Here is a 288358-nt window from a genome sequence, read left to right as displayed (position 1 = left end):
TTTATATATCAAAATCAGGTCATCTGTGTATCTTTTATAAAATATCACATTATTCACATAAAAACGCATTTGATATATACACTGTTGCTCAAACTCACCCATGTATAATATTGCATAAGTGGGGGCAAATGAAGCCCCCATCACAATTTCTTTCAGTTGCAAAAAAAATGTCCCCTTCAAAACAAAAGTAATTATGGGCCAAACAAAACTCTAACAGACCAATCAAATAAGATGTGCAAGAGCCCTCACCCATAGCCTTACTTATTACTTCCAAGCCCCATCTGTGTTTTATGTTGGTATACAGTGAGCTTACATCAATGGTTACCCAATAGTAGCCCTGACACCATTTAACATGCTTGATTTCATCTAACAAGTATTAGTAATGTGGGCTGGAAACTTACACAAAAACTTCTTTAACTGAAGTAGGCCTACAAGGGGATCTTGCAAACTTTTATGAACTTTGGGTAATGCATACATAATGGGGTTAATTGGCTTCTTAACAAAAAGTTTTATTAACATCATTTCTATCAAAAAACCACAAACGCTCACCCCTTTCAAGCATCTCATAAAACTCACTGTTAAACTCATCCACAGGGTTCCTAGGCAATCATTTATATTCATCATGGGCATTCACCAAATCATAAACCATCTTTAAATATTCGGCCTTGTTCATGATAACCCAGTTATCACCTTTGTCAGCATATTTAAATAAAAACTCATTCTTAACTTTTTTCAAACACTGTAGGGCCAACCATTTATTTTTTTGTTAAATTATATTTTTTCTCAGAATATAAAAATGTCTGAAACTCATGCCCAATCTCTTTACCCAACATTTTCTCAAACAGATTGATGGCTGAAACATTCAACGGAGGAACAAATTAACTTACACTAGAAAACACTGGCAACTCAAGCTTGCCATAGCCTGTGTTAAACCCTTCCCCCTCAGTGATATCATTACACACATGCAAATCTTCATAAAATACAAAATCAAAATCTATTTCATAAATAGATAAATTTAACACACAGTCATCCCCAGACTCATATACAATATCAGACACATTTGTCTGACTTTTTTGTTATCAAAAAACACACACAATAGTAATTTCCTACAAAAACTTTTTACTTCCATTAACAAGTCAACCAGCGAAGGGTTGTGGGTAAGAACAAACTTACTTCCTTTAGCAAGCACCGACTTCATTTCAGCACTGAGCCCTAAATCGGATAAATTAATAACACAAAGATCATCATTCTATAATTTATCCTCATACTCACAACATTTAAAGTCCAAACTCAATGAGTCCACATACAAAGTCCTGAACCGTTACTCCTACTTGTAATGATTTCTTCCCTTTCATCCTCTTCCACGATTATTCTGTTGAAAAGAATGACCATTCATGGATTCAGGCACCTCCTTGTCCATTCCTATATTCACAGCAGGGTTATTCTCAAAAGAAACATTTTTCTTGCTGCTTAATTCTCCCGAAGACACCTACAAGTCCCGCTTGGACTGGCTGCCACCTCTGACCTTCGACCTTCCACACTGAGGCATATGCTGCCAAGAGAAAACAAGCCCCCCCTCATAGTCTCTAAGGTCCCACAATAACTTCCTTTTCTTACATTGCACAATATCAGCTTCTACTTTCCAATCCTGGTACTGATATGCAGCATTTGCTCCTGATAACAGGATTCAGACTGCTCAGACATAATTTGATTTTGAAGCTGAACAATTTCAGCTTTCAATTTATCATGCGCCCTTAGATTCCTTTTAATAAGTACATGGAGCCAATCAATTGTACACTGAAGAGAGACTTGTTTCCATTCATCAAACAAGTCTGCCTCATCATCAAAAAAATCCAAAGCAGAAAGGCGATCAACCCGTAAGCCTCACAGAGTAATATTAATGCTTACAAATTTCTCAAACAAACGGGTATCATAAAATAGAGCAACCTCCTTAGACATCAGTTTCTCAAGCTGGTCAAATCTCCATTCAAGATCACCATTACCTACAGTCTGCCAAGGATCATTTTGTGCAAGCTTCTTTTCCCGTTCACTAAGAATATCCAAAAATCCGAATTTACTAGCCATATTCTTGCCCATATTTACAGTTTGCGACATGTTTGGAGTACAAGAACCAAAACCTTACTCATATAAAACACTATTAAACAAACAAAAAAAAAAAAAAAAAAAACCCACAAAGTTCAGCTCCGCAACTTTATTCACATTACAATGCTCTGGTACCTCGGCCATTCGCCTTCAAGGATCTGAATAACAGTCACCATATTGCATTTTATATACATATGTGCAAACAAGCATCCCTAATTAAACAACTGAACAAGTAATACAAATTTATCACTAAAAACCCATCACTACAAAAGCATTTATATTTTTAAAAAATTATTAAACACATTTTAAACACACAAACATTGATTTCCTGATTTAAACCAATAGGACACAATGTTCTATAATTCATAATTAATGTAGCCTCTAATTCTAACAATTTCCCTACCTAATCACCTCCCCTAGGTATTGCATTTCATGACTGGTCATTTAATTGCTTTCATACCTATCTAGGTAGCTTTTTCCCCACTTCAGATTCATTCAGCTTGTCTTTCACTCTCCTGTGTGGGACTCTTTCAGATGCCATATTGAAATCTTTCCAACCATTTTCTGTCATAGCACTGTATTTTTTTTTTGGTTTTCTCAGACCTTATTATTATTACTGGCCTGGTCCCCAGTTTCCCACTTGCACATTGGGTCTACCAGCCATCCTCCTACTCCCTCCTAAATTTGCTCTGGTATTGCTGGGGGCTCAGTCATCTGTGCTTCCTTCTGGACATTTTTTTTACCATATGCACTACTCAGTTTCCCTTTACCCACCTCCTACACTCACTGGTTACATCCAAGAGCAACTCCCCTCTTTGGACTATGCCTCCTCTTTGGGAGCATCACCAGTGAACACCAGACCCAGGATGGGGAAGTGCAATCCACCCTGCCACTTCTTCAGTAATCTGAACCAGTAATTGAACCTGGGATGTCTGGACTGTAGTCAGTGATTTATTGTTCTATGCCACCAGAGCAGCTCATAGTAATGTATTCTTGATTCACATTCCAACCTAACAGTTCTGGATATTAATCTAATGTTTCCTTTTAGGAATTTAATGTTCTGTAGCAGCTTTTCCTTTTCCTAAATGGGTTCAGCCCTGCACATGTTCCATGCTGTAAACTGATTACGATATAAGGTGAGCTATATTGCTCAGGCTATGTGATATTCCCTGTATTTTCTCAGTTTGGCACAGCTGTCTAGACACACTGAAACCATGAAATTGCACAGAAGTCAGTTCATTAAATTTATTTCAAGAAATAGCAGTTCCCACTAGTAACTACTCCTCCCAGTAGTCACTACTCTCAATCCCCTCTCAACGTCACTCTCTTACTGCTCCAGAACTATAAACCTACCGTACTACACTACCAAATAGGTCCCATCTCTATAATACTTCTACTTCCCATACTAACATGACTTTCTCATCCTATACCATTTTTCATCTCCCTCCCTTGCTGGCCCTCTTCATCCTTAACTCATATAACCATCACTTATCTCCTGTATGCAGAGATCCTGCAAATACTGAAGCAGATATCTTCCCACCATCTCTGCAGTATTTTCTTATCTGCTCATCTATCTTTTCTTTGCATACCCCTCTTCTAAAGATCAAAATCCTCCTTTCCCATTACAGCTATCCCAAGGACAAAGCTAAATTCCTCTGCTACTCCCCAAACAAACATAAACTTTTCTTCCAGCCACATGCCCTACTCCTATCAGCTGACCTTCATCCCAATCCTGGACCCATTCCTCATTCCTCTACCTACAATGCTAATACTCCTATAGTAGCATACCCTAATAAACATCTCATTCTACTCAATGAATATTAGAAGTGTACTAAACAAAGTAAATGAATTTCAAGCCTAGGTTGCCTACCACACTCCAGATATAATATCCCTTATAGAAACCTGGATGAAACCACAACATCTCGATAAACAAATACTAGCCCCTGATTACAATATCTTTCACCATGATCACCAAAAGAAAAAAGGTGGTGGAGTTGCCATAATCTATTCCAACCAAATCACTCTTTCTTGTTCTAACATACAAGTCCCATCCTTTCCTCCTGCTGAACTTCTGACAGCAAACTTTATAAACTAAATAACTTCACTACTATCACTGTAGTAGCCCTTTATATTCCTCCAGGGGACAACATTCCTGTATGGAAAATATTCTATCATATCTCTCACAACATATATCAAATGAAACAATCCTTCTCGGTGATATAAATATAAATTGGCTAACCCTCTCCTCTCCACACTCTACCTCATCTATCAACTTACATGGCTTCACACAACTCATCTCAGAACCAACCCACATTAACAATTCAAGCACCTCTAGTACACTCATAGACTGGATACTTTTTTCTGATCCTTGCAAATACCATAACTCTGAAACCTTATCTAATTCTCTAAGTGACCATGCCCCAGTAAAAGTCCTTAGATTCACTCTTCACTTTACCAGGCCACACAGATATATAACCTGTTGAATACCAACTAATTTCTGCCCTGAGACCTTTAAAGCCATCCTATCTAGAGTAAGCTGGACTAATCTAAACCAACTCTTCCTAGGTGAAGCAGTATACTCTTTCAACTCCAGTTTTCTTAATATACTCAACAGCCTTGCACTTCTTTGCACAGTCCTAATAAAGTCAAAAATATCCCCATGGCTAACTAATGCTACTCGCACGCTAATGAAATCTAGACACAGGATTTGGAAAACATGGGTAAAAAACTAAGCTTCCCACTGACTTACAAAAGTACAAAGATCTTAGAAATCTGACAAAGAAACACATTATTAAAGATAAAAAAGAATTCTTCTGTATCCCTCTCACAGCTCAAAGATCAAACCCTAGCAAATTTTGGAACTCAATTAACCAAATATTGCATCTCGGGAGCCCTTCTTCTGCTAATCCCTGCCCTAACAAGACACCCGAAGAAACTGCTACCATCTTTAACAACTACTTTATTGAATCTATTTCTAAGTTGTTTACTTCTGACCCCTCTACTGCTAACTTGACTAACCCTGTTAATAAGTAAACCACTAACTTCTCTGATCCATCTTCTACTTTACATTCTTCAAATACTTTTTTTCTCAGGTCTGTTCCTACTAGCTACATTAAATATGTACTCTCCAAATTAAAACCCTGCTCCACATTTGCATATAATATTCCTTCCTAATTCCTACAATTAGCAGCTGACTCGCTCTCCCAGTGTCTGTCCTAATAAATCGCTCTATCTCTGAGTCAAAGGTGCCTTCTATCTGGAACAAATTCTACACTCTACTCATACATAAAGGAGGTAACCACTGAAATCTCTAACTTCAGGCCCATTGCAATCCTATCACCTCTCTCCAAAGTATTGGAGAAATGCATACATAAGCAAGTAATGGAACACCTATTACAAAAAAATCTGCTTACGCCTACACAACACAGCTTCCACCCTAAACATAGTACTACTACTGCCCTCATATTTTTCCTCAATACCATTTCTCTAGCTAGAGATAAAAACAAACTAGTCTCCTGCCCCTTATTAGACCTTTCAAAAGCTTTCAGTTCTGTGTCTCACTTACTTCTATTGACTAAACTGACTGATCTTAACTTCTCGACTTCTACTGTTGCCTGGTTTTCTAGCTATCTGTCTGATCACCTGCAATCTGTGAAATGGCTTACTGCTCTCTCCCAGTTAAAATGGGAGTCCCCCAAGGTTCCATTCTTTGCCCATTCCTTTTTAATATCTTCACTAACTTACTCTATACTTCCTGTCCTCTATCATCTCTGGTACAATATACAGATGACTCTGCAGTTATCACCATTGCTGACGCTCCTTCTGAACTCATCTCTATCCCACAGGCATCCTTTAACTTAGTTGAAACATGGCTAACTAACAACCTGCTTATTCTGAACCCTAATAAAACAAAACTCCTACTCTTCTTACCTAAAATGTTAACCACCTTAAACCTACTGTCACGATTCTGTCTCTTAATAACACTCCCATCAAAGTTGAATCTGGCACTAAACTCTTAGGTGTCATTATGGACGATCAACTTATCCATAAGACACATCTAAAACGGCCTCCTATACAGAAATAAAAAGTTTCTAATAAACAGCAAAAATAACGCTCGCGCATGCTTACCTCCTACCCAGTCTATTGTATAGCTTCCATATCCTCACAAATCTCAACTCTTCTCTCCTTACTAAACTAGAATCAGCCTACAACAAAGTAACAATATTTGCAGCATAGCAAACATATAAATTCCACCACTGTCTCTTACTGAAACACTTAAAATGGCTAGAATTACCTCACCAGCTTCTTCTCTCTCTCAGCTTCAAATTATTCACTCCATTCTATACCAGCCTTCCTATTGCCCCAGCTTATTTATTCTTATCTCTCAATACTCTCCCACTAGGTTACTTCGTAGCTCAGACCAAAACCTTCTACAAATCTATAAGCCTAAGACCAAACTGGTAAGCAACCTCCTAAGGTACTATCCTACCATCTCTTGGAACCAGCTGCCATTAGAAATCAGGTCCTTCAATCACCCCAAAAAATTCAAAGGAGCTGCCAAGGAATACTTAAAAAGTCACTGGTTCTGCCACTGTACTCTCCCCCCATAAAGTTCCCAATCACCCCTAATACAGTCCTTTACCTGTCCTCTATGTTATTTACTTCATTGACCTCCTCTCCTTTTTCACCATTAGCTCTGTCTAGCCTTTACTTCTTCTCTTGGACCTCATGTCTTCTTTATGTAGGAAACCTCTTTACACTACTACTACTCAATCTCCTCACACTACTATTAAAACTCTCATTTCTCTTGTCCTCGCGTAAACCTGATGTGCAGCAACAGTAAAATACAAAAATACTAAAATACTAAATATCGTTTACTGCATGTTCTTTTGACACAACTAAAATGATTCTGTTTATGCTGCTTCCTTCCTTACTTTTATTGAATATATTTGCTTTATTCACTTTTTGTTGTGATTTTCTCATGCTTATTTTTAAATACTTATGCTTTGTTATATTATTATGTTTAAACTGGTCTTATTTGATTACATTTAAACTTTATGTAAATGTATGGGGAGCTTTTCTTCCTAGACCTCTGCTGAAGAAGGGCTATTTCAGCTCAGTCAGACTATCCCAGTCAACAAATGTAAAATAAAATAAATTAAATAAATAAATAAATACATTTAAGAAATTGGAATACATTTTTCTGTCTTCTTTTTGCCTCATAAATCTGGTGCTATGAAGGGCAAGCAAAGCATTTCAAACTAGATTGCTAGTTGTAGATGTTATTGTTATGCTGTCATAGGCAAATTTGTTCAACTCTGTGAATTTGGGTCTTAATGGGGTGAGTCACTGAAATTTGCATGCAAAGCATAAAGAGAATATTGAAAGAAGACTGAAATAGCATTATATAATGGTCGCAAAGGTCAACACTCCTAAGAATTTTAGAAAGATATGCCCTTTTGATTGTACCAGTTGCCCTGAATGCACTCATTGAGCACAATGTAATAACTGTTTTCAGTTACTAAATGTTCCCTTGAATATGTAATATTGATTAAAGCTGATTAATAACAGACCTTTTTTTCTGGCAAGGTAGAACTGAACTTATAACGATATCTACACACTGCTAAATATGTAAGAAGACAAGTGTTCACAAATGTAGCACAGAGTTTATAGTTGGTATTGAGCATGGGAAATGGGTGGTAGTTTTCATTACACAGAGTGTCTTTATTTTATTTTGCTATAACGATTAGTGCTGCCAGGGGAAACTTATTATCTGGGTGCCATCTCAGTATTGACAAACATTGAACTGATTGTGCAGCTCTGGATCTAGCAAATTACCTATTTATTTATTTTATAAAATTCAGAAGAGAATCTTGCCTAGGATCCTTATCTGATGACAAAGCTGCAATAATATCAGTAATATATTCTACATTTAGGACAAAAGGAGAAATATCCCCATCTCCAACACGTTACTACTTCTACTACCCTCATAAATCATTGCATTATGTTTTGAAAAGACCTTCACAATGTTATTCAAATCTGTTAACAGTATTCCATTCTGTTCTGTGTGGATATTTTTGGATAACAAGATCCCCAAAGTATTTGCTGTCTTGTTAGTCTTTTTTTTATTTTTTTCAATAATAAATCTTTATTGTTTTACCAGTTGTTCGTACAATATTACGCAAAACAAAGAAAAACAAATAATTCCCAAATAATACTTCTAACAACAATACTACAATATATATATATATATATATATATACACTATTTACATGAATGCTTCCATCAGTTAAACACGATCAATAAAAAAAAGAAAGGAACATCTGACAAAGAGTATTGAAAGATCTAATATCAGTATAATGGATTATTAATACTAACTTTCAAATTAAGTATGTATGTCCAGGGGTTAAATTGGATTCAGAACACTAAGCCAACACAATGTTAAAAATTTGCTCCCATATTTTCGGATTATGTATATTTTTTCTATGATCCTTAATTAACAATCTGTGTGCTAAAATATGTTTCATTGCTAAACATTTAAAGTTTTCCCATGAAGTTTGGGATGGATTCAGCCAATTTGTAGCTATATAAAGTTTCATTAACAAAAAAATATTTATAAGTATGATCATTTGGGATCTATCCAAGTTATTCTGAGGGATATGTAAAATCATAAATTCCCAAGAAAGTGTAGAGTGTTGATAACTCATCTTTTGTAGTTGTATTTTTAAAGAGTTCCAAAGTTTATATATACATTTACAGCTTAAGAACATGTGTAAGAGGTCAGCCGTTTGGTCTTTACAGTATGGGCATTTAGGCGAGTTTTTAGAGTTGAATTTATGCAGGCTAAGACGTGTATAGTAGGCATTATTAAGTATCATCAGTTGGGTAAATAATAACTTTTGAAGAGAGATTGATTTTATTGCTAGGTTAATTGCTTTTAGTATTTTATTTTCTTCTATCAATGGTATTTTTTCTTTCCAGTATTTTGACAAGAGTATTTGATTTTGGTATTTCAAGTCTTTACCAGTTTACTTGTAGAAGTTATAAATTTGGTATCCTGTATAAGAGTTTGCCATAAACTTGAACAATTAGTTAAAGCTTCCTCATTAATTCTGAAGTCTCTAAAGTAGCTTATGGAAAGATCCTTTAACTGTCTCAGTATGATTTAGGGAGGTTCATCCCCTTTAATATATCATGTGTTGAAAAACTGAGATATGGGTACATATCAAGTAAAGTTAAATTAACTATAAGTGGAAATTTTTTAAGATCTATCAATTGATTATTGATTTTCAGGTTCGGGTTCTTATGAAAGGGTTGAAAAGTCATCATATGTTGCAAAAGATTTAATGATTGAAAAAAATTTGTATCAATATTATATATACTCTAATGTGTTCCATTAAAGCATATAATTTGAAGGTGTCTTTACTTAAGAAAGGTAATGATTTAGGATTAATATTCAAACTTACAACATGTTTGTAATTCAGAACCAACCATTTGGGTGACCATTTATTACAAGATATCTCATGGTTAGCAATTCTCAAAATTCTATTGGAATTTATTATTAAATAGTATAATTCAAAATTAGGTAAATCTAGCCCTCCTTTATATTCTAGTTTTCCTAGGTTCCCATATGAATTTAGCCGATTCCGTATGAATTTGTTTGAAGAATTTCTTAGGGATTAAAACTTGAGTAGCTCTAAAAATATATAATATTCTGGGCAGTACATTCATTTTAATAATTGAAACTTTTGCCATTGTTGGTAATTTCAAATTATTCCATCTTCTTAAATCAGACAATATATGATCCCAAATCAGATTAACATTATTAACATAGAAATCTCTATTATCTATGGAAAAAACAATACCCAAATATTTTATTTCATCTTCAGATTTTACTTGACCTACCAGTGGTAAAAGTGAAAAGGGTTTCGGCATTTTTAAAGGAAATAAATTGTTTTTTTAAGATTTATTTTGTAATTGGATATCTCTGCAAAGTCATCCACAGCTTTTAATATTTTTTTTAATGTCTGAGACTGGTGTCGTACAATAAATGTTGAGGTCATCAGCAAAAGCAGCCATGGATATTTTAGTACCATAAATTACTGGGGCATTGTGGTATATATTTTGTTTAATATGTAAAAATAGTGGTTCTAAATATAGATTGAATAATATAGGAGATAAAGGACAGCCCTGGTGAGTTCTGTTTTTAATTTGTATTCTTTTAGAAAAGTTTTTATTGATATATAAAGTTGTATAAGGGTTATTATATAATATTTGTAATGTTGAAATAAAGTCTTGAGGTATATCAAAATATGGTAAAATATCAAACAAAAATTTTTAATTAACTCTATCAAAAGCTTTTTGTGCATCAATTACAAGTGCATAAACATTAACATTTCTTTGACTGGCATAAGAGATTAATGTATGAAGTGTTAAAGTATTGTCGGTAGTTTGTCTGGCATTTATAAATCCAGCTTGTTCATTAGATATTATTAAATCTATTGCCTTCTTCAATCTATTAGCTAAAATAGAGGTCAGAATTTTCATATCAATATTTAAAAGTGAGATAGGCCTATAATTATCCGGGTTTAGAAGATCTGCATTTTCTTTAGGTATAAGAATTGTTCTGGATGCATTAAAGTGAGGGTCATTAATTTTATTGTTAATTATATAATTAAATATATGTGGAAGTATTTTGCCAAAGATATCACAAAAAGTTTTATAAAACTTTGCAGTCAGACCATCCGGTCCTGGTGCTTTATGAGATTTCAACTTTTTAATTGTATCTATTATTTCCTCAGAGGAGATTGGCTTAATTAAATCTACCTGGGAGTTATCATCTATTTTCGGAAAAATAATTTTTTGTAAAAAGTCGTTATTAGTCCTATTTGTAATTAGTTCCTGTTGATCACCATAAATTTGAGAATATTGTTAGTCTTTTCTAAAAATGAAAGGAAGAGATCTTTGGCTGGTTGGATGTTTTATCTTTTGCTGAATACTTCTTCTAACAGAAACATACTTTTTTTCTACGTTTTCTAGTTTTTGAACATGTTTTCTAAAGGTCAAGAGATGCTGATTAAGCTTGTTAAGCTGAAAAGTTCAAAGAAAATCGATGCATTGCACTGGCAATATAACATTTAAATGATACTCATTTTTTTGCATGAAAGACTCATGAACTACATTGTTCTACTAGAATTCTTGATTTTAACTTCAAACAATAAAAATAATAGTCTAAACTTCCTTAAACTGCAAAGTAATGAAAGCAAGAGCTAAAACTAGAGCATGCAATAATTTGTATATTCCCATACTTTACCTAGTTTAAAGAAACAAGGACACAGTCTAGTCTGATCATCATCATCATCTTCTTTCACCTGTTCCCGTTAGGGGTCGCCACAGTGGATCATCTGTTTCCATTTCTTCCTGTTCTCTGCATCTTGCTGTGTCATACCAACCACCTGCATGTCCTCTCTCACCACATCCATAAACCTTATCTTAAGCCTTCCTCTTTTCCTGTTACCTGGCAGCTTCATCCTTAGCATTTTTTTCCCAATATTCTCAGCATCCCTTCTCAGCACATATCCAAACCAACATAATCTTGCCTCTCTGGTTTTGTCTCCAAACCTTCCAACCTGGGCTGACCCTCTAATATACTTATTCCTAATCCTGTCCACCCTCATCACAACCAGTGCAATCTTAACATCTTCAACTCTGCCACATCAAGCTCTAACTCCTGCCTTTTTGTCAATGCCACTGTCTCCAACCCATATAACATAGCTGATCTCACTACCCTCTTGTAGACCTTCCCTTTCACTCGTATTGGTACTTGTCTGTCACAAATCACTCCTGACACTCTTCTACACCCACTCTATCCTGCCGGTACTCTCTTCTTCACCTCTCTTCCACACTCACCATTACTCTGAACTATTGATCCCAAGTATTTAAACTCATCCACCTTCACCACCTCTACTCCCTGCATCCTCACCATTCCTCTATCCTCCCTCTCATTCACATGTATATATTCTGTCTTAGTCCTTTTGACCTTCATTCCTCTTCTCTCTAGAGCATATCTCCACCTCTCCAGGGTGTCCTCCACCTGTTCCCTACTCTCACTACAGATGACAATGTCATCTGCAAACATCATAGTCCACGGGGCCTCCTGTCTGATCTCGTCTGTCAACTTGTCTATCACCATTGCAAATAAGAAAGGGCTCAGAGCTGATCCTTGATGTAATCCCACCTCCACCTTAAACACATCCATCACTCCCACCACAGACCTCACCGCTGTCACAGTACCCCCGTACATATCCTGTACTACTTTTACATACTTCTCTGACACTCCCGGCTTCCTCATACAATACCACAACTCCTCTCTAGGCACCGTGTCATATGCTTTCTCTAAGTCTACAAAACCACAGTGCAACTCCTTCTGACCTTCTCTGTACTTCTCCATCAACACTCTCAGAGCAAACATCGCATCTGTAGTGCTCTTTCCTGGCATGAAACCATACTGCTGATCACTAATCATCACGTCCCTTCTTAACCTAGCTTCCACTACTCTTTCCCATAACTTCATGCTGTGACTGATCAATTTAATCCCTCTGTAGTTACTACAGCTCTACACATCACCCTTATTCTTAAAAATCAGTACCAAAACACTTTTTCTCCATTCCTCAGGCATCCTCTCACTTTCCAAATTTTCATTAAACAATCTGGTTAAAAACTCCACTGCCATTTCACCTAAACACCTCCATGCTTCCACGGGTATGTCATCTAGACCAACAGCCTTTCCCTTCTTCATCCTCTTCATAGTTATCCTTACTTCCTCCTTGCTAATCCATTGTACTTCATGATTCAGTATCCCCACATCATCCCAACTTTCTCTCCCTCTCATTCTCTTCATTCATCAACCCCTCAAAGTATAAGCCTCATATATTTTGAATCTAAATAAACATAGCTTGGAAGATGAGAATATTTATGCTTCTTGTAATCTATAAGATAAAAACTGAATCTTTTGAAGGCATATAATATCTTCTTTAATATTTTCTAAATACTTCGACTTCTCTTGATAGCATACTTTTTGAATTTTATTTTTTATTAACTGGGTAAGTCCACTGGACACAGTGAATAACATAGAAGAAAGTAAAATCAAATAAATCAAGTCAAGTATGTAGTCTGCAGATAGTTTGAAAAGCTGACAACCAGGTAGTCAGCTGGTGCTTCTTTGTAAGCTGTATCAAAAATAATAAAATGTATTTATTTAACATTTGTTTACCGTGAAAGTCCAACTTGGAATGAAGCCAATTTTCAGTGGATGCCTGGGGAGAAATGCTCCAGACGCATGTCTTTGTAATATGGGAGGAAACTGAAGCATCCAGAGGAAACCCACACGGACACAGGGAGGACATGCAGACTCTGCACAGAAGACACGCCAGCTGAGAATCAAACTAGAGAACCTCTTGCTGTGAGGTGACAACACAACTGCTGCACCACTGCGCCATCCTCGGCTTTATAAAACAATTGCAGACATTGTGGGAAGATAGTATCTCCATCACAGACTTATTGCAGCCAAGTCCATTGTTACTGCAGCTTGTAACAAGGGCAATGTTTCAATCATTGCAATCTGGAATTCTCACACAACTGGCTTTAGCAAAACTGTTCAGCTAACCTGTTGGCTAATTAGCATAGAAGTGCTATTTTTCAGCAGCATACCTCCAATCAGCATAATATGCAATACTGCAGGGAGAGGAGCTGTCTGGTTCACTAATATTCAATGAATGAAACCTAGTCTGATTAGACAGTAGTACAAGGAGACAGCTGGGCCACAAGGGATAATACCAGGGTGCTTCTGATAACAAAGGCTGTGCCTGAGACTGGGGAAAGCTTTAGCCTAATGAATAGGAAGTGACATGAAGATACAATTTGTCTACAGTTGAGATGTGCAGAACACTTAGAACAGTGGGCAGTAGAGTGAAGACAACATTAGTGGTCAGGGCAGTTCAGGTTGGAACAAGGAGCACTCCTGTGCCAGGTGTATTATTGACAGTATTTTATTGGTTGCCCATTATGTATGACCAACTTTAAAAAATGACTGAGCATAATGTAAAAGTCATAAAAGCTTCTATCTAATGTTTTTGGTATTTTAAGAAGAAGAAATAGGACATTGATTACAGTAGATGTTTTTGGGTACTGCATTGATGTATGATGGTGAAAAAAAGAGTACTGAAAATGTAAACCCTTACATTTTGCTCCTGATTTTGCTGTCCATACAATGTGTTCCTCTAGGCCCTGCCACTCCAACTTGGCTCACAACCTGTACTCTGTAACTTTACCTTTCTTTCAATTAGAGAACATAGTGAGACCAGGTAGGCCGTACCTACTACAGTGGGCAAGGATAATGAAGGATACAGAGATAGAGTGGTACAGTGTACAGATGTCAAAAAATCCAAAGTGAACAGAGAGTGGTTAGACCCTTATTTTCTCACTTCTGCAAACAACTGCTAATGAGGCCTCCCCTCATATAGTCAAGCTGCAAATATACTCCCCCAAAAAGGAGCTGCCTGGCTTTTGAGATGCTTTTCATCTCTGACTGCATTTACATATGGTGAGCTCTGTCCTTTACTGCATTTTCAGGGATCATGTCCAGAAAGACAAAACAAGACAAAAACGAAGAGCAGAAGTTTGTCTTCAGAGAAATAACCAGATGAGCTAGCAATGTTAATGACACTTGTCCCAATTAATAAGAATAGCCAGAATGACCTCGAAACAAGAAGACCTAGAAGGTGAATTAATTGAAGTTGCTAACATGTTTAAAGAAAGGGGGTACCCTGTGAAAATAATAAAGGAATACGTCGATTATTTTAGAGACGAATGAGGCAAGAAATACAAACCATTACTAGGGAATAATTGTACTTCACAAGAATGTAAAAGTACAAAAGCAGTAGAAAATAAAAGATATGAAAGAGCTATGATTGTCCCATATGGTAGTAAGGCAATAGAGGTAGAAAAAATTGTAAATAAAAACTGACCTATACTTAAAAATAATCCAAAACTGTGGAATATCGGAGGTAGTAAACCAAATTTTGTTTATAAAGTTGGCCCAAACTTGAAAAAGAATTTTGAAATGGTTTCTAAAACTATTACCAAGCATGGTACCACAAAATGTGGTAATTGTTCACAATGTAAATACATTTGTTTAGATGAGAAGATAAAAATTTATATTTTTTTAAAAACTGTAGTAAGACCAGAGAAAGGAAATTGTCACACTACTGGAGTAATATATTTGGCTATGTGTAAATCCTGTCCCAGCTTTTACGTAGGTAAAACTGAGAGAAGATTGAGGGACAGGATATATGAACACACATACCAAATTAGTACTAAAAACACTAACAATGCTCTTTATAGACATACCAGTATCTCCCAGGACTGTAAAAAATTTAGATTTAGTATTTTAGAAAAAGTGACAAAAAACCCGAGGGGTGGTGACTATAGGAGCCATATAGAAGAGAGGGAAACTAAATGGCAAATCAAATTGCAAGCAAGTTTACCTCCAGGCTTAAATGAAATAATATCTATAAAGCCTATATTAAATAAAAAAGTGGATCTTATGAAATTAATTTTAAACAATATGTTTTTAAAGATAGAAAGTGGAAAGGTGAATGATACATACTTTTTTAAATGAGGTTATTGTATATTTACAAAGTTTTTTATGAATATTTTAAAGAATGCATAACAGATAAAATATTTTTTATGCTTGTTGCACTTTAAATCTGGTTCATTAGTTCTTAATGAGTGACATCATTACTACAATAAAGTATTTAAAGGGGGAAATTTTGATTGTAAGTAGATTCTGATGAAATCCCTGGTTAAGGGAAGAAAGCGCTCAATCCGTTTGTAATTTGGATTAATAAAGTATCAACGGGTGATTCCTAGCTGTGGCAGTGTGTTTTTTATGTTTTAACAGTGGACTTTATGCTGCTGGGCTCAACTGTGTTTTTTTAGTCGAACTTGAGAGCCTCTTGTTTGCTATGGATTCACTAGATGACATACCGCCGATTTTTTCCCCCATTAGAAGAGAGGAACTGCATCAAGTCCAATCTGAACTGGCTATAGTCAAAGGAGAGCTCACGAGGCTTATAGAGCTCTTCACACAACCTGGCGACTGCAGAAAAAAGTGTTCATACTAAAAGAAAGCGCCACTCGTCGCCCTTGAGTCACGTCATGCTAAATGAGACCAGAAGTGGTAGACCGAGAGGAATTAATGGCGGTTATGAGGCGAATGCCCAAGCTAATGAGAATGTGAGTCCTTTTAACAGTTTTTTGTATCAAGGTAACCCATCAGCAAGCGAGGATAAAACACTCGAAACAATGGAAATGGGAGCACGACCGAAAGATACTTGCTTAAAGCGTAGATACAATGCAAATGTATGGAACGGTAGCAGACACAGCCATAGTGGGGAGCAGAATGTGTGTAATCGGAAAGAACACACAGACACATCTCAAAGACAAGTGAGTAACTATAAAAGTACTGTGGCTCAAAATCATAATACTGGACATTGTAAAGGTTTTGATTACCTTTTATCTAAGCAATATGTATTTTCAGATAATGTTTTGACTGTTAAAACAAACAAGGACTCAAACAACAAAAATGATAATCTTGAAGGTAATGTGAAGGACTTGATCTTTAAGTTTGAGTCAAAAATGTTTGTAATAAAGAAATTACAGGTTGAAAATGGATACTTATCAGAATGTGTTTTAAAAAAGGTTATACCTAAGGGACTTAGAATTTACAAATTCCCTTTTGGTTTGGACTATGATGACAACCTTATAGCTGAATTTACAGAGATGACTGATAGGTATGGAATGGAATTAATAGGAAAAATCATAAAAAACAATGTTAAGAAGTTAAGTACGTTGATTGAACAAGCAGAAATGTTAGATAGGAAGATAAAAAATGATCTTTTATTCTCAGATTATGAAGGCATGTATTATAGAAAAATAGATACTATTGATTTTAAGTGCAACAGGCTATTTGAAACAAAATGTAAAAAAATGCAAAGAGATTTAAATGAATATAGGGAGAATAGAGAATATCTGGTAAAATTGGAAAAAAGAGAAAAGAATAACAGATACAACTATGATGGGGACAGAAATGTATCTAAAGGAACAAAAGGAAAGGTCTATGGTAATGAATATTATAACAGTGACAATTTTGAATCTCGACCTTTTCAATACCACCAAGAATGGGATGTAGGACTGGTAAGAGAAAGAGATCAATGGGCAACAGGATGGAACAAAAAGAACAGGTACAAAAAGTAGAAAGGGTAGAAACCATACTGGAAAATGGAATAATAAACACTATGAAAGGATATCACATCTACAATTATGCAGAGATAGAGTTAACAAAGGAACACTTTGAATTGTGTATGAAAGGTTTAAAATTTGTTCCTGCAAGAAGTTTTGATTATACTGAAACAATTATAGAGTTAAAGATGTTTTTGAGAAAGCTAAATTTGGCCTATTTGTTTCAAGATCAAACAAAAACTGAAAGGAAAACAAACAGCACAGAACCTAGAAATAAAAGTGTTTACAATCCACCTTTAGATCCCACTCTAAATGTATTGGGAAAAGCTATTATGGAAGATATTTATCAGTTGAAAAGTAAAGAACTATACAACCTTAAATATAAAAATCTTAGTAAAAAAGAAAATGAGGTCTTACAAGCTTTAAAAAGAGACAAGACCATTAGAGTAATGCGACCTGACAAAGGGAGAGGGATGGTTTTCTATGATACATTAGAATATTCCCAGAAAATCTTTGAAATGCTCAACGAAGTGGCAACATATCAACCATCTTCCTTGAATGAAATAAATATTAGCCATAAAAGGATAGATTATTATCTGGAAGACTATCTGTTAGAACAAAGAATTTCAGGAGGTTTATATAATTACCTAAAAGTCTTGAATCCAAAAGTAGCCAATATCTTTGGAATGCCAAAGACCCATAAAGGTTTGGAAAATCTAGACCAATTGTAGATGGACGTGGGACAAAAACATATCCCTTTGGAGTGGTTATGGATAAATGGTTGAAACAGCAGGTTTTGAATAGTGAGCATATTCTTAAGGACTCATGGGACTTTCTAGGAAGAATAAAGAAAGATCTTTGAAATAATTATGTAATTTTCCTCACTATAGATGTAGTAGAATTATTTACATCCATCCCCAAAAAATGTCTGGAATTTTATGGAGATTGTATCCAAAATAATGCTCTTTTAGAAAATGACAAGATAGAATTATTGGTTGAATTCATGGAGATAGTCCTTGATTACAACTATATAATTTTTGATGGAGAATATTACAGGCAGCATAGAGGTGTAGCCATGGGAGCTTCTTGTGCCCCTGTGTTTGCCAATCTTGTACTTTCGGAGTGGGAACAAAAGTATGTGTTCACCAGTAAGTTCTTTCAATATATGAAACTATATGTGAGATTCCTGGACAACATCTTTATTCTATGGCAAGGTCTAGAGAATAGAATCATAGATTTAGTTCATTATTTTAATGAAAGTACAGGATTCTTAAAGTTCACATATGTACATAATAAGAAAGGAATAAACTATTTGGATACATACATAGAAAAATATATTAATTGTTTTAAATCTAAGTCTACAGAAAACCATCCTTCAGTAATTCTTACTTGCAATACGCTAGTGACCATCCAGTCAGACAAAAGAATAGTATAATAAAAGGCCAATTAATAAGAACAGCCAGAATGACCTCGAAACAAGAAGACCTAGAAGGTGAATTAATTGAAGTTGCTAACATGTTTAAAGAAAGGGGGTAACCTGTGAAAATAATAAAAGAATACGTCGATTATGTTAGAGACGAATGGGGCAAGAAATACAAACCATTACTAGGGAATAATTGTACTTCACAAGAATGTAAAAGTACAAAAGCAGTAGAAAACAAAAGGTATGAAAGAGCTATGATTGTCCCATATGGTAGTAAGGCAATAGAGGTAGAAAAAATTGTAAACAAAAACTGGCCTATTCTTAAAAATAATCCAAAACTGTGGAATATCGGAGGTGGTAAACCAAATTTTGTTTATAAAGTTGGCCCAAACTTGAAAAAGAATTTTGAAATGGTTTCTAAAACTATTATCAAGCATGGTACTGCAAAATGTGGTAATTCTTCACAATGTAAATACATTTGTTTAGATGAGAAGATAAAAATTAATAATTTTTTAAAAACTGTAGTAAGACCAGAGAAAGGAAATGGTCAAACTACTGGAGTAATATATTTGGCTATGTGTAAATCCTGTCCCAGTTTTTACGTAGGTAAAACTGAGAGAAGATTGAGGGACAGGATATATGAACACACATACCAAATTAGTACTAAAAACACCAACAATGCTCTTTATAGACATACCAGTATCTTCCAGGACTGTAAAGAATTTAGATTTAGTATTTTAGAAAAAGTGACAAAAAACCCGAGGGGTGGTGACTATAGGAGCCATATAGAAGAGAGGGAAACTAAATGGCAAATCAAATTGCAAGCAAGTTTACCTCCAGGCTTAAATGAAATAATATCTATAAAGCCTATATTAAATAAAAATGTGGATCTTATGAAATGAATTTTAAACAATATGTTTTTAAAGATAGAAAGTGGAAAGGTGAATGATACATACATTTTTTTAAATGAGGTTATTGTGTATTTACAAAGTTTTTTATGAATATTTTAAAGAATGCATAACAGAGAAAATATTTTTTATGCTTGTTGCACTTTAAATCTGGTTCATTAGTTCTTAATGAGTGACATCATTACTACAATAAAGTATTTAAAGGGGGAAATTTTGATTGTAAGTAGATTCTGATGAAATCCCTGGTTAAGGGAAGAAAGCGCTCAATCCGTTTGTAATTTGGATTAATAAAGTATCGACGGGTGATTCCTAGCTGTGGCAGTGTGTTTTTTATGTTTTAACTTGTCCCAGTACACTGAATGTCAACCAGAGTTTTGAACATAGCTTTGTTTTGTATTACTGCTGAAGATGTCTTTACCCATTCTATTTATGGATGGAAGAAAGAGGATACTGGCATAAAGCCATGCACAGCCATTGAAAGGTATAGGGCTTTCTTATGCTAAGACCCCAACCCAATACTTTGTATCACTGAAAGAAATGATTTAGGAGCTGCAACTATTATTTTTTACATTTGTTTGATTACTACACAAATTACTTTTTAATAAAACTACTTTGTATTGTAGGCAGTAGACAAAAGAGTTTAATGTTGAATGACAGTGTAGTATCACCTGTTTGTCCTTGTTTAGACTTGTTCCAGTGTTGTTTTTGCTGCTCCTGTGGTTTCACATGCTGATGACACTATCCCCACCCATGCTACACACATTGTCCATCTCTTCTGTTTTCTAGAGCAAAGCTTCTCTTTTCTCTGGGAGTCTCTTTTTGGTAAATAATTAGACCTAATTAATAAACATAATCACACCTCACTGCCTCTGACTTTTCCTATACAATGATTTCATGATTCCGTACCTGCATTTTCATGGTGTGTTGCCAAGGAAATAGCCAGTGATACAAATATAGGATTGTAGTATACACGGCAAATTCAGACTGCATTTTTCATACTTGTTTTTCTGGATTAAGAGCTAATGCTTTGTTTAGACTCTGTACACCACAGCAATATAGCACAGTGATTATAGCTGTGAATAACCTATGACGTGGAAATTCCAGTTTATTTCTTATTGGTAGCTAAAGCAGAGGCTGCATATTTTAAGGAATAACTTTATAAAGGCAAAAGAAGTAAATGAATAATTTAAAAATGTCATCTGTCTGAGCCTACATCATACAATACAATGAAAAGATAATACTCTTTATTTATCCACCATTCTACCTCACTATGTGATGTAACTAATTCCACTAAACATACATGTGGTATTTATAAATAAAATTCCACTTGACAACAAACTGCTTCTGAGCACAAGAACAATGAACCATACAAAGATATATACTCTGAGCAGATATACAGCAGGTGTACAACGATATTATTAAAGGCAGCAGCACAGTCTCTTCATAAAAGTACCAATTTTTTGTATCAACAGGGTAAGCACTTTTACAAACTTATATTTGCTTCATCAGACCATAATGTAACACATTTCACATCAAGATTAAATACTATATCCCCTCCCATTAAGTTTGAAATAACCAGTCACATTCATTCCATACAAATGATGTACAATACATATTAAATTAGTCTTAAAAATCACACTAACCTTAACTAACACAAAAACATGACATTTCATAAGCTTTCAACAACATCCCAAATGTTTATTTAAAATCATTCACTGTTTAAAGCATCTTAAGTTATGCCTTTGTATTATTTTTTCCTCATCTTCCAGAGATCTGCATGTAATATCTGTTATCAAACAGAAAAATGTTAGATTCCAACACCAATTCCAATAATAGGCAAATGAAGTCAATATGTTGTTCAGTATACATGTTCCTGTGCATCAAAAACTTCTTAACCATTGCTATTCCTTCTAGGTTAGGGATAACTGTAAATAAAGAGGTAACATCAAGTGTTACCATAAATGTCACTTTTTCACTACTCCCAGATAAACCATATACACATAGTATCTTGCTCACTGCATAATATATAGGTTCTTTTATGTAGGTAAAACCAACAGACGCTTGAGAGAGCATATAAGGGATCACCTTTATTGCACACAGAAGGGCCATAAATACAGTGCATTAGCTAAGCATACATGTGTTAGAAACTGTGAATGAAGGGGCAAGGATGGGCAATATAGTAAACTGGAGAGAAGAAAGGGAATTTAAATGGAGTATTAAATTGAAAGCCCATTTGGGTAGGGGGTTTGAACGAACACATCTCCATTGGACCAATGCTTAAAAATTGGAAGTTGAGGAAAAAATAATACAAAGGCATAACTTTAAATAAACATTTGGGGTATTGCTGAAAGCTTATGAAATGTCATGTTTTTGTGTTAGTTATGGTTACTGTGATTTTTAAGACTAATTTAATATGTATTGTACATCATTTGTATGGAATGAATGTGATTGGTTATTTTAAACTTAATAGGAGGGGATATATTATTTAATCTTGATGTGAAATGTGTTACATTGTAGTCTGATGAAGCAAATGTAAGTTTGTGAAAGCGCTTACCCTGTTGATACAATAAATTGGTACTTTTATGAAGAGACTGTGCTGCTGCCTTTAATAATATCGTTGTACATCTGGTGTGTATCTGCTCAGAGTATATATCTTCGTATGATATATGTGGTATATTATCTCCTTCATTTCTGGGCACTGATATTCTCAAATAAAATATACTACCCACTAGGTACTATTTATACTACTTCTGCACCATTTCTAAGTGTAGCTTGCAGTAAAGTCATGTCCTCACATAAAGCAAAAGGATGTTTAAGTGAAGCCACAATGAGTACCTGTAGTTTATTAAATAGTATACCATATTAAAGCCTATCTTGCTACGAATACTGCAGATATTAGAGCAGTTACTGAAACCTGTCTGAAAAGCAATTCTTGATTCCTTTCTAAATAGCCCACAAATATTATTATTCTCCAGTGGGAAACCTGGCAAGGGACTAGAGCAAGTAGTCTATTGCATACACAGACAACCAGGAGTAAACGCATACCCTCCCGCAATAAAACCCAACACAAATGTAAAAATGTACAAAAGGTTACCACATAAAGCAAAGAAGGTGCCTGTTAACATACCCTCACCATACATAAATATGCTTATTAAGGGTATAGTCCAAGACACTTTTTTCACTGATAAAGGGCCAAAACACCAATCTTAGGGATTTTAACATTCACAGTATATTCATATGATTACCTCCTTCTTGTCTCAATCATAAGAATAAAAATAATTGAGTGCCTTTTGACTGTCATTCAGTAGATTGACATGTTCTATCATATAGGATTCCAGCATGAATAGCCATTGTGAACCACTCTGATGATACCCTAACAGCTTTTCTCAACAGTCTCCTCTCCAGATAAGATCTTTATTTTCTACTCATGGCTAGAAGATTTAGACATCACTCATGTTCTTGACTCTTTACTCCAAATATGTCATCTTATAAAACAATAAAAGAAGGCATGGTTCAAGCATGACTTGTGAGACTAAGAAAACTAGGATGATGATTACATCTTATACCGAAAAGACTACTGTATAACTAAAGTGACTTTTTTGAAGAAAAAGCAGTGCCATACTTTTAGGGCCCACTCCAAAATTTCTGGAGGGGTATAGTATCTGATTCTGTGTGTACACTACAGCAAGAACCTGTGCTAAATTCTTATCTGTATGACAAGTTAAACCCATATACGGACTCAAACAACCAAATCTAATGGAGCAAGCACTGACAGAATTGTTAGTCTCTCTTCCTCTCCCATCATGACAAATTCGTAAATAAAATAACTCTTCCTATCGTTAGCCATACTTTGATGGACTTCAGCTAATATTTTTAAAAGCTTGCAATACCTATATTACCACTGTTCTTACTGACATAATAGTCTGTATTTGCCCACCTGCGCTTTCCCAAACCTCTGTAAAACTTCCACCATGATCTTCATTCCCAAATCAGCAGCATATAACATTATATCAGCCTGATGGCCAAGTACTGATTTTCCTGATTTCCTATTATCAGTAAATTTCTTGATAAAATTGTTTTTTTCTTTATAAAGTTAGTAAATACTTAAGTGCTGACAAATGTCTTAATTTTTCATACTGGCATACTTTCCTGCAAGGGTTTAGTCCCCTCAGTAGAACTGTATCTCTGCTAAACACCATTCATTTAAATATGTAGAAAGGGGTATTTACTGGAGCCATTTTGTGTAATAGGTCTGATTCTGTGCAATACTCACTATTCTTGGGAGGGGGGGACTCAAGAGTTTATGGATTCCTAATTAACTGCATTTGCAAAGGCTTTGCCTGTATTAGTCCCCAAATGTGAAACAACATTCCCATTGAATTTGTTGCCTTCCAACCATTTTTTTTCATCTCAAAAATGAATTAAAAATTTACAGCAGTGCTGATCACTGTGTCGTACCTAGTTACAGCAAATGCACAGCTTGTTATCCTATTATATAGGCTGTTCTTGGCTGACTTTTTACTTTCCAGGCAGAATGGTGAAGGTTTTTAAGATGCCCCACTCTTATAATCTCTCTCTCTCTCTCTCTCTGTCCCTCTATCTGTCTCTCTACTACACTTTCTCCCAACCCTTCAACCTCATTGTTACATGTGTGTGTTATTCTAAGATACATATATATATATATATATATATATATATATATATATATGGTTTACTATCAATATCTCGACATTCACAAAGTCTTTAACCAAAACTACACCTACCCGAACGACCCTATTATCAAAAAACAGCCGTTAATACAGAAAATGTCAACAACGACATTTTATGGCATTAACAACAATGCCACCCTTACCTCAACTCCCTAATCCCTACACCTAACTTCCAATGTATGCAGGGGGGGTAAGCCCTCCACACCCCCCAATTTATTATTCCAACTCCGAGATCACACTACAGTGAGGAAAGGAATGTATTTCCCTAACCGCACTGTACCGCAATCTCTTTACATGAGCGTACATTATATTTGCAAATGTGCAGTCCATTTGCAATTATGCCATTCACTCACGTAAACTGCCAAAATATGAAGTATTCGAGCATCTGTAGGAAACCATATATATATATATATATATATATATATATATATATATTTATATATATATATATATATGTATGTATACATATATACATACATACATATATATATATATATATATATATATATATATATATATATGTATGTATATATGTATATATATATATATATATATATATATATATATATATATATAAACACACACACACACACACACACACACACACACACACAGTGAGTAAGCATGACAAGACCTAATTCTTATTATTCTGCTTTCAGTAGCATCTTTTGTTGCTCAGTTTATAAGGTCTGGTGTTACAGTTTTCATGCATTGCTCATGATATATTCTATATTATTTAGTTTGATTGTTTTGTTATGAAATTATATCATGGCTGAAAACGGATCTTGTGGTCTACTCTACTCACCACATTTAGGGGGGAATTGCTGAAGTCATTTCTATAGGAGGGATAATGGAAATTTCAGCAAATTATATGCTTATTTAGGCAATATCTTTGTTGGAAAGCAGGAGTTCATGAAACAAAAATCCATCCAATTAGTAGTGTGGATGAAAACCAATATGTCTTTGTAAGAGGAATGTTAGTATTACCAAATCAGCATATCTGCTTACAGAATGTGTGCAAAGGCAACATATGTATGGTTAGCAGATTAGGTCACTTATTTCAGCTACGAGAAAGCCTGTGAGATCATAAAGGTAATTATCTGAAAAAATGAGTCAGAGGCTATGAAATGATTATCTAATTATTTGGATTAAATGTTGCTTAAATGAAATGAAGCATGATTCATATGTGAAAGGTAAGCAGAAAAATAGTGGAGCACATTCTGTGCAGTCTTTCATAGTTCAAAGAGGTGCAGTATTATTTACCACGTTCTTAATCTGATATGCAACTGGCCAAAGTGGTGAGCAGTGAAGATGCTAAAATAGTAATTCAGTGCTTTGTAATGGAACTGTTTTATTGTTCTAGAAAGAAGTAAGCTTAGCTGTATTAAGGTAGTTGTAGAGGAGGATTTCAGGAGCAGAATTAGAGTAGTAAGTGTTGTTAGATCAAGAGTAGGATTTCAATAGTATTATTAGAGTAATGAGTATTAAGGTAGTTACAGAGGAGGATTTTATAGCACCATTAGATCAAAGAGTATTAAGGTAGTTGTAGAGGAGATTTCATAGCACCATTAGAAAAATGAGTATTAAGGTTGTTGTAGAGGAGGATTTCATAGTACCATTAGAACAGTGAGTATTAAGGTAGTTGTAGAAGAGGATTTCGTAGTACCATTAGAACAATGAGTAGTAATGTTGTTGTAGAGAATTTCATAGTACCATTCATAGGATCATAGGATCATACAATCATAGGAAGTTACTAGGCTAATGCCCCTAGAGCCCTTACAAGCCTAGCCAAGTTCTACCCTTGTTTCCATGATCAGCACCTAATGCCCATGTCCGAGAGGGATACGGATTGCGTTTGAAGAGGGCCAATGAGGTGCTCTGTTTGACAAGAAGTGGGAGTCTGTTTCAAAGGTGTTGTAACCTCTGAAAGACAAATCTGTCCCTCCAGCAGGTTCTATTAATGTCACATGCCAGGTTAAGGACTTTAGAGCGAGTAACCTGTGTGCCATTAGACTTGTGGATATGCAGCATTTCCAATAAAGCAGGGTCAGAGACTGTCTTACATGCAAGGCAGAGATCATCTCTGAGTAGTCTGTATGAAACAGAATAAAGTGACAGTGATTTCAGATGATCCCCATAGGACCTATGTTGAAGACCTTGAATTTTCCTTGTGAGGAACCTTTGTGTTTTCTCCAATTCCTTCAGTTGCATGGAAAGGTACATACCAAAAGTTCCATTATACTCAATTATTGGCTTGATGAGGGAAAAGTACAGGGAGGTTATAACTTCTTTTTTTCTTGAGGCAATGCCCTTATTTATGAGATGAACAATATAGAATGCACTTCTTACCACTGTGGAGATATGGCAATCAAAGATAAGGTTGCTGTCAATCTGTGTGCCCAGATCTCTCACAACTGAATGCGTACTTAGGGTGTTGTTATTGATGTGGTAGTTAGCAGGAACATCACTCTCACTGAAAGGGATGATAATACATGTTTTGCATTGAATTTAAGGGCATGACTTTGGCACCAATCATTTGTTTGTGTAAGACCCTCTTGTAGGATGTTGGCATCATTTTCGAGACTCTATGACTGCTCCCAGTTTGCAGTAATCAGCAAACTTTGTCAACCACAGACCTTTAGTTTTTGCTTGTACTTCGATGAACTAGATTTCAAAAAGTAGAGGTCCCAGGACTGATCCCTTTGGAACACCACTGGTTACAGGTCTGCAGTTGGAGGTAGAGTTCCCCATTTTGATTATATGTGTTCTATTAGTGAGCCAGTTAGCAACTCATGTAATGCTATAACGGTTGATACCTAGCTGGGTGAGTTTCTCAATGACGCCTCAGTGGAGGATAGTGTCAAAAGCCTTGGCTAAGTCTAGGTAGCCTGTCTGCACAGATTTCCTCTCATCCAGGGCCTTGGTGACTGTCTTAAAGAAGTCCACCAGGTTTAACAGGCATGATCTCCTTTGACAAATCCAAACTGAATAGGGTCAAGTGTTTGGAGATTCTGTATAGCTTTGTTGATAAGGCCCATGATGACTCACACCATGGCCTTGAAGATAATGCTAGTCAGACTAATAGGTCTATAGTTCTCAGGGTCAGTAGAAGCACCTCCTTTGTGCAAGGGAATAACGGTGGCCATTTTCCATTCAGCAGGGATGAAGCTGGTGCTTAGACTATGGCCATTAAGGTAGTTGTACAGGAGGATTTCACACTACCATCAGAGCAATGAGTATTAGGATAGTTGTAGAGGAACATTTCATAGTACCATTAGAACAATGAATATTAAGGTAGTTGTAGAGGAGGATTTTGGTAGCACCATTAAAGCAGTGAGTATTAAGATATTTGTAGAGTAGTATTTCATAGTAGCATTAGAGCAATGAGTATTAAGGTGTTTGTACAGGAAGATTTTATAGTTCTATTAGAACAATGAGTATTAAGGTAATTGTAGAGGAGGATTTCATGGTTTAACTTTAAAATGTCACAACACACTTGTGTGACTATTTTTGTATTCAATCCGAAATGTCAGAAACGACAACCATGAACGCTATGAAGTGTGACCCTGGTACTCAGAAAAGTTTGACACTCAGGGAATGTCGAATTTGAGTGAAACACATCATGTCTGGATGCTGCTATGAATGTTTTGCAGGGGGGCAAAGCCCAACTGCACCCTCCATGTGAAGGGCTGCACCCCCACACTCCCCTGCTAATTTTATATACTAACTCCGAGATCACACTACAGTGAGGGAGGGGGCACATGTCCCAATCCCCACTGTACTGCGATCTCCCCTCAGAATGCCAAATTCGCATTGGCATTTGCTCTTTTGTGAATTCAGCAATTTATAGTTCATTAATACAAAGTTTTACAAACATCCTTTCACACATCTGACCATCGCAGATGTGCACTTCAACATTTTAAAGGTAAACCGGATTTTATCTTACCATTATAACAATGAATATTAATGTAGTTGTAGAGGAGGATTTTGGTAGCACCGTTAAAGGAATGAGTATTAAGATAGTTGTAGAGGAGGATTTCACAGTAACATTAAAACATTAAACATTAAGGTAGTAGTACAGGAGGATTTTATATTACCATTAGGACAATGAGTATTAAGGTAGTTGTTGGGGAGGATTTTATAGCGCCATTAGAAGTATTAAGGTAGTTGTAAAAGAGGATTTCATAGTACCATTACAGAAATGTGTTTCTAAAATATTTATCCCTCCCAATTCAAATGTTACTCCTTCTAAGCCTCACCTATATTTACTTTCTTACCCAACCTACTCTCATTGACCACTCTACTCACTTACACACAACTTTTCACCTCCACACATCAAAATCCTACTATAATAACCAAATCTCTCCTAACCTTTATCCCCTCAGCAACAACCTATGTTTTCAATACAGACTAATCCTTCTTCATAAAACCATTACACCCTCTCCATTCTCCATATCTCCCTCTAATCTTTCTACTTACTCCACTCAAACAAAACAACCCAAATACCTCTACTACCTAACTCAACTTCTTACTGAATTACTTTTATCCGGCGATATACACCCTAACCCAGGTCCAAACCACTCCTCCTCAAATTCTAAATCTATCCTATTTACATCTCTTAACGCACAAAGCCTAGTGAACAAAATCCCTAACCTTCATGCATGGGTACTCCATAACAAACCTGACATCCTAGCCATTTCTAAAACCTGGCTAAAACCCCATATAAAGAATGCCGAAATATTACCACCAAACTACTCAATCATTAGATCAGACAGAACCCACAAAAAGGGTGGTGGAGTAGCACTACTCTATTCCTCCTCCCTATGCTTAACACCTTATAACAAAGTCATTCCCCAGTTCTCTAATGCAGAACTAATATTAGCTCATCTCCAGCTGAATAAACACAAATTTATATATATAGCCTCTCTCTACATTACCCCTGGAGATAATATCACAATACTTGAAAATATCCTCTCCTGGCTATCAACTAACATCTGTAATGAAACTATAATCATGGGAGATACCAATATTAGTTGGTCTTCCATACAGTCACCTACACACCCCCTCAACATCAACCTTTACAACTATTCTCAACTAATCAACTCAATAACTAGACCATCCAAAGACTTCTCAAATGGCAATATCTTAGACTGGATTCTAGTCTCCCATCCCCATAACTACACTGACAGTGGAACCCTTCCTGACCCCCTCAGTGATCATCTTCCCATCTTCACTAGACGTCTACCAACTCCCTTACAAGTTACTCATAACTACATAACTACCAGATGCCATAAAAACTTTAACCCAGAAGCTTTCTCCAGCTCCCTTAAATCTATTAACTGGATTCCCTTAAAAACCCTAGCACTTGAAAATGCAGTAACTCACTTCAATACTATCTTCCTAGACATCCTAAATAATCATGCTCCCTTAATAACCAAAATAATAAAAAGGAAATCCACCCCCTGGTTAACAAAAAATACACTTACTACCATGCGACTTAGAGATAAAACATGGGCACAATACAAGCAAAACAAATCCACATCTAACCTCAATAAATACAAAACTATTCGTAACTCAGTAAAAAAGCTTATCTCAAAAGACCGCCAAAACTACTCTATCCAACTTCAAAACAATCATAAAACAAACCCACAAAAATTCTGGATAGGTATAACTTCACTCTTAAAACCTGGCACTATAGAAAACCCAAACCCCAGCCCAGATATACAAAACACAGATCTTGCTACCCAATTCAATTCTTTCTTCATAGACTCCATTTCTAAACTTACTTCTTCTTTTACACTTAATAATCCAACCCCTATCCCCTCTACTCACAACCAATCCCCGTCCAACTCCTTTCTCTCATTCATCCCCATCCCAACTCCCTCCATTTTTGATTAAACCTACTCCTACTTCTACTATAAGAAAACTCCTACAGAAACTAAAACCATGTACCAATGCCCCTGACAACATTCCCTCATACTACCTCAGTATAGCTGCTGATGCCATTGCCCTCCCTATCAGTATCCTCATCAATCGCTCTATCCAAGAAGGTTTAGTTCCCAAAACCTGGAAAAAAGCTTACATCATCCCTCTACACAAAGGAGGAAATAATACTCACATCTCCAATTTCTGTCCCATAGCCATCCTCTCACCCATTTCTAAAGTCCTTGAGAAATGTATCCACCTTCAACTCCTTCCCCATCTCTTGGACAACAATCTACTAACCCCTACCCAACACAGATTCAGACCCCATCATAGTACTATGACAGCCCTCCTATCCTTCCTTGAAACTGTGAATAAAGCTAGAGATTCTGGACTCATTGTATCTACCATTCTTCTCGATCTTTCTAAGGCCTTTGATACTATCTCCCATAACCTACTTCTTACTAAACTATCTAATCTAAACCTTTCTCTCTCTTCACTCAACTGGTTTAACAGCTATCTCTCCAATAGACAACAAGCAGTCAAGTGGAAAAAAGCTACTGCCTCCTTTCTGAATACCCCAACAGGTGTTCCACAAGGTTCTATTCTGGGCCCCCTTCTCTTTAATATTTTCATCAATTACTTTTTCCACGCTATCCCTCAGGCTAACATTATACAATATGCAGATGATTCCACAATCATCTGCGCTGCCTCATCTATCCCAACTCTTTTAAAGCTAACCCAGGAAGCCTTCTCCACCACTGCAAAGTGGATGAAAGACAACCATCTAGCTCTTAATGCTGCTAAAACCAAACTCATGATATTTACTCCTTCAAAAAACACTAACATTGATCATAAATCATTCTCCATCTCCAGCCAAAATAACATCCCCCTTGAGCTTGTATCAGAAACCAAACTATTAGGAGTTCAAATTGATGACAAGCTTAAATTCAATTCCCATCTACTACAAAACATAAAGAAAACCCACCAAAAACTTGGCATGCTCTACCGTCACAATCGATTCTTCAGCTCAGCTACTAAGATTACTCTCTCTACAACATTTCTCCTATCCTCCCTTCTCTATGGGGCACCTCTTCTTTCTAACCTACAATCCTCTCTCAAAAACAAACTATCCTCTTTTTACAATAAAATTGCCAAATTCGCCACTTGCAACAAATCATCAACCCACCATTGTGAACCACTCCACAAACTGAATTGGTTAGAACTACCCAACTACCTCTCCTACACCCAACTCACATATGCTCATAAACTGATTTTCCAGCCATCCCTCTGCCCCGCACCCTCTTCTATCTTTAAAATGCACCACACTCAACGACATCTAAGATCAAACAATCAAAACCTCATAGAAATTCACAGACCCCTCCACCCTCCTGGACAAAACCTCCGGTCCTTCTCACTAGCACGCTTATGGAACTCCCTTCCTCCCTCCATTCATACCATTACAAGCCTCCCATCCTTTAAAAAATCACTCCACTCCCATCTAACCTCCACATGGGCATGCTCCTGCTCTCACCCCTCATAACCTACTCTTTAAACTACTACTTTTCTCTTCTGTCACTCAAAATCCCAGGTAGCATTACTCATTGGCTACTAGCATACAAACTGACTCTCCTCAAAAAAAAAATAAAATAAATATATATATAGCATAGCCTGTATAACCTGTGTTTTTAGCTCTCTCTACATGTTTAATCACATGCATTATACAAAGTTTAACTCAAATGTAATGTATATGTATATCCTCATCCTTGTGTAATCTGTAATGTGGAGCTTTTCTCCCCAGGACTCCATTGAAAATGGGTTCTTCTGGCCCAATGGACTATCCTGGTTAAACAAATGCAAATAAATAAATAAATAAATGGGTATTAAAGAAGTTGTAGAGAAAGATTTCTTAGTACCATTAGAACAATGAGTATTAAAGTAGTTATAGAGGAGGATTTCATTGTACCATTAGAACAATTAATAGTAAGGTAGTTGTGAAGAAAGATTTTGGTAGGACTGTTACAGCAATGAGTATTAAGATAGTTATAGAAGAAGATTTCATAGTACCATTAGAACAATGAATATTAAGGTAGTTGTAGAAGTGGATTTCATAGTACCATATGAACAATGAGTTTTAAGATATAGAGGATTTGGGTAGCACAATTAATAATGACAAAGAATTTACTTGACAGTGTAACAGTCTATAAGTGGGAACTAAAAAAGCACTTGTGAGGATATGGAAACCTGCCAACTCAAGGGATGCAGATCCATGCTGCCCTTAGCATATGTTACTTGCCTGTCATAATCTAAACTACATGTCAAGAATACAATACAGTATGTTTAAAAAATTTAACACATTTAGAGTGGGTGCTGAGAAAATGTACATGGGAACATACCAGGCAAGTGATCACGTGGACTGCAAAATGTCTAGCAATATATATCTTTAAAAAGACAAACTTAAAACATTCTTGCTGCCCTATTCAAGCACTTAATAATGGTCATTTCCTTGGGGTAAATCTGTATCTACCCATCCAGTCATAAAGACTAGGTAAAGGTAGCTAAAGTATCACTTTTTTGACCAGTAGTGGTAAGTTATTCCATAAGCAAGGAATATGTTGTGTTAGGAACCTATCTCTCCAGCGAGCCTTGTTTATTTGTTGGTGTGGATTTATGTCCTTACTGCTGGAGTTTGTAGAATGACTGGGTTTGTGAATAAATATGAGGTCAAATAGGATTAAGTCTTTCATGGCTCAAAAAGTGAGACACAGATAACTTTGCAGAGACCTGTAGGCTACAGAGTATAAGAAGAGTCATGCTAAACTTTCAGGATAGTTGAAGGATTTAAGACCTTTAATTTTCTTGGTTAGAAATCTTCATGGCCTTTCCAGTTGAGTTATGTGCTTGGATTTGTACATACTGATGGAGGAATTATATTAGTAATAGGTCTGATAAGTGAAAAGTACAGTGGCATGATGACTTCATTAGCTCTTGAAGATATTCCCTTGGAAATTAAATGAGCCAGAGAGAAGGATTTCCTGACTGCGATGATCATATGAGAGAAATCTATCCACATATGTTATAACCATTTGGCCAAATCTTACTATGCTGCACATTTTTTTAATTTAGTTTGAGACAGTTTTTGATACACCATGTATGTACATATTCCAGTCCCTACTGGAGATGGTTTGTATCAGTGGATGAGCAGAACACAGTGCTCAGTTTGCACTCATCAGGAAAGTTGGTCAACCACGCTTCTGAGATATTGACTTGGATGTCTGCAAAATAAATGCTAAATAAGAGTGGGCCCAGTACTGATCCCTGTAGCACTACACTGATTATAAATTTACATTCAGAGAGGGAACCAGCAACGTTCCCTACTTGGGATCTGTTGGACAGCCAATTAAAAATCCAGAGGAGATTGTAGGTATTTACATTAAGTTTTCTAATTTTTCAATAATAAAAGCAAAATAAGGATGATTGTAGTGTCTTATTTGAAGTGAATGTAGAAGCTATTACTATTCTCAAAGAAATAAGACAGAGAGATGATTAACTTCGTCCATTCTAAAAATTAATACGACATTTAGGGTTTACCTGGGTATTGACTTTCACTATCCAACTGTGCAGTAGCGTTGAGAAGTTGAATATTACTACATCAAGAATTAATAAGAACAAAGGGAAGGACTGAATAAAGTTTCAGGTTGCAGGTATGTGGAATAACTTATCAGTGGGTACAAATAGTAATAATATCCTGAAATATTTTAAAAAGAGACTAGTTTAGCATTTTGAGATGAATGCTGATTGTAGTCAGATTTTTAAATGATAGCTTGTAAAGGGCATTAGGTCAAAATGTATCAACAAATGTTACTCTTTGCATGCAAGACATTGTGAAATTACAGTTTCTGTAGTAAGCAAAGTTATTAGAAATATTACAATAATAAATTATGCTACATAAAATACTGTTAATGTAGAAACTGTAATGGACCATAAAATCATAAAAATGTTTACAAAGAAAAAAATACATTTTAACAACAAAAAGCTTTATTAGCATTGTTTGGTTTACTTAAATTTTAATGGCTTGGTAAATAGGACTAAGTCATTTTGTCTTTTTCAGTCTTGTAGTACGAAGAGCAATACAAACAGAAAGCAAATCTGAACCAGATAAACTGCTACTTACAGTGGTGGATTATAATAGACACTATTCAGCTGGTTGCACAGGGCAAACTATTCAGGGGAGGAGGCCATGGCCAGAAAAGAAATTAATTTTATTTTGAAAATTTTACTATATTCAGGACTGTTAACTTATTTTAGTTAGAGTATGTGCTGAGCATAGCAAGCAATAGTGACCAATTGCTACCTAGTTAAAAAAATGACTGGCACCATGAGTGTTTTATATACTTGTGGTGCCTGTTATTTTGCTTGTAGCTAATACTAAAGCACAGTGTACACTGTAAAATGTCTGTAGTCAATGAAATGTACATTATATAGACTTACAACTTACATTCAGCATTAATTTATTTTCTCAGTAAGTCATCTTGAAATTTTTAGTTAGCATTTTTTAACAGTTGTATTGTTTTGCAGTTTTATGCATCCTGTCATCTTATTTTGTCTCAATGATATAGTGTATATCCATATTAGTGTATGTTAACATTGGCAGTGAAGGTATGGAGCTCTTTTGTTTTATTTGTTTATTGTTTTAAGTAAAGACATGCTTCTTTACTCAGAATAATATATTTATGTAAAGCACTTCAACTTTCTGTTTGCTTGGGATGACAGTGAACAGAAAGCCTGTTTATATTAAGTGGTGTATAAATTGTTATAGATAGTTATAGATTGCTAGCTTCAGTAATAGGCGATAAGTACATTTTTAACATACCGGCATGTAACCAGATAGGGCAACTGGGCTATCTGTGCTCTGTATAAAAGCTTGTATTTGTGTGAAATAAACTGAAATTATTTTTAAATATACAGGCAGGCAGCTAAATGTGAGCAGAGGTGGGCAGTGTACTGAGGAAAAAGCTACTGACCCTTTTCATTTGTAAAGTCTGACATTAAGGCTTAGTGTGCACTTATATGAAATTAAATGGGGGATATTTACTTTTTAAATATGCTGGCAGGTAGCCAAATGGGGGAGTGTTTTGTGCATGAAAGTTATTTCCCTTATTTGCTCAGTTTAAAGTCTGACATTAAATGCAAATCTACATTTATGTGAAAAATTGAATATTTACCTTGTTTAATATGCTGGCAGGTTACCAGATTGGGGGTGGAGATAGCAATGCTGTGGATGAAAGCAAACTGCCCTTTTCATTTGCTGAATTTAAAATCTGATATTGAAGGTTAATATGTATTTGTGTGAAAAAATTAGAATATGTGCTTTTTTAGTATGTTGGCAGCCAGCCAGATGGTGGCTTGTGTGGATGAAAGCAACTTACCATCTTCATCTATTTAATGTTTGAAATTGAGAGCTAGTGTGCAGTTGTGTGAAATAAATTGGACTATTTACATTATTTAATATTCTGTCAGGCAACTACATTGTGGTGGGCAACCTTGAGCTGTGCTAGCTATGCTTTGGATGAAAGTAACTTGCCGTCTTCATTTGCTAAGTTTTAAGTCCAGCATTAAGGGCTAGTGTATATTTTTATGAAATAAACTGGAATATTTACTCTATAGCCAGCCTGTGTATGGAACAAACAGAAATTGTCATTGCTTTCACAGACTATCATTGTTTTTGCTTAATATTTTGGTGTACACCTTACCCTCTTGTTGCTTACAGTCTGGCCTTACATGACTATTGTGCATTTTCGTGAAATAATTTGGAATATGTGTTAACTCTGTAATATCAAGTTGAAAAATTTCCTGGCTTTGCAGAATGCCCTGACTTTGCCTCATAGTTAGTATATGCTTAGCAAAATTTGTGGTTTTCTGGTAAATCATTGATGATTGCAGTCACTAAATTGGGGTGGGGGTGGCTATAGATGATAGCAACTTATCATCTTTTCATTTGCTCAGCTTATAGTCTGGCTTTACAGGACTAGTCTGCTTTGGTGTGAAATAAGCTTTAGGTACTGTTTGTGGGAAATCAAGATAAAAGTGTCCTTGATTTTATAGGCTGTCACTGACTTTGCCTCATTCTTATCTGTAACTCATAAAAAGTGTGGTTTTCTGACAAATTGTTGAGAGCTGCAATCACTGAATAATGATAAACATTTGAGTTTCAGACTTTATAACCTTCAGAAAATGCATACCAATGTAAAAATTGCTATTATATAAACTTTATATAAGAGCAACATTTAAAGACTGTTTCTATTCTTGGGCCTTTGTCCCTCACTTTTGTTTGACTTTGTCGCTTATTCTTGTGCTAAGAGGTTAAGAGGTACTCTTCTGTATCAGAGTCAGATAAGGTTACACAAGAGAGTGTCTGTAACTTAGCTTCTTGTTTACTCAATTAACCATTTTATTTTTTTTAAATGGAATAAAGTACATATTTTGTGCAATACATTGGAATTCTTGTGGACTGGTTACTGTTTATGTGAAGTGAAGTTGAAATCACTTTGCTATCAACTGTCCTTGAGTTTGCCAAATGCTCCTGATTTTGCCTCTTATTTTGTGGTTTGTTCCTCATAAAATATGTTTTGTGGTTTGCAGTCACTAAATAATGAAAAACATTTGAGTTTTAGACTTTGTGTTCTTCAGAAAATGCATGTAAATGCAAATTCTTTTACTGAAGCAAGAGCAATATTTGGAATCTGTACACGAATCTAGGCCATTATCCCTCATTATTTTGGCTTTGTCCTGATTTCTTGCTGTAAGAGTTTGAGAGGTATATTTTTAGCACAGCTAGCCAAGGCATCCAAGACATTGTGGCTATAACATCTGCGTCCGTGGGTATGAGAGTTGTTTATGGTTGAAAGTAACTTACATTCTTGTAGTTTCCATCAGGTTAAACAGTCCTAGTTTGCAGGACTAGTGCATTTATATGATATAAGTTGGAATATTTGGAGCTACTAAGTCTTTGTGTGAAAAAAAACTGAAATACATTATTGTGACAATGATTATTTGATCACAGTCCTACATTTGAAGTATATTCAGTCCACAATCAGGCTATGATTTTTGTGAATGGTGATTGTCGGCTTACCCTACTCTCATGATTAAGTTAGCTGTCACTCTGCTTTTATGGGGCTAGTGTGCATTTGTGTAAAGCAGGTTGGAATACTTTGTTGTGGCCATTTTATCACAACTGTACAGTTGAGGTGTTCACAGTCAAGTGGATATAATTAATGGGTATGAGCACTGGACGATTATAATGACAATAGATCAAATGGTCTTAAATCAAGAAGATGAATACAAAGGAATGTGTACATTTATGCATAGCCCCTTCCCAAAAAAGTATGTGGGTGTGGGGGTCTATGGCTTGAAAACTACTTAGGGCCTAAGGTACACTTAATCTGCATCAGGATATAAAGTACATTTTGTTGAACTCTTTGAGCTACACAAGTTTCTGTTTTTTAATACATACATGAAGAACAAGCCAAGAATTTTTTTGGTAAACACATTTGTACATTAAATGTTGTCATCTATCAAGCCTTGTCCATCTTGTAAGCCCCCACCCATCTTTGGTTTACTGTATTGACCTTGAACACAGTTATTCAGAAATATGTTGGAGTATAATTCAATATCACTTTAAAATATTTTTTTTGTATTGAATATTTTATTTAAATGTAAACATCAACTTCATATGAAAATACTTTGCTCACACATGCTTGTATAAAATACACACACACACACACATATATATATATATATATATATATATATATATATATATATATATATTTGTTATCTCACTGTTTATAGTGCACTCAGCAATGCATTGCAGTCTTGCCCGGTATTATAAATTTTATGTGTGCATGTGTGTGTGTGCGAATGTGTGTGTGTGTGTGTGTGTGTGTGTGTGTGTGTGTGTGTGTGTGTGTGTGTGTGTGTGTGTGTGTGTGTGTGTATATATATATATATATATATATATATATATATATATATATATATTCAGGAACTGGTTTTTTATTGGATGCCAGTATTGTCTCACTGAAAGAAGACATAAGGAATACTATAATTTCTTTTTTATTAATTTCTCTTTTATTTCCCATTCCATTCTCAACCTCTCTTGTACTGACTTAATTTTTTAGCTTGACTGTTTTCTTCCACCTGTTTGATTATAATTTGCTTTCTTCAATATTGAGCCATGTCCATGCAATGCACACTTTTCCATTATTTTATTCCATATTTTCTGAAATCACTATAGTCACCCTTAAGGCTTGTAAATTGGCTTGACATAATGGAGAGTCTTGCAATTTATTTCCTGAGCCTCAGAGTTAGAATTGATCCCTTACATTGTATCGCATGCTTTTCCAAGACTTTGTATATACCATGCCCTGGGAGAACAGACATCGAGTAATTATCAGGTATAAGTTGCAAGGAAGGAGACCTTTGCAATATAGAAATTTGAAATTTTAATGCATTTTATTTTCTGTCATTTTGCCTCAGCATTCAGCAGTTTCTTTTCAAATTTCTTGAACATATACCTTTAGAAAGTACAATACAGATATATTGTTTTCCTTTACATTTTAAGCATTTTATATTGTTGATAATCCAATCTCTGCTAAATTCAGAAAGGGTTAATATACCACCCAAGAAGTATCTTTCCTGAGGTGTTGTGAATAAACACCAACAGTTTCAGATTATTTTCTGTCTTTCATGCCTGGTTAAAGAGCCAGGATGGTGATAACATTTGTTCATAGGTTCATAGGTTCATAGATTAGTACTAGGCTAACTGCTCTTGTGAGCCATTTTAAGCCTAGCCAATTATCCCTTGTAAGACTCAAACCTTGTACCTTGTGTTTGTAAGGCAAACACCTTAACCATTAGGCCACCCTCCCAACCTAAGTTAAGTTGTTAAGTGTGTTGTTACGTTCGCATTACTTTAAATCCTGTTCCATCTCATTCTTTGATTTTAATGGTGACTGTTCATTATGATGGAATCAAAGCCACTATTGAGTTGATAAAATTGCTTACGGCTTCCAAGATAGTTCTCAGCATTTTTCTTGAACATTATTTCAGCTGTTCTACAGTATCATCGGAATCTATAATGAAATGAAGGCACAAGTTCTTCAACAAAAAGAAGGAAATAAATTTGGGGAATGAAAACGAAAAGATTGCCTGAATAATTTTGTCACTTCAGGTTGTCTTTCTTTTTAGAAATGGTAATGATAAAGACATTGATTTATTTGGTATACTATGAAAATGTCGAACGCTAAATGGTTGAACATGAATTGGTTGAAATCACTATCTGCTGGAATCAAAAAGTTGAAACTGTTTTAATCGAAGCTCACAATGTCGAATTGCCCATTTCTCCACTGTAGTGTGATCTCAGAGTTGGTATATATAAGTAAGGGGGGTGCAGGTGGCACAGCCCCCCTGCATGGGGGGTGCAGAGGGGCGTAGCCCCCCCTGCAAAATAGTAGAGATGGGCTAATTGTTTTTCAATTAAATGATTTTCAACATTATTCACTTTCAGTGTTTTGACTTTTCGACATTATATTTCAACCAAATGACCATTAGACCTTATTGCATTCGACATTTCCATAGTAAACCGATTTATTTTTTTTTTTTTGTTTCTTTGTTTCTTTGTTTGTCTTTTCATCCCCAAAGTTTGCTAACCATTAATCTTCCCCCACTGAATTGGAACCATCTTTCTCCAATAGTACACACACCAGTTGCAGGAAATTGTCATTTCAGGTAGTATTCATGGCTTTTCTGTTATATATTCCTAATCTTTTCCTTGGGTAGCTGTGCATGTACAGAAAATGAGGGCATTCAGTGCCTTCCATTGTCAATGTGCACACTTATGCATGTCAGTGTGCACACTGCATATATCCTATGAAAGCTACCATGGTTATGGCTGGGTCTACTTCAGTAGACTGAATTTACACTTACCCAAATTTCAGATTCGGGAGACAACAACACAAACTTGCAATAAACCGAACCAGAATATTACTGATTTTTTTACAGGGAATGAAGACGCTTGGCCAACATGAGGAAATTTGCCCTTCTCCCCACTGTAGTGTGATCCTGGAGCTCATATATTTAGTTGGGGGTTTTGGGGGAGGCAGGTTTGACATACGTCATTGTGCTATTTTGTTAAATGTTGGCCAAGTGTCTTCTTTCTCTGTAAAAAACTTCAGTAATGTGATGGTTTGGTTTTTTGCAATTTTGGTGTTGTTGTCTTAGTAATCTGCAATTCAGGTGAGTATAAATTTGGTCTGCCGAAGTAGACCCATACGGCTTGCCAGATTGCAAGTGCAGGTCCTGGATATTGCTGCCTGCAAGACCCTTTCCTCTGAAAGATGTCCATAACAGAATGAATAAGACTACCCCCTTCTCCCATGATGGTGAGCTAGCAGCAACCACTCACTCAGATCCTCTCCTGCCTCATTCTCCCAGCACCCACCAGAGACAGCACTCAAAGATGCATTATCTAGGTTAGACAGCCTAAGAAATAAGATCATTTTATTTCAGTACCAGTCATTCAAGCAACTCTATACCACTGGGTCTCACTAATATGTAATTTTTGGTCTGTTTACTGGCATATACTACCTTTCTTATTATGGTAATGGCATTGAGCCAGAAAAGTAATCTATTTCACAGTGTTGGGGATACATTTTATGGTGGCATTTCTGACATTTTGCTCAAATTTCAGACATGCCTTCCTGCACGTTTGTCTGGATTGGATAGTTTCATTTCCATTGAGAAGCATTGAACCATCTTGTGACTGGAGGAAAATGGAATTTTAAAGACTTGGAACACAAATGTATCATCCAGATTGTGGCTCTCTAGCTTCATAAACAGAAGGTGTATCACCCAGTTAGTGCATTTCCAAAAAACTTATCCATGTCTCTATGCCTCCTTTTGTTCACCACCCTGAACTATCTGGATTCACCCATATAACTGGAGCAACACAGGTGTTTGGCAGTCAACTCCACAGGTTGAGAAAATAAGGTCAGTACTTTGTGTAATCTGACAAAATGCTTATAAAGTACAGACAGGCAGACACAATTCACAAAAACTATACCCAGTTTGTATGCAAATATGCATTTTACCAAATTATACTGCATGATGATGCTTGTAGAATTTCCAATTTGATATCCTCAATGAGAAACTCTGGCTCAAGAAATGTGGAGGTCCCAGAAACAGATTCTGACTTTAATTACTATTAATAATCCAGAAATTATACAGAGGCCTCATGGAGAGCTTTTCAGTGCAATTAGGTCAGGATATTTCTGTTGAGATTATTCTGAATGTGCTCCTGAGTAATAATTTAAGTAAAGGTGAGGAGCACTTCTGCTGGTGTCCTACAGTTGTATACATACCTCTCAACCATACTGAATTCCTCAGCATTTACCAGTTTTGAGGGCAAAATAATGGGGTGCCATGAATTTATGAGTGGCACCTTCAATTCCTGACTTTTTTTTATTTTTATTTACAAGTTATGGCTGATGTCATCACACCAGCATATCCTGCAGGGGCATGCATGATGACATCAGCTTCGTGAGGCAGTGGCTGACTGCCTGTCAAACTCTGAGACTGGGTGGGAGATTTAAAAAATAAATAAATAAAAACTAGTTCAGACAGTTGTTTACAGCCAGTGGTATGCAAGGTATGCACTGCAGTCCAGGGACTGAGGTAACTTCTCTGAACCCACAGATCTATTATAGAGGCTCACAACATTGGCAGATGTGGATACAGACAACAAATGGTAATACAAACTTAATTCTTTGAAATCTTCAATGTATGCATTGTAAAATGTTGTATGCCTTTTTTTCTGTGATGATTTAAAAACATGATAAGATGGATGGATACACAGGCATGTAAATTAAATATATGTGTATTTTCAAATGTGACAGCCTACATGTAGATTTGTTACTGAAGCACTGAAATGCAGGTCTGGTTTGAGATTATTAAAATCCACCTTAGAATGTGGTTTCCTTGGTTTTACTCTTTTACTAAAATTTATAAATGTTTTAGCTGGCCGTAGCATTTTCTGGATGCTGCTTTCTGAATATCTGCAGTCATGCATTGTTGTATTTGTACAGTGTTGCACTTGCAGCACATAAATGTGCCACCTTTTATCTTCGTAGGAAATTTCCATCCCTTTTGTCGAACTTTTGTAGAGAGTTCAACTGCAAGAGCCAAGAGATTAGAACCACCCCGGTAACCAACTGTTCTTATCAACTGCCCACTGTGAGGAGGGTCTGCTATGCTGCTTTCCCTTTCCTCGTGTCTTAGTAATAACTGTAAATTCCATTATTCCTATTATTTCCTTTATTATTTAATAGCCACGTCAAGATATATCAGATAAGCACAGTTTTATTGTTAGTGCAGACAAACAGAACTTTAGCAATTCAGTGTAAAGACATGTACTTATGTGCCAGTGTTATCTTTGTATGTCAGGACATTGACAGTGTCCGCTGAGCAGCTTTTAGTTCACCAGTAGTCGGGGAATGTATTGCTAGTGGCCCTCACTACGTTTGTAATTGTTCTGATGTCCTTGACAATTACATCTAAGAAGTGGATACTGTTTTATAAGCAGCAGTGACTTGATGTTGCAGAGTTAGCAAACTAGAACATAGTACAGCAAAACACTGGAAGGGATGTACAAATTATGAAGTTTGTTTCATGTAGCCAATAAATGGACATGAGCTGTTCCTAGAAGGAATGTACAAATTATGAAATTTGTTTTGTGTAGCCAATAAACGGACATTTCCATTTCTTTTGTGAATAAAACAAAGAGTATTATTATTGGAAGGAATGTGAATATTTGATTAAAGGCTTGTTTGGGGGGGTTTAATCTCTGCACATGTAGTGTCCTATTGCTGAATCGGGGAGCATGTTTGGAGAATGGCAAAGCAATAATGCTGAAAAAGCATTACAATGTGGCTACAGATGACTAGGCTATTTGCATTCTAAATCCAGATGAGTGAAAAATGATACAGAAATAGAGTGCCTGAATCTGTGCTTGTCTGCATTGTTGTGTCATGCTTGTGTTGTTACTGTCTTGGAAAATATACTGCAATGTTGAACATTACCATCGTGCATAACTGGAAACACATAAAGGAAATGATAGGGTGATGACTGTTGTGCTGCATATGAGTTGCAGGAGACGTCATACCTATATTACAAATATTGGTGACTGTATGTAGTCTTTTCACTTGTTTCCTTTTGTGAATGTTTTTGCCCTGCTCTAGCTGCTTGTTGAAACTCTGTCTCATTTCATAATCCGCACTGCTTTCTGCTCATTTTACACTTTACAGCACTAGTCTCCCTCAGGATTTTTTTTTGTACCTGCATAGCTCAAGGCTAGTGTCCTACCATAAGTGTTCTTCTGCATAAACCTCTTAGAGCTAAATCCCTGTCTTCAACACCTTTTCCATCTCTTTTTTTTGTCCTTCTCTGACTGCTTTTTTTTTTCCTCTTCTCACTCTTGTTTTTTTCTATCTGGGTGTTAGCCCCGCTCCGTTCGCCCTTACTGCACTCGGGCTCACTTTGCTTCCCTACCCTACCCCCATTCCCACCCACACCTTTATACCATCCACTCCCTCCCCTTCCTCCCCTACTGTCCACTAACAAACTACTTCCTGTCAACCTACAAAATAACATCACTTACTGTATACACCACTTCCCTTCTCCCACCTACTACTGACTGAAAACTTCCTCAGTAATTACTATCTATGTCCCTTCTCTATCTCCTTCCTTCCTACCCTACACACCCCCTTACTCCAATTATACCCTCTCAAAAATGCAATACCTTATCCTTACCTCCTCATTCCTCTTTCGTCTATGTTCACTAACCTCATACCATTCTTACCTTCCTTCACCACTACTACACTTTCCCACCTCTTATATCTTAGAATCTTATTTTACACCATCCTTCTTTGATATCTACCCAGCTCTTTTCTGTCTCCTCAACTATTACCTAAGAAAAATGACTAGACTGAAAATACTCCCTCCAACAAAAAAATTTAAACCCAAACTGCACAAGCTACACTTATGCAACATTTTACTGTCTTTACCCACCAAAAATTTACTTACATCAGGTGACATCCACCCTAACCCTGGTCCCTCTCCCTTTCTACCTAAACACAAATCTCCACTATATTCTACCTCCCCCTTCTCCTACTACCTGCAACCATCCTCAATCTAATACAGCAAACTCAACTGCATCTAAATACCTATCTACATGCTCTCTAAATAGTCAAAGTTTAACCAACAAAATCACTGAGTTACATGCCTGGATTGCCCATAAAACCCCACACATACTCTGCCTATCTGAAACTTGGCTTAAGCCACATATCTCTAACAATGAAATCCTCCCACCATATTATAATATTTATCACTCTGACAGATTATCTAAGAAAGGAGGTAGTATTGCCATCCTTCACTCAAATAACCTGAACTTCCCATCCCTGGCTTTCACCCCGCTGAACTTCTTATTGTAAACTACCATCTAAACCCTCATAAAAATAGCTATTGCCTCAAACTATATCCCCCCAGGAAATAACTTGTCCACCCTCAAGAAAATTTGTTCCTGATGCACCCTCAATATACCCTATGAAACCCTCATCTTAGGAGATGTCAACCTTGACTGGCACAAATTCAAAACAGACTCCCCTCAATTCAGTATAAACCTGCATGGTTTCCATCAACTAATAACTTCACCCACCTGTATCCATAAGAACCCAACAACTAGCTCTATTATTGACTGGATACTCCTCAACTCCCCTAACTTGTATCATAACCCCACTACTCTACCTGACCACCTCAACGACCATCTGCCCACCTCTGTCCTTAGATATACCTCCCAACCTCCTAAATCTAGCCTATATAGAGACTGCCATAAACGTTTTAACTTCAATGTAACCAAATTCAACTCTATTCTATCTTCCACTGACTGGTCTTTCCTAAAACAAATCCCTCTAAATGACAATGTAAACAATTTCAATAACATCTTCTTGAAGACCCTGAACTCCTTTGCTCCCTCTAGAAAGGTTAGAATAAAATCTAACTATGCTCCCTGGCTTTCCAAAGACACCTGATCACTTATGCCCCAGAGAGATAAAGTGTGGAAAGCCTGGATCAAATCTAAGCAACTACCCTTGCTTCACAACTATCGACATCTCAGAAATTTAACTAAAAAATAAATCAATCTTGATTAAAAGTCCTTCTTTAACTCTGATCAACTAAATAGCAAATCCAACCCTCAAAATTTCTGGTCAACCATAAATAAAATTATTTCTCCTGGCTGCCCCTGAAACCCCTCTCCCTACCCAAATACATCCAATCTAGAAACAGCTACACTACTTAACTCACACTTTATCAATACTATCCAGGCTCTCTTATCAAATGGAAATAGTACTCCTCAACCTACCCTTCCCAACCCACCTAACAACAACCCTTTCTCCCTACAACCTATTCCTACTTCTTACATCCAATATCATCTACTTAAGCTCAAACCGTGCTCTCCTTCCACTGATAAATTACCTCCTGTCTTCCTCAAACTAGCTGGTAATTCTATTGCTTTCCCAGTGTCTATACTAATCAACAGGTCCATTCAGGAATCCATAGTACCTACCCTGTGGAAATCCTTTTTCACTATTCCCCTACACAAAGGCGGAAACTCCACAGACTCTTCCAATTACCATCCTATAGCTATCTTATCCCCTTTCTAAAATCCTCGAAAAAAGCATTAATTCACAACTTCTTAAATACCTCCCCTAACAAAACCTTCTCACACCTACCCAGCATGGTTTCTGTCCCAAACACAGCACAACTACAGCCCTCCTATCCTTTACCCATACTATTGATGAGGCCCTAGATAACAACAAACCTATCTCTTGTCTATTCTTAGACCTCTCTAAGGCATTCATCCCCTACTTCTATCTAAACTTGCTAGTCTCAGTCTATCATCCTCCACCCTTTCCTGGTTCTCAAGTTACTTATCTAGTAGACAGCAATCTGTTAAATGGCTCTCTTCCTCCACCTCTCCATTCTTACCTCTTTCAACAGGAGTTCCTCAGGGCTCCATCCTGGGACCCATCCTGTTCAATATCTTCACCAATGACTTCCACATATCTTGTAAACAATCCTCCCTCATCCAATATGCCGATGATTTGACCCTCATCTCCATCTCTGATAACATCTCTGAGCTTCATACCTTTTTATCTACTGAACAGTAGCTAACTGATAAGCTCCTCATCCTCAGCCCTAAAAAGACCAAACTCCTACTATTTCTCCCACACTCGCTTTCCCACCACAAATCCTCCTTCTCTATCACTTCCTCAAATAACACAGTTATTAAACCTGATGCGCACTCTAAACTTCTTGGAGTCATCATTGATGACAAAGTCAAATTTAATATGCACCTTCTCCAATGTATGAAAAAGACAAACCAAAAATTAGGTTTACTATATCTTAACAAAAAATTCCTAACTCCAAATGCTAGACTCTCCCTTGCTCAAGCTCTCCTCCTCCGCTCCCTTCTCTATGCTGCCCCAGTGTTCACCAACATCCAAACCACAACCTTAAACAAACTCCAACAAACTTACCATAAGATTGCTAGATTCATCACAAACTCTCCATATAATACACATCACTGCCTGGCCCTTACATCCATAAACTGGCTGGAACTCCCCCACTTATTGTTGCTAACACAACTTTAAATGGTACAAACTATTCTCCACAAACCAGCATCTTGTCCTGCTCTCTCTTCCTTCATTTCTACCTATACTCCTTCTCGTACTCTCCGTACCTCAAATCAGAAACTGCTACATACCTACCAACCAAAAAAAGCAGTAGGCAAACTCTTGTAAAAGTGCTCCATAGCCCAGACTTGGAACAAACTTCCTTGAGACATATGCTTCACCATTCACCCAACCCACTTTAAAGAAAAACTCAAAGTCCACTTACTCATTTCCAAAATCTGTTCTTGTAAAGCCCCAATTTGACACCTCCATCTCTTCTTTTGATGCACCCCAGCTCAGCAACTTCCCCTCTCAAAAATTAGCAATCCCTGTACTGGTGAATACCTCTTTCTGATTTATATATTCATATCTGATGGATTAAACTCATGATTGTAAGTATGTAAATAATCTCAACTCTGTTCAACATAGGGCTTATCAACTATTTTGCGTGCGCTTATTATGCTTTGCACTTTTATGATATTGTATAACCCAATTTCTTATCATTTGCTACTGTAAATATTTTGTCTTTTGTAAAACTGTCTGTACTTGGAGCTTTTCTCCTCGGGTCTCCACTGAAAATGGGCCAAAAGCCCAGCTGGACTAAACCTGTTAACAAATGTCAATAAATAAATAAATAAATAAAATATTGAAGGGAACAGGCTTTAAGTGAAACATAGGAGGGCTTCAGTTTGTTAAAAGATGATCCAGTGATATCAGTGATGAAACATTTTGGTGTATCAGAATAGAAGTATAACAAATCGGTAGCAAAACAGTAACTTTTGATTATTCACATAAATGTCAATTGTAAGTATATGCAATATGTTTGAATCAAGATTTATTATTTACATATGATGGGTAATGGGTTTGCAATTTACTATGCTGATAAATTACATTGTGGATATGATTTACATGATTTACCCATACTGTGTTTACTACTTATGTCCTCTTTGCAGTAATATGTTTTTCATTATACATGTCTACAAAAACTCAGTGACATATTTATTTTATTATCCTTTATTGACCAGGTTAGAGCCACTAGGGTAGTAGTAGCCTTTTTTCAAGGAATACCCTAGTTAACATATATTGTGGAAATTTGGCAGGGCATTAGGGAACTTACCCTACTCAACATCATACCTCTCAGCTTCCTAACACAAGAAATATGCATAAAGCCTTAAATAATGGGGATCAAAACCCAAAAATATGGATAGATTTTTAATTACTGTTCTTATAAATTTAGAATGTTATTAAAATAACAGGTTTTGTGTTAGCTTGCTTTTTCTGAAGGATATTTGTTGTTTTATATTTTGTCTGTTCGTCAATTTGTGTTTAAATGTTAGTATCCCACAGTTCCATCGGAGCGGGAAGAGTTACACAATTATGTATGCAAATTTTATCTTAATCAGTGTCCAGATTTTTGGCCAGATGTACCTACTTTCCATGGGCCTTTGTCCAGATTTTTGATGTTTCCAAGTTGAGAGGTATGGTGGTCTTAATAATTACCTAACCAGTTTAAACTGGTAAATGCAAATGCACAGGAAAGCCAGTGATATTGCTGTTGCTGTTACTGTTCACCATATCACCTTCTTGCTGACATTTCTCCTTTATTTTATCCATGTCCTGTGGACTACTTAGGGCACGCTTTGCATACTCATCATATGTGCATTTCCAGAAGATACACGCTCACTTTAAAAATGACCACATTTATTAGATCCACTTTAGTTGTCAAAAGATCATGAAAAGGGCAAGAACTTTGTTTCATTTCTTGATTTAGCAGTATTTATACTAGGGTGTTGTAAAACACAATAAGTCAGTAAAACACAGCTGATTCATGTATTTAGTATTAACCCTGAAGCATTTCTGCTACCTTTTGTTTGAATGTGTCTCTGCCTCTGTGATTCACTCCCTGTCATCTGTACATGACAAAAGCAGTTGTAAATCTGAGGGTGTGGCCTACAGAGCTAGAATCATAATAATTAAATGCTTCCCCTTTAATAATAAGGCTGATCTGTTCCCAGAAATATTACTTCTTCATACATCATATTTGCATCAGTCCTTCATTCATGTATGCTACCTGTGCTTGATAACTGGTGTCTATGCCTTTTCAAAGTTTCTATCCCCAGCCTCTGAGATAAAACACTATTTATCTCTCTTTTTGGAGTGCTTGTAGACTCAGGTACCTTTGAGGTTGGTGGCCGTGTGATAGCATCAAATCTCTGTTTTAGTTATTTATTTAATTTACTTCCTGCCAGAAAGCCATCCTATAGCACCTCAATGTGATGTATTTTGCAGTACTCATGAAATGTTACGCATCCACAACTCTCCTTTGCCAAAAAGCAGCCATCACTCCTTCAGCATCTAGCCATGTCTTGTCATTACAGGGGTTGCAAAAGCCAGATTCAGAGTAAAGCGCTGGGAAGCTGATCTGTTCTGTAAAATATTAGGAAACTCTAAAGCTTATTTTTTGTGAGGCATGTTTTGTTCGCAAATTAATGTTGCAGTGGTGCAGTTGCTGGAAATCCATGGTGCTTGCATGTTGAACTAAACTTGAAATTAGTTATAAAAAGTGCTACAAGAAATGCAGGCTTTTTTGGTTTTAAGGCTTTGTGTCTTCCAGGAATGTGTGCTACAGTATTATGTGATTCAGGATTTTTTAAACCCTTATGAAGGACCTGAAGCTTGTACTTGTATATGGATCCAGCATCATATGTGAAAAAAAATTGGTAATGTGGCTGTTACTCTGAAGCTGGGAGTTTATTTTAACCTATAATTTGCCTGTATCCTAAGAGAATGTGAGAGTGGAATCTAATCAAATACTCAGATATGTGTATAATTTGAAAGATTCTGTAATAGTTGTATTGGGAAGATAACTGTTTGATAAGGCTTAGATTCAGCATGTGTTTTGTTTTAGTGAACTGAATCTTTGTTATTAAAGTATGTCAACAAATAAAATGCCCTTTCTGATAAGTAAGATTACTGTATTAGAATCTTAAGAATTCTCTAAGTAAAATTATGTCATATTTATGCCCTAACAGTCTAAGCTTCAGTAAGGAAAATGTTCGTGAAAATGAAGATGAGAAAAGGTTTAGAGACAGACCCCTGTGCCACTTAAAGTGATTGCGTAGAAAAAGTAGATTTTGTTTTACAGCTTTAAGTCTGGGCTCATGCTGTAGCAACAATAATCCCACAAGATTTGTAAGCCACAGTCTGATAATATGTGTTTCAGGCTACTTATTTATTTATTTTTTTATTTTACATTTGTTGACCGGGCTAGTCCAACTGGATACATATCCATTTTCAGCAGAGGCCCGGGGAGATAAGCTCCGTGCAGAAAAAAATAGCAAAATAAAATATTTTTACAAACAATGTTGTTACAGGTTAATACATAAATTATCATAGAGATCTAAGTACCTCCCATTTTAAAAATTTGAGTACAATATTAAAAATAGGACTAATATTATACTATAGACTGGGAAGAAATAGGTCTGGGATAACAGGAAAATAAAACCTTTATATTTACAGAGAGTATTAGAAGTTAGGCTGGAAAAATCAAAGAGGACAGAAATACATCACAGTGCCGAAGGCAGGTAGTGGACAAAATTACAGAGAGGACAGAAATACTTTGCAGTGCAGTAGGCAGGTACAGTTCAGATTGCAGATAGAATACAGAAAGTCAAATTAAAAGAGGCATAAGTGTGTCTTTTATATATATTAAAGAGTTTCCACACTAAGAGTAAGCTTAGGGATGAACAGAAGGGTAAGGGATAGCAAAAAGGTAAAGTGGCAAGAAGGAAGGTAGAGCTAGTTATAGGGAAATAGTGGGTAGGCAGTACCTGTTATGAGTAGAAAAAGTGGAAAAACTGATCAGTCAGGTTTAGTACAGGGGCATAGCCAGTGTGTTCTTAGGAAAAGTTTCAGTTTGTTTTTGAAAAGAGATGTGGAGGAAACTGAAGAAAGTTCACTGGGGAGAAGGTTCCAGGATTTTCCAACAGTGTTGCTGACAAGAGAGTCCCCAGCCTTGTTATTAGATTTAGAGGTGTTTACAAGAAGTTTGTGTGATGAGCGTAAGGAATCCAGATTCTTATAGGGATAGATGAGGTTAGTTAATATAGGAGTACTGGAAGGTTGGTAAAGAGTCTTATGGGCAATGGTTAGTTGGTGGAATTTAAGCAGATTCTGAATTTCTAGCCATCCAAGCTGCTTAAGATTATAGCAGTGGTAGGTTCTGAATGGGTTGCCAGTAGCAAACCTGGCAATGTTATTATAGGAGATATCCAGTTTGGCGAGGTTATTTTTAAATAAATTAGTAAATATGGGTGAGGCATAGAGGAGTGTAGAGATTAGATGGGTGTGAGCAATAGTTTTTCTGACTGTTGGTGAAAGGAATGGTTTGATTCTGTAGAGAGAGCCTAGCTTTTTATTGACGGTTTTTATCGTATTGTTGATATGTGTGTCAAAGTTAAGATTGTTGTCTATGGTAATACCAAGTAGTTTAGTAGTTGGGTCAGGTGATATGGGAGTACCATTTGTGGATATTACTGAGAAATCTATTGGGACAGTCTTACGAGTAGGATTGAAAAGGAGGAGTTTTGTTTTTTTGGGGTTCAACAGGAGGCAATGTTGTGTAAACCATTGTTCTACTGTATTAAATACTTCTTGGGTAAGGGAGTGAAGTTTAGAAGTTGATGTGGCTGTACATATAAGTGTAGAATCATCAGCGTACTGAACACATGTAGCTTGGGGGATTGCTAGATGAAGGTCATTGATAAATATGGAGAAAAGAAGAGGACCTAATATGGACCCTTGAGGGACACCAATGTTAATTGGGCAGGTGGGTAGATAGAGTGTTGTGCCAAAGTACTGCCTGTTGTCTGTTATCTAAATAGGATTGGAACCATTTAATAGTGAGTGTATCTAGTGAGAGGGATTTGAGGATATTTATAAGTATTTGGTGATTAACCATATCAAATGCCTTGGGCAGATCGATAAATAGTGCTGAGGAGAGCATATTGGCATTTCGTTTTTTGTTAATACAGTCAGTAAAGGAAAGGAGGGCAGTAGTAGTGCTGTGGGATGGTCTGAAACCATGTTGACAGCTGGAAAGTAAGTTATTTTGGATTAGGTGGTCTAGCAGTTGCTTATGGATGCATTTTTCCATTAGTTTTGCCAAAGGTGAAAGTAGGGCTATGGGACGGTAGTTGGAGAAATCAGTAGATTTTCCACCTTTATGAAGGGGGATAATGTGGGAGACTTTCCAGATGCTAGGGATGTGTCCTTCACTAATGGTTCTGTTAATCAGAATAGAAATGGGATAGGCTATGGATTTGGCTGATTTCTGTAGATATTCAGCTGGTAATTGATCTGCTGAAGGAGAGCAAGGTTTAAGTTTTTGGATAAGAGAAAGAATATATGTTGTAGGGACGGGTTGGAAGAGAAAAGGAGGGGGTGGAGTTGTGTTAGAGATAGGTAAAGTGAAATTATTAGGTGATAGGTGACTGGCAAGTGATTGAATGGCATCAGTGAAAAAAGTATTGACGGCATTGGCAGTGTGCTTTGGGTTATCCTGGTCTGTGCCTTGTGGGTTAGGTGTAATGGAGTGACCTGGGTGTAATAGTTGGTTAATACTTGCCCAGAATTTTTTTTAGGATGTCTTCTGCTTGGCAGGCCTATGTTTCTAAGTTAAAATTGTTCTTAATTTGGGTGGAGTTGTGTGTTTTACTAGCCATGTTGGTCAACCTGCATGTGATGTTGATACATGATATATCTCAGACATATGATAAACAGACAGTATGATTTGAGCCTTAATTAAGCTATGGTCATGGTACATGTGTCAGCTGCTTCTGTATATTATCTCTTTGTGAAGGATAAAAGCATAGCCACAGCACCGTCTGCTCAAGCAGTTCCTTAAAGCAATGTTGTATCGTCCTTCTCCTTTGAAGAACACCAGCCCAGTGTGGGGAAAAACTCCATGTCTTATATTCTTATCAGCCACCTGCATTAGCAAAGTGGAATGAAAGTGTGTGTCTTTGGAAAAAATTTCCAGCCAGCCATCACTTTTGCATGGGCTGTCTTCAAACATTATATCCTAATGTATAGGGACCCATATTTGCTGTTTCACTTTCACAGTGAACCTGTGTTTCCTTCCAGAGATAGTTTTGAAGCTTTGCATGAACCTATCAACAAACATTCCAGTTTCCTGTACTGGCCAAAACCAACACACAAGGTATTACTTGGGCTGCGTGCTTAAGTTGAAAAGGATGGACTAGTTTATATTCTTTGCACTACAGTGAAACAACCATGTGGTTTCCAAGCAGCTACTTTCAAAGTGGATAATAACACACAGTGGCAAATGATGCAGTCAAATCTAACTCCATCATAGTTAAGTCTGCCTCCATCGCTTACTTCATGTGTCTCTCCACAGCATGGTCACTAGAACTTCAATACACACTTTTTCCGGGCATTATCGTTTTGGTCATGAACTGGGGATATAGAATATTTTTGGGAAGTCTATATTCCAAGACTCATCTATCAGAGGCCTATGTGCAATCCTCAAGCATTACCCTAGGTTAATTGCTTGGGATTCATCCAAACCAAGAACCTAGAAAGGTATGTTACTAATATTAAATATAATAGTTACATTATTACTTTATCTGTGGTTCTTCAAAAGGATCTATCTTTAAAGATGAGGAATGGTGTTCCTCTGTTCCCATATAAATGAATGTTTCCAGCAACAGCATCCCTGTCAAATGGAAAAGATTATAGCCACATCTTTCTGGTTTCATACTGTTATGTCAAATCTGAGATGCTTCTTGAGTGACTGGAAGGTACTTGCTAGTGGCATGTTGTTGCAGTGGTGGCCTGTAAGAACGTGTGTGCTTAAATACTGTTTTCTTTTTTACTGGTAACCCAAACAACATATTTTTCTTTACTTTCTTCATCTCTATCTTCTCCTTAGCTTCTTCTTCCACTGTTTGAGCACAGGACTTTTTTTCTAGAACCTCCTCTAGCTCTTTTCCTTCTCTTTTTCTCCCTCTTCTAATTTTTCCATAATGTCACTCCAGGATATAGCTGTTCCAGTTTCTGGCTCACTCTGGTTAACTAGCTCCTCAAGGTACTCATGCCACAACCCTCCCTACTGGATGGTTGAAATAACAACATTTTCTGCTGTTTCAAATAGGGTTTTCTTGAAATTGTCTTATGAATCTATCTCCATCACTGCATTTAGCTCCATCGCCTTCCCGATATCATCACCATCAGCAGACAACATTTTCTCTGTTCAAACATCACCTGAAAACATTTCTGGTAGTGATTCTATCATTTTTTATTCATTTTCAACACATTTAACTAAAAAATTGTCTTAACTGTCAACAGCCATATTTCTCCCTGTTCCTTCTGGCTGCCTCCATAACTGGACAGGAAACAGGAAGTCAGGATGTGTAGCACCCAATCTCTTCCCCTACTGCAAATAGTAGTTTTTTTATTGATATATACATTGCATATTTTTTACATATTTACATTATTTACATCCATTTACAAATCTCCATTGATTATCAACTTCAGTTCAAGCATCCCCCACTCTTTTATCCACAACCAAAACATTATTTTCTCCAAAGTCTTTGTGAAAGTCCATTTTCCATTGTATTTAATTTCATTTAGGTTCATAGGTAAGTACTAGGCTATCTACCCAAGGGCATTTATAAGCCTAGCCAGAATGTGTTGGCTTTTGCCACCCCCTTAGATTAGTTTCCTGTGCCTTTGTCCAGCAGAGCCATTAGTTCCCTGCACCACTGTCCAGCAGAGCCACTGCAGTGATCCCCGGGGTAAATTTTCTATTTCCCATCCACCCATCAAGGTTGCTCTTGAAGAGTGTTAGTGAGGGGCTCTGCCTGATGTATATTGGAATCCTGTTCCAAAGCATGGGGAGTCTCTGGGATAGGAATCTATCCCTCCAGCATGTACTATTTATCATTGTGGTGAGGTTTATATCTCTAGAGCGTGTGGCTCTCCGGGATTTGTTTTTTTTTAGGTGGAGCATGTCCATCAGTTCTGGGTTGGACATGGCCTTGTATGCCAGGCAGAGATCACCTCTGAGTAAGAGGTATGCAACCGAGTACAGCTGGAGTTTCTTGAGTTGGGCTGCATAGGGCATCTGTTTGAGGCCAGTAATCTCCTTGGTGAGGTACTTTTGTGGTCTTTCCAGCTGTTGAAGGTGTCTTGTAAGGTACATCCCAAATGGGGCATTGTATTCTATGTTGGGTCTATAACTTCTGTTGTTCTAGATGCGAACCCTTTTGTGAATAGGTGGGCCACATAGAAGGATTTTCTAACCACATTGGCAACATGATTATCAAAGGAGAGATTACTATCTACTTGGGTTCCCAGATCCCTTATTACATTTTCTGTATTCAGGGGACTACCACCTATGTGGTAGTTCACGGGTACTTTGTTTTTTCCAAAGGGGATGACTATGCACTTTTTGGCATTTAGCTTGAGGCCATGATTTTGACACCAGGTATCCATCTCAGTGAGACCCATCTGGAGGGTGTCTGTATCAGCTGGAGAATCAATAATGGCCCCTAGTTTGCAGTCATCTGCAAACTTGGTCAGCCATAGTCCTCCTATGCTTGCCTGTACCTCTGAGAAGTATATACCAAACAGGAGGGGTCCTAGGACTGATCCCTGGGGGATGCCACTTGTAACCGGTTTAGAGTCGGATGTAGAGCCTGCAACTCTCACCATGTGGGTTCTATCCATGAGCCAGTTGGCAACCCATCTTGTGATGTAGGGGTTTATGTTCAAGCTGGTGAGCTTGTCTATAATACTAGAATTGGGAATGGTGTTGAAAGCCTTTGCAAGGTCTAGGTAGGCTGTGTGGACCTCTTTTCCTTTGCCTAATGCCTTGGTATCTGTCTCAAAGAAGTCCACCAGGTTTAGGAGGCATGATCTGCCCTTAACAAAGCCAAACTGGGTAGGGTCCAAGGTTTGGAGGTTCCCAATGTCTATGTTAATGAGCTCCATGATGATGCATTCCATAGCCTTGCAGACCAGGCTAGTCAGGCTTATAGGGTGATAATTCCCGGGGTCCGTTGTGGCTCCACCTTTGTGGAATGGGATAACTGTTGCTGTGCACCACTCTGTAGGTACATAGCCTGTAGAAAGGCTGAGTTTGAACAGTGTGTTTAGGTGAGGGGTTAGTTCATTTTGGGAGCTCTTATAAGACACATCCATCCAGTCCCATTGAAGCTGTGTTTTTGGCTTTGGATAGGGCTGTTTTAACCTGTGTGTCGGTGATTGATGGGGCCCTACATTCTTCTGGTATGGTTATGGGCCCTTTAGGGGGTGAGGGGGGTGAAGTTTGCACTAAACCTGTCTGCCAGAATGTTGGCAATATCAGTCGGTTCAGTGTATTTTGTGCCATTCTGCACTAACTCAGAACAGATCTGAGAGTTTCCACTTAGGTTCTTGACATAGCTAAAGAATGCTTTGTGGTTATCTTTGGAGTTATTGGCAATTTTTCTTTCGAAACTAGCCTTGGATGATTTAATGAGGGATTGTAGTTTCTTGCTGATACTGATCAGGGATGTCTTTCCTTCTTGGGATTTTACTCTTTTCTGTACTAGTTTCCTCCTCCTGTTGTATAGCTTGTTTATGGCAGGGGTCCACCAGACTGGTTTCCTTTTCTTGAGGAGTGAGTCTTGGTTTTACTTGGGATAGAATGATCCATGCATTCCTGCAGATGCTCATAGAGTGCCTTTGTAAAGGTTTCAGCAGCTTGGACAGCATTGTCCTTTAGCATGGGGGCTGTGAACCTTTCCACCTCGGTCTTAAGTAACGTGAAGTTTGCTTTTGAAAAGTTTTTCACAGTGGTTTCCTTGATTGGAGGTGGAGGCGGAATGCGGATATCCAGAGTGATTAGTCTATGGTCTGATCTAACCAGTGAGGGGTTGACCTCCGGTGTGGAACAACGGTCGCCCATGTTGGTGATGACCAGGTCCAATATGTTGTTCCCTCTGGTGGGGGTGTTGACTAGTTGAGCCAGGGCATTCGAGTTTATAAATTCTAGGAAGCGTTAGGCAAGGGAGTTAGTACTTGAGTAGTTCTTCCAATTTATGTTTGGGTAATTGAAATTACCCAGTATTAAGGTGTTTGGTAGGACTTTCATATTTCCCAGTGTCTCCAGAAATGCTGAATGGGGGTCCTGGTCCATGATGGGTGATCTGTAGCAAGCTACAATTTGGATTGCAGTTTTGCCCATTGTTAGTTGCACATGGATTATCTCTGATGCATTGTGCTGCGCCACTAACCTAGAGGTGTAAGTATCCTTGATGAATATGGATACACCCCCGCCTTTTGTGTTTCGGTCCTGGTGCTGTGGCCGAAAGGTATGGTATGAGTTATAGCCTAGTAGTGCTGGGGTGCTCTCAGGAGCCTTAAACCAGGTTTCTGTTACTGCACAGATGTCAATGTTCTCCATACTGAGGAGTGCCTTGAGTACGCGCATTTTGAGGCTTAGACTTCTGGCATTGAGTATTATTACCCTCAGTTTTTGGTTACTTATGCTATTTATAGTGGTGGGTTTGTCTTTTGAGCCTTGCCTAAAAAAGGCACTATGGGGGTGGCAAGAGCCTTGGCCAGTATTCAAAAGCCCAAGGGTGACAGGTGCAAGCCATCTCTTGCGAAGCAACGTGGCTTGTCGAGCATGTCATCTCAGGTGGACAGATACTGGATCCCCCTTGAATGACACCAGAAACTTAGCCAATTGTTGAAATTGATCATTTTATTCTTTATACTGTGACATCATTCTTGGTGAGGGCAGGATACTACTCAGGGTTAGGGTCATACTAGCCTGGGCTACATGACCAGAGAGCTCTAACATGTCTCTTTTCATGTAGTCCAGGGAGGTACGTCTCAAGTCATTCACATCAACATGGATAATGACAGAGTTGTATTTGTACTTGTTCTGGAGTGACCTGAGTGCTTGTGTTATGTGGCAGATCCTGGCACCCGACAGGCAGCTAACTGTAACCTTCTCCTTGTTCAGCCTAGTTAGTGGGACATCAATGTGCCTGACTATAGATTCACCTATTACTAATGTGTTGGGTATGTTATTTTGCATTAAGGGCTGTGATTGTGTGGCACACTAATTATGTGAAGTATGTGTTTCATGGTTTTATACATCATATAAGGTTATATTAATGCCTTATGTTTAGATTGGCTCCACATTTATGTGTGGGTGTTTATTGTTAGATGCCAGAATCATAGCTTTAGCTCTCTTATATGACTATTGTTTTAATCTTTGAACCAGAAGGCTACATTACCATCATTTGAACAGGCAAGGACTTAAAACTGCTGAAGCAGCGTTATTTCATTTTTGTTTTCCAGCTACTTTTCTGATACTTGAATGTACTGTTCATGGCCATGCTTGGTTAAATATCTGAGTACTTTTAGGAATGTTTAGTTGTACCTGGACATTATGTACTGTTTTCTGGTTATATCCTATGTGTTTTTAAATGCTTTGTCTGCCTGAAATAGTTTTGTTCATCTGTTATCTACTACTGTCTAGCCCCTCAATCCTACAATGAGCAAGAGTACTGCATTAAGACCTGGGTTTGTAGAGTGATTTGAGCTTTGCATAACTCTGTCATATTTTACATACTCTTGCATTCTCCTATAACTGTACCTTGCTATCTTCTATAATCTTTCTCTTACATCATGTCTCCTTCTACACATACCCTTCTTCTAGATCTATCCCTAAGCCTTCTACTACCTTCTTTATACTTACATACACACCCCTCCTCTTCTGACAATTGCCTACCATACTCCTCTATCTCCTTCCTCTTTACCCGTAACTTTACCTCTAGTTAACCTAACCTAGTGTGTCTCCTCTCTTTTACAGTACTCCTCTCCAGCAGCTCCTTCCCAACCTCTAGGATATAAGGACTACCTCCTGCAAAACAACTGACTTTTTTCCTGGATATTTTGCCTGATAGCCTGGGCCAAATAAAAATGAACTTCTGTGAGGACTCCCTAAAACCAATTTTCTGTGAATGTATGTAGCCTTAAACTAGTTTGTTAATGTACTTCCTATTACTAAATATATATATATATATATATATATATATATATATATATATATATATATACTAGCCTGCCCTCTGTGTGTGTGACTCAGCAGCCTACCGCAGACCACTAATTACTCTCTCCCCTCCTGTTTTTTCTTTTCTTAGTCCTAGACAATTTTCCTAGTTTAAACAATAGGAGACTTGGCCAATTTTCTTTTCTGCCTGCTATTCTTACTATTACCTCTAGGTGGCAGCACCCACCAGCCTAAAACCTGTATAACTATTAATCCCTTTGTGCAAAACATCATCTCTAGATACTTTTAAACTAACAGACTTCTCAAATCCCACTCCACACCCTCCAAAGCTGGTAACATCCACCTCATCCCTACATTAAACAAACCAAGGAATAAATAACTTCAGCATCCTACAAATTCCAACACTACTTCTTCCTTACAGTTTTTCACGAATCAACCTACTTACCTTAATTCTCAAACAGCAGTTGCTGATACTTTTTCTGCTGGTTTCTCTCTCCTGTCTGCTCTAACCTGCTCCGTTCACCCTCCGGGCTTACTCCACTCCCCTACCCTACCCCCAAATCCCACCCACCCCACTACTCCTACATTTATTATCTGCTTAAAAATCCCACCCTCTTACTACCACCCAGTCATTCCTCACTTCGGCTCCTCCCCTTCCTCCATACCACCTGCCTATAGCTATCACACCACCCACCCACCTAAGTCCCACTATCCTTCTCTCTACTACACCTGACTGATTCCCCCTACCATGTTTTCTCTTCCACCTAATAGCCTTACTTCCACATCTATAATCATCATTTTCCTACTCCCTCTATACCAAGCCACCTCCTATACCAACTTCCATCTACACCCTCCTCCTCTTCCTCCCCCTCACAACACACTTCCACAAAATTTCTGCCTCTTTAGTTCCATCCCACCCAGTTCTCCACTTAAAGGTAAAGCTTTTCTCAGTCTCAGTCAAATACTACAAACCAAAACCTATTCACTACCAGACACAACTATCTAAGACCAAACCAAAAGTACTTATCCCTTATTTCACTTACCTCTGCTTAGCCGGGGACATTCACCCTAATCCAGGTCCAAATACCACCCCAACACTCCACCACCCTAATACCAACAGTAACTCCACCTGTAAATACCTGAAATTCCTCGCCTTCAATGCCCAATGTTTAAAAAATACATTTTCCCTGTTTCATGCCTGGCTTAATTACAACTCACCTGACATTGTAGCCATCTCAGAAACCTGGCTAAAACCACATATAAATGACTCTGAATTCCTTCCCCCTGGATTTCAATTTCTTAGATTTGACTGCTTAGGTAGGAGAGGTGGTGGTGTAGCATTAATCTACTCCAACCAGCTGTCCATTACTCCATAACCTAATCCCATCCCTTCCTTCAATAATTCTGAACTTGTAATTGGACTACTAAAAATAAATAACCATGAAAGCATCTGCTTCATTTCCCTCTATATTCCTCCCGGTAACAACTCCACTACCCTGGAAGATATCCTCTCCTGGACCTCCTCCAATATTAAATTAGAGACCTACATACTGGGAGATGTAAATATAGATTGGAACAAAATCAATAACCCTAAACCCACCATATCAATCAATCTATTTAACTACGCCCAATTTATAAACTCCATAACCAGACCTAACAAAACCAACCCCCAGGCTCTATACTAGACTGGATCCTAGTATCCCACCCTAATAGAACCATAAAATCTGGTGTCATTCCTGACCCACTAGGAAACCACTTCCCAGCCTTCATCCATCAAGCTACCCTCACTTCTCCACACTCCCACAAGTTCATTCATACTCATAACCTCTCTAACTTTAATCTCACTCTTCCATTAGATAAAGCTGTTGAATTTTTCAATTCAGTTTTCCTAAATATCATCAACTCCCAAGCCCCTACAAGAACAAAAAGAGTAAAAACTAAGACCACCACATGGCTAACCAAAGACACCAAAAACCTATGCTACAAAGAGATAAAACCTGGAAAACCTACCTCCAATATAAACAGCCTGAAATTCTACTTAAATATAAACAACTACAAAACTTCTCCAAAAGACAAAAAATCTTACTACATCAAACTACAAGTAAACCATCCAAATAACCCCAAACAATTTTGGAACTCAATAAATTCCCTTCTTAGCCCAGGTACTAAGAACAACCCCTGTCCTGACAGCAGCAAATCTGACCTTGAAATTGCCTCATCATTCAACTCCTTTTTCACCTCTTCTATTGTGGAACTGACCAAGACTTTTACCAGCAATAACCCAGTACCCCACCCCACTCAATCCTCCTCACCCTCTACTCCCCCCACTTTTGAACTTAAAACCATCCCCTCCACCCTTATAAAAATATTACTCTCAAAACTAAAACCATGCTCCAATACCCTGACAACATTCCATCCTCATTCCTAAAAATAGCCTCCGATGGTATTGCTCTCCCTATCAGTATCCTGATCAACAGATCCTTATTAGGATCCTATGTACCCAAATTATGGTGCACTGCATATATTCTACCACTTCACAAGGGTGGTAAAAACTGCAATGTTTCCAATTTCCACCCCATAGCTATCCTCTCCCCAATCTCCAAACTCCTTGAAAAATGTATCCACCTTCAGCTTATGCCATTCCTTACCAAACACCAGCTACTCTCTCCTACCCAACATGGCTTCTGTCTAAGACATAGCACCAACACTGCCTTTTCCCCTTCTTACACACTGTAAATCTGGCCCGTGACTCTGGTAAAATAGTATCCACTGTTCTGCTAGATTTATCTAAAGCTTTCGATACCATCTCCTATACCCACCTCCTAAACCATCTGTCTAATCTTAATCTCTCCCACAAAACACCTTCCTGGTTCTCCAGCTATCTTTCAGACAGGTCTCAGGCAGTAAAATGTGGACAAGGCACCTCCACTTTCCTTCCTATCCCCACTGGAGTACCCCAAGGATCCATACTTGGCCCAGTGCTATTCAACATCTTTATTAATGACTTTCATAAAGCCATACCCAACACCAAAATTGTGCAATATGCTGATGACTCCACTTTAATCTGCTGTGCCTCTAACCTAACTGATCTCCAATCACTGACTCAAACTGCTTCTCAACCACCGAAAAATGGATTCTCCAAAATCACCTCTCACTAAACGCCAACAAATCTAAAATCCTTTTTTTTTCTCCCTCAAAAACTTCGATTATTGATAAAAACTCTCTTCAAATTACCAGCCAAAAAACTACACTATAGAGATTGTTCTTCGCCAAACTTCTTGGTGTCATCATCAATGAACATCTGAAATTCAATACTCACATCGAGCTAAACATCAAGAAAACCACATAAAACTAGGCTTACTTTACAGAAACAGCTACTTCCTTTCTCCTTCCTCCAGACTAACCCTCACCACTACCTATCTCTTTCCCTCTCTACTGTACAGCACTCCTCTCCTTACTAATTTATCCACCACTATCTCCTCCAAACTGGAAGTCTGTTACAATAAAATCTCCAGATTTGTTACTAAAGCGAAATCCTCCTCCCAACATTGTACCTTCCTTCACTCATTAAACTGGCTTGAACTCCCCAACCAATTAGACTTTCTCCAAATCACCACAGCCCACACATTACTGTTCCACCCTACTAAGTGCCCTGCACTATCCAACATTCTAACACCATATACCCCCATAGAACCCTTAGATCTACCCACCAAAACCTTATCACCGTCCACAAACCCAAGTGCCTGGCTGGTCAGCTTCTGCTTTCCTTCTCCTTAGCAAAAAAATGGAATTCTCTCCCCACTCCACTGAGGACCTGTGACAACCTTAAAAACTTTAAAACTCTACTTCACTCCTATCTCTATTCAAACAGGAGATGCAACTGTAATCTTCACCCCTTAGCTCTCAAACTCTCCTTCGCCTATGCTCCAGGCTGACTTTCACACCAAACTAACCTCACTCACTAGTGAAGATTATATAAACAATGCAACTGCAATATGTAGCCACTATGCTATATGCCTGTCTTTCCTGCCTAAATGAAATGAAACTGTAATTATTTGTTTTCTCTTTTGTATGCTACCTGTTTCTAAGTTTGTAATACAAAGACTCTTTGTAATTAATTCATGTAATTAATTCATGTAAATAAACTGTATTGCGGAGCTTTTCTCCTCGGGCCTCCACTAAAAATGGGCTGTCTGAGCCCAGTGGACCTCCCCGGTCACCAAACTGGAATAAATAAATAAATAAATAAATAATTTAGTCTCTCACTCCATATGGTTCATGAAACATAAAATATTACTCTGTCCATTTTCTTCACTTTTTCCTGTTTTCATACATAATAATAAGCAAATTCTATTATTTCCATATGTATTTGCTCAAATATTAACAAACTTTACCCTATTATGTTTACATATTTCTTTCCACAAATTATTAACTCTTTCACATTTCAAAAACACATGGTCAAACTCTCCACATTTATTACATATTCTATCTTGCTTTTTTTTTGTATGGCATATTTGCCTTAACTGGCAATTTTCTAATAGACAATCTCCATAAAAAATCATTACATTTTTTAATCTTTTTTATAGTTATTATAGCTCATCACTATGACTTTTTTCTTATTTATTTCTAATTTTTTCCATGGATCAATGCAATAAAATGCTTTCGTAATACTTAAGTACCATTCCTTTCTATTTCTCTCGCATATATTATTTTTTTTTATTTTCCATAACACAAATTTGTTTTGATACTCTTTCATTTCTTCATTCACAATGTTTTTACTTCTTTTTAAACTTCCATTCCTTCTCACATTTCTTTGTATTTATAATATAGTATAATTTCTATCAAGTTTTTTTTTATTTTCCTTCATAATTCCTTTTAATACCTTATACAAAATTAAAGATGCTGCATGTACTATTGGGTTTATTAAACCAAAGCCTCTTTGCTCTTCTTTTATATATAGAATCCCTCTTTTGACTGGATTCAGTCTAGAGCCCCATATAAAAGAAAACATAATCAGCATTAGTTGCTTTTCATACTTAATAGGAATCATATAGATGTTAACAACATAAGCAATTTTTCCTATTACCATAGTGTTCAACAAGTGTGCTTTCTTCTGTATGAAAATCTATATGATATCTAAAAGTTAGTCATATTCTTTAGTTCTTTTAGTACATTATCCCATTGTTATTGTCTATATTCATTCCTTCCAAATATTATCCTCCTATCATACCTTCAAAACCAAATCCTTTACTTTTCTCTTTATTTATACTTAAACCACTTTTTTAATTTATACTTAATTTTTCATTTACTTTTTCCATCCATACTTTATTTTTAACAATTAATACAACATCATCTGCATAATTATGCATGATTGGCTACTGGACTTCCTTCATCATCTTGTATCCACCGCTACTTCAGATTTTATTAATTTCCCAATGAGAAAATTATACTGCTAGCTGCACAACCCTGCTTTATTCAACATTCTATTTGTATTTCTTCCCCAATCCATCCATTTACATTTAGTTTCACATAGTTCCTTTCATAAACAGATTTTATTACTTATAATATTTTTTGCTTACATTATATGCCTGCAAAATTTCCCATAATGATTTATACTGAACAGTATCATAGGCTTTACTTATATCCCCTATCATAACCTTTGTTTCTACACTCTTATTTATAATATCATCCACTATTTCTCTTATAATCCATAATAACTCTTGACTTCCTTTTCCTTTTTCTTCTGAATACATTTTGGTCATATATTCTATACTTTTTTGTAACATTTTTGTTATAATTCTCATAAAAAATGTATAATCCGTATTATTCAATGTTCTAGGTCTCCAGTTTTTTATCTCCTCTTTATTTCCTTTTTAAATATACATTTTATAACTCTTGTATATATCTCTTTCTCTTTAATTCCAGTTTCTAACCATTCATTCATAACTTCTATAAAAAATATTTTTTGCCACTCTTTCATTTCTTTATACATACCATATTCAATTCCATCCAATCCTGTTGCAGAATTCATGTTAATATATTTTAGAATTTTATTCAGTTCTTTCATAGTTATTTTTTGTTCTAAATACTCATTAATTTTCCACCTTTATAAATTTGTTCTATGTTTTCTTCTCGTTTAACAAATAATTCCAATATATATTCTTTAATTGTTTCATATATTCCTTCTTGCTGTCTTATTTGCATACCTTCCTTATTTTTTAATTTTCTTATTATTTTTTCCTTTTTTATCATTTTACTCAAATATGGTGCTACCACTTCTTTCTTTCCTTGTAAACAATATTTTTGTTTATATAACGAGTTGTTAATTTTATTCATTTTATATATTTCTTTTTCTTTTTCATAAAATTTTTTTCTCCACTAAGTCTCTAAATGTTCCTTGGCTTAATATCTTATAGGTCTATTTTTCTTTTATTTTCTTCCTTATACATTCTAAAAACACTTTTTTATATTTCTATTTAAAATTAAGACACCAAAGAGTCCAATTCTCATAGAACTCTCTCATATTCGTTTTCAATAATTCTATATGTTTTTCTTTTCTAAATCTAATTCCTTTTCCTGTTCTTATATATTTTTCATTTTCCTGTACTTTAACCCATATAGCCACATGATCTGAAAACCCAGCATACTTAATTCCTTTTTTATAACTTCTAAATTATCAGATATTAAAAAATAATCAATTTCTATCCTAATTTCATTCTTTTTGTAGGTCCAGTAGTTATTCTCCCATAACTTAACTTTCCACTTCTCATAATTTCTTTAACCATTTTAACATCACAATTGTTCTTTTTTTTTCTTAAATTACAATTAAAACCACCCACCACCATAATGTCTGTATTTACACAAACATATTCAAGAATAATTTTAAGCATCCTTTCTCTCTTTCTTTTTGTTACATAGGCATATAAAGCTATAATTCTATACACATATGTTTTCCATCTCAGGTCTATTACCGTAATTCGTCTTAGGTCCACTATGGTTACATTTAATATTGTAATGCTTTCTTGTCATAATATACATATGCCTGAGCACATTTCTTTCCCCATGTTCCAAACTATGGCACCATTCCAAAGTTTTTCAGTTTGTGCTCTTTCTTCCTCTTAATAATCTGATATTATCTAAAACAATAATATGTACATCTACTGCAGCACACCATTGTAATATACCTATTCTCCTCTTAAGATTCTTCATATTGTTCACATTTAAAGCTAATATTTTCAGCTTTTAAGAACAGTTAGTATAATAAAATGTTTAGCCCTTTCCTTTCTTATTTTCTATAAGCACTATATTTTTGAATTTTTTTTCTTTAACTCTTTTCCCTGTCAAATTATTTTTATTTTCTTACTGTGCACCAATCAGCTTCTTCCTCACTTGTCTCCTCTGTTTCTTTTTCCTTGTTACTTTCTTTAACTTCATGTATTAGCTCTTTATCAGTCACATCTTTTTGTAAATGTTCATGTATAACACATTTTTCTCTCTCTTTCTCCAATATAACTTCATTTTCTTGCACATTCATTTCACATTGTAATCATGAATGACCAGTATTGCCACATTTTATGCACTATGCCCTATTTTACCACATAAATAACATCTTTGTTATCCCATTCATTGATTAAGTGATCATTTTTTCCCACAAAAAGTCTTTGGTTGGCCCTGTATTTCACAAACCCCATATTACCATGAACATTAATAATACTAGGTACATGCATAACATTATCATTTCCCATTTTCAATATTACTGCACATTCCCATCCCCCAGTCCATAGTTCTCTTTCATCATATATTTTTGTAGTGTCCATTACTTCTTTACTTATAGTTAACAAATGTTCTTTCAGTTCTTTTGTTTCAACTTCAGTAATAAACTTGGTCATTATTCTTTATTTTTGTTTGTCTGTAAGAAGCTTGCATCACATAATCTGACCATGGATAAATATTTTTCTTTTGTTCATATGCATCCAAAAACATTTCCATGGCCTGCCCAGTCTCAAATATCAAGTCACAAAAAGTCTCTTTATTAATTAAAATAAATCCTCTTACCTCTTTTGCTTTGACACCCAGAGGTATTATGACAGAGTCCCAAACCTCATACCTGTCCAAATGTTCTTCTTTTTTACTGCTCACACATATTGTATACTTTTTTGTTTCTTTATTTCTTCTTTGCTCCTTCTCCAACAGTTTGTGCATAAGTTTTTGTCTCTGGAACTTTTTCTGGCATAGCCTCTTCTTCTCCCTTTTCTTCTTCTATTTTTCCATGCCGTCTCTCCATGAAATTGCTTCTCCACTTTCTGGCTTACTTTGGTTAACATTTCTTCCAAATAATCAACCAGCAAACCCCCTCTCCCGATTGGAGGGTTATAATTGTGCAATTTTCAGAGGTAACTGTCTCTCCTTCAAACAATCTCCTCTGAAGGTTTTCCACTGAACCCATCTCAGTTACAGCTACAGTCTCCTTTTCGTCCAATGTCACTTTGCACCAACATCATCAGAAAAAACTTCTGTTAGTGATTCTTCCATTTCAACTGCATTTTCAGCAACTTTCACTCTATTTTCAGCAAAAGCTGAGTCAGCCATATTTTCTCCATGTTCCTCCTGGCTGCCTCCATGCCTGGACAGGAAGTAGGAAGTCAGGATGTAACACACAAAGCCTTCCCCTGACTACCAAGAGTAGTTTTATTTATTGATATATACATTGCATATTATTTACATATTTACATATGTACATTATTTACATCTATTTACAAATCTGAACTGCAGTGGTGGTGCTGCAGTAGGAACTGTGGTGGTGGTGCTGCGGTAGCATTGTCACCTCACAGTATGACATTGTCCTGTTCGATTCTCAGCTAGAGCATCTTCTGTGTGGAGACATGCGTGAATGGTTGTACCTTCGTTATAGGTTGTGCATCAGGGCTGGCAACTCGGCACGTAAAAATCTACTGCCAATCATTAGCGGACTGGAGTTCTGCTGTGGCGACCCCTTACCGGGAAAAGCCAAAAGAAGAAGAAGACATCTATTTACAAATCTCCATACATTATAAACTTCAATTTAAGCATTTCCTCCCCACTCTTTTATCCACAACCAAAACATTATTTTTCCAAATTCTTTGTCAAAGTCCATTTTCCATTGTATTTAATTTCATTTAGTCTCTTTTTCTGTATAGTCCATGAAGCATAAAATATTACTCTGTCCATTTTCTTCACTTCTTCCTGTTCACATGCACCATAATAACCAAATTCTATTATATCCATATTTATTTGTTCGTATTTTAACAAACATTTCAACCTATTATCTTTACATATTTCTTTCCACAAATTAACTCTTTCACATTTTAAAAACACACACTCAGTAGTCTCAAACTCTCCACATTTATTACATATTCTACCTTGCTTTTTTTTTGTACAGCATATTTGCCTTAACCTGCAATTTTCTAATAGACAATCACCATAAAAAATAATTACATTCTTTAATCTTTTTTTATAGTTATTATATCTCATCATTATGTTTTTTTTTTTATCAATTTCTAAATCTTTCCACGGATCAATACAATAAAATGCTTTCATAATAGTACCATTCCTTTCTATTTTTCTCACATAAATTCTTTTTTTATTTTCCATAACATAATTTTGTTTTGGTACTCTTTCATTTCTTCATTAATAGTGTTTTTACTTCATTTTTTAACTTCCACTTCTTCCCACAATTCTTTGTACTTATAATATAGTATAATTTCTATCAAGTTTTTATTTTCCTTCATAATTCCTTTTAATACTTTATATAAAATTAAAGATGCTGCATGTACTATTGGGCTTATTAAACACAAACCTCCTTGCTCTTCTTTCATATACAGAATCCCTCTTTTGACTGGATTCATTCTAAAGCCCCATATAAAAGAGAATATAATCAATATTAATTCCTTTTCATACTTAATAGGAATCATATAGATGTCAGCAATATAAGCAAATTTTCCTTTTACCATGGTGTTCAACAAGTGTGCTTTTTTCTATATGAAAATTTATATGATTTCCAAAAATTAGTCATATCCTTTACTTCTTTGAGTACATTATCCCATTGTTGTTGTCTGTATTCATTCCTTCCAAATGTTATTCCTAATGTATCTATATATCTTTCATTGAACTCAACATCTCCTGTCCATACCTCCCAACCATACTGAATTACTCAGTTTTTACCTTGTTTTGGGGTCCAAAACATGGGGGTGCCACGATTCCCGAGTGGCACTCTTTAATTTCTGAATTTCCCAGGTATTTTTTTTTAATATTTTTTCCCTGACATTTTGAGCTGCATCATCACATGCGTGATGACATCCGCTCTGTGAGACAGCCTGTCAGAATTGAGCTCAGCTCAGACAATAATGTGCATGTGCATGCATTCATTTCCCAGCTATTTTTTGAGAATGGAATGAGACTACAAGAACAGAGTGGCTGCACAGACAATGGAAGGAGAACAGAGGAGGCTAGAATGTGCATGCATTCATTTCCCAGCTGTTTTTTTAATTGAGAATGGAGCAGCTGCATGGGCAATGGAAGGAGAATAGAGGAGGCTAGAAGTGGTTTCTGAAAACGGAGCAGCTGCACAGGTAATTATGCTGTAGAGTGTGGGCAATGGAAGGAGAATGGAGTGTGGGCAATGGAAGGAGAACAGAGTGCATGTGTGTGTGTGTGTGTGTGTGTGTGTGTGTGTGTGTGTGTGTGTGTGTGTGTGTGTGTGTGTGTGTGTGTATATGAGACTGTCTCAAAGCAGTTTCACTCCCAGCATTTGTGCTACCTTTTTGAGTCCTGCTTCCTCCACACCATTCACTTACTATGGAGTTATTACTAGCAAGTTAGGGTATCCAAAATTCTTTCCCACCAACCCTCCTTTCCTCCCTCCACATTATTCTTTTGTCTAGCTCAGCCTTCTCTTTCCTTTTTTTGTGGAAGCTGCCTGGGAGGATTGTATTTTCCCTGGTACCCAACTGAGCTTTGTAAAGCAAACAAGTTAGAGGAGGTACCTCATTTTGAGCTTACAATGCTTTCTGCCTTGTGGGGCAAGAAAGTAGTAAAGATGGTATGTGCAGACATGGTCTTTATACCAGGACATGCCAACATTTAAGGAAAGAGGTACAGGGGAAGATTCTGAGAAGCTGGATTAAATGTCTCATGAAAACAATCTATTCATATGGTAACTTACGTATAGAATTGCACCTTTCTTCTTAAAGCCAAGTTGCTAGTTTCATACAGAAGTCCATTCTCTCTATGCAGGTGGGCTGTAGTTTGTCAGATCTTTTATAAAGAAGCTTTATGTCAATGCAGTCCAAAGGTTACACTGCTGATATTTCTGTATCTCAAACAAGTGATCCACACTACAGTACAATCTGTAGTTCCTTCAGTCAGAGAACCATGAATTTCTCTACAGTGCATTTTGTTTTTCTTCTCCATGTTAATTCTGCTAGCAATATTGATGTGGAGGCTTCTTTTCTAGTTAGAACAGTAAAATATGTTTTGTTTCCTTCAAAATCCACTTGCATAGTTTAAAATTTCCTGACTGGTTCACAGCATGCTGCTGTGGTTAATATAATGTGCAGCTCCCAAGCTGTATCATGCATACCTGGATTTGATTTTTATGGCCACTTCCTGCATACTGCTCATGCCATGTAACCAGATCACAGTTTGATTTTCACCCTTAAAAATAGGTTGTCATATCATGTGGGCCATGCTGCTTCACAGACATTAATCAAATAAAAGAATAAGCACTCCAGAAATATATTGTAAAACATGTCTCTGTTGCTAGTTATTTATACTTGTGTTTCAACAGTAAGAAGACTGTCCAACTCCCTTTAAGAAATATAGTTTGTCTCTTAACTTTTTTTTTAAGTATAGAAGCACTTTTTCAGAAAAAACAATAAATGTTTCTTAAAAAAACGGGTATATCAACAAATAAAAAGAATATCCATCTGATGAATCATGTTGCTAGATTTCTCCTTAACACACTAACTTGTTATATTTGTTTTGTGCATATCCATAAACATTTGTAAAATATGTGTGAAAAGTGTCAGTATATAATAAATAAATACAGCTGTGAAAAAATGCACAGTTGCAGATTTGATGTATAACTGGACACTTTTTGCAAACCTTCTTATTATATTCATGTGTGGTGCAGTTAAACTTTAACACTTCTAAATTGCAGACTGACAACTTGCCATCATAACATGTAATCATCCTTTCTCATTTCCTATTCTTTGTAGCAAAGGTAGACTTCATTCTTGGTTACAAAATAATACAACAAAAAAGTAAACTGGGCTAAAATGCATTTCTTACAAGCTATGAGGATGATGAACCAACCACTATGTAGTAGTGGTTATTTTACCTGTGTAATGTTGTTTAATCTGCACCAAGCTATTATTATTAGTCGCAAATAAGCGATAGCTAATAGATTAAAGGCTTCACACAGTGACTACAGCATGCATTTATCTATGGGTAATGCAGTCTGTTATGTACTGAGGACTGGCCTACTGCCATTCAGACTGCTAACCAATATTAATTTTATAGAAGGAAATCAATGCCCGCATCATCATTGTTTCACAAGTATCTGTGGAGTAATAGTAGACTTGCACAAAAATCTCTTAAGGAATGTTGTTGACGTGATGCAGCTTACAAGGGAGCCTGTATCTGTTGCCATGCAGTTTGATGCTCTGACTTCACTGACAATCTTGAGAGATCTTGGGATAGCCCCTCCCTAGCAGAAAAAACATTTTCCTTTGTAATACTGTAATTAGTAATAGTTCAGAAGTTCGGTTGCCATGTTGTTTAATTTAAACCATTTTAATATTTTTTTTGGTTTCATTTCCCTTTTTCAACATTATCTGTTTCATTAACTTTCAAGCAGAAATTCTTAAATTTGTAACTGTAATAAATATTGCAGCAGTTTCATGTTGTTTTTATATTAGTAAGAGTAAATCTAAACAAGTGACTTAACTGAGTTGCAAACAAATTTTATTCTAGCAACTTTCCAAAATTAGACAAGCAATGTTTAAAATGTGTGCCTGGTTTTTGGGCTTTTCCCCCCAATATATGTTGTCTTTTTCCGGATTTCTTGTGCTGCAAAGTTGAGAGATACAGTTGAGTGTTGAGTGGATTTTACAAGGAACTGAGAGCTTCAGGGGAAGAGAAGTTTAGTGTTGCTTGCATTGTTAATAGCATAACAGGTTAAATACTTGCTTTTGATGCAGAAGGCTGTGAGTTCTACTCCCACAGTATGTAGAGGCATTGCAGTTCACCTAGTTTATTTTGTTGTGCATTTACAGCTATTGAGTTGGTCTGATAACACAAATCAGAGTAAGTCAAGCAAAAAACTGAAAATTGAAAAAAAAGTTGGAGAAGCTGTGCAAGATGCCCATGGCTTACACTACTGTAATTGTATATATATATATATATATATATATATATATATATATATATATATATATATATATATATATATATGTGTGTGTAGAAGTAGACTTTTATGATGGAAATGTTCTGAATTGGGCAGTTTTGTCATTATCGGTTCATACATTTTGTTTCATTGCCTACTAGAAAAATGTTCAAACAATAAATTTAAAATGCGCTCTAAGTCTAACATGTATGCTGTATTATACAAGGAATATAATTTAATAAAGTCAGGAAGGTGAATCAAAGAACACATGTATGCTTCTTGTTTTGTGTGCAAGGGGCCTATGATTTAAAAACAGACCAAAGGTAATCTTTATCCACCACTGGCCAGATGCATTTTCTTTGGATATGGTGTGGGTTTCAATGGTGTTTCAATTAATGTGAGTTTCAAGGGCAGAGAAATTTTAATGCTAAGTCTATTTTCACTGTGAGACAGTATTGTTTTGTTTAGCAGATGTATATTGGTGTGTATGTATTGTGCTACAAAATGTAAATATAAAATCCAAATAATCATTGTAGAAGTAAAGCAGTATGCACATTAGTGTTTATGGTAAATGGGGCAAAATAGCCAGGTAATGGGACATTGGAATGGCTGCAGGGAGACTCTGGTGCAATATTTTGGTTGTCTGTTTTTCTGTTTGCTTTTGAAAGCTTGTATCCCACAATTCCATTGGTGTGGGTGGGGTTACATAATTATGCATGCAATTTTTATGCTAATCAGTGTACAAATTTGTATCTATTTTTCATGGGCCTTGTCCAGATTTTTGATGTTTCCAGGTTGAGAGGTATGCTCCTGTCATACCTTCAAAACCAAATCATTTGCTTTTCTCCTTATTTGTACTTAAACCAATTTGTTTTTAAATTTATACTTAATTTTTCATTTACTTTGTCCATCCATACTTTATTTTTAACAATTAATACAATATTATCTACATAATTATACATTATTGGCAATTGTACTTCCTTCCTCATTTTGTATCCACCACTACTTGACATTTTATTAATTTTCTTCACTATTACATAAATAACTAAAGAAAAAATTACACTACTAACTGGGCAACCCTGCTTTATTCCACATTCTATTTTTATTTCTTCTCCAATCCAGCCATTTACATTTAATGTCACATAGTTCCTTTCATAAACAGATTTTATTACTTGCAATATTTTTGTTTATATTATATGCTTGCAAAATTCCCCATAATGATTTATATTGAATATTATCATAAGCTTTACTTATGGTATATGCTCTATCATAACCTTCATGTCTACATTTTTATTTATGATATCATCAATTATTTCTCTTATTATCCATAATAACTCTTCACTTCCTTTTCCTTTTCTTCCAAATACATTTTGGTCATATATTCTATCCATTTTTTCTGTAATCTTTTTGTTATTATTCTCATAAAAATTAATAATCTGTATTATTCAATGTTATAGGGCTCCAGTTTGTTATTTCCTCTTTATTTCCTTCTTTAAATATACATTTTATAACTCTTAAACATATCTCTTTCTCTTTAATTCCAGTTTCTAACTATTCATTCATAACTTCTATAAAAATTAGTTGTTGCCACTCTTTCATTTCTTTATACATACCATATTGAATTCCATCCGGTCCTGTTGCAGAATTAATGTTAATATCTTTTAGAATTTCATTCAATAATTCTTTCATGGTTATTTTTTGTTCTAAATACTCATTATCTTCCTCATTTAATTTTTCTCCGTTATAAATTTGTTCTGTTTTCTTCTCCGTTAACAAATAATTCCAGTACATATTCTTCAATTATTTTGTATATTCCTTCTTGCTGTCTTATTTGCTTGCCTTCCTTATTTTTAATCCTCTTATTATTTTCATTCTTTTATTATTTTACTCAGATATGGTGCTACCTCTTCTTTTTTCCTTATAAACAATATTTTTGCTTATATAACAAGTTGTTAATTTTAATGATTCATTTGATATATTTCTCTTTATTTTTCATAAAAGGATTTTTCTTCTCTAATAAGTTTCTAAATATTTCCTGACTTAATATCTTATATAGATCTTTTTCTTTTCTTCTTTTCTTCCTTATACATGCTAAAAATACTTTTTTATATTTTTCTTTAAAATTAAGCTACCAAACAGAACAATTCTCATAAAACTCCCTCATAGTCATATGATGTTTCCATAATTCCATAAGTTATGTTTTCTGTTCTAAATCTAATTCATTTTCATTAATTCTCTTTATTCCTTTTCCTCTTCTTATATATTCTTCATTTTCTTGTACTTTAACCCATATAGCCACATGATCATAAAATCCAGCATACTTAATTCCTTTTTATAACTTTTAAACTGTCAGATATTAAACAATAATCAATTTCTGTCCTAATCTTATTCCTTTTATAGGTCTAGTGGTTATTCTCCCATACACTTAAATTTCCACTTCTCATAATTTCTTTAGCCATTTTAACATCACAGTTGCTCTTATTTCTCCTTAAATTACAATTAAAATTACCCACCACTATAATGTCCATATTTACACAAATATATTCAGGAATATTTTAAGCATCATTTCTCTCTCTTTTTTGTTGCATATGCATATAAAGCTATAATTCGATACATGTATTTTTTCCATCTCATGTCTATTACTGTAGTTTGGCTTAGTTCTATGCTTTTTTGACATAATATACATATGCCTAAGCATGTTTCTTTCCCCATGTTCCAAATTACCACACCATTCCAAAGTTTTTCAGTTTGTGTTCTTTCTTCCTCTGTGAATAATCTGATATATTCTAAAATAATAATATGCACATCTACTGCAGCACACCATTGTAATATACCTATTCTCCTTTTAAGATTTTTCATACTGTTCACATTTAAAGCTAATATTTTCAACTTTTAAGAACCATTAGTATAATAAAATGTTTATCCCTTTCCTTTCTTATTTTCTCTAAGCATTATGTTTTTGAATTTTCTTTTCCTTTCTTTAACTCTTTTCCCTATCAAATGATTTTTATTTCTTACTGTGCACCAATCAGCTTCTTCTTCTGTTGTCTCCTCTGTTTATTTTTCCTTGTTACTTTCTTTAACTTCATGTATAACCTCTTTATCAGTTGCATCTTTTTGTACATTTTCTTGTTTAACACATTCTATCTCTGTATTCTGTATAAACTTAATTTCCATTTTATTGCACACTCATTTCACATTCTAGTCATGATTTTTTTTCACTTTAAATCACATTTTTTTGCATTATGGTCTGTTTTACCACATAAATAACATCTTTTTTATCACATTCATTAATTACATGATCATTTTTCCACAAAAATAGCATGTTTTTGGTTGACCCCTGTATTTTACAAAACCACTATTACCATGAACATCAATAATACCAGGTACGTGCATAACATTATCATCTTCCATTTCAGTATTACTCCACATTCCCATCCCCCAGTCCATAGCCCTTTTTCATCATATATTTTTGTAGTGTCCATTACTTCTTTACATATAACAAATGTTCTTTTAGTTCTTTTGCTTCAACTTCAGTTCTAAACTGGATCATTATTCTTTTTTTGTTTGTTTGTCTGTAAAAAGCTTGCACAACATATTCTGACCATGGATAATTTTTTTTTGTTCATATGCACCCAAATAATTTTCCATGGCCTGCCCAGTCTCAAATATCAAGTTACAAAAAGTCTCCTTAGTAATTAAAATGAATACTCTTACCTCTTTTGCTTTGACACCCAGAGGTGCTATGACAGAGTCCCAAACCTTATATCTGTCCAAACCTTATTCTTTTTTACAGCTCACACATACTGTATACTTCTTTTTTGTTTCTTTTATTTCTTCTTTCTTTTTTGCTCCTTCTCCCACAGTTTGTGCTTAGGTCTTTGTCTCTTGAACTTTTTCTGGCACAGTCTCTTCTTCTATTTTCTCCATGCTGCCACTCCATGAAATTACTGCTCCACTTTTTGGTTCACTTTGGTTTACCATTTCTTTCAAATAATCATCCCACAACCCTCCCAATTGGAGGGTTGTAATTATACATTTCTCAAAAGTAACTGTCTCTCCTTTAAACAATCTCCTCTGAAAGTTTTCCTCTGAATCCATCTCTGTTACAGCAACAATCTCCTTTTCTTCCAATATCACCTTTTTCTGCACCCACTGGATCAGAAAAAAAAAACTACTGGTAGTGATGCTACCATTTAAACTACATTTTCATCAACCTTCACTTCATTTTCAGCCAAAGCTGAATCAGACATATTTTCTTCCTGTTCCTCCTGGCTGCCTCCATGCTTGAACAGGAAACAGGAAGTCAGGATGTGTAGCACACAAATCCTTTCGCCAACTACCAAGAGTTGGGGAAGTTCCCCAATGCCCAGGTTAAATTTCCCTTAATAGTATAAATATCTCCTCAGGGCTCCCCTGAAAAGAGGCTGCAAGCCTAGTGGAACTAACCTGGTCAGTAAAGGATAAACAAATAAAAAAATAATCCAAGGCAAGAAGTACCATTTCTAATAGTTTTTACATTTTTTTTTCTTTCGGCTGCTCCCATTAGGGACCACCACAGTGGATCATGTGTATCCATTTCTTCATATCCTCTGCATCTTGCTCTGTCACACCAACCACTTCCATGTCCTCTCTCACCAAATCTGTAAACATTATCTTAGGCCTTCCTCTTTTCCTCTTACCTGGCAGCTAAATCCTTAGCATCATTCTTCCAATATTTCCCCACTCTGGCTTTGTCTCCAAACCGTCCAACCTGAGCTGACCCTCTAATATACTAATTTCTAATCCTGTCCATCCTCATCACACCAATGCAAATGTTAACATCTTTAAATCTGCCACCTCAAGCTCTTGCGCCTGTCTTTTCATCAGTGCCATGGTCTCCAACCCATATAACATAGCTGGTCTCACTAACATTTTGTAGACTTTCCCTTTCATTCTTACTGGTACACACACACACACACACACACACACACACACACACGCACAACATGCACATGCATGCACATGAGTGTGTGGGCACACACACACACACACACACACACACACACACACACACACACACACACACACACACACACACACACACACACACACACACACACACACACACACACACACATACACATACACACACACACACACACACACACACACACACACACACACACACACACTCTGTCTCTCTCTTAAGCTTTCATGCACCATTCTCCCACACATGCAGACAACAACATAAACACATATACACATGATCATCTCTCTCGTCAGATGAAAAAATGAAGTGCTTATAGCACACAAAAAATGAGTTTATTAATAGAGGACGCACTTTTACAGGGTGCTATTTCTGAAGAACTGTATAATTTCCTCCATGTACATCACCCATATATACCTGTAGCATTTGGGATACCTAAAATCCATAAGGAGATTGAACATCCACATTTCAGGATAATTATATAGGCCAAAGGAGGGGTAACACACCCACTGTGGATTTTTATTAATAGAATTTACAAAGGAGCACTTGGGTCAGTGGACTACATTTTAAAAGACTCATGGGATTTTTTGACAAAAATCAATTGCTCATGGTTTTCTGCTGTTTCTCCACAATAGACATCATAGATTTGTTTGCCACTATTCCTCATGAAGAAGGGCTTGAGTTATTTTATGAAGCAACTAGAGCCTTAACAAATTTTAATGATACACTTATTCATTTTGTTATCATTGGTATGGAGTTCATCCTCAAGAACAATTATTTTTCTGTTTGAAGGGGAATATTACAAACAGCTTAAAGGAGTGGCAATGGGTGCAAGTTGTGCCCCCCTATTTGCGAATAGGGTGTTATATACTTGGGAAGCTAAATTTGTTTTCAATACACATTTCCCCTTGAAATGGCAGATGTACTTGAGATTTTTGGATGACATATTTATTCTTTGGAAAGACACTGACAATCAACCGGTCCTATTTTTGGAGTATCTAAATGGGGTGTGTAAATATTTTAAATTTAAATCAACAAATTCAGATAGTACAATTGATTATTTGGATGTGACACTTTTTAAAAACATTAGGAAACGCACTTTTTCAAACAACTATTTGGACAACAAGAGCTGTCACCCCAATTTTATGAAAATAAATATATATAAGGGGCAATTGATGAGAGCAGCACATATGTGTTCAGATATAGTAAGTTTTAAATCAGAAATAGATATTATTATAGACATGTTTGTTAACAGAGTTTACTCTATTAGTATTTTGGGATCTATCAAAACTGAAGTGATGGCAAGTTGGGGTACAAAATTTAAGCCATTACTAGGTGAAAGTAACTTGACAGACACTATTATATAGGACAAATCCTATAGTCAACATAGTGATAGTTTGGATATTCCATATGGTGAAGGTGCAGCAGAGGTTAGGAAAATTATTTCCAGAAATTGGACAATATTTAAAGGTAATCCCAGTATATTGAATATTTTTGGGTATGAACTAAAGTTTGTTTATAAAACTGGAAGTAATTTGAAGCTACTTTTTGAACCACCTATTTATTTAACACCCATTCCTGATAAAGGTAGGACAAAATGTGGTCCCTGTAGGCAATGTCATTATATTCTGGAACTTAAAAGATTTACTAGAGAATAGGAAGGTAGTGTCTAATAGAAGGAGAAATGGTACATTTAAATGTGGGACTTGTTCCTAGTGTCCACAAACTGAGAACAAGGAAACTGTAGGTAAATCTATCCAGAAGTTAAAAAGAAGGATATATGAACATCTTAATGAGATTAAGAACCAGGATACGGAAACTAAAAATGCCCTGTACAAACATTCTCTCAGTTGTACTAATGCTAGTTGCAGTTTCTTGTTTTAGAAAAAGGGGGACAAGACCCCGGGGGAGGTCCTTGCGAAGACAGGATTGATGTTAGGGAACTATTTTGGCAGTTGGTTTTAGAGGCCAACAGACCCCCGGGTCTAAACAAGCATGTTTCTATTGGGCCAATTCTAAATATGAGAGCTGCTAAATTATAGGCATTGTGGTATGTTCATGCCATGATATGGTAGCATTGTTTACAGCATTTTTGTGTTATACATTGCCCAAGTTTACTTTTTTATTGTTCAAGCAATTTTTTAATGTTATTCAGCATTTAACACATGCACTGTTTTATTGTTGTTTTTACAGTATCTTTGATTTTGAAAGGGTTTTTACAATTTCATTTGTGTTATGTGATTTTATTTATTGTACATTAGGCCATGGAACTATTTTGGTAGACAAACAAATTGCTTAATTGATTAATCAATTGAATTATTGGAGGGGATTTCAGGGTATATAAAGGAAGGTCAAGCAGCATGTTTGTATCATCTGAAGAAGTCCTTGGGGATGAAAATGCTTGGGTATTGTTAGTGCGTTTATGGTTATTAAACAGCTGCCTGCTTATCCACAGTGTTGTGTATTCTTTGGACCTCCTGGTGTTTGGTGCCATGGTCATGTTTGGTATACACGCTTTTAAGGGAAGTTGGTTATAAAGTAAACTTAGCCAAGGATAATTGTAACACCAAAGGTGTGGTATATATTTCGATTTGCTAGACCTGTGGAAGTTACTATATAGGAAAAACAGAAAGGAAGTTCAAAACTAGGATGTATGAACCCCTTTATGCAATTTTAATGGCGAACATCAGTAATTCCCTATACAAACACTCACTTCGTGTCATGGATTTACACGTTTTAAGTTTGCTATTTTGGAAAATGTGCCAACACATCCTAGGGGTGGTTGGTGGAAATTGTGTCTTGAACTAAGGGAACTATATTGGATTATAAAGCTGCAGTCCAACACACCACTAGGTATAAATGAGTACCTCTCCCTGACCCCAGTTCTTAAAAAGAGAGCTCTTGAACTATAATGTTTCACATATTTTTATATTCAGTTTATTAATCCTTGTAACATTTATATATTTTTTATATATTTCCATATGAGTTAGGATTACTGAATAGTTAAAGTATTATTATTTAAGTTGTATGGCATGTTATATGTAGTCATACTGTTCTTGTATGTTACTATGACTTTAAAAGAGAGAGAAGATGTTGGTAGTTAATTATTGTTCGTTACGCTATAAATTGCTTGATCAGCGAATGCTTTTTGGTTCTGAAGAAGTCTCTATTGTATAACTAAGACGAAAATGCTTAACTGTTTTTTTTTTTTTGGAAATAAAACAACTTTTGGTTTTGCAAGTGACTGGTACAGTTCTTTGAGAGGTATGGAACTTATGGTGTGATCCACTCAGGGGCCTTTATGTTTTTTCAAGTTATCATTTATTGGCTTTTTTCCACGTTTGCTTTAACCAAAAGTAAATAGACAAAAAGCCATAGAGGCATATGTTTGAAATAAGTTAAAATAGATAAACAGTATTAAAACAGCATAGAAGACAGATAAAACCCCAGAAAAATTATAAAAAGAAAGGTTTAAAGAGATAAAAAAGAAATGAATGATGCATTAATATGTTCATTCATTCATTCTTCAGTTCTTTCTTCTTTTGCACATTTAATCCAATTCAGGGGCATATGTCATTGGGGGAGCCACAGTCTTTTCCAGAGCTCACTGGAGACAGGTTAGAGAAACTGCAATAAGATTCAGGTGTCATGAATAGGATTTTGGCACTCCAAATGTTTGTATTCCCACTCCAGTCATTCAAAAGATGGTTTAACCAAGATATATATTTCATTAGGGTTAAATACAACCCTTTTTGCAGACCCCTTAGAAGCCTGCAGTCCACTAATTGTCTTTTATCTGACCACTAAATATTCTAGAACTAACTTAGATTACCTTTGATGGTGCTAACCTTCACAGGCCATCTTTTTACGCAGTTCATTCCTTAGACAGATATCCATATCCAGTTATGCCTTCAAGAAGTACATTGTCTCTTTCATAGAAACAGTCAGGGAAAATAAATTGCTCCCCTTACCCTTCCTCATCTTCTGAGGATCTTTATGAGATGTACACTGTCTGTCCTCATGACAAAGATATGCTGTGTTGCTAAGCCCTTATACTCACTACATCCTCTAAGAGACATTATGTTTGGAAAACAGCCGAACATATGAAAGGCACATTCAGTTGGTATTCCACTGATGTTCTGTCTACTAAACAAAAGTATGCAGATACATTAGGCCTGAGCCATCCCATCTCTGGGCAAACTCTGTCTCCCAAAAGTGGTGAACCTTGCAGCCACATGGCACAGATGGATGAAACTCTTACTGTACCCCAGATGACCCATGTTTGACTAGTGGCATAGGCACTGGAGGGAAGCCTGTACATAAATAGCATGGACTTAATTGCATTAAATCTAATATCCACCACTGAAACCTCAAATAAATATGGGTTCAAAATGAGGCTGTATGTCACATATTGATTGTATGCCATTTACCTACCAAATAATCCAAAACTATTCTCCAGGTTCTGACATAAATTGGTACATCTACTTAATGAGTTGTGATGGCAAATCTAATGCAACAAGTTTATGTAGCAAGAGTTCTTGCTGAGTGTTGCCAAAAGCACTGGAAAAATCCACATAAACCATATCCACTTGTAGTCCAACACCTTTGTAATGTTATGATAAAAAGGTGCAACTACTAGTTAAGTGATTTGTATGCAATAATGTTTAGTAGATCTTGATCTTTCATCTTTTAGTAATATTTCCAGTACTAGGTCCTTCAATTATTATTCATATACTGGAAAAAAGACAGATGGACCTATAATTCCTACCATTTGTTCCTTCACCTTTATTTTTCTGTATTGATCTAATTATTGTTCCTATCCACAATTCTGCTACACCACATTCTGTGAAAGCCTTTTCAAAGAGATGCCATTGGACCCATCAGCTGCCCATGGAGAGTTTTAATATCATTATTGCTAATGTTATCTGGTTCAATGACCTTTGTATTCTACAGGACGTTAAATAAACAGCACAAACACCCTGGCACTTGGCAATCCAATAGCAGGCAAAAGAAAAAATGAAATAAACAAAAAAAACTCCAAAACACTTTTAATATAAGACAAATAAACTTGGTTTAGCACTTTCATCAGTACATTGACATCTTCAGAACCCACTACAGGAAGTTATTACACATATCAATTTATTTATGTTAACATGACCTTCACTGTTCAATGCGTTTATTATATTTATCCTAAAAGCTATTCCTGGACTTTTATTCAGGCTTAAAACAGCTTCTAAATATTTCCTAAGTAAAATCAATTGTGATTGTGTGAGTAACAGTTTTCAACATTACTGTGCAAAACTGTGAGTATTCACTTGATTTATTTTACTGAAAAAATTTTTTAATATCTCTACATTTTTTAGGTTAGATTTATCCAAGATAACAGCAAGTTCTTTAACCAGTCATTTGCTAAGTTTAAATATTGAAATGTATTTCCTTTTCAATTTTTTTAAGTTGTAATTGTTCTTAAAGATTATTCCTTTGTTTATTAGTGTTTTAGTTCTGTTTGATCTCCACAATTTTTCCTTGTGCCCACTGTATATTACACTTAAGATTTTTCTTAAAAGTATTTTCCTCATGCGATACAGTCTAGTAGTAATATCTGTTGTCACGTTTGTCCTGTTTTACTTAAGTTCTTCTTTCACTATGTCATAATCAGTGAAATTACATAAATCTGGTTTGATGTTAAGTTTCCAAACATAATTGATAATACTATCCATAAATAAAATGTTCACATGGCTGATGGTGTGGTAGTGACAAGTTAAAATTCATTTCCATGTGATCTTTCCAAAAGCAAAAGATGTCTTAATTAGCTGTTTTGAATTATGTTTCTTCAGAAACACAGTGAAAATCTTTCTTTGTTTAGATGCTAAAGGCTAAATCCCATCCCTTTTCTTTTTTGGAAGGTTATGGTTACCAATAATTATTATTTAATGATAATCTATATTGTAAATCTTATTGAGCATTTCATTTAGTATTTTAACTGAAATTTTGTGGGCCTGTACTCCTTAACAATTAGGACCTGCTTATTTTTAAATGTTGCTCTCAGTATTATGCAGAAATACTGCTGTTCTTTTCATTGAAACACTTTTCATTTCCAGCTGTGATATCAATTTTAACAAAGATCAGTATCCCCTCCACCATGTTTCTAGACTTGTCTGAAAAGCAGTTATACCATCTATAACCCTACAAAACATATTCTTGGTCACTATTCATATACCACAGTTGCATAGCAAAGGGAGACTTTGTTGTTTATAATTCAATTCTAGCTTTGGTATACAACACACACACAATATATATATATATATATATATATATATATATATATATATATATATATATATATATAGATTCACTAGACAATCTCGACGTACTGAAATGTTGAATTTCAGTACGTCGAGACCGAATAGTGGAAAGTACAGTTACGCAAAACTGCACTGTGCCGAATGCGGAAGTGTCGAATCGACAAATGTTGAATCTGCTATTGTGGTGTTGTGTTTGTGACATGTGGTGTGGTTTGTGGATTTATCTGGGGTTTCAGGTAAGTGGTGTGTGTGTGAGGGTATTGGGTAGGGATTTTAGTGTATGTGAGTGTGTGTGGTGGTGTTCTTTGTGTGTTTGTGTGTATAGTGCGACCTCAGAGTTAGAATATATAAGCAGGGTGAGTGTGGGTGTGTTTATGTGCTGGTTTTGTGTGTGTGTGTGTGTGTGTGTGTGTGTGTGTGTGTGTGTGTGTGTGTGTGTGTGTGTGTGTGTGTGTGTGTGTGTGTGTGTGTGTGTGTGTAAAATACAATCTTTATGACCTAAACCAGGTAATTTAATTTCAGATTATTTTTTCAAAGTTAGCTGTACTGAAAATAACCTCTTCTCTTCCAGTATCCTCTGTTACAATATATTCATTTCAATAGTTACAACACAGTCTGACATATAGGTGTATTTCTTTTCTGTCCAGCAGGTCCCACTGTTGGTACATTTTTAACACAAGCAGCTTTACAAATACATTTTCAACACAAGCACCTGCACAAATCAGTTTGATATACAAATGCCGTATAATTCTTTAAAAAACTCCAGCTAGCTATGCTGGCATATGTTACACAACCACTGCCCTACGTCTGGCATAGCTGGCAATACCTCACATCATCACAGGATGCATTAAATGTTTCCTATTACTCCCGTATATATATATATATATATATATATATATATATATATATATATATATATATATATATATATTCACTGTACAATCTCGAAATACTGAAATGTCAAATTTCAGTATTTCGAGACTGAATAGTGGAAAACCCAAAATCACGTACAGCAGAATCGCTACCATTCACACACACACACACACACACACACACACACACACACACACACACACACACACACACACACACACAAACAAACACACACACACACACACACACCACTAGCCAGAAGCCCGATTTACAACCTATGAAGTCAGGACACCCTACAACTTCAAAGACCCCAATATACCAGGGCAACAACGGAAAGAGACATCTATAAACCTGCCCCAGTAGCATGGAATATGCCACCAAACAAAATACAAAAAGCTATCAATCTATTTTTTCAAAGGTTTCTGAAAGCATATCCAAGTAGCAAACATAAATGCATCTGTTATAGGTAAACATATTATGTCTGGGGTATTGGTGCCTAAACTATCCTATTAAAAATCTCACTATACTTAGCAATGCGGAACTGCAATAATACATAATGACAGCTACGTATATAACTGTGAGATATATATATATATGTATATATATACACACACACATACACACACACACACACACACACACACACACACACACACACACACACACACACACACATATAGATAGATAGATAGATATAGATATAGCTATAGATATATAGATATATAAAATAGCACAACTATGGTAGTTATAGAATTTTTATAAGTGCTACTATCCTTGTTCAGAATGTAGTGGTAGCTGTAAGGAATATTCATGTAAAAGCATGGGTCTAGTAGTGATTGAACTGTATTAGTGCTAATATCAAGTACAGAATGCAATGATATGTGTAACTAACATGCATGTAAAAACACAACTATAGTAGTTACTGAATTATGAATATTGGTTATAATGTAACTTTAATGGAAATGTTGGTCGAAACAGTAACTTGGAAGGAAATATGTTTGGAAATGTTTGTAAAAGTTGCTGCTATGTCTTGGCCTGGGTCATCGCCGAAAGTGGTCTTTTGACAAGTAAAGTCAAGGCAGTTAAAAAGTTAAATAAAAAAAGTATCTCATGACAGATGTTGTTATTTGCATGAGATATATCTGCACAGAGAGTTACAGTTATATTTTTCAGTAAATATCATTTCACAGTTTAATCAGAACTGTTTTAGTGCTATGGCCAGAACAAAAAGCATGCTGTTAAAGAAGATTGCAACTTCAGACAAAGAGATAATGAGAGTACTGTTCATAAACCAAATTGTTTGAATTCTTTTGTGTACTGGGAGATAAGATATTGCATAGCAGTTCTGCCTGTCTTTCATACTGCACTCCACCCTGTCAAGTATAGTCATTGCTCTTTTCTGTCCCAAAGGAGAGGAACACTTCAGTAAGGTACAGTTCAATATATGTGTAATAAACAATGTATCACCCCTAAGCACAATCTAACTAAAAAATAATGCTATCAAAGAGTTTGGATTTATAACTTACTATTAACCATTTTTTTGTCTGGTTCAAAAAGTGAATAACAAATTTTACCCATTTCATTCACAGAATCAACACTAGTGTCATATATGTTTCTTGAAACTACTAGCTGAATGCAAAACATCATAAATAAATTAACAATAAGCATCAAATTACTGATTCCATTCTCTTTGCTGGCTTTGATTGACACAGTGCTTTCTTTAGAATGTGAACCAATATATTTAAATGTTTTACCACATTTTTGTTGTTCAATTTTTTTTTTTGCCAAGTACAAATTTTAAATTCCAAGGCCAAGACTAATAAAAAGGGTTATATTGTCACAGGAGCCTTCCAAAATTATTCTGTCAAGAGTTTTTTTTTAAATATTTGCATCCCTTTTTAAATGTATTAAATTTAGCAGTTTTGAAAGTCCTGCATAGTGCAAATATTATGGTCATCTTTTATCAGTCATGGGGTGTGGCTGCCCTCTCTCACCTAGTTAAACATACATATTTTACATATTTTTACTAGTGTGGTTTTTTTCATTTGTCATTATAGGCTTTGTTTGGACATTTTCCAGGGCGTGGCTTCAGTCATTAATCATATGTACTTGTCTGTGTGATGAATAAATATATTAAAGTCATAACTAACATATGCAGTTCTGCAGTTTTTCTGCTTTCAGAAAATGTACAAGGACATTAGTGTTTTTAAGCACTATAGGGTCAAAGCACACAGAAAAAAGACTGTTTGGCCTTGTTCACAGTGATACTGTTTTAAAGGCTAGTAATAGTTTCTGATACAGATGCCTTTACAAAAGCACATTCCTTCCATAACTGGTTTTCTTGATAATACAACATAGCAGTCATTTTTTGTGTGCATTTCCAGAGACAAAACATGAAACATCAGATGTAGCAAACTATAAACTATATTACATCAAAACACAAACTAATAAGAAAACATAAGTAGAAGCGTCAAAACAAATTAAAAACACAAAAAAAATGTTTCAAGATGGAAATGGACACTTTGCTCACAAAAGTTCCTTTTCTGTGAAGTTGAATAAAAATATTTCGCCACAAAATCTTTTAAACACTCTAGATTAAGCACTTTCATCCACAAAAAAACTAGACTTCTTCAAAATCTAAAATAGGTCACTTACTATTTTTATAGTCTATTGTCTTAATTAATCAATTAAGAGTTTGATCTCTTAAAGGGACAATACCATAAAACAATAAAACATTACTAATGTATTCCATAAAATTAATTAAAAAAAATTATTTTAAAAATTATTGTGTAAAATTTTACTGATAAAACTCACTTTAAACTTTAACAGCTCTCAAATTCAAGATACATTGTAGGGAAATGTGATCATTAATACCAGGGGACCAGGAAGCTTATCAACTCTAATTGCCACCTTACTTCTTTTTCTTCAAGTTTCCCTTTGTAGCCCCCCCCCTTGAGTTTAATGTTACTTGGTCTATAATCCCAAACCAAAACGTGTGCAAATTGGGACAGTGCTTTGAATGCCTATAAAGTGCATTCATCTCATTCTTCTTCTCTGTGTGGTATAAGTGTTCATAAATCCTCCTTCTTAATGCTCTTTCAGTTTTGCCCACGTAAAACCCTGGGCAGGATGAGCATTCAGCTAAATATACCACCTACAAGTCAGACAATTTCCTTTTAAAAATGTCACCTTTGACTTTCCTTTGTTCTCCAAAATTAAAGAACTATACTCACAAATGAAACTACATTGGGCACAAGCCCCACATTTTTTGGTTCCTTTTGCATATTTATTTTATTACTACTAAAAGAACCTTTGCTTTCAAAGCTTATCTTTAAATTACAACCAGTCTTAAAAATAAAACATGGTTCCGGTTCTAGGAATTGGAAAAATTCAGAGTTTGTCTTTAAAATGTTCCAGTTTTTTCTCACTATTGCTTTAATTTCTTCTGCCTGACACCAATATTCAATAATGAGCCCTATTTCATTGTTCTTATTATTTACTTTAACCTCATTGGTACACAAACCAATTCTTAATAAGGGGTGATATTTCTTACCTCACTAACTCTGAACATATGACTTTAGACCATCCATGAGTTCACAGGGATAACATACTTTTTTAATTCACTGCTTAAATCACTTGTATATGAAGTCATCCTGGCAACCCTGATAAGTTGCCCTTTTAAGATACTTTTCTTTTGAACTAATGGATGGTAAATGGAGTAATCCAAATAGGAATAAGCTTTAAGATGAAATATTGTAAAGTGTAACCATAGCATGGTTTTGGAATTATTGATGCAAATATGGACAAGCAATATTTGATGGCGAGAGACATCTGTGGAAGCTAATTGCAAATGCACCTGGAGGCATCACACAGATATAATGAGTTATAACATAATACCGAAAGCTGGAAATGCCGACAATGAGAACACTGACACCTGAAGATCGACAACGGAGATGACCGACAGTTGAAAATCCTGACGCTGACAACACCGACATGTCAAACGAGCGCTAGTGTGTAAGTATGCGGTAGTGACGGATGGCAGGGTTAGGGTGCGGGTAAGGTAAGTGTGCGATAGTGACGGACATTAGGGTTAGGGGTGGATTAAGTGAGTTAGGGTTAGGGTGCAGGTCAGGTGAGTGTGCGAAAGTGACAGACTTTAGGGTTAGGGGGCTGGTTAAGTGAGTTAGGGTTAGGGCACGGGTTAGGTGAGAATGCGATAGTGACGGACCTTAGGGTTAGGGTTTGGGTTAAGGTTAGTGCATAGATAGTTGTGTTTGTAAGGTTTAGTGTAGGTTTGTAAGGTTTTTGGTGTTCTTGTGTTGTGTGTGTGTTTTTTGGACAGGGGATTTGTTTTGTTTGTTGACTGTCAGGATTGTGGTTTGTCGGGCATGTGAAGTTTCGTGTTTTTGAACATTCAGTTTTGTGGTGTCGGTGATTTAGTTGTCGGTGTTTTTGCATGTCGGTGTTTTCAGGTAGACCCATATATAGATATAGATATAGATATAAATATAGATATAGATATAGATACATATATAGATATAGATGGGGTCTATATTAAAAGACTGAAAACTCAAAACTGCGAATGCTAACGAGCGAAAGAAATGGAATCTCGAACTTGCCACCCCCCCCACTAAATATATATTCCAACTCCGAGATCGCACTACAGTGAGAAAAGGGGAAATATTCCAATCTTCACTGTATCACAATCTGACAAACAACACTTTGAGGTTTCGTTTTTTTGCTCTTTAGGTGTTTGCGGTTCTTCTCTTTCGATCTTGTAATATAGACCCATATAGATGCAGATAAATGTGTCTGTGTGTCAGTACAGCACACCCCTTTCATTCTATTTAAAGTTATGATATTTAAAATATTTTCAGTATTTTAAATCTTCAGTTGCGCAGATTTTAATGACTTTCATTCTACCCCCACAATCCTGTTCTCTGCAACCATGTTTTTATTTCAGCCAACACATCTTTATCATTTTTAGTTTACATTAGTCACTCATACAACTCCCACCACTGCTCCACCCTCAGATATGTAAACTGGCTTGAGTTACCTCACTATGTCAAGTTCACCCAACTGCTACTTGCTCATTAGATGGTATAGAAATCCTCATCCTGCCCAGTAACCAGCACCATTCTTAACCATTGCCTCCATAATCACCCTCTTCCCTCATCTGAGAAACATCTCCTTGAAATCTATAATGGTCACTGCCTATACTAAGTAGACAGGCTCTGGAACAGCATTCTTACAGATATTAGAGTAATGCCATGTAGTCATATATTTAATCTCTAAAGAGATCTCTCCTTAACTCCTGGCTATGAACATGTCTTACACCAGGCTGAAATGACCTGTTACTCCTTCATTCTCTCCCATCTCTTCCGTCTTCCTTCTTTCCCTTGCTCTTTTCCCATTCTTTCCTCCCTTTTCTTATTAGTCTAAGGAATAGTTACTTGTCCAATAGCTCCCTTCTTTAGCTCCATTTCCTAATCTCTTCCCAACTACAAAATCACTTTCCTTGCTCTTACTTTTTTGATCATATTTAAAATGTTTAACATCTTTATTATTATTATTATTATTATTGATTGTACTTTACTAGGTCTTCAATATCCTGTGATTGTTGTTTAATATTCAAGGTATGATTTTCTGATCTGCATAGTTATCCTGATTGGTTGATTCTACCATTTGTTATTGTGCTTCACGTGATATTATACAGTTTTCTGATTGAATTATGTATGTTGGACTTTTTCTCCCTGGACCTATGCTGAAAATGGGATTCACATATAGTCGGTCTTTCCCAGTAAACGAATGCCAAATAAATAAATAATGCTTTTCACTCCTATTCCAAAAGCATTCATAGAGAGGTCTTTATAAACAGGTAAACTACATCTTCCAAAAGGATGTGCTACTTATATTGGTTTCACATGACATTAATTCAGGTAGTTGATCTCTGGTCAGCACCAACTGTATTAAGAATCATGGTTCAATGCCACCATGGTCAACCCCTGTAAAACTGAGATTGCTCACACAGAGTCAGTTATGGTATTGTTCTTCCAACATATTCAACATCATTTCTAAGTATTTTTTGAAATGTTTCCCCAGCATCTTTATCACCTCACCCACTCACACACTACATTACAACATCACCTCACCCACTCACACACTACATTACAACTCACGAACAAAGTGCATTCCTAACATACCACACTGACAGCACAGTACATATGCATCATAAGTACTTGGCACTACCCACATCATCCACAGCAATACCATCAAACATTAATATGTCAACACACATGCACAGCTGTTTTCACATGAATGCCATAGTAACTGACCAAAATGTTTTATATTTATACACTTTAAATGTGCCCAAAACTCACGACTATGTTATTCTAATACCTGTACTATGTGAACATAATGATTATGTTCTGGCTGGATACAAGTCCTTTACACATTACAAAAATGAAAGTAACATCTATCACATGTACTCAATGTTAATTTCTTCCTCTGACACAAAATTACTCATATAGATGTTCGCAAAATTTTTCTCTAGTAACTGCAATGAAATGCTGAAAAGGAAGCTTGTATAGCGACACACACTAACATAACATGCCTCACTAATTTGTTATTCAACTGCTCTATCTGCACTTTCACTATATGAAACGCTTGTATGGTGAAGGAAATAATTCTCAAATGCACAGACTTACTACAGTGCATTTAAATACCGTCTAAAGCAGTCACCAAGACCAATACCAGCCTAAATGGTATTAAAAACTTAAACTGATCTTTGGCAACACCAGTGTAATTCATTTCTTCATGCCATTGATAAAGACGCATGTATAAAGGAAGTGCTGCCTATCTTTTTTATTCATGTTCAGACAAAACACTTAAATCATTTATTTTCAGTACATTTATCATAAGCACGTTAATCATGAGATACACAGTGTATAAATCATGATTAATAATATTATAAATTACAAATTCCACCCTAATTGAGACCATCTGGACCAATTTAGTAAAGCATTGTAAACATGTTTCTCAGCCTTCAGCCCGCCCATTAATATATTACTGTACAACTCATCAACAATTGTGGTAATGACATACAAGTCATACTCAGCACTAACCCCATGAAAAATGTGAACTTACAAGCTAATCTCCTTTTACATGAATCTTCTAATAGTAACTGAAAGACATAGCCGTAATTTATGTTTTGGCAGTATAAATGTGCCTACTCATGCTTTTACAATGTCAAAACAATGTTTACATTCAGCCTGGATATAGCCGTCCAATTCACCTTCGTAAAATTATATTAATGTCCTTCACATGTGCTCTGTATAAATTCGTCTTAGACAATCTTTCCACGTGTACTCAATTTTAATCAAGGATTTCCACTATCCTGGCCATGACAGTCATTTCCACTAACAAATCCAAATCTTCTAACTGAATGTGGACGCCCACAGTCACCACTGAAAAGTTACAATGTCAGAAAACAAATAGAAAAGTAATAAAATGCTAACAGAAGCACTTTGTATAGCAATATATAACACTGTAATTAAGCACAGACACTATATGAAATGCATAGATGTTCAAATGCACAGTCACATGCATAGACATCGTCCAGAGCACCCAGGCAGTGTTAACATCGTTCAACAATGACAACACCAACCTTAGTGTTAAAAGTTTATAACAACGTTTTTGGCAGCATCGATACAATTAAAATGTACATGACTCTCATAAAGGACTGTGTGTAGAGGAATGGATACATACCTTTATTATTCATGTTAAGATGAACATCTTAAATATATTACACACAGAATAGGCACCGTATAAAATGGGATCAAGACAGTTAAATTTTAGACTAAATAGACACAACTTGTACTTAAATTTTTAGTACAGAGTTCTCGCTATATTAATTTTTTAACCTGATATATGCAAAGTTGCATTAAACTTGCTGTTTATCTAAGGATTTTAATGTTTTTAACACCATGAGGAGAGAGAATGTTCAGGGTTTTTAATGAATGTAGCAACAGTTTTTTAATGATTGTAGAATGATATAGGACCAAGCACAATGCTCCTTTTATTTTTTAGAATGTATCAGGGTATATGCATATTTTTTACTTATTTGCATGGACATTCTGATCATTAATTGTATATTTGGATGGAAGTATTCCTTCTAAATATTGTTGCATTTAACTATGTTAACTTTTTTGAGTATCTGTTCCTTTAAGACAAGATAACATGTGACATATCAATTTGTAATGTCCAATAGGAAGCTTAAGGATGGTTTAAAAATGATTCAAACAGTTTTATTCATTGTTTTAAGAGTCTGAAGAAGCCTCACTTTGGACATTGGAATAAACTTTATTATTTTTTATGAATGCATCTTATTTGAAGTTCCTTTGAATCTCTGCTTTTCGTTTCATTGCCACTGGAGGGTCACACACTTGGATTTGGACAACTTGTACTTAAGGTTTACACACGCATCTATATCAATTTCTTTACCCCATTCATATACTACACTACGCGGTGGTGGTGCTGCGGTAGCGTTGTCGCCTCACAGTAAGACTCTGTCCGGTTCGATTCTCAGCTAGAGCGTCTTCTGCATGGAGACATGCGTGAATGAGTGTACCTTCTTTGAAGGCTGTGCGCCAGGGCCGGTAACTCGGCACGTAAAAATCAACTACCAATCATTAGCGGACCGGAGTTCCGCTGTGGCGACCCCTAACCGGGAAAAGCCGAAAGACACAACAACATTCATATACTACACTACAATTCATGCACCATGGTGTAAGTAACAAATCAAACTGAAATATATTCACTACATATGCAGAGTAGAAATTACTTGACAGTACACTAAGCATTCTCTGCACAAAACACCTTGTAGCAGAAAAATGTGAACGCATACCCTTGCCTCATACATTATTGATGCCATAGTAGTAACTGAAGTCTTGCATAAGACTGAGAGCTTGCATACATCAAATTATGACTCTGCAACCATGTACAATGTTGTAAAATAATTTTGTCCAGCCCGAAAAAAAAACAATTCCTATTGCAAACGTGATGTTCACAACCTACACATGTGCTCACCAGAAAATTCTACCTTAGCCATGCGAATAATGTGCAATTTCAGCTGTCATGGGGCCTATAGTCACATATCTACTCACTTTCTCCACTTATCTAAACTCATGTTGTCACCAGCAATGTCAGAAACAAAAGGCAAAAAACAAGGTTTTGGATACAAGTGCAGTCCTGACAGAAGCAGGTGGCATTGCAACATACCCAACTGTAATCACGTAACTATTTTGATACACAACTGCACTTTCACTTTATTGTTTGCATGGTCATGACATCTAAAAACACAAAGTGCTTACACTTACTCAAGTGCAAACAACAGTTTAACTGCTCTTTTTGTATCTTTGACATTGTCTTACTAGAACCAATTGCCCACCTCTAGTACAAGTATACCTCACTGGCACTGCACTGCCTTCTGCACCATGTGATAGCACTCCATCTCTGAGAATGCAACATATAAACTGCTACAAACACGGGTATCACAGTTTAAAGTCAAATACACACACGCACGCGCGCGCTCGCACATACACACACACACACACGCACGCACGCACGCACACACACACACACACACGCACGCACGCACGCACACACACACACACACACACACACACACACACACACATCAACCTACTTTTCAGATCACCATTATGTATTTACACACCTCACTGACACCTAATAACTCTACATATCCTTTGGAAATACTCCTGAGTCAAATTGTACTGACTCAGTCTCCAGTTGCTACTCTACTGTATTAGCCTAGCTTTTCATTACTTTTTTACAAATCTTGAAATATGTCTTGCAATTACTACACTCTTCTCTGGACACTCACACCTAGCAATGTTCTTTGGCAGGAGTTGGTTCAATTTATAAAATTCCTAATTTTGCTCTTATGACTTCCATCATCAGGTCATATATGTAGTCAAACTTTTGCTTCTCAAATATTGGTTTAGTGACCCATTCCTGCTTTGCCTTTGGGTACAAAACTCTGTATTGGAGCTCTCCTTTTGAAGCTGACTTGCGTGTCAGGGAATCTGTCCACTGCTTGTTCACGATTGAGGTTTTCATTATGACCAAGGATGGCAAGTATGATTTGTGCTTTCATCCCTGCATAACTGAAGTGCTGAGACTTGGGGCAGAACTTGCATAGCAATGCATGGAACACCTCAAGGTTGCCAGTGTGACAGAACTTTGTAATCTGCTTCAAATCCCTTAGAAAGACTGGGTTTGTAACAATCCTGTTCAGTACACTGTGACACACATCATCTTCTTCACACCACTTCTTATCATCTCCTTCTATGACTGGCATATCATGACCACAACAAGAACAACACTGCAACTGTGTTGGTCTGTTACATGGTAGAGCAACAACAACCATTTCCCCTCCAGTACAACTTGATCGCCTTCACATGTTTCAGCACACCACCACTGGTGACTAGAATTACTGTGGCACCATTGTGATAATTCTCATTTTCCTTGCTTTTTTCCAGTTTCTCTTATTTTTCTTGTCAAGCTTTTGGACATATGCCACACATCAAACTGGTGCTCAACCTCTGGGAATTTCTTGCTCATCAAGAATCTGATCCCACAATGTCGCTCTGTTGCTACAAGGCTGACCTTAACATTCTTCTCCTTCAAGTTATTCATACACCTCTTGAAAGTTTTCTTCTCTGGTGCCACTGAGGCTCCTCCTGTGCAAACCTGCACTAGTGCAAAATCAATGATGCATTGAGAATCCATGTCCATCATTCTATAGCAGCAGTATTTTGCAAAATATCTGGGACTATTGCACTGCCCATCTCCAACTAAGCATATATCCTCCCCCATTGTATTGCCTGTAGCATATTCTGATGCTGTGTCCAGCTATGTTGTAATACTGGAACAAATATTCTTGCAGAATGGCATAGAAGGTAGTCTCACTGATAAATTCCACTCCTAGATACACACAGAAACATGCAATATGGGCATATGCATGCCCACTGAAAAGGACAGATGATGCAAGGAGTAGCTTGCCAGCTGGCATTCAATCTATTACTGGTTAACTTTATCACACAAGAACTTTGTGTCCACTAATATAGGATACCTTCTTAGAGACATATGACCCCATCTTTGATTTCTTTTTCCACCTCAACAGCAGGAGTTTGGCATTGTGGACAGGTCAGTTTTAAAAGCAGAGAATCAAGGCATGGCTCAAATACAATGAACTTCAGTGCACTTATCCTCTTTTCATCATCCTCCTTTTCTTCCGCTGTCTTCCAGCTCAGAGGTGGACATGCTGTCCGAAGGGTAGCACCAGCCTGGATCCTTTTCGGTATCATCAGTTGCCCATTGTGAAACTAGGAGTCACGCTGCATGCTTGTCTGAAGGATTTCTGGAGGAAGCTTGACCGGGGTGCCACAAGCCTTCATCTGAAGAGACATATATGCACTTGAGCTACATGGTGCTGCATCAATGCAACAGTAGTCCTCTTGTCAAAGACATGAATTCACATGCATGCTACATGTCCCCACATCACAACTGTAATCCTGTTGCAATCCAGGGTCATTCCTTTCCATTTGAACAACTTTGGACTTTTTGCAGTATGTGTGGTCCATCAATATTGAGACTCCCACCTCTGGGAAATGTACGGCTGCATCTATCATCTTCTCCAATCATGTTTTAAGGTCCAGTAACTTATCTTGAACTCCTACACTGCAACCTTTTCTGTGGAACCTGTCATGCTACAGTATTCCTATTACAATACTAAATCTCCATTGTGTAGATTGCTATGTCTCCGACTACCTCTTCTTGCAATTCTGCCACTTCTGCCACTTGTATCTGCAATTACAAAATTAAGCCCATCCTCACTGCAATGTTGTGTGTCAAGATATTAAAAAAAATAAACCACGTGTATGTGCACATCCAACACATCAATCTAATTCCATTTTTCTCTAATTAGCATGTCTAACAAAAGCATTTCTAACCCCTAACCTCTTCTGTGCAAGAAGGCATTAACCACTCTTGCCCCTTCCGAGCATGGTTATAACTTCACATTTGCTTGTTTCAGACTTTCAGACTCTCATTAAAATAATCTACAGCACTCTTATAACCAGGAGCAGTGTTAGGCAGTAGGCTATTTTCCCCTTTTCCTTAACCCACTTTTACAATCATTCTCCGTACATCTTTGGGTGCTATCAACCATTATTGCTCGGATTAGGCCAGATGAAGCTGTAATATTAATCATATAATACCATTTCTACATGGCATATGATTGTTATCCACCATCAGTAACACAGTTTCAGTAGTCCATATGTCTTAGATTGCCCGACAATCTCCAAAACAGTCAAAACTACTTATAACACTATACACATGGTTAACTCAGCCTTGACCAGACATACAGGACATGCATTTTCTTTGCTGTTCTCATGACAGCTGTACTACTCAATGCACTACTCCATTAGTACTCCAATACATATTTCCATTCAAAATGCTCCAGTTTACTAAGACATCCATAACATGACCACTGTAACACACAAATGCTTTACCCCAAGTACATCTTACACATGTCTTGGGTCCTCGCTTACCTCGACATGTTATTCAGTCACAGCCCAGCCTTCCAATTACTCTTGGACTACATTATGCTCTGCTACCTCAGCCACTGGCTCACTCTGCTTCTGCATCAGTACATGGCTATCAGTCTATGACGGAGACAAAACCGTGTTAACTCAGAAGGCATTTGTCAAAGTAGAAGACTGACCATAAAGTACTTACAGCTTGACATACTGAGCTGAGAATGGAATGCAGCACATAGTTATATTTACCTTGCATTTCCCACAAAGTTGTTCACTCACAATGTCTTGCAATGTCGGCTGTGTAGTAGTCAGATGTTTGTTGATAAGCTGCAGGGGAATGCAAGCGCAAATTAGGAATGGTGGCTCCCAATGTTAGAGTGTACAGTTAAGCCCAGGCAATTATGTTTCCCCTTTCATCTTTTGGTAGTAGATTTGTATAGCTAGGACATTTTATATCAAAAATATAATTTGGTGTTGTGCAATCAATGTCAACCTCATTCCATTGCACTAATGTTAGAACCGCATCCATTTTATTCTATCCATTCTGGTCCATTTATATTATGTTACTTTACAAAGGTGTCATTCCACTTCACACTCTCTATATCAGTACCTGACTTCACTCACACCGCTGTATCTTTTCTGCTACGACACTACTTCATTCCCCTCACACTATTGAAACATTCACTCTCAGCGCAACTATAATGATCTAAAGTGGAACGATGTTGTGGTCCTGTGACTGTCACTATTAACCTGAAAAATTGTCTTGAAACAAATGCCCTACTTTTTTCAAAAACATATAACCTAATTACTTGACAGCCACCAATTCAATCTGCATTCCTTATATTCCATCAACCAATCCTGCACACCAAACAGATTCTCTAGAACCAGAATTCAGAGTACTACCTGCGCTCACTCCATTGGTAACAGCTCCAATACATTGTACAAAAACACTGCAAACCACTTTGGTTCTTTACTGCCCTCCAGTACAATGTGGCCCAATTTAGCTATGACAATGTTGTCATTTCATGACATCTGATTTCCCAGCATTATGCAAATTGCACTCATATCAAAGGTTTACCCTCATGTATCATGTCTGAGGTGTCCCTTGCTTCTCTGACCTACCCTTATTTCTGTGGTACTATGTCTTTCCATCACCTGCATCTGTCCCATCCTGTTTCAAATGTTTACCAACTTTTAATATATTAGAATTTGCATTTCTTATACACACATTATTATGAATAGCTTGCAGTAGTATAGAACATAAAAATATGGATTCACATACTGTATTACAAACAACGTGCAATGGAATTGTATTACTGCATTGACAGTCATGTTAACAGTCAATTATTAATACTTCTAGACAACACATCACTTCTGCATGTGCCCACACTCAAAAAGTGTCTGATTCCACTCCAACTATCCCACTAAACAAATGATGATATGAAAGTTAAAACAGTGTGAGAAAAATTAAGCACTTGCAGTGTTTTGCTGTTATGCTGCAGCCGATGTACAGATGATATCCGAGGATTTCTGGTAGAAAAGCCAAAAAGTGTTCATACTGCATCTTTAATTAGTCACCGAATGGGACACCACAGCTTCATGTCATCCGGAAGCAGTTCATGCTTGTAATTAAATTCAAACTGGTTCTCCTCAAAATGTTTGTAGTACAGGAAATGCCATGCCTTTGCACTGCTCACCACTTCTCTGATGAACTTACTTATGTTTCTGACATCTGTCCCACAGTTAATCACCCACCATGTATATAGTTTAATGTCACATGGAAAGCAATGGAATGACAAAGTGGGTGGCAGGCTGTCACAGCAAATTCAACAGCCATATGCAAAGCACTGTGGCCCTGGCTACAGGCACTTACATCAAAAAGAGCACAATAATGGATCAAAGTACAATGACCATGTGGTAAGTGACAAAGCACATTTCAGGTAAAATCACAATTATGATAATACACTACATGATAATGATAATATACTACATGATAATGATAATACACAACATGATAATGATAATACACTACATGATAATGATAATACACTGCATGATAATGATAATACACAACATGATAAGGATAATACACTGCATGATAATGATAATACACTACATGATAATGATAATACACAACATGATAATGATAATACACTACATGATAATGATAATACACAACATGATAATGATAATACACTACATGATAATGATAATACACAACATGATAATGATAATACACTACATGATAATGATAATACACTACATGATAATGATAATACGCTACATGATAATGATAATACACAACATGATAATGATAATATACTACATGATAATGATAATACATAACATGATAATGATAATACACTACATGATAATGATAATACACTACATGATAATGATAATACACTACATGATAATGATAATACACAACATGATAATGATAATATACTACATGATAATGATAATACACTACATGATAATGATAATACACAACATGATAATGATAATATACTACATGATAATGATAATACACTACATGATAATGATAATACACAACATGATAATGATAATACACTACATGATAATGATAATACACAACATGATAATGATAATACACTACATGATAATGATAATACACTACATGATAATGATAATACACAACATGATAGTGATAATACACTACATGATAATGATAATACACAACATGATAATGATAATACACTACATGATAATGATAATACACAACATGCTAATGATAATACACTACATGATAATGATAATACACAACATGATAATGATAATACACTACATGATAATGATAATACACAACATAATAATGATAATACACTACATGATAGTGATAATATACTACATGATAATGATAATACACAACATGATAATGCTAATACACTACATGATAATGATAATACACAACATGATAATGATAATACACTACATGATAATGATAATATACTACATGATAATGATAATACACTACATGATAATGATAATACACTACATGATAATGATAATACACTACATGATAATGATAATACACAACATGATAATGATAATACACTACATGATAATGATAATATACTACATGATAATGATAATACACAACATGATAATGATAATACACTACATGATAATGATAATACACAACATGATAATGATAATATACTACATGATACCATACTGACAGTCAGCACTGTCCCACTTTAGCGGCACAGCAACTCCATTTCTTCAACACAGCTTCCACTGAAACATCTAACTGTGACAGTGACACAACAGCTAAAGCAAAAAATGTAACATGTCTAATACTAGCCCTGCACTCGATGCCTGTGACCGACCACTCAAACAGGCTAGATATGTTCCCACTTATACTGACGGATATCAAATTTTTTTAATTTTCCATCTGGTTCCTCTTTGATACCTTTACATTACCTTATGTGGCATCTATTGAAGTTGTCAATACCCTCAAGTGAGATACACAATACTGACCATGCACACATTCTTGTTTTGGGAGCAGTACTCCAAATGCATACATTGGAAGAAATAAGCATAAGCAATTGAACCACCTATACATGACAGGATGGACAACTTATGTGGGTGGCTTAGCCAGAGATACTGCAGACTTATTTTAAATTGAATCATTACAAACAATAAAAAATTCCATAAGTCACAAACAGTGACCAATCCTGTCAGACCCAGAAGTTGACATACAAATGTTAGCCATCACTCTTCCCCAGTACTCCTTAATTTTTATTCATGTAGTCTTCACTCGGCATTTCCACTGCCATCATTTCTATATGGGGCCAAAGCATGTTGCTGTAAAGAAAGATCAGACATTGGCAAGTAGTTTTGCGACAGTGTAAAGCTGTGTAACCATGGTAACCACAGTATTGACAAGACTGCAGGACACACGCTGCATAAATTTCTGATTTTCTGATCTCCAATGATAAGGTAATTGGTTAATCACATGAAATGGTTAGCTATTCCATGTGGGCACAAAAAAATCCTAGTCAGATGATTCAAATACTTTATTAGTCGGCATCAACATTCACAATAGGGAATGGGATAGCAACACTTAAAACGAGTAACTTTTATTATACATGTATATAAATTACTCCATGCTGGATTACAAACTTAAAGTAGCTGAATGCCATTTCAGTATTCTGAAAAAACCCACAGTCCCTCAAAAGGCTGAAACCCAATGTAATTGTCTGTGTTTTCAGCTGGAAATTCTGCTTGTATGTATCTGCAACAACACAAGCAGGGAGGACCATGCGATTGCCAAACCCAAGTTTGTGATTGTTATATACCCACAAAATATAGGCTCTGTAGGCCACCAGATGGTACAACCTAAAAAGAAATAATGCCACTACAAATAGATGAGCTTTAAACAAGTAGAATAAATTTGTACGTACATCTCATCTTGTCCAGTACCACATGATGAATGTCTACATTGATGCAATGAGCATAACTGTGAGGATGCACTGCACATAACATTGAAAGTCACCAATACTAAACACCACTTGCACATCTCAGTGCCCTGACGTAAACACACAGCTGTACAGTCCTATTGCTTCCAGTCATTATCTCCTGACAGCTATGTTTTCCCTTGTATCTTCCAATCAATAACAAACAGCCAGCCTGTCACATGCCCACCTACTCAGGAGTGCAATCACAAGCACAGAGTAATAGTTGTACCTGTTTGTCCATTGCATTTGTCACAATCTTCTGCAAAGCATATCCTTTTGTCTGTATATCATTTGCAGGGCATGTGGCAATAAGCAATCTGATTCAAACTATGGTTGCATAGTGATGCAGGGATTGATATCTGATGCTGAGTTTCATTCTCTCCATTTCTCAATAGCACGTGGTAATGACACACAATAGTGGCATTCACGTGCCACGCTCATCACTGAACATTGGCCACATAAGCACCACTTCATGTCAGATAGACTGCAACCATCAAGATGCACTGTTTCCTCTTCCATATTACTGTTGCTGCTCATACAATATGATGTTTTTGCTTTGGCTCTCCAGGATGATCAGTCAGCTCAAACTGATACCTTTGTCTTGTCGTGAACTCTGCTGTCCTTGAGATACTATGAGGGTAGTTAGACTATGGATAACAATCAGAAAACTGTATCACAATCTGACAATCCAAATAAATAACTGCTATACTCCCAAGTCTGTAATGCATGTCTAAATGGTAATACATTGGTAAAAGGCTTAAAAATCAATAACTATCCCATTTCAGATGTGCTCTTAACAGAGAGATGGTAATACCAAAAGACACCAGTACATGCCAATTACTTTTGGAGTACTTACTAAGTTTAGAGACATACCACACAATCATGAAAAATTTGCTACTGCCTTGAATGAACACATGCTCAACAGATTACCTGGATAAACCACATAGGTATCCGGATCGTCAATGCATAAAGGTAGATATAAGAGTTCATTCCTCAGTACTAATACATTGAACCAGGATCACAATCAAAGCTTGTCTGGAGTAAGATCTGATCTTTGAGGACAAAGACACCAGATTCCCTTTGGAGTAATGATTTTCTATCGACTTACAATACATCAAAAAAAAAATTAACTGAAGTTATGCAGCACCAAACACATTATGTATTCCTACTTCCAATTATTAGCAGGGATTTAGTCCAGGTGGAACTTGGCCAGGCCATAAAAAATATTACAGGGTCCCAAATATCATAAGATGGTGCCTCAGAGATAGCATCAAACATTAACTAGTTGAAAACTTCCCACCATGCCCTCCCAAGAGGCTTTGTACCCTGTGAATGGGTGAGTACTATAGTAATCTCACTTCACAAGGATGGCCCATTGGAGAACCTCAGACACCACAGACAACAGTGTCACTAGTCTGGTGTGCAAAGTCATACAATGAATTGTAGACATGCTCAACCAAAACACACAGGAAATCAGCCCGGTTTTGTCATGGGAATGTTGTGTGTGACACAGTGGACTTATCTGAGAAGGTCACTGTGGTAAATGCATAATGGGTTACACTACATATGAATTACTTACATCTAGATAATTCCTTTGCTGCAGTCCCCCACTTGGGTGTAGTAGATCAAGGTGGTCAAAAAACACTACACAAAATGTCTGGATTATCAGCTGTTTTAGGGACGTTAAGTAGAAGGTAGGGTTGGTGAGAATAACTACACCAATAAACCATTCAGTGATGTGCTGCATGGCTCCATGCTGGGTATCCTCCCAACTGCAATAAAGTTGTTGGTGGTAACAGCTATCACTAAGGGTCACTGGCTGACCATGTTGGATGAAGACTGTAAACTTTGAGCAATAAATGATTCCTGCTATATCTTTCAAAGGACCAACATAACTGACTTCTCCCAAAGTCATAGATTAACTCATTCCCTCCAGTACAGCTCTTTTGAGTGTGTACTTTTATCTGCCAGTGGGTGTGGCTTGAACCTTTAAAAAATGAAGTTATTACCTTACAGTTCTAATAAATATTCATTGGCAGAGGTCAAATATCAATACAATTGTGTTTGCATTCGTGTATACTTCAAGATAAAATCTTTTGATACCTTGTATGTAGAATGGTTTTGGAATTATTAATGCAAATATGAAAAAGCAATATTTGATGCCTAGAGGCATCAGTAGGAGGTAACTGCAGATACACCTGAAGGCATCACTTTGATGTAATGAGTTAAAACTCAATGTCAAGAAATGAAATATTAGTGCCAGTGCATCAAACACATACCTGGGCAAGTTATACCACTGAAAATGGTGCATGTACCAACTCCTTCGCTCAACGCTTCCTGGAATTCATAAATTCCAATGCCCTGGATCAACTTATATACACCCCCACCAGGGGCAACAATATCCTAGACCTAGTCATTACCAACATGAGTAACCAGTGTTCCATGCCTGAAGTCAACTCCTCGTTAGTCAGATCTGACCATAAGCTTATCACCCTAGATATCCACATCCCGCCCCCACCCCCCATTAAGGAAACCACAGTAAAATATTTCTCCAAAGCCAAGTTCATGCTTCTTAAGACAAAAGCGGTGAATTTCATGACACCCATGCAGATGGACAATACAGTTATGACTGCTGAATCCTACACAAATGCAATTTATAAGCACTTACACGAGTGCATGGATCGTGCTATCCCAAACAGAACCAAGACACTATCCTCCAAAAAAGGAAGCCAATCTGGTGGTCCCCCTGCCATAAACAAACTCTACAACAGAAGGAAGAAACTGTTGCAAAAGAGAGTAAAATCCCATGAGTGGAGGAGCTCCCTGGTCAGCCTCAGTAAGAAGCTGAGATCCCTTATAAGATCCTCCAAAGCTAGCTACGAAAGGAAAATCGCCACTGATTCTAGGGACAACCACAAAGCATTCTATAGCTATGTCAAGAATCTCAATGGCAACACCCAGATCTGCTCTGAGTTACAGCACAATAGCACAAAAATTACAGAGCAAACTGATATTGCCAACATCCTGGCAGATAGGTTCAGTGCTAACTTTACCTCCCTCTCACCCCCTAAAGGGCCCACATCTATACAGGAAGAATGCAGAGTCCCTGTAATCACAACTACATCTGTAAAAGCTCAACGCTTCCTGGAATTCATAAATTCCAGTGCTCTGGATCATCTTATAAACACCCCCACCAGGGGCAACAATATCCTAGACCTAGTCATTACCAACATGAGTAACCAGTGTTCCACGCCTGAAGTCAACTCCTCGTTTGTCAGATCTGACCATAAGCTTATCACCCTAGATATCCACATCCCACCCCCACCTCCCATTAAGGAAACCATGGTAAAAGATTTCTCCAAAGCCAACTTCATGCTTCTTAAGACAGAAGTGGTGAACTTCATGACACCTATGCAGATGGACAATACAGTTATGACTGCTGAATCCTACACAAATGCACTCTATAAGCACTTACACGAGTGCATGGATCATGCTATCCCAAACAGAACCAAAACACTATCCTCCAAAAAAAGGAAGACAATCTGGTGGTCTCCGTGCCATAAACAAACTCAACAGAAGGAAGAAACTGTTGCAAAAGAGTAAAATCCCATGAGTGGAGGAGCTCCCTGGTCAGCCTCAGTAAGAAGCTGAGATCCCTTATAAGATCCTACAAAGCTAGCTACGAAATCAAAATTGCCACTAATTCTAGGGACAACCACAAAGCATTCTATAGCTATGTCAAGAATCTCAATGGCAACACCCAGATCTGCTCTGAGTTACAGCACAATGGCACGAAAATTACAGAGCAAACTGATATTGTCAACATCCTGGCAGATAGGTTCAGTGCTAACTTTACTCCCCCCCTCTCACCCCCTAAAGGGCCCATATCTATACAGGAAGAATGCAGAGTCCCTGTAATCACAACTACGTCGGTAAAAGCTACACTCTCTAAAGCCAAAAACACAGCATCCATGGGACTGGACAACATCCCAGGCTGCGTTTTAGATGAACTTCAGCACAAACTGGCTTCCCACCTAATCACCATGTTCAATCATAGCCTCACATCAGGCTTTGTGCCCACTGAATGGCACACAGCAACAGTTATCCCACTCCACAAAGGGGAGCCACCACTGATCCCAGGAACTATCACTCTATTAGCTTGATGAGCCTAGTCTGTAAAGGCCATGGAATGTATCATCATGGAACTCATAAACAAAGACATTGATAACCTCCAAACTCTGGACCCCACCCAGTTCGGGTTTGTGAAATGCAGATCATGCCTCCTGAACCTGATCGACTTCTTTGAGGCAGTCACCAAAGCCGTAGATGAGGGTAAGGTGGTTCACACAGCCTATCTTGACCTCGCCAAAGCTTTCAACACCATCCCCCTTTCTGGAATTATAGCTAAACTCACTAAACTAGGTATAAATCCATATGTCACAAGATGGGTTGCCAACTGGCTCACTGACAGAACCCACACTGCAAAAGTTGCAGACTCCAAATCTGACTTCAAACCAGTGACAAGTGGAATACCACAGGGTTCAGTCCTGGGACCTCTCCTGTTTGGTATCTTCCACCCAGACTATAAGGTAGATTCACTGCCACCAGCCAGCTACTTTAAGGCTCTTACCACGGTACCCAGTTACTCTTAGTAAAATTAAGACTTATACAAATGGTAGTATTAACCAAGCAGCAAAACTGTCAGGAGAATGAAGCCCATAGTGCCACCAAATAAATGCAATTACAATCAGGGGTTAAAATATTTTCTAAACAACCAGCCACAATAAAAGGTTAAGATATATTTAATAATACATAATACAATAGATAACATGAACATACTGGATATCTATTAACAATAAGCACCTGAGTTTCAATTCACAGAAAATATAAAAAAATAACACAGATGGAAAGACTCAGACCGATACAGAAAAAACAGTATTTAACAAATCTCACTATATTTTCTAACTAACTGAAGAATTACTGTTCCCTAGTTAAGTTACTTAAAAAAGCAAGGCAAGATGAAGTGGGTGAGTGATCTTTGTTGTCATGTTCCCAAAAACAGTGATGAGAGTATCTATCATATCTCCCACTGATATCTAAAATAATTTCAGTGATGGCTATAGAATGACTTCACAGCTGGTCACCTGATTCTGTGTTTCCCATACTACCCCCCTTACTAGAAGCTGAACCAGGATATAGCACAGATGTGTCACAATATACACCTACAGCTTTGCTAAGGCATCTGGAGACTGTAAAACAATTCCAATACTTTCATCCTTCCTGGAGAGACTAATCAGCCATTCTCTGGCACCCAGGGTAGCAATTAGCTCACCACTAAGGACAATAAGAGCCCAGGCCTTTCCCAGACATTGTGTCTCTGGCTGCATTCAGGCCTGTGAGATAAAATTGTTATGACCTGAATCAAGTCATTTAATGTCTGGCTATTTTTCTTAAGGTAAGCTGCGCTGAGCTTAACCCCTTCCTTTCCAGCATTCCCTCTTAACATATATACATTTCCCCAGTTACAACAGTACAGTCTGATATAAATGTATATTTCTTTTCTGTCCAGCAGGACCCACTGTTGATACATTTTTAACACAAGCAGCTTTACAAATACATTTTTAATACAAGAATATGTACAAATTAGTATGATATAAAAATTAAATGAAATTCTTTGCAAAACTCCAGCTAGCTATGCCGGTATATGTTACGAGTGCACTGCCCTACTCTCTTTGGCATAGCTGGCACTACCTCACATCATAACACAAACAATAAAATATAGCAAAGTTTGCTATATCTTTACATTGCATTTTATTTAATGCATTTTCTTTTAGCATACAGATGCTGGTAAATACAATTAGCATATAGTTTCCTGCATTGTTTACTGACTGTAAGTATGACATGACTGTTTATATGACTTTTAAAGACATGTTTAGTATGGACATTGCTGTATCTACCCTTATGTTTTACAAAATTGCAAATTTAATCATCTCAAGACAAAACAGAAATAAATCCCTGCAAATATGCTCACTGTAATACATGTGCAACAAAAACAATCAAAACGCTAGAGACCAGAAAATGGAAGCTAGAAACCTGCAGGATTGAATATTTTTGGTGCACATGTGAACACCAACTTAATCGAAATGCTACTGAACAGAAAACGGAAGCTAGAAACCTGTAGGATTAAGTAAGATGGTGTTCACACATGCACAAAACTGCTCAGGTTTCAAAAAGAAAGTATCTGGAGAAACACATGCACCAAATTACTCGGGTTTCAAAACAGAAGGCATCTGAAGAAACACACGTGCACCAGATTACTCATGTTTCATAATAGAAAGCATATGGAGAAGCATGCATACACTAAATTACTGATTTCAAAAAAGAAAGTATCTGGATAAAAACACTGCACCAAATTAATCAGCTTTCAAGAAAGAAAGCATCTGGAGAAACAAAAGAGACGAGCATTGCAAATTACATCACATTTATCCATTTGACCAAATAAAAAGTTGAAGCACAGTGCAGCCCGTAAAGAGATAAAAGGTTATGAAGGCTAATCATTATTGTTTAAAAACATACTGCGGCATTCCAATGGCAAAAAACATTACTTTTAATGCAGAAACGATTACTTAAATTAGAAAACGGAATAATTCTTAATTCTCACCAGTTAACAGAGAGAGAAGCAAATGACGAGACACTCGCTCATGAAGCTGGGAGAAAGTGTGACAGCAAAATATAATGTACAGGGAACATCAGCAATAAAAACAACTCCCTAATGGACTACAGCTGTATTTAAGCACGCTATGGGCAAGGGAAGGGCCATGGAGCTGTGACATCACAGCATAGGTGGGTCTTTGCAGTTTTTCAGTAGAATGCAAAGACGTTCATGCTGATGTCAGTTTGGGGGAGGGAACTGGCTGGAAAACTATGGATATTCGGTAGGTGCTCTGACATCAGTGATTTGGAGACTGCTGCAAGTTTGACATGGCGTGATAGTTGATTTTTGAAAAGGAAACCATCACAGTACGGTAAGGTACTATACTACTTGACAGAAATTATCGTTTAAAAAGATTTTAAATGCTGGAATGCTCTTTATTCTTATCGGGACAGGAAGTAGGGAGAAAAAGGGCAGAGAAGTTGAACATTTCATAATGAAATCCTGTTGTTCTCCTTTAAAGAAAAATTACTGTATAAAGAAACAGTATATATTCTAAAATATAACACTGTCATCAAAGGGTTTGAATATAGAGTGTAACTGGAAGTGTTTGAGTTAATTTATTTAACGATTTTAATTTGTTAATTGATTGCAATGAATGTGGAATTGATTAATTGTTTCTAGGTTTTTGGTATAAAAGGAAAAGTTATGTATTATCCTTTTCTACTCTATGAAGGCTTTTGCCGAGGTGCTAGAGGTCAATAAGATTGTTTTGTGTGAGTCAGTAGCTTCTGATTGCGCCTATATTGTCTTCTTTTTTCTTTTTTTCATACAGATATCTTCTATTTCTCTTACTCTATTACTTATTTTTTCATTCCTTTCTCAAACTATTTCATCATGTGTTCATATTCCACTTTACTTCTTTTATTTACCCTTCTCTGTACTTCCAAAAAATATTTTTATTATTAATATTTCTCTTCAAACACTACCCACCATTATGTCCTATTTTCATAAAATGCTCCTACTGTACGTGCCCTTTCCATACTCTGTCTTCCACTCTGTACGTCCACTCTCTGCTTTTTCCTGATTTTAAGTTTCCACATCATCACATCACTTCTTTTACTACCTTTGCATCTTGTTATTTTCCTGTCTCTTTAATTACCTTACAATCAAAATCCCCAGTTATGACTATTGATGTGTTAATCACGTTTTAGTTCTTTAAACCTTTTTCCCCTTTCTGACATGCTTGTATTCACATATTACTATTACCCTCACACAATTTCCAGTTTTTTTCCCATGTCACATGCATCACTCTTTTTGGTATCAGAGTTGTTACATCAAATATTTTTACTTCATCTTCTCATAATAACACCCAACCCTGAAAATGTTTCGTATCATGCTAATGTTATAATGTTTTGGCCCTATGCAGCTTTATGTTTTTTTCTACTTTTTTCCTTGTTTAGCATATCTTGTATGCAGCTAACACAATATGTCCATCCTTTTCTTTTTGCACCATTCAACAACTGTTGAACCCCTCACTTTGTTCTTATACTGTTCAAATTTATTCCTAAAATGCCTGTGTCAATCCTTTCCCTTTGTTGCATCTTTCCCGCCTAGTATTATTTTTATTTCTACTTTTCACCCTCCCTCCACTACATTTAACTTCTTTCTGCACTTGTTTTCACCCTGTTTGAGGCACCATCTTCCTCTTCCTCACATGCCAACACATCTGTTTGTATCTGAGTCTCTTCCACCATTAGTCCTTTCTCTTGCTCTTCTTCAACTTGAGTCATATTTCTTTCACTTTCTTCCTGACTTACATAAGCCATTTCTCTTTCTTCCTGATTATTTTTCTACATACTATCAGGAACTCATTAGAGTTTCTAGCAGGAGTCATACAGCTCATGCTAAAACGGACCTTCCTGTGCCAATTGCTGATTCAGAAACATGCCATCCACAAAGAGACACAACTGTGGTAGTGGTACTTTATTTGCTAATAAGTTAAATCAGCTGGAGACTAATTTTATTTATAATTTTGGAACCTTGGTCCCACATGGATTATATCAGGAGGTGTTACATTTGTGAAGAAATTTCATTGACAATATGTCCATATATGTATATGTGTGTGTGTGTGTGTGTGTGTGTGTGTGTGTGTGTGTGTGTGTGTGTGTGTGTATATATATATATATATATATATATATATGTGTGTGTGTGTGTATATATGTGTGTGTGTGTGTGTGTGTGTGTGTGTGTGTGTGTGTGTGTGTGTGTGTGTGTGTGTGTGTGTGTGTATTTTTATATGAGTACATACACACATGAGAGGATGTATTTCTTTTGTAAATTTAGTTGAAATGTTTGATGATGTTACTGTAGAATTCATTGTAATTTTGTTGTAAGTTTGCTGCTGAAGTTCTATGGGAAATGTATTTTTTCATGACTAAGGGATGTGTTTATGTATAATGTGCACTGATCACTTTAAAAGTGGGATGTATAGATAAATTTTGAAACACAATTGTTTAATTGTTTAGTATATTTAAGCATTAGAATTTGATATGTTGATATCCCTTGAAGGTGAAATGCTGAGGTACCAGGATTAAAGCTGTTTGGTACTCCAAATCTGTGTACGCCTTTTGGATTTATTAAGACTTATAGGTCTGGCAGTGGTGCTCACTGACTGTTACATTGTACACAGTCTGCCTATTCTAGTACAACATTTTAAAGTGTATTCAGTGGTTCATCTTATTACTCATTATGCTGCTCTGTGCGTTAGGATAGTTTTCCCTAGTGTAATTCTCCACCCCAGATCCCTGTAGCAACACTGGTGCCGGTATGGAACTTAAGCATTAATCCTTGGTGCCTGATGGATCCCCCTACCCCGGATAACCATTTTAATATTAGTGCCATCATGGCACTTTTAAAGTAAACCTTAATGTCTAGTGGTTCTCCCCACAATACTAATGTTTAGCAGTTGAAGATGGCCTTTTGGCCATATTCACTACCATGATGTGGTGCGGATGGCTATGCTGATTTACATGACTGAAAGCTTTCTTGTACTGCTGAGCCTTGTAGATGCCTTCCTGGCGGTGGTTCTGGAAAGAGAGTACATGGATAATTAGCATATCTTCTCTCCAGAAATGCCTCTTTAGCATTCAGCATGGCTGTGGGGCCATCCTTTTGCAGTGCTGCACATTCTTCACATAGGAGGACTGTGAAGCACCTTGTAAGATGCTTGTTGAATAGTAAAAAGGTACCATGACATGTACTCCTCTGCATACACATCAACATACTTTTATGAATTCAGCCCAGTGTCTTTTCTCCCTCTCCTTTTCTTTTTCATGTAGCCTTTCTTTTTCTGGCACTGGATATTCAAGCCAAAAATGGCCAGATTCATTTTTTTTCTTACAAATTGTCTACAGTTTCTAGCAGCATGTCCTTGCTCCCCACATTGCCATATCTTATTTTTGTGAATTCCTAATCCAACTGTTTTTCATTCCCACAATAGAAACAAACTTTCAGTTGGCCCCAATACCTAACAGTTGCTCTTTTCCAATTCATTGTTATATTATTTGAAATATGGTATACTTTTCCATTCTGCATATCCAACGTAATCCATACTTCCCACCCCTCTGGTCATATATTTCTGTTATTATACATTTTCTTTGACATGCACTTTATTGCATAGTGTCAGAAAAAGGTTTAAGTTCAAATCCCTCAATTTCTGGAAGTTCTAAATTGCATAATCATTTTTTATTGTAAGCCAAAGTTCTGAAAAATAAAGTCTTTCCAAGGTGATATGTTATTTCTTTTTTCTGTTTCATCCATAAACTTTTATGTACCTTCAAAAGTTGATTCACAAAAGTCTTCTGACCCCACATGTATCAGCCCTCTTCTGTCTTTTAAAGAAAATCCTAATGGTAATATAATATTGTCCATAATAACATACTTATTCTTAACACCTGCCTCTTTTTCTGAAGCTGCGGTCCTTCTGCTCCTGAAAAATGCCTCCTTTCACATTGTAAACTTCTTCTTGTTCCTTAACTTTAGCATTTGCACGTGTGTTTAGTTATTTGCTTAATTTCTGTTGTTCACAGTTCCCTGTCGCAGAGGCATATTCTTAAAACATATTATTCCAATGGTCAATCGTGCCTCTGTGCTTAGAGCCTCTGCAATCCACTTCTCTACTATGTTACCAGCTTCAGTATCAGACTGCTTCTGCAACATTCGTCCCATCACAGCACTCCAACTTGCCTTCTGTCCTTCATTTGGTTCTTCTTCCATCATTAAGTCTGCCGATACCTCTGTATCAAGACCGTAGCTCTCTGGCTCCATAACTAAGATTTCATTGTGCTTTGATTCTCTCAACAAAATTACTCCAGCATCAATGCTTAATTCTTCCTCCATCTTGGAATCCTCCAAGCACTAGTGACAGCTGTGTTACACCACCTAGTGTTCAAAACGGGTAGGGGATTTTTATTTACAACTTATTTACACCTTATTTACAATACATGATTTTGCATATTTACATATTACAAAAAAGAAATAACATCTCATACTTTAACTCTTCATTAATTACTAAATAAAAAGAAATCACATTTCATATAGACCCCCCCATACTCTTCTTCCATAACCACCACTTGGTTTTCTTTATTATGTTTGGTAAAATCCTTTTACCATTAAACATAAACTCATTTAAACTTTCATTCCAAATCGTCCAAATTATACCAAATACTTTTTTATCCATGTTCTTAACATATTCTTTACTATGTTACCTATAGAAACCATATTCAATCATGTCCATGTTTATTTGTCTGTAATCCTGCAATCCCTTAACTATTTTATTTCTATTATTTTCTCCCATAAATTTTTCACTGTTTTACTTGTTAAAAAACATGTTCCATTGTCTCCAGTTGTCCACAATACAAACAAGCTCTCTCATCAATTTTTTATAAGGCATATTTCCTTTAACAGGTATCTTACTAATGTGTAATCTCCACAAAAAATCTTGATAAACCACATTTTTCATATACCATTTATTCCTTTGTTTTATAGCTTTAATTTTTTCTTCTGCCAAATGTTTCCAAGGATTCACACAATAATTTTGTCTCATAATATTATTATACCAACATTTCCTGTTTTCATCAATTTTTTTTATTCTTAATTTCCACTTTTTTATTTTATCCTGGTACATTCTTATTTCTTCACTGCGGTGGTGGTGCTGCGGTAGCATTGTCGTCTCACAGTAAGACGTCCCATTCGATTCTCAGCTAGAGCGTCTTCTGTGTGGAGACGTGCGTGAATGGGCATACCTTCATTGAAGGTTGTGCATCAGGGCCGACAACTCGGCATGTAAAAATCTACTGCCAATCATTAGCGGACCGGAGTTCCACTGTGGCGACCCCTAACCGGGAAAAGCCAAAAGACACAACAACATTCTTATTTCTTCATTTTTCCATTTCTTTTCTGTTTTACTCATTTGAATTACATCCCATTCTTTTTTATATTTTTCTTTAAATATATTTATTACAAACTAATTCTCTTTTTCACTTATCCATCTTAAAACCTTATATAAATTTAAAGATGCTCCATATACTATTGAGTTTAATAAGTCGAAACTCTCTTTATCATTTTCCATACACAAAAATCCTCTTTGGACTGAATTTAATCTGGATCCCCAGATAAACTGCGAAATAGTTTCAATAAACTGCTTCTCCATATCTCTTGAGAACATATATGTACACTAGTTAACCATGAGGAGACTTTAACCAGGTCAGCTTAAAGACAGTATTACCCCATTACCCCCAACATGTGGACTTTGCCACGAGAGGGGTAAATACACTGGATAAGATAAATACCAAGATTAAGCAAGCATATAAAGCAGCACCTTATCCACATCTAGGTAACTGACCACCTAGCCATAATGCTGGTTCCTGCATATAAATCATTACTGAAAACCAGCAAACCAACTAGAAAACAAATAAGGCTATGGCCTGAGGGAGCAGTCTCAGCTCTGCAAGACTGCTGCAAGTGCATGGACTGGTCAGTGCTCAGAGAGGCAGCCATGATAGACAACCACATTGACCTGGATACATACACAGAGTCAGTCACGGACTACATCTCAAAATGTGTGGATGATGTAACAACCACCAAGTGCATCACCATATGGGCAAACTGAAAGCCATGGTTAACCAGCTAACCAGTGAGGTGTACAAGCTCGTAAAAGCTAGGAATGCAGCATTCAGATCAAATGACATGGATGCTCTAAGTGTTGCCAGAGGCAAACTGAACAAAGGTATTAAGGATGCGAAGATAACCTATGGTAGGAAGACCCAGGGCCACTTTAGTGACCAGAGGGATACCAGAAGACTATGGAAGGGCATACAAACCATCACTGACTACAAACCTGCGTCATCCTCATGCGATGACAGCACTGAATTTTTGAACCAACTGAACATCTTCAGCAGGTTTGATGCAGATAACAAAAAAGTGGCAAATAAACTATGTGTGAACAAGGATGAAGTAATGCTGAGCCTGAACACAACTGACATCATCAGAACCTTGAAACGAGTCAACCTGAGGAAAGCAGCTGGCCCAGGTAACATCATGGGTAGGGTACTACAGGAATGTGTGAAAGATCTGGCATCAGTACTCATGGACATCTTCAATACTTCTCAACAACCAGCCAGTATACCAAAATGCTTCAAGAAGAAGACCATCATTCCCTTAACCAATAAACTACAACCAACAACTCTAAATGACTACCAACCAGTGGCTTTAACCTTGACAGTGATGAAATGCTTTGAGAGGCTGGTTAAAGCTCACATAGCCTCAAGCATACCAGTGACTCTGGACACACTGCAATTTGCATACAGGACAAACTCTAGTACAGCAGATGCCATCTCCCTAGCAGTCCATGAAACTTTGACCCACTTGGAAGGCAAGAACTGCTATGCAAGACTACTATTCATAAACTTCACTTCTGCCTTCAGTACTGTCATCTCTCACAATCTGATAATGAAACTACTACAGCTGGGCATCAACTCCCACTTATGTAATTGGATTCTAAGCTTCCTCAAGGAAAGGCCTCAAAGGGTTTGTGTGGGCAACAACAGTTCTGAAAGCATAACCCTGAATACTAGAGTACCATAGGGGTGCGTCTTAAGTTCTCTCCTATTCACCTTGCTGACACATGACTGCATGGCCAGACATGAATCCAATAAAATCATCAAATTCGTGGATGACACCACTTTCATAGCTCTGGTCAGAGGCTGACAGGAGAGGGCCTATAGGAACGAGATTGAACATCTGTTGAGCTGGTGTAACAACAACTTAGCGCTGAATGTCAGCAAGGCTAAGGAACTGATTGTGGACTTCAGAAGGTCTCAAGAACCACACCAACCTCTAGAGATGAGAGGGATGACAGTGGAAAGGGTCAAAAGTACAACATTTCTGGGAGTACATATCACTGAGGACCTGTCCTGGTCAGTCCATGTATCTTACACTGTCAAAAAAGCTCAGCAACACTTGCACTTCCTAAGGAAACAGAGGAAGGCAAAACTATTGAACACCATCCTCCAAACTGTTTACTGGGGTACCATCAAAAGCATCCTTACCAATAACATCACTATCTGATTTAGGGGCTGCAACACCTCCGATCATAGCTCTTAGGCAATTTCTAAGGGCAGCAGAGAAAATTATTGGTTCTCTCTTGCACCTCTGGAAAACATACACGAATCATGCTGTATCAGTAGAACCAGGAAGATATCCAATGATCCTTTGCATCCTGCAGATAGTATGTTCTCCTGCCTCTCCTCAGGTAGGAAATACAGAAGTATGCACTGTAGGATGTCTAGACTTAACAGTTTCTTTCCTCTCTCCATCAGACTAATGAACTCTTGTGAAAAATGAGCCAGGAGACTGTCAATTCATTCTTTCCTTCCTACCACATAGTTATGGTATTTATCTGACTGTGCAGATGCTTACATATCCAGGCTTTGTTGCACTATAAGTATTAACCTTTTTCATGTGCAATAACTAACTGATGTGCATATTTAACGTTGGTTCACCCCTTATCTTACCCTAGGACTCTGTGAAGTGCAATGTAAATCACACTGTGCAATATTCATACTGACCATTCCATATGCTGCTTAGTTCTTATGTTATAGTGATGTCATGCACATGTTGTTATGCAATTCTATTTATATGTAAAGTGTGTCTGGTCATTACATTATTATTTTATTCTATTTTTACTTTTATTTTTATTATTTTATTCTTCTTTTTCTCTGTATGTATGTTTTTGCACTGGGAACGAAGCATCATAATTTCATTCAGCTACACTGTGGTATATTTCTGAATGACAATAAAGTTTTCTTTGACTTTGACTTTAAAAATTATATTTTTCCTATCCATATTGTAGTTCTTAAATGTACTTTTTGTTTAATGACAATCTATACCAACTCCACATAAACTTAAGTCCTTTTAGATCTCAAAAACATTTCTCCAATTGCTTCTTTATTATGTCATACTCTCCAAATTCAATTCCTAATGCTGGTACTGTTTTCCCAAACTGCACACCTCACATTTCTCTATTACCTCCTAAACCTTTGTGTTTTTTTTTTTGTTAATATTCAATCCAATGTCTTCTAATGTATTAAATACATGCCTAATACCTTATCCAACTCTTTTCCATTTTTCATTGTTAGTATTATGTCATCAGCATAAGACATAACAATAAGATATTTTATCCCCATTTCTTGAGTATATTTACTTTCATCCAGTTCCTCATTTAGTCCTTTTATTACACTATTCATAACTATTAAAAGTAAAATACCACTCATTGGGCATCCCTGTTTTACTCCTTTTCCTCATCTTTATTCCTTCATTAAACCAACCATTTACTAACATTTTAATGTTGGTGTTTTCATACACTGTTTCACATACTTTTTTGATTTTATACTAAAGTTATTCCTCCATTAATTGTCATACAATGTTATGCACTATTGAATCAAATGCTTTATATTATCTGCCACTTTTCATTTTAGTTCTGTTTGTCCTTTCTTAATATCATCGACATTCCCCAAATGCGCTGGCCAAAATTCCCTTAATAAGTATAAATGGCACATTGAGTCTCCCCTGAAAAGAGGATGCTAGACTAGTGGGAGTAACCTGGTCAACAAAATATCAATAAATAAAATAGATAAATATGATCCAAACATATTAGAAATTATAAGGGAGTGGGGGTGTTGCAATGCTTAGCATATGCTGTGGCACAGCTATCAAACTCAGCAAAACACTTTAAATGGAAGCTACAGAATGTGAACTTGGTGGGGGATGGCCGTGACATCTGAAAGGCTGTTGGCAGGTAACCTGCCTCAAATGTCCATCCCTATATTTCAAATGTCCATCTCTATAGCTTTACAATTTAGCATTTTTATAATGGATTTTACTTAAAAGTTTTAAAGGGGGTAAGCTTCTATGTAAACAACATAAGAACAGTGTCAATTATGGAAGTGAGATGAAGAGAAAGACTACAGGAAAACCAAGATACACTTAATTTGGTTAAACAGATATCTGGGCTTTGATAGCAGTATGTACAAAGCAAGGCTGTTTGTTAGGAAGAACCCCTGGAGGGATTATTAGTTGTGTGTAGGGGTTAAACAAAACTGAAAAATGAGAAAGAGAACCTGAGGGTGACTGTCAAATGAAATAAAAATCACTTGTCTGTGATCATAACAGACAAGAAACTGTTGGCAAGTAACCAGAAGCTAAGACTCCAAAGATCCAGAATATGGTCAGCTTCTACATGGACAACGATAACCACTCACTTGGAGTACTTCAAACAGTTTTAAGAGTCACACCTCAAGAAAGCATAACACTCTTTGAAAAGAATTTAAAGAAGGGTGACAGGGCTGAACAAAGTATTATGGAACAAGAATATGGAAATAACTGAGTTTATTATGCACATATAGCTGGGAGGATGGAATTAAAAAGGTGGTCAGGCTGTAGACCAGATAGGTGTTCCTTTAAGAAGTTCAATTACCTTATTCAACTAATTCTTTGTTTTATCTAAAACTTTGATTCTGTTGAATGTGAACAAAGGTCCTCATTTAAATAGAACAAATCTACACTTACTATGGACAATACTTGCAGTTTCTAGGAAATGCATAACTAGAAGATGAAATTCAAATACACCACCAACTACGGAAGACTTTTTATCTTTACTGAAGAGTTCAGTTTTGATAGAAATCAAAAGTAAAGAACTAAGGATATATTCAAGGCCATTGGTAAACAATCCATAGAAAAAAGTCATCACTGAGTGATAATTTGCAACAAAAATCAGATAAACTCTGATAACTACTTATTGTTTCATCTGTACAGTAATTGGGAAGAATGGATATTATTATTGATGTCAGGCTGAGTGTAAATATTGTAAATAGTTATATAACATGTTATATATAATATATATAATATGTTATATATAATATTATAATATATTCTGTGACTATATATATTTTCTAATATCAAGATTGCACAGTACAGAGGAAAAGGTTAAACTCCCTTACCTCTGTAATCTGCGAGCTCGCTACTTATTGCACTCTTCCTTGGCATGCTTCTTTTGATTCATCAACTTGGGGCCTGGGGACTGCTAGGCACCCAAAACCCATTGGGTTATAGATGCTCAGAGGTGCATTTTAGAGCATTTTTTCCCATCCTTTAGTTCCTGTGATGGCTTGAACAAAAGTTACACATACAGAAAAGAAATACAATCTTAATAGTTTTATTTCAAGGAAGAAATAAGTTGTTTCCATTTTTTAATGCTCAAAGCTGACCAAACACCAGTTCACAATAAGCTGAGAAGGCAAATGCGTATGAGAATACACATATCATATCTAAGTATGGTATCTGCTGCTCTAGCCCCCACCTCAAAGTAGGTAGCCACTTTTACCGTATGTCCCATGGTGTTAAATTGAGATTAAAATTAAGGCGCAAATGCCCACAGTCATATTTCAAGCTGCTGGACTCATATTTATGCATAGCATGCCTCCACACTCTCTTCCCCCAAAAGACAGCTACCTTCTGTGTATCCACCTACTTTCAAACTGGAAAAAAATGAAAAAAAAATAAATAAAAATTAATATATTTGCTGTCTGACATATATAATGTTTATTTACTCTCCCCCAAAAGATAGCCAGCTGTATATCCATCAGATGCTTTAGTGAGAAAAAAAAGTAATGATTACAATAATGTTTCCAACTTGTTAATTCTGCAGACAGTACAGTGCTCCTATGTGAGTTATAGTGACCTTCTGTACAACCCACTGAAGTGGGATAGAGCCCACAACCCTCCTGAACATGGGCAGTCATCATTAAATGCAATCTTGGGTATTGACTGTATTTTTGCATTGTGATGAAACAGCTAGGCTTAAAATGACCTTCAGGTCAATAGCCTAGTAATCTCGTATAGGTTCATAGGTAGGTACTAGGCTATCGGCCCTGGGGCCTATACAAGCCCAGCCAAAAAGGTACTCTGGCTTTTGCCACCCAAGAAAATTATTTTCCTGTGCCACTGTCGAGCAGAGCCACAGAGGTGATCCCCGGGGTGAGTTTCCTATTTCCCATCCAATCATCAAGATTTTTCTTGAGGAGTGCTAATGAGGAGCTTTGTTTGATATAGATAGGCAGTTTACTCCAGAGTATGGGAAGTCTCTGGGACAGGAATCTATCCCTCCGGCATGTTCTGTTTATTGTGTGACAAGGTTTAGGTCCCTAGAGCATGTAGCTCGGAGGGATTGGGATTTCCTTAAGTGGAGCATGTCCAACAGCTCTGGGTGTGATATAGCTTTGTATGTTAGGCAGAGATCACCTCTGAGTAGGTGATATGCGATGGAGTAAAGCTGGAGTTTTTGAGATGGTCTGCATAGGGAATCTGTTTGAGGCCGGTAATCCTCTTTGTGAGGTATTTCTGCGGCCTTTCCAGTTGTTGCAGATGTCTTGTGAGGTACATACCAAAAGGGGCGTTGCACTCTATAATGGGTCTAATGAGTGATGAGTAGAGGGGAACAATGACTTCTTTTTTTCTGGATGAGAAATCTTTTGTGATGAGGTGTGCCACGTAGAAGGATTTCCTGACTACTGTGGTGATGTGATTATCAAAGGAGAGACTACTGTCCACCTGTGTCCCAAGGTCTCTTATCACACTTTTGGTGTTAAGTATACTACCGCCTATGTTGTAATTCATGGGTACAGAGTTTGATAGTACTATACTGAGTATGATCCTATTATCCTAAATAATGACCACACCATCCCCAGCCCAATACAAGATATACTGAACTCTGAAGTTAGGGGGGAATGTTAAAGAAATAATAACAATGTCACCCTCCTCCAACACAAGGACAGCACCCTTCTGTGTACACCCATGCCCAGAGCTGGTTTAAGACTAGGTGGGTTTCAAGGCAGAGACGATTACTAAGCCCATATCAAAATCCAGTTTTACAGCCTTGGTGTGTGTGGACCACTAACCCCAGAAATTCTGAAGGCTTGGATATTCTGTGATGCATTTATCTTTTATTTTTTGAGAGATGACTTTTAAAATGAGCATGTGACAGCAAGGTCAGTTACTTTCATCCAGACAACCCCCACCAGTTATAGCTGCTTCTATGTACGATTCAGATGTCTGATTGTGATAAAAGGGGATGACATTGTAATCCATTTCATCTTTGCTCCAGACAGTTGTCACAGATTAAAATATTGCACATTGCTTCACATAACCACATTAGTCCTGCAAAGCCAAAATAATAATCACGCAGCAGCAGGCAGCTTGGCTTGTCATTTTCTTCTACTGAATATAGACACAGCAGTTATACCTACCCTGTCAGAGCACATCAGCAGTCCAGTCAAGTAGTCCATTTTACTTCTCTCAAAAGCAGACTAGTCCTTAAAGCCAGATAGTGACTTTTTAAAGTGAGCAAATATAACAGCAGCCAAGCCCAATCCAGCACTTATAGCCATGATATCTGATGGCTGTGTAATACTATTTCACCTCCACAGTCCATGCAAAGAAGTTGCCAGACATTAAAGTACTCAAATCCAAGTTGTTCAATGCAAATCATAAAGCCAGAAAAATATTGTCCAACATATCTGGTTGATCATGTCCAGCATTATTGTAAAACCAATAATAACATGTATCACTGTGTGACATTCTCCTCATCCCAACTGCCCACACAAATCACAAAGCGAGAAATATTGCCAGAAACATCTAACTAATCACTGGGAGGATAATTATTGTAAACATTGAAAGAAATATTTTTCCAAAACGTGATTGTTCACTGCCAGCATTATTGTAAAAAAAGTAATAAATAACACTTAATACTAAGACACTCCCCTTATCCCAACTCCCTAGGCAAATCACAAGGCCAGCAAAATATTGTCCAAACAATCTGGCTGATCATTCTCACCATTATTGCAAAAACAGTAATAAATTTCTTACCACATCATTTCCCTCATCCCAACTGCTCACACAAATCACAAAGCCAGAAATATTGCCAAAAATATCTGGCTAATGACTGCCAGTATTACTGTAAAAAAAGTAACAAGTTACACTACCACATTATTTCCCCAACTATCATATTAAAAAGTCAGAAATTTTGACCAAACTATTTGGTTGATCATTGCCAGCATTGTAAAAAGAGTAACAACACTTATCTCACCATATCATTTCCCTCATCCCAGCTGCCCATACAAATTACAAAACCAGAAAAATTGCCCAAAACATCTGGCTGATCATTGGGAGAACCATTATTGCAAACATTGAAAAAAAAACTATATCTCACAGATACCACGTCCTCCCTCTCATCTCTGGCCAGACAGAAATGTGCATATCCCTCCTTGAGTATAACACTGGAAGGCAGCTTTGTGTCTATGTTTTGAACATTGCAAGGTCTGGATTCTGTGACCTTCCAACATTTAAGTGAACACAAAGACAAGACTTGAATAGCAACACAATATTCAATACTTCATTAAGTTTAGTTTAGATTTTGATTACTATTTTATGGTAATTGCTTTTTTGGCAGTCAGTAGAATTACATTTACCAAGCCTTACTATATCTATGTAATTCATATCCTGTACCTAACTCAAAAGACTAATTTCCTTACTTACAATCATTGCTCCATCACCATTTCTGACAAAGTACTCTATAAGGAATTTTTAAAATATGCCAGCTCATTACATTCCCAAAATCATGTTTGCAATTACCCCTCTCTTTCCTATACATACTTACAAATATTTCAAGCACAGGCATTAATGCCCTTCTAACTTGCCAATATACCAAAACACTTGTTCCCATAATGTGTCCAGGCTATTCTTAAAAATATCTAAACTGGTACTTGCTTTAATGTAATTAGGTAGTCTGTTCCATGCATCGGCTACTCTGTCAGAGAACCAATTAGTACACTTCTCATGCATATAGAATCTTCTACATAAGTTGTCTGATGATTCTTTAGTACTTTTTGATAACCCCAAACATTCCCAGAGGTAGCTGTCTCTAAATGCCCTATATACCTAAATAAGATTTCCTCTTAGATATCTTTAAGAGACACTGTACAAGTTTAGATATTTTTGTCTTTCATAATAACTTAAATTTTCACATCCATGGATGCCTATCACACCTCTATCAATTGCTATCTATGTGAGGAAAATGTCTCTGGTTTGATTGGAGTATAAAATGCCTATGCAAAGACTTTCATGCAAAACTCTTTGGGAGTAAAACAGAAGCCTTCCCACCATTTCTTTGTAAATTGCCTTTCCAGTCTCTCTTCACAATCTTTTCTAACTTCTAATTGTTTTTTATAGTTATCATGAAATACTGTAAAGGCCTTCCTAATCACCCCTTTATTAATGTCAGCTTCTATTTGAGACTTAACTAAAAACTTAACCTGAACTGGTCTTTCACTTAGAACGTCCATACCCCTTTCTCTTTGCCTATAATATGTTATCAATCCCTAGATGGAAGGCACTCTCTAATCTGCTGTCCAAAAATCCATTTTGCTTCAACCCAATCTATTACCTTTCCCGTCAAAATTATTTTCTCCCAATATATTGGTTCCCTTGCTAATTTTCTTCCAATAGATTCCAAAACACTCTTACCTATTTTCTATACCCCTAGTCGCAGTCATTCCCAATTGATAAAATCTCCTTTATACATTCCTGTGTTAGCTTAATTCTTAGAATACTTCCCGCTACTTTATAAGTATAATATTCTGTATGTTTGTTGTTATAGTGCATACAGAATCCTACTGTCTGTTTATTTATTGAACTCCCATCCCAGAGTTCATTATTATGTCTTTCTACTTTGATTTATAACCTTCTACTTGTATTATGAATATGAGCCTCAGCTACATATCTCTAGCCTTTCAAACTGGGCAATCCAAAAACACCTTGTTCTGTGGGATGAAACAACTTATCTCTTGCCTACCTCCCCCCAAATAAATTTCCTCAAATCTTTATTAATTATGGGTCCACAATTTCTCTTCAGGTTGACAAAAATATGCCTGAACTTTATATAAAATAAAACAAAGGGGACTTGAAACATTTCACTCTATGCTACTATCCATATCCATAATTATGATGTTTCATTTTTTCAATGTTTGCATCACCTTGTGTTTAGTCTCCTTCTTAGCTGCCATAATATAACCATTATTAATCCATATACCTTAATACTTCATCTTATGATGTCCCTATAGGTATAGATATTGCTGAAACAATTCATGTGTGGGTACCTAGTTTATCACTATATCCTTTGTTTTATCTTCATGTATTTTATATTCTGAAAAGACTTAAAACTGCCTTAAGGTATTCTACAATACTGAAATGTCCTTCTCTGAGTTTATCAAACCAAGAATATTATTATCTGCGTATAACTTAAAACAGTTAACAAACTCTGTGAAATGACAGAGTGATAAAAACACAGAAACTCAAAACTCAACAATCTAAAATCAAGAATGCATTAGTAGACACAAAACAACTAATGGTAAAATACTTTCTTTTTTATTTTAGACATAACTTCATCAGAACCATTAACATTTTACTCAAAAGCCATTTAAATACTAAAAAAATCACATGACATGATCAAATAACTGATTGATACACTGAAGCCACTCACAAATTATAATTAAAAAAATAAAATATAAATACACATATCCAATAAATAAATATAACTTAAATGTCATAAATCAATACTCATTACAATTGTAAAATGCACTTACTTTTCATTTAATTCAGGGCTTGTATCTGCAGTTAAAAAAGCTTCTATTTCACTTATCTAACTTCTGGTAAGGTATTGATATTCCACATATTAAGATCAGTAGCTACTTGATTAGTCAGAAAGAATATAAACTTTCTAAAGTCAGTACAATTAAATTTCTGTTTTGCCAAAGCAGTAGAACAATCAGCTTTAGCTATAGCTTACCTGTGTTCATTAATTCCCTTTGAGAGCATTCTATTGGTTTTACCAACATAGAAGCTCACACACAAACAACAGGTAGCTAAATAAATAACGCAAGCGTATTTACAATTGTATTACCTTTTTGCAAATATCTTTTATCCTGTGTGTTTTAATACACCAATTTGACTTCAATTTATCAGGCAGATTCAATAAACCCTACATAGTTCATTAAGATCATGTGCACATTGAGGCATGACGTACACTGTTTTTTTATTCAGTAAGTGGCACTACACGTTATGTAAAGCCGCGCAAACAAGGTAAACATCATCGGGTGCTAATTGCAGCATCAGCAGCTGAATTGTATACTAATCAACCAATCAAAGCTGGGGGAGCTATTCAACAAGCTATAAAGCAACCATGTAGACTCATTACTGGTTTTCCCTGTGAATTCCAAAACCTATTGGAATACAGCCACAGAAAGGAATTCTACACAGAAAGAATGCTGTTGCATTAATTCATGTGTATGTGCAACAGGCTGAAGTTTATGCTGCTGCCACTGTTGCTGCTAATAGACCACAGCCAAGAACAAGAAGAGTTTTCAGACCCCATTTAACTTACTATAATCCACATGATGTGGAAATTGCAGAGTGCTGCAGTGTGGATACAGATCCACTACAGGAATTCTGCAACCTCTGTCATCCTCAACTCAGACCCAGGGCAAACCGAGGGGAACCCATAACAGTGGTGACAAAGGTATGTGTAGTACTTAGAATTTTAGCTACAGGAACCTTTCAGAGACCAACAGGGGATATGCTAGTGGTATCACAGGCATCAGCATCCAGGATCCTTCATCAGTTTCTGAATGCGATGCTCCAACATGCCAGTGACCACATATATTTTTCCTGAACTCCTGAGGGGACAGGGCCACAAATATGCAAGGGTTATACCTTACACTATCCTGAAGTACTGGATTCCATGGATTGTACACATATAGAAATTAAGGTATCACGCAAGGAAACAGAGAAGGCTCTACATAAATAGAAAGGGCTTCCACTCTATTATCTGCAAAGTCATGTGTAATGCCAAGGGAATCATCTTGAACATGTGTGCTGGCAACCCAGGCAGTTGCCATGACTCACATATGTGGCACACTTCCCAAATGTATTGGATGTTCACTAGGGGGATATCCCACAGGGTCATTTACTGGGAGATATAGGTTATGCAGTGGAACTGTGGCTGATAATGCCCATCAGAAATGCACACAAACCCACTGAAGAACACAGTAATGAGGTACATGCTCAAACCAGAAATATCATATAGTGTGTGTTTAGGCTGCTGAAGTCATGGCTTTGGTGCTTACATACATCTGAAGGAGCCCTGCAGTAAAATCCACCTATATGTACCGAAATATTCACTGTCTGTACCATGCTACACAATATCATTCTGAAAAAGCAGCTTCAGCAGGATAAAGAAAGGGAAGAGGCACACATCCTAGCACCAATAGCAAGGTCACCACGGCCACACACACACAGGTGAGGAGTCAGAGGGGGAACCAGCAGCTGCTGTGGGTGTAGGCAGATGTAGGCATGCTCAGTATGCCCCTGCATCAGCTAAGAAGCAATGCATAGCACTCTCACTCACCACATAAGGGGCTGAAATCTTCATCCTATGCACATACATATAGTAACATTGATGCCAGGCAATGCTTGCAACTTTTACCTACCCATGTAATGGCTAGGTACTGCTAGCATCAGGCAGAGTCAGCCCTGCTGGATTTACAAGGTAACTGTTTCACGTGGAGTGTATTGTGTAATAATACAAATGAATGGCATACCCTTGCATGCTGTTATTTGGTAATGTAAGGAAGTAAAAGGTGGGTGATTTGTACAGAAATTACTTTAATATCTTGAAAGCAGAGACTTATGTAACTACATATGTCCTCTATCAAGTAGTAGGCCTCAGGCATCAAAGATTCACAAATTCATACCTCTCAAAAGTACTGATGGTCACTGAATGTCCTCAGTTTAGCATCACACTTTTGTACTGGAAAAACATTAAAGAAAGACGTTAGAAAGTAAAGAGACACATTTCATTTATAGACTTCACAGCCCTCAGAAGATTATTAAAAATACTGATGCAAAAAGTGCTTAATTCTATTAACTGTCTAACTTTCTAAGACCCTAATATGTCAAAGGTACAATTAGCAAAACAACATCACAAACGCAGATATACTAAGCACTAAGTCAGCTGAATCCCAATTACTTGGCTCTGTGTAGCCGATGTAAGCATAGTGCAGGCACTCCCTCAGTGTTTGCTGCTAATGGATTGCAACTGTGAAGGATTACTGGTAGGGAGAAGAAAAACACAACAACAATTTAGACTGCCATACCTCCAGTGGGTGTGCTAGCCAGCTTAGACTTATAAAGTGATGAAGTAATTGAAGCAAGGTTTTAAATGTAAGTAAGCATCAAACATTTCACAGTTTCTGTTCAGTAACATCCAACCTCCCCTTCATTTGTTGACAACCGTGTTACTGACATTTAATATCCTCACACATTTTAAGGATACAGAATGCCTTACAGACTGCATGTCTCAGATTACTGCTCAGATAAAACAAGAATAAGCAACAAACACAGAGATAAGACAGAGCTGCATTTTTGCAAGCAATAGTCATAAACAATTCTGTGATCACTCAGTCTACTACATCTGAAATTAATACAGGTACAAACAACTACCATATATTTTGTTAGTACTGATGCTGCAGTTAGTTGTATGCAGAATGATTTCAGTTCCCTGCTGCAAAGTTGTTTGTGTGATAAAGAGGGATAAGACTCCCTTACTGTGTTCTAAAGATTCTTTGGAGTGAAAAATATTTCATGTGTATGAACAAAATTTGTAGTGTTCATTTCATAGATTGTTTTTTTCATTTCAACTAATTTTCCCTTTATTTATTTATTTATATGTCAGTGTTTGCATGGTGCATGGCTTAGTGCAAACAAGGGAACTGATAAACATAATGAATGTCAGGTTTAGCTGTGCTTATCTCATTTGTGTGACGCTTAGCAGTGCACAAACCTGGACTAGTTATACACACAGGAAGCAGACAGAATACAGGGCATAGACAGTGTAAAGTCAAAAATACATTGTTACAATTTTTGCTTTCCATCTTGCAACAACGCTAAGCAGCATTGTTTAGTGGTTAACACACAAAACATAATAATGAAAAGGGAATTATGTAACTGTCATTTATTTATTCCTGTGGCAGCAGGTGTAAGTGTAGGGCTATAATACAGATGGTCCTGGGTTCTAATAAAGGAAGTGGAATATATTTTTACTGTTGTGACAGTCCAGTCTATAGCAACAAACAGAAAAATATACAAGTGTTATTTCAACATTCTTGTGGCAACAGGTAGAATTGTAGAGCTGCCATACACATGGTCCTGGCTTCTAATACAGGACATTCCAGACATTTTTTTGGTTGCTCAGTTTCACTTTATATTTAATACCATTTATAACACTTTAGATAGTAGAGCTTATATGAATTATATGGGGGAGGGATAAGACACCCGTATTGTGTTTTCAGATATATGACTGAATATATACTGTCTACTATATTTCTTTAAGTATAATTCTGTTATCTGGACTTAGATAGCCTTCACACTTAAATAAGGCACATGCAAAAATGAATCTGTATACAATAACCTTGTCACATCACACACATACATGGTTAACACTTCAAACCGTCAGCTGTATTTATGAATGAATTAATGACTATGTCCTTGCAGCCCTTTTTCTGTGGCAAAGATGGAAAATTACTGCTGTGGAATAAGTGTATTGTGTACTTAGAAAATTAGGCTTTCTGATCTCACTGCAGCCAATTGGGAGGTGTGTGTGTGTGTGTGTGTGTGTGTGTGTGTGTGTGTGTGTGTGTGTGTGTGTGTGTGTGTGTGTGTGTGTGTGTACGTGCGTGTGCGTGTGTGTGTGTGTGTGTGTGTGTGTGTGTGTGTGTGTGTGTGTGTGTGTGTGTGTGTATCTAGCCAGAAGAGCATAAGTCTGTATCCGACAGTTACCACTCCACTTCCATTTATGAACCTATGCTGTGGCACTTGCATAACATACTGTGTTCTCTAGTCTGTTTAGTTAGATAAGTAGGGGTTCTGTTCTCACTGTGGTCAACTGGGAGGTGTGTGTGTGTGTGTGTGTGTGTGTGTGTGTGTGTGTGTGTGTGTGTGTGTGTGTGTCTATCTAGCCAGAAGAGCATAAGTGTGTATCTGACAGTTACTACTCCAATCCCATTGAATGACAGTACTTTGACACTTGCACAAGCCCACACATCCATTTGATGAAGGCTTCCCAACATCTTCTCTCAAACATCCAGTGCTGATGTCATCCACTATATGTTGTTCTGCAGCCTTATAAAAGTCAGACTTGTGTTGTGGTGATTGCATAAAGTACTGTGTTCTTTAGTCTGTGTACTTAGCCAAGTAGGGGGTTCATCAAATGGGAGGTGTGCGTGTGTGTGTGTGTGTGTGTGTGTGTGTGTGTGTGTGTGTGTGTGTGTGTGTGTGTGTGTGTGTGTGTGTGTGTGTGTGTGTGTGTGTGTGTGTGTGTGTGTGTGTGTGTGTGTGTGTGTCTATCTACCCAGAAGAACATAAGTGTGTATCTGACAGTTACCACTCCAATTCCATGCATTTACAGTATTTTGACAGTTGTACAGGCATACACATCCATTTTGTGCAGGCCTCCCAACATCTTATATCCAATATCTAGTGCTGATTTCATCCACCATATGTGTGAAGTGACCTATATCTCAGCTCCAGATATCAGGGCTGTCTGTAGGCCCTTTCCTGTCTATTATTTAAGTCACATACATCACAAATGACATACACATCCTGTGTCCAAACAGCTATTTGAAGGACTACAGACTGTGGGCAGTCATTGACTCCAGCTGTGATATTAGTATAATACAGACAGTATCAACACACATGACTGCTGCCACAGCTATGACAACACGAGACAAAACAAAAAAATGGGGGGATTTGTTACATTATGAAAACAAGTGTACAACCCAAGGATAATGTTGACATCACACCCTATAAGAAGACCTACTGATATGTGACCTGTGTCCTTGGATAGATAGTATGTTGAACATCCACCAGCATGTGGTCATAGTGATGACTACTCCCTTGTATGTAACACAAGGACTGTGTATGTGAAGGACATCCTCATCAGAAGCTATAATATCTCCATAGTTCCCAACCTTCATCACACCAATAACAGAGTACAATGCACCCTTCTTCATGCACTTCACTACATATCTTCCAGTGATGTGTAACTGAAGTGTACCATCTTTGCCACAGTGAGCTGTCACACATCTTATTGGTCATACCTAGGTATTGTTTTTGTTGCATAAACATTACTGTCTGATGGTACAGAACACCTAACATGGTGTTACACCAGAGGCATGTGTTGATACCTATTGTGTTGAGGCACACAGTACATACATAGCTGTTTGACAACTTTGATGGTATGGGTTACGTTTGTGCCGGTCTGGCTTTTGCCATATATATCGCCATGCATGCCAGTCAGCTAGCCTGTAGTGATCCTAATGTCACATACAGGTATAGCAGTATCCCTCCTAACACCTCTAGTAGATGTTACAGTGTCAGGACAGTGTGCTTGATTACCCTAATAGATTGCTGATGTCATAATAGTTGTACAAGTGTGCTTGTGCAGAACCATCTATGTTCACTCAGAATCACAAATGTTGTGTCAAAGACATGGCATTACTAATGGTATTATTCTGATATTGTCTATGATTGTGCATTCTGTTGTCCATGAGCCTGTAACTGTGTCACACTTGTTGGAGACCTCTGCTGACATAACACTCATATTCAGGCAAATTGGTGTGCATAGCTTCACAATATGTACCCAACCTCAGTTGAATATAACATCCCTGATAGATGTCCTCTGAATTGTTCATGTCAGGATGCTTATCTCACAAAGATAACTTTTCCATTGTTATGTCACCTTGTGTGACAGTCACATAATATACATTCTCACTGTGCAGTCCATACTGTACCAAAATGATATGTCATTAGTGTTCCTGCTACAACTGTCTTCCATTGACATGCCCTCACCTGCTGTACATTAGGATGTTTCACCTGTCTTCTTTCCCTGTGTTCATTCCAACAATTCATCTGTGTGTACTTTTTCAATACACACACTTCCCTTGACTGTTTATTTTAAATGGTAGTCCATCTACCCATACAGATCATTTACACAACTTTTGTACAGATTGCCTAGAAATGGGATTTCACAATACTCTGCACTGCATACACTGTCCTGTGCTGTGTTTGGACCACATACTTTACTATATGTTAAACTCTGGTAATCATTGTGGCATTCTACACTATCCTGCTGATCCAAACTGAGTTTGCTTATGGGTACACAGGTTTGCTATCCGTGTTGCTTTACACAGTTTCCTGGACAGCAATGAAACCAGAATTGTTTACGCTTGAACGCGGTGCATGGCATGAATATGTAATTAGCACTGCAGTTCATCATGCAGACACCTACATGGAATTTATTGAACCTCACAGAATATACCTATACATGTTACAATCCTTACAAAGATATATGTCAAAAGGACCTTGATTAGTCATCATCTTCTTTCGGCTGTTCCCGTTAGGGGTCGCGGCAGTGGATCACCTGTTTCCATTTCTTCCTGTCCTCTGCATCTTGCTCTGTCACACCAACCACCTGCATGTCCTCTCTCACCACATCCATAAACCTTATCTTAGGCCTTCCTCTTTTCCTGTTACCTGGTAGCTTCATCCTTAGCATCTTTTTCCCAATATACTCCGCATCCCTTCTCAGTACATGTCCAAACCAATGCAATCTTGCATCACTGGCTTTGTCTCCAAACCTCCCAACCTGGGCTGACCCTCTAATATACTTATTCCTAATCCTGTCCACCCTCGTCACACCCAGTGCAAAATTTTAACATCTTTAACTCTGCCACATCCAGCTCAAACTCCTGCCTTTTTGTCAATGCCACTGTCTCCAACCCATATAACATAGCTGGCCTCACTACCCTCTTGTAGACCTTCCCTTTCACTCTTACAGGTACTCGTCTGTCACAAATCACTCCTGACACTCTTCTCCACCTACTCCATCCTTCCTGTACTCTCTTCTTCACCTCTCTTCCACACTCACCGTTACTCTGAACTATTGACCCCAAGTATTTAAACTCATCCACCTTCACCACCTCTACTCCTTGCATCCTCACCATTCCTCTATCCACCCTCTCATTCAAACACATATATTCTGTCTTAGTCCTGCTGACCTTCATTCCTCTTCTCTCTAGAGCATATCTCCATCTCTCCAGGGTCTCCTCCACCTGTTCCCTACTCTCACTACAGATCACAATGTCATCTGCAAACATCATAGTCCATGGGGGCTCCTGTCTGATCTAGTCTGTCAACCTGTCCATCACCATTGCAAATAAGAAAGGGCTCAGAGCTGATCCTCGATGTAATGCCACCTCCACCTTAAACGCATCTGTCACTCCCACCCCAGACCTCACCACTGTCACACTGCCCTCGTACATATCCTGTACCATTCTTACATACTTCTCTGACACTCCTGAATTCCTCATACAATACCACAACTTCTCTCTAGGCACCCTGTCATATGCTTTCTCCAAGTCTACAAAAACACAATGCAACTCCTTCTGACATTCTCTGTACTTCTCCATCAACATTCTCAGAGCAAATATCGCATCTGTAGTGCTCTTTCCCGGCATGAAACCATACTGCTGTTCACTAATCATCCCATCCCTTCTTAACCTAGCTTCCACTACTCTTTTCCATAACTTCATGCTGTGACTGATCAATTTAATCCCTCTGTAGTTACTACAGCTCTGCACATCACCCTTATTCTTAAAAATCGGTACCAAAATACTTTTTCTCCATTCCTCAGGCATCCTCTCACTTTCCAAGATTTCATTAAACAATCTGGTTAAAAACTCCACTGTCATTTCACCTAAACACCTCCATGCTTCCACAGGTATGTCATCTGGGCCAAAAGCCTTTCCAGTCTTCACTCTTCATAGCTATCCTTACTTCCTCCTTGCTAATCAAATCAAAATCAAAAGGACCTTGATTAGTATTAACACATATTAAAAATAACACTCAATTTCTCAAAGAAACTTTTTTTAATTTGTGGTCCCCTTATAACAGAAATTAGGGGAAGAACCTAAAATATTAACCAAATCATGGTTACCCCTAAGTATTTAAAAATTATCTACAATAATAATTCTTATAAAATTATCATCGTGACTGATAGTAATAGGAATGCTTTGTAAAAAATGTATTTTTAGATAGAGGCTATTCATGCACTAAGTTAAATAAAGTTATTGTTTCAATTAGAGAAAAGGGATGCTACATTTTCAGAGGTTAGTTATAGCTGATTGTTCTAATGCTTTGTCAAAACATAAATGTAACTGTACTGACTTTAGAAAGTTTACATTCTCTGTGATTGATGAAGTCATTTTAATATGGGGAATATCAATAGCTTATTAGAAGTTAGGTAATTGAAATGGCAGCTTTTTTAGCTACAGATGCAAGACCTGGATTAAAAGAAAGTATTAAGTGTATTTTATCTTTGTCATGAGTATTTATTTATGATGTTTAAGTATATTTATTAACTGGGTATGTGTATTTATATTTTAGTTATTTATTATAATTTGTGAGTGGTGTCAATCAATTTGTCACGTGATTATGGCACACAAGTTTGTTAACATTTAATTGTTTTTTGAATAAACTTTTAATGGCCCTGATGAAGATCTGTATAAAATAAAAGAACAGAAGTGCTGAACTATTATTTTTGGTGTTTGCTAGTGTATTTATGCTTCTAGAGTGTTGAGTTTTGAGTTAATCTATGAACAAGGGTAACTCTTCTTGATTACCATTCCAATTATATCTCTGAAATTGTGAGCCTCTTGTTTTCTTTGCCAAAGGCTCTAAGTATAAAGCAGGCAATAAAAAGGAAAGAGAACACCCTTTGCTGATTACTATGTTCAAACACATCTTGTTAGACAGGAACCCTCACACCTCAGTTCTTGCCTCTAACCCTTCATATATCCTCCTGATTAACCCTATTATTGTATCAGGGAATCAAATGCATTAATTGCCCTACTCATAAAATCCCAGCTTACTCTATCAAATACTTTAATACCCACCAATAATGCAGTATTTTCTTACACTTTGCTTCCCTGTGGATAATCATTGTTCTATTAATGTTGTCAAATATTTGCCTCACCTACACAAAACCAAATTGATCCATATCTATTAATTTTTGGCAACATGTTTGCCATTATCTTAGCAGGTTGAGACATAAATTCTTTATAGTCATGGTTTAAAATTTAAATCAGTCTACAGAAAGCTGGGTCTGAAGGGTCTTTACTCTCTTTGGGTAATACAGCCACCAACGTTTTCTTCCAAGATGCTGGTACTGTCCTTCACTTTAAAATATTTATAATAAAGCCTTCCAGGCTTTTATAACTTTTTCCCATCCTAACTTCCAAACTTCCACAGGAATGCCATCTGTTCCTAGAGACTTCCTTGTTAATTGACTGTACATAATTTTTGTCTTATTCCTTTCTGTCTTAGGTATTAATTCTTGTGTTTCATTTTCATATAATGTTAGCAAAGTTAAATAAATATTTCCATTTGTGCATTTTCTTGGTATCCCCATTCCTCTGTTGTATACAAATTTGCATAGGATTTCTGAAATATCTCTAATACCACTTTAGGATCTCTGACTAGTTTTCTTGTCATAGGCTCCATAAGTTTGGCAACAAACATTTCTACTTTCTGCTGCCTAAGTCAGTGTGCTAATAGCTTTTGTGGTCTAGAGTTGTTATCAAAATACTTGCTTAACACCAACCTTTATTAACACATGCATATTATCCAAATACTCCCTTATTTTCATTTTAACATTCAACAATTGCTTCTCTTCTTGTACTGTGAGATTCCTCTTATTCTGCAATGCAACTCCTCTAAATAATTCCAATTACTTCCTTCCTGTGTCTTTTTCTCTCTCTTATTTCCACCATACTTTTTAAATTCCATTTTTTCCGCTCCCTTGCTATCCTTTCTAAAGAGATGTCTATCATTTCTAGTAACTCACAGATCATTTCAATTACCCATTTCTTAAATTCTTCTCCTTTTAACAAACAAGTAGGAAAGTGACAGTATCTTACTTTTACTTCTTACTCCTGCATCTTTATCTTAGTCTTTATTGGTGTATGATGTTAAATAAGTATCGGGTATATTTCAACACTGTCAATTAAATACCTGTGAAATGTAATTTCTATCCCATGAAGCCCAGTTTTTTGTATCTTCGGGAATAATATCTAGATTTAATTGTCTTTTGGATAAAATTTTAATGGCCCTGATGAAGATCTGTATAAAATAAAAGAACAAAAGTTCTTAACTATTATTTTTGGTGTTTGCTAGTGTTTTTATGCTTCTAGAGTGTTGAGTTTTGAGTTAATCTATGAACAAGGGTAATTCTTCTTGATTACCATTCCAAGTATATCCTTGAAATTGTGAGCCTGTTGTTTTCTTTGCCAATGGCTCTAAGTATAAAGAAGGTAATAAAAAGGAAAGAGAACATCCTTTGCTGGTTACTATGTTCAAACACATCTTGTCAGACAGGAACCCTCACACCACAGTTATTGCCTCTAACCCTTCATATATCCTCCTGATTAACCCTATTATTGTATCAGGGAATCAAATGCTTAAATTGCCCTACTCATAAAATCCCAGCTTACTCTATCAAATGCATTAATACCCACCAATAATTCAGTATTTTCTTACACTCTGCTTCCCTGTGGATAATCATTGTTCTATTAATATTGCCAAATATTTGCCTCCCCTACACAAAACCAAATTGATCCATATCTATCAATTTTTGGCAACACATTTGCCATTATCTTAGCTAGTTTAGACTTAAATACTTATCAGGAGCATCAGTACACTGTTGACAGACTGAAAACCTTTATTGCTGTTTAGTCTAAACAGTGTCTGTTATTGTGAAGAGGGCACCATACTTGTGTAGGGCATGTCAAGTCACTTAGTGGGCACTTAGTACGCTGGTCTACTCAGTTTGAGTGCTGCTGCCTCTCTGGAATCTTGTTATTTAGATTTTTGCTACATTACAATTAGCAAAGCAGTACATTTTATAAAAATAGTGACAAACAAAACTTCAAATTCAAGTCCTACCCTTGCGTGGCACTGCTGTCAGTGGTTTATTAAAGGCAGCTTCATATAATAGCATTTGCTGGCCCGAACTGGTTCAGTTGGTCTCAGATCCATTTCTTTCAGATTACTTTCTATGCTTGTCTAGCTATTGCATTAGAGATGTTGAGCCTCCTAACATCATCTCCCACACCCCCTGACGTGGGGGGCTGTGCCCCCCACACTCCCCCTAACTAAATATACCAACTCTGAGATTGCTCTACAGAATAGGAAGTGGCAAAATCCAGTGAACGGCCAAGGGAAATCTTTCCCTGCGTTAAATCGACCATTCGCCATTTTTTGCTTTCGATATTAGAAGATCAATGTTTAGGTGTTTGATCACCTAAACATTCAGTCTTCTAATATAGACCAAATCAGTGTTGGCACATGAGCACTGACTCACAGTGTATGGTGTTTTTTTTCCTCAACTGGTTGTGAGGCCGTAGAGTTAGTACATATAATTAAGGGGTGCAGGGGGACATGCCCCCCCCTGCAAAACACTATTTTGTGTTTTATTTTCTTATGTTGAACATTTCAATGACTTGTGATTCAGTGAAATTCTTTCAAACATTTGTTTTTTCAGTCAATAATGTTTAATCAAATGACAGTAAACATATTTTCACCATCAGATTACACCATGTATTAAGGAAAGCTCAATGTCCAAATGCATCTTTCATCTTTTTACCATAGGACCATATTCCTTTCATATCTTAGCATAGTTTTTGTAGGCACCTGATTAGTCACACCTTTATTGCTAGTGGTTGTTATTTTAAAAGCTATACACATTGCTGTAAATATTCAGTATGGGATAGACAATGGACAAGGGGCATTCCATGAGATTTCAGATCTATGTCAGTTTATTGAAAAAACACACAGTTGAAATCCATATGGTTGAGACCATATGGTCAACATTGCAGTTTATCAAAAACTGACATAAATCTGTGCAACACCCACCAATAACACAAACAGCATTTTTGCAGGGGGACAAATCCCTCTGCACCCCCCCCCCCACATGGGGGACTGTGCCCCACACATCCCCTGCTAATTATTTATACCAAGTCCAAGATTGCACTACAGTGAATAAAAAGGCAAATTCCCCAGTCTCAGTCAGAATGGTTCAACATACCAAATTGTCAACCATATGGTCCCGACCATATGGGTTTCAACAATTTGGTCCTTCAACCAACTGACATAGATCCAAGATTTCAGGGTATTCAGCTTTCTATTTTGCATTTTAATTTATAGGCCCTCCTCAAAGATGATAACACTCCTCTTGCTCTACAGTACCCAAAGCAGATGACTGAAATGTTGTGACTCCCTAGTGCACACACATTCATGTAGTATCATCTCTACCTAGCTGGTCAAGCCTAAATAAAGTAAGTAGTTTTCATGATTTGGTAGAGAAAAGGCAGGCAATATCATCTATTCTCTCTACATAATCATTCCACTCTACCCAGCTAGGTCTCACTAATAGGTTAATTGCTTTTTTATCTCCTTATTTGTTCTTAAACGGGTTACAGAGATATTATATATATTAAACATTTTACATTGGAAAATACTGCCACAATAATGAAATACGCCATCCAAATTAAGAGTCCATGTACCATCTCCATGTCCTTAAAATAGTAAATCCAAGACACTGGGCCTTGTGAAACAGTCTTGACAATGAATAGTTGTTTTTTTCCCCATGAGACTACATCAACCTTCATGTTCTAGACTTTTTTTGTGGGGGGGGGGGGTCCCAAAATGGCAGTCAAGGAACCTATTGGCCATCAAACATATGCAAGTCCCACAGCATAATTTTTTTTTATTTATTTTATTTTTTATTTTTTGCTCTATATTGCTCTATAATACTGAAGAAAACTTGCTCTTCATAGTTTCTTTAGTCCATTACTCAACACAGGCTACTATCCATCTCAAGGTGGACAATTTCGTGGAACTTGGATCATTTTGCTAGAGGTGACATATTCCAAACAAGCAGAGATAGTAAAGGACAGTGCTACTTTCCCAACATCAAAACTGATTACCCAAATCTTATATGCTAGGTTTGGCAATCTGAGATATGTTTTAAACTGAGAGGAAACTTTACCTAAATCTGTCCATTTTGAACCAAATTAAGCATTGTCTTTGAGAAGCACAATATCTCAGAGATGATTATAATTATACAAGTATAGACATGTTTTGACAGAAGAAAACAATTGGTTTATTGTTTATATCTGATTTGTATAGCTAATCATACACAGCAGCATCAACCACATCTACTCCTCTTATTCATTTACTTATTGCATGCTACTATGAAACTCTCAAGTGCTCTTTGCTCTACATTCTCTTCTGCAACTAATGTCAGTGCCTCACCAGCCTGTGTAGTAATACTTCTATATACCTGCTCCAAATCTTGTCTGTTCCATTAACCACTCATAATTTCTTCATCTTCCTCAGTTGTTCTTTCATAGCTTGAAGCCTCACCTCTCCATTAATCATTTGATGCAACTATAATGGCCCCTTCTTTTTCCAGTATGCACATTACTAACTTCTTAAGCCATTCTTCACAACTTAGCCCACCTATTCCTTTTATTATTTTAGTAACTCTTCTCTAAGCTCTTTGCTAGTTCTGTATTAATTTCCCTCTATGGTCTTGAAGTGACCTTTGCACCCCATGAAACATCTCCTCTAGACAAGCACCCAAAAGCACCTCAACATTTCATTGGCCTTTCCCACTGACATGTCACATTGATTATGACGGTTCACCCAAGGAGTTGCTATAACTCTCAGGTCATTTCTTGACTCCTGCTCCAAAAGTGCATTGCTTTGAATTTTACTGTATGAAATTTCAGCAGCCATCTGACAGCCTGCCCCATAAGTCTCAGGAGATCCATCCTTAGGTAATCTCCTTCATCTACTACCACCAGCCCATTTTGATGCTGTAAATGAAAAGGGGAGTCCTTTTCTCTACTACTATTACTACTGCAAAGTTTAACAGGAATAGGATGAATGTCTTGAGCCAACTCCCTGTCATACAGGGATAATGCTCTGACTATGCCTGTGCTGAGCAAAAGTTCATTTGTGGCTCAGGTGCCTGTAGGAGCTGGCTGGTGAGGATGCGAAGGAGCAGCTATTGCTGCCTTAAAATTTTGGGACTACTAGGTTCTCTCAGAGAGTAGTTCTCAGCTGACCAAGCTCACTCTGAGCCTATACTAATATTAGTGCATTGGCACTATGCAGCTGAGGTGAAATGGGCATGTGGAGAGACACTTCCCCACAGGAAGCAGTGATTATGGGTTAAGAGGAGCCATCAAGGGGGGGGGGATGGGGTACACCTAAGGGAAGAAGGTAGGCTGTCTCCCAGGACCATCAAGTTGGCTGTCTCCCTACCACCCAATTCTCACCATGGAACAGATCAGGTTTCTCAAGCAGAATGATGGGCCATAGAGATCTGACCTAACCTAGGAATACCCAGTTTGTATTTTACTGGAATTAATGTGTTTTTGGTGGGTGAAGGTATATGAGGCATTAAGCAAGGTCCTGTGGGGGGAGGAGGGCAAAAAAAATAAGATGAACACTACCAATCTAGTACATACCCCCTCACCTTTGCCCCTTACTCTGATGCTTTCCTCCTTTCTGTAACCCTTAGTTTCCTCACCATGGCCAAATTTGTCTCCACATCATCATCTTGTCTGGTACTTATTGTGGAAGAATAAAGCCTTGAGTTGCTAACACGCTTCATCCTGCAATCTGAATCTGTAGCTTCCTTTTTCTTACTGTTTGGCATGAGAAAGTCATTTATCCAGACAGTGCTTTGATGATGTCTCAGAAAATATGCACTTTTGTTTAGTGGGTTTACCCGGTTAACGAGTAACCAAAAAAATGAATGGGCCTTACACAGTACCCTTCAGCTTTACCATTAGCCTACTTAAAGGTATATTACTTTAAATTAATTTTCCCCAAGCCTCTACTGAAAAATGGGCTATCCCAGTGAATAAAAGTAAAAAATAAATATGTGTACTTCCACACATAAGCAATTTTAGTGTATTATGTTTACCCATGTCTACTTCCACCATTATTTCCATCTGTGAGGTCCAATCACTTATGGCACTTCAGTATTAACCTGTGCCGATAGTTATCTAGGATCATTTGCTTTTAAAGCTTCCCATATGAACAGACTATGCACGATTGCTTATAAAAACATTAATGATGACAGCTAAGTGAGAACACATTTCAAACAAGTTGCGAGTGATGTGTGATGGCAAATTGGTGAACTGTATATCCTACTGTATAAACGTTATCATTCAGTGATAACTTTATATTTACTTATTATATTTTTAAATAAATACTTCAACTTTATTAGCTATCATTGCTGATACATACATCTCTGTGCAGTCCACATGCATAGTGCACTTTCTTATTGGGTTCGGAGGTCTTCTTCTACCCTATACACAATCCTCATTACCCCTGTTATACAGCAAAGATCAACTCACTCTGGTCATCACAGTATTTTTTTACACACAATCTGAACTTCCCCCCTCTCTCCATAGAACATTTTCCCTTTACTTGCCATGTAACATTCCTTATTCCAGCTCCATGAATTGGTTTTACTCTATGGTCACACAATGGTGCCTCCATCTAGTTAAATCTTTCTCCATTTTTTTCCATGATCACTCTCTCATCTTTCCATTTATCCTATCTCTGTCCAATGCTCTTTCTGTAGTGATTTCATTTCCTTTTTTATTTTATCAGTAAATAGTAATTAAATAATTTGGTATTTCCACTTGACAACCTGATACAACCATATCTCCTTCCCTCTTTCTCAGTCACTTCCACTTCCTGCTTTGCTGTCTTTGTGCCTCACTGTACTCCAGGGATTGATTAATTAGCACATTGACATGATCCATGGTAATAATCTTAATGATTAATTGGTGTTCTACCCCAAGTTCTTCCAATGGCAGTGTTTCAGCAACCCTGTTTTAGTTGTTTGTGCATAATGGTTTTACTTTCCTATCTGATATTATTGCAATGTTCAGACAATTAGCCAGCATTGCATAGATTTTTTGACATTAATATACCAGTCACTTATTATTTACATAAAGTATAATTGATTTCATTTGATTTCAGTCGATTAAGACATACAGTTGCTTTTCCCATCTATATTTTACCTCTTTCTTCCTCCATTCACTCCTTGTATAGGTATGTATTTCAAGCCATCCATTTCATATACCTGCTTAATCTAATTCACATTCATATGGGTTGAAGCCTGTACCAACAAACAACTGGCATAAGGCATACACATTTACAATGATACTGACATCTGGAGTAAATTTAATATCTTCATTGCATGTGCTAGCATGTTTTATCTCTGAAATGTGGCAGAAAACTGAAGATGCTGGTGAAAACCCATACAAGCACAGGAAAAATGCATAACTTCTATACACAGAAGGTACTCCAGAAGAGATTTGAACCAGAAAATTACCTGTCTGACCACTCTGATTCCACTTTCACTTATTCACCTAAAAGTGCATTTGCTCTTGCTTGCTGCATGCTTCTTTTCTATGCTACTAAAGTAAGCTTACATCTTCATACTGTTCTATTTAACTTGTTATATATAATTCATCAGCATCTCAGATGTAGTCTCTGTTTCTTATGAATATGATGTTCAAGACAAAGCAATCATTTATTAAGCTAAATGGGTCATTTTCAGCCAAGCCAAGGCCTGCTGCAGTAATCACAAAATATGTAAATAGCATGCAAAAGTAACTTACATGAATTATGGGTACATAAATATTACAAAAGTGTAATCATTCATAAGAAGAAATAGCACATTAGGAGTTATGTTGCAACTTATTTATCGGAGCCAGAGAGACTATTCATGAATGACAGATCTCTGGTGAGCATTACTGAATATATTTAATTGCTCTGTCTAAATGGCTAAAAGCTGTTTCTTTGAAAAGGTATGATTTTACTCTGCATTTGATTTCAAGTGTTTTTAAGCAAGAAAATGAAAACAAACCATATTGACACAATCCTAGCTGCAAGCATTTTACATCACAAACCATATGGACATAATCCTAGTTGCAAGCATTTTACATCACAAACCAAATTGACATAATTCTAGCTGCAAATATTATACATCACTTATAATCTACCCAATCATTGTCAGTCAAATATTACATAGCTCATTGACGTCCTGCCTTCTTTTAAACCTCATTCTTCCCCTGCATGTATTGTTCCCACAATTCCCATTTTTTCCTATGTAATTTGCTCCTACTATTTTCTAAAGATCCCAATTCCAGTTATTTTATCTATGTTATTATATTCACTACTTCTAGTACAGTTGGTTTAGACTTTGATTTCCATTTTCTAGTAATTGCTTTTTTGGCAGCCACCATAATTAGACTAAATAAGGCCTTACTATGTGCAGGCAATTCCGATTCTCTGTCATAGCTCAACAACAAAAAAAAAATTTCCCTAGTTACACCAATTTCTGACCCATCATCTCTGACAGAGTAGCCTGTAGGGAATCTTTAAAATCTGCCAACTTAATACACTCCCAGAAAATATGTTCCCAATTACCTCTTTCTTCCCCGTCATACCTTTAACATTTGCTGTCTTTGTAAAGAAAAATTCTCTAAAGTCTACTTGGGGTATAAAAATATCTATGTAAACATTTCCTAAATCTTCTAGATTTTTGTTGCATATTTAGGAGACATACATATATCACCCTATTGTTTCTTTGTGAATTGCTTATTCAATCTCTCTTCCCAGTCCTTTCTAACCTCCTCTGATTGATTCTTATACTTATCATAGCGGCAAGACAAACTGAAACAACATAAAAATTTATTGGTAAAACAAAGCTTTCAGGTATAACAACCCTTCCTCAGTGCAAGATAAAAACTGGATTAATTACAATCCTTAAATACCATCCAAAACCAATAATTCAATTAACCACAGCCAATAAAATCATCATACTATTTTACATTTTTTAAAGTGAACAAAATCTGCTCATTTAATCATTTCAAACATAACATTCTGTCCTTAAGTATTGGTTTTAAAATATTTAACTAATTAATACCAGGAAACACATCTGCCTGCAACAATGTGATCCATTCATATTATTTTAACTCTAGTTTATTGTTTAAATCACCACCTCTAATTGACCTTTGAACAGAAGTTAAAACCCTAAAAGTAAAATCATGTAGTTCCCCATTCTCATTTATATGTTGTGCTAGTGAATTGGTCATAACATTCCTTCTTATGTCTGATTTGTGTTCGATAATACTATCTTTAAGACTTCTGGTACTTTTTCCTACATAAAATGCCGGACATATCCGGCACACAGCTAAATATACAATGTTGCAAGAATTACACGTGGCAAAACATTTTACATTGTATTTTCTATTACTAGTAGGATGAACAAAATCTAATTCACTATTTATATATGGGCAACAACAACAATTGTAACAAGGAACAGTACCCATCCTAGAAAAAAAATTGGTCATAGCTAAAACAATTAAAATCTTTATAACAAAGTTTTTGTTTGAGACTTTCACAATTTCTATAGGAAAAACTGGGCTTAGTAGCAACAAATTTCAGTAGCTCAGTAGCACTTCATAGAATGCACCAATTATTATTGATAATACTCTTAACACCATCACTACACCTGCTATAAGTCATGAGGTAGCGTAAAACCATAGACTGATTGTCATCACCTACCAAGGGCATTTGAGCTGTGCTTTTTTCGCAGAAGAACGGATAAAATCTAGTATCCCTTTCCTCAAGAATTTCATTCTTGATGCTAAGTAGCAGGTTCTCATCATAGCCTCTTTGAAGGAACTCATCAATCATATCATTCAACTGTATTTCACATTTTTGTTTTTCTGTGTTGAGCCTACACACACATATAAATTGACTCCTAACAATTCCCTTGAAAACATCTGGGTTGTGCATACTTGTTCGATGCAAATACTTATTTTTATGCATAGGCTTTCTATGAACAGAAGTTTGTATCCTACTGCCCTGTATACTTAAATCAATATCCAGAAACTGTATACATTCGGATGAATAAGTCAAAGTAAAGTGTAAAAAAACAGTACTATCATTAAGAAAGTTGACATATTCTTTGAGCTCATGTTCATTGCCCTCCCATATGAAAAAAATATCATCCACAAACCTCTGAAAGAATGTGATCTTGGAACTATAATTACAAGGAGCGTTGTACACATGTTCAGTTTCCCATTTATCTAATACCAAGTTGGCATAGGTGTTCACTACCGGAGTACCCATCGCAACACCACAGGTCTGATGATAAAACTTGCTATTAAACACAAAAACATTATTAGTCAGTACTATGTCTAAAAGTTCACATATAGTTTCTATTTCCCTGCCTGAAAGTTGTGAGTACATGCAAAGTAAATCCCGTATTGAGTTAACACCATAATCAATAACTGTAAATAAAGAACTGATGTCTAATACAACAAATATAAAGGGAACATCTTCCCTATTATTAAAATACTCATATAATTGTTGCAAGAAATCTCCACTATCTTTAATATAACTTTTAACAGACCTAAGATATTGAGAAAGGACATGCTGTAGATAAAGGGAAATTGGTTCGGTGCACCAACCCCTACCCAGGACTATAGGTCTCATAGGTAGTCAAGAAATAGACTTGTGGATTTTTGGTAAGCCATACAAGATTGGAATGACAGGGCATGGAACAGTAAAAAATTAAATAATTCACAGTTAATATCATTCATAGCTTGTAAATCAAACACACACATAATTATAGTACTAATTAGTCCTTTCACTTCTGTGATGGTAATCTCCTTAAAGGCAGTAGTATCTGATATGATTTGTTCAATAGCCTGAAAATAGTCAATCCTATCTAAGATGACTATAGCACCACTCTTGTCTGCTTCCTTGATGATGATGTCAGGATTTTTGCATAAGCATCCCAATGCCTGACTTTCATTTGATGTTAAGTTGAAGAACTTTTTGTAATTTTTGTTGCTATCATAAAACTTCTGTAGCTGAAGCTCACATATGTTATTGAACGCAGTTACAATAGGATGACTTGTAGGAATGAACGTACTAGAGCGTTTATGCAAAGAACCACTCAAAGTGAGAGTGTTACCAAATAGCAATTTTAAGTTTAAATTACAACAAAACATTTTCAAGTCCGTTATTGCATTCACTACAGAGTCAGTGCTAGCTGGTATAAGTTTTAAGCCCTTATTAAGTAACAATATAGCAGAATCATCAAGCAACAGCTTAGAAATATTACCAAAGCAAGAATCATTCACATTAGAATTCAAACTAGTACCTACAGTCCTTATTAATGCTTTTGTTGAAACTTCTTGCTGTTTTGTCCGTTTCCTAATACACTTTGCGACCTGTTGTGTTTCCGCTGAAGGGAGTGACCCCTCAGTTGGATTCTGTTCCCTGTTGCAGTTTTTATTGTTTTTATCTCCTCTGGTAGTTTTAATTGAAAAACCTTATAGTTAGGTATAGTTTCTTTACCAGAAACAGAGGAGCTAGTCAACACCATCACCACATTCGTACTGTTCAAGCCTGCTGACGTCACAGATGGAGCAGACATTTCATTAGAATGTGGAACTTCATTGGTTAGTTCATCCATTTAAGTTAAAGGAACAGTAGAATCACTTGTTGCGCACATATTGGATGCATGAGAGCAGTTTTCTTTTGTAACATTCACGGCTTTAGTAGACTTATTATCATCTGTCCTAAATTTAGAATTATTCTTTGGCCAAGAAAATATATTGCCATTAGAGAAGTTGTGTATGTCCCTGTTCAATTTCTTTCTTTTGCCAGTTTCTAGATGGCAATCATAGTCATGCACCCTCTGTAACATTTTATCATATTCAGCAGCCCTGGCGGCAAACGATGGAATAGATGAAATGCAAGCCTCCATTTCAGTGATGTCTTTACATAGATCTTTTTCAACATCTTCAAAGAAGTTATTCATCAAAACCATGTACTCCGAACTCAACCTAAGGTTCAGTTCCTGCCATTTTTTAATAGCATCATTATACTTATCATGCAATATTTTATACGTTGTACTAATTATCCCCTTTTTAATGGCAGCTTCTTTTCTAGAGTCTACTAAAACTCTACCAGTGCTGGTCTATCATTTCAAACCCCACTATTTCTTTCTGTTTGCCTGCACTCTGATTTCAATCCTTGATAGGGAAGGCAATCTCTAATCTGTAGTCCAAGTAAATTATTGGCGTCTTTCTATTCTATTACCTTTCCCTCTCTAGTTATTTGCTCCCAATACCTTAGTTCCTTTGCCAATTTTCTCCAATAAATTCCATTCCCTTCTTGCCTATTGTCTGTATCCCTAATTGCAGTCATCCCTATTGGCAGAATCTCATTCTCCATTCCCGTGTTGGCTTAGTTCTTGAATACTTTCTGCTACTTTATGAACAAAATATTCTGTATGATTATTGTTATTCTCCTTAAAGGTCTGCATATAAACTAATCCCAGTCTCTCCTTGTTTCTTGAGCTTTCCCCTGTTTCATCATCATCATCCCTTTCCACTTTGAATTACAGTTTTCTGCTTGTGCTATGTATAGGAGCCTTAACTGTGTTGCTCTGAAATATCTCTTCAAATCAGGTAATCCCAGTCCACCTTGTTATATTGGAAGAATCAGCATATCCCACTTGACTCTTGCCGTCTACCCCTCCCAGATAAAATCCTTCAGCTCTTTATTAATTCCTATCCACAACTTCTCCTCTGATTGATAAAAATATGCCTAACCTGTGAGTAAATCTAAAGGGACTAAATACATTTTAACTGCTTGTATCTTACTATCCATATTCATATAACAGAGATTCAATGTTTTCAGTTTTTGTATTATCTTTTGTTTAGTCTCTTCCCACATATCCTTAGCTGCCATACCGGAATCTTTTTAATCCATACTCATAAATACTCTATTTTATCATGTTCCCATAAATATGTAAATTGCTGAACCAATTTGTGTGGGTACCTAATTTACCGCTATTGCCTTTGTTTTAGCTTCATTAATTTTGTATCCCAAAAAGATCTGAAACTGTCTCACAATGTTCCACAACACTGTAATGTCCCTTTCTGGTTTTGTCAGGTATAAAATAATGTCATCTGCAAATAGAGCCAGCTTTTCTTGACTACCATGCCAAATATATTCTTGAATTTCTAAGTCCCTTATTTTCTTTGCCAGTGGTTCTAAATATAATGCAAATAAAGGGAAATGAGGACATCCCTGCCAGGTTCCTCTGCTCAAGCAGAAATTATTAGAGAGGACCCCACCCACTTTAATTTTTGCCTCCGATCCCTCATATGTACTCCTAATCAACCTTAGAATTTTATCAAGGAATGCAAATGCTTCCATTGCCCTGCTCATAAAGTCCCAGCTTTCTCTGCATCAAGACCCACCAACAACAATGATATTTTTTTACATTCTCCTTCCCTCTGGATTATTAATGTTCTGTTAATGTTGTCAAATGTTTGCCTCCCTTCCACAATACCGCATTAATCCATATCTGTCAATTTTGACATCACTTTTACCATTCTTATAGCCATTATATACATAAACACTGTATAATTATGATTTAGTATTGAAATGGGTCTGTATGAAGCTGGATCTGATGGATCTTTACCCTCTTTAGGTATTATAGCTACCACTGCTTTCTTTCAGGATGTTAGCACTTCTCTTCCTCTTAAAATACTGTTAAACAAAACCTCCCAGATCTTTGTCAGTTTTTTTACTCCTATCTTCCAAACTTCCACAGGAATACCATCTATTTTTATTTATTTATTTTATTTATTTAACATTTGTTTACCAGGAAAGTCTGACTGGACACAGGCCCATTTTCAATGGAGGCCCAGGGAGCAAAGCTCCAACAATATGATAAACAAACAAAGATTATTCCTGGGGACTTTCCTGTAGATTGGTTATACATCACCATTTTTATCTCATCTCCTCCTTTCCTGTTAGTAATTGAGCCTCATCTGCCTATAACCTTGGCATATCTATATCTTCCAAAAACATTTCCATTTGTACCCTTTCTTGATTTCCATATTTCTCTGCTTTATACAGATTTTCATAGAATTTCTGAAATACTTCTAATACTTCTACAGTATCTCTTGTTACCTTCCTTGTTATAGGTTCCCTAAGCTTCCAACAACCCTTTCCACTTTCTGTTGATTGAGTCTTTGTGCTAAAAGTTTTTGTGTTCTACAGTTATTATCAAAAAATAGTTTAACAGCATTTTTTCTAAACTCATGCATATTATCAAGATAATCCTTTATTTTCTGTTTAGCATTCTGCAGTTGTTCCTCTTCTTATTACGTGAGATTCCCCCTATTCTGCAATACTTCATTTGTCAGTCCCTCTAAATAATTCTTGTTACTTCCTTTCTTTTATTTCCACCCTATTTTTAAACTCTACTTTAATTTTATCCTACTCCCTAGTTACATTTTCAGAAGAAATTTCTATCTTCTCTAATATCTCCTTGAATAATTTCCACTACCCATTCCTGAAATTCCTCTCTTTTCAACAGATAGGTAGGAAATCACCAGTTTCTCATTTTTATTTCATTACCCTATGTTTTTATTTTAGTTATTACTGGTGCATGATCTGAAATAGTTATTGGGTGCTCATAAAGTTCTTCAATTAAATGCACATGTTCCTGTGAAATGTAAATTCTGTCTAGCCTAGGCCAGTTTTTGTGTCTTGGGGAATAATATGCAAATGCACTCTGAACTCCTATTACTGAATTCACAGCTTCCATGCCAAATATTTTCATAAATTTCTTCAAAAGTCTACCCTCCTTTGTTATACTTTCCCTTCTAGGCCCCCTAGACACATCTCACTGCTGCAAATCATATTCCATTCCCCACCTTTAAGTAATATTCCATGCTAAAGGCTGATTTTTCTCCTAGAATTTTCTTAAGTTCCATTATAACAGTTTTATGTGGAATATAAATACATACCAGTGTAATCCTCCTCCCTTCCCAATAGCCCCTTAGTACTACAAATCTACCATTATTATCTCTTTATCCTCTCCTATCACTGTCAGAATTCCTTCTGCAATTAATATAAGTACTCTTGTTTTCCTTTGTCCCCAATATTTCACTGAATAGCCATCCTGAAAACCTTTCTTTATCAAATTTGCATGTTCAGTTCTTTCCAAGTGTGCCTCATGTAGCATAGCTATTTGCACTCTACATTTTTAATATAGTTCACTACTCTTTCTTATTTGTACTTATCTGTGAGACCATTGACATTTAGACATTTGAGCCTATGCCACATCTTGCAAAACTTTTTGTTTTATTGAAAGCCCTCAAATGAAAAAACAAACAAACACACCCCAATACCCCCTAAAACTTATTAACTTAATACTAATACACAAAACTGTGTACATCTTCAAATATTTAAGTTTACCCTCCTAGTAGGGAAAAATGTCCCAAAGTGACAGCCACACTCACAGATTTGAGTTAATCTAAAAGAAAGGTTATGCATGCTAAGACACATGGTGCAGCCTGTGCTTCTACTAAGAGCTGTCCTGTTTTGTCTTATGTCTATAGCTCTCCCAGCAGGGAAAACACTTGAATGCTTTCAGAGGACATTATCTTCTAACCATTTTTCTCTTTTTTCCTAGCCAATTTCTCTTTATCAGATTGTATCCAATTTGTCTTTATTAGATTGTCTCCATGAAGACATGAGGATCAGATAAAGAATTGCTACTGGGGATGCATTTATTTGCTAGAAAAAAGCCTTATAATGTTTAATATCCTTTTTCATATACTTACTTTTTCTTAAAACTTGTTACTAGATCAAGTTAAGGGTATTAATCCAGTCATTCCCCCATGCAAGACTGAGAAAAAACATATTAGGTTTTCTTTTGTCATGCTTTTTTGATCCAGACTTTTCCTCCTCTTTTTCTACATTGCATTGCCTACATTTATTAAAACTGAAGAAGGAGAAAGAGAGAAGAAGTGAGAAAGAGAAAAAAGGAGCACCTGTTTACAATAGTTTCCCTATTACACTTAAAATTAACTGAGAAAACTTTACTTTATAGCATGCAAAGAATATTATGCACTATAAAAATAGTACTATTAAGAAAATAAATATTTTACTTACAGTTTACTTTCTCCCCTTCCACTCCCCTAAGTATTTTTATGAACATTAATGACATGAACTAGGGCATATGGTTTAGAGTCCCCCACAAGTTCAATAAAGTCCAAAAAAGTCCAACATTTCCAGATTTTCTTGCTCTGCCATATTTCATAAATATAATTATTGCTTTGTAATCCCACATTTATCAATTTCCAAGTTACTGGTTTTATTCTTGTTCATCTCCATCTCCCAAATCCTGTCTCTGCTTCTTCTAGTCGACTCCCATGCTCCCTTCCTTTTCTCAAAACTTTTCCATTGAAACACTGGAAAAGGTTTCACTGGCACAGTCTCTCTGTGGTCTTTATTACCAGAAGACCAAGAATCAGAATGTTCTGTTTCATAGCTCACTTTTTGTTGGACAAACTGTTGTATTTCATCCTGAGCATGTACTTCATCAAAAAATGATCTTGTACATCCAGGGAAAAATATTTTGAAGATAGCTGGGTACAGCAGTTTGAATCTTACACCTGTTTCCTGAAATTCCCTGAACAGTGGGATAAATTTACTCAGATTTACTTTAGAAGATTGAAAGCCCATAACACTGAAGATCAAAACATTGAGACCAAAATCTTAAAAATTAAAAACTCTGAAAATTCAAAACATTGAATCCCATAACATTGAAAATACATAGGAAACCAACATTTAATATATGCCAGCACAACTATATACAGAAACAAATAAAAAACAAACCATATTACACTTCAACTATAAGCAGGGGGGAAGCCCCCTGCACCCCCACACCCCCTGCTACTTAAATATATCAACTCCGAGATTGCACTACACAGAACAAAATGGCAAACATCCCATTCCATGCTTCATAAATGCATGTTTAAATTGTAAAAAACTATCCTCAACCTTCTATTAGAACCACTACTTCACTCTTAAAACATTACACATTACTATATATCTCTCCAATACTTACCAGAGTTTCATAGGTAACCTCAGTCATATTCCCTTCTTACTTGCTATACTACAACATTAAACATCTGAAACAATGAATTCCACAAAAAAACTGTAAATAACAAAGAATAACCACCAGAACCACAGGGAACTCACTCAAAACGTAGCGTAAAGCACTTTAATAAACAATTGCTTTTCGTTCAGTCACAATCACCAAACTTCTTCAGACATAAAACTGAGTAAAATGAGACAGCTTAAAAACTAACCATAAGAATCATGTGGTCACATTAATTAACCAACCACGTTTTGAAGCATATAAAGAATTCACTACGCTTCATAAGTTAACATAAAAATAAAAATATGAATAAAATATCAAACTATTAAGACATAAGTTAATAATACTAAGTCCTAATTGCAAAATATATAGTTATCCTATATACATCATATATACAAAACCTCTAAAAAACAAATAACCATACAACAAAGAATTCCTCACCATTGAATCAAATTTTAAAAGTCTGTACCTTTAAAGTTCTACATATTAGCGAGTGGGAAATAGGAAAATGAAAAATGGGTGTTATACCCAAAGGTTTACTTTCTTGGCAACATCCATCAGGACTTGAGGCTGGATCAGATTTTCATGTAGAACCGATCCAGTTATTTGATAAACATGGTTTTGAGTTAATGGAGCTTATGTGTAAATTTTACCGGTTAACAGTGGATAGTTTAACTGGTGAAATAGCTCATTTAGACAATTAAATTAAGACACATTGTGATTTTGTACATTACCAGTTTGAATATTATAAGATTTTTTTCTACTATTGACCAGCATTTAAGTAAAAATTTGGAGTTGAAACTAAAAAAGCTTAAAAGAGATATAGAGGCATATAGGAATTGTATCGCATATCCTCTTTCTCAAAATAGGAATTTTGCTGGTGAGAAGTTAACTCATGTACAACATAATCATGTAAATTTGAACAGTAGGATATGAATAAGTTCACTTACTAATGCAGGACCCGCTAACAGTTGTGATGAACTGCGGAGTGGGGAAGGTTCCCTTAATCACGGTGTTCTTCCTTTGGATTCTGTAACAGAATGGGAGAACAATAATGGTGGAAGTGAGCTTTCTCCTTTTACCAACAAGGGGCAGAATCACCAGAAACAACACAACACAAGGGGATAAGGCAGCAACAACAAGAAGGATTCAACGAAGGTGAAGAAATGAACATTACTAATGTGGAGAATTTGTGTAACAGGAATGCTGACTTTAATATTTTTAATTATTCGAGTTATCCTGTTTCTGTTGATCTGTGTGAGTTGTTTTCCAAGGGATTGACTTTTGTTCCATCTTGTCATTTTGATTTACCTAAAACACTGATCGATTTAAAACTGTATATTCGTAAACTTAACTTGATGTTACTTTTGGAAGGGAATGTTTTGGATGACAAGGTTATGAGGGTTCCTAGTACATTCAATCCCCCTGTTCATCCTCTCTTATCGCTATATGAACATCTATGTGAGGCAGAGATTAGAGATTTATGGTTAAGATGTGGTAACATGAAGCACCATAATATCTCAGATGCTGAAATGGATGCTTTAAATGCTATTAAGTGTTTACCTGTTCAGCTGTTAAACCAGACAAGGAAGGGGGGTTGGTTTTAATGGATTCTGCCCAGTATGATGACAGAATGAGGAATGTGTTAACGAGTAACACTTATACACTTTCTAGTATTAATGAGTTAAATATAGCTTATAAATGTATCAATAGTTTTCTGAGTGGCCTTTTCTTGAAGGAATGATGGACTTAGATACATTGAATTATTCGACTGTGGTTTCCCCGAGGATTCCTTCTTTGTTTGGGTTGCCCAAACTTCATAAGAGTATTAGTAACCCACCTATGAGAGCCCTTGTAAATGCTAGATCCTCCATTACTTACCCTATTGCAAAGTTGGTAGATAACATATTGAAGAAGTATGTGAGGAAGGAAAGTCAGGTTTTCAAGGACTCGTGGGCTTTTTTAACTGCTAATAACGATTCCCCTTATCAAGAGAACATTAGTGTTTTGACTATAGATGTTAAAGACTTATATTTCTCGATACCACATGATATCGGAATAGAATGGGTGGTTGATAGATTGTTGCATCATGGGGCTGACAACAAGGAAGTTAGATTAGTTCAAGAACTTCTTGATATTATCTTAACAAACAATTTTGTGGCCTTTGGTAATGAGATTTATTTACAGAAAGTTGGGGTGGCCATGGGGTCCCCATATGGGGCCAGTTTCTCTAATTTAGTAATGGCCAAGTGGGAACACCAGTTTATTTCTGATGTTCCAGGGACTCTTGCGAAAGTTAAATTTTATACAAGGTTCCTGGATGATATTTTCATCTTATTCGAGGGAGATGGAAATGATGTAGCCCTTTTTTTAAATCAGTTAAACTCTAGTACCACATTTTTAAGATTCACCCACAAAGTAGCTCTGGAAAAAATAACATACTTAGATGTGGAATTGTCAAATGATGTGAGGAACATTTTGTAGCTAAGATTTTCCACAAGGAAACTTACTCAGATACTATCCTTCATTATTCGAGCACTCACCCCCAACGACTGAAAAAAAGTGTTATCAAAGGCCAGATGGTACGAGCTGCCTGTATGGATATGGATGACGATGCAAAAAGGTTTAGAGGGTTGTATAGACCCATTTTAATAAGGTCAACTGGTGTAACCCATTATCAGGATGATTTGAGTATTGATGAGACCTCATGTGCACAGTATAGAGTTGGACAAGAGAGGACTAGTTATGGTCATGGATGATGATGCATTTATAGAGGAGTGTGAGGTTTTGAGAGGGATGTTTTCTAGACGTGGGTATCCGGAAAGTTTGTTAAGTGATATTATAGATGAGGTTCAACAAAAAAGGTTTAGAGGGTTGTATAGACCCATTTTAATAAGGTCAACTGGTGTAACCCATTATCAGGATGATTTGAGTATTGATGAGACCTCATGTGCACAGTATAGAGTTGGACAAGAGAGGACTAGTTATAACATTAGTTTCATTACCCCTTTTAGTTCAAAAGCTGATACATTGAAACGAATACTGGTTAGGAATTGGAACCTATTTACTTTTGAAACCAATTTGATTGACAAATTGGGTTATGCACCAACTGTTGTGTATAAAAGAGGGAACAATCTTAAAAGCATTATGGAATTTAAGAACACAGGTCTACACCACAATGAAGGGATGTTTAAATGTGAAACCTGTAATTTTTGTAAGTATATTGCCTCAGGCACAAGAATTACTATTAACGGTAGGACTTATAACATCAAGGGGAGGTATAACTGTTTATCCCAGTCAGTGGTTTATTTAGCTTCCTGTCAGTCTTGTTCTGCCTTCTATGTAGGCAAGACTGACAGGAAGCTTAAAGAGAGAATGTATGAACATTTGTATAACATTAAGAGAAAAAAATTGGACAATGCCCTGGCTAGGCATTGTAATGATTACCCTATGCATTCATTTATCTTTAGAGTTTTAGGTCAAGTAATGTTGGATCACAGAAGTGGTCCTTGCCAGTTGTTATTAGAGCAGCTGGAGTTGATTTGGCAACTGAAGCTACAGTCATATAAAGACCCAGGTATAAATGACAAGGTGTCTTTATCTTGTATTTTAAAATTGAAGAGTTTAACTCGCTAATATGTAGAACCTTAAAGATATAGACTTTTAAACTTTGGTTCAATGGTCAGGAATTTTTTGTTGTATGGTTATTTGTTTTTTAGAGGTTTTGTATATATGATGTATATAGGATAACAGTATACATTTTGCAATTAGTATTATTAACTTATGTCTTAATAGTTTTATATTTTATTCATATTTTTATTTTGATGTTAACTTATGAAGCTTAGTGAATTCTTTATACACTTCAAAATGTGGTTGTTAACTAATGTGACCACATGATTCTTATGGTTAGTTTTTAAGCTGTCTCGTTTTACTTGGTTTTATGTCTGAAGAAGTTTGGTGATTGTGACTGAATGAAAAGCAATTGTTTATTAAAGTGCTTTACTCTACATTTTGAGTGAGTTCCCTGTGGTTCCAGTGGTTATTCTTTGTTATTTACAACATTAAACATCTTAGTGTAGTGTAGTGCGATCTCAGAGTTTATATATTTAAGTAGCAGGGGGTGTGGGGAGATGCATGGGGGCTTGCCCCTCTGCTTATATTTGAAGAAGTGTAATATGGTTTGTTTTTTATTTGTTTCAGTATGTAGTTGTGCTGGAATATAGTACTTGTTGCTTTCCTATGTTTTTTCAATGTTATGGGATTCAATGTTTTGAGTTTTCACTGTTTTGAAATTTAAAGTTTTTGGTCTCAGTGTTTTGAATTTCAGTACTATAGGCTTTCAATCTTCTAAAGTGAATCCATTTACTTCTCTTCTGCCTGGTGTACAATGAGTAATAATTCTCCACTCTTCTCTGCTGTCTCCCACTTTTAGTACTTTGTCCTTCTGCCACAGGTTTGTCAGAATCAACTCCTTCTGCTAGTAGGACTGCATCTTTACTATTAAAAACCAAGCAGAAACTTTGAAGTGTGGAGGGTGTGAAGTTCACTCCTTGAAATATGTTATGTACTTAGTTCACTAATAAAAATTGAACTTTACTATTAAAGGTTTAGGTTGCTTTCTCATAGCCAGGTTTGGAGCATACATACAATGTGCCCTTTCAACTAATAACTCCTGCGGTGGAATACCAGTCCAGTTGCTTATTTGTGCTTTCATAAAATTAATACAGTCTGTTCCTTCCAGCTTGTTTGATTTCAAGTATTGAGTTTCAGATTTTTGAAGCGTCAAAAAAAATTTTTCCTTTAGTACACGAGTATAAACTAAGTGCATTAGGTGAGGAAGCAAGGGCAGTAAGTGGCAATTTTTAACATTAATGATATAGCTAAGGGAAAGGGCAGTGTTTTTCAAATAGTCTATATATTAATTAACAGGTTATACAGCGGGTCTTCCATGCATCTGAGTCTGTTATTTTGGTATGTCAGTTGATCCTGTCTATGCTAGTTTTAATTACCTGACATCTACGACATCTATCCATCTACACTATTAGATTACACATATCTTTGAAACACTAAATTATTCTTTGTTTACGTTAATTATCATGCTTCTTTATTCTTCCGGCAGATACCTGTATTTAGCTGTCTGTAAAGTGTGTTTTTATTCTGTTGATTTGTTAATAATGCATTAAAGCAACTTGTCATTACTTCTCTTAGTAATTTAGATTGTTGCTACCTAGTGTGCTTCTTAAATTATGATGATGTTAAGAATTTGCATACACATATGGTATTTCACAGCTGTTTATTGGCACCTTTTTGTAAATGTTTTTATTGCAATTAATTACAATGCAGTAATAAATAATAATATTGATTAATTCATAGACTACAAAGATAATGTTCCCTCTCATCCTGACTTGATGCATTATAACTGAATTCTTAATCTTATCTTTTTCAAATTGTGTCACAAGTAAAACAATAACACCAAAAGGAAATCAGGTAGGATTAATCTGGTTCCAGTATTTTTGAATTAGATATTCTGAGGATAAAGAAACAAAATACCATACCAGCACATCTTTTTAAATAGTTTTGCAATCCTTATGATATCAAGGAACTCAAATACATACAATATCAAACATTATCTGTTGAGTACTTTTTTACCATGAAAATATCCCTGAATAACCCCATGGCTTTCTTAAACTAAACACTGATGCTAGATGTTCAGTATGCTTGGTGATAGATCATTTCTGAATAATTAAATTGCAAAGAGATTTTATATGCCTGTTGTAAATTCTCCATACTGAGACCATATTGGTGAGATAACTGAAAGTATATGTCCTTACTTCATTTATTTTCCTAAAGGCTGTTTTGATGTTTGTAAAGTTTGTGGAATATTGCTGTTGAAAAGGTAACAATTATTTTAATTTTGACATTTCTTCTTAAATAACTAACCATATTATCCCTTAAACTGTTTAAAAGGAAGAGGTGCTCAGAGATTGAAACAATTTCACATTCACTTACTTTACACTCAAAAACATTCAAAAAAATGACCCCTGCATATCAAGTCTCTAGTATCCCATGTTACACCTTGAAACAACCAATAAAACAAATGACTATCTTGCCTCAGAAATGTTAAAGCAGAAATGTATGTTGTGCTGCAGTTAAAATGATTTAATCCTAATGCATACTGATTATTAAAAGTGCTAAATTCACTGCCTCAACCATATGGAGACCGTGGTGTACCAGTCATAAAACAGACAAGCAAAAGCCAAAGGAAATTTAATATACTAATTATACTAATTACTTATCTGTTGTGCAAGCATGTATTTTATGGAATAGGGATCATCAAAACGTGTATCTTTGTTACAATAAAGTAAAGAAGTGACAAAGTTATGGGAGCTGCACCTCCTTACCAAATTAATTTTGACCAGAATTTCTTATATAAGTTGTACTATATTTGCTAGAAGAGTCATTACATTTTTGACAAGAAAAGTCCAGTATGAGACTTCAGTATATGTCAGTTGGGTGATGAACAGCAGAAAACAGTGTATAGAGGTTTGCTTGCTAAAAAAGAAAAAAAAAATTAAAAACCAATAGCAGCAAATTGAAATAGTGCTTTTAAAGATAATGTGCCTAAGCTTATGACTTCAGTTCAACTAAATAAGAAAAAGCAGAGGATGCAGCACAAGAAAATGAGCAGAAAACTAAGTGCACCACAGGAAAATAAGAAAAAGGTGGGGAGATTAGGTGTAAACTGGATGATAACATGGAAGAGATGTAGCACGAGCCTGTTATCAACCTGGAAGCAAAGACAGATCACATGCCAAAGAGGTATTTAAAATCAGAGCTACATGATTGGATTACAGTGCCAATAGCAAAAGCGAAGGAGGAGACATTTACTTCCCACTCAGATGCAATTGTTTTACTGCAGATGGTGGGAAAAAGCAGCAAAGAAAGTTTAACTATGACTAAGCAAACGCAAAAGGGCACAGCACAAAACATGGTGCAACTTGGGAACAGATCTAGAAGGGAGAATATAATGTTCTCAGTGTTACAAGAAGAGCTGGAAGGGGCTAACTCCAGGTGATCCATGCAAAAATGTCTTAAAGAATGGACTGGCAGATCTATGAAGGGGATGTTAATTGACACGGGACACAACGTTTATACATAATGATGAAATCCTGATAAGCATCCCAGACCAGTGTTAGTTAAGTTCCTTAACTTTATGTTAAAAGAGAGAGTGAATGCTGTCAATTCTCTTAAAGAAGGATACCATTTATGAGGTAAGGAAAGTGAGGGTTTAGGCTGATAAATGACCATTTAACCTAAACATGTGCATAAAGTGACACTTTTTCTCCCTGCAATTCACAAGCATAAAGACATGAAAATTTGACTGAAACCAATATATCCTACAGTGTTTAGGATATTCTATCCTTTGAAGTTAAAATTATATTAGGATGCAAAACAGGGCTTGAATGACTTGGATAAAAGACATATGGATTTGCATCAGCAGGTGGATGGGGGAGATTGAGACGTACAAAAGGGTATCAGTTATAAAAAGAGAGATAAGCTACACTTTTCAAAAAAAGAGTGCTGGAGAAGTCCAAGAAAACAAGGGCGTAGAATAAAATGGTAAAGGACTCACTCACCCTAGACATCGTGGAAGAGGGAGAAGGATCATCTGTTAAGTTGTAGATAGAGAAGTTTGAATTACATAAGAAGGTAATGATGTAAGGACAATAACTGTAAATGTTAAATTTTTATTTAACAGACACCAAAATCATTAATAAAGAGGTTATTTTCTATCACATTTAAGACTTGCAATAATCCAGGTCTGGCTGGTGAGAGGTGTAACTCTTTATAACAGTGTTGATGTGGATGCGTAAAGTTCCTGAATGTAAGAGAGTGTTTTACTATAATATGCAGAGTGAAACGTAGGGTGCAGGTACCTATATTAATGATTAAAGTTCTAGCTGCCACTAAACCATCAAAGAGCTTAGTGGCAAAAGAAGTTAATAGTAATGGCTGAAAGTCAGGCATACTAGTTCTGAACCTCTGTACCATTCATGACAATATAGTGGGACATTGGTAAGAAGCTTCTGGTTCCTGGGTAGGAGAGGTGGTCCTCTGAATTTTAGTTAGCTCTGCCTAGGAATGGCCATTGTCTATTTTCAGATCAGCAAAGTGTTTATAGCTGAGGCAACATTGTATTCTTTAGAGCATCTCCCAGAAGACTGCTGTGCCTTGGGGCCATCTGTTCTGCTATTAAAACCACAGTACTCAGGCATTAAAACCATCCTGTACTACCTGCAAATCTAGAATGGAATCTGGGTGGGTGTGCTTGCCTCTCTGTGTATTGAGGCCTTGCCTACTAAGCAGAGCAAAATATTTCAGGAAATAAATTTAGTATTAGATGTTGCTGAGTGCTACATTTACCACAGCAAACATTTCTGACTTGAAGCCGTCAACCATATAGTTCTAGAATGAATAGTTTACTTTGCATTCTTTCCTTCCCCCAGATTGCCTTGCACAAGTCTCTGTTCTGAACTTGTAGATATATAGGTGTTTTTGGAAGGTGTGAGAGTCAGTTTACTACTGTTTGTGTTTAACAGTGGAGGACAATGTTGCTTTTCTTGCCATTTGCCATATATCTTGTAAGCTGGTTTTATTGTGCTGTATGCCATGTCTCTGACTTGTGAAAAATAAACATATACTTATATCCAAAAAAGTACACACTATTTCAGACTTCCCCTAACTTCCTTTGCCTATGTCTTATTTTTATGTATTTTCTGTATTATAATAGTTAATAAGCTGGTTCTTGAGATCGATTTGAACAATGTTCTAACATGATATCAGGTTCTGTCTGGTTTTTCAAAAATCTTACCCAGAGGAGAAATAAAAAAATCACAAAGCATCACCAGAGAACACATGAAATAAATCATTTATTTATTTGTCTTTGTTTACCGGGAAAGTCCAGCTGGGTAATACCCATTTTCAGCAGAAACCCAGGGAGAAAAGCTCCATTTGTTTGCACTGCATTATGTTTACTTCCAGTAGTTACATTTCTATTTACATTTATACACATACAGTAGTTGCATTTATGCATTCAAAGATTTTACAGAGGTAGAAGTTACTAAAGGGAAAGTCTACATGCAACTTACTGGATTGTACAGGCAGCAGTTACGTATAAAAATAGTCTTATCATTTCAGTGAGAGGTTGACAGCATTCTATTTATGGAGAGTATTTGAAGAATATCGCACAGTGAGCACAATGTCTTAACCTGGTGATGAGCATGTGCAGGACCAGGATTGGTTAAGATGTTGTATAAGCAATGGTTTAAAATTACTGATCAGTTTAATGATTATTATTATTATTATTATTATTACTATTATTATTATTATTATTATTATTATTATTATTATTATTATTATTATTATTATTATTATTATTATTAATAATAATAATAATACAAACAAGTTATCTACCCATTATCCCAAATACAGCCAAATACTGATGGATTGATTCATGAGGCAATCCACACTGATACTTGGAGCAAGAGGTTCTCCGATTTGATTCTCAGCTGGTGTGCCTTCTGTGCGGAATCTGCATGTCGTCCCTGCAGTTGAGTGAGTTTTAAAGACATGTAGGTAGGTGCGTGTGGGTGGGTGTGCCTTCTTTGAAGGTTGAATGCCAGGCTGGCAACTCAACACTGTAAAACATGACTGACATTCAATCTGAGGATCAGTGATCCGCTGTGGTGACCCTTAACCGGGATAAGCCAAAAGACATTGCTTGCATGGGAAAGTTCAGTGTACTTCACAGCACAAGTCCATAGCTGACCCCTGTAGACTAGCCTCACTCCATGGATAGTGGTGTTGGAACCAAAATAATCTCCTTTGTCATTGCACTAATGAAAAATAGAATGCATAAGCTCATTGATTTAAGTAATATAGTCTTTTTGTACCACTGTGTGGGGACAGTAGCCACAATAGCATGCCTGTTCCAAGTAACAAGACACAACAATGACATAGAGTCCAAATCTGTCTGAAAATATCCATACATGTAGGCATCAGGCAGTGTTAGAAACTCCTGTTAAAGGCAATAAACAAAGTCTGAGACTCAGAATCAAAATGAGAATGAATATTTTGAACACATCTTTTCAGAATTTATATTAAGTACTTTATTCTGAATAACTCTTTCATGAACTGACAAGAGACAAATGTTATCTTAGCACCTGTTTTGGTGAATGAGGATTACATTTGTACAGCTCTAGCATTTTGTTCTCTGCTTACATCATCAGATATTGAAGGAAATATTCAGCTTGACCAACTTATTAATAAAGTTATGAAAACAAAAGGAAAATTACATATTTTTTTAACGTTAAAGCATTATTGCAGTTCCCCATAACATCTAGTATTTACAATACTCGAGTAGTGAATTATGTATTTTAATAGCAAAAGTTTTTTGTTACTCAATTTTTGACACATTATTTGATAAACAGGACTATTGAAGTATGCACAACCAGTTTTTAGTGAAGTTCGATGGAGAAAAGCTTGAGGAACAATTATTAAGCATATCTTATTATGCATTTGTGCAGTTATTCATCAGTTAATAAACTTACGTGATTCTATGTACAATAAAAAGTAATTAAAAAACAAAGTGTGACAGATTATGGACAGAATACTCATAAAGAGTAAATGTAATTCTTTTTTTTTGTTGCACAATGTACAGGTTGCAGATCAGATAACTATAGAAATACAAGAGAACAAAATAATCTGCATATAATTATGGGTCTCTGCATTATTTTCAGACAATAGGTAAAGACATCATAGAGGAAATACATTTAAATATTGTAACTATAAAGTGGCTCTTTAACTAGAGTATGTTTATGTAGCTTCATAATGAGAGTTCAAATTTGCATAGAGACAGTATTAAAACAGTCTCTGAATGCACACTTGATATGCATACAACTTTCCATTTTTATGTAATAGCTTTTTAGTTGCTAATACTAAAATCCTTAATAATAATTTATATCATGAAACTGGCATAGAAGCAGAAGTGGGTTCATAAAGAATACCCGCTGAGTGGAAAAGGTCAAGTGTTGATCATTAGTCGTTACTACTCAGATTTAAGAGAGTCTAACAATTAGAATATAAAAGCATTTTCTCGGATGAGGGAAATTATACTGACATTGTTCACTAGAGTTTGATGTAAATGTCAGCTAGTCTGTGTGGGATGTAATAGGACCTATAAAGTAGTATCTAAAGATTCTCTAAAAAAAGAGGTACTCTGCCTGGGTATGTGGATAGCTTTTTGTATTCATGACAATATAAGTACAAAAAACAAAACAGCCAGAACTCAACTAGAGCAAATATCTAGTTTTAATGTACAAAAACAGACCGGTTTCGGCCCACAGACCTTTTTCAATGTAAAACACATCAGTACATTCCCCATCTTATATATCATAACATAATAGAATAATTATATCCCATTAAACAATTATTACAAATGTTCATTAAGACCAGGTGGAAACAGTCCCCCCAATTTTACTATCAAAGACTTTTCTTTTTTATTCAAAACATTATGCCAACCACTTTTCATTGATCTATGTCCCAATACTCTGTCAATAATAATGAATTTAAACATCACTGTCTTGTGTATAATAGTATGTTTATATAAGGCATTAGCCAGATACTTATTTCTAATGCTACTTAGATGTTCTGAAAGTCGCAATTTTAATGGTCTGGACGTTTGACATACATAAAAGGCAGTGCAAGAGCAAATAGCCAGATAAATAGCCCAATCACTATTACAATTGCCAAACATTCTGATAGAAAAAACCCTACATGTGTTTTTACTTGAAAATTCCTTAGTGGAACATATAAATTTACAAAAAGAACCATGGCCACAGGGATAAAAACCCACCCCTTCTGTGCCATCTATAGTAGTTTGTACTGAATTTATGTTGGATAAAAAATGTTTATAGTGGCTAAAGTAACTACTTAAAGTTTTCCTTTTACGAAAAGAAAAAGAGCATCTCTGACCTAACAACTCACACAACCTATCATCTGTTAATAAGATGTCCCAATGTTGTTGTATCATATCTAAAAATCTGTGAGTGTTCCTACCATAAGTGGTAGTGAATGTGATTTTGTTGCTAGAGCAAGGGCCACAATCTTTATTTATATTTCAAAAGCTCTCCTCTTGACTATGATTGTACTTCCCTACTAGTCTGCCTGACCTGTGCCAATGGATAGCCTCGTTCAACATCTGTAAACTGCAGAGAGAATGAACCAGGTGTTTTTTCTCAAGAAATTTAATATAGCTCTACATATTGGATTGACAACTGAAACATGTATTCAGCCCAAGCTGATCAAAATGTAAAGGTACACATACATCCTATGTATGTGGATATCGGTTTTGAGTTCTTAGATGAGCATATTAGATTGCACAGGTATCTTAATATAAGTGCCATGTGCTTGAAAGAAGGTTGTAAGATGCTCCAAGAGTCTAAAGTTACTTTGTGTTTATTTATTCTAGGGTCTGAACCTTTTCTAGAGGACAGGTTTATTATATGAGTTAGAAAAGAAGTCAACTGTGCATTTGTTGGGGTATCAAATGAAGTACCCAGTATCAGAGAGCAGGATGAGTTTTAAGAATGTTTTAAAAGTGAATCATTACGTGTTTGTCATATTGTGACAAAGAAGTACAAATGCTTATAATGCAGATTTGTTGCTGTGTTTCACGAGAAGACAGAGATGTGATTATCTTTATTATTAATAAATGGAATATTCAGGAAGTAATTGTCAACTTTCATTATGATAGAAATCAGAATCTAGACAGTCTGTTACTATTGTACGACATACTGAAGGCATAAACTAACTATGCCCTAATTACATTTCAAGTATATTTTGCTCCTTAAAATATCCCTATACTTCTACATATTAAAAAAGAATGACACAGTGTTTTTTTTTATTCTCTGTGACATTTCTATCCTAGTCAGATTCCTCAGTCACACCATCTTGGTGCTGAATAAAATCTCAAGATCCTTTCTTTAGAACTATGTCTCCCCTACTCTTATGTCATTTCAGCTATCACATTTGAAAATTACTTGTGTAGGAAAAGCATAAATAGCAAGGCATGCACAGCTCTTTCAAGTTATTTCTTACCTACTGAAGTCATAACTTTTTTAAAGTATACTGTCATTTACAACTGCAATTTTTACTTCCTTTGGGGCCATAAACCCTTTGAGCTTTTTCAGAATTTACAGAGCTTTAATTTTGTAGTCTGAAGTTGAAGAAACCCAGTAACCACTGACTATCTCTGAAAGGACTGGAAATACACACAAATTCCACTCTTTACAAAGGCTTTGTTAGTCAGCTATCTCTTTGCACTTCAAATGTATTTTTAAAGACTGTGAAAAATATATTTAGGAAGCAAACCCATAAGAGTTACTGCAAACTAGTCACTGACATTTTTACTAGAATTTTTCAAATTTACCAGTTATTTCTCAATACTTTCATTCTAACTGCATAGAAATGTGTTGTAACAGAAGAGACTAGGGGGAAGTAACCTCATTACCAATGACTTCACAGTGCATAATGAGCAAGATATGGCTTTCTAAGAAAAGAAGATCATATAATGATGATTGCCCCTATGAGGGCATTTGGAGTTTAAACACGCAAATTAGTGCTAAGTAGATATTTTGCAGTTGCAAGGTTTAGATTATGTAGACCTTTGTGACAAGATAACAAATACATATTTTCAGTTTCTGCCAACACTAGCTCTTTAAGGAAATTTAGACTTTCAATAAACTTGAATCTGAAATATCCTTGAGGTTTATTTATAGACAGATAGATAGATAGATAGATAGATAGATAGATAGATAGATAGATAGATACACAGAAAAATATATATGAGTCTACTAGGAACCCATAAAAAGGAGGTAACGTTCTTATTCTATTCATTTAAATGGAGTTATTTTGGGAGGAGTACTTGCTACAGACAAATAGTTTAAAGCATTTTTGCTAAAATTATAATTTTGCTATCTTTGAAGGGAATGAAAAGGTCTAGGTAGACCGCAGTTCCTCCAGCGGAAGATCCAGACTATTATAATTTGTTACAGAAGTTGAGTGAAATGAACTTGCTAGCTACACTTCTTAGTACTTTTTATTCTGTATCATTGACAACTCTGAGGATTTATAATGCAAAGAAAGGGGTTATGCTTTATAGAGATTAACTATATACTCTGCGTAAGAGGGAGAAGTTAAAGAGGATGTTCTGCATTTATGGAGGGGCATATTTTGGTTAGGGTGTAAGCCTGACTACATCTTCTGCAAAGAGATATTTTTGGGGGGAGAATCTGGGATGATAAAATACTAGGACTGATGTCAGACTTTTTTATGACAATCTTTGCTAAACTTTCTGTTGTTAATCTCAGCTTCCTGAAGTGTAGACACATGAAGACATACAAGGACAATACTGCACAAAAAGAGAATTTGGAACAAGGGGGGTGTAATAAATGAATAAACAGATTATAAAAGTTATAAATTTTGATTACAGCAAAGAGACAGTTCAGTTCTGGGTTGTCATATATCCATCTGTATGCAAACTTATCATTAGACAGAGGGCAGCCCTGACTTCAACATAGGTGATTTAACCATCATTTGATGTTTTTACTTTGGCTACTAAGTACCTGTACACTGTTCCAAATTTGTAAACCTGGGACAGGGTCCTTGATAGGGATGGCTTGCAGAGAAGTATAGATTTTATAGTCTATACTAGTTGTTGAGGGAGGTCTATATGGCCCACATAAAGGTGCTGTTTTGCCTTTTTCAAAAATAAATATTGTAATGGTTTTACTCTATGAGGGAGATACTGCAGACATTTCTTTATCAGTATCATATGTGATAAGCAGATTTTAGAGGGCTGAGAGAGAAGTTATATCATTTTGAGAGGACAGAGAGAAGTTATATAGTTTTGATAATATTCTATTTATTCTGGAGGCATTCTTTTACATTTGGCGATTAGTGGAAATAACTCTGACATAGTGATTGTTTGAGATAATTGCTGTTAAATAAGGGAATGCAGGTTTAAGGTGGATTAGAAAGTATGTATTGAATCGGGAAATCAAATTATGAATTAATTATGCTCTTTTGTACTGCTGAAAACTAGAAATGCTTTTATATATGGAATATTGTATCAGATGAGTGTGTGTGTGTGTGCATGTGTGTGTGTGTGTGTGTGTGTGTGTGTGTGTGTGTGTGTGTGTGTGCGTGCATGTGTGTGTGTGTGTGTGTGTGTGTGTGTGTGTGTGTGTGTGTGTGTGTGTGTGTGTGTGTGTTGAAGGTTCTATTTCTGGTAATGTCTTGCATACTGTAAGTGTCATAATATAACACCATAACTTAATATTTTCTCATATCAACACAGTTTTAAGAGCCAATGCTGTTTGCATGTTGTTTTCATGGCATAGATGAATGAGGAATAAGAGGCGTTATGTTTAATTAAGTGCATGAATGTTCAAGTCATTTGAATGAAACTGAAAGCAAATTAGATTTTAATTTAATAAGCACCTCTGGTAGGTTCTTTCATCCTTATCTATGTATTTAAATACACATTTCAGGTCTTTCAAAGAACAGAGGAAACATGCCCATTGTGTATGCCTTTATAAGAAAGAGAAGTAATACAGGAATGCTGGGTGATGATAATAATAGTCTCCCGATTCCTAAAAGTGATGGACTAACAAATTAGGCAAAGAAAGGACTTAGTTGTCATCTAGGAGAGTAAAACTGGTATGTGATTTTAAGATTATACCAAGACAATTTTAGAGTTATGGTTTCCATACCTCTTAAATGTACAGATTTTTGCAGAATGTCCAGATTTTTGCCTCATACGTTTGGTCCGTTTTTCATAAAAATGCAGTTTTCAGGCAAATTACTGGCGGATCATTAAAGATTAAAGTCAGAAAATAATACCAGACATTTGAGATTTAGACTTCAAACCCTTCAGAAAATTCATTATAATGCAAAACTTGTTATTCTATCAACTTTCTAAGTTTGTAAGAGCAATATTTAAAAACTGTCCCTATTTTTGAGCCTTTGTCTCACTTTTATGTATGGCTTTGTCCAGATTTCTTGCTGTAAGAGTTGAGAGGTATGGTGGTTTCTGTCTAGTGAACAGAAAGCAGGCAAAGTATAAGAGCAGTACATGAGATTGTAGAAGCATTTCAGTTAAATGTATTTGTTGAAATGGACAGTTATGTATTTGGAGAAAGATTTGACAGAGATGGTATTGTTGATAGAGGTTAGATGAAATGATGAGTGTAAGTGGCCTGTAGTTAATCAAGTGGAATAGATTGGATAGTCTCTGGGATGCATATCTATCTCTCTAGCAGGTCCTAGTTATATCACTGGCAAGGTTTAAGTCTTTAGAATTGGTAATTCTGATGCTGTTTGTTTTGTGGATATGCAGGAGGTCCATCAGAGTGGGGTCTGACAATGCCCTGTATGCCAGCCATAGATCCCCCCTCAAAAGCCTGTTGGAGACAGAATACAGAGATAGGGCCTTGAGGCAGTCTGCATAGGACATTTTACTTACACCCTGTATTTTTTTAACTCTATGGATGTTCCAGTTGTTGGATATGCCTGGTTAGGTACATACCAAATGGGGAATTGTACTCAATGATAGGTCTGATGAATGATGAATACAGTGGAACAATGACTTCCTTAGACTTAGATACCATGCCTTTGTTTATAAGTTGCACAACATAGAATGATTTCCTCACTACTGTAGACATCAGATGATTAAAGGCTAGATTACTATCTATGTGTGTCCCTAAGTCCCTGACTATTAGGTCAACTCTAAGGGGTGTGTTGTCAATATGATAGTTACCAGGGATGGATGACTTCCCAAAGCATACTATTATTAATTTCTTGGCATTTAGTTTTAGTCCATGACTCTGACACCAGTTGTTTGTCTGTGTCACCCCCTCCTGTAGAACATTTGTGTCAGTGTGAGATTCAATGACAGCTCCTAATTTGCAATCATCTGCAAATTTAGTCAGCCAGAGACAACTGACATTGGCCTTGACTTCTGAGTAATAAATGCCAAAAAGGAGCTGTCCAAGGACTGATCTCCCTCTTTGTAGAGGTGGACTCCCCAAATCTAACTTTCTGGGTCCTGTCTGTGAGCCAGCTGGTCATCCACAGGGTAACATACAGGTTTGTACCTAACCTCTTGAATTTGTAAACAATGCCCAAGTGGGGTATTGTATCAAATCCCTTGGCCAGGTCAAGGTAGGCAGTGTGAACGAGTTTGCCCTCATCCATTGCTTTGGTGACCTTCTCAAAGACATCCACCAGGTTGAGTAGGCATGATCTGCCCTTGATGAAACCAAACTGGGTCGGGTCCAGTGTCTGGAGATTTACTATATCTCTACTGATCATCTCCATGATAATTCTTTCCATGGCTTTACATACAAGACTAGTGAGACTTATTGGTCTGTAGTTTCCAGAGTCTGTAGATGGCCCACCTTTGTGCAGAGGGATGACTGTTGCCTTGCCCCATTCATGAGGTATGAAGCCTGTTTGGAGACTACAGTTAAATAGTAATTTCAGAGGCCCTGATAGGTCATTTTTCATGTTATTTAGAAGGCATCCTGGGATATTGTCTGGGCCCATTGGTGCAGTATTCCTGGTCTTAGAGAGAGCATTAAGGACCTGTTCCCTAGTGATAGCAGGGACAGTTATATTTGATGATATTTCCTTAGAGAAGAATGAGGGGGAGAGAGGAGTAAAGTTGGAGCTGAATTTATTGGCCAGGAGGTTAGCTATATCTTCTGGCTCAGTATAGGTGGCTAAATTTACAATGAGCTCTGCACACAATTGTGTATTGCCTTTGAGGTTGCTGACATAGCTAAAGAATGCTTTCTGGTTGTCCTCGGCCTGGGGGTTTTTCTCTTCCTAATCTAGCTGAAAAAGTCCTTATGGTTATCTTTTCAATTAGTTGCAATCCTAAGTTCATAGTTGGCCTTACATCTCCTAATTGTAAGTTTGACAGCCTTACATATCAGTTTTAATTCCCTTTTATAATGATGAAGTGGACATCTTTTAATGATGACTAGGAGCTTTTTCTTTTTATTATAGTTTGTTGATGTGGTAGTTCCAACATATTCCTCATTGCATCTATATGAGAGAGAGTACAATTCAGAGCAATAGGCAGCAGTCTGATTTTCAAGGTTTGATTTGGAGTTATACCTTTTTGATTATCAATAAGATCAGTAAATAGTAAATAATCGGTCTTGGAGTAATCTCTGAATATAGAGCAGGTATCAGGGGCCACAAAACAGGCTTTCCTAGAGAAGTTCACAGCAATATGGTTAGATTTGACTAAGGAGGAGCTAACAAGTGGGCTGGTGTAATTGAGTGAAATGTTTGTGAGGACAAGACCAAAAGATTATCACCTCTGGTGGGTGTGGGAACAGTTTTGTCAAGTGCATTGGCATTTACAAAGTCCAGAAATCTCTGGACACACTTGTTATTGGTAGTACATGTTTGTTGGTTATGTCTGGATTGTTGAAGTCGCCCATAACAAAGGCATTTGGTTTGACTGCTAACTTTTCAAGCTTGTTAAAGTATTCTGCATGCTCAGAAGGGGTAATAGATGGGGATCTATAATTGTCCATCAGGCAAATTTTTCCTTAAATTTGCACTATGGGGGAAGCAAAAGTGTTATCCAGTATGCACAAAATAAGGGGAGAAGGATGCAGGCCACATCTGGCAAAGCAGGTGGGTCTATCAATCAATTCATCCCATGTAGAGACATTCTGAATCTCCCTAAAATGACACCGATTTACAAACCAATTATGGAAACCAATTATTTTATCCATAAATTTAGGCATCATTCTTGGTGATGGTAGAATGACAGGGACATGCCCTCTTTGAAGACATGAACAGAGAGCTCAATAATAACTCTGCATTTCTCACAAGGTGGAACATTTAAGATCATTCATGCATGCATTGGCAAACTACAAGGTTGCAACTGTAGCTGTGTTGGTGGAGAGACTAAAGGCCCTAGTGACATCTATAACCCTTGCAGCAAAAAGGCAACTAACTGTCACCCTATCCTTTCAGCTTGGTAAGTGCTGTGTCTGTATGTCTTACAATGGTGTCACCAACAAATAAATCATTTCTAGGATGTGCTATAGGCAGATGGTTCTTGAAGGGTACAGACTTGCAGCACAGGTGACTCCCAGTAAGAGCAGGTGTGAGTGCAGATATATTTATGGTATTAGTATTTGTGCCAGGTTGCTGAGGTAAACTAGTATGTCATGTAGAAAGCCTAGGAGGCTTAAGCAAGGATTTCTGAAAGCCTTTGCAACACCTTACAAGTTGGAGATTCTTCTCGGGCTACTGTTATTAAGGGTATGTTCTCATTAAGGTCACGCAGTAGGAAGAACATGAGACTCTGACCTATAAGTTGCAGAGTATAAATCTACTTGTACCAGATACAAAACATATGCACTTAGCATCTTAAAGAGTAGGTCCATTCTCGATATAGTCTTTCCCCACCTTCTCTTGCCTCGGAAAATAAAGTTTATGTGTCTTATGTTTCTTTGAGCAGTTAACCACAGACCAGGAGAGGGATAGCTATTCAGTGCACTACAGGTTAGAGGGAAGCTACTTAGTAGCCTAGGAAAACATGGCTTGCTGAGTTCTTAATACCAATGACGTCTGTCCTAGTCCTACAAGTTAACGAAGCTGAACCGACTCTTCCAGTTCTATCTTTCTGGTAAACACATAAGTTTCATTTACTAGTGGCCACTTTGAGTTTAAGTGTCAGGGTAAAAAGTACAACTTTAAACTTGCGGTTAAATAGGATATATAATAGTTATATATAATAGTTAAAGGAAACAATAAGTTATGAGTTATGCTCATGAAACTCTGATGAATTAAAAGAATGGTTATTTTAAACTGAGGGAATTGAATGACATTACTGTCCAAAAATGGTGCCTGCAAGTTAGGATGAAGTGAAGTTGAACTCCTACTTTGCATCTTTTGGCTTTTCCCGGTTAGGGGTCGCCACAGTGGAACTCCGGTCTGCTAATGATTGGCAGTAGATTTTTACGTGCTGGCTTGCTGGGCCTAATGCACAACCTTCAACGAAGGAACGCCCATTCATGCATGTCGCCACACAGAAGACGCTCTAACTGAGAATCGAACGGGCACCGTCTAACTGTGAGGCGACAATGCTACCGCAGCATCACCAACTCCTACTAAGACATCTTTTTTCATTAATATAACTAGTATTGTAGGCTATGTGACTGTCTTGAGAGCGGTAGAGAAAATGATAATTTAACAAACAACAACCCTAAATGGTATACACATTTTACATTGCTTTACTTCTAAGGTAATAGGGCACATAATACAGAAGTATTCAAAACTGGTGGTACCATATATATCTAGACATCATGGAAGGTATGTGTAATTGCTCTTCCCTCACCACCAGTTCTGGAAAAATGTCTGTTCTCATCTTTTATTTCACTTTTGTATCTTCAACGTAGAATCTCTAATAAGTTGGGAAATATCTAAAATTCACAAATCAGCATATCCACTGATTAAAAGTGAATAATTGCTAATGTTGCACAAAGTGCTGGAACCCCTGTTAATGATGAATTTACTCAGTAAATTATAGATATTTTCAGAAAAAAAAGGTGATAACATTTTTTTCAACCAGTGACTTAAATGATTTTTAAATATGGATTTGGAAGCCAGCACTGTTGGCTCAGAGGGATAAACCCCTGACTGTGACCCATGTGACCTGGGTTAGATTAGCTGCTCAAACAACTAACGGAGCTGGTAGAGGAGGATAAGTACACCCATCCTGGGGAAGCAGGGTGGAACCAGTCATGGAATGCATCAGTCATGGAGAGTTCAGTTATGGAATGCATCAGTACGGAATGTTTCAGTACGGAATGGATTGGTCATCTTGCAGGAGAAGTTAGGAAGCAAAAAGATGTGCCCTGGGGTTGGGTGGTGTTAGGCTTACCAAGCTACTGATGAATGATAGTCTTCATAGTGGGCATGAACAAACATATGGCACTGGATTCCCTGTAATGATGTGGTTTGGTTATCCACCTGCCCAAGACAGAGGGCCGTGGCCATCATAAATATCTTCATAGCTAGGATGCTGGTGAGGACACAAGACCCTCCTCCCAACATAGTTGAAGTGGATGATGCTGGTGGTCAGCACACAGAGGAGAAAAAAACATCAAGAAAAATGTTTAAATGTGGATTTAAATATATTTAGAATTGTGTAAAATCAGGCATCTTAAACTTATATAGGAGAAAATTGTACTGAACTAAATTATGGGGAAAAAAGAATTTTGTTTGTTTGTTTGTGTCTTTCGGCTTTTCCCAGTTAGGGGTCACCACAGCGGAACTCCGGTCCGCTAATGACTGGCAGTTGATTTTTATGTACCGGCTTGCCAGGCCTGATGCACAGCCTTCAACGAAGGTACGCACATTCACGCATGTCTCCACGCAGAAGATGCTCTAGCTGAGAATCGAACCAGACAGCGTCTTACTGTGAGGCGGCAATGCTATCGCAGCACCACCACTGCTGGCTAGTCTGTTAACATTAAAAAGTTTTGAATTATTTTTTCTGAAGTAAGCAGAAAACAGGTGGGGTTATTTATTGATGTTGGTTGAGTAACAACCATCTGATACAGTTCACCATATGATTTTATGGGCAAATAAGAAAAGACTGTCCCCCGGATTCAATAAACTCCATGTAGGAATAGTGTTATTCCTACACAGAGTGAATGGTGTCCGTATCCGCATCTCCCTCTTGGCAGTGCGCCTTGCATATTAATGGAGACACGCTACTGAGATGGAGCCGTGTACATGGATACTGAATCAGTGCAGGGGGTGTGTTGCAGTAGTGCTTGCAGATCTGTAACACTCCCCCTGCACTGACAAAGTGCAATATGACATTTTACAATAGAAAACAGTGTCCACAGACACTAAAATTATGAATGGCAACTGAATGTAATGCATGGGGTGTGTGACAGGTAGTGTCACACACACACCCCTGCATTGTGAAAGTGCCATATGGCACTTTACAATAGATAAGTGTCTGCGGACACGGAAATTATAAATGGCAACTGAATGTAATGCACTTTACAATAAAAAAGTGTCCTTGGACATTTCATACCTCTCAACCTCTTAGAGCAAGAAACGTAGAGAAAGCCAATATAAAAAGTGTTACAAAAGCCCAGAAATAGGGACAGTTTTTAAGTATTGCCCTTACAAACTTAGAAAGTTGATAGAATGACAGGTCTTGCAGTAGCATGGATTTTCTGAAGAGTATGATGTGTGAAACTCAAATGTTTGTATTATTTTCTAACAGCAGTCTTTAATGATTTGACACTGATTTGCCAGGGAAACACAATCCCATGACAAACCGACCAAGAATATGAGGCACAAATCTGGACATCATGCGAAAATCTGTACAGTTGAAAGAATTAGGAATGTGAAGTCACGTCATATAGGGGGTGTACCACAATATCTGTAACACACCCCCTGCATTGTAAAAGTGCTTTATGGCCCTAAAACAAGAAAGAAAGTGTCCATGGACACTTATTTAATAATGTGAAGGTTAACAGTTTAATTTTAAATTAATGTTTATTTTTTTTTTTCTTCTTTTTCATTAAAGTTTAAGCATAACTGATCAGGTTTGTGCTGGGCGGTGCCTTGCTCAGCAGTGCTTAAACTTATCAAGAAGCTATTGAGCAATGCACAGTTGAAATTTGCACAGCTGACTGGTTAGAGTCATGACTTTGCATATAGTAGGTGCACAGTTCGAATACCAAGATAGGCCATTCAGCTTTTACATGGGAAAGCAGTTTTATATTATTTTTTATTTTATTTAATGATGTAGTAATTAATATTTGTTAACCAGGGTGGTGTAGCTGGTACAAGTTCCGGGTGTCAGTGGAGATATCAGGTGAAAACCCCCATTTAAACAGAAGTGTCCCATATAGTACAGTCACACCCCAAGGTAATGTAATGAAAGCAGATGGGGAGGTCATGTAAATTATACAATGACTGGTCACTGATATTCCAAAACAAGCATGCTGATTGGACAGCCCAATCAGTATGCCCATTGCAAATCCTAGCATATATCAATGGAAGAAGGTCCGGTTGCCCCAACTTTTTTTCCATTGCTATATGCTGTAATTTATTTATTTATTTTTTAAAAAATGTAACCTGGACTCTGGACATAGCAGAGAGACAGGATGGAGAAAATACTAGGAAAATCAAGTACATTATTCAAAACTAAAGACACGCACCTGATTTCCCTTGTATTTCCTCCATTCTGCAGTGCACACTGCTCACCTTGACCTGGCCAAAGCCTTCAACACTATTCCCCACTCGGGCATAATAGATAAACTCTCTCAATGAGGCATCAATCTGTATGTTACCAGATGGGTAGCTAACTGGCTCACTCATAGAACCCACCTAGTCAAAATAGGGGAAGCCACCTCAAGAAGGAGACCTGTATCAAGTGGTGTACCCAAGGGTTCGGTCTTGGGACCTCTGTTATTTGGAATATACTTTTCTGAAGTGCAGGCCAAAACCAGTGGGCTATGGCTGTCCAAGTTTGCAGATGACTGCAAGCTGGGAGCTGTCATCAATTCCACTAGTGACATGGACATCCTCCAAGAGGGTCTCATCCAAACAAATGACTGGTGCCAGAAACATGGCCTCAAGCTGAATACAAAAATGCATCATCTTCCCCTTTGGGGAGAGTGATGTTCCCACAAATTATCAAATTAATAACAACGTCCTAAGCACACAGTCAGTTGTGAAGGATTTGGACACCCAGATTGATAGCAAACTGACTTTTGACCACCATGTTGCTTCAGTTGCATGGAAAGCTTTCTACATGACCCACCTCATAAGTAAGGGTGTCTCATCCAGGGACAAGGAGGTCATAACATCCCTGTATTCTTCCCTTATAAGGCCCATTATTGAGTACAATGTCCCATTTAGCATGTACCTCAAAAAGCACATGCAACAGCTGGAGAGACCACAGAGGTTCTTCACCAGGAGAATCCAGGGCCTCAAAAATCTACCATACACAGATAGACAAAAAGCCCATTCCCTCCTCTCTGTTTCATGCAGACTCCATAGAGGTGACCTCTGTCTAGAATATAAGGTGATCTCAGACCCCGCCTTGATAGGACTGCTGCATATCCACAAGTCAAGCTCCACTCAAGTAACCCACACATGTGGCCTCAACCTGGTCTGTGACATCAATAGGACTTGTTGGCAGAAGAGATTTGTGTCTCAGAGACTCCCCCATCTAAGGAATAGCCTCCCTCTCCACATCAGGCAGAGTACCTCTTTACCCCTTTTTAAGTGCAACCTGGATAACTGGATGGGAAATAGAAAATACATCCCTGGGATTCCACCTGTGTCCCTGCTGGACAGGGTCATCGGGTGCTGATTTGTCTATACATAGGCTAAACTCTTGGCTAGGCTTATAAGGGTCTCAGGGCCAATAGCTTAGTAAATTCCTATGATCCTATGAACCTGTTAGAGTTTGATCCCTGTAGGAAGTATGGCAGGTGCAGGAGAGTGAGCGAGCTTTCGGGTGGAGCACTGGGGCATCCTTGAGTCCAGGGTCATGGCTGGACTCCTTGGGAAGAACGATGATGACAGAATGTAGCAGGGCCAATACCAGGGCTCATAGAATACAAGTCTGAGGCCTGGGACCATCTGGCATGTGAGCTCACCAGTGCTTCTGGCATCCCCTGAACTTGTGAGCAGGTCCTTCATCATTATGATGACCTGAGATGGAGGAAGGGGGTGCTCTTGGCCCAATGGATCCAAGATTCTCGGGTCCAGAATGCCACAGTAAGTTTGTAAGTATATCTACTGGTAATATATCAAATTATAGTATGAATATCCGATAGACAGGTATGCATAATGGTGTGTTTTCTCACCACAGCTGCACAGGATATGGCTCGTAACATGGAGGGCCACTCAGGACAACTAGTACAAGACTGTAATAGGTGGAGGCTGCAAATATATGATGTGCAAATGTGTATGGGTCAGGTATGCATCCCAGCAGCCTGCTATGGTCTGTACAGATCACACATAATCACATCCACTAGAAGTTAAATGTGTACACCTGCATGCAAAGTATTAATACACAGTTTACTAACTATCTATCAGACTTGACACTGTGACACTCCACTTATATTACAAGTTCAGAATGTGTGGCCAAGTGAGTTATAGGCAGAAATCAGTCAAGCAGCAGACAGCAGTGCCCCAGTAGCTCAGTGTGATGAAAAATGCATATATCTCCTGTTAAATCTTCCACACATGACCATGGTTTGGATCAAGGGACTAGCATGAAGATGTGTTCATAGTGACACACAAGTAATCCTGAGTATTTGTAGAAATTGTCAGGTAGTGTTAACAGGTATTTTCTCCACAGGGCTCATAGGTAAAGAAATGATTGTATTAGCTGTATGAAGGGTATAATAATAAACTGTGTATGAATGTTCCAGTGCCCAGCCCCATGCCTACAAATGACAGCAGGATAGCTATATACACTATGCACTCTTCCCGATACATGTCTCTCAAGTGTCATGCTGTCACGGCTGCTGATAACTGTTGCCAATAACCTTGCACACAGATATAAATCCAGTAGAAGTATGCCATTAGCACACTCACACAACATCAGTGTAGGGTACACCTTGTTAGTCAGCCTTGACCTTGTTGTAACCTTGATATGTACGAGTCCCCTCTACTCATGTAGCTACAGTTGTCACAGCTTGCCCCATAGCATTTCAGGTCAACAGATTAACAGGTATGCACATGCTACAGTAGCTGTAGGCCGCAGGTAGATGTAAGGTGAGGGCAGACCTGTAGAGTATTGAGCAGTACTGTTGTGAAAAATATAAGCCTATACAGTTGGTAATGGACTGTTTTTCTCTCCCCCACCCCTTACCTTCTTTAATAATTATTATTCATATACTATGGGTATGTTATTCTCAAAACCCAATGTTGGAACATTTGTCCTATTGTTCATAAATCATACATTGCAGTCATTTAACATTGGGGGGAAATGTTATCATTGGCCATTCTTGAACCCAGGAATCTATACACTAGAGTCAGAGCAACACACCACTACACCAACTCAGCTATGGAAATTAGCAATGCTTTTGTAAGTATATCATGCATCACAGTCATGTAACATTATGGAAACAAAAAGTCATCAGTGCTAAGTCTTGAATCTAGGACCCTGTGCACTAGAGTCAGAGTAACATACCACTGCACCAAATCCCCTGCAGAAATTACTAATGCTTTTGTAAATATATCATGCATTACACTCATTTAACATTAGGGAAAAAAGTCACCACTGGCAGGTCTTGAATATAGGACCATGTGCACTAGAGTCAGAGCGACATACCACTACACCAAATCAGCTCTGGTATAAGATTAAAACCCCTACCTATCTAGTTATTTTTACTATAGTACTACCTCAGTATCACATGCGCCACTGAGCTTACAGGGGCTAAAGAGTGTTCAAAGGTACTTCTAAGGTGAATGACATCAGCAGGCCTTATAAAGTAGGGTAATGGGAAGTATACTGGGTGGAAAAGGCCTCATAGTACTTTAATCTACAATACATTTGCCAGTGCTGAAAATAGAACTATACTGATACATATTTACCGCTGGCACCAGAGAGTTTATAGGAATGAAGAGTGCCCAAAGGTACTTCTAAGGTGAATGACATCAGTAGGCCTTGTAAAGTAGGGAAATGGGAAGTGTACTGGGTGGGAAAGGCCTCACAATACTTTAACCTACAAACACACACAAACAGTTGCCAGTGCTAAGATTAGAACCCCTACTTAGGTTTTATATATATATATATATATATATATATATATATATATATATATATATATATATATATATATATACATATATATACTATAGTGCTATGCATTTATTGCCTGAACCACAAAGCTTATAGATCTGAATAGTGCTATGCATTTATTGCCTGAACCACAAAGCTTATAGATCTGAATAGTGTCCAAAGGTACTTATAAGGTGGATGACATCAGCAAGCCTTGTAAAGTAGGTTAGTTTTAAAGTTTAATCGGTGGAAAAGGCCTCAAAATACTTTAGCCTACATATGCTTTCCAGTACTGAGATTAGAGTCCCTATCTATCAACTTATATGTACTATAGTGCTACATATTTATCACGTGTGCCACAGAGCTTATAGGGCTGAAAAGTGTCAAAAGGTACTTCTAAGGTGGATAACATCAGCAAGGCTTGTAAAGTAGAGCACTCACACACACACACACACACACACACACACACACACACACACACACACACACACACACACACACACAAACAAACACACGGCAGGTGAGGTGAGATTACAACTCTACTATTACACAATGGAAGTCATGTTCATACTGGCACATGCCAGTGATTACAATCGGTGTGCAACTGTCTGCATTAGGATATCACTCTATGCCTTTCAGGGTGTCTCTCTCTCTCTTTCTCTCTCTCTCTATGCCTCTCTCTCTGTCTGTCTGTCTGTCTCTCTCTATCTATCTCTGTCTGTCTCTCCCTCCCCCTGTCTCTGCCTGTCTATAATTGATATATTTGTATATGTTACCTATACTATATATATATATATATATATATATATATATGTATATATATATATATATATGCCTATCACACTCAACAGATGCAGATATATCACATATGTGTCACCTCCAGGTAGCTGCAGGTAATCCTGTCTGATGGGGTGGGAAGACACAGTTAAGGTGTACCTAGCTGTCTGTATGTGAAGACATATCTTGACAACACTTGTATAGTCAGATGTGGGTTTCTACATGGGCTGTAATTCTCTAAGTGTTGAAGTATGTCCAGTAAGACCTTCAATAGTAAGAGCTGGACTCCATTCCAGAGGTAGCTGTAGTTTGGTCCAGGATTTTGTGTGCTAAAGCTGAATGGCTGATGAAGCTGTGTAAACAGTCCAGTACCTCAGTGATATACTGTGTGAGGAATCTCCTGTGTGCTATCCTTATTAACTGAGTCATATCCTGGTGTGGGTACAGAGTGCATTGGAATAATCAGAGATTTCCATAATATGTGTGGTGCATTCTACATATCACTGTGATTTCCTGGTATGTGAGTGGCAGATCAGTATAGAGTTATGTGAGGGAGCACTGACAGACATTTGTTTACTGACCCCGTACACTGCAGGGAACTATGTTACAGCAGAAATTGTTCTATTGTGCACATTCTATGTTTGTCTGGCCAGTGGTTCCTCTCCCCCTTATATGTGTCTCTTTGTCCTTCTGTAGTGCAGTCATGGCCTTTGTCCAAAGTTGCTGCTGTTATGTATTTGTAGTTATGGTGTGAGTGGGGTAGAAGTAGTAACATCACACACAGGATTACAGACCTCACACCTCTGGCTGTACCTGTTTAGCGGGTTGTGTATTATTGTGCCCCATAGATCTGCTGTGGTCCTCAGACAGTTTGTATTGCACTATTATTGTCAGGCTACAGGTTGGCCATAGCTGTCAAGACTCTTACAGACAGATGTCTGGAAAGGCCCATATATAACAGTCAGACACAGGCCCAGACATGGGGGCAGGCTCTTAATATTGCTCTTCCAAAATGACACAGTTGGTGGAACAGTTTTGTATTAGCTTGCAATTACTTTTGGGAATGACATCTGCATCTCTACTTTCTGTCATTGCTGTTTTCACATCAACCTTTATTGGTTTGCCAATAGTTTGTCAGGCAAATGCAATGTTATGACAAGTAGAACAGATATATGAGGCATATGTGTAGACATTCTGTGACACCGTATCATTCCACGGGTGTGAATGGTACCCACTTACTTGTTGTCAGTACTGACACACTGATGTGGCAGCCTTTATATCCTGACAGTCAACTTTTCACAACCTGCTGTTGTAGTAGGCACTGTGTAGGTTACTCAGACCTGTGCACTGTCCATATGTGTGGTCCCCTGTCCATCCATTGTCCAGCTTTCCTCCAGTAACAATTATTGAGTTCTGGCCAGTCTGTAGAACTCCTACCGTTGGCATAGCTGACATGCAAAATAGCTGCCATGATCTTGAACCATGAATCCTAACAACTACAGTACTGCACTTAGACCACTAAGCCACAACAGCCACCATTAAGTGGTGTCTACTTACTGAGACTATTAACCACAAACATACATAGCACTTTAACCCCCTGCATATTGCAGAAATGGAACAAGTTATCAAGTGGATTGTCATAGCCCTGGCAATGTGTGGCCTGCTGCTATTACCTTACAGACATAGATGTTACTGCAGTTCTATGTGAACACAGGTGTATTGAGGGGTGGGGGAGCATACCTCTCAAGTGGACACATCTTCACAGACTGTGCAGATGTTTAGCTCATAATTTAGGCCCATTTGTCATAATATTGTGGTTGTGCAGAAATAATGGTGAATACATTACAGACAGTAATGACAGATATGAGTTTCAAACTTCTTGACCTTCAGAGACTTCATGCTACTGCAATAGTTGTTATTCTGTCAACTTTCTATGTTTGTAAGTGCAATATTTATGATTTGTCCCTGTGGTGTGTGTGGCCACCCGTCTCTCCATTGACCAACTTTCCTGCAGTAACAAATATTGCCTTCTGGAGAGTGTGTACAACTCCTACCATAGGTGTAGCTGACATGCAAAATAGCAGGCATGGGCAGTCTGGATCCAGAGGCCCTGTCAACCACAGTACTGTACTTAGACTACTAAACCACAAATATCCACCAATAAGTGGTGTCTGCTTGCTGACACTATTAACCATAAACATACATAGCACATTGGATCTTGCATATTGCAGTAATGGAACAAGTTATCATGTTGATTGTGACAGCCCTGGCAATGTGTGGTCTGCTGCTATCACCTTACAGACATAGATGTTATTGCAGTTCTATGTGAACACAGGTGTGTTGAGGGGATGGAGGCATACCTCTCAAGTGGACACATCTTTATAGACTGTGCAGATGTTTAGCTCATAATTTGGGCCCATTTGTCATAATATTGTGGTTGTGTGGCAAATAGTGGTGAATACGTTACAGACTGAAGTTAGAAAGTACTGTACTTAGACCACTAAATCACAAGAGCCAACAGTAAGTATTGTCTACTTCCTCACAGTATTAACCATGCACAGACATTGCACATTGACCCCTGCATATTGTGGGCATGGAACAAGTTAGCAAGTTGATTGGGACAGCCATGGGAATGTGTGGTCTGCTGCTATGACCCTACAAACATAAATGTTACTGCATTTCTATGTGAACACGGGTGTGTTGAGGGGAGGGGGCATGCATTTCAATTGTACAAATTACCACAGACTGCCCAGATGTTTGCTTCATATTTCGGGTAATTTAGTACAGTATTGTGGTTAACTTGGAAAACACCGTCTGGCATATCATTATAGACTGGAGTTAGAAAGTAATGACAGACATTTCAGTTTCAGACTTCTTATCTTTCAGAGATATAATGCAACAGCAAGACCTTGCATTATCACTGTCTAAGTTTGTCAGAGGAATATTTCATAACTGTCCCTATTTGTGGCCCTTTGCCACATATTTATTTATGGCTTTGTACAGATAACTTGCTGTGAGAGGCTAAGAGGTGTGTATGGGACATTGACATCCATCCATGTGACCTATGACCCCACAGTGTTTTAGTCCCTCACATATACTGCAGTGAGTTTTGGCACTTTGGGGACTACTGCATATTCTGGGGGAGCCAGTATTTGGTGGGCATTTCCTGTTGTTCCATATAGCTGTCAGTTGTCTGCTGCTATCCCAGTAGGCCATCCCATTCCCTTGCATACATGCAGTGATACCATAGATATGCTAACACAACATACTACTCCATTCATTAGTTGTTAAAAAGAATGACTTACCTTGTGCCTGCAGCAGTTGTGAGGACAGTGCTTCAGGGCTGACTCTGTCAGATACATGCAGTACACAGCCTATATATGGTAAGGTACAGGTAGTGTGGTGTGATGTATTGTAGCATCCTTTTTACTGTGTGTGTGCGAGTCAGAGAGAGGTGTCAGTCCCTGGCCCGCTAGGGTATCAGTGTATGTGCTATGCGTTGCCTCTTTGCCAAGGCCAGGGTGTACTGGGCATGCCTACATCTGCGTGTGTGTGTGTGTGTGTGTGTGTGTGTGTGTGTGTGTGTGTGTGTGTGTGTGTGTGTGTGTGTGTGTGTGTGTGTGTGTGTGCATTTCTGATGGGTGTCATCATTCATGGTTCCAGTGCATAGCCAGCATTCCCCATGAGATGGCCATACATGATTCCCCCCCTGGCAAATGCCTGGTACAGCTGAGAGGCATGCCAGATCTGGAAGTCGTGATAACTGCCAGGGCTGCCAGCACACACATTGATGATAATAATGCCCTGAGCATTGCACATGACTGGCAGTTGATGGAGTGATAGCCCTGTGGTTGACATGGACTCTACCCTCTTCACTGGGTGATGCTTTGATGTAGACATGAGTGCTGTCTATGGCACCCAGTACCTCTGGGTAGTGTGTTACATAGTGGAAGAGACGCTTATTGCTGGTCCTCTCCTCAGGGTATATAAATGTGCTCACTGGCATGTCTTAGCATGACATCCAGGAATCTGTGGAGTACTCTGTATGCGGATGCCTGTGAGACCCCCATGATGTCCCCAGTAGGTCTTTGAAAAGTACCTACAGCTAGTATTCTTAAGGCTACACATACTTTCGTTCCCACTGGGATGGGTTCTCCTCTGTTGGCTCTGGGTCTGAGGTGAGGGCAGCAGAGCTCAGTGAGTTGGTGTAGTATGTCCCTGTCCACCCTATAGTGCTCTACTATCTCCAGCTCATTTAACCCCTGAAAGGTTACCCTGGGTCTGAACATTCTTCTCCTCCTCAGTCTGGGCCGGTTGTCAGCATCATCCTCATCACTACCCTCAGTCTGTAGCATGCAGAGATGTAGTAAAGCAGCAGCAGCCCCTATCATTTTGTCTGTTAAAATTTGCAAGTGTGTATTCCAATAGTGCATAGTGTGTGGGGAAATCAGATTGAAGGGTGTCTGCATATTTAATACTTGTGTGCGGCAGATGCAGCCTGTGTGATTGGCTGACTTTGATATATTCCACCTGCCAGCTACATTACTGAGGGGTTTGAATGGCCCATTGTGAGTGGCAGAGGCCTTATTAGTCATTTATAGCTGACTGCCTTTTGTTTGACATTTCCTTTTATTTTTTTCCTAGTTTCCTCCAGTTTTAACCCATGAAAATAGTGTAAACACTGATGAGCAGAAAGGGCCTTCCCCTGTACATGAGCATGTTCAGCATTTCTCTCAACAGCAAAGCACAGCTAAGCAGCCCCAGACACACACCCCTGCTTAGCTGTGCTGAACACAAATAGAAGTCATGGAGCTCCAGTGTGCTTACACAAAGCATGACACACACCCTTTTCATGTCAGCTACCTCTTCTGCCTACGCCACCATGTTGTAGTCTCTACATGGTTAGGTACCTGCAGACACTGTGGCCCATTTTGCTATCTAGTAAACTTAGCTCATTTGCATGCACCTAATTACGCATACTCTAGTTAGAGCACTACAAGAGAGCCCATTTCCTTAGCAACCACTATAACCTGCCATTGTATGAGCCTGCATGCTGTCCAGTATAATGGGGACATTTGCTTTACCTTTACTACTCCCCTTTTACTAATTTTATTTTATTCTTTGCAAGATCGCATGTTTGAGCATTACTGCACTCTGCTTAAACATACCATATGAGCAAAAAAACCTTTTGATTTCATACATTTTGCATCATTTAAACATGCCAGGGGCCATAGTTTTGGCCATTGGCATGCCTAATGCACCTATTACATGCTTTATTTTTAGTTGTCACAGCCCCATTTTTTTTTTTTTACACTCATCCGCATACATTTGTAATCAAGACACGGCTACTGCATGGATGCCTGTCTGCTTCCTGGATCGGTAAATCACCTCATTTGCATGGTTTTCAATAGCAAATGAGGTGATTTACATTCCGTGATCGCATCCATGGCAGCATAGTGCTGGGAGGCTCGTGCACTTGTAATCTTGAAATTAAGAAAAAAAATTAAAAAAAAGAAGAAAAATACATCAAAAACATGTTTTGCAGGGGGGCAGAGAACGGTAATGCAGATCGCTATACAGTGTGGAATGGGAACATTACTGTTCTGTAGAATATGAATGACCAAAGTATGTGTTTAAGGAAATTGAGTACGTGACAATCTTTATGCATTGAGATGAACTTTGTACTGTGAACTCTGAGTAAACTGTGAATAGTGGAAAGCACTGAAAAACAGGAGCCTGCTTGAAAGCAGGAAATGTGCCTTATATGGAAGTGTATACGATTTTCTTTTTCTGCCTAGAGATGTAGTAATGTGAACTGCTTTAAGCCTATGGGTAAACCATTGATTGGTTAATTGTCTTGTGTATTAATTTAATTGGTCTAGTTTATATTTTTGTACTGTCAGCAGTATCATCAGTATATAAGCTTATGCATTCCTTTGTTCAGGGAGTCTCCCTGGTACTTTCCATGAGGCTCCCACATGTCTGTAATAAATACCACTGAAAGAGAGCAAGAAGTGTCTTGTCTTCATTTAAGGTTAAAAAAAAATGTTAAATGCAACAATTGGTGCCGTGACTCAGATCTCAATTGACAACAGCTGCGGTAGTTGGAGATTGAACAAAGTACTGCTAGTAAAAGGGCCCATGACAGAATATTCTGTTCTGGCAGTGTTTCTTTCATTTCCTATACTTGTCTGCTTTAAAATTTGGACTATATAATTTTATAGAAATATAATAATTCCAATCATTCAGTTGTTTTGAGGTAAGTGGTATGCAATTTTCTTTTTTGCTATTGATTGTACAGTATGAGAGTGGGTTAAAACGAAAAACTAGCGACATAAGAGTGAAAGGAGATACAAGAGTGGGGAAAACAATGTTTACAAAATGTCACAGCTACATCTGTAAAATACAGTATAGCTTATTGTATGAAAATGGGAGCGAGTGTGGGAACCATAAAAGAGCCAGAAAGAGGTACACCAGCTGGTTATATGTATGTTCGTGTGTTCTGGGACAGTTATATGTTTATAAGTCAGTGGGTCGCCCTTACTGAGGGTGATGGTAAACTCGCCTTTCCAGAAAATGGAAGTTTTAATAAACATATTTTGCTTAATCTCCAAGGAAAGGTAAAGAAAAAAGGGAGAAGAATATCAGGGTTGTGCTGGGCAGCATTTAATGATTGGATGACAGAGGCAAAAGAAAGAGAAAATAATTTGGTTATTAGTAGTTTAAAAGATAATCAGGAGAAATTAAAAGAGCAATTGAGGGAATTACAACAAACTGCTAGTAACTTAGATGTAGTAAATGGTAAATGCTTGAAGGATCCACCCTTTAAGGGGCTTTATCCTGTAAAGGAATTAGCTAAATTGAAGATAATTGAATCGTCAGAAGACAATAATGCCTGGCTCCCCCCACCACCGACTGCACCACTGATTGCACCCCCACAGTATCAGCCCCCCCTTGCTCAACAAGGAGTGGAAATACAGATTACAACACTAAAGATTCCACCCCTAGAGAAAGAGAACAAGCTGCGGATAGTCACTCTAGTGAATTTGATCCAGACACGAGCGATAGAAAAAAAGGGATCAAAAACTCGTAGTAAGACTCATAAAGAAGCAAAAGCAGTAATGTATTTTAGAGCTAAACCTTATTACAAAGGAAAAGGGAAGCGACATTTACACCGACGAAGGCATTTTGGCCAGTTCCCTGCTATAATTGACAGTGGGGAATGGGTATTTTGGGCCAGATAAATTTAATACAGATTCAGGATCAGAGTCGTCAGACAATGACAGATTGTTACCTTTGAGAGAGGTACCTAACCCAGCCCATGTTAGAAGTGCACAGGAACCACTGACCTTAGTAGTACCTAGGGCATGGTCAGCGGTTGATTTTCAAGCCATTACCAAATCGTTACCACCCATTCGTACTAATCCAGTTAAGTTCCAGCGTGTGCTTGTGGGACATATTTGTTTGCAAAATCCTACAATAGAAAATGTCAGGGTAGTTCTTCAGTACGCCATACCAGCTGATCTGATAAAATGGATTTGGGACCATGCTAATGTCCCTACTCTGATTCCAAAACATGATGCACAAGGAGAAAATGGGTTCAAAGTGGTAAGACAGTGAATAGTAGATGATATTACAGTGATAGTTCCACCCACACCCAACTGGTCCAAAATTAAGTCAGTTCTTCAAAAAAAAGACGAACCTGTGGATGAGTATTTAAATCGTCTCACTGAAGCCTTTGAGGCTTACTCTGGATACCCAGAACCCACCCAAAGGGCCAGCACAGAGTGGATTGTCGGCTGCTTAGGTAGATGGGTTACGCCAACAAGTACGGGATAAGCTAAAAGAAGTATGTTTAAACTGGCCTAGTCTTGGATTGCATTAATTAGTCATGCAAGTACAATACCTCTCCGACCACTTAGCACAGGAAAAAAAGGATTTACAGGAAAAATTGGTCAAGGCGCAGATTCAGATGTGTACTGCCTTCGGGCACCGTGGACGAGGACGGGGAAGAGGGAGAGGTGGACGCCAAGGGGCTGGAAACCAATATAGACAAAACTGGCAGGAAAATCGATCAGCCATACCCCAAAGCTATAATAATCAAAGTGTTTGAATTGTGGCCAAGTAGGTCATTGGAAAAATGAATGTCCGTATCTGGCTGAGCAACCTGCCCCACTCACTGATACATCACCTCAGTGGAATTCTAATTGGACTCCATCCAATCGGCAGCCATCACAATGAAGGTTCCCTGAACACAGGCAACAGCAGTTGTGCCCCTTCATCCCTGTGGATCAAGATGGACCACATGTTATGTTACTTGTCAAAAATAAACTGTACCCATTTTTGATTGACACTGGGGCATCCAAATCTATGTTAGCTGGTGAAGCAGCAATAAATATCTCCCTCTCTAATAACATAACTAGCGGAGTAGGTGTCTCTGGCATTCCTATTGAATATTCTGAAACCGTCCCAGTCCTAGTACCTTTGGGACCTTTACAAGACAATCATGCATTTTTAGTTGGACCCTCAGCACCTTTAAATTTATTGGAAAGAGATTTGCTCTGTAAGATGGGAGCAACCATCTTCTGCACTGCTGAAGGAGTATATTTACAAGTACCTTCAGATAAACAAGATAGTATTTTGGCTACTTTAGATAAAAATGTCACTCTGCAGACAATGTGTATGCAGTCTGACCTCAATAAGAATAAGCACCTAAATTCATTACCCTCTCATCTATGGACCACTCATGATAATGACGTTGGATTTCTGATTTCAGCCACTCCTGTCAAAATAACTTTAAAACCCGGAGCAAAGGTACCTCGGGTACCACAGTACTCTTTGACGGTAGAGGCCACATCTGGTATTGCCCCCATCATTTCTGCCTTAGTACAACAAGGAATTATAGTACCTACAACAAGTCCATGTACTACTCCAATTCTACCAGTAAAGAAACCGGGAAAACAAGCTTACACATTTGTGCAAGACTTGCAGGAAATCAATAAGGCTGTCTTGCCTGTTTTTCCAATCATACCAAACCCAGCCACGATTTTAAGCTGCATTCCACCTACAGCACAATGTTTTACAGTTATAGATATTTCATCAGCTTTTTTCTCTATCCCAGTACATCCAGATAGTCAGTATTTGTTTGCATTCACTTATAAAGGCCAACAGTATACTTGGACCCGACTACCCCAAGGATATGTAAAATCTCCAACCCTATTATCTAGAAAAATGCACAGACAACTGCAGGATTTACAGTTACCACCACGTTCAGTATTGGTCCAATATGTAGATGATATTCTTATAGCTTCGCAAGATACCAAGTCTTGTATTGAGGACTCACTTTTAGTTTTAAAGTTTTTAGCCGAACAAGGTTTTAAGGTAAATAAATCTAAACTGCAGTTCTGTCAAAAGAAAGTACAATACCTGGGACACATCATTTCTATGGGTTCACGTCAAATACTTCCAAGTAGAATTACCTCCATCCAGACTGCCCCCCACCTGTAACTATTCCTCTGCCTAGCAGGTTATTGTAGACAGTGGGTGCCCAATTTTTCAGAAATGTTGGCCCCTCTGTTACAGCTTCTAAAAAAGGAGGTCAAAGACCCTCTGCCTTGGTCCCCTGAACATAAAAACACCTTTCAGGCTATTAAAATGGCACTAGTAAACCCACCTGCTCTGGGACTCCCAGATTATTCTAAACCCTATGTTTTCTTCTGTTGTGAAAGAAATAAAACTGCCCTGGGCCTGTTGGCGCAAGCGAGCACAGGAGACTATCAACCTATAGAATATTACAGCACTCAGCTAGACCCTGTTGCTTCTGGCTATCCACCCTGTTTACGAGCAGTGGCAGTGGCTGCTGTTTTGATCCATATGGCAGCACCATTGACATAAGGACATGACACTATACTAGCAGTATCTCATACGGTGCAAGCGTTACTTTTAAAAACAAAAACACAGTATCTTTCCAATGTTCACCTCACTAAATATGAGTTAAGTTTATTAACTAATCCCGCTGTTCAAATTACACGTTGCCCACCACTAAACCCTCCTTCATTGATTCCAACCAGTGATGAGGGCAAACCACATGACTGTGTGCTTGACGTTAACACTGTTCTTTCTCCTAGGTTGTATTTATAAGATGTTCCTTTGCTTAATCCTGATTTAGTTCTTATTGTAGATAGATCCTGTTTACGAAATAATCTTGGCGAACTCCAGGCTGCATGGTCAGTCTGCTCACCATCTGCAGTTTTACAAACTGGACAATTACCACCTGGCACGTCCGCACAAGCCGTGGAATTAGTAGCACTTTTGCATGCATGTAAAATGGCCAAAGACAGATCTGTTACTGTTTATACTGATTCACATTACGCCCATGGTGTTGTTCATGATTTTGGTACCTTATGAAAGGAAAGGGAGTTTTTGACATCCTCTGGGGCACCAATTAAAAATTACCTGTATATTGATCACCTCTTACAGGATTTATTATTACCTTCCAACATTGCTGTTGTCAAGTGTGCAGCTCACCAGTCTAATGACTCCCTAGTAGCTAAGGGAAACAATTTGGTTAACTGGGCTGCCAAGCAGGCTGCTCTTTCACATACTGTTCAGGGACAATTTCTGCAGCCTATCTTACAAACGGTTACTTTTGACACTACTGTTTTGAAAGCTTTACAAAGTGAAGCATAGAAATCAGAAAGAAAAACATGGCTGGCCCACAGTTGTTTCCAATGCTCTGATTCAATTTGGCAACATCCTGATGGCAGATTAATTTGCCCTATATCTGTGTTAAATTTTCTTATAAAAGCATATCATTTGCCAGCTCATGTCGGGGTACAAGCATTAATCAAACAAATCCAGAAGGATTGGTTTGCCCCAGGACTTTCTGCTTTTGTGCAACATTTCTTGAGCATGTGCTCCATTTGTTTACAGCATAACATTTCAAAGGGCACTCTGGCTCCCACTCAACCAGTGCCAAAACTAATGGGACCATTTTGTGCTTTACAGTGGGACTTTATTGAACTCTGACCTTGTACTCATTTTAAATATGTTTTGACTATTGTTGATATTTTTGGGGGTGGTTAAAAGCCTACCCATGTGCTAAAAATGATGCTATTTCAGTTGCAAAAAAATTGTGTTATGAATTAATACCTCATTTTGGTGCTCCTTCTCAAATATACTCTGACCGTGGAATGCATTTTACTGCTAAGTTAGTTGAATCATTGTGTACAATGCTAGGCATTACTTTGAAATTTCATTGTCCGTATAGACCACAGGCATCATGTATTACTGAACACATGAACCAGACTTTGAAAACTAAACTTGCTAAAGTCACTTCAGGAACAGGCCTAACTTGGGTGCAGGCCTTACCACAAGCCTTACTTTCTATGCGGTCACAACCGCATCCTACTAAGGGTCTTTCTCCACATGAAATTCTCATGGGTCACCCTGTGCATATGCCCATGACACCACCACCACCCTTTTCTGAATATAATGCATTTGATAATGATATTCTTTTGTACTGCAAATCTCTTGTTTCTTTCCTACAGTTTCACCATCAACAGGTAGCAGCCGCTCAACATCTTCCTGATCCTTTTCTGGCATCCACTCTACCACCAGGGGATTGGGTCTACGTTAAGTCCTTCTCTACAAAAACAGCACTCCAGCCGTGCTGAAAGGGGCCCTTCCTGGTTCTTCTGACAATGTCATCTGCTGTGTGACTGCAAGGATCTCCAACTTGGATCCATATTTCACACGTCAAAAAAGTTGTGCAGTCTGAAGATCAACAGCCTTTACCTTTTTCAGCTACAGATTCTCCTCCCATTGCTACTTGTACTCAAAGTAGAACTGTTCCAGTACCTGACGATGCCTAACATTTACCCTTTTGGAAAACTCCAAACTACTGACACTCCGCAGACTCAACAATGATTTCCACAAAAATATTGGACAGCCATTTTGATGATCATTCTTTTTGTATTGTTATTTTTAATGCGGCCATTTTTATTTCCTGCTCCATCAATGCATCAAACCAAGTGAGCTATTTGGCATCCACCTTTCAACACCTACCAAGCTATTAAATTTGCCTATGCATCATCCCTCAATGTCTCTGATTGTTGGATCTGTACTGCTTTACCTACTGTTCATGGGGGATTGATGCTACGTACAGTCCCTTTAGGGGATAATGAAACTTGGATGAATCTGATCTATGATACTTCAAATGTCACTTCAAAAGACAGGATAGCATTAAATCTGTTTAACCGTCGAAATGGAACTGTTTGTTTTCAGAAATTTAGTAAAGTCAAGGTAGGATGGAGTTTTTGTAATGTGACAGTTCCCTACAGGTGTAACAATAACTCCTCCTACTGTAACACTACCTATGATTCATTTTGTGAACTGGTGCATAAAACATACGAAGAGGTAAGAAATAATTCCGTTCTATACCAACAGCTAGGATTGATCGATAAGAACGTGTTTCATTCTGAACAAGGTGATATAAATAGTAATATCACCACTAAGGTGGAAGATTGTTACTTTGTGTGTGGTAGAAGAGCCTATAAATGGCTACCAGGAAACTGGTCTGGTAGCTGTTTCTTAGGTTATTTAGTCCCAGCCATTCGACATACATCTGCTTTACCTCAAGGAAAAATTCGGAATGTTCGAGAAGTCAAAAAGCCTGCCAATCCAGTAGGCCAAATTGATGCTTCATGGAATTATCATCATGACTTAGCTCATGCTGGCATGAAAGGACTATCTCATATGGACTTGGGTGATGATGTCATATCATGGGCTGGTATAATTTCAGCATACGGAGCAGTAAAATCAATTTGGGAATTGAGAAAACTGTCTAAATTGCTTGAAGTATTAAGCAATGCCACATTTTATGCTTTAGAACTAGTGACTGATGAACTGACAGCCATGAGAGCTGTAGTCCTTCAAAATCGTATGGCTCTCGATTTCACCCTAGAGGCGAAAGGCGGAACTTGCGCTTTAATTCAGAAGGAGTGTTGTACGTTTATTCCTGACAATAAGCACAAAATTGAAAGCCATCTCGAACTCATTCAGAGAGTCTCTGAACTCTCTAAGGCCAAGGAGGCCGATAACTCCATGTGGGCATGGTTAACCAACCTGTTCTCAGGTTGGAGAGGTGGACTATTGAAGTTAACTTTATTAATCACAGTATTAGCTCTTATTGTTTTTCTTGTTGTGTTTTTAATCAAAGCATTGATTTTGAAATTAATGTCTTTTAAGACTACTAAAAAGGTGCCAAAGTTTTATATGCCTGCAGTTATTAATATGGATGATACATTAAAAATGTGTGACAATGTTGAAGGAACCAGCCACATAGTTATGTTAGATTTAGGACAAATGTATAATCGACTAAATGGTGATGCTTACACAGCATCAAATGGGGGATTGTAGAATATGAATGACCAAAGTATGTGTTTAAGGAAATTGAGTACGTGACAATCTGTATGCATTGAGATGAACTTTGTACTGTGAACTCTGAGTAAACTGTGAATAGTGGAAAGCACTGAAAAACAGGAGCCTGCTTGAAAGCAGGAAATGTGCCTTATATGGAAGTGTATCCGATTTTCTTTCTCTGCCTAGAGATGTAGTAATGTGAACTGCTTTAAGCCTACGGGTAAACCATTGATTGGTTAATTGTCTTGTGTATTAATTTAATTGGTCTAATTTATATTTTTGTACTGTATATAAGTATATAAGCTTATGAATTCCTTTGTTCAGGGAGTCTCCCTGGTACTTTCCATGAGGCTCCCACACGTGTGTAATAAATACCACTGAAAGAGAGGAAGAAGTGTCATGTCTTCATTTAAGATAAAACAAATGTTAAATGCAACAGTTCTCTGCACTGTAGCATGATCTCGGAGTTAGTATATTTGAGTTGCAGGGGGAGTGGGGGGTGCAGGGGGGCTTGCCCCCCTGCAAAATCATGTTTTTGATTTTTTTTCCTTAATTTCGAGATTACAAGATCTCGGGATTGTAAGTTCGATATATTGAACTTCGGGATTTTATAATTTCAAAATTATGAAGTGGACCAATATAAATATTATTTTGCTAGGTTTATGACTAAGAAAGGAAATATTGGAAATTATATGTATTAAAGCTGAAAATGTGAACATTTTTTATAGAGTACATACTTATATTGATGCCTTCTGTGCCTTATTAAGATCTAAATAAATAAAAATAAAAAAGTGTTTAAGATATATATATATATATATATATATATATATATATATATATATATATATATATATATATATTTATATATGTGCTTGGGGAGGTAATGTTTTTCATCAATAAATATAAAACTAAATGGATATGTATAATAAAAGACACAGGGGTCTATCGTATTAAGCTCACATAAAACAGTAAAAGTGTTTTGTGACTGAATTTAGGTAGAGTAAAGAAACAATAGAATGCCACAGTGTTGCAGTGGTTCTCTGGTTCAATTCTCAGCTGGAGTGCCTTCTGTGTAGAGTCTGCATGTCCTTCCTGCAATTGTGTGGGTTTCTTCCCATTTTATAAAGACATGTATCTTGTGCATTTCTCCCTCACCATCTGCTGAAAATTGTTTCCATTTCAAGTCTGACTTTCCCAGTTAACAAATGTTAAATAAATTTGTGTTGTAAGTAGTGTGCCATCCTCGATAACAGTTAGGACTAAGTCTGTGCACATTAGAACCTCTCAGCAGAACTTTTCTGATTCTTCAGCCCTGATGCCATCAATGTTAAAACTTATTGATACTTCAGCCCCGGTGCCATCTGTAGATGTATTAGTTAAAATGATGCATGAGTTCTAAGTGACCTAGAATTTTCTAACTTGCAGCAGTTTGCCTTATTACCATAAAGCCACCAATCAAGACAGCACCTGTTAAAATTGTTGAGAAGACTTTTTCACCATTACCTTTTTGAACAGAGTTTGATGAATTTGTTTGATTTAGGAAAGTATCTATTTTGGAATTGAAGCCATTTTAATGGGGGAGGCAATACATACTCCTGTTTTATTTGACTTTAGTTATGACAGGTTTGCTATGACTTGTTTTTTTTTTTCTTTTACTTTCTTTATTTATAGAGTATGATTAGAATAAATTTTACATTATTAACATGCATTCAAATCTTCAGATATAAATTATTTTGCGTTTGAATACCAACTATAATACATATTTCAACCATTTCATGATAAAAATTACCTAAATTATTAGCTACCTACAGTACTTTTACTTACAATCTATTTATTACAATTCTTCTTAAATTAAATTACACTACTTTGAATAACATTCAAGGAATACTTCCTAAGGGAATACTACACTGCCCCACATTCAAATTTGTCTGTTGATTATAGAATATAGGCCAATACCTGAAGTTTATTATCTCAGAAATTGATCTTAATTTCTCTCTGTTTCTTTATCATACAGTATATGAATCTTTACAAATAGAGAAGAGAAAGGCAGTGGTATCTGAAGCATCCATTTTCTTGTAATTGTTTTCTTGGCTGTTGCCAATAAATACCACATGAGTGGATGATGGTCTTTTTTAACAGAAGTCAGTACTGGAGCATTAAATAATACTGTTACTTTTAAGGAGAAAATTATATGTCCAAATGGCTTGACCAAAATGTTGGGAGTTTTTCAAAAAAATTCTCACAATTGATTATAGTTATATTATTATGCAATTCCAGTCAGCTTTAGTATCTAATTTATAACTCTTAACAGGAAATATTATTATCTTCCATTATTTTTACAATGTTATCTTGTGTAAAAAGCTCTGTGCATAATTTTACCTGAATAAATTTTCCAAACGGAAACCTATGTTGTTTCTGCTACTGACTACAAGATTATTTCTTATCCATTTCAGTAAGCACACATTGTTTGTTTAAAAATTATATTTCCCAAGCTTTTCCTTAGCATCATCTTTATATTAAATCAGTACTTCATGTAGGATCACATAATATATAAGGCAATTTTGCCTGAGCTCATTTGTGTGTTTCTAATAACCACTCTCAGGGTCTACTGCCCCTCAGAGGATGGCAAGACCTGTAAGTCACAGTATTAATTTATGAGTTCCCATGCAGTTGTCCAAGCTATGTTTGAAAGACAACAGGGAATTACATTGCTTGACCTGTAAGGGGTGCATATTCCAGAGTAATGGAGGTGGCACTGAATGATGATCATATCCCTGCATTTAGTTTTATTTATTTCCTAATGTAGGTCAAGATGATTGAGATCCCTGGTTCTAGTGTTGGCTATTTGACTTACTGAAAAAAGGAAGCCAAGGATAACAGGATTTCTGAGGGCATGGAAAACAAGTCACAGTTCCCCCTCAGGAGCTCATACTATACAGAGGACATGGAAAAAGATTCCAACTTCTCCCGGTAGCTAAGATTTCTGAAGCCACGTATTATTTTTGTTAGGAAACTTTTGATTTTTTTTCAAGTTTTTTGATATGTCCAGTACAATAGATGTCAAAGGGTGCATCAAATTCAATAATAGGTCTAACCAGGCCAGAGTATAAGGGAACAAAGACTTCCTTGGTTTTAGAAGAGATGCCTTTCCCAACTAGTTACGAGATATATAGACTTCCTAACTGCAGTCACAACATGATCATCAAAGGAAGGGGAGCTATTAACCCAGGTGCTTAGGTTGTTCAAATTACTGATTTGCTTGATAGCTGGGTATTATCAATGCAATAGAGGGAAGCAATTTGCTGTTTTCTGAAAGGGATGGTACTGCATTTCTTGGCGTTTAGTTTAAGCCCATTTTCTGTGTACCAGGTATTGACTCATGTTCATTTATTTTATTTATTTATTTTATTTATTTAACATTTGTTAACTGGGAAAGTCCGACTTGGAACAAAGCCAATTTTCAGCGGAGGCCCAGGGAGAAAGGCTCCAGATGCATGTCTTTGTAATGTGGGAGGAAACCGGAGCACCCGGAGGAAACCCACACGAATGCAGGGAGGACATGCAGACTCCATACAGAAGGCACCCCAGCTGAGAATCGAACCAGAAAACCTCTTGCTGTGAGGCGACAATGGTACCGCTGCACCACTGCACCGTCCTGTTAATGTTAATTCATTTGGAAGGGTATAAGTATTCCAAGGAAACTGCACAGTCCAGGTGAATAGGAAGGAATGTACTCTACTTGTGGAAAATACCAAGTAGTCATAATGGGGACCAGAAAAAGTAAAATAAACCTAAACTGCAGTAAGGCTGTGATAAAAATCCACTCAGAGCGAAAGTTAAAAACAGCATTTAATGCAAATTATGAACAAAATAAGAAACAAAGTTAAGCGCTTTCATCCCTCATCATTTCAAAGGGGACTTCTTCAGAGCTGTATGCAAATTCCTTAATCCAATTTAAACAACCTTGTTCACCTCAAGCAATTCAAGAGTTAAAGGTACAGTGGTAACAAAAAAATAATTCGTTATGCACTAATCAAACCCTGATCACATGAGTAACTACTTTAGTAAAAGCATATATATATTTATCCAAATTGTTGAATAAAAGCAATAAATATGTATTAAAAAGTAAAATAATATGTGTATATGTTATAAAAATCTGTAAATCTAAACTCTAATACTCTTAAAAGCCTTGTAGGTGGAATCAAGGGTGTAGCCAGGCATATGCCCTGCACTCCACTGAGTACACTTATATCCAAACATCATATCACTATGGCTTTTTTTCAGGTCATACTATGTCTTCAACTGTCCAGTTGAATGCCTCCAACAACAACTGTTAATCTAGAAACAATACCTTCAATAGTTTTAGGGGAAGCAGCTGAAAATTTTACATTTATTAAATGCTTGGGGTGGTAGCCTTTTGAGAGATGTGTCCATTCTCAGTAATAGGTGCAGTCTACTCCTTCTGTCTATGCCGATGTAACTCAGCCAATAAACTGTTATTAAAACATTATTAAAAAAAAAAAAACGAATGTAAGGGTGACTTACCAGGAAGTCACGTTGTCCACTAGCTGAAGTTGAGGGGTGGCGGTCCTAATGCTCAGCTTATTAAAGTGAGAGTCACGGCCCCTCTTGGCAGTTTCGTCAACACCTCAGAGGTGATTGAGAAGTCCTTCTATGAAGCTGTCTGGCAGTGACCGTTTGGGTGACTATGCTTTAAAGGCCTCACTCATTTCAGGGGACTTTTGTTGATGCAGCGAGCCCCCTTTGGTAGGGGCCATCTTTTATGCCTGCTTTTTGAGATTAATGTGGATGAAGTCTTTAAAAAAAAATAATAAATAAATAAAGGAATGGTTAAATGGAATTTTAATATACAGACTGCATACCTTTATAGCTGTGGTCTGTTTTTGGCTTGTAAGCTGTGAATTTTTGGCAAGGCACTAAATAATATTACACTTTAAAATTCTGAATTCATGCCCTTCTAAAATGTGTGCTGAACACGTCTTGTTTTTTTTTTTTTGTCTTTTTTAGCAACTTTCTAAGTTATGAAAGCAATGTTTACAGCATGTCTCTGCTTTTGGGGCTTTTGTCCCCACCATTGGTTGAAGTTTTTCTTGGATTTCTTGCCCTGAGTGTGAATGGTATGCTACAGCCTATGAATTGGGCTAGCCAGGGTCTACAGAAAAGGTATTTATCTTTCAGACATAAGATACTGAGTGGTGCCTCCTGCTGGCAGGGGATGGGGCCAGGCTATAAAGGATCTGGCATGGCAACAAGCTAGTAGGTAGTATTATTTAAGGTGTTAAAGAGAGTAGTGGCATAATGTCTAGAGGTCAGTTTAGAGCACTTTTTCATGGAGACGTGAGATGCTGCTGAGCATAACATACCCACGGCCATTAAGGGCAAAACCTTTCTTTTCCAATTGTTAAGCTATCTTTGTAACAGTGATCAGTGAATTGCTTGTGCTAATTCTTATTACAGTTAGGTGTTTCAATTTCATGTGAATGTTTTATACAATTCATCAAAAATTTTAAGTTTTGAAATACAGGGATAATACCTAGCAAAGAATGTCAGGTAATAACCTTGCTTTGTCTGCTGGTAATGGCTTGTGTACACTTTAGCTGCAGGAATATTCCTCTGTGACAGATGGCCGCCAGGATGGTTTTTATGAGGGATATATCTGTTATAGTTTGTACTTTAATTGTTTGGTCATTACTAATGGATATGAACAAGTATGTATTATTGCAGCAAGTGGACCTTGGGGTGTGGTCTTTGAAGATTGTGTTCAGACATCTTCCTGGCTATAGGTTTTATGTAATATAAAATGGGTGTCTCTTAGATTCCAAGTTGGTTTATTGTGGGAGGTCACGGGGTAGATGGCATGGTGGGGGAGTCAGTTATTTTGGTAAAAGTCTGTTGGAAGTTTGGCTGTTAGATTAGTTTTTGGCCAACCTATCCTGGAGGCTTATTGTGTAGTTTTTGTGATTTTCTTTGTTAACAGCAGTATTAAGCCTTTGTGGAATAATGGCTCATTTTGCTGAGAGGAACTGTATTGGGTGAAAGGTGCAACATTCCAGAACTCTACACAACATTTTCATCCTCGCTTACAGAGGATTTCTTAGTCAGGTTCCTATGAATCTAATCAAGGCTTTCAGCATGCAAGTGTGCACATTCCAGAACTCCACAGCAGCTGGGCATCCAGGTTTACTGGGGAGTTTGACACTTTTTGGAAGTTTGGATTTCAACAGCTGTTAAACTTCTTTTTTTGCTAACTATCTCTATTTTGTAGGCTCCATCCTGGTCCAGATTTTTAAGGACAGATGGCTTTGTCTATCACAAGAAGTGCAAGGTTTGTTTTCTGACTTAGAAGTTGCACAGTCAGTAGAACAAGGACAGAAATGTAGGAAGAAACTGGCAGCCAATTCTGAAGAAGACTAGGTGGATGGGCCCACTCCTGGCAAGAAGGCCAGAAAGAGAAATAAAAGGGATACCTCAGGCCCTAAGGTAAACCCTCCACTCCCACCACTATCACCATTAGTACTGGAAGGCAATGACTCAGAGGGGGCTTAGTTTCAGAGGTCAGTCCCCTGAGGAATACTTGGATGGGTTTGTCAGTTCATTGGCACAAGAGGGGAGGGTTAGACTGTTTGCCCTAGGCTTACAAAGGAATTTTGGCACTACAGCTGCTTTCTCTCCTGGGGAGGTAGGAGGGGTGGATTCAGGAAAGGATGCACCTCCACCTTTACTTAGCATGCAGAGGGGGTCTGAGACTGTCTGTACTTAGATGATTGATGTTCCACTTCATCCAGATAATTTGGTTACCCAGTACTTGTCTCCTATGGCTACATTGAACCCTTCAGCTTCCACCTCTCCTGGGTCCCACATTATGGCTCACAACCCTGCCAGAGTTAAGGAAAAGATCCTCAAAGGGAATTAATTGAAATATTTGACCTTGTAGATACCAAGGGAATAAAGCACATTTTGGATACTAACAATTCCTGAAACTAGGACTTGATGGTAGCCTTGGCAGCCATAACGAAAAAGGCCTCATCCAGAGCAGTGGTTAAAACCTGGGACACTTGGTGATTAGGTTTCATGGTATTCATGGGAGTGATTATAGAAAAGGTTCCTAACCAGACTTTGCCCTTGTTAGCAAATTTTGCATTCATCAGGGAAGCACATCACATCAAAGGGAGTTCAGGCTAGATAAATTATGATCAGTGGTTCAGAAAAACTGAATGCCACAGACAAGTCTCTTAGGTGGGAGTTAAGACACGCTGATATTTGGTTGAGTGCCATGTTATATAAACCGGACACCTCTGAGATTGACCGTGTGGGTAGAAATAATGGGAAAACAAAGTTCTGCAGGGCTTTTAATTGAGGAAGTGCCTTTGGCCAGCTTGCAAGTTTGCCCACTTGTGTTCCAGCTGCAGGAAAGGTCACCCTGCTTCTAGGTGCTGGGGATAGTAGGTAGGGGCAGGCCTGGCATGCCCCCAATTCACCCAGGAGGAGGACTTAAGGAGGTCAGGATAACTCTCCTAGAGGCAAGCAGATTTTTTGTGGTCACAGAGGCACATATGGGAGGGGGTTGATCGATCCGCTGCAGTCTGACTCCCCAATCCTTCTAGATAAATTGACCCAACTGTTGACTGACTATCTTGACCAAGAGGTGGCCACAGCCCTTCATGAAGGTTTCCACAAAGGTTTCATGACTGGTTCCTCAGCACCTTTATATTCCAAGTTAATTAGAAACCTTTTTTTTCCATTAAGGGTATGACAAAATTGCAGAAAGGTTAATAGAGAATGAATTAGTAGCCAGCAGAACAGTTGGCCCATTTTCAACCCTGTCCTGGCCTGCTTTAAAATTTTCACCAATCAGCCTCATTCCTAAGAAAAAGGATGGCGAATTCAGGCTGATTCACCACCTATCACACCCTGTGGATGCATCAGTCAATGATTTTATTGACAGAGATCAGGCCAAAGTATATTACTCTTCCCTGCATCAGGCATCAGAGGTAATCTTGGGTTATTTCAATCCTTGGCTTTGCAGGTTGGACATTCAGTGAGCATTTTGACTTCTCCCTGTAAAACAGGAGGACTGGCTGTATTTAGGTTTTCAGTTCAAGAGGAAGTTCTTTTTCAACACTGCCATCCGCTACTTTGGAACTGTTCAGCACAGTTTTGCATTGGTGTTGGCAACAGAGATCACCTCTTCAGTCAGCAGTCCATTACCTGGATGATTTCTTGATAGTAGATGAAGGGCAGGATGGGGCAGTGCAGGGCACTTTGGCCTTCAAAGAGCTCTGCAATAATCTAGGAGTCCCTTTGGCCAATGACAAGTCTAAAGGGCCGAGTCGGGCTTTGATCTTTTTGAGACTAGAAGATGATACCACTGATAACTCTTTTAAACTTCCATTAAATAAATTGCAGCAAGTCTTGCAATTGCTTTGGCAGTTTCTGGAGATCAAAAAAGCTTGCATAAGGGAAATTATGCAGCTTCACAGGCCTGCAGGACAATTTCCCCAGGCAAGGCTTTCCTCCAGTCTGTTTCTGAGTTGTTGAAAGGAAACAAGCCTAAACATTACAATGTCCATTTGACCAGAAGGTCAAGGAAGACCTTCGGCTCTGGTCCAAGTTCCTGAGCCAGTCCAATGGTGTATTCTTTTGCCAATTCCCTTGGGTTTCATCCAGTGAGTTTAATCTTTTTACAAGTGCAGCATGGGGATTTGGTATGGGAGGATACTTCCAAGGCAGTTGGTTTGCAGAATAATGTCCGGACTCCTGGTCAGTACAGAGGAGGGGGGACATTACCTTTCTGGAAATCTTCCCTACCTGGGTTCTACTTTGGTATGGAAGGACAAATTGTGCAACAGTAGAATAGTATTTCACTCAGACAATGCTGCCATCAGCAAACAGTCCTCCAAGTTCAAATGGGTTCACTCTGTAAATAGGCTATTAGCTCTGCTGAGTTTAGAAACTCATTTGTCTTTATCCAGTGTGCATGAACCTGGCCAAAACAACCCTGTAGCTGATAGTCTTTCTCATTTTCAGTTCACCAGGTTCCATCTGCTGGCCAACCATGCAGAACCAAATGGCATAACTTCTGTGGAAGTTTGGTTAATTGGAGAAGAGTAGCATCATTATTGCTGGTCAAATCACGGGCCAATAATATCAGGAACACCTATTCTTCATCACTTCAGATGTTCAGGGTTTTCTGTGGGTTTTTGACCCCTTTCCACAGTAGATGGAATTTGTTTTTGGTCTTTCATTTTTGGTGGTCAGATCCTCATTAGGACATTCCCCTAAAATACTAAGGGTTCATCTGCCATCTTTAGGATGGCTGGAATGTTTTTTTGGGTCTTCAGGTAGTGTCCAGCCAGTGTCTGACCAGCAGATTGATGAAGGACTGAGGGAATATTAGTTGGGCTTCTTGTGATTGCATGAAGCCAAGAGGAAGACACTTCTTCATCATCATTGTTTGGGGCTTGTTTAACACAGTATCTGATTTTCGTACCTTTGGTACACTGGCTGCTTTATTCACGTCATTACACATGGGTGCCTTCCATGCTAATGCTAATGATTTACTAAACTCTCTTTGTAGGGAGGATCTCATTATTCACAGGGAATTTATTCTGATATGGTGAAGAAATCCAATTCAGACCAAGAGAGTAAAGTGCGGAAAAGTCCAGCTATACAAGTTGAAGAGCTTGGCCATTTGCCCAGTTCACTGGTTCAGATTATTGCACAGGATCACTCCCCAGGGCATTAGGTCAGGACTGGTTTTCACCCGGGAGGGTGGCAGGCCAATTAGTTTGGCAGAGATTAACTTTCTCCCCAGTAAGGCAATCAAGGGGCAGGGTATTCATCCACAAGGCTATTCATCTCACTACTTTAGAATAGGATGCACTTCCGACTTGGCCATGGAGGGGCATTCTGCTAAGGTCATGCAAAAAACAGGAAGGTGGGTGTCTAATTCCTTTTTATTATACATCAGGCACTATCCTTTATTTCTATTTCAGAAAAGGACATTATATAGATGTTAGGACATTCCTTCATCAAAAGAGCCACAACCTAGTCTTTGGTCCACCTGGCTGAGCACCCTGGTTCATTAGACCATAGCAAATGGGTAGTTCATTCATTTGGCTTCTTGGGCTTGCTATGATTTCAATTTTGGGAGCTCTAGTGTCAACTCTCAGCAAAGGAAACCTTGCCCAAGGTATTGGTAATCCACCTCAAGGGTAATGACTTGGTCTGGGCTCCTAAGAAAATTCTTCTAGCCAGAATATTTTTCAATATACACAGGCTACACATGCTATATCTAAAGATGGTTTTGTTTTGGTCATCCATTATACTGAAAATTCACTGGGAAGGAGCTAGGAGTTCCAGAGCAGTTGAGATGTTCAGGTGGTTCGTTAATCACAGAGTTACATGGGAAAGATAGGATTTCACATCATCCACCACAAAGATCTCAACAGATTGGACTCTGATTTTTATGATACAGGCAATGTGCATTTGCACAATCTGGGTTTTGATTTGTTTAATTTAGACATTGTTATGGCCATCAAGGAATACTTCAAGAATTAATCCTCTCACCACCTTTATCTCGGCTCGAGGCTGCTGGGGGATGGCATGTTAGCATGATGAGTTGTCAGATGCCTTACAGCTTCACCCTCCCTTGTTTTCACCCTTATTAGTGCTCACCAGCCTCAAGTCTCCTTCACTTGGCCTCAGTTGGACCAGTGGCTATATCAAGGGGTATCTGAGTTGGAAAGGAAGAAGTAAAGGGTTTTTCCTTCAGGTCCAAGGTAGCTTGATTCATGCACCTGGTCTTGTAGAGGTTAGCCTGAACAGGCTTGATCACGCAAACCAGTGTAAGAATTAATGGTTAATGGTAATGTTCCTATGTTATATGTGAAATTACTGTGGCATCTTTAATGTTCTCGATAGCATTGTTAATAAAAGGTCACAAAAACAATACTCTGTATTTATTGACTCAGCTCAGGGGACAATGCTATTTACATTCCCTCACAAATACCCTCAATTACTCACAATTGCTATATCAGACAATGATAATAATACCACACCACTGTTTTTGAATACATATACTTATTTCTTACCCTTGATGGTTCACTTACCTCCTCCACCCACACAGATAATATTGTGAATAAAGTGCTTTCCCAACTGAATTATGTGACAGACTTTCCCGCCTTCTATCTCCTAACCTAGGTTGTCTATTACTAAAACGATTCTCCTTCCTAAACTGGAATATGGTCTACCTCTCCTTGACTTCCATTCTGCCTTCAACACAAAAAGTCTACAGATCTCTGAAAACAGTCTACAAATTTGTTTTTCTTGCTAACTCCCTCAAATTCCATAAACTTCTTTTTCTTCTTCAGAAGATAAATTCACACCCTGCAACTAAAAGATTCACATATTTAGTCAACTCTGTAATATTTAAAATACTAAATAAAGGACATTGCCCCCACTGGAAAGACATTTCCCCATCAGAGAACCAATCAACTCCCTAAGAAATTCTCAATCTGACCATATTTTTCTGAACAGATCATTTTAAAAACATTTATAGGTGAAATTGCCTTTTCAAGACTTGGACCTGCCTTATGTAACAATCCCCCCCCACCACCACCACCATCCCCACTCCAAATTAAGGGGCAACGGAATTCTTGCAGATTTTAAAATAACTCTTTCTGAACAAATGACTGTACATGTAAATGCCTTATAGATAAAGGTTAGCAGTTCTGCTCATGTTCCTGCTCTTAGCCTCTTCAAGAACACTTCTGTATTCATCAGTACAGTTTGACATTATGACTAATGTATATTTGATTTTTACTTGGTTTTACTTATTATATAATGCAAACTTTTACTTAATGTATATGTTTATGTATAAATTTATACCACATTTACTTTCACTGCATTTTTGTCTTCTTCTTGTCTGCCCACTTGAGCCTGGGTTGTGGATGAAAATGGACCTTGGACCAATCTACTCTAGTTGGTTATTAAATAGAAATAAATAGATAAAGATAACACTGAGCATGTACATACAGTAATGAAGCAATGTCCAGTGACTGAGACTGGAATTAAACGAGTATCTTTTCAGTTATCGTAACTATTTTATTAGCATTGACATAATGGAACAGCTTTGAAAGTTCCACAAAAGTAAGAGACAAATATCACTACAATTTTGCTTTCTTTCTATCTGAAGTTTGTAAGAGAGGATGCTATCATTGTCTATAATCTACTGTCTTGAGTCCCAATACTATTGTTAAACCTTCATGAGCTAATGTTTTGAAAGTTAATACCAGTCTTCCCCTAATATAGTTGTACACTGTTGTGAGATTATTAGCATCAGAATACATACATATGCATTTACATATTAACTTAATTTTGTTAAGTGAGTAGCTTACTCCAAGAGCAAGGCTATGTCTGCATCTCCTGATTAGAAGTGAGCATGAGAGAGGCAGCATTTCTGACTACGGTGAGCAGGTACCTCCTGGTTAGTGAATATTAGTATGCCTGCATCTTATTGTTTGTAGCAAGGGTCAGTGAACTTCCATCAGTTGGTTGAAAGAAGTATCAGTGAACCTGAAGTTTGGTTGCAGCAACCATGAGTGAGCTTGCATTTCTGGCTACAGTGAATATCAGTGGGCCTGCAGTTCATGTTTGCGATGAGTTATGAGTGAGCATTCATGTCCTTGTCACAGTTTGTATCAGTAAGCTGTATGCGTTAATTGTAACATGAATTAGTATGGCTGCAGTTTGGTTACAGCAAGTGTCAGTGAGCCTGCATTTTTGGCTGCAATGAGTACCAATGAGCCTGCATGTCCTTGTTGTGTCAAGACTGACTGAGACTACATCTCTGGATTGCAGTGAGTGTCAGTAGGCATACATGTTCTAATTACAGTTGGATATCTTTTAGTTACAGTGGGTAACAGTAGGCCTACATGTCCTGGTTATAGCATGGATTAATGAAGCTGCTTTTGCTGGCTGCATTAAGTATTAATGAGTCTGTGCTCACACACCAGTGTCTCAAACACAGCCCATAAGGCATAACAATAAACCTACGCAGCCCATAAGGCATAACAATAAACCAAACATATTAGTCACTGGTGACTCAATTGTGAGACACACTGATGTCCCCCTTACTAGGCTCAACAAGGAGAAGGTCACTGTCAATTGCCTGTCAGGTGCAAGAATCCACCACATCACCCATGCACTTAAGTCTCTCCACAACAGGTACAAGTATGACTCTGTCATTGTCTGTGTTGGTGTGAATGACTTGAGATGTACCACCCTGGACTATTTGAAGAGAGACATGATTGAGTTCTCAGAGTATGTGTCCTAGGCAGGTATGACCCTAGCCCTAAGCAGCATCCTACCTTCAACAGGAATGATACCACAATACCAACAAAAAATAATTGACTTCAGCAATTGGCTTAGTTTCTGATGTCTTTCGAAAGGGATCCAGTATCTGTCTACCTGGGATGACATGACTGACAGGCCTCGATGCTTTGCCAGTAATAGCCTCCACCTGTCACCCCTAGGATTCTAGATCCTGACCAAGGCTCTTGCCTCCCCCTTTGTGCCTTTTTAGGCAATGTCCCAAAGACAAATTCTAACATAAAAGATCTGTCAAAAAGCAAATTGAAGGTCATGCTGCTTAACGGTAGGAGCCTTAACCTGAAAATGTACTCACTGGAGGCTCTCCTCATACTGGAAGATGCTGATATCTGTGTGGTCACAGAAACTTGGTTCAGGGCTGTGTAGAGCACCCCTGCCTTACCAGGCTATACCTCATTCCACACATTCTGACCCCAAAATGAGGTTAAGAAGACTAAGAGTGGTGGAGTCTCTGTCTCCTTGACCACTGTGATTATTATTGGATTAAACTGATTTTGGACAACTACAAGTTTGTTCGTTATTTGCACCACTGGTCTGACTGGCAGGAAGGTGTTTTTCTATTTATGAGTCTCTATCTCCATTAAGGACAAGCACACCTCCAGACTGTTTTGCCAGCATGACACACTGGAATTACTCCAGGTGCAACTGACAGTTGGCAAGACACCCATCCAAGTTATAGCCAGCTATAGACCTCTCCTCCATGACTCAGGACACCCACTCCTACCTGGACCTACTTGACTCGATTAAGGTACCCGTAACACCCTGATCCTTGGTGACTTCAATTAGCCACCATAGACTGGGTGACCTATTCCTGCACTAATGCACTCGTCCAACAAGTCCTTGAATTCATCAATTCTAACACACTAGACTAGCTTATCTCATCCTCCATAAGGGGAAATAACATTCTAGATTGGTTCTCACCAACATGGCCTTCCACTGCACCAGTGCCATAGTATGTTCTTCCCTGGTGAGACCAGATCATTGGTCTGTCTCATTCAAAGTTTCTATCCCACCCAACAACGCCCCAGCCATAACCAGGCTAAAAATCTTCTCAAAAGCTGACTATAACCTCCTAAGGGAGGGTATCTGTAGCTTCACACCACTGCCCCCCTCAGAGGATACAGACAACTATGCTGAACTCTACGCCAATGCAGTATACAAGCACCTGTACAACTACATGGACTCAGCCATACCCAACAGAAGTAAAACCTGCTCCTCAAGGAAACACAAATCTGTCTGGTAGACATCCTCTATCAACAGGCTTTACAACAAAAGGAAGAAACTGTTATCCAAAGATTAAAAAGGAACAAACTCCATATTGGAAAAACTCTCTCCTCAGCCTCAACAAGCAAATTAGATCACTTGTGAAAACCTCCAAAGCCAATTATGAACTGAAACTAGCCTCTGAAACAAAGGGAAACCACAAAGCTATCTTCAGTTATGTCAGGAACCTCCATGGCAAAGCCCAAGTTTGTTATGAATTAGTACTTAATGGTACCACTTACACTGATCCTGTTGGCATAGCCAACCTGCTAGTAGATAAGTTCAGCACAAACTTCACCCCCCTATACCCCCAAAGGCCCATTCAACATTCCTGGTACTTGTTCTGCACCACACATCTCCATAGATCAAGTGTTAAAGGCCCTAACCAAGGCAAAGAACACAGCTTCCATGGGACCTGATAGTATCCCAGACTGTATTCTGCACCATCTCCAGCAAGAACTAGCCTCACCATTGAGCATCCTATTCAACCACAGCCTAAGTACAGGCTTCATTCCAGCAGAGTGGAGAACTGCCATTGTCATCCCCTTGCACAAAGGTGGTGCCACTACTGACCCTGGAAACTATCGCCGCATTAGCATGACAAGCAAGTCTGATCTGTAAGGCCATGGAGCATGTTATTATTGATCTCATAAACAAGGACATAGGCAATCTCCAAGCACTTGACCTCACCCAGTTCGGATTCGCCAAGGGCAGATCTTGCCTGTTGAACCTGGTTGACTTCTTTGAGACTGTCACCAAGGCCCTGGATGAGGAAAAGTCAGTACATACAGCTTACTTTGACTTGGCCAAGGTCTTTGACACAATCCCCCACTCAGGCATCATTGAAAAGCTAACACAACTTGGTGTAAATCCCCATCTCATTAGGTGGGTGGCCAATTGGCTCGCCGATAGGACCCACAAGGTCAAAATAGGTGCCTCCACCTTCGACAGCAGATCTGTCACTAGTGGTGTTCCCCAGGGATCTGTCCTGTGACCCCTACTGTTTGACATCTACTTCTCAGAGGTCCAGGCAAAGACAAAAGGCCTGTGGCTGACCAGGGTTGCAGACAACTGTAAGTTGGGTGCTGTCATTGATTCCCAAAATGATGTTAACATACTGCAAGAGGGTCTCGCAGCAACAAATGACTGGTGCCAAAGTCATGGTCTTAAGTTAAATGCAAAAAAGTATTATCATACCATTCGGAAAAAACACGGTCACTACTGCTTACCACATCAACGGCAACCCCCTAAGCACACAACCTGTGGTGAGACACCTGGCTACTCAGGTTGACAACAATCTCACATTCGACCATCATGTAGCGGCAGTAGTCAGCAAAGCCTTTTACTTGGCTCATCTCATAAGTAAAGGGATTGCATCCAGAAAAAAGGAGGTTATTACCTCTCTCTACTCCTCCCTCATTAGGCCAATAATTGAGTATAATACCCTGTTTGGTATTTACCTCTCCAAACACCTGCACCAACTGGAAAGATCACAGAAATGTCTCACAAAGAGAATTGTGGCCTCCAACACCTGTCCTATGTGGACAGGCTCAAATCACCATCACTCTACTTGGTATCATACAGATTACTCAGAGGTGATCTATGTCTCGCCTTACAAGGCAATATTGGACCCTGCCCTACTAGAAATGCTCCATATCCATAAGTCTAACTCCTCACACATTACCCACTTGAAAGGCCTAAATCTAATATGCAATATCAACAAAACCTGCTGCAGAGACAGGTTTATCTCCCAGAGGTTGCCCCGTCTCTGGAATAGACTTCCTATACATGTCAAACAAAGTACCTCGCTGACCCTCTTCAAGCGCAACCTTGATAAGTATATGGGAAACCACAAATTTGTCCCAGGGGTTCCACCTGTGTCCCTTATTGACAGGGGTGACAGGTGCTAACTGAGGTCTCTTTTTTGGAGATAAACTATTGGCTAGGCTTGTAAGGGCCCCAGGGCGATTAGCCAAGTAACCTTATATGATCCTATGATACTATGATGCAGAAAATATCAGAAAACCTGAATCTCCTGATTATACTGGGTACCAGTGAGTCTGCATTTCATGCTATATTCAGCATCAGTAAGCTTGCATCCCCTAGTCTTAAGTCAGTATCAGAGAGCCTGCATGCTGTGGGTTAGGCAAAGATCAAAGAGATTTCATTTTGGCTACCACATTCATCAGTGAGACTGCATTCCTACCTGCAGTGATTATCAGTGAATGTGCATCTCATGGTTACAGTCAGATTCAATGAGCCTGTATGTACTGAATATGACAAGGATCAATTCATCTGCATTTCCTGGCTGCAGAAAACATAAATGATTCCCTAACTGTATCTCTTGATTGCAGCTAAATATCAGTGATACTGTATCAGCTGATTGCAGTGAGATGTTCCTCAGTGTATCTGTCTCTTCCAGATACTTTATACTTAAGATGTAAAGACCAAATAGCAGCTGTGATTATTCATGCCCACTTGTTTAACACTGTAGGTCTAAACTTATCTCATTAATAGAGATAAACGTAGTTTATTACTTAAAAGCTTGCATTTAGCCAGTCAAAATTCAGAATTTTAGGCTGCTTTAAAGCTGGAGGAATATAAGGTTAAAACATTGATGGTTTCAATAGCCAGCTAAGAGGGATTAATATCTTATTCTTGTACTGGTCAAATGACCTTTCCATTTTAATTCAGTATGTTTACTCAGAGGACTTTCACATTTCCTATCCCAGGATGCTTATCCCTGCTACTTCCAGGACCACTCTGGCCCTTAATATTACTACCAGGACTTAATTTGACCAGCATCATCACTTTCAGGCTGATTGGTCAGCTTATTCACATGTCCACTATTTTCAGTTATGCAACCATCTCAATAAAGAAGTCATGCAACTGTATTATGTCAATAGTTTCACTCCCCTATCAATGCCACTCCCTTACATATGCTTAGTTCAGTATTTTCCACAGCTACTACTTGCTTTTGTTTTCTCTTGTAAAAACAAATGTAATATTGGCAGTAAAAATTGCAAAGAAAGCTCTGCAGCAACCAAAACAGGATTCATCAAAAGTGAGTACCTTGTTTAAATGTTACAACTCTACATCATGGCAATGCTTCTCTATTATTTAACATAGTTCAGGTCTTGCACATTTAATGCTTAAGAAAGAAGGTCACACACACAGGTTCAAAGGTTCACAGGAATATACTAGGCTACGGACCACAAGGGCCTTTACAAGTTGAGCCATGTTTCATAATTGTATCCAACAAGTTTTTCTTGGTACCTTAGATTTTTAAGGGCATGTTTCAAGGTTATATACAAGCTGCGATGTCAGTGGTCAAGTACTGACAGGCTACCACTGTCCATTAGAGACATATGGTCCAATCCAGGGGTGAAATTTCATATTTTCTATCCACTGTTCTAGGTTCCTCTTGAAAAGGGTTAGGCATGAGCTCTGCTTCACCTGGATATACTGCCTGTTCCAGAAGAGAGGTATTCTCTGGGACACATACCTGTCCCTCCAGTAAATCCTATTTTTGTCACTGGCAATGTTTTAAGTCCCTGAATCTGGTAGTTTTGATGCTATTTGTTTTGTGGATTTGCAAAGATGGGCATTCAGATTGCCAGGTACTAGAGTGGAATAAGGTTTCATTATTTAATCTGGATTTGCGTAATTGCCTTCTATATGCATACTTTGAAGACGGCACTAAATATTTGTATCTGGGACTTGCCTTATTCCTAGCATGTAAATTCCTAGCATAAATTCTTTGGGGTCTTAAGTTTATTCTTTATTTGAGAATAGATTTTGCACTCTATTTCGTCTGATAAACATTTAAGCTACAAAAAAGCTGGCAGTGTGAACAGAGTTGTAACTCCAAAAGCTATAAACTGAGGTACCTCTGCATGAGTACATGAAGACAGTGAACATCTCTCCTGTCAGGACTGCTAACTTTCAGTTTCAATTTTCAATGTGGCTATGTGATTTTTAGCATGCTGAGAAATTAAGCCATGGCCATGGACTCTAATAATGGATTGCAGACGCAACATGACTGATTGCCTTTTATGTTTGTTTGACATCAGTGACCTTTCCTAATCACAAAAATAACTCAACATATTGCACCCCACTGACAAAGGCAGCATATCTCGGACAAAGTATTTCCTGCACAAATGCCAAAGCAGTGCCCTTTGCAGAAATATCAGAAACATACCTGAGCTATGCAGATAATTACTTGCCTTAGCAGTGACAGAAATAACTTTAATTGGCCCATTTCTTGCAAGCACCTTGGTCACAGTTTTGTGTCAAAGACAAGGATGTCAGGATGATATGCCAATTTCTGTTATCATTATATATAATGAAAGAATCTACAGAATGAGCTACTAACAAAGGAATGTCTAAGGTTAAACATTTTCTTGGTGTAATACTGACAAATGGAAATGACTGCAGCATACAGCATATTTGAAACAGGAATCATCAAAGACAAAGGTTTCTTGTTAGGTGGCTGCTTTTCCCTATAGGCTATATATGCATGTATGTGTGGTTGCTAGTCCCTATATGCTGAATTATACTTGTCTTGCCGCCGATTCTTTGCTAGCAGTCATGTCTGCAGTCTACATGTTCTGGATTCCTTATTTTTAGGCAGTGAATAATGCAACAAATGAGTATTTTACAATAGAAAGGCTCAATAGTATGCACATGGCCATTGCATATACATCTAGCTAATTCTCAATGAAAAAAGGGCACGGTGAATCATTAAGATGCCTGCATTTACAGTCACCTGCTGGGTGCTGTTCACAAGGTATTAGTAACAAGCGTTAGGCTTGTTGCTTTACATTTCAATACACACCCTTTATAGTTATGTTCTTGTGCAATGTCACATGCCAATGTAGTCTGCCTTGTTGGAAATCTTGGCGATTTTGCTTTCTGCTTCCACTGCTAAAGCAATCTTTAACACATTTTCACATGTTAATTTTCACATACTAAATTTCTGAAAAGAAATGTTCTTTAAATACAATCATCAGTTAGTCCACATACACAACTGTATTTCACAACAGCTGTCATGACTACAGCTTTAGGGCAATTGTTTCAATTCAACTTTACACTCAAGTCACATATTCTTTAAGTTTCTGTGTATGAAATCAGATAGGAGTCGTTACTCTTAGTTGCTAGGATCCAAAATAAGGCTACATAATTTTCGTAATAACTTTTCAAGTTGTATTCAGTTTTTTCCCCACAAATTTTATTTTATTCTTGTCTGCATTGGCACCAAAAACCTTGTCCAGTGTATAGCTTTGTGGTGCAGAAAGATGTAGTGCCAACTGTGACCCAGGTGACTGGGGTATAATTTACAGCCCTGCCACTGAAGCAGTCAAGCAGAGAAGAGGAGGAAGAGTGAAGGGAGATTGCCTGCATGGTAATGATTGTGTGAACCTGAGAGCACAGCCGATAGGTGTTATTCCCCTGCTGAAGTCCACAAAATCCACGTTTCAAGCTTCAGGTGGAGGAGTGAGGTTGCTTGAAGGGAATGCACCTTGTGGAAGTGAGAGAACATCCTTTGCTGACAGCCCATTGCATGTATCCTCCCTAACACCATGCAGAGTTCATGCAGGGATGTTATGATTGCAAACAAAAAATCATGAACCACCCCCAATGGCTGTTTTAGTGATGGCATTTTACACTTCAATGTTCTTGCCCTGTTGCTGGGGAGCAAACAGGCTAACTAGCTCAGAGGGAGCTGCTTATCATCAGGCAGTAGGGGAAAAACATTCCAGTATTTCACAATATTTATTTATTTTATTTTACATTTGTTGACCGGGATAGTCCGACTGAATATGTCCATTTTCAGTAAAACTCCAAGGTAAAACATACAGTAAAAATCACAAAATGATTACAAGTTACACACATAGTTTACAGGCTCCCGTTGAGCAAGCAGTTAATATAATCAGACATTTTTCAAACAGTATTCACAAATTGACTAGGCAATGTAACATGATTTCAGACTATAGGGATCTAGTCGGGTTTTGAACAAGGACATAGCTAGTGAGTTTTAAAGTATAGCTTGAGGCTTTCTTTGAACTGAGTAAGAGATGGCTCAAGAGTAAGATCAGCAGGAAGAGAGTTCCAAGTTTGCCAACAGAGTTAGCAAACAGAGAGTCCCTAGCAGAGTTGTTGATTTTGGAAGTTTGAACCAGTAGTTTATTAAAAGAGCCAAGTGACCTCAGGTTGCTATAAGGGTTGATGATATTTTTAAGTGCAGGCATATTATCAGGGTGGTTGAGAACTTTATGGGCAATTATAAGCTGGTTGTACTGAAGTAGGCTAGGCCATTCTAGCCACCCCAGAAGATTTAGGTTGTGACAGTGGTGGGTCCTATAGGCCATGCCTGTTGCAAATCTAGCAATATGGTTATAACAGCTGGAGAGTTTGCTAAGAGCGGATTTGTTCAGATTAGTGAGTAAAGGGGAGGCACAGAGAAGAGTGGAGAATAGATGGGAATGAGCAATAGCAGTCCTAGCAAATGGAGTAAGGAAAAGTTTGATCTTATAGAGGGAGCCAAGGTTTTGTTCATGGTTTTGATAGTTTGATTGACATGGATATCAAATTTGAGGGTGTTGGCTATTGTGACACCTAAAAGTTTGGTTTGTGCATCTGGGGAGATAATGGTACCATTATTAGATTTTATGGTAAAAAGTAACGAGGAAGACTTACAAGTGGGGAAGAAAAGAAGCAACTTTGTGTTGTTAGGGTTTAATATCAGCTGATGTTTAGAGGGTCAGTTTTCAACTATATTGAAAGTATTTTGGGTTAATGTAATTAAATCTGTCAGGGAGGTGGCTGAACAAATTAAGGTGGCATTATCCACATATTGGATACAGGTAGCATTTGGGATGACAGTGGGAAGGTTGTTAATAAAGAAAGAGAAAAAGAAGGGGTCCTAGTATGGAGCCCTGGGGACACTTAGGGTGACAGGTAGATGGGTTGATAGTTTGTCCTACCATAGGATGGCTTGTTGTCTACCACACAGGTAAGATTAGAACATTGATACGCACGGCTATTTAGTGAGAATGCCTTAAAGGTGTGCATGTGTATTTGTGGTTGACCATATTGAAGGCCTTGGAGAGATCTAAAAGGAGGGCTGAGGAAAGCTTGCTATTATTTTGGTTATGGTTTATTGTGTTAGAGAAGGATAGGAGAGCTGAGGTGATACTGTGGTGTGGCCTAAAACCATGCTGAGAGTTAGCCAACAGCTTATTCTGGGTAAGATAATGCATACGTTGTTTATGGACACACTTCTCCATAATTTTAGCCAATGGTGACAGAATAGCTATGGGTCTATAGTTTGACAGTTTGAAGGAGTTGCCTCCTTTATGGAGAGGTATTACATGAGATATTTTCCAAATGGAGGGGATGGTGGCTTCAGATAAGGTTCTGTTGATTATGATGGAGATGGGGTATGCTATGGCATCTGCTGCTTTTTGCAGATACTCTGGTGGGAGGAGATCAGCTGCTAGAGTAGTTGGTTTTAATTTCTTAATCAGAGATCTGATAAGTGATGTAGAAACAGACTGAAAGGTAAAGGAGCGTGGGGTATTGGCTGTGGCAGAATTTGGGTTGGAGCAGCTGGGTGCCAGTTGGCTGGCTAGGGATTGGATAGTCTCTGTGAAGAAACTATTGAAGGTATTTGCAATATCCTCTGGGGATTTATGGTTGGAAGCTGGTGAGGTAGGAGTGGAGGAGTGTCCTGGGTGAAGAAGTTTGTTTTTTCCTGCCCAAAACTTTTGAGGCTTATTGTGAAGTTTTTGTTGAAGATGGTAGTAGAAGTTGTTTTTGTTTAGTATAATAGATTTTTTTGTGTGATTCCTTAGCTGTCGGTATCTGAGTTGATCTAGTGGGTCTTTTGTGGCACACCATTTGTCCCATGCCTTTTTTCTAGCTGTGATTTTAGATTTGGTCTCTTTTGAGAGCCACAGGGCAGTTTTTGTTTTGGTTCTAATGGAGTGAGCAGGAGCGTGAGAATCAAGAATAGCAAGGAATATGGAATTAAACCATGCTACTGCATCCTCCAGTGAAAGGTGCTTTAGAATTGACCAATTGCAAGCTTTAAGTTCATTTTGAAAATTGGTGGAGTTGAAATTATTATTTCTGATGGTTTTAAAGGTGGTCTGGTGGGGGCTGTCCATCTTGTGCTTGATAATGTATGTAAGTAAGTGGCCACTTAGGTCATCTGGGAGGGTCCCTGACTTGTACATATAGGGGTAGCTGTTGATAAGTATCCAATCTAGGATACTATCTTTGTTATTGGGTTTGCCTATCCTGGTGGGGGAGGATATGAGCTGCATAAAACCATGTAGGTTGACATGGGTTGTAGGAGATTCTGAGGAACAGGTGTTCCAATCAATATTAAAATCTCCGAGCACCATAGGTTCTTGGGGGTTGGTACTGGATAACCAGTGGAGGATGTCCTCTAGCCTGTTTGTATTATTACCTGGGGGAATGTAAATGCAGACAATGTTTAGTCATTTGATATTTTTAATCTCTTGTTTGGTAATAAGAATTTCTGCATTATTAAACTGGGATGGTTGTAGGGAGACCGTAGTAACATCTAGTGTATTTTTATAGAGTACAGCTACCCCACCACCCTTCCTAGTAGTATGATCTAATGTACGTATGTCATACCCTGGTGGTATTACCTCATTGTCTTTAGTTACCAGTTTTGGCCAGGTCTCCGTAAGACATAATACATCGGGGAGTAAACTGCTAAGAGGGCATGCAGATTATGGACCTTATTGTTTATGCTTCTGATATTTAGTTGGCAGGTCAGGAGAGAATTAGGGGGCCTATTAGCCAGTGTTATGTTAGAAGGAATATTAGTTTTGGAACTGGAATCAGCAGGTGGGGATGGGCCAGGGTTTGGGTGGATGTCTCCATTCATTGTCAGGCTGTAATGTAAGCTAACTATGAGTTTCATAATTTTGTTTATACATTTTTGGTAATGTTTAGTTTTGGTGCTGCTATACCTGGGTCTAATCGGGTGGTAGTTTTTAGGAATGGTGGGGTCAGGTATGTGGGTAATTATGAAGTGGTCAGTATTGTTTGATACTGATGTAGTGATGGTTTGGGATTTTGGGTAGTGGAAACCTAGGTAGGGCTGATTTTCATAGGGGGTGAGGAGATATGGAATGAGTAACAGAGGTAACAGCGAAAACAGTAGCAGTACTTTGAGGGATAACATAGTGCCTGGCTGGGGTATTATGTTGGAACTGTATTTGGAGCAGGAGGAAATTAAGAAGACTAGGAAGATTAGTGGCAGGTGGGGGGGTTTGATCTAGGAGGTTATCTTTGATAGTTTATAGTGGAGGGGTGTGTTTTTTAGAGCTTTAAATTTAGCACCACTGGGTTCTTTGCATGTTTTGATTTTTACATCACAGTGTCAGTGGAGCAGCAGGTTTCACAGTTAATTTTGACTTCAGGAAGATCAGAAGTCTGTGAGTTCTAGCCCCATACCCAGTGCTTTGATTAATGCTCCATTACTGACACTCTAGTGCAGCACAAGAGTATGCCGTCACACTTCTGAGGTGTCATCCTTCAGAAGAGACATTAAATGAAGCTATTTTTTAATTTCTCCAAATCTTTTGGGTTTCTAATACCATGATGGGAATGGACCCCATTCCTAAGTCAAAGTACGATTAAAGTTCATGAAATTAGTATTGTTTCACTCTTTGATGTCAGACAAAAGTGCTCTTCGCAGCACCGACAATGTGCCCAGTAATGACTCCTTCTGCAATTCGTACGGGGTTACATGGATTGGTAACATATCTAAATACAATTGTAGATTCTTTTTTATAAGACCCGTTGCTCCTACTACTATTGGAACTGTCTGAGTACCTTTCTTCCACATTGCTCTTGTTTCTGCCTGCAGATCCCGGTATTTATGACTTTGTGTCTCTCTCTACGCAACACACTAGTCACTAGGTGTGGTGATTTCAATGACTGATGCTACTTTTGTCTTCTTTTCTTGGACCACTATATCTGGGTTTTCTAGCAAGTACTTTTTGAAGTGTTGGTAATGGGTGATCCCATGTGATATAAACTTCATCATTTTCTATGATGCTTTGTGGCTCATGTTTCCAGTGTTTTCAATACCATAATCTTTGCACAATCCCCATTGCAACAGTCTTGCCACACTATTATGCCTTTCAGTATACAGTCCTTCTGCTATTAGTGTGTTGCAACCAGCAACAAGGTGCGTGACTGTTTCCAATTCGGTTTTACAAAACCTACACTTGTCTGTTTCTCCCACATGTTCAATGGACTTTGTAAACCAGCATGTATGTAGCCCACTATCTTGGGCTGCCAATATTAACCTTTCATCTCTTGGTTTGAATTTGCCTCACCTTAACCATTCCTGATCAACATGAGGCTCTTCCAAAAGTTTTCTATACTTGCAACTATATTTATGCTTTCTCCGCATTTCTTGCCTTCTCATCTGGTCCTTTGTCTTATATTCTTTCTTTTGTTTTTTGGCACATTCAGTTGCTGCCTGGTTTTTATATATTTCAGGTTTGATTTCCATTCCTGCTTGACATCGATATGCTTCTGCTAAATTAAGCAGAGAAGTCATCTTAGATTTATTCTCCTCATGTTTCAAAACGTTCACTACATTTGGATCTTGTAAGGTCAGTAGATATGTGTGGAGTCCCACAATTGCAGATCTATACATGTAATCAGTTTCAAGGAGGCCCATCCCTGCTTCAGAATAGGGAATATATAATTTTGGTATACACTGATTTTTATAAATCATTTGGGGAGCATGAAGCATCCTTCTTTCTTTTAATATCTAATCTATCCAACGCATTTTGGGGCCAGTCAATCACTCCAAAACTGTAAGTTAGGACTGGAAGAGCAAATTGGTTTATAGCTTGGATTTTGTTTCTGGATGTCAATTCTGTTTTCAGGATTAATTCAAGTCTTCTAAAGTATTCCTTACTGAGTTTTATTCACATTTGTTAATGTTTTATTGCTGATCCTTCATCATTTCCCAAGTATTTATACACTCCCTCTTTGTTTTCCTGGTGCTACAGTTTTCCTGCTTTAAAGGTTGCTTTTGCACACTTATCAAGACCAAATGATGTTCTAATATCATCTGAAAAAGTTTTGACAACCTGCAACTGTACTTTCAGTTCCTCATCTGATGAGCTATACAGTTTTAAATCATTGACAAAGAGAAGACGAGAAGTCATTAGACTTTGTTGTCTTCTAGGAGCCAAATTGTAGCCATGGCCTAAGCTGTTAAGTAAACAGTTTAATGAATTAATGGCAAGGCAGAATAGCAATGCTGACAGGGAGTCTCCCTGGAATATCCCCCATTGAATTTTTATCCCTGAGATAATAATCTGTCCTTTATCATGGCTTAATTGCAAAGTGGTCTGCCATTGTTTCATGGTCACTGTAATGTAGTCAATCAGTGAGGGTGTATCTTGTACATTTTTAAGCACTCTTTTATCCATGAATGTGGGATACTATCAAATGCTTTTTTGTAGTCAATCCATGCCATACTTATTCTTCCCCTTTTTACAGTTCTTCACTATAACTTTATTTAACAACAAATGATCCTTTGTTCCATATTACTTTTTTTATTGCTCTTTTGTTCTACTGCCATAATTGAGTTTTCTTCTAAATGACTATAAACTCTGTCAGTGTCAATTCCCATGAATAGTTTATACGTCGTTGGAAGGCAAGTTATTGGTCTGTAATTTTTTAGTGTAGCTTGCAGGTTCACTCTTAAGTAAGAGCATTGTTTTACCTGTTGTTAACCAGGTTGGTGTTTGTTCGGAGTGTGCATATAAATAGTTCTTACTCATGGCCAAATCCTTGTGCAAAGATGTTAATACTTTTAACTAAAAAGTTGGGTACTGCATCTGGGCCTGGAGTTTTCCAGTTAGAGGCTTTTCTTAACTTTGTTTCAGTCTCTTTTGCTGTTACTTCATCCCATTTCATATACTATTAAACTTCCTTTTTCTTTTACTTCTTCTATCCATTTATCATCTTTGTTATGTTCCACAGGCTCTTCATAGATGCTTCTCCAAAATATATCTACTTTTTGGTGGTCTTTCAATTCCTTTTACCTTATTTCCCAATTCTCTATAAAACTTTTATGGGTCATCAATAAATTGCTTATTTTGTACTTTTCCCTTATATTTATCTATATATCTTCTAAGTCTTTCCGCCTGTTTTGAAATATTTAGTTTGTTATTTGTTATAGTGCATGATAGATCCTGGTCTGTTCTAATACTGTGCATTGCTTTAATCACATCTTTCTTAGTATTTTTATTGATCTATTCCCTCTTCTATAATCTTCTAACAGTGACACTTCTTGTGTAATTGCTTTATAGTTTCCTCTATTTGATACTCCCATGATGGTATTCGATTTCTCTACTTCCTTTCCCTCACTATCCTGTGTTTTTGTGTTAGAACTTTATCAGTTATTAATTTTGCAGCAAAGTAATATATCCTGTTTACTTTTGTTATATCACATGGATCTCTATGGACAGTCCTAATTACTGCACTCATTTGTTTTATCAGACTTCTTAATTTTTAGGTTTTATTGACCTTCTGCAGTCTATTTCACTCATTGATCTTAATATAGCTATTCATGTCCATTAAATCAAGCAACTCTTCTCTTAGCTCATTTTCTTCTAAACTGAGGGCACATTTTTTGTTTTCCTGTGGGCATTCTATAGAAAGTTCTATAGCATCTTCCTGTGGCACATTCTCTTCAATTTCATCCTATGTTGTCTGTTGCTCTGTCATATGAGAACTCACTGGACTATCACTCCTCAACATTAACTGCATCAGAGTTTCCACAGTTTCCTCTTCCTTTCCTTGCTGTCTTGCTTCAAATGAACATTTGTACTGGTTTCCTGTGGAAGGCTCCAAAATATCTTGATATGGCACCTGACCAATTGCTTCCTGTTCCACTGGCTTCCCCTTAATTTGGATGTCAACTGCTTTATCCTGTTGTGGTGCTTTCTGTATTGGATTTTCTACACTGAATCCTTCTCTTTGCAGGTTCTCCGTAACCTCATTTTCTGTTTCTTTGACTTCTCCATTACTAATATATTTTTCTGCTTTTCCTCTTAGTCTTCTTATTTTTTGTATTGTAAAGTTTTCCATATTTGAATTCTTTTGCCTGTATTTCTCTTCAAGTATCCTTGGTGCTGCTCTTTTTGTATTGGTTAGTTTTGCTTTTTCCTTGCATAAATATTACACCATATTAAATCTCTTTTCCTTTCCCCTGTCCATATTTCTTCTTCACATGTCTCCTGATCTTCTTGCTTCTCCTTATTCTGGGGACTCACTCCATCATGCTGTGATGTAGTCTGTGTTAGGTGGTCTATATCATAACCGCAAAAGCCCGTTTCAGCGAATACATAAGCGTCGACACATATTGGGTGAACCGCGAATACATCGAATGCCCTAAACCACGAAATTCAAAATCTCGAACCGGCATAGTTGGCCAACCTTACTGCTCGCTACATACTACCCACCCAAACAAAATAAATAAACCACATTCATACACTAACTGAAACCCTACTTCTAACCCTACGCTAAATGTTACATACATTACTATCTATGCACTTACCTTAACCCGCACCCTAACCCTAAGGTCCGTAACTATCGTACACTTACCTTACGGAGCTATACTGCAGATGGGCCAACTACGCCGATTCAAGATTTTGACTTTCTTGGTTTAGGGTGTTCAATCTATTCATGGTTCGCACAATATGTGTCGACGATTACTTATTCTCTAAAATGGGCTTTCGCGGTTATATTATAGCCCCGTCTGTATTACACCTTCTTCATTAAATCCTTCACTTCACAGGCACTCCATAACTTCAACTTCTATTTCTTTAACTTCTGTTTTATTAATCTTCTTTTCCACATTCCATCTTTGTGATATTAATTTTTTTATTGTGAAATTTTCCATATCTGGATGCCTTTGCTGTATTTCTCTTCGAATATCTTTGGGGCTGCCTTCTCTATATTAATTAACTTGGCTTTCTCCTTTGCATAAATATTGCACCATAGCAAATCTCTCTTTCTTTCCCATGTCCATATATTTTTCAAATATCTCTAGGTTTTGTTGTTTATATTTTTGCACTTCCTCAGATGCTTCTTTTTCCAAACAGATCAAAGTTTCTTGATCTATATACTGTTTTTCAAAAATATGTTGCATTAATGAAGGCAAATTTTTATTTGAAGCTTCTGACAGTTATTCCTGCAGAAGTATTTTTCTTTCTAATTTTTCAATTAATCGTTTTGTATATCTTGTGTCTGGAAATTCTGGACTTTTTACATAATAGTAAGAATATATAATTTCTTTCTCATCCTCTATCATCTTTATGGCTCCTCTTTGACTTATCAGTTTTTGTGATTTTTGTGGACTGCTACTTCCTTCTATTACAGGGGGCCATCCTACCCCTGGGCCTGACCCATTGTAGGAATGTTTCCATATTTTGAGGATTCTACACTGTCATTTTTTTCCAGTCCTGGCACCAGTGTGCCTACCAGGATTGGGCACTTTTTTATCCTGGGTCTTGTACACCTAGCAGTCTTTTTTTTTGTTTTTGACTTACTTCTGTCCATGATATATGCTATATAAATACAGTCTATATATCAGTGTCGCCTTGGTGAGATTTTGTGAAAAACAGGGTCCACCTTGCGAAGGTACTCACCAAGACTTGAGGATGAATTCAATTTCAGCACTACTACTCCCCTTTGCTTGCTGACTTTTCATCTCTCCATTAGGACCCCCCCATTCTGCTCTTTTTAATTTCTTCAAGTCTTGTGGGTTTCTAATACCATGATGGGAATGGGCCCTATTCCTAAGTCAAAGTACAATTAAAGTTCATGAAATTAGTATTGTTTCACTCTTTGATGTCAGCTAAAAGTGCTCTTTGCAGCACCCACAATGTGCCCAGTAATGATTCCTTCTGCAATTCGCATGGTGTTACATGAATTGGTAACATATCTAAATAAGACTGTAAATTATTTTTTATAAGACCAGTTGCTCCTACTACTACTCAAACTGTCTGGGTATCTTTCTTCCACATGGCTCTTGTTTGTGCCTGCAGATCAAAGTATTTTATGACTTTGTATCTCTCTGTACGCAAGTCACTGTAGTCACTGGGTGTGGCGATTTCAATGATCAATGTTACTTTCGTCTTCTTTTATTGGACCACTATATCTGGTTTTCTAGCATCTATCTTTTGAACTGTTGGCAATGGGTGATCCCATGTGATATAAACTTCATCATTTTCTATGATTCTTTGTGGCTCATGTTTCCAGTGTTTTTCAGCCACTTCGATACCATAACATTTGCACAATCTCCAGTGTAACAGTCTTGCCACATTATTATGCCTTTCAGTATACAGTCCCTCTGCCATTAGTGTGTTGCAACCAGCAGCAAGGTGTGTGACTGTTTCCAATTCAGTTTTACAAAACCTACATATGTCTGTTTCTCCCACATGTTCAATGGACTTTGTAAACCAGCATGTACATAGCCCACTGTCTTGGGCTGCCAATATTAACCTTTCATTTCTTGATGTGAATTCACCTCTCCTTAACCATTCCTGCATTCGTTCTTGATCAACATGAGGCTCTTCCAGAAGTTTTCTATACTTGCAAATATATTTATGTTTTTTCCACATTTCTTGCCTTCTCATCTGGTCCTTTGCCTTATATTCTTTCTTTTGTTCAGTTGCTGCCTGTTTTTTACCCACTTCTGGTTTGATTTCTATTCCTGCTTGACATCGATATGCTTCTGCTAAATTAAGCAGAGATGTCATCTTAGATTTATTCTCCTCATGTTTCAAAACTTTCACTACATTTGGATCTTGTAAGGTCAGTAGATATGTGTGGAGTCCCATGATTGCAGATCTATGCATGTAATCAATTTCAAGGCGGCCCATACCTCCTTCAGAATGGGGAATATATAATCTTGGTATACACTGATTTTTATAAATCATTTAGTGAGCATGAAGCTTCTTTCTTGTTTTAATATCCAGTCTATCCAACACTTTTTGGGGCCAGTCAATCACTCCAAAACTATAAGTTAGGACAGGAAGAGCAAGTTGATTTATAGCTTGGATCTTGTTCCTAGATGTCAGTGCTGTTTTTAGGATTAATTTAACTCTTCTAAAGTACTCCCTAGTGAGTTTTATTCACATTTGTTCATGTTTTATTGCTGATCCTTCATCAATTCCCAAGTGTTTATACACTCCCTGTTGCTCAAGTTCTTTTATATCACATTCTTGTCCCAAACTGATGTTTTCCCGGTGCTGCAGTTTTCATTTTTTAAAGGCTGCTTTTGCACATTTATCAAGACCAAATGACATTCCAATATCAACTGAAAAAGTTTTGACAACCTGCAGCTATGCTTTCAGTTCCTCATCTGATGAGCTATACAGTTTTAAATTCTGCTCCCATATGCCTGAGCTGGTGGTGTTTCAGGTAGATATGTAAAAGTTTTCATGTTACTTATTAGAAAGAGGGGACTGGGTGCTAGCAAAATGGTTAAGGTGTTTACCTTACAAACAAGAGGTACGAGGTACAGGGTTTAATTCTCACCAAGGGAGAGCTGCTAAACTTTAAAAAAAAATGGTCCACAAGCTCAGCTAACCTAGTACCTACCTATGAATCTATAAAGAGTAAGAGAATTTTCTAGTGTCCCTGACAACTTAATCCTAGTTATTAGGAATACCAGCTCAGGTCTCTTCTGAAAATATACAATGTCTAGGGGGATTAACTTTGTAAAATAAATAAAATAAACAAATATGTAGTCAAACTATTTATTACCTCATTGCAATAAATAAATAAGTAATACAGATTCCAACACATTGGAAGCAGCAACATACAATTTCTACAGTTTTTACAGCAATGAGCAGGAACAACTGGCTAAAAGAGGTGTTATAGGCAACTGCATCACAATCAAACCTTTATTAATAAAACATACAAAATCCAGTGTTAACTTTGCATATGGCAAGGAGAATAATGGATTCCAGAGATATACAACATACAACACAGACATTACTAATAAACGAAAGAAGACAATGGTGTCATGACTCACTGGAACTTAACTTATGAAGATGACAATGCAATGTTTCATACATGGGTACTCACGGCTGAAGAGCAGTGACACTTATGAATATTTGTTTCTCTTATTTTTGATACTGAGGGTATTGTTCTGACACTGGCAGAACTAGCCTTCAGCAATGGTAATACTACAAAACGTTCAGGTCCATAACGAAGAAAATTTGAAAACAGAAAGATTTTTTTTCTGACGATTGTCTTCTAACCTAGCTGAAGTGATGCCAAAGCCTGTAAGTCCTCATGTAGGGTTAAAACACTGCATGGATATACTGCAAGTGAATGACGTTTGTAAACTTTAGCCTATGCTTATAAGACTGCAACACTGAGTATATAGATTTCAGATGCACTGTAGGCTTTTAAAGTAAAATATTAATTAAGAGAATATTATAAATGTGATGGTTGTGTTGTGTTTCCTTCATTAAGGTACAAAAAGACTGAGAGGGTTACCTAGGTCTGCAGTTTTAGAATACAATGCCTGATTACAAAGCACGAGCTAAAATGAGCAGTGAATGTTTTCTTTACAGTCTAAGTTAAAAAAATGGTTTTATTTATAAAGCTACAGGGTAATTAAAGTGTTATCTTGAAAAATAAGAGTTGTAGAGTCTTGTGAACTTACCAAAAGCTAATCAATGAATCAAGCAGTCCTTGTTCTTCCATTTCTTACAAAGGAAATAAGTGTGACTCGTAGTAAGAGGACATGCCCAGCTGTTGTTTACAAAGATATTTGTGACCATCCTGAACAGGTGAAGAAATGTCCATGCCTATGCTAAGTGTCACATCCTCTGGCTGCACATATATGTTGTTTTCCCTACTTTCTGAGTTTAGTTCATTTCACTGCCATTCTTCAATCTCAGCACTTACCTGTTTTGTTGTAGTATTGCAAAGCTGCTCTCATTCAGGTCTGAAGGCGGCTCCATGATATGGAGGGATGGAGACCAGACTATGACCTAGATGACTGAGGTCTGAATAGTGGACCCATTGCTGAAGGATCTGATAATGGCAGGGGGAGAAGTGCGGGGGCCATACTGGTCTACCCCTCAGGAAAGAGGGATGAGAAATGTACTGGGAAGAGTGCAATTACTGTGTCTCCAGTGGTAAGGGAGTTCATGATAAGTGAATGAGTCTGTAGTGGGGTTAGACCACAGGAAAGTGATGAGTCATTATGGAAGCATTATAAAGTCCCATTACTCACCCCAGGTGTGTGGTTCCTCCAGACAGGAACATTACAGAAGGTGGGACATTCACATCACCGTGTCCCATGTAATTCTTCAATAAGCAAGCCTGGAAGCAGCACATAGGGAGTTAGGACCTTAATCAGAAAACCCTGCCCATCTGCAGTAAGATAGCCCAAAACATGCTCCAGGTGGCTGAAGCAGAACAAATGAGTCAGCAGGATAACTAGAGATGATGATGGCCAGTGGAGGGTAGCCAGGAAAAGCTGTCCACATGCTATCTGGCCTGTTTATTGATGTGGAACGTGATACTTTGCCAGTTGCTTCTTCTTTTTACTAGTCCACAGGTAGTATGTGCTCTATTATCAATATGAAGAGCACTGTAGCTCCCTCTCCTACCTCTTCTCCCCAATATTTGTCTGTTTCACAAGTGTCCACAGCCTGCAATAAGGCTTCATAAGGGCCAGTCACCAGGATCCAAAATAAGGCTACAGCACAAATGGCTGCTTACTTCCCTTTCAACCCTTCCGTTTGTTTCCTTCCACCTCCATCTTGAGAGCTATGCTTCATTCCCAAATTAGTGTGCATAGGAAGTAAGGCATATGATCATTTACCATACCCCTGGCCCAGAGTAATTCCTTACCACTTATTTGTATATAACCAAACAAAACCAAGGACTTTTTATTATGAGACTGTGTTCCACATAGTGTAAACAAAATAGTCTGTTGCCATTACAGAGTCCTGTGTTACTTTCAGTGAAAATCTTATAACCTAAATAGAAACCTCATATTTATAAACAAAAAAAATATATGGGCAGTGTCATTTCCAAACTGACACACTCCCTCTCCAGGTATGCTGCATGCAACCTGTTAACACATCACTTGCTTTGATAGAAACAGCCACTCCCTAAGAAGCATGGTTAGTCTGTTGTATCTTGAGTGACTGAAACACCTGGAAGTGTGCCCAGAGCTAAGGTTTATCAAAGCTAATGTAGAATGATTTACTTCATGGCTGGTGCACTCCCAAGATTGTTATGTATGAAACAGACTGGAAGAACAGTGCTTTACACAAACATTCATCAGTTCCCACTAGCTCTTGCATATAACTCAAGTGCCAGGATCATTATTTAGGTTTACAGCAAAGCAGATGCCTTCACACTATTGAAAGTTATTATTATAAAAATGTTTTGAGATATACCTGTAAAAAGTGAGGTCATTAATGTTAGAGTTCTGTAAAACAGATAAAGGACTTTTACAAACTGTACGCTTTTCAAAAATATGACTATTACATAATAAAAACTAAAGTTCAGCTAATAATGCTTCCTGTAAGATCAATAATATAATGCTCATTATGTTCTTAAAAGTGTAAGTGAAATATCATACCAATTTTCCACTACTGCCAAGCATGGTTATATGAGCTACCCAAAACAGCAGTAGATCTCTAAGAGGTATGGATGTCAGGTAATCACTAACTTGATATGTGTTAGTAGGAGTTAAAACTTACTCATTCCCAAAAAGTTGTCCAGCAAAGGACTGCCCATCAAGTGGATACTAGTTACATATGAATCACTATAAAGTCCCATGGTCATCTAGCGCAACATCACCATGTGGAATGACATAGCAGCTAAAATCTTCTTATCACATGATGGATGGCTAAAGAGTATGGTACTGCTGCAGTCTATCTAGTCATTAAAGACAAAAAAAGAACACTACCTTAATCTTCAAACTAATCATAAACAAAATCCAAAGAAATCCCATTACATCTTTACTAAACCCTGGTTCAAGGAACAACCCCGGCCAACACCTATTGAAATAGCCATTCTCTTCAATTCATACTTTATTGATACTATATCTAATCTCACCTCTACCTTTTCCCAAACCTACTGCCATTATAACTCTGCACATCCTAATATATCTTCACAGAACACCACTACCCCCTCTCTACCTAGCTTTTCCCTCTCTCCTATACCTACTGCTACAATAACAAAATTACTTCTCAGGCTCAAACCCGGCACAAATGATCCTGACAACTTGCCCTCTGAATGTCTTCAAATGACAGTCAAAGCCACTGCATACCCTATTAGTATTCTTCTCAGTAGATCTATCCAAGAGTCCTATGTTCCTAGTATTTGGAAAAAAGCGCATATTCTTCCGCTGCATAGAGGTGGCAACATCACTGACATTTCTAATTTCTGCCCCATTGCTATTCTCTTCCCCTATCTCTAAGATCTTGGAAAAATGTATTCACATTGAACTTCTAAACTTTCTAGTTCATAACCAAGTCCTCTCCCTCATCACTCAGCATGGATTCAGAACAGGCCACAGTACTACAACAGCTCTTATATCCTTCATGGACACAGTTAATCATGCTCAAGATGAAGGTAAAATTGTATCCTCACTATTTCTTGACCTCTCTAAAGCCTTTGACAAATTCTCCCACCCTCTACTTCTTACACGACTTTCTAAACTCAGCATCTCCCCATCCCTAAATTAGTTTTCTAATTACCTAAAAAATAGACTACAAGCTACCAAATGGCAGCACTCTCACTCTTCATTACTTAGCACACCTACAGGGGTTCCCAAAGTCTCCATACTAGGGCCTATTCTTTTCAGCATTTTCATCAACAGCTTTCACTCCTCTCTTAGTCAATGTTCTGTAATTCAATACACAGATGACTCAGCTATCATCTGCTCTGCTAACTCCATATCTGAACTCCAATAACTTACCCAAAATGCCTTCACATCTACTGAAACATGGATGATCAACAGCCATCTTGCCCTTAACCCTAACCCTAACAAGACCAAACTCATATTATTCACCCCTAAGAAACCACTCCCCTAAACAAGACTGAGTTCTTCATACACTCTCAAAATAAAATAACCATTGAGGTTGTTTCTCTTACAACACTATTAGGTGTAATCTTACATGAAAACATAAAATTTGATCTGTATGTGTACAGTAGCATAAAAAAATAATCAAAAACTAGGTATCCTCTACAGACATAATCACTTCCCTAGTCGCTCCACAAAAGAAACACTTGCTTCAACGTACCTACTACACTCTCTCATTTATGGTGCTCCACTACTTACTAACATTCAGTCCCCTCTGTAATACAAGCTTGTTATCTATTACAATAAAATAACCAAGTTTGCAAATAATGCCAAATACTCTGCCCATCACCTCCTTGCATTCATTGAAATGGCTCAAACTCACACATTACCTTACATACATACAATTAACAACTGTACACAAAATTATCTTCAAACCCTCAGACTGCCCAGCCCTTGGTTCTATATTTACTCACTACGATCCAAGCAGGCCTCTTAGATCTGAGAACAAACTCCTCCTGAAAGTAGAAAAAACAAACCTTCCAGCTGGCCAGCTGCTATACTCTTTCTCAGTTGCCAAACAATGGAATGCCCTACCATTATCAATAAGGACTACCAGAAACCCTTCCTCATTCAAAACCTCTCTATGCCAACACCTCTCCACTCTATGGCACTGCACATGTGCTAAATCTGAACTTCTCAAAACCTGATTTCCCAGTTTAACACTGCTATGGCCTATATTGACTTACTTTCTGTCTAGCTAAATTTTTCCACCCATTTGTGTGACTACTCAAAGAAACTCCATCTGCGTTTACTATATTGTAATATCAATTTACTGCTACATTTCTAGTGATGTTCCTTCAGAACTTATCTCCACAAGTTGTTAGTATACATACTATACTATTTGATGTTTTTGATATTGACATGATTACCTTTTTGTGTATTCACCTGTGACTCTTGTACTGTATTTGCTTGTTATCTACTGTATGTATCTGTATTTACTGTTACATTTCTATTGATAGTCTTGCAGAATTCATCTCTGCAAGTTTGTTATTATACTCACCATGCTATTTCATGTTTCTGATAATGACATGATTACCTTTTGTGTATTCAACTGTATAATAGAATAGTCTACTGTATCTGCTTGTTTATGTGGAGCATTTTTTCCCAGGCCTCCACTGAAAATAGCCTCATTTTGTCTCAGTGGATGATTCTGGTAAACCAATGCAAATAAATAAATTAAAAAATCTCCAACAGCTAATGACTCTTTCCCTAGATATGACTTGATGCATTGGACTGTGTCAGTGTCTTGCAAACCTTTGCTAATCATTCACTGATAGGTATTTTCCAGCAGGTTGTGTATCCTAAGAATCATGTTACAAGGATTATGCTTGTGTATCCTCGAATGCATGCCCTTATGTAAATCCAGCATTACTTCAAGCCATCTCTAGTTTTTCTTACAATTTTAGAATTAGAAATGACCTGAGTTTGTTTGAAGTTACTTTAGTTTGTTTCCTATTCTTCTTTCGACTTTTCCAGGTTAGGGGTTGCCACAGCGGATCACCTGTCCGCTCATGATTGGCAGTGGAGTTTTACAGTGTGGAGTTGCCAGCCCGGCACCTAACCTTCCACAGAAGGCACACACACACACACACACTCACACCTAGGGCCAATTTAGAGTGTCCAATCCACCTGCAGCATGTCTTTGGGATGTGGGAGGAAACCGGGGCACTCGGAGGAAACCCACCCGACCACATGGAGGACATGCAGACTCCGCACAGAAGGCACCCCAGCCGAGGATCAAACCGGAGAACCTCTTGCTGTGAGGTGACAAAGCTAACCACTGCACCACCGTGGCTGCCCTTAGTTTATTTCCTATTGCAATAGTTAATTGGTTTAAAATTTTAATTCTTACAAAGATCAGTACGTATAAAAAATAGCTTTGAAATTATTTATATTATATTAGCAGGGTTGGCGTGCAAAGGACATCTGACCTTGTTACTTATTTCTGCCTTTACTTAAGCGTAGGCAGTTGAGCTTTGCCAAAGGTCCTCTCACACATTTAAAGTACCTTTGTTCTTGCTCAGGAATGCTTAAGTCACTTTAGTACTACTCTCCGTCCAATACACTTACATCATGAGTTTGCCAATAGATCAAGCTGTCATTAGTGAATGACAGTTCTCCAAAGCAAATTCGCTGAGAGCCATTTTCAGCAGTAATGGGGTTTGCTCTTTATCCTACTGTTGTGTGACATTGGAGTAGTTATATACAAGTCTAGGGGGTGTGCAAAAAGGAACCTACTTTGCGTGTTCAATGAAAAAGCCTTCCAGCAAGTTTCTTTCAGTGAAGTAGAACTCACTGAAAGCTCTGTCAGTCTATCAATATGAATACCTTCCATTTTATGCATAACAGGGATTATTGCTAACCTTGTCCTTTTTTCATTGCTTGCAAATAATCTGCTTACTGATCTATTGTATCATCAGAGAGTCTTTTATGCAGATGATCTTAGTATACCAGATTCCTTATTATGACACACAGAACCCATCATGCAAAAAACCTTCTCAGCGGTCTGGCCCTTGTGCACACCAAGAGCTGCTGAATAAATTCCTACTAAAGCAAAACCCAATACCCTTCTTTATACATTACTAACTCTCCAAATCACCCTTTCAAAACTATGGATCCATAAGCTCAAAAACCTGAAATCATTGTTTCTTAAGACTACCCTAATATTATAATAACCCCCATATCTAAATTTCTACCTACCTATTGATGTACTAATAAGTACTATTCCTTTTGAGACTATGCTATTTTTATTATTTATTGTATTGCCTCTTTTTTACCATAATGGCCAGAAATGGTCCATTAGTATGAACCTACTTACCTAACTAACAAAACAAATGAATGAAGAAATACATGAACATAATAGAAATGTCAAATTAGCTAGCCTAATTATGTGCCATAAAAGGAAAGAAAGGAAAAGAAAAAAAAAATAAAGCCATCATCAATATCTTATATGCTATAGAAAATGACAAAACGTTACCTCTATGTACTTTACAACCTTCACAGAAAATCTGGAATGTTAGCTAGCAAATGGAAGAGGAGGAGTACATTAGTATCCTCTGCAGGTACAGTAGTGAATTACCTCAGCATGTGATTCAGTACCAAGGCAGTGTTACCTTGGAAGGCTTGCATGATTCTGATGTTAAATATAGCATCCAGATACTATTCAAGAAAAAGAAGGCTGGGTCCACATGACAAAACATTCAAATGATGTCATGGATACAGTCAAAGAGAGCATGCATGTTGCTGAAATCTCTGAAAAATCACAGTCACTAATTTTGCCAAATCACAAATTTCATTCCATACGAACTTCAGTAGTACAGTGGCTGGCTTGTCAAACATGGCTTATTTTCAACAACTGTCTACTAACAGGACTATATAGCGGTGATCATAGGTTCATAGGTTGATACTAGGCTATCTGCCCTAGGGCATTTATAAGCCTAGCCAGAGTGTGTTTGGCTTTCGCCACCCTTTTAGATTAGTTGACTGTGCCTCTGTATAGTAGGTCACAGAAGATAGCCCTTTTAAGGTTAGTTTACTGTGCCTCTGTCTAGTAGGGACACAGAAGAGATCCCAGGGGTAAACCTACGATCTCCCATCCACTCGTCAAGATTTCTCTTAAAGAGGGTCATTGAGGGGCTCTGCCTAACATGGATTGGGATTTTTTATATGTGTATATTTTGAGTTTTGCAAACACACAAGTTCATTATTGTAGTTTCTCCACTACTGTTGTTTTACTGGTACTTGAGGCAAGTATAACACACCTGATGATATGCTAGATTCACCTCAATTTGGAAATAGATAAATAGGTTATCAGAAACTGAATGAATCTGTATGTGAGAGCAACTTTCACCATTTTAGGGTGTTTGTCTTTTTTTCCATGGTTGTATAACTGTAAAGTTAGTATGTATGGGTTGACAAATTAGGTTTACTATTAAAATGTTGAAATTCAAAATTACTGACGTTCGGAAAGCCGAAATAATGAACCGAAAGTGAAAGTGTACAAAATGGCACAATGTCAAATCAGCTATACAAATTCAGAAAATTTGCCATTGTTTCTGAACAGATGACGTGATGTCCATATAGGAGCTCAGCTAAAGGAAACTCCTATACCTAACATCACATTTTTGCAGGGGGGCAAGCCTCCCTACACCCCCCTGTGGGGGACTGTGCCTCCCACACCTCCAGCTAACTATATATTCCAACTCCAAGATCGCACTACAGTGAGGAAAGAGATTAATTTCCCACACCGCACTGTACCGCAATCTCTGTACAGTACTTCAAGTTTATATCAACAAATCATTGTGCATTCGCTGATATAAACTTTCACACAAGGGAATGTTCGGCAAGATGGACATTCGAATATCCATGTTTCGAGTTTCCATCCGTGAACATTCCTCATTCCACTTTTTAATAGTAAACCAACAAATTAGCCTATATGTGTAACAAGTTTTATTGGCATTTCCTCTAAAATAGGGAGTTCTGCTTAAAAGCATGACTAGAGTGTTTTTACTTCTGACAGCTCCCAGGTAGACAATAACTTAATTCACCTTGTTTGCGAAAGTAACTCTTCAATTTCTGCTTCTGTTCACAGGTTTTCAAACACTTCATAACTACAGACAAAGTAGAGAGCTAATAATTCCTAGTGTTAAATTTCTGAGTTTTCACACATGGACGACAACTCCTTAATACCTTCGGTTTCAGAGTTCATCGCTGTTCAATAAGGGTACTCTGAGTATAAGAAAAGCTTGAAGATCAAGTTCAAATATCAAACTCATCTTTAACAACTATTATGTCACTATCTTGGAAAATATGCAGATAGAAATATCTGAGGAAAGCCCTTTATACACCAAAGAAGATAGGAAAAATATCAAATAGAAATATTAAATGTTGGAAATGTAATGTACAATTTGATGCTGACTGAGAAAATATACTTTGAATGTTATATCATCTGACATCTGTAAACAATTTCAGTTCTTTGCAAAATATTTAAAGTCAGATCATTTTAAAATATCAGTTCCACCTTATATACATGAAAAGAAATGCCTTCTTCTATTGAGTTTAGTATTGATTGCAAGAGAAATAATTACTAGATTTGAAAAAAGTACACCTTTCTTTCATTTGCAGAATTCATCAACCTAATAAGAAAAGTGTAAAATAAAGAAAGTGACAGTTATCATTAAAGAAAATCTACTACTATAAACTGTAAATATCAAACGAAACAGGGAATCCTTTACAGGTCCATCTATATGCAGTCTCACACTCTGCTTCTTCAGATACTCTGCTTTTAAAAACCTTTTATTGGAATTTATTCTTCAATGGATTTTTTTTTTTTGCTGTTTTATCTTTACCCAATCAGTCCATTTGTTATCTGGAAGTGGGAACTGGACTTCCCAGACTTTGAGAGGTCCCCATTCATTCATGCCTAGGAAGCTCTGTCAGCCCAGTCATGAGTGTCAGGTAGTAGGGAGTGGACCAATTTGCTGGTCTTATGAAGTGGTCTACCCTTTCTCCATGTGAAGTAGCCCTCTCTCCTTTGGTGGCTTACCGATCTTTGCTGCTAGCTGTCTTCTGACAGCAGAATGCAGAACCCCCTTGTCTGCACCATGTCAACACGTGCTCCTTAGACCCATACTCTATGGATGTAACTCATTAGTCCTCCTGCTAGGTAACACCCAAGTGGTGAGCAAAAAGCTCAAGCTGGCAAATGCCACTCACTCTTATCCTCCCTGACATCTCTCGTAGGCACCCAAGATGATAACCAAGCTTGTATTGCCTGAGCCATTATCAGAGCTTTATCATAGTCTGAGACAGAACTGGTTTTCTTTGATGGGTATTTTGTGTTGGTAATTGTGACTTCATGCTCTTTCTAGGATGAGTCATGCATTTGTTAACTGAAAAATAGATGTTAGAACCCTTCAAACCATCAACTTTGGCTAATACAATGTTTATTTCACTGAGTGCATTATGCTTTGTACTTATGTTAGCAACTGGGTTTAATGGATGTGACCTTACCCTTTTTACTTTTGGTGGGGGGGTGACGTCACCACAATGGGGCCAGTAATCAAGGAGCCTCTATCCTCACCAATGACACTGGAGATAGACGTGCACTTGGAATACAAAAGGATACACACAGTATTTCCAGATGCAGACCTCTCTGCATCAAGCAAAATTTTCATTAAGAGCACACAGGGAACACACTCAGCCCGGGTTCTGGATCTCCCTATCTGTCTCCCTCCAGGTCCCCAGTAAGACTCCCCACTTGTACAGCTGTAGTGTTAGGGTGCTCAGCCAAGTGTCCAAGCCAAGACCTCCAGCACCCTCTCTGTAAGAATAGTGCTTGGCGTCACTCACACACACACACACACACACACACACACACCTGTGAAAGGCTGGCACACATTTACCTGCTATGTCCCATTGTGCCCAAAAGTAGTTATCACCACCACCTGACACATCATCAGCTACTCTAAGGCCCCTAACAAGGGGTGCCCAATTATACTGTCTAATATTAATACTAATACAAATGGTAGTCGTTGACCAAGATGGCTAGGCTTTTTGGAGTGACCCACATTGTGTCACCATATAAACTTAAGCATCCTCAAAGGTTAAATACTTTCTTCAAGGACCAGCCGCAATAAATGTTTTAAGTATATTTAATAATAAGTAATAACAAAAATACTAAAATATATATATATATATATATATATATATATATATATATATATATATATATACAGTAAATCACAATGATGGACAGAATCAGACAAATAAAGAAAAACAATATCTAAACTAAGCTTCACTATATTGCTGACTGAATCTAGGAGAATTACTATTCCCTAATAATTTACTTGATAAAGCAAGGCACAATGAAATATGTGAGCAGTCTTTCTAGTTAGGTTCCCCAAAACAGAATACTGAATATTCAAAGATTACTCCCTGTAAAATATAATATCAAAGATGGCTTGCAAAATTACCTCATCTGGTCACCTGACTCTAGGTTCTCACAGTAACCCCATTTGAAGCTGAGACAGGAATTTAGCATAGACAGCTACAATACACATCTAAATGCTTATGGCAGTGCCTGGGGCTTCCCCTCTTTTTATTGAGCTAATGAACAAAGGCTTCTTCCAGACTCACTGTCTCTGGTCCTGTTCAGCACTGTGAGGTGTTGTTTTAATGGTTTAACAGCTCATTTACATTTCCCTTATTTTTCTTAAAGTAAGCTAGCTGGTTAACCTTTGCTGCCGCAGTGTCCTCTATTAAAACATATACATTTAGTTCAGTTACAATAATACATGTACATTTATTTTCATTCCAGCCGGGTGCATTGTTGATACATTTTAACACATGCAAACCTCACAAATACATTTTCAGCACAAGCATCTGTACAAATTAGTTTGATATACAAATAACATATAATTTTGTAAAAAAATTCCAGTTAGCTGTGTTGACACAAGTCATACATCTCCTGCCTTACTTCTGGCATAGCTGGCAGTACCACCTATCATCACACCTCTCCCCCCTTTGAAGACTCAAGCTAGTTTTTCAAGTGCCCCTTGAGAAATGTTGCTTGAGAGAAATGAGCCTATCTGGGAATACATTTCCCCATACCCTATCTTGAGAGCTTATCTGAACTGGCATCCTCCATAAGTTGGAATTTACAGCTGAGATATACAACTATGTGTTCTTCTCCCCCTGAGGAAACCTGGCTGAGTAGTTTTGCTCATCAGGTCAGGATAAAACAGATAAACTGTTGTGGGTTTGATTCAAGCAGCTTCATTACAAACAAATGTATCAGGATTGAGACTTAAACAAACTTATAAACAGACTGACTACTGCACTCATACATGTTAACACTCTTGCTGTTGACTCAAAATGGCACTGCTGCCTGCATGTGCTCTCTACTGATATGCATGTGCCCTCATTTTGAAATGCTTCTTAAAGTCACAACATACACTCTGAGCTACATCCTCCCTCTTTGAGAAATAAGTCATGCACAGTAATAACATTGACATGCAATTGTACAGAAATAATTCTTTGATATACACTTATACAGCACTAATTACAAGTGAAACAATCATGTCCAGGTTGCTGTGTATTTTACACTAGGTCTGGAAATACGACCTGATCATGTGACATAAAAATTAAGACTGGGTTTAGCAACAGGGACTGTCTTTAATCAATGTTCAACTTCAGGGACATCTGGGACATCATCAGGAATGGGAATAGGCACTGCGACATGTCCTTCATCAGGAACATTGTCTGGATTGCTCTGAGATCTAGAGTCTGTATCACAGGTATGATGCTGTGATATTGATTCAGACACTGGAAGAAGATGCCTGCAATTTATTTTGCATTCTATACCCTCAGATTCTACTAAGTAAGATCTTGGCTCAGCACATACACCTCTCACTTGAACAATTTGATCAAAATCTTTCACCATTTGCATCCTCACTAATTTTTATTTTAATGGATGAAGAAAGCTGCTCATTTTATCATAGTTGGACTTCTGGAATGAATGCTTTTTGAATAGTTGGGCTTTTATTGCTCTGGTGTTGTTAGCATTAGATTCCAACAAAGTGGAACTGATAGGCAAGGTTGTTCTGGTTTGACTAGACAGAAGTCTCTGTGTAGGTGAGCCAAGTAAATCATCATGGGTTATATTTCTGAGATTAAGCAAATGCAAGAAAACATTGTTATTGTCATGCTTTGACCTCTCTAGTAATTGCTTTGCACTTTGTACTGCATGTTCAGCTAGGCCGTTAGACTGTGGATACTCAGGACTACTGGTAACATGGATAAAGCCCCAGTCTTTTGCAAATTTCTGAAATAGTTGACTGGTAAACTGGGCAGCGTTGTCAGTGATAACTTTGTGTGGACTACCATGGAATGAGAAATGACGTTTCAGCTTAGTAATGACAGTACTGGATGTTAGGTTGAGTAGCAGATCAATCTCGAAACAATTTGAATAAGTGTCTACCAAAACTAAATAATGTTGACTATTCCACTCAAATATGTCAGTGGCTACTGTTGACCAAGGTAGTTCAGGAATCTGTTTTAGATGAAGTGGCCTTTTTGCAAATGCAGTTTAGTACTATTGCATACTGAACAAGACAAAAGTACTTTATCAAAATCCTTTGACAGAGAAGGCCAAAATATTAGTCTTCTTGTCCTTCTTTTGGTAGCTTCGAAACCTGGGTAGCCACGATGCAAAATCTGGATGTATTCATGTTGTAAGGAAGTAGGAATGACAACTTTAGGACCTTTGAAAATGATGCCATCTTCCATCAACATCTCATCTCTGTAAGGAAAATAAGGTTGCACATCTGTTGGTACACAAGACTGCTTTGAAGGCCATCCAACATTGATGAAGTCGTTAAGCTTTTGCAAACCTGGATCAGTCTTTGTATGATCTCTTAGCTCTTCAAGTCTTGTGGTAGAAAAATTATGCTCTTCCATGACATCAAAATCAAAATTCTCTGCATCAAGCTTTTCTGTGGTATTTCTGGGTGATCTGGATATGGTACCAACCAGATAAAGAAGTTTGCTTTTTGTATAGACCATTTCAAAGTTGAACATTTGTAATCTGAGCATCATTCTTTGTAGTCTTGCTGGAGCTGTATGCATAGGCTTCTTTAAAATAGTGACTAGAGGTTGATGATCAGTCTCACTCTGGATATCTTGGCCATAAATATAATCATGGAACTTCGAACATGTGAACACAATTGCCAAAAGTTCCTTCTCATCCTGAGCATACTGCATCTCTTGGGTAAGAGTGATAGACACATAGTCCACTGGTCTATTCTCCTGAAAAATAACTGCACCAAGTCCAAACTTTGAAGCATCACAGGAAAGAATTACTGGTTTGTGGACCTCATATTATCTTAATGTTGGAGTATTGGCAATTTTTTGTTTCAGGTCATAAAAAACGCTGTCTGGTGTCGTTCCAACCAGGACCAGGTAACATTCTTGAATGTCAGCTCTCTTAAGGGCACTGATAATTCACTGAAGTCTGGTATAAACTTACCCAAATAGTTAACCATAGGAAGAAAATGCTGTAAGGCTTGGACATTGTCTGGAGCTGGCATCTGAAGAATGGCTGTTTGTTTGGAAGGATCTGGTTGTAAAACCCAACTGGTAACTAAATGAGTGACATAAGTAATCGCTGATAGCCTGAATTTATATTTCAGAGGACTGAGCTTTAGATTCACTTCACATGCTTTTTCCAGAACTTTCCTGAGGTTTCTGTCATGCTCTGCTTCATCATTGCCTCCAACTAGTAAATCATCTACTAGTACAGCACATGAATAGCCTGAAAATAATTTTCTCCATTGCACACTGAAAGACTTTACTGGTAGAATTTATTCCAAAAGGCATTCTGAGAAATCTGTATCTACCAAATGGCGTACTGAATGTAGTCAGTAGATAAGATCTGTGATCAAGCATTACTTGCCAAAATGAACTCTTTGTATCTAAGACAGAAAAACACTGGCATTTGTCATGAGAGTAACAACTTCCTCAACTGTACGCCTAGGATGATGGGGTCTCTTTAATACTTTGTTTAAGTCTCTTGGGTCAATACATATTCTGATTTCATCTGAGCTTTTCTTATGAGCGACTACCATGGAAGACACCCATTCAGTTGGTTCTGTAACTGGACAAATCACAATTTACTGCATCATTTTATCTAACTGGACTTTGACTCTGTCCTGCATAATTATCAGAACTCTTCTTGCTGATCTGACCACTGGACTGACCTCTGGGTCTAATTTCCTGGAGTACATATCTGGAAGTTTACCTAGCTTGTCTTCGAAAATATCAGCATACTCTGTGAACATAGCATCGGTGAAATTGGAACTAGGACATGTGCTTATATGATAGACTTCTTTGGTAAAAGAAAGCAATTTCATTTTTTGTGTCTCTGTGACCTAATAATGACTGTACATGTCCTTTGACTACATAAAACTCCAAGCTGTAACTGTTCCCAGCTGAATAGCATGAAAGCACTACTGAGCTTTTGGTTTGAATCTCTTCACCTCCATAAGCAACAAGCTTCGCACAATTGGCCAAATTAAGTTTTTCACCAGCTCTTACTCAGGACAGTACAAAACACTTTGTCTTTTGCCAACAAATTTCCTGCATTAACCTTTTCACCAACCACTGATACACCATCTACATAGAAAGTAGAGTTGCAGCTTTCTATATGATCAACTTGCGTTTTGAGTGACCTTTCTTAATAACTGAATGAGGCTTGCTTGATTTACAAAGCTTTTGAAAGTGGTTCCATTTTTTACACTTGTGGCATTGCTGACCAAATGCTAAGCACTTTTCTCTTCTGGACTCATAATTGACACCACAATTACAGTCGTTAACAATGACACATGACTTCAGTTTTGCTGACTCACCCTTGTGCTATACTAAGCATGTTCATTTTACTAAGCTAGTCTTAGAACTTGCTGGAATGGTACAGGCTATCCCGGTAAATCTCGCAGGGGCTGCAGCTGCCATATGCTTAGGCCTGTTTCTGTTAGCCATGTGCTGCATGCTGTATACATTTGCTGTAGAGGCTGCTGAAACCATGCTCTTATCACTTGCAAGCATATTTGTGTGCCTTTCTGTAAGCTCGTGTTTGACAAATCTCTATGGCTTTCCTCAATGTTAATTCACTGTCTCGAAGCAAAATCTTTCTCACTGCAGCATTATTATTATCTCAGTGCCTGCATATTCTAACTGTTTCTTACTGAAATTGGTACACCTTGTTTGCTGTAGCATAGACTAGATCCAGGCCTGCTGAATCTAGCTTTATTTGTATGCTTGTTGTTTGTTTATTTCCCTGAAATGCTAATTCCACCTAAAACGCGGCCTTTTAGCACTTCTGTGGATCCCTAGTGATATCTGCATTGCTTACTGTACTTATTTCCTTGTTTCACTTGAAAGAAAGTTACTGTTTGTCATTTTTGCATTTAAGTTACCTGTAGCACATTGCATTTAAGTTACCTGGCACTTGCTCACTAAAGCAATTATATAAGTCAGCTCTATAAAATTAAAAGCACTACACCCTCACAAACTACCCTTGAGTACCTTGTTCCCCATTGGCCCTTTTTTTCAATTATAAAGGAATTCCCAATACTATTCTAGCATGTCCAAAGGTCAGTTCTCAATCTCCTCTCCGGTCCAGCTGGTGAATCTGGGAATCTTGAGGCAATGTTACAACTGCCTTATGTACACAGACAACCCTCTCCTTTTCCCAACAAATTCCAACACATGTGAGAGATGCAACCATATAGCCAAACTGCAGGCTAAGCTCTCTCAACTCAGTACTGGCGTAACCAGTCAGGAGGAGAAGGAAACCACACTCACTACAATTCCAGTCTCACATAGACCTACCACAACAACAAACCAAACACATAAACACACAAAAACATACTCAGAGGCTCTAAATAAAAATCTGCCTAAGCAGCAGATGAAAAATTATATTGAGCTACTCTGCTTACTTGCTTGCTGTGATGGATTTAAAGTCTTCTTAAGACACACAGTCTGGCTGTGCTGTTTACTGCTGAATTAGAGACACATAGCTCTGCATGACTCCATCTGTAGTCTGTTTAAAGCACCAAGCCTTTCAAATTGCACACTGATAAAGAAATATATTTTGCAGCTATAAGCACAGTTACAGATAACTTATTTTATAACAAACCACACGTAGTCTGTCAGATTTGTACTTTATATTTACAAAGTTTTCCTTCATTACAGATATGAATGATGACTTCTACAAAATACCTCTCTCTGTTCTTCTCTCACATAACTGAATTACTACAATTGCTATATACAGAGCTAGTCACGCACCCATTTCCTCTTGGTATGTTTTTCTGGCCTTATGTGGGAAGTCACATAATGTCTGTTTTTAGACTTTTCTATTGTCCGTTTGTAATTTAAGCACTTTTGCTGATGTGAGGATGCCATTCTGAAAGGAAACATCTGTATAAGCTGTTCCTACTGGAAAAACATCACGTATTGCTGAATTTATAAAAAAGGATGTCTGTTAATAGATATTTGTTCTACAAACATGAGAAAATCATGTAATGCTTGTTTTCCAGTATTGCTTTCTTAGGCATTTCCTGATGCTGTGAAGAGAAGCCTGTCTGTTATACATATAGTATGAATGCACATTGTAAACTCTATACATATATTCAAGCAGACTTTTTCTTTCAGCATATTTACAACATAATTAATTTCAGCCTTATATTCATAATATCTAACAATTCCCTCTGTTTTTAAACATACTCAAAACATTCTATATACAAAACACATTATTTTTATATAAAACCTTTAGTCTTTTTTGATACAAGTCAAAATGCAATTTTACATAGTTAATAGAATGAAAACATGTATTACTACCAAACCTGAATGTATTTAACAACTTTTTCTTTTGCAGACCATTCTGTGAAAATATTTTATCAGTTATGAGCTGTGTCTGTTTTAATTTTACTTGATTAATTTATTATTTTGCAATCACAGAATTTAATTTATGACTTAGAATTGTTTCATTAACTCTTTGCAACTGTTGAATTAACTATAAGAGACAATAACTATGTGCTACTGCAAGCATTTATACACTGCTGAAAATATACAGTTTTAATGTCATTTTAACCATAAGATTGTGGTCATGTCTCTGAACTGCCCATTTTCCTCTAATTGGGGTAAAACCAGTGATATTACAACTTGACAAATTACTTTTGAACTTATTACGATGTATCCTGTACAGTATGTATTTACACAGACTGTTTGCTATTTATGCATTTCAATTTCGTAGGTATCTTGGACCCATTGTTTTCTTTAAATATGTTTTTTCACACATATTCATTACTAGACATTAATTTCATTTGTACTGAATTTTTCTGCATTTGTACATACAAAGACTATCATTTGTACTGACATTTTCTACATTTGTACATACAAAGACTGTAAAGTACATTTAGTCTAATCTTACAAATTTAATAACATTAATATTAAGCAAAATCTTGGAAAATGTTTATGTCTCTTTAGAAATATCTAGTGGAATTGCTACCATATCCATATGTCCTGTTATTTTAAACTACATACTCAGCAATTAAAAATATTCATGCTTTTTTATACCAACATTGTTTTGCCAAAAACATATTAAAAATAGTGACCATTCTTGCTATTAGAAACATTTATGCATTTTGCATATCTTTATTCTCTCTTGTATAGCTTTAATAAAGCAATTTTAAATCATCTGTTGTTTTTTAAACCATTTCTTGTATAGCTTTACAATTTAACAGGTTGTAAATACAATTTAATTCTAAACAATACAATAATAACCATTATGATAGCTATTAACAACTTGTAAAATATTTTATCCTGTCAGGTTTAATCCAGTTTACCAGTATTTCTAATACACTAATACCTGTTTTTCCCCCCATAAAATAGTATTGTCAAGAAGGAATGATATATTTTTTCCTGTAGCTTTATTTTAGACCCTTGTTTATTTTTTCTGTAGCTTTATTTCAGACCCTTGTTGTTTATTTTTTTCTGTTGCTTTATTTCAGACCCTTGTTGTTTATTTTTTCTGTAGCTTTATTTCAGACCCTTGTTTATTTTTCTGTAGCTTTATTTCAGACCCTTGTTGTTTATTTTTTCTGTAGCTTTATTTCAGACCCTTGTGCAGTACTGCTTATACAGTCAGAGTAAAACTGAGAAAGTGTCCCTCCCCCTTATACAGTCAGTGTAAAACTGAGAAAGTACCCCTCCCCCTGTAGTACTTCAGCACTGTTTACCTGCCCTATGCTGTGAGAATAGAATGTATGTCAACCAAAACACTTTGGTTACACATTTATTTTATTAGGTTACTAAATAAAGTTTTCACTGTATATTACCTCTAGTAGGTATTTACACCCTCCTGCACAATTGATTTGAACTGTATATATATATATATATATATATATATATATATATATATATATATATATATATATATATATATATATACTATAGCCCATTTGCTGGCTGTACTTGATGCAACTGAGTTTTTTTTGTCCTTTTAACATTTACTTGCAAACAGATTATAAGTGACATCTATGCACAATTGTGACATTTTATTACAATTACCAAATAGTGTTGCTTGTAAACATTTTAACAAGTATGTTTTAATAACAATGATGCTTTAGAAAAACTCAAGCTACTTGTCTGGCAATCAGTCTTGTTGTTTAGCTGATCTTTCCAACATTTCCTGTAACTATTCATCATTCAGTCTAGGAAGGTCTGAGCTCACATTTTATACTCTATAAACTATAATTAATTCTTTTGGCATTTTTCCTTTAATTTGATTGTGATTTGCATAACTATGCATTTATACTACATAAACAGACATTATTTTACAATTAGCTTAAATGGATTTCAGTATTTTTTTATTTATTTAACTGTTTAACTGTCCTGCCATTAATTTTACAAAAACTGTTTGACTAATACCATCTGTGATTTTATTTCTTTTTAAAATTCAGAACTTTAACTGTTTGGTGTTACTATACAATTATGACATATGTTTATTTATATTTGCTGTTGTCTGCCTTTTACTTTTGTGCATTGTAAACAAATGTACTCTAGATGAAAAGAACACACATGCATGTCTGTCTTGTATATGTATATCTTTATACAAGCATGTCATGTCCCTACCATCCTAGCATGCATGCTTAACCATTTTCAAAACATAAACATATTATGAAATATATTTCTTTTGCACAGATTAACTGTGTATGCAGGACATTCCCAGTCTTTGTCAGTTGAGCTAATTTATTTCCTTTATTCTGCAACTGCTGTTGAATTTCCTGTGATGTTGCATGGTCTTTCTGACATTCTTTAGGAAGCTGTTCTGCTGAATTTGAAACTCCTATGCACTTTTGAAAAGATGTGTGTATAACTTGTCTAAGCTTCCTGAACTCATTGTGTCTGTCTTTTAGAAGTTTATTACATTTCTTTGTAACAAAATGTACTAGAGTTTTTATCAGTAACTGATTTGACTGTTGTTGCAACTCTGAAATAAACCTTTTATATCTGGTGACAGAACATAACTGTCTAACATTTGAATATAATGTCAACATATTAACTTTTTTTGGTTCTTTACCTTTACAATTTTTGTCTGTACAGTCTAACCTTTGGATAATGTCATGCACTGTATTTTTATGACATTGTACACACAATAAACATTTTTATACCACACATGATTTTATTTCAGATACCAGTCAAATATTATAATCCATTTGCATAATGCCTTACTATCAAATTGCAATCCATTTGCATAATGCCTTACTATTAACTTGCCCTAATAAGGTTTTACATTTGCTAATATGCTGTATATACATTTATTCTGTTATTATTATTACCTCTATGGCATTCATACTGTATGTAACACAGAATAATTTTCTTACCAGTCAACAGACAGGCAGATGGCCAAGCTGCTTTACTCTAGATGGTTGAAAAGTTTCTGTAGTCACTTGCGAAGTTGGTACAGCAAAACTGGCAGATTCAGTCTTACAACTTCGTCTTGTACCCTTTCTGGAGAATTTATGGAACTGCTCCACCTTCCTGCAATGCAGTCTCACTGGATTTAGACGTCTATTAAACTGTATTGCTACAAACTGTTGAAAACTGTAGAAATCTGAAGTACTTCACATAAACGTTACTGTGCTTTTACAGGAGTGACATTACCCATTCACTCCCCCTGTTTTTGGATACAGGCTAGGAACGTTGTCAAAGGGTCACCATTGAAAAATTATATTGAACTGCTTTGCTTACTTGCTTGTTGTGATGGATTTGAAGTCTTCTTAAGACACACAGTCTGGCTGTGCTGTTTACTGCTGAATTAGAGACACATAGCTCTGCATGACTCCATCTGTAGTCTGTTTAAAGCACCAAGCCTTTCAAATTGCACACTGATAAAGAAATATATTTTGCAGCTATAAGCACAGTTACAGATAACTTATTTTATAACAAACCACATGTAGTCTGTCAGATTTGTAGCATATATTTACAAAGTTTTCCTTCATTACAGATATGAATGATGACTTCTACAAAATACCTCTCTCTGTTCTTCTCTCACATAACTGAATTACTACAACTGCTATATACAGAGATAGTCATGCACCCATTTCCTCTTGGTATGTTTTTCTGGCCTTATGTGGGAAGTCACATAATGTCTGTTTTTAGACTTTTCTATTGTCAGACTCCAAACCAGTTACAAGTGGCGTCCCACAAGGCTCAGTCCTGGGACCTCTCTTGTTCGGTATATATATTTCTCGGCGGTACAGGCCAACACGGAAGGACTGTGGCTGACCAAGTTCGCAGATGACTGCAAACTGGGCGCCATAATCAACTCTCCAGCCGACACAAGCTTCCTCCAAAAGGGCCTCATAGAAACAGACAACTGGTGCCAGAGCCATGGCCTCAAGCTAAACGCCAAAAAGTCTATAGTCACCCCTTTGGCAAAAACAAAGTGCCCACAAATTACCACATAGGTGATAATCCATTAAGTACAGAAGAAGTCATTAGGGACCTGGGGACCCAAGTTGATAGCAATCTCTCATTTGACAACCACATGGCCAAAGTGGTTAGAAAAACATTTTATATAGCCCACCTAATCATGAAGGGATTCACATCTAGATCAGGGGAGGTCATCGTGCCTCTTTACTCATCCCTCATCAGGCCCATAATTGAGTACAATGCCCCTTTTGGGATGTACCTTACCAGACACCTGCAGCAACTGGAAAGACCCCAAAAGTACCACACCAAGAGGATCAAAGGGCTCAAACAGATGCCATATGCTGTCCAGTTAAAGAAACTCCAGCTCTACTCAGTGGCATACCGCCTGCTCAGAGGCGATCTGTGCCTGGCGTATAAAGCCATGTCCAACCCGGAATTAATGGACATGCTGCATCTCAGAAAATCCAAATCCCATCGAGCTACGCGCTTGAGAGACTTGAACCTCAGCACTGAAATAAATAGGACATGCTGGAGGGACAGATTCATAACCCAGAGGCACCCTTCACTCTGGAATAAAATCCCAGTCCAGGTTAGGCAGAGTCCCACATTGACTCTCTTCAAGAGGAATCTTGATGAGTGGATGGGAGATCGTACGTTTACCCCGGCTATTACTTCTGTGTCACTGTTATACAGAGGCACAGTATACTAACCTCAAAAAAAGGCATAGCAAAATTAATTTAAAATGGGTGGCAAAAGCCAAACACACTCTGGTTAGGCTTATAAATGCCCTAGGGCAGATAGCCTAGTATGAACCTATGAACCTATTAACACCACACACAAGCCTGTTCTTTATCAACTCTTCTTTAAAATCACTAAATCTGCACATTTTAGCTCTGTTTCTCAGGTCAGTAATGTAAGCAGCAAAAGTTTCTCCTGGCTTTTGGTCTCTTGTATAAAATAAGTACCTCTCTCATGTAACATTTGTCTGGGGAGTTACACATTTCTCTAAATTTATGTTTCAGGCATTCAAGGGTCTCCCTTGATTCAGCTTGCACAACAATGTGACAGTTTTCCCTTTCTCCTGCATATACTGCTGGTGCATACACAAATGAACTCTCTCTTTCACTGGCTTCTGACTCCACTAGATTAAGCAGGATAAATGCCCTTATATGTGCATCTTTATCAGAAAAAGCTGCTTGTATGAAAATATTGTATTCCTGCTCATATAGTCTCCAATTCTCTGCGCTATTATGATCAAACACAAGTGCACTGGGTCTGTGAAATGCCTTTGCCATGCCAACACACAGTAATAAAGACCCTTGGAATTATGTACAAACATGCACACATATACGTCAGAAATTTATGCCAGAAACTGGTAATTATGCTCAACAGCCCAACAGACTCTTCAAAATAACTCCACTTTGTGAAATAAGTCTATGTAGCACAAGAAACACTTTGAAATCACTGTACTTTGTGAAACTCTCAGTGTAAGAAACACTTTGAAATGACTGCACTTTGCAAATGAACTGTACACAGCACAAGAAATTTCTTGAAATGACTGTACTTTGTGAAACAACTCCGTACAGTGTAAGAAACACTTTGAAATAACTGCACTTTACGAATGAACTGTACTTTGCACACAGTAAATTTCAAAATAATTGTACTGTAATAAAGCACACACTGCAAACACTTTGCACACACTGAGATACTTTGAACAGCTCTAGTTATACTTCAGATAGCTTTAGTCAATGCGAAATAGTAGCTCATATCAAAAAATGTGGTTGTTTACTAAAAAAATTGCTGTCACTTTGCTTTTCCATGCTCATTTTGCCCTTTTATTGTACTTGCTACACTTGTTTGACTTCTATCATGCTCATGATACTTTTCTTGTGCTCATTTTACTTTTAACATGCTCATTATGCAAATCAGAAGTAATTCTGAATGCTTTCATAAGTATTTCAAATAATTCTATCACATATCATGGTTTTGGACATTTTGTTTAATCAATAATGCTTTTTGTGCTTTTTGTTTGATTAATAATGCATTTTGTGCTTTGTGAATGCTTCATATCATTTTCTTTACAAAATAAATCATTAATGCGAGTTTCAATTACCTGAAATTCATTTTTGACTTTTTTTCAATTGTTTGAGCAGGTTGGGATGAGTCATTCCTCTATATACCTCCATTTCTTACTGTGCACCTCATTGCTCGACTTCTGGCTTCTTTCTGGCTTCTTGTTGCTCAGACATCCCATGTTATTCAGGCATGCCACTTCTAACACCATGTCGTTCAAACATGCCACTTCTGACACCATGTCGCTTGTCCAGTCAAGATAAAACAGACAAATGGTTGTGGGTTTGATACAAACACATCAGGATTGAGGCTTAGTAACTTAAACTTAAACAAATTTCTAAACAGACTGTCTACTGCACTCTGGATGTTCACTCAAAATGGCACTGCTGCCTGTATGCGTTCTCTATTTATACGCACATGCCCTTACTTTGAAATGCTTCTTAAAGTCACAACACACACTCTGATCTACAAATAGAGCCCCCACTCAATGGTTCAAAGCATTTGCATGTACAACAAATTATTTGCTGTAATCCAGACTAGCTAACACAGGGGTCCTCCCAAAGCTCCTTTAAGCTTTTGGAATGCCTGCTTGCAGGCTGTGGTCCACACAAACTTATCTCCCTCAGACTTGTCCTACCACCCACTGCAAATACTCAGCACCAGAGCCTCCCTATCATGGTAAAGTTTCATCATGTTAACATGGTACAATTTGTGCCCCTGCCTCCTGCCTAGCTTTTTTACCATATAGTTAACATCACTGACTTTCCTTATCACTTTGAAGAGTCCATCCCAAGCTACGTGCAGCTTACTGTGTCTGACAGGAATGAAAACCATTCCTTTCTTACCAGACCTTTTTATGTTGTTGAGCTCCTGCCAGGTTCTACTGGGCCAAGCGCATGAGCTCCTTAAGCCATGTCCTGAGGTTTAGGACATATGCCACAACAGACTCCTTGTGGGATTCACACTCCCCTTTCCACTCATCACAATCATATCTAGAGGTCCACTTACCCTATATCCATACAGCAATTCAAAGGGTGAAAAACCCGTGGATTCCTGGGGTACTTCTCTGTAAGCAACCACAGATGTGGTAAATATTTGTCCCAATCTCTCTTAAACTGGTCTGCAAATGCTCTTAGCATAGTCTTTAGTGTAGAGTTTAGCCTCTTCACAAGAGCATCAGTCTGGGAATGGTAGGGGGTTGTCTTTAGGGGATTCACCCCACAGTGCAAGCCAGCAGGTCTGACATGAAATTGGCACATCTGTCAGTCAGTATTTTGTTTGGAAAACCTACCCTGCAGAAAAATCTCTATCAAAGCATTTGCCACCTTCGCTGCCTTGGTGGAGGACAGAGCCACCTCCTCAGGGTATCTGGTAGCATAATCTACTACCACTAGGATATACTTCTTTCCTGTAGAACTTGGCGTACTCAGAGACCGCACAATATCCATAGCTACCTGCTGAAATGGTTCCTCGATCACAGGCAAAGGCATTAAAAGAGGTTTGAGCTCATCTCCTACCTTGCCTATTTTTTGGCACTTCTTACAGGTTCTGCAGTACCCTGTTACATCCCTTGCAATCCCAGGCCAATGAAGGTTGTGCATAATATGTCCCTTGGTATGCTTTATGCCCAGATGACCTGCAAAAGGAATGTCATGGGCTATCGCTAGAAGTGCCAGTTAGTATGCTCTGGGCACTAACAACTGCTGTATTATCTCTCTTTCTAGCCCTTCCTCAGGGATGCACTCTCTATACAGTAACCCTTTATTCCAGTATACAGACTTCCCTTTTCCCTGAGAATCAGGCACCTCCCTAGCTACCTCCCTCAAGCCTTGTAATGTAGGGTCTGAGAGTTGAGCCTGTCTCAACTTGATCTTTGTGACTTTTCCCAGTTCCCATTCCACATAAAGTCTGGTATCTTCTGACAGCTGTGTCTCACTGTCAGCCTGGGTACTACCACTCACCTCTCCCCTTGCAGTCACCTTGTCCAAGGGAACATCAGTACATACCAGCAGCCATGGCTCATCTTCAGGTTCTCTGTTGCAGTGTAGCTCCCTCCCTGAATTAGCTACATCACCAGTCCTGGCTTCAGGGATACAGTCTGTCTGGGTCTCCCCTAGGCTACCAGCCCACATGCCTGTCTCTAAGCCTGACTGCATGTCACTGCATGCACACAAAGTACTGCATTATCAAAATCATTCCCTATCAAGACATCTGCAGGGATATCCTCAAACACACCTATTTGCTTGCTTCCTTTTCCACCCTCCCAGTCAAGGTGAAACCAAGCCAAAGGCATTTGGAATGGGATCCCTCCTAAAACTCTGACTGGAGTAGACTACCCAAGTGAGTACTGCTCTTTAACCACTGCAGGCTTCACAATGGTTATATCATTGGCATTCTGTTATTCTTACTTGCTGGCTCCCCCACCTTTTTTCCCCATCTTGCCTCCGTGGACATCTATATGCTACATGGCTCCACTGGTTACATTTAATACATTTAACCCTTGACCCTGGCTGTGTACCTGAACTAGTGGCTTCCCTTGTTACTGGCAGACTCTGTTGGGGCAGTTTAGGCTGCCCACCATCGGTTCCGATATATACATATGCAGCATTGGGTATCCCTTTCCTGTGCAATAATGCCCTGCTTGCTAAGTAGAGATCCCCTTTTTCCCCAGCTCATCTGCAGACTTGCATTCCCTGTCTGCCAACCAGATTTTCATGTCCTCAGGCAAAGTGTTAAGGGCTTGTTACCATATCTAAAGGTCTGCCAGCCCTTGAAAAACGGTGACCTTACACCCACTCAACCATCTATGAAAATAAGGGCTTAACTCAGCAACATAATCACACACACATTCATCTGCTTTAGGTCTATGCTCACAAAACTTTTTTTTGTAAGCTTCAAGTGTTAAAACATTCCAATAAACATTTTTTAACTCTAGCATAGTTTAAGCAATCAGTGTCAACCAATTTAGAAACAGCAGTTACAGCTTTAGCATGGAGTAAGGAGGTCAGTAACCATACCCAGAGCCCTTGGTCAAAATTATACTGTTTACATACCCTTTCAAATATATGAATAAAACTATCAAAATTTACTGACCTTTATTGCTTCTGGGGTTCAGGTATTCCCTTCCCCATTACCTCCTTGACCCTGGAGAAGAGTCAGCATCTCTCTCATGTTGACGCTGCTTCTCCTTTTCTTCAGCTTCCAAATGTCACAGTATCTCATTTTCTTCACCCTCCAAATGCCAGTCACTTTGATGATTCTAGTTCCAAAGGTTTGGCCTCCATTTCAAGTCTATTTAACTCCAGATAGATTTTTAACTCCTCTGAGGAAGTTCGACTGTCCTGCTTCTGAGAGCTGAACATGCCCAATGCCAGACTGGTTGTCTTCCTGGTTGCTGGTCTGATTAAGGCTACAATCATGTTCCCTTTAGTCAGGTTGGCATGCACCAGTCCTCTGGCTTGGCACATCTCAGCCAACTGGTTCCTTGTCAGCTTGCCATTATCTTCTGCTCTTGCCTGCTCTCCCTGACTAAGCTAACAAAAACTAAATAAATAAAATTATTGTGATATAAAACTCAGAATGTCTACTTTGTGGCTGTTTGAGGGTATACGTTTTTATTGACAACTGCTTACAGGCTACAGGACTTCAATTAATATCCACACCACTGCTCACCAATATGTGACGAGTGATGGCCCCACCACTGCCAACCAATATGTGATATCCCCACACTGGTCTAGTAATCAAGGAGCCTGAATCCTCACCACTGACACTGGAGAGGGACATGCACTTGGAATACAAATGGATACACTCAGCATTTCCAAATGCAGACTTCTCTGCATCAAGCACAACTTCCCTTAAGAGCACACAGGGAGCACACTCAGGCTGGGGTCTGGATCTCTCTGTCTCCCTCCTGGTCCCCAGTAAGACTTCCTACTGGTACATCTGTAGGGTTATATCCTCAACTGAGTGCCCAATCTAAGACCTCCAGCACCCTCTCTGTAAGGCCCAGTGCTTGGTGTCCCTGCTTCAAGGAGCTGACACACACACACACACACACACACACACACACACACACACACTGTGAGATTTGATTTTCACACACACACACACACACACACACACACACACACACACACACACACACACACACACACACACACACACACCAGGGAAAGGCTGGCACAGATTTACCTGCTGTGTCCCCTTCTGCCCAGAGTATAAGGTAGTTATCACTACCTCCAGACACTCCACAATCAGCTACTCTAAGGCCCTTAACAAGGGTTGTCCAATAACACTGTGTAATATTAATACTAAAACAAATGGTAGTAGTTGACCAAGTTGGCTAGGCCTTCTGGAGTGGCCCACACAGCGTTGCCAAATAAATGTAAGCACACTCAAAGGTTAAATACTTTCTACAAGGACCAGCCACAATAAATGTTTTAAATATACTTAATAATAAATAATGAACAAACAAGGAAATACTAAATATATTTCACAGTAAACCACAGAGTTCAACTCACAGAAAATATTGAAAAGAACATTGATGGACAGTCTCAGACAAATAAAGAAAAAACAATATGTAAACTATGCTTCACTATATTCCTGACTGAATCTAGGAGAATTACTATTCCCTAATAACTTACTTTATAGAGTAAGGCACAATGAAATACATGAGCAGTCTTTGTAGTCAGGTTCCCCAAAACAGAATACTGGATATTCAGAGATTACTGCCTGTAAAATATAATATCCAAGATTACTTGCAAAATGACCTCATCTGTTCACCTGACTCTACATTCTCACAATAACCCCCTTTGAAGCTGAGTCAGAAATTTAGCATAGACAGCTACAATACACACCTAAATGTTTATGGCAGTTCCTGGGGCTTCTCCTCTTTTTACTGAGCTAATGAACAAAGGCTTCTTCCAGACCCACCATATGCAATCTATTCAGCACTGTGGGGGTGACGTTTTAATGGTTTAAGTGCTCATTTTACATTTCCCTTATTTTTCTTAAAGTTAAGCTAGCTGATTAATCTTTGCTGTCCTAGTGTCCTCTATTACAACATATACATTTAATTCAGTTGCAATAATACATGTACATTTCTTTTCATTCCAGCAGGGTGCACTGTTGATACATTTTAAGACAAGAAAACTTCACAAATTCATTTTCAGCACAAGCATGTGTACAAATCAGTTTGATATGCAAATGACATATAATTTTTACCATATTCCAGCTAGTTGTGTTGGCACGTCATACAGCCACTACCCTACTTCTGGCAGTACCTCCTATCATCAAAGGAGGGCTTTTTTCCTACAGTAGCACCAAAGACAAATCCTTCTTTTGTGTCTAAGTTAATTTGTTAGCCTTCTTTCTGCTGCAGGATAATGAGAATTGAGAATTGCTAATGATTATTGAAAAATGTATGGACTTCACCAAAAGCACAGCTATCACAGTGAGAGAACAAATATCAACAAATCTGCCCATTTATTTGTTTTTTCATGTAAGGGAAAATGATTTTCATTAGCAAAGCAAAATATTTATAATGGTTCACCTGCTGTTCCACTTTTTGTTATAAGTATGGTGAGATGCTAAGACTTGGCATACAAATTCATTCCATTCCAGCTGGTATTTCAGATGTCATCTTTAGAAATGTTCCTACACAAAGCAGATGCTATTTTTGATGACTGTAAACATTTTACAAACACAACAGTTCTGATGTTCAGTCTGGTAGTAGGGCTGCTTTTTTAAAGTTGTTTTTGCAAAGCTGTTTTTTCATAACTAATATCTTTTTAAGTGAAGGCAAGGAATTATTTGGCAAACTCTCAGGAAAAAGACAATACAGTTGTATGAGATACTTTTAACAGCAACTCTTTCAGAGAGTGGGCCTTTTAGAAACATATATAAATACATACCTTCCCAGGATCAACTTATAGCAGTAACTGGCAATGAAAGGCCTGCATACTGTGTCTGGAACTTGTATGGATCTTGAATCTTTAGGTTTTGAACTCAGCTTGTAACCCATGACTGGTCCTTTGAATCCTAGAAGTTTTCACTGTAATTCATACCTTTAACTGTCCAGATTTTTCCCTCTTATCTTTTGTCTATTCCTCATGAAATGTGTGGTTCTTGGGCAAATCATTGACTAGTGAAGTCACTAAATAATGACACACATTTGATTTCAGACTATATATCCTTCAGAAAATGCATCCTAACATAAAACTTGCTATTCTAGAAACTTTCTAAGTTTATAATAGCAATATTTAAAATTTGTCCCTATTTGTGGAACTTTGTCCCCCCATCATTTTAGGCTTTGTCCAGATTTCTTGCACTAAGAGGTTGAGAGGTATGCTGTAATTTTTGCCCCTGAACATTTTGCTTGTCTTGGCTTATGTTCAAACAGGATTAAGCATGATGTGAGGAATGGGAGGGTCTGTTACTACATATGCCATGAATGGACATGATAACAGAAAAATTAACTGTGACTTTGAGGTGGTAGAAGATAGAGGTCATTTGCATTAATTGGTAGGTTTATGTTATTCTTTTTTTCCTCTAAATTGTCATATTTAGTTTCTGCTATGAAATAGTCAAGACAGAGGACAAGGACCAGAATGTAGAGTTATGTTATTCTTTTTTCTCCAAATTGTTATGTTAGTTTCTAATTTGAAAGAGTCAAGACAGGGGCAAGGGCCAGAATGTACAATGTCATACCACTGGATTGGACAACGTCCTACTTATTTCAGGTAAGAGTGGCTGAAAGAGCATAGACAATACTTGAAGCTCAGAGACTCTTCTTTGTTATTAGGTATTACTCCAGCAATGGAGTCCCTTTTTCTGGGAACTTGTTTTATGTTGGGTACTTGGTTTTAACTGCTTACCAATCAAGCTAGATGCATGCAGTCTACTTTACTGGAGCAACTTTTTTGTTTTATTTCATTTACAGCTACCAGCTTTCCAGTGGAGAATGTAGAGGAACTTTCTTGCTGAGTATTTTCTTGACATGGTTTGTTCATGGAGGATAGACCTTTGTAAGGGGGTAAAGACAAATATCCTTATGTTTTACTGTGCAGTCTTTTTTTAGCTACCCTTTTGTGAGTTACTCAAGTTGGTCACCACCTCGGAATTACACCCTCTCTAGTGAGGCTGTTGTTTTACTACACATATCAACAACTCACCCCTCAGACTTTTTTTTTAGCTGAATCACAAATCTGCTCTCTCTCACTTAGTAGGTTCTATGATTGGCTTTATTATTGTTTATTTATTATTTTTTTACAGTTCCACTGAGTAGCCTGGAAGAAAATACATTTTATAAATGGCCAGTCACGATAAAAAGGTTGCCTATCCCATCTTGCAATGTTCTTCTTTTCTGAATCATCCTAAACATAAATAGTTGATTTGAAAAGCATAAATCTTTGAATGTGATTCTTCGTTATTGTTAGAGTTTCTTACTGCAAAATCTGTAGATGGCATTAAGTAACAATCTAATTATATAATGGCACATACCAGCTAACTTGGGATATATATAAGCATGATACACCTATTACATTTTCTTGCTGGAAGAAAGAAACTGTTTACTCACTGATGAAGGTGCTTGGAAAGCCAGTATTACATGATTCTTGAAGATAACAGAAACATTGGGCAGGATTCACGAAGCCTCCGTGTAAGAGTTATAACTCATACACGGAGGCTGCAGTTAAACAGAGTGATGTCATCATGCTCTGCATATTCATGAGAGCATGCTGAATCACACCTAAGGCTAACACGGTCCATGTAAGACAGTAGGGGGCGTGTCCGTAGGCCGAGCCCTGTAAGCGGACACGCCCCCAGAAGAGTAAAAGTGCCCAAAGTAAACACCCATGCCAGAGTCCATGGAAATGTGAATAAACACAACACAACACATGTCCCCACAGACTATGAACATAAAATGTACAAATGAACATCACATAATTTTTTTTAAATTGTAAAGATGTTTAACCGTGAGTGCGCTCGTTTGCGTGGCGTGCCCGTAAGCGCAGCTACAGTTAGCAGTCAGTGGGAAAGCATATAAGAACTAAATATGCAAAGTAAGCCAAGAAGCAATAGCGTAGCGGTAGAGATGTTGGCTGAAGAGTAGGCATTCATGGTTCGAGCCCCTACAACACCAATTTTAATTTTTAGCAAAATAAGCACGAAATAAGTCCCTGACAAATATGTACACATAAAATCACATTTTATGTAAAATGTAATGAAATAGCCCATGTATATTGAAGAAATGTGAGGTAACAAAACAATAAAAAATGCCAGATGTGCCCATAGCTGAGCTACAGTTTAACAGGGTGAGTGCATCTGCCCGTAGGAGAGCAGTGGTTTAACTGGTGCAAAATGAGTGCCTGTAGCTGAGTAGTGGTTTAACACGCTAAATCTATGTGCCCCTAACTGAGCTGAGCGTAATATGCGTGCTGATAACCAAATGAGGCTTAAACCAGCCTACCCCGTTTGCGTGGAGCTGCACACCGCGCAAACAAGCTAACCGATGGGCAACGTTGAGCAAGCCATATCAAAACTGCCTTTACACAGACACACCCCTCAGCTTGTCTAGACAGTCATAAAAAATAAAAAGTAGTGGCCAGGTTCGAACCCAGGATACTATACACCATAGTCAAGGTACTGAACCACTAAGCCATGACAGCAGTACCTATAAATGCAATAATAGCTAATATATAGGAATGAATACAAACTGGAGCATGACAATGCAGGTTTACTGAAAATGGCCAATCACAGATATGTGCGGGAAAAACGGACTATATAAGCCCCATAGGCTGGAGTACACAGCATAAACAATTGTAGAACTGAACTGCAGCCAGAATGACAGGAGTAGGAGAGGGTAGTTGCTTTCAAGCACAGAGGTGGGGCGTTGAGGAGTCCAGGTACATGGTCTGGCTCCTAGTCCACAATCATGAGGCCCAACTCATGCAGGGCCAGGTCCTGTGGGGAGCATACAGGGCTGAGGCGTGAGACCGGTTGGCTCATGATCTCACCAGTGCCACAGGGATTCCAAGGACTGGTGAGCAGGTCCGTCACCACCATGCGGACCTGAAGAGATGCAAGCAGGACTAATTGAACCTTTGGATCCAGGAGGCCCGGCAAATGCCCAACGCCCCACTACTGAGTAAGTTACATTTAATTATGTATGTAAGAAATTAAACTAGCTGATATTATGGAGATGTGTATTCCAATATTACTTCATTTATATTACAGCTGCAGGTGTCCGTTCTGCGGACCGCAGAGCCTATGGCGATAGGCTGGTGCGGTTGCGCCACCAGGCAGGTCAGTAATCCACTACCAGTAACTGTAAAGAAATATAAAAGTATGACAGTCAGCAAAAGAGTGCAGTGTAGTCACTAAGGAATAAAATGTGCAAGTAACAGTGTGAAAGTGTTTGCAAGTATTGCTTGATTACAAAAGTGTGTTGCAGCCTGTAAGCCAAACAGAAAAATGAAAATGTCTGACATAAATTCTGAAATAAAAATGCCCCACCTGTAAGAAAATAGTACACAATCTGCAGCAGGCTGAAAAGTATAGCTGCAGAAGATGATGAAATCACGTGTGAAATATATCCCTGTTGAAATACTGAAACATGACAGACATGAGACTGCTGGAAAGGATTGTAATAACTACAGGTAAAACATGTCAATAAAGCCTAGAAGTAAGTACCATCCTGAATAGTAAAATGAAAACAAGTGAGAGAGTGTGAGAAAGTGTCATGAATCCAGCAATACAGTAGTAATAACCCCTGAATAAAGTATACTGCAGTCAGTATAGAATGAAATGCATGTGAGAATCCAAACCAAACAGCGAAATCTGTTCAAAGTGTTGCTGCATCTGGAATGTGTATCCCAAAATCTGGATATGTTGCTCTCAGTCTGCAATATGCAGATAGTATGATTGTCTGATATACCAAACATCCACACTTGTCTACAGCTATATAAAGCAAATGTAGCTGGATGATGTAGCTGAACAAAGCTAGATATGAATGTGTATAAAGAACAATAAAATGTATATTAATGTTGTAGTAACAGTCCTATCACCAAGTAGAAGCAGTTATCATATTGGAAACTGTAGTTAGAACAGTAGTGTGTATATATGTGCAGCTATTAGAAATGTACAGCATATGTATTGGTATTTGAAGGTGTTAATATTATTTGCTTCACCCCACCCTATAACCACATATAACCCAATCCAGCAATACAGTAGTAATAACCCCTGAATAAAGTATACTGCAGTCAAGACAGAATGAAATGCATGTGAGAATCAAAACCAAACAGCGAAATCTGTTCAAAGTGTTGCTGCATCTGGAATGTGTATCCCAAAATCTGGATATGTTGCTCTCAGTCTGCAATATACAGATAGTATGATTGTCTGATATACCAAACATCCACACTTGTCTACAGCTATATAAAGCAAATGTAGCAGGATGATGTAGCTGAACAAAGCCAGATATGAATGTGTATGAAGAACAATAAAATGTATATTGATGTTGCAGTAACAGCCCTATCACCAAGTTGAAATAGTTATCATATAGGAAACTGTAGTTAGAACAGTAGTGTGTATATATGTGCAGCTATTAGAAATGTACAGCATATGTATTGGTATTTGAAGGTGTTAATATTATTTTCTTCACCCCACCCTATAACCACATATAACCCATTCCATGTGAAAATGGTATGTGCAATCACAATTAACACCCCTGGACATTTGTCCTGTTGGGTCATATATATTTGCATGTCCGTTGATGCATCTGCCCTGTTCATACATCCAAACCTGATGGCCTGTTGCCATCAATCAACCCTGCATGTTGTTGGACTGTGTATTGCTGTTCAAATTATGCATGTGTTATGCTCGCTGTTCAATTGTGTGAATATCTGGGTGTTTGGTTAATGGGAATACTAATGCACGCTGTTACAACTAATTGTGAATGGTATTATATGTCACTAACCCAAACTGTCATGACATAATGCAAAACATAGGACGACAGGGAAGGCGGGTTCCAGCATACCCACCTCTCCCACCTCAGCTGGCGAGTGCACCTGGCACTAGTGCCCAGTCTGGACCCTCCTCCGGTGGCCCTGTGCCACCTGTGGGTGGAAGCACTGCAGGGGATGGGGCTCGCCCCCCCCCTGCAAGTGTGGCCGGAGGAGAACCACCACTCACCCTCCGTAGCATCTGGACTGTGGTGTGTAGGGAGATTCAGGACTCTGTTCTCAAGCCCCTACGCCAGCTTGAGGCATGGGTGGCACAACTTACGGGCATGCCTGTTGCCCAGCCTACACAGCCCCCAGCACAGCCCCGTCCTGGGCAGTGAAGGAACAGTGGCAACTGCCTATGGGTGGGAATATCAGTTCCACTGTTGCCATCTGTGGGCTCATGGGCTCTGGATATCCAAACCTCCATCCCATTCAATTGTGTAACCCCCCCACATGTGTCATACACCGCCCCTGTATGCATCTTGTTTGTCTTGTCTGTTTACCTACCCAACCTACCTCCCCAGCTGTACCGACTTCCTTCACCTGACATACCACTCTCACCTGAAAAAAAAAAAAAAAAGGGCACTCTGTACCCACAAAAAAATTATGCCCCATACATAGCTGCCCATTCCACACACGTCTGCTGGACATGGAAACTATCAATTACAATTGGCTGTACAACAAGTATTATTGTTGTCCTGACACCTCTCTCAGGGGTGGAAGGTTTCAAATGTCACACCAAATTACATACATATGCACAGCTGTTGCTGATGAAGAAATGGGCATCTATGGGCCTTACCTACATCCCTCCTGCAAATCCCAAGCTTGTTTCCCTACTGTCTTACCCACTTTGTGACCCCTTTTTCACCACTTTCCTGTCTCCCCATTTTCATTTCTTTCAAAGAAAATAGCGTGGGTGTGCGCCAGAGTAAGCACTGTTAAGCGGTTGTAAGTGGGTGTGCGCATGTGTGCGCAGAGCTAACTGCCAGTGCGCATGTGTGAGCTCCGCGCAAACCAGCACTAACCTGGTTACAACTGCTTAAAAGTGCCTTAGTCACTTTGATTGACAGGTCCTGTACTCAGTTCAAAAGCAAAATAAAATCCCACTGTCAGTCCCGAAACAAGGACCTTGGAAACAGTAGTCTGTATGACCTACCATTAAGCCATGACTCTTAGACAAGAACATTGTGCTAAAATAAATATAACATGTAATAGTAGGGATGAATGTAAAGGGAATATAGGATGTGTAGTACCCAAAGCATGTCATGTAGAATTACTGTCAAAACTACTGGATTCCCATAATAGTACTGTGTGAACAGAAACAGCCATGCTAGTTGGTAGCTTGTGGGTAATAATGTCAGTTAATGTACATATATAAATGTATGTATATGTACATATATATATATGAATATATATCTATATATAGTTGTAGGTGTCATTGTGCATACACACTTACTACAGGGAACAGGAGAGAGGAATGGAGAAATGTGAATCTACAACACAGCCTGAATCATGAGAGAGAGACAAACTGAGAGAGAGAGGGAAAAAAAACACGCTACACACTGTGACTCTAAGCTGTCAGCAGTGACAGTAGCAGCAGGAATCAGAAGCAGTGGTAACGCAACCAGCTGTGACAAACACAGGTAATGCAAAGTAGCAGGTTAATAGTGTGCATACTGTGAACCCTCCAAATGTGTCATAGGTCTGTATCTATAGGTATGTCCATGTGATATGTTGTGTGTATGTAGTTCCACCAAAAGGGGATGACTATACATTACATGTCAATCAGTGTTAGGCCATGATCCTGGCAGCAGTTGTCTGTGCGTTGCCCTCAGCAATGGCTGTAGTGACTGCTTTTAAAGGTCAGCCAGGTTCAAAAGGCAGGATCAGCCCATCACAAAGGCACACTGGCTGGGAACAAGTGTCTGCAGGTACCCGATATCACTGCATATGCATCCCATACCGCATAATTCCATAGCTTAGCAGACCAGGACGGTTATGCATATGATTTGGTAGTTCCCAGGGTCAGTCGAGGTGCCTCCTTAGTGGTGTGGGACCACTGTTGCTGTATGCCACTGTCCAGGTACATATCCTGTAGTACGGCCAAGATAAAGTATCAGTATTATATGCGGTTGTATGTCCTCTTGGAGTGCAGGTAGCACACATCCAGGGATACCATGAGGTCACAGTGATGCTGTGTGTTCTGCTTTGCTGAGGGCAGCCCTCACCTGGACATGTGAGATGATAGGGAGGTTACATACAGCTGTGATAATTATTTCAACTGGTGGGGGAGAAGGAGGGGGGATATGTGCACCGAACCTGTCTGCAAGAATGTTGCCAATATCTGTGTGTTTGGTGAATGTTAAGTAGGTGTGTATTAACACAGAGCATATCTGAGGCATTTGGTCCATATGTGTAACATAACTGAAGAAGGCCTTGTGGTTATCCATAGTGTTTGTGGCCATTTCCCTCCCAGAGTAGGCCGTGGCCGTTGTTATGAGGGACCATAGCGTAGTACCAGTGCTGACCACAGATGCCTTCCCTTAATGTGAATCTGCTCTGTCCTGCAGTAGCCTCCTGCTATTGTTATACAATCTGCCTCTGTCTGGGGTCCACCGGACAGGATGCCTAACCTTTGTGCATAGGGTCTGGGTTAGAAATGTGTGTGCAAGTTCCATGCAATCTGTGGCATGTCCGTGGTAAGCATTTGCAAAGGGGTCAGCAGTGTGGGTTGTGGCTTTCACTGGCCCAGTGTGTTGCATGGATACCATCTCAGTCCTAACAAGTGAATAACTGTCTAATCACATACATATCAAAGTAGTCTACTGTGCTGGTGGTGGTGGTGGGATATGTATATCCAGGCCGAGTAACTTGTGTCCACATCACACTAGTGGATGACATCCCACATACAGTACCTTGGGATGAACCCTCAGAGTGAGGTTGTGCATTGGACCTGTCAGTGTGTACTGACCGATGGGACATGCTACTATGTTGTGTGGAATGTGGCAGGTATTGTTGCACAGGTGTTGGCTGAGCACTGATATCTGGCCATGTACCTGTGTATCCACCACGACACACACACATGCAACATATGGGAGTAGTAGTATATCACTACACATGAGTATCATGTATAGTATGTGTGCCATATATTGCTGACATAGTCTGCTGATATCCTGTTTGTGTTCTCTTCCAGGGAGATGGCACGTCAGCATAATCCCGCCTACTCTGCAGCGGAAGATGAGGAGATACACCAGAGCCTGGTGCGGGAGTATGACATCCTGTTTTCCGCACCAGTCAGAATCAGCAGGAGAGGGCTGCACTGTGGAAAGACCTTGTCCGTAGGGTAAATGATATTGGCACGCATAATAGGACATATGAGCAGGTACGACATCACTGCAGTGATTTAATCAGAAGTGTCCGTCACCGTGCATCAGATATCCACAGGCAACAGGTTGCCACAGGAGGTGGGGTGGCCACACATCCCCCCCTCACCAGACTGGAGGGGCTACTCCTAATTGTTGTGGCTCCAGCCCCGGAACAGCAACAGCAGTACACCTGCATCATGATGGAGGCTGGATCCACACAGCAGCATGACATGAAGCGTGCAGGTAATATGCCATATGCACACTTGACTGTTCTGTACACTGTTAGTTTATGCATGTGTAAGGTGTGTCCGTGGTATGTATCTGTCATCATAGGATTTAATTGTGCATGTGTGATACTGGTAATATCAGCAGCTGACGTGTGAAAGGCAACTGGTGTACTACTGCACTGTATCATATGCAATATCAATGGCACAGTTGTGCCCACTGACATTAATCTCATCATTTCTGCAGGTCCCTCCGGGGTTACAGCAAGGCAGGCCATCCATGCTGGTGAGTGTGTTTAACAATACCTATAATAGTCCTGATAGTGCTAGTAACAGTAGTGTAACTCAGTAGTGCTCTGTGTGTATACTGCGGCGTGTGCATGTGTGCATGTGTGCAGGTGTGCCTTTGCCCATGTGTGCATGTGTGCATGTGAGCGTGTGTGCAGGTGTGCCTGTGTCCACGTGTGCATGTGTGCATGTGTGCATGTGTACACGTGACCATGTGTGCATGTGTGCATGTGTCCATGTGTCCATGTGTGCATGTGACCACGTGTGCATGTGTGCATGTGTCCATGTGTGCATGTGTGCATGTGTCCATGTGTGCATGTGTCCATGTGTGCATGTGTCCACGTGTGCATGTGTCCACGTGTGCATGTGTGCATGTGTGCCTGTGTGCATGTGTCCACGTGTGCATGTCTGCATGTGTGCCTGTGTCCATGTGTGCATGTGTGCATGTGTGCCTGTGTCCATGTGTGCATGTGTGCATGTGTCCATGTGTGCATGTGTCCATGTGTGCATAAGTGCATCACTGTTAACAATGTCTAGAGACTGTAAACTGTGTTTCCTGTCTTCCTCCCACAGGTTCTGGTGCTGCTCTGGTGTCCTGCAGCAGGGAACCTGAATCTTGTGCCACAGGTACTGGTAATGATGATATTTGTACACGTGCTTCTACCAGCACCTACAGGACTGCATGGATCAGGCAATCCCAAACAAAACAAAGACTCTTTGTACCAAAGGCAAGCGTCCAGTTTGGTGGACCCCAGCCATAAACAAGCTCTACAACAAAAGGAGGAAGCTACTACAAGATAGAGCAAAATCCTTAAAAGGGAAAACACCCTTGATCATTATAAGTAAAAAACTAAGATCTCTCATAAAATCATCCAAGGCAAATTTTGAGAGAAAAGTCGCTAAGGACTCAAAGGACAATCATAAGGCCTTCTTTAGCTATGTTAGAAACCTGGGAGGAAACTCCCAGATATGCTCAGAATTAGTTCAAAATGATGTAAAATTACTGAACCTACAGACATTGCCAACATACTGGCTGACAGGTTCAGTGCAAACTCTCCCCTCCCCAAAGGTGAGATATCTATACCAGAGAATTATAGCCCCCAAACATCTCTAACGCTCAGGTGAGAACTGCTCTCCAAGGCAAAACACAGCATCCATGGGACCAGATGGTGTCCCCGGATGTGTGCTCCACGAACTCAATGAGGAATTAAACCCGCAGTTAGGGCAGCTGTATAATCTTAGCCTCACCTCAGGATACGTGCCTAAGGAGTGGCGTACGGCAACTGTGGTCCCACTTCACAAAGGCGGTGCCTCCACCGACCCGGGAAATTACCATCCCATCAGCTTGACAAGCTTGATCTGCAAAGCTATGGAGAGGATCATAATGGAACTCATAAATAAAGACATAGGAGACTTGCAGACTTTGGATCCGACCCAGTTCGGCTTTGTCAAGGGCAGATCATGCCTTTTAAACCTGGCTGACTTTTTCAAAACAGTCACCAAGGCCATTGATGAGTGAAAGGCAGTCCGCACAGCCTACCTCGACCTGGCAAAGGCTTTCGACAGAATACCCCACTCAGGTATCATTGAAAAACTCAGCAGCTTAAATGTAAACCCATACGTCACAAGATGGGTTGCAAATTGGCTAAGTGACAGAACCCACAGGTCAGAGTTGCTGGCGCCATGTCAGACTCAAAGCCTGTCACAAGTGGTGTCTCACAGGGCTCAGTCCTGGGCCCTCTCCTGTTCGGCATCTACTTTTCAGAAGTACAAGCAAACACAGGAGGATTATGGCTGACAAAATTTGCAGACGACTGCAAACTGGGCGCCATAGTTGAGAACACATCTGACACAGATATCCTTCAGAAGGGTCTTATAGAAACGGAAAACTGGTGCCAGAGCCATGGCCTAAAGTTAAACGCCAAAAAATGCATAGTCATACCCTTCGGGAAAAATAAGGTTACCCCTAGCTACCATATAGGCGGCAACCCACTAAGCACAGAAGAGGTTATTAGGGATCTGGGTACCCAGGTTGACAGTAACCTTTCATTTGACACTCACATTGCCAAAGTAGTTAGGAAGACCTTCTACATTGCCCACCTGATCATGAAGGGATTCACATCTAGATCAAGGGAAGTCATCGTCCCCCTGTACTCATCACTCATCAGACCAATGATTGAGTACAATGCCCCATTCGGAATGTATATGACACGACACCTGCAGCAACTGGAAAGGCCCCAAAAGTTCCTCACCAAAAGGATAAAGGGTCTCAAAAATATGTCCTATGCTGCCTGACTGAAGGAACTTCAGCTCTACTCAGTCGCTTACTGTCTGCTCAGAGGTGACCTGTGCCTGACATACAAGGCCATGTCCAACCCAGAATTGATGAACATGCTTCACCTCAAAAAATCTAGATCCCTCAGAACTACAAGGGCGGGAGACTTAAACCTTGACACGGTTATTAATAGGACGTGCTGGAGGGATAGATTCATCACCCAGAGACTCCCTATGCTGTGGAACAAAATCCCGGTACATGTGAGGCAGAGCACCTCGCTGGCTTTGTTCAAGAGGAATCTTGACCAATGGATGGGAGATCGCAGATATACCACAGGGATTATCTCAGTGTCACTGCTTGACAGAGGCACAGCAAAATAATGGGCATAGTGTCCTCCAAACTAAAGGGGTGGCGAAAGCCACAAAACTCTGGGCTAGGCTTATAAATGCCCTTGGGCAGATAGCCTAGTATGAACCTATGAACCTATTTGTGTAATGGTAAAGGAAGGTGTGTCAGGGTCCGCCATTGGTCAGCCAATTGACAGTACACAGCTGTCAACCCCATCATTGCGCACAGTCATCCTGCCAGTACATCCTTTGTCACCATTGTCCCTAGGTGATGGACAGGATACAGTGGGCATAGACCAGGGTAATGTGGTACCTGTGGCACATGCGTCCCCACACAGCAGCCATGGGCAGGGTCCTCCGATGGTACCACACAGACAGTTGCCCATGGGTTTTCGTGGGAGCATCCGTGGACGTACTGCCACTGGCTGACGTGCCCAAAGAGGTCTGTCAACCTCAGCTATGTTTCGGACTGTCATGCAGGCACAGTCGCATATGGAAAGGTACACCAGACAGGGTCTGAGGGAGCTGAGAGCATGTCGCACAGCCATGACTGACAGTATGCGTGGCATCGCGGATGCTATCCGTAATTTCACCAATGTCATAGACAGACGTTGTGGGGACATATTACAGCAGTTCCACAACCAAATGTCCATGAGCCAGGGCAATGGTGGGCGTTTGCGGCATTGACGTGGCCGTATGCCAGCAACAGCAGCAGCTGGCAGTCGGCACGGATGACAACAGGCCCGCGCATGCCCCCATAGTGCCAGCAGCAGCCCCAGCAATGCTGGGTCTGTGCTGTCATCGGAATGCCCCAGGAGGTCACATGCACATGGCTCTGGACAGTCCCAACAGGGACCTGTGTCCAGTCAACACACTCCCACTTCTGATGACAGTACCCAGTCTGGCTTAGTACGGGATACTGTCCGTAGCACCCCTGGCAGGCACAGGTGCCGTGTCCATGCCCACAGACACTGATCTGTATGACCTGCCAGGTGCAGTCTGTGGCTGTCCACAAACCCCTGTATATGGCAGCCATGAAGTGGAACTGTGTGCGTGCATACACACATGCGAAATGTTAACACCTAGGGTGACCAGATACACGCACACACTGCACCAACACTGCCCCACCCTGTACTGCTGCCCCTCACCAACACACATACACACACATGTCAATTGGTGGTATCAGTGGCTGACTCAGGCATACCTAATTCACACCCTGTGCATATGATGACACTGTGCCACCTCCTGCAATCTCCAACATCATTGCGGGAACAGGTAAACACGTTGCTGATGCACAGGGTGACTACATAGAAGTGTATTAGTAGTATCATGTTGGTAACAGTACAGTGTGCTGCTATGACTGTGTGTATATCTCAGCATGCCTGATGCAGTAACTGTATGAATGTCCTGAATTGTTATCTGCACCCATAGTACATACCAAAGTGTAACAGCTGCACATAATTGCATGCCTGTGGTAAGGATGTCAACAGATAGCCGCATACATGGGTAGCACAGGGGGGAAGCTAACGCAAGTAGTGATATGCAATGGTGGACATGTACAGTAATGGTGTCAAGTTGCCCACAACAACTATGCAATGTGGATGCTTGCACATGTAGATATGTGTGCAGTACCAATGTAATCCTAATCACAAATAACTATGACATAATATCAGTTCTACCATGGGCATCTGCGCTGTGTATTCCTGGGTACATGTTGATAGTGCCTACATATTTGCATTGTTACTTACTGTTATTGTTACCCCTTCTTTGTTGTACAATGCACTACTTCCAGCCCTGCTTACTGTAGCTTTGTTTGCATGCATGTTCGCTTGGGGTTCCCTGGAACACTGCTTACACCTGCAATGCAGAGTTACAGTGCTTCTGTAGACTCCTAGTGACATCTGCGTAGCGTACAATACGTATGTCAACTTTACACATGACAGAACGTCACTGTCTGTCCTGTACGCATGTACGTTGCCTGTGACACATTGCACGTCTTACCTGGCATTTACCCACGTGTGCAGTCATATATGCCAGTGCTATGAAACAGTAGCAGTACACCCACACATACACACCTTCAGTATGTTGTTCCCCATTGGCCCTATGTGTTGGTACTCGCCATGGCAATCACACTACTAGGGTAGCATGTGCAAAGGTAACCTGTGAATCACCTCTATGGTCCAGTTGTGGTTTATGTGAGTCATGTGGCAATGTCACAGCTGCCACATGTATGCAGTCAGCCATCACCCTTGGCCAGGAACGTACAACACATGTGTGGGATGCCGCCACAAAGCCAATCTGGGGCTGAGCTCTCTGAACCCAGTAATGCCATACCCTGTCAGGTGGCATGTCATATATACTACATCCTGGACAAACTTCAACCCCAATCCCTGCTGCTGGTATTGATAAAACCCCTGAAGATGTTTCTGATAGTTTTGACCAATTTTTTACTGAGACATTTCAAGCCCTAGCTAGCCATCTACCTCCTAGCTCCCCTGGTCCTGAAAGTAGCACCCCTAGAAACCTACTTGCGTTCAGCTTCCAACCAGTCGCCACTTCACTTATCCATACCTTGATTGAAAAAGTAAAACCCACTACACTTTCTGCTGATCAACTCCCTGCCGAGTACCTACAAAAATCAGCTGATGCTATTGCTTACCCCGTCTCAAAACTAATCAAACGAACCATGGTAGAATCTAAATTTCCCACCATCTGGAAAATATCCTATGTAATCCCACTTCACAAAGGAGGCAGCTCTACTGAATTCTCCAATTATAGGCCAATAGCTATACTCTCTCCACTTGCAAAGATTATGGCAACTTTATTCATAGACAATTCATGCACCACCTAATCCAAAATCGCCTTATGGCAGACACTCAGCACGGCTTCCGTCCTCATCACAGCACTACTTCAGGCCTCCTAGCTTTTACTAACACCATAAACCATACTTGCAACAATAATTATATATTCTCAGCCCTCTTTTTGGATCTTTCCAAGGCATACGATATGGTTGATCACCAACTTGTAATCCACACCCTCCAAACATTCTGTCTAGATACTGGAGCCTTCCAATGGTTTCAATCCTACCTGCATGGTCGACAGCAGGCTCGCCTCTGGCAGAACAAACTCTCTAACCTTCTACCTAACACCCTCAGAGTACCACAAGGCTCTATACTAGGGCCCTTGCTGTTCTCCATCTTCATTAACGACCTTTATACTGTCATCCCAAAAGTCAGCTGTATCCAATATGCTGATGACTCTAATCTGATTTGCTTAGCCACATCTCCAGTAGAGTTATGGTCAGCTACCCAGACCACCTTTAATACTATAGAAAACCGGCTTTCTGAACATCGTCTGATCCTAAATCCCAAAAAAACTAAACTGCTGTTATTTCACCAACACGTAGGTCTACCGCTTTCACCTTTACTATAAAATCAAATGATGGCACAATAATCTCCCCTGACCCATCTACTAAACTATTAGGTGTCATCATAGACAATAATCTCAAATGTGACCTACATGTTAACCAAACTATCAAAACCATCAATAAAAAACTAGGGTCACTTTACAGAATAAAAGCCTTCCTAACCCCTCCAGCTAAAATTGCCATAGCTCGTTCACACCTTCTTTCAACCCTTCTGTATGCATCCCCTCTACTCTCGAATATGAACAAGACTGTCCTTAACAAACACTCAATTTGCTACAACCACATTGCCAGGTTTGCCACTGGGCTGCCTTTTAGGACACATCATTGCATCAATCTAAATCAGCTTGGTTGGCTTGAACTACCTAGCCTAATACAGTATAACCAACTGATTATGGCCTATAAAATCCTCTATAATCCGGACAATACTCCTGCACTTCAAATATTATCACCCCCTATAACAATCCTAGACCACTTCGATCCTTTAACAAACTACTAATTCAGACTAGCAAAATTAATAACACAGTCGGTGATTCTCTCTTTGCAAACTCTGTAAGTAGATCCTGGAACTCACTTCCAGCTGATATTACCTTACTTTCCACCTTAGGTCAATTTAACACTAGACTCAAACCACATTTGTCACTTAACTGGCTATGTCAATGTAGCAAGCCTGGCTAACTCGAATGTGTAAAATCTGTTAACCAGTTTACTGTGTAATTTAATTTAATCCTGACTTGTGCTCAGGACTAACTTTAACCTGTGGAACATGTTTAACTTGCTTACTTATGTAATCTCTGTAAATAATCTGTTTGTAATATGTAATGCTGGTATTATGTAATGCTGTATCTGCTTACTCTTGGAGCTTTTCTCCCCGGGCCTCCGCTGAAAATGGACATGCATACAGTCGGACTATCCCGGTCAACAAATGTAAGATAAATAAATAAATAAATAAAAAATATTCCCCTTTTAAAACCTTTCTACCCCTTAAAACCCCCCCCCTTTTCAAAAAATTTTTAACCAAAAAAAAAAAAGGCCCCTTCTATTTCCCCAAAAAAAAAGGGCCCTTGTTTTTTGGGTTTTCCCTTCCAAAATTCCTTTTCAAATTAACCCCCGGGACCTTTTAATATTTTGTCCCAATTCCCAAAAAAAAAAAAAAAAAAAAAAAAAAAAAAAAAAAAAAAAAAAAAAAAAAAAAAAAAAAAAAAAAAAAAAAAAAAAAAAAAAAAAAAAAAAAAAAAAAAAAAAAAAAAAAAAAAAAAAAAAAAAAAAAAAAAAAAAAAAAAAAAAAAAAAAAAAAAAAAAAAAAAAAAAAAAAAAAAAAAAAAAAAAAAAAAAAAAAAAAAAAAAAAAAAAAAAAAAAAAAAAAAAAAAAAAAAAAAAAAAAAAAAAGAAAAAAAAAAAAAAAAAAAAAAAAAAAAAAAAAAAAAAAAAAAAAAAAAGGGGGGGGGGGGGGGGGGGGGGGGGGGGGGGGGGGGGGGGGGGGGGGGGGGAGGGGGGGGGGGGGGGGGGGGGGGGGGGGGGGGGGGGGGGGGGGGGGGGGGGGGGGGGAGGGGGGGTGGGGGGGGGGGGGGGGGGGGGGGGGGGGGGGGGGGGGGGGGGGGGGGGGGGGGGGGGGGGGGGGGGGGGGGGGGGGTAAAGCTGTATCCAATTGTTAGGGCTCACGGTGTTACCCACACTAAGGGTTTTCCCATACCAGCCTTCCCCCCCTTTAAACCTGGACAGGGTTACCCAAAACCCAAAACAAACTCCGGTTTTCACACACAAAGCATCACCTAATCAGGGGCACAAATTTGGACCCATCTATTCATAGCCTGGACAAAACCCCCCCATACACAGGAACCCACCTATCCCCCATAAAAACTGGAAATTACAGTTAAGCTTTTTTTAACCCTCCACCCAAAATTTGGGTAGCTTCGTCAAAACCCTTTAATTCTGTGGTCCTACTTGAGGGGAAGACTGTTACCACTACCAAAACAGGTGGGAACATCAGCACCAATCAACACTGTCACTATGGCCCAGACCAATGTGTATCCCCGCATATTACCATATACACCCCATCAATCTACCCCTCACTAAACAATATATTGGATACATTAAATACCACTATCCTCGGGCATGTGTAGACGGGGAACTACTTCCAGGTATTATTATTTCCACCAAAATCATGTCAATGCCATTCTTTTTTAGGCAATGGCATGCATTGATGAAAAGACCCAACGGTATAATTTACACCCCAGGTTTTACCAAAACATACCATTGTACTCTGAAATAGTAATAGAACAAGTAGCAGCACTTTGGTTCTCCCCTCCCTGGGGCTGATATTTGGGGACACCCCGGTTTTTACTGGGGGAAAATTAAAATTTTAAGTTTTTTACAAAAGGGTCGTTCCCACTTGCAACACACACCTACCCCCCAAAACACTTCCCTTTTGGGGTTTCAAACCCCACCTAACTAGTCCTGAAGAGCAAAAAGCACTTGGAACTAGATAGTTCCCCTCTGCTGTACTTTGGGTGCTGACTCTCAGTATTTAAAAGGGAATGTGCTCAGGTATGGACCGATTCCCAAAACTAACATTTTTTCATAATGCTACAACAACTCCCCACATAAACAAAACTTCCATTGCAGGCAAACCCTCCAAATTTTAGGGCACTTGGAGTGGCTTAGCGGGCGTATTCGGGGTACTGGCGATGTCTCTTCTCCACTGATTAAGGGTGCTGCACATCTGTTTGAAAGGGGTTTGATCTGTATGCTCCTGTTTCAAAAACTTTCCAGTTGACACACACAACCCCACCAAACACAAAAATGCCATTTACAGGTTCAAACTCCTATCTAACTATGTTTCAAGATGCATTAGGGGGCCATTTGAATTACGGGGAGGTTTCCTTCTCCTGCTGTACTTATAGGGTGCTAAATCATCGTGTTTAGAAAGGGGTGCATCCTGTAGTGTATTTTTCTATTTGGGAAAAGGGGATACTTCTTTCAAAAGTCTTGAACACAAAACCCCCCCACACATTGAGCTTTCAGGATTAAAACCCCCTACCTAACTATGTTATGACACTGAGGACATTAGCAGAGTGCACTTTTCCCATTACTGGGGGGTTTTTTCCCTCCTGCTGTACTTATGGGGTGCTGACATCATCAGTGTTTAAAAGGGGGTGTGCATCCTGTAGTGTTTTTTCCCCAGTTGCAAAGGGACATTTTCCAGCCTTTACACACAAAACCCCCCACACACACACACACACACACTGAGCATTTGCAGGATTAAAACCCCTACCTAACTATTTATGACACTTAGGGCATTAGGGCCATATCCATTACTGGGCATCTGTTCTGCACCTGCTATTTATATGCTGACATCTTTATTTCTACAGAGGTTGCATGGTACTACCTGTCAGGGGGGGGATTATTTGCATTTGCAGCCACCTACGCAGGTGATATGCACATTGGCATTTGCAACCATCCCCAAAAACCCACACCCAAAAGGACACACCTGCTTCCTGGGAACAGTGCCAGGATATGCATTTCACATACACCTTTCCCAGTTGTTAACATCAGGTACAGGCATTTGTGGGAACTATAGGCCTCTACCACCCTGCCACTTTGGGGGGATGTGTTTTGGGAAACACAAAAAATGGGGAATACATTTGCACCTGTCCACCCAAACTTCTCACTGTTACACCAGAGGTAGACCACCTTTGGGATATCTGACCATACCCACCTTTCCTGGACACCCATATCCCATCTCACCCCAGGCAAGGTTGTCACTGCACAAAACTGTATTTGCAAAGCAGACTCTACACTTGTGAAGTGGGGGGGACCCCGGGACCCATGCGGGGGGACTATACCCACTCAGCATAACCCTTACAATTGCATTCTATGAGCATTTTTGGGTTTTGCATTGATCATGCTATCCCATATACCCATGACTGCTCCAAAAAAACACCTGTACCACCAGTATACCCCTAACAACAGAGTGAGCTAATACATTGCAGAGTGTAGCCCACAGAGGGAGGACATCGGGAACAGTTCCAGCAGGCACTTTTTCCAAATAATCATTACAACACAGTGTTGACAGGGGAATCATCCAGAGAATGCAGATGCCCCTCAGTTTTTTAAAACACCTACTGTCAGAGATCCTCAAAACCCCTCTCCAGCACACACCAAAACATGGCTGTGGCAGCACATTCAACCCCTGGGACCTCCACTCCCCCGGGACAGAGGCACAGCTCACTAGCCTCACATTTTTTTGTGACCTACTTTACAGTGGCACAGTAGCCTTCCTGGGGATGCAGATGCCAGCACTCTGGCTGAGCTGTCATTCCCTGGGGCAACAAGCCTAGTTTTGCCTCTACACCCATATGTTCAATTGTCAGATGCACAATATTTTTTGGGCTGTTCTACTGTTTGCAGGTCTTTATTGCCATAGCATTCCCTGTTCCATGACCAACTTGTGTATCTGTGGAAGATGTTTGCATATGCATCCACTATATCACTTATGTCTCTGTAGTCATTTACTGTGTGCACTGGGCAGATTGCTGTGTTGTGGTTGGTTCCTGGACTGACACCAAATACCAGATATGTGTGGCCAACTGCAAAACAGATATGGCCTAAGTGTGTGAGCATGCCCAGTTCAGCCTTTCCATGGCATTTGTCTGACATATGCCTCATTTATAAAAGTGTGGGGCATGCCCAGTGTAGCTTTCCATATTTGACTCTGAAGTCCACCACTTTTTGGGGTGTGTGAACTTCAACAATATCTCACGTTTATGGTTGTGTGTTGGGTGTCATGTTGTGTAAAACGGGCCAACTCCCCTTTTCTGCCACAACAGGGATTATACTGTGCCTGAAATTGCGGGGATACTTTGCAACAGTTCTCAACATTTTTCATAATGACCTAACCGAGTTGTATAGTGTACTGGTTCAGTACTTTCACTGTGGTGGACAGTATCCTGGGCTTTAGTCCATACCTTTCTTCATAGTGAGCACAACAGACTGTGTGGGGGCCAGTTGTGCACATATGACCATGTTGCATTATGTTCAGATATGGACTACCTCCCAGGTTCCAACATTGCGTGTATTCCACAACATGGGTGGACATTGGCAAACACTAGCAATTTTCCCCTAGGCCATTTCTGATGCTAGCCCAAGTGTGTTTGCCCTTTCCCACACATTGTAACGGGAGTTTGCCATGACATATGTCATGGTTAGTATATTTCCCCGTCTACCTCTGACATAACAGTGATACCCGGGGTTTACCATCTCCCATCCACTCATCAGGATTCCTCTTGAGGGGGGGATAGGGACTCTCTGGCTGACCTGTACCAGGAGTTTACTGGGTGGTGCCTTCTGTGTTATGGATCATTCTGTACAGCTTGTCCTATGTATGTCGGGCTGGGGTTCAGGTCTCTCATGTGCATAGCCCCTGCCATTCAGATTGTACAAGGTGAAAATGTTCATTCATTCCAGGTTGGACATGGCTTCATAAAAGGCACAGCTTGCCTGTAGGCAATGGCGTGTGTGGGGCTGCAGTTTGTTTACTCAGGCAACACATGGCATCTGTTCATGCTCTTTGCTACTCCTGGTGAGGTACTGTTTGGACTTTACAGTTGATGGAGGTGTCTGTTTTCCCACGGGGGCTTTTTAGTCAGGGACACTGATGGAGGATGACTGCAGAACATGAGTTCCCCTTATCTACATCCCAACCTTCATGTTTGGGTGGGTATATGGTATATGTTTCTGAACACTACAGCCACATGTTTGTCCATGCAGGATATCTATCACCTTTTGTACCCAGGTCTCATTACATGTTGGGTTTTAAGGGTTAACACCTGTGTGGTTTTGGGCAACTGTATATCCACGGTGGTTGTCTATAAAAGTTCTGCAATTAGCTTTGACATGGCTATGGCACAGTTGTCTGTTTGTGGTGGCCCTTTGTGGGTTGCTTGTGTCAGCGGGGGGTCGGATATGGTGGGCTGTTTGTACTCCTCTGCTTTGTTCAGTCACAGTCCTTCCATGTTGGCCTATACCTATGGGACATATATCAGGGGGAGGGCCGGGCCCTTGTGGGATGCCACTCATATCTGCTTTGTAGTCTGACATGGATGGCATGTCTGACCATGTCATTCTGTCCTTGGTCTGGTTTGCAACCCTCTACTGACATAGGGGTATGTATTTAAGCTGGTGAACATACCCATACTGAACCGATATTGTCTGAAGCATGTGCAGGTCCAGCTACGTGGACCACATTGCCCTCATCAATGACCTTTGCTTTCAAATGGGTCAAACATGTTTAGGGGCAGGATCTGCTTACGACAGCCACACTGTGTAGGGTCCAGTATCAGTAGGTCCACAATAGCCTTCTGTCTGGTACATACTGATCCTTTCCATAGCTGTGCAGAACAAGCTTGTCAGGTTCCTGGGGTGGTATTTTGGGGTATCCATTCAGGCAACACCTTTGTTGTGATGGACCATGTTGTTGTACACTGCTCTTTGGGTACATATCCTGTGGTAAGGCTGACATTGGGCAGTAGTGTGATTTGGCATTCCAAATTTTTGGGGTCCATGTTGGCCTCAGCACAGGACACCATCACATACCTTTGCTGCTGTGTGTTCTGCTTTGCAGATGATGGCTGTTACCTCAGCATCTGCAATGTCAGGGGCCATCAGTCTGCTGGGGTAGGTATTTTGCACTGGGGGGTTTTCACTGCACCTGACAGGTTGTATGTTACAATATTTTTGTGTTTGGTATGTTGTTTGTAAATTTTGTGATTAGCATATTTTGGATCCCCAAAATGGGTTTCCCACCATCAGTTGGGTAAGCCTTGTGATTATCCTTAGTGTCCTGTTTTTTATCTTCATAGGTTCATGGGTTCATACTAGGCTATACACCCTAGGCCCTTAGTAAGCCTAGCCAAATGTGTGTTTTCGCCATTGCTTGTTCTATTATGGCCATTTATGAATTTTTTACTGTGCCTCTGTCTGGTCGTGACACAGTGGGGCCCCCTATTTTAAAACATCCATCCACTTGGCAATATTCCTGTTGAGGGGGGTCAGTGAGGGGCTCTGCCTAAAATGGATTGGGATCCTGTTTCTGGGGGTGGGGAGCCTCTGGGTTATGTATCTGTCCCTCCCGCACATCTTATTTCATTATGTGTTGAGGCTGACATCTGTCACTCTCACAGCTCCCAAAGGCTTTGATTTCCTGTGGTGGAGCATGTCCATTACTCCTGTGTTGGACATGGCCTTGTACAACAGACATACAATGCCTCTGTGTAGGCAGTCTGTGACTGCATTCAGCTGGGGTGTCTACAGCCAGGCAGCATATGACATATATTTCCCCCCTTTATCCTGTTGGTGGGGTAACTATGAGGTCTTCAAACTGCAGGTGTCAGGGTACATCCCATATGAGTCATTGTACTAGATTATGGGTCTGATAAGGAACAGTACAGGGGACAGTGACCCTGTTGATGTAGATGTGAATCCTTTCATGATCGGTGTCCAATATACAATCTTCCTGCCCCATTGGCATTGTGGTGTCAGAAATTACTGTCACCCGTGTCCCTAGGTCCCTGATTACTCCTTGCATACATAATGGTTTCCCCCTATGTGGTAATTTGTCTGTACCTTGTCTGGTATTTGGTGGGACATTCATACTGTCCAGTGTCTTCAGGATGTCTGGGTGGGTTCTGTGTGTGAGAGTGTGGTCTGTGATGCTACAGATGTAAACAGTTTTGACTACAGTTGGGCACATGGGTGGTCTCTGCTTTGTGCATTGTCAGTTACCTGGCCTATGGGGGTCTGTGCTGCATATATACTCCCCCCCTTTGATGTTTTGGGGAGGTTTGGGGGCCCTAACACATGATATTTGGGATAACCTGTAGTGCTGGTGTGCTATCACTAGGCTTGCAGCAGGCTCTGTCACTGCACAGACATTGATGTTCTCCATAATGGGAAATGCCTCAGGGATGCAATTTCAGTTTACATCTGGCATTGGTCAGCATTACCCTTATGTTTTCCACTTATGTTTTCTAGGGTGGTGGGTAGTCTTTTTCCTTGCCACAGGGTCTATGGACAAAGGCTTATCCAGTATCCAGACCCCTGGGTAACAGGTGCAAGCCATCCCTGGAACAGCAGCATGGCTTGTCATGCTTGACATCTCAAGCAGACAGACATTAGACCCTCTTGGACTGAAACTGTAACTGTGCCAGCTGTTAAACATGACATTCTGTGTTTGTACTGTGGCATCATTCTTGGTGAGGGTTGGATGCTGCAAAAGGGTGTCATACCGCCTGGGACATACTCAGAGGACCATGTCTCTTTTCATGTTGACCAGGGAGGTACATCTCAGGTAATTCACCAGCATGGACATTGGGGCATCATATTTCTGCTTGCTTTGGGGTGACCTGCTTTTTTATGTGGCATTTTTTGGCAGCCTACAGGCAGCTTTCTACCCTTTCCCCTTTTTCAGTCTGGTGAGTGGGACAGCAGTGTGTCTGCCTTTCAGACACCTATTACAACTTATCAGGCATGTTGTTTCTCCTTCTGGCCTTTTTTTCACACCAGCTTTTTACTATTCATTGCATGTGCTATGTTTAGGTTGTGGGTTGTGATCTGCTTTGGAGGCTTCTGTTGGTGTGGTGTGTTTGTAATTAAGGCCCCGAATATTTGTCTGTGTTTATGTGTTTGGTTTACAGTTGTGGTAGGGCTATGTGGGACTGGGTTTGTGGTGTATGTGGGTTTCCTTTTCCTCCTGACTAGTTTTGACAGTACTGAGTTGGTGGAGCTCAACCTCTGGTTTGGATACATGGTTGCATCTATCACAAAATTTTTATTTATTGGGGTGTTGGTTGTCTGTGTACTTGGGACTGGTGTCACATTGCCTCTGGATTCCCAAATTTTCCCTGGACTTAGTGGATTGTATGTGTGGACATATGTTTTGCCATACTACTGGTCAGTGATTACTTCCCCTTTTTTATTTTCTCTATCATGTGATAGCTTCCTCATTCTCTTTCATGGTTTGGTGATGGGTGGGGTCCAGCAAGCCAGATGCATGATATTTTGTGTTTTTGTTATTTGTGATTGCATACCCAAGCATTCCTGGCTGTGTTCATGGAATGCCTGTATAACATGTTCTGTGGGGTGTCCCATATTCTGCACTTACAACCTTTGGATTCAACATCAGTTTGAGGGCTGCAACCTATGCTTTAAAATGTTTTTTACTGTGGTATTCTGGCCAGGGACTGGGGTCAGGATGTGTATATCCAGTGTGATTACTCTATGGTCTGGTCTTACCAGGGGTACACTTCTCATCTTGCCATCCAGTAAAATGTTGCTGATTATCACATCCAGTATGCTTACCCCCCTTGTGGGAGTGGTACATTGTTCCTGGGCATTTTGGTTTATGGATTCTAATTTTCTCCTACTGTGTTGGTGCTAGTATAATGCTCCCGGGGTATGTCTGGGTATTTTTAGTCAAACAATATAATGTGGTTTGGGGGGGTTGATATATTCATGTATTCCACATAGGCCAGGTGCAGTTCCTGGTATTAGGACAGTAGTCTGCAGCAGGCTATATACTGGGGAGTGGTTTGAGCCATTGGTATTTGACCATGGGTAATCCATGCTGCTTCTTGTTGTGGACCAACATGGGGTGTGGTTATCCTTGACATTTATTGCTATCACCCTCCTTTTTTAGCTTGTTCCATGTTTTGGGGTGTACAGCACAGAATGAGGTGTGACCTGGTAGTGATAGGGTGCTGATGTGAGCCTTGACCCAGTACTCGATTACAGGACTGGTATGTACATTCACCATACTGTGTGTTTACACTGCACACATCTTGCTGTTTAGACATCTGTCATTGGGTAGATTAACATTCCCATCCCTTGTGGAACTATGAAAGGGGGGTTTGTGTTTTGAGACTTACCTATTCAGCGCATGCTGTGGGTACTGACAGCCTTTGCCAGTATCCATGCGGCATGGCATGATAGGTGCACGCCCCCCCTAGCAGGTGGTGCATCATGTCATGCTCCCCTGTCTTCCCAGCCTGAAAAATTGGCTCCCTTTGAAAATGCATTACTTCAGCCAGTTTTTACTTGATCATCCCATCGTCATTTGTGGCTTCATGCTTGGTGAGGGTGGATGTTAGTCAGGGGTCAGGTGTGCATATAGTACATGGTGTTACATTACTTAACACATGGCATTCATGCCTCAGGTGGTGCTGCAGGGCTGCCTCTGTCGGATGCACAAATTTCACTTCCCCGTACATGTTTGTGAGCAGGTCATGTCATTTTAGGCATCATGTTTTTTTAGTGAGTCAGAGGGGGATCATTCCCAGGGTTCCTACTGAGCCAGTGTATGTGCTATTTTTGCCTCTTTGCCAAGGCCAGGGCATACTGGGCACGCCTCCTTCTGCCTACTGGGGCAGGCTCAGGTTGTTCCTCCTCCGAGTACGCTCTGCCTGTGATGGCCTTGGCAATGGGGGGCTGTTTGGCCCGGGCCCCATGCTGGTCCTGCTGCAGCTTTTTTAAAATCATATTATTGCATAGCACATACCATGACAATTTGGGTACATGTGTTGGTGTGTACTGCAAGGCTCCACCAGATGTGTCCAGACACCGGAACCCACTTGAGCAGCCCAAAACATCTATTACATTACGTGTTTGTCGGGGTCATTATGGCGTTCCTGTTCAGGGTGTGTGCATTTCTGATGGGTGTCATCAGCCACGGCTCCAGTGCATAACCTGCATCCCCACTAGGTGTCCGGGGGGATGTCCCCATTGGCAAATGTCTGGTACAGCTGCCAAATGCCAGATGTGGGAATCGTTAAATCCCCGGGGGAAAAATTTTTATTATGCCCTGGGCAAAACCCCCTATTGTAGGGAACCCTTTGGGTTAATTACCCACGCTACTGGCTAGCTTTTTGCATGTCATGGCTATTTCCCCATACCTCATATTTCCGTTTTCTGGAAGGACGCATATTCTGGCCAATACCTCATGGGATTGGGGTTCTGTGCTGTGGCTGGCACCCGGAACTGGTGCAGACCCTGGACTATGCCCTTATATCCCATCATACCCAGTTGGTCCTGGGGTACCTTTCTGTTTCTTGGCCAAAACCCTCCTTGGGCCACTGGGGGGGGTTTCCCCCTTTTTGGTTCTTTCTGGGCCCGACAGCTCCCTTTCTCAAGCTCTCTTCCACTCTAAGCTCTACTATTCCCGTTTAACCCTGGGGTTGGCACCATCTGCTTGTAACCCTCAAGTCCCTCTCTTAGCAGTATGGGAGCCCTAAATTTTTGTTGGTTCCTTTTTTCGTTTTCACCTATTAGCTTACTCCTGTCTTCAGTTTTTCTTAAAGGGAAAACCTGCACCGGCAATTTTAAGTGCGGGGGGGGCTACTACTGCCTGTGTAATTCCGCTTCTAATTGTTTTCACTGCTAGCCAGCGTTATCCCGCAGCTTTTTAATTCTGTTCTTCCTTTTTCCCTTTTTGTTTCCCCAGGGGAACAACGGCTACCTCAGAAAAACGCCCATGGCTTCCCCTTCCCCGGTTCAAATTTTTTATTTTAAAACCCAACCCCGCCATTTCATGTCTGAACAGCCTCCCATACTAGTGCCTACAGGGAAAAACAGTTTAAACACTCCCCAGCCCCACATGCCAGTTGTTCTGCGGTCCCTCTTTCATCCGATTTCGCCCACAAGAAACTTTTGTTAACAGTGAATTATTTTTATTTCCCTGTTATCTATGGCCACCTTTTCCATGCTGGTTTGCACTTTTTAACTGACCTCCAATGTGATTTCCACCATTCCCCTTTAGTACCTTCTCCTACTCTTTCCCCCCTTTTTTCTCTTACCTATAACCTCATTTGCTATGTGAGTGAGATTTATCCAAACCCTCTTTAAGAGATTTACTTCTTTTACAGTTTAGCTGTTCCCCCGAACCACTCTGGATGTTGTTTTGGGCGCTGGTCCCCGCATTGTATTCCCGAGCAGAAACCCACTTTTTGGGGTTTTTAACCCTTTTTTTTTTATAAGCGGAAAAAAAAAATTTTATTTTTAAAATTTTATATTGAAAAAATTTTGGCCCTTGGGATCTGATCAGTGATTTTTTTACTGTGTTTTAATTTCAGAAAAATAGTTTCAAAAATTAAATTTTTTAGCTAAAAACCAAGGGTTTTCTCTTTTTCGCTTAACCTCATTTTTATTTTTTGTGAGGTATTTCCCCAGGTGAAGAACGTTTTACTGGTCCAAGGATTTTCTTTTGGGCACTTTCAATTTTCACATTCTTCTCTAAGCCCGTAATTGCCCCCCAAACAATAACAACCATTGGTTATATATTTTCATTTTTTAAATGATATAATTCAACAAAAGATGCTAATTTTTCCTTTTCATAAATTGTTTTTTTCCTTCATTTTAATGTGTTTTGTGTGTTTTTTTGTGTTGTTTTTTTTTGTTTGTGTTTTTTTGTTGTTGGTTTGTTCTTTATTTATTTTTGATTTATTTTTTGCCGGTGGGGAAAGTCTGCCGGTAGGATAAAAATGACATGCACATTGTCATTAATAACATTTGAATACAAATAATAGCATTATTGATGCATTGTGAATAAAAAAAAATCAATAAAATTCACAATTAAATTTATATTTGACTTTATCTCTTTTTAAGTATGCCCTAAATTTGGAAAACTAATCTTTAAATTTCTTTTCTTTTTCTTATAAAAATGTTAATCTTAATTTCTCATTTATATTTAGTGGTTTGTTGGGTTTTGTTGTTTGTCTTTTGGGTTGTATTTTTGTGTTTAAATTTTTGTGGGTTTTTGGTAAAAAGGGAATAATAAAAAATATTAAAAAAATATATATAAATTTTTTTTTTAAAAAATATTTTAAATTAAAAAATAAAAATAAAAAACAAACAAAAAAACAATTAATTTAAAAAAATTAAAAGGGAAAAAATTAATTAAGGGTAAATAAAACCCCACAAAAAATTGGGAAAATGGGGGGGAAAAAACCTTTCCCCCCCTTGGTAATGGCTGGAGTCCAGCATGGCAGATGCCTGCATGTATGACATTGTGTGTTGCTGTTATTTGTGATTGCATACTCCAAGCATTTCTGGCTGTGTTCATGGAATGCCTGTATAACATGTTCTGTGGTGTGTCCCATATTCTGCACTTGCACAGGACCTTTCGTGGATTCAACATCAGTTTGGAGGGCTGCAACCTATGCTTTACACATGTTTTTCCCTGTGGTATTCTGGCCAGGGACTGGGGTCAGGATGTGTATATCCAGTGTGATTACTCTATGGTCTGGTCTTACCGGTGAGGGGTACACTTCTCATCTTGCCATCCAGTACACATGCTGCTGATTATCACATCCAGTATGCTTACCCCTCTTGTGGGAGTGGTACATTGTTCCTGGGCATTTTGGTTTATGGATTCTGGGAATTTTCTCCTACTGTGTTGGTGCTAGTATAATGCTCCCGGTGTATGTCTGGGTATTTTCAGTCAAGCAATATAATGTGGTTTGGGGGGCTTGATATATTCATGCATTCCGACATAGGCCAGGTGCAGTTCCTGGTATTAGGACAGTAGTCTGCAGCAGGCTATATACTGGGAGGCGGTTTTAGCCATTGGTATTTGACCATGGCTAATCCATGCTGCTTCTTGTTGTGGAACCAACATGGGGGTGTGGTTATCCTTGACATTTATTGCTATTCACCCTCCTTTTGTAGCTTGTTCCATGTTTTGCGGCTGTACAGCACAGTATGAGGTGTGACCTGGTAGTGTTAGGGTGCTGATGTGAGCCTTGACCCAGTTCTCTATTACAGGACTGGTATCTACATTCTCCATAGTGTGTGTGTTTACACTGCACACATCTTGCTGTTTAGACATCTGTCATTGGGTAGTATTACATCTAGATTCCTATCCCTTGTGGAACTTATGAAGGTGGGTTTGTGTTTTGAGACTTACCTATTCAGGGCATGCTGTGGGTACTGACAGCCTTGCCAGTATCCATGGGGCATGGCATGATAGGTGCACGCCACCCCTAGCAGGTGGTGCATCATGTCATGCTCCGCATGTCTTCCCAGCCTGAAACACATTGGCTCCCCTTTGTCTAACTGCATTACTTCAGCCAGTTATTGCACTTGATCATCCCATCGTCATTTTGTGGCTTCATGCTTGGTGAGGGTGGATGTTAGTCAGGGTGCTCAGGTGTGCATATAGTACATGGTGTTACATTACTTAACACATGGCATTCATGCCTCAGGTGGTGCTGCAGGGCTGCCTCTGTCGGATGCACATATTACACTTCCCTGTACATGTTTGTGAGCAGGTCATGTCATTTTAGGCATACATGTTATTATTTGAGTGAGTCAGAGGGGGTATCATTCCCAGGGTTCCTACTGAGCCAGTGTATGTGCTATGTGTTGCCTCTTTGCCAAGGCCAGGGCATACTGGGCACGCCTCCTTCTGCCTACTGGGGCAGGCTCAGGTTGTTCCTCCTCCGAGTTACGCTCTGCCTGTGATGGCCTTGGCAATGGAGAGGGGCTGTTTGGCCCGGCCCTATGCTGGTCCTGCTGCAGCTGTTTTCGCAAGATCATATTATGTAGCATAGCACATACCATGACAATTTGGGTACATGTAGTTGGTGTGTACTGCAAGGCTCCACCAGATGTGTCCAGACACCGGAACCATGACTTGAGCAGCCCAAACACACGCTCTATTACATTACGTGTTTGTGCGTGTGCCTCATTATGGCGTTCCTGTTCAGGTGTGTGTGCATTTCTGATGGGTGTCATCAGCCACGGCTCCAGTGCATAACCTGCATCCCCCACTAGGTGTCCGTGTGGGATGTCCCCATTGGCAAATGTCTGGTACAGCTGCGTCAAATGCCAGATGTGGGAATCGTGGTAACTCCCAGGGCAGCCAGCACACACATTCATTATTATGCCCTGGGCATCACACACGACCTGGCAGTTGATGGAGGGGAAGCCCTTGTGGTTAATGTAGGCCCTACCCGGCTCACTGGCTGATGCTTTGATGTGCATGTGCATGCAGTCTATTGCACCCACTACCTCAGGGTATTCCGCTATTTGCTGGAAGAGACGCATATTGCTGGCCAATACCTCATGGGCATTGGGGAAATATACATGATCACCGACATGTGCTGACATGGCATCCAGGAACTGGTGCAGTACCCTGGAGGCTGATGCCTGTGATATCCTCATCATATCGCCAGTTGGTCTCTGGAAGGTACCTGTTGCTAGTATTCTTAGGCCAACACATACCTTGGTTTCCACTGGGATGGGTTCCCCTCTGTTGGTTCTGTGTGTGAGGCGTGGCCTGCACAGCTCAACAATTTGCTGCAGGAGCTCTCTATCCACTCTATAGCGCTCTACTATCTCCAGCTCATGTAACCCATGGTAGGTGACCCTGGGCCTGTACACTCTTCTCCCTCACTGTGGGTTGTCTGGCACCATCTGCATTGTCACCACCCTCAGCAAGTCGCCTATGTCTTATTATGACAGCTATGGCAGCCCCTAACATTTCTGCTCTGAGTTGCTTTTCAGTTTTCACTTCTATTAGCTTACTCCTGTCTTGCAGTTTCTCTTAAGAGAAACATCCTGCACTACTGTTTGCAGAGTTTTAAGTGCTGGGCTGGGCTACTATTCTGCCTGTGTAATTGCCTGCTTCTAATTGTTTTCACCTGCTAGCTTCAGCAGTTATCCCTGCTAGCTTCCTATTAATTCTGTTGCTTCCTTTTTCCTCTCTGTTTCCTCAGGGGGAAGCAACGTGCATACCATCAGAAACACGCTCACAGTGGCTTACACGTGCTTACACGGTTCAGAATCTACTTATTCGGGTTAAAACGCGCGTACACCCGCGCAAACACTGTTACATGTCTGCCAACAGCCTCCAACATACTCAGCCTGCCCTACACGCGCGCACACCAGCACAAACAGTGTTAAACATCTCCCAACACGCTCCCACATGCTCAGTCTGCCTTACATGCGTGCACACTGCCCTACTCGCGCTTCATGGCGCACACACGTGTGCATGCACGCCCAGCAAGAAACTTTGGTGTAAGTAACAGTGTACACCTTCCATTTCTTGACTTTCCATGACTTATCTAGTGGCACACCTCTTTCCATGATCTGTGTCTGTCATCTGTCATGTTACACTGACCTCCAATGAACTGCATTTCTTTCGACCATTACCCCCTGTGATGTCACCTATCTCCTACTCTATTCCTCCCCCTTATGTATCTCTTACACTACTCAGACTGTGCTCATTTGCTATGTGACTGTGAGATTCAGTATCCTAACCCTCATTTACATGAGATTGCCTACTAATGCTTAGTTACATGTCTTAGACTCAGCTTCCCCCCTTAGCAACCACTACACGGTGGCCATGTTGTTTTTGGTCTGCTGGTCCCTGCATTGTCATTCCATGTATTGCATGAAACCCACATTTGTGGGTTTATAACCTTCTTTTTTAAGGTTTTATACAGCGCAGCCGAAAAAAAAAATTATATTTTTAATATTTTGGCATCGGGTTATCTTGCCAATGGCCACATATTTGGCCATTGGCATGCTGCCTGAGTCAGATGCACCCTTTTTTTGGAGCTGACATGGCTTTGTTGTGGAATTTGCAGAAACGTACTCAGTTGTCAAATGAGTACATTTCTGCAGCTAAAACGTCTTTTACACGGACTGGTTTCTGCTTCGTGGATCGCTAATATACCTCATTTGCATACCTTTCGGCTGCAAGTGAGGTATTTAGCATGTCCACGCCCAGTCCGTGTAAGAGACGTTTTAGCTGGTCTCTTACACGGAGTTTAGGGCGGTTTCTGGATCGCGAGGCTTGCATGGAGTGTTGCACATCTCTTACACTCCGTGCAAGCCTTCGTGAATCCTGCCCATTGTGTCAGACAGCAGATAAGCAACCACTTGGCCCACTTACTCAGCTATTTTCATATTTTCTGAATATGCATATGCTGCAGATTCAACTTAAAAGATAGCTAATTTTATCCAGTTTTGCATAAATTGTATAAGGTTTGCCGTATGCATTCTTGAATTTCACTGCTGATTTTGACTGTGTTATTTTTTCAGATGTATAGTTTCATTTATTCCTAGCCCTTTAAGCAAAATGATATTTCCTCTTGCCTCTGTCTGGTAACTTCACGTTACATTTATTTATTTATTGATTTGAGTTATTTGACCAGGTGAGTGAACAGTCATGACCTTGGTCCAAAGGCATAAACATATGACACATGCACAATTGCATAACATTAAGTAACATTTTGCAATACAAATAATAGCATTATTGAGTAGCATTGTGCAATAAAACAATAACAATAAACATTCACAATTAAGTTTCATATTTGACTTTATGCATCTTTTTTAAGATGATAGCCACTCAAATTCCATGGACACAACAGTAATGCTTCAACATTTCTTTCTCTTGCTTCTTCATAATTACATGTTAATGCTTCATAGTTTCTCATTTATATTTATTGTGTGTGTGTGTGTGTGTGTGTGTGTGTGTGTGTGTGTGTGTGTGTGTGTGTGTGTGTGTGTGTGTGTGTGTGTGTGTGTGTGTGTGTCTTTGATTTGCTTGTGATTTTTAGTGTTTGAATTTGCCATAATGCCCTGGTTTGTGGCAATAAAAGGTCCCTTAACTCCCAGAGTGAATAGAAGTATTAAATAAATATGATCATGCAACATTTTTGTTGCCTTCATCTGAATGAAAGCTATTACTGAAGGGCATGTACCCACAATATGAAATCCATCCAGGGAGACATTACAGTGGAATGCAGTTGATAGAGTGACCCTTAATTGCAATGGTCAAGGGTTTCCACAATCATGTCAGTAGTTAATACTGCTGACGTACCTATCTCAGTAATTAATGTAATTGCTCTGATATTGGAATAACTAGCTTCACAGTCAAAGTAATATCTCAGGTAATCTGGTACTGTGATAGGAGGGAACTGGTTAATCATCTTTAACTTTCATCCATGCAGAAAGTCACTTCCACATCACAGAATAGGCCTTTGTAATGAGAGATTCCTCACTGCCTTCAAGTATATATAGTCTGTGGAAAAGTATCTGTATCTGTGTGCGTGTGTGTGTGTGTGTGTGTGTGTGAGAGTATATATATATATATATATATATATATATATATATATATATATATATATATACACACATATATAAATATAGATATATAGATAAATACACACACATATGTAAATGCTGCAAACACTTTCTCAGAAGCCAAGCATGATGTGCAGGCTTCTGATAATTGCATGAATTCTAGTCATAAAGTAGGAACTTCCTTGCAGACTGACAACTGCATAAGCTCATGGTTGTCACTAAAGAACAAAAAAATACATTTTGTCCAAGATAGGGTTGCCATCTTTTAAAATGCCCAAAGTGGGACATTTTTTGTAGAAACGTCAGATTTTGCAGGGCAAAACATATCGATGGCCAGTATAAAGGACAGAACTTCACTTTTTTGCCAAAATAAAAGCTTATTATTGTAGCATTTGAGTTGCTTATTCTGTTCCTTATAAGATGTAGGTGTTTCAGATTCAAAATAATTGTTTTGTGCAAGTATTAAAGAAAATATAGGAAATATTTTTGTCCTAAAATCTCAGGACATTTGCCATTTTTTCAATTTTTTTGCAGGACACAACTGCCTAAAGAGAGACTGTCCCTCGCAAAGTGGAACAGGTGGTAACCCTAGTCCAAGATGAGACAATAAAAATCATAAAATCATCCTGACTTTGACTTTTCTCATTTTCAGGAGGTACATCTGCAATGAGGGCATGAGAGGAAGGGAATAATGAGACTTGAGATTCTAAGTAAAGGGAATTGCTATTCATCTATGGGCCAGCAGCAGGGAGCATATTAGTTTTATGTGGCACCACATGTGGAAGGAAAGTGGCCATTTTGTGGTGCCCACCACTAGAAGAAGCTTTCCACAGTACTAACTGGTGTGCATCTCCCATTAATTTGTATCGAGTGTCAGTTTGTATTTGTCACTATATCGTGGACTGACAAAAAATTAACAACCTGCTACGCAGAATCCACATTGCATCCTTGAAAAGTGCACCACATCTTAAGATTGCCTTTCATGTTGGTGTACCAACCCAGCATTATGAAACAACTCGGATATAAAAGCTTGCTGAAAGAGTAAAAAGTGACCAAGAATAACCCTGAGGAACAATACTCTGATATAATAGGTTAGTTCCATTCTGCTTGAACAGTGATGTGAAGAAAATGACCAACACAGTCCTCTGTGGAATCATTATCACATACGGAGCTTTAGAAAAATTAGTTTGAATGTTCAAAACAGAGTGTCTGACTGAGCAGTAAGCGATCAATGTATCAGAAATGTTTGCTACCCCTGGTGCATTTTAGATAAGCTAAGAGA

The sequence above is a fragment of the Protopterus annectens genome, chromosome 12.part0, assembly GCF_019279795.1.
Source record: "Protopterus annectens isolate FY-2018-M chromosome 12.part0, PAN1.0, whole genome shotgun sequence".
NCBI classification, from domain to species: domain Eukaryota; kingdom Metazoa; phylum Chordata; order Ceratodontiformes; family Protopteridae; genus Protopterus; species Protopterus annectens.
This window is presented reverse-complemented; position numbering follows the sequence as displayed.